At 41.7% G+C, this 239,390-nt stretch overlaps 3 protein-coding genes across 8 annotated transcripts; 2 read left to right on the top strand and 1 right to left on the bottom strand.

The window, feature by feature from the left end:
• Window positions 1-78,242: 78,242 nt before the first annotated feature.
• On the bottom strand, window positions 78,243-89,821 carry CETN2 (centrin 2). 5 transcript variants are annotated; one of them, XM_051968816.1, is made up of 6 exons: window positions 89,199-89,821; window positions 88,475-88,581; window positions 83,352-83,510; window positions 82,726-82,854; window positions 81,657-81,794; window positions 78,243-79,560 (listed from the first exon to the last, which is right to left on the bottom strand). In XM_051968816.1, exons 2-6 carry the CDS (start codon window positions 88,511-88,513, stop codon window positions 79,471-79,473), a joined length of 555 nt encoding a protein of 184 aa, XP_051824776.1. In that variant the 5' UTR covers window positions 88,514-88,581; window positions 89,199-89,821; the 3' UTR covers window positions 78,243-79,470. The 5 variants fall into 5 exon arrangements, with proteins under 5 accessions (XP_051824776.1, XP_051824778.1, XP_051824777.1 ...); XM_051968818.1 differs by lacking the exon at window positions 89,199-89,821 and adding an exon at window positions 88,806-89,048 and having other exon boundaries at window positions 88,475-88,604; XM_051968817.1 differs by lacking the exon at window positions 89,199-89,821 and having other exon boundaries at window positions 88,475-88,786.
• On the top strand, window positions 85,934-130,516 carry NSDHL (NAD(P) dependent steroid dehydrogenase-like). 2 transcript variants are annotated; one of them, XM_051968813.1, is made up of 8 exons: window positions 85,934-86,173; window positions 107,250-107,377; window positions 110,825-110,983; window positions 115,739-115,885; window positions 120,025-120,153; window positions 122,704-122,846; window positions 125,605-125,707; window positions 127,600-130,516. In XM_051968813.1, exons 2-8 carry the CDS (start codon window positions 107,297-107,299, stop codon window positions 127,930-127,932), a joined length of 1,095 nt encoding a protein of 364 aa, XP_051824773.1. In that variant the 5' UTR covers window positions 85,934-86,173; window positions 107,250-107,296; the 3' UTR covers window positions 127,933-130,516. The 2 variants fall into 2 exon arrangements, with proteins under 2 accessions (XP_051824773.1, XP_051824775.1); XM_051968815.1 differs by lacking the exon at window positions 115,739-115,885 and having other exon boundaries at window positions 85,935-86,173.
• Window positions 130,517-160,328: 29,812 nt separating this feature from the next.
• Window positions 160,329-198,675, top strand: ZNF185 (zinc finger protein 185 with LIM domain). The gene is made up of 24 exons (XM_051968107.1): window positions 160,329-160,356; window positions 161,289-161,409; window positions 162,042-162,107; window positions 164,645-164,683; window positions 165,495-165,569; window positions 166,796-166,888; window positions 168,468-168,551; window positions 168,811-168,852; window positions 169,122-169,205; window positions 170,287-170,379; window positions 174,101-174,193; window positions 175,042-175,140; window positions 176,489-176,575; window positions 176,960-177,058; window positions 178,247-178,345; window positions 181,823-181,918; window positions 182,217-182,306; window positions 184,553-184,639; window positions 184,834-185,031; window positions 185,859-185,963; window positions 189,604-189,706; window positions 191,697-191,795; window positions 192,971-194,019; window positions 194,491-198,675. The coding sequence occupies exons 1-22, from the start codon at window positions 160,329-160,331 to the stop codon at window positions 191,793-191,795; spliced, it is 1,980 nt and encodes a 659-aa protein (XP_051824067.1). The 3' UTR covers window positions 192,971-194,019; window positions 194,491-198,675.
• Window positions 198,676-239,390: the final 40,715 nt, after the last annotated feature.

Genomic DNA, 239,390 nt, shown 5'->3' with positions numbered 1-239,390 from the left:
AAAAAAACCCAGAATCTTCTAGTTCCTGGTTACAAGTGATTCTAACATCTGTTTTCAATTTTTGGAATCCTAACCAAGATGGTAGCTTCCATATTCTCCCCGGACATGTGTTCCTCATGGTACCTAATCTCCCTGCCCACATCTTTCCTTTCTCCTTTGTCTTGTCTGGGAACCTTCCCTTTCCTAGAAGTATCTGACACTCAGAAGTGACTGGGGCTCCCTCTGCTCACAGTTCTCCATAAGGAAAAATCCTTTATTCTATCAGTTTTGATAGTCAGCATTTAGGTCCCAGACCAAGCCCATTCAGATTGAATGTAGTTATCATTTCTGCTTTGGCGAGAAACCCTGAGGGTCTTTTCCTCCCAGATTCATTCATTTCTTTTTTTTCATTCATTTATTTCTTTATGGACTAGGTGAAAGAGGAGATTCTTTGCCTTGGTTGCTACTTAGCCTTAATCACTGAATGGATGCGGCCTCTATCAAACTGAGACTTGTTGAAGATCTTAGCTTAAAAAGGCCATGTCCTCCCCACTGCATACAGGGCCATCTCCAGTCATTCTGATCTATATCTGGCGGATGTGGTTCGAGGATCAAAATGATGTGGTTATGTAGACACCAGATAATGGCAGCATCAAAAGTTGAGGTTCGTTCATGTGAAGAATTCACAGTGGCCAGAAATGGTAAATATTAAATAGAATGGGAGAGCATATGAAAGACAAGTTCCTTGGTGTAATTCACAGTCTCCAGTAGGAGACACTACATGAGATCGGGGTGTCTTCTTAGCCGGCAGGCTAAATACTGAAAGGAACTTAGCACTCTAAAAGAGTTCATTAGCTGTAAGGAGAAGTGATATTGGGAAGTAAAGTGGAGTTAGAGAAAGACACCATGAGAGAATGCCAGGGTGAACTGACTCAAAGGAAGGTAGCAGCCATGGGATGGCCCATAAGTAGATTTTATAGGGAAAATTTAACCTCAGGGACATGACTGGGATTTTTGACAGGGCCTGGCAAGGTGACACCACTCTAGACCTCTACAGAAGGTGGGTCTCAAGGGTCTGACTTAACTTGGATTTCAGACTGTATGATCTCAGAGGGTGGGACCATGGAGCTAAACTGATCTCTGTCAGGGCCTGTTGCCTGCCTTTCTCAGGAATCAATTCTTTAGTTTCTCTTGGTCTATTCACCATTCATGACCTCATCATGGCTACTGGACTCAAATGGCTCTGGAGGGGAAAATGAGGCAGATGGCTTTGCACAGCCCTCACTCACTTCAATCCAATTCATTTGTTAGCCACAACATTGCCTCCCTGATGTCACCATCCTCTTCAAGAACAAAGGACAAACAAGTGTGTGTGTGTGTGTAGGACATATATCCAACTGAAATGCAAAGAACTCCCCCAGAGAAGAAAGGGATGTTTAACCTCAGTACAGATGAATGGCAAGGAGAAAGGATGAGAGTGCCAGTTTCTCCTGGACTCTAAAATATAATAAAAGATTTGGGTGAATTTTTATTGGATTTATTACATTATCAAAACTCCCTCTGAGAAATGAGAGTGGCACTTACAGTTTTAAAGAGCTGCCTGAAAAAAAAAAAGAGTTGCCTGGAGACTATGAAAGCACAATCCATACGGGTCAACAGTTTCTGGCTCTAAAGCCAGCCCCCCAGCCATTCTTATCTCTCAAGAAAAAAAATTTTTTTAAAGAAACAGGGAAAGGGAAGGCTTGTGAAATCATACCTTTCTATATGTTATCTTATTTGATCCTCCCAATTCTGTTATATAGACGAGGAAACTGAGGCAAAGAGGTCACTTACCCAGAGTAACAGAGCTAATAAATATCTAAGTCAGGATTTGAACTCACTTCCTCACTTCAACTCCGGTCCTCTATCCACCGTTCCACCTAGCTGCCACTTTCAAGCTGTAGATTCTACCATCCATGTCCTCAAAAGCCAAGCCCTGCTGGAGGAAGAGATCATAGATTGAGAACTAGAAGGGACTTAGATGTCATTGAACCCAACTTGCTCTTTTTGTTTATTGTTGATTCAACTCAGTCCTGTTTGACTCTCTGTGATCCCATTTTGGGTTTCCTTTATGAAGACTGGTTTGCCATTCCCTTATCTGGCTCATTTTACAGATGAAGAAACTGAGGTAAATAGGGTAAAGTGACTTGCTCAGGATCATTGTGAGGCAACATTTGAACTCAAGTCTTCTGGTGTCCTGTCTACTATTTCACCCCAACCCCAACTGCCACAGTCCCCAGAAACAAAGAAGAGTTGAACTCTCTTAATTGCTTGCCCTCTCCCTGCCTTTCCTGATATCCTATGAGCCAGAGCAAAGTGTCAGCGGTGAGAGTCTGTAAAAGTAATTCACTAATGCACTTTAAGGTTTTACAAAGCACTTTTCTCTTGATAATTGTGGTAGATTCCTTGTGTAAATATCATTACTCTCATTTAAAGATGATGGTGATGAGACACAGGGGAGTGGAAAGACTCAGGTCCTGGAACACGGGCTCAATGGTCCAATCTAGTGACAGCTCTGCCTCCCGTACCATGATCCTCTATGATCAGCTGGGCTGGGGTCTCAAGAATAAGGGATGAGGGAGTATGGGCAGATAGGAAGAATTTTTTCTAGCAGACCCAAAGAATCCAGTCTCATATTTACTTATATGATCTTCATTACAATACTGGGGAGCAAGGATGGCCAAGATAGAGAAAACCCTCATTTGACCAATGAGAAAACTATGACTCATAGAAGCAAGTCTCAATCACACTCCAAATTAGTAGCAGTCAGGATTCACATCCCAGTCAGTTTACTACATCATAATATCCTATCACGTAGCTATTTTTCACTCTATCATAAGGAAGCCTTCATCCAGATTATGTCCCAGGTACACAGGCTAGCCCTTGACCAGTTCCATCACCAGCTCCTCCACGTGGTATTTAACTCCTCCCCTCCCCTGCTGCCTCCATAGCCAAGCAGCTGAGAAAATTCAAATTAATACCACCATCATCATTCTCAAGCCCCGATCAACCAAAAGATGGCTTGGATTGTGGCCAAGGGTCTCCTTGGCAGGATCTGGGGAGCTCTTCCAAGATCAAGGGACACCTGTTTCATGTGACTCTGCCTGTATCCTTGATGGACAAATCTAGCCAAGGTTGGTCTGGATGACATTGCCCCAAATGCTGAAGTCCCCTCTCTTCAAGGTTCTTATGCTCCCCCAAGCCACCAAAGAGAGGATCAGACTCAAGATTCGGGGACACTGGGAGGGAAATAGAGAAGAGTCATGGAAAGAGCCCCAGTCTGGGAGAAAAGACACCAGGGTTCTTGTGACTCTCTGAGTTCCAATTCTTGGGCCTCAGTTTCTTCTTCTAAAAAGGGAAGAGAAAAGGCTTAGATTATCCTTCTCTGGCTTTTCCCCAACCCCCAGGACATCATGGGGATAATATGGGCTTTTTTGCCTTTCTTTGTATCCTCAGAACTTAGCACAGAGCCTGGTACATAAAAGGCACTTAATAAATGCTCACTGACAGACTGAGTACTGATGCCACCACCTCTCTTATCCTAGTGTGTGAATGCCAGATTAAAAGAAGTGGGTAAACTGAAGAGCTCCAAGAGATGCACTATAGCACAAAGAAACAAGGGAAAACTTGTCTCGACTGATGCAAAATGAAGAGAGCAGAACCGGGCACAACTGAAGAGAGGTGACCACAGTGATGTAAGGGAGAACAGCTTTGAGAAACGTGAGAATACTGAGCAGTGCATTCACCAGTCACTCGTCTTCAAAGATTTTAGAAGACTGAAAATGAAACATATCTTATCGGAGAGGTAGCCAGCCAGAGGTGCCAATGTGTTTAATTATATTTGTCAGTTTATAAGGGAAGGCTCTTACAGGGGGAGGAGGAGAAAGAGTAAGCAATGATAGTGTTATAGAAAAAGAAAAGAAAAACTATGAATTTAAAAGTTTTTAAAAGAATAGAGGGAAAGTCAGAAGAGGACACAGACAAGCAAGGCAATTCTGTTAGCACTTTCTAAATTCATATTAAATACAATACCAAGTGGGAGTTCATGGTTTCAAATACAGTCAAGGTTTCTATTCTTCGTATATTGAAATGTTCACATCTGTGGATTTTTCATGTCATAAGAAGAAAAAAAAGGAGGTTATTAAAATAGAGCCCTAATACCTTGCTCAGCTGTTTGCCTTTGTTGAGATGATCTGCCACTAGACTGTAGGCCTCAGTTTCCCTCTTTTGTTAAATGAAGAAGCTGTGAATGATTTGAAAAGCCCTTCCAGTTTTGATATTCTATTTTCTATGATTATATGCTTTGAGGATAAATATTAACTGCCCAAAGAGCCCTTCACACCAGTTCCAAAATATGGCTTTGACTAACTTGGCAATAGCACCTAAAACTTAAATCATTCAAAATTAATTTCTTTAGCTAAAGACATTAAAGGTCTCAGATACATGCAAATTCTACCTGATGATAGAAAACATTTTAATTCATTATTAAACATTAGCTCCATAAAAGTCTTCTCCAGTGAGGCTTAACAAGTGGTTTTGACACTGGATTCTAAAAGGCTGCTCTAGCTTTGAAGGTGCCAGGAAGGAACTTGTTCCCCACCATCCTACCCAGGAGCTCATCCCCAGGCAAGGGGGATCAACATTTGAGTCACAATAAGGCTTGTGGATCCAGCACAGAGGAAAGCTCCTAAAGTTGCTGCAACAATAGAAGACAAAAGAGTTGAGGGTCATTCAAGGAAGGATGAAGGCCAGATAAGTGTGGGGTATACAGAGTGGTGACACAACTCATTTGTGTCCTCAATTCCTATGGGAAAGTGTCCAAAGACCAAGCCCACTGTGGCCCCAACACCCATGGGCCTTCCCTCTGTGGATTATTTACCATTTATCCTATATATCATTTATTTGTACTTGATTTATGTTCTCTCCCCCATTAAACTCCAATCTGCTTGAGAACAGGAATTGTTATTTTGCCCATTTTTGTGTCTCCAGTCCTTAATTCAGTGCCTGGCACACAGTAGGTGCTTAATTAATGTCTACTGACTGACTGACTGAGGAGAAGCCCTTTTCCCCAAGCCTCCTCCTTAGCTCCAGCCTTGGGCTCTCCAACTCATAAATCACCCAGATAGGCAGAACTTTTTCTAGCTTTTCCCCCCTCAGAGTTGATGCCAACAGCACCAGCTGCCATGTGCTGAGTCCCGGCCTGGTTTCCCAAATCAACCTGTGTGTCCCTCTCTGGCCTCAGACCAGAGGCCCACAGTGGGGAGGAGGGGAGGGGGCTGAGAAATGCTGGGGAAGGAAAACTTAGCTAGTCTCCAAGGAGAAAGGAGAGAGCCCCTAGGAGCACCACCCTCCCTCCATCCTCTGTGGAAAGAGATTAGTCTCTAGGCTCTGAGTGCCTACTAAAGGACAGAGGGAAAGGCCAAGGAAAGAAGAGGTAATGGTGAGTACTGGGAAAGGAGAAAGCAGGCCCAAGGTCTTTGGTCTAGACTCTAGATCAATGAGGCCAAAACATACCAGCTGTTGTCTTTTCAAATTAATTTCTCTAATGGAAAATCCGAAAGCCTTCCTTTTGATTGTCAAATGAAAAGAATTCCTTTTCCCAATCTACTTTTCAAAGCCTTGAACTATTTACCCACAGAGAAAATCCCTGGGAGGACCATGAGGGTAGAGGCTGTCCTCTCCTTTTTCAGAAGAGAAAACTGAGGCCCAGTGAAGGGAAATGATTTGCCTGAAGTCATAGGTGACCAGAGTCCTGGGCCTGGAACCCAGATTATCTGATTTTAACCCAAGGATCTTTTTCTAACCTGGAGCTCAAATGAACTGGAGCAAAAAAGACTCAGGCTACCTGAGAATGAAGTAAAGTGAGAACTGGGAGAAAAACTGACCCAATGGCACTGTAACAATGACAAAAAATTCGGTAAGACTTGACAACTGACTAAAGCAATGAGCAACCAAAAGGCCAGAGAATCCACAAGGAAACAGCTAGGCATTTCTGGGCAGAGATGCAGTTAGGGAGACAGCCACTTGGGGGCACGACCAGCGTGGGAATTTGTTTTGCTGGGCCACACATATCCATTCCAAGGCTTTTCTTCATTTTCCTTTTAAAGTGAGGGAAAGGGTGGAAGCAAGAGAAAGTAAATGCTTATTAACTGCAAAATAAATTAAACTTAAAAATAAAGCCAATTGAGTAGTTTGGAGTAAGGGAACCCATCTTTCTGTTGCTATCTTTCTTAGGGTCATTAATTTTTTAAACAGATTTTTATTGATACTTTTTAATTTTACATATCCTACATTTCCTTCTATATCCCTCCCCTCTCCATAGTCTCTTGGTATCCCTTCCTACCTTCCCTGATTTGATCCTGCACCAGCCACAGCCACTTCCCTCAGACAGAGTAAGAGGAACTGGATTCAATTCAACTGAATAAATGAATTCATTGCCCCTTAAGCAGCAAGCATTAGGCTAGAAACTGTGAGATTAAGGCAAAAATAAAAGAGTTCCTGCCTTTGGATAGTTTACTTTGGGGGAGAGAGGGACCGTGTCATTTTCTGAGGGGTGGAGGTGGGAGAGTAATGAATTGAGGCATGGGCGAGAGGAGGGCAGAGACAGAGAGAGAGAGAAGACAGAGAGACAGAGACAGAGATTCAGAGAGACAGAAACAGAAAGAGGAGAGAGAGGGGAAAGAGAAAGGGAGGGAAGGAAGGAAGGAAGGAAGGAAGGAAGGAAGGAAGGAAGGAAGGAAGGAAGGAAGGAAGGAAGGAAGGAAGGAAGGAAGGAAGGAAGGAAGGAAGGAGGGAATGCTGGACATACTTTTCAATTTAACTTGCATTATTAACATTTTCTCTATCACTTTGTTAAGCCTAGGCAACTAAAAGAACAATAAATCAAGCCCTCATCTGTAGCATTTGCTGATTCCCCAGGGTAAAATACTCACCCTGGAAATGTTAAGATCTGGAAAGTTCATATAAGTTGGTTCCAACACAGCCTCCAGACAACCTCTAGAAAGCACTCTTAGGAAGTGGCACACAAAGTGAGCCTTGCAAGGAGCTAGGCATTCCCAGGAGCAGAGATGATGAGACAGCATTCCAGGCATGGGTGACTCCCTCTGCAAGGGCGAGGTGGTAGTATGTGGAATGCACAGGTAATGGCATATGAGGCACTTTGGTAAGAATGTAGAATATATGAGGGGGATAAATGGATAATCAGCCTGAAAGATTGGTTGAATTCAGACTGTGAAAGGCTTTGAAGTTTGAATCTGTGTGTTTGTTTTTTTCTCCTAGAGACAACAGGGAATTACTGAAGTTTCTGAAGCAGGGGAGTGCCATGGCCAGACCTGTGTTTGGGGCATCTCAGTTTGGCAGCAGTATGGGGGACTGAACATCCCAAGCACAAATCCCAGTTCTCCTACCTAGTACCTGTATAACTTTGGGCAAGTCATATTCCTTCTTTGGGCCTCAGTTATCCCATCCGTAAAATGAGAAGTTGCTTTCAACTCTAGCTCCTATGCTCCTACAGGATGTAAGTTCATCATGTTCTTTTCTCCCTCAATTCAATTGAGAGTCCATTCTGTAGCTTGGACTAGTGGAGAGTAGAGGAAAGGGAGGAATAACAGCCTATAGCCCCCAGGCACCTTGAGAGTCCCACCCAAGAGCATATATTATCCCATGAACACTGACTGACCAAGAAGACTTTGAAGAAACAGAAGCAGCACAGGCACGACTCAGCCAGCCAAGCCAGTGACAGGAATTTTCAGGCTAATCTGAGTTTTCCATTGGATGTTGGCCAAATTCAATGGCCTCCTTAGAGGCTATATAAGGCCCTTTGGGGACTCCAGTGAAGGAACTAGGCTTCGAGTTGAGAGATCCTCAGTGACTCTCAGTGACTGGGATCCCCAACAGTCCATTAGGCTGCTGCCGGCCTCTAATGGAGATGAATGGGTAGCCAGCCAAGGTAATTGATTCAGTTTGCTCCTGCTAGCAACAAAGCCTCAGGGAAATGTATTACCTGGTCAGACATGGTTTTTCCTCTAAAATATTTAATCAAAGGATTAATTTTCCTGAGATAAGTGATGGTGACACAGCACTAAGGCTTACAGAGTGCCCAAAACTTGGGGGGGGCGGCGGAAAAGGGTCTGAAGAGGGCATGGCTTTAGAGAACAGATTATACCAAAGACCTGAGTTCTAACCTTGGATCTGCCTTTAACTTATATGACTTATGTGGCTCTTACTTTCCTCCTTCTGTATGAAAATATAGTTGATATTTAGAAATAACTTTCAAGATGGCAAAGCACTTTGTAAACATCTTTTTAGTTCCTCATGACCCTGAAAGGCTCAGAGCAATGAATTTCTTTTGGATATACAGCTAGTCAGTGTCAGAGGGCAGCTCATAATCTATGTCTGCCCCAATTCCAAGTCCCAAGCTCTTCTACTGTGCCAGGGATGGAGGAGTCAGACCAACATCTAAAGCTGAAAGAGACCTTAGGGGCCATCAGGTCCAGCCCTCTAATTTCAGAAATGTGAGCAACCTATAGAGTTGTATTTCCATAGAGGTAAAAAGACTTAGAGAAAGGTCACATCAGGGAGTGGAACCAAAATAGTAGAGAGAAGATAGGTCTTTGTTTGAGTCTGCCTGTCTTTCCTCAGAGTCAACACCAGATCAAGCCTCTGAATGGTTTTTGAGGTGACAGAACCCACAAATATTTGAAGTGTAACAAAGTTCTAGCAGAAAATATTTTGAAAGAACTTCAGGAAAGGTCTGTCTCAATCAGGCAGGGGGAGATCTCACTGGGAATCTAGTAGGAGGCTCTTAGCCAAAATATACAGTGTTGGCTACTCTGTCTTGGCTCTCAAGCCAATGGATCAACAGACTAGCTATAAAACCTCCAACACAGCTACAGAATGCAAACAGTGAGTCCCTGAACCCCAGCATAACAGATGGGACTTGACCACACCCACCCAGCATGAAGGGAAGCAGTACCAGCCCCAGAGCAGCATGAACAGTCTGTAGAGGAGGCTCAGGACGATCTCCCCTTTGCCCTAAGAGCAAACCTCAACCTTTTAAAATGAGCAAAAAAGCAAAAAGAGTTCTGAACATAGATAGCCATTATGGAGATAGGAAAGAACAGACCTGAAACTCTGAGGATGCTAAAGGCAAAACACTTCCATATGAAGCCTCAAAGGCTGATATGAATTAGTCTCCAATTTAAAGGGTTCTCTTGGAATAATTCAAAAAGGATATTAAAGGAGAGTTGGAAGGAAAATGGGGAAAGGAAATGAGAGCTTTGGAAAAGAAAACAGAAATTGTCTGAAGAAAAACACTCCTTAAAAATAGATTTGGCAAAATAGAAAAAAAATCCAATGAACAAAACAACTCATTTAAAAGTTCAGTTGGCCAAATATAAAAGGAGGTAAAAAAGCTAACTGAAGAAAATAATTCACTAAAAATTAGAATTAAACAAATAGAAGTGAACAACTCAATGAGACATCATGAATCAAACAAAACCAAAAAACAATGTAAAATACCTCATTGGAAAAACAACTGACCTGGAAAATAGATCCAAGTAAGATAATCTAAGAATTATTAGATTACCTGGAAACCATGATGAAAAAATAGAACCTAGACAACATCTTTCAGGAAATCATCAAATAGCCCTGGAGTCAGGAGGATCTGAATTCAAATCTTGTAAGAATCCTAGTGTTAAATTGATAGAAAGAATGCTTAGGTAATGGTTCACACATTAGAGCTCACACCTTTAAGAGAGTTTACACAGTAGAGCTCACACATTAGAGTTCACAAGTCTGGAAGATTCACAAGTCAGAAACCCACAATCCCACTCTCTTAGAGTAGGAGGCAACCTTTGAGTTCACATCTTTAGAGAGCTTATATAAGCTAGAAGCCTCCAGGAAGTGAGGAGACTTCGGGAGATTCATAAGTGAGGAGTGAGGGGATGAGTCAGTTGGGGAGATTGAAAAGCCAGAGACTGCAGTCGGGGAAAACAAAGGATTCAGAAGAGGAGAGGCTGGAGCTGAGGTAGAGGCAAAGGATTAGCAACAGGAGCTCTTGGAACCAAGGAAGGAGATGGGCCTCTAAGAAAACTAACTGGGCTATTTTGGAAGAAACAATAAAGGATCTGAAACTTTTATCAGCTGGCTGCATTTGAGGTGATTATTGATTTGAACTGAAACTAAGGCTGCCTCCATAAACCTCCCCAAGAAACTTGCTCCCAGAGAGAACCATCATATTATAGAAAAAGAAGAGAACACTACAAAATCTGACCTCATATATGTAACACTTACTACTAGCTGTGTGACCCTGGGCAAGTTATTCAACCCCAATTCCCTCTCAAAAAAAAAAAAAAAGAAAAGAAAAGAAATCGTCAAGGAAAATTGTCCTAGATATCCTAAAACCAGAGGGTAAAATAGCCATTGAAAGAATTCACTGATCACCTCCTGAAAAAGGCCCCAAAATGAAAACTCCAAGGAATATTGTATCTAAATTCCAGAATTACCAGATCAAAGAGAAAATATTGCAGGCAGCCAGAAAGCAACAATTTAAATATTGAGGAGCCACAGTCAGAATTAACCCAGGACCCTTGGGGTTTCTACTTTAAAGGATCAAAGGGTCTAGAATATGCTATTCCAGAGGGCAAAGGGACTTGGATTATAGCCAAGAATCAACTACCTAGCAAAATTAAACATTATTTTTCAGGGAAAGACATGGACATTCAACAAAATAGGAGATTTTCAATTATTTTTCATGAAAAGACCATACAGAACTCAAGAGAAGCATAAGAAGGTAAAAAGGGAAGAAAAAAGTTATGTTTTTTAAAAGTTAAAATGTTTACATCCCTACATGGGAAGATGATATGTGTAACTCTTGACAACTATATCTTTGTTAGGGGTATACTTAAAGGGAGTAGGTATAATTTGACTATTTATGATGATATAAAAAAGAAACTAGGAGTAGAAAAGAGAAGCTTCTGCTGGAAGAAGAGGACAGGGAGGTAAAATAGGATAAATTATATCACATGAAAAGGCAAAAAATACCTATTACAATTGAGGGGGAAAAGGGGAGGGGGATGAGCATTATTTGAACCTAAATCTCATTGAGTTTGACTCAAAGAGGGAATATCATACATATTTAGTTTGAAATAGAAACTTGTAGCCTCATTTCCAAAATATATAGAGAATTGACTCTAATTTATAAGAAATCAAGCCATTCTCCAATTGATAAATGGTCAAAGGATATGAACAGACAATTTTCAGATGAGGAAATTGAAACTATTTCCACTCATATGAAAGAGTGGTCCACATCACTATTGATCAGAGAAATGCAAATTAAGACAACTCTGAGATACCACTACACACCTGTCAGATTGGCTAAGATGACAGGAAAAAATAATGATGAATGTTGGAGGGGATGTGGGAAAACTGGGACACTGCTGCATTGTTGGTGGAGTTGTGAACGAATCCAACCATTCTGGAGAGCAATCTGGAATTATGCCCAAAAAGTTATCAAACTGTGCATACACTTTGATCCAGCAGTGATACTACTGGGCCTATATCCCAAAGAGATACTAATGAAGGGAAAGGGACCTGTATGTGCCAAAATGTTTGTGGCAGCCCTCTTTGTAGTGGACAAAAACTGGAAACTGAGTGGATACCCATCAATTGGAGAATGGCTGAATAAACTGTGGCATGTGAATGTTATGGAATATTATTGTTCTATAAGAAATGACCAGCAGGATGAATACAGAGGGGATTGGAGAGACTTACATGAACTGATGCTGAGTGAAATGAGCAGGACCAGGAGATCATTATACACTTCAACAATAATACTGTATGAGGATGTATTCTGATGGAAGTGGATTTCTTCAACAAAGAGAAGATCTAACTCAGATCCAATCGATCAATGATGGACAGAAGCAGCTACACCCAGAGAAAGAACACTGGGAAATGAATGTAAACTGTTTACGTTTTTGTTTTTCTTCCCAGTTATTTTTACCTTCTGAATCCAATTCTTCCTGTGTAACAAGAGAACTGTTCGATTCTGCACACATATATTGTATCTAGGATATACTGTGATATATTTAACATGTATAGGACTGCCTGCCATCTAAAGGAGGGGGTGGAGGGAGGGAGGGGAAAAGTTGGAACAGAAGTGAGTGCAAGGGATAATGTTGTAAAAAAAAAATTACCCAGGCTTATGTTCTGTCAATTAAAAAGTTATAATTTTAAAAAAAGAAATAGAAACTTGTATCACCCTATAGGGAAGTGGGAAGAAAAAGGGGGAAAGAAAGGGGGGAGCTAATAGAAAGGAGAACAGATATAGAAGGGGAAAGGGATAAGAAAGGGGGAAAGACTGAAAAAAAGGGAGGACAGGTTGAGGGAGGTTGTGGTCAGAAGCAAAACACTGGTGAGGAGGGAAAAAAGAAAAATATAACTTGGGGAAAATAGGATGGTGGGAAATGCAGAGTTAGAAATGTTAACTGGGAATGGGAATGGGATAAACTCTCCCATAAAACAGAAGTGGATAGCAGACCGGATTAAAAGCCAGAATCCTACAATATGTTGTTTACAAGAAATACATATGGAACAGAGAGATACATAGAGTAAAGGTGAAAGGCTGGAGCAGAATCTATCATGCTTTAGCTAAAGTAAAAAAAAAGAGAGAGAGAGAGAGAGAGAGAGAGAGAGAGAGAGAGAGAGAGAGAGAGAGAGAGCAGGGATCGCAATACTGATCTCAAATCAAGCAAAAGTGAAAACAGGCCTAATTAAAAGAGATAAGAAAGGAAACCACATCTTACTAAAGGGTACCATAGATAATGAAGTAATACTAATACTAAACACATATACATCAAGTGGTATACCATCCAAATTCTTAGAGGAGAAGTTAAGAGAGTTGCAAGAAGAAATAGAGAACAAAACTATACTATTGGGGGATCTCAACCTTGCTCTTTCAGAAGTAGATAAATTGAACCCACAAAATAAAGAAGAAAGAAGTTAAAGAGGCAAATGGAATTTTAAAAAAGAATAAGGTCACATGCGTTGACCAAGTTAGTTGTACAAAACAAGATATTGAGTCACTGAACTGATAAAATGATAAAAATCACCTCAAAACAAGAAGGGGATGATAGGTAACTGTTAGCACTGAGTGGGCATGCTTAATGAGTTAATTAACAATAACTTCTCCTCCCCAAAGGAGTTTTCTACCATTTTTGAACATAGGTTATATGATGAGGAAGGGAGAACACATCAAGGAGGAACATGCAATGGGAGGATCAAGATGTCTGTTTTGTCATGCCCAGCCAATTAGAAGAGACCTTGTGCTTCAGGATGGGAAATAAAAGATTCATTCCCTTGTCTATAAGCACATATCCACCCAGGGCCTGACTCTGAATGGATCACCTGTTTCTTTCAAGAACCAACTTACTTCATACATTTCTGAATCCTTTTTAGTTTTGCAGCATATTTCTAACATAAATGAGGAACCTGATGTCCAGAATGGGGGGAGAAGGAGAGACTTGTCCACGGTCACACAGTTAAGTGACAGAATCAGAATTTAAACCCAAGTCCCCTAAATCCAAATGCAGCCCTCTTTCTATTGCTACCAAACTACCAGATAACCTCTGATCACTCCTCTAGCTCTGGCCTTGTCAACCAATAAATTGGTGCCTGTCATATGTGTATCAGATACCATATTACATGATGGGGATTAAATAAATAATAAATTTAAATAAATAAAACAGTCCCTGGTTTCAAGAAGCTTGCATGCTATCTGGGAGACAACATATACATGATCAATAATGTGAAGTGAAAAAAATAGAAATTTCTGGTGGGGAGAGCATAAGAGTTGGGGGGATCAGCAAAGGCTTTGTATGGAAGGCGTCACAAGCAATCATTAGAAGGAAATAAGGAATTCTAAGAAGTAGAGGTGAGGAACAAGCACATTCCAGACATGTCAGACAGTAATGCGAAGACGTGGAGACCAGATGGGGTGTCTTGTGCAAGAAACAGCAACAAGCTCAGTTGAGATGGAATGTGGAGTGTAGGAAGGGGAAGAATGTCTTAGTTTAGAAAAGAAGGAGGGCTTTAAAAGCCAAACAGGGGGCTTTATACTGGATCCTGGAGATAATAGGTAGTCACTGGGATTTACTGAATAGTAGAATGCCGTTTTCAGACCTGTGCTTTAGGAAAGTCACTTTGCAATAATGAGGGCCTGAGCTAAGGTAGGGGTAGTGTGAATGGTGAGAAGTGGACAAATGCAAAAGATGTTAAGGACATAGAAACAACAAGATTCCATCAGATATGTGAGAGAAGAGATGGAAGATAATAAGAGAAGGGTGAATAAGAAGTCCAGGAGGACAGCTAGCGAGCTGTAATTGCAAGAAGGGCAGTGCCCTATATAATAATAAAAAAAAAACTAGGAGGAGAGAAGAATTTAGGGAGAAAGATCATGAACTCTGTTTTGGACAGGTTGAGTTTGAGATGGCACTTCCAATTGGAGGTGCCTAAGAAACTAGTAAAGATGCATGACTGAAGTTCAGGAGAAAGACTATGAGTGTTTGTGTGTGTGTGTGTGTGTGTGTGTGTGTGTGTGTTGGTTTTTGGTTTTTGTTGTTGTTGTTGTTGTTGTTGTTGTTTGTTTGTTTGTTTGGTTGGTTTTTTTTTGTTTTTTTTTGTTTTTGTTTTTGTTTTTTTTTTTTGGTAAGGGGGGAGGCTACTGCTTTTATTTTGAGATTAGGAGATCTGGAAGATTCCTGAGTCCTAGCAATCTCTGTCCAAGGTGCTGAGCTTGTCTCCTCAACAATTCTTTGCAAAACCAATAGACCATTGTCCCTCTATAGGGAAGTTTGGGAACCATGGTAGCACGGATCACCTGAGCATTAGCGTGTAGATGGATGATGACTCTGGGAGTGGGCAAGCTGGACAGCCCTAGGGCAGAGCAGCCTTGCCATGTGGCTGAAAGCATCTGCCTGGCTCAGTGACCTCTACTGGGAAAAGACAGGATGTAGTCTTGGTATCCATGTGCTGTGCTATTCACAGAAAGTCAGCCTGTTCTTTTAGGATACACAACCCCTTTCCTCCTCCTTGTCCTCTTCCTCCTCCTCCTCCTCTTCCTCCTCCTCCTCCTTTTCCTCCTTCTTCTCCTCCTCCTTAGAGAATTCTCATTTCTAAAGATGGGTCAGCAAAAGAGATCTTCCAGGTACTAGTAGTCTCTGTTATTGGTCACTGCAGTCCTCAGAAGAACATTCTGAGCTTTTTGTATTAATTTCTTATTCTACTTCAGGAAAGTGTGAAGAAATGAAAAAAGAAAAATGAGTATGTGGAAATGTGAAAATGTAGAAATCTTCCATTCCTCAACCCTCCAAAAAATGGCAATCCCTCTTTGATTTGAAGCTCTTTCACACAGTAGCTTCCTGGGCATCATGGGATCTAATCTAAGCCCAGTCTACTCCAGCTCACTGCCCCCCTGGAATATGAATGCAATTAGACAAGATTTCATACAAAATCCATTCATGTCTTGCTAATGTATGACCTGGTTGAAATACAAATACACACACACACACACGCACACACACACACACACACACACACACACACACACACATACACACACCAGACTAGGCCACCAATCTATAAGGTTTAGCTCTTCTCTTCCATGTTCACTTCTGCCCCTTACAATCCACCTCCTTTAATGGATCTCTACATGCTACTTTTTTACCCAAGCAAGGCAAAATTCAGAGCTGTCATCCATTACTCTCTTCTGAGTGACAGATAGGTGATCTTAAAAACTATTCTCTGTTCTCATGTTTAGTGGATACAGATGAATAGCTGGTTTTATCCCTTCTGTGTAACATATTTACATTTTAGCTATGGAGGCAAAAACACTATCACCCATATGAGGAGCCCAAATGATGGGAATTTCAGGTCCTGGGGTAGGACTGTGAAAAAGAAGACTTTTGGCAAACTCCACCATGGCTCTCCAATGAAATTATAGTCATGAGAAAAAAACATTATTTACAATTTAGAACAGAAGTCAATAAAAGACAACCCTGGTCCATAGTTATAAGTCAAGGCAGAGGAAAGTATCAACTACCTTATAGGGAAGTGTCTTCATGGGGCAAGCAGGCTTTTTTGAGCCATCCCCCACAGGTACATAGAGTATACAATAAATACAGTTATCTAGCTTTACTGGCAGTCAGTCATTGGCCTTGGGAGCAGTTTGTTTTGTATCAGAAGAAGAGGCAGAGGCTTTATTATCTGCTAAATTGCTGTCAGCACCAAAGGTGGAGGCAGAGAAACTCTCAATCATTGATCATAGATTTTAGAACTAGAAAGAACTTAGAAAACTTCAACTTCAACCTTCATATTTTACAGATAAGGAAATTAAGACAGAGAGCAGTTAAATGACTTGCACAGCTAGTAAATGTCTGAAGTAGTTGAGTGTTTAGCCATACTGCCTCTCTTTGGGGCTTTCAGTTTCCCTGGATAAGAAATAAGGTAAAGGAAAACATTATATAGTTAGATAAGACTGCTCATTTACATTGAAATGGAGATGTGATGATCATCTCAATAGATGCAGAAAAAGCATTTGATAAAATCCAACATCCATTCCTATTAAAAACTCTTGAGAGTATAGGAATAAATGGACTTTTCCTTAAAATAATCAGTAGCATCTATTTAAAACCAGCAGTAAGCATCATATGTAATAGGGACAAACTGCAACCATTCCCAATAAGATCAGGAGTCAAACAAGGTTGCCCACTATCACCGTTACTATTTAATATTGTATTAGAAATGCTAGCTTTGGCAATAAGAGTTGAGAAAGAGATGAAAGAAATAAGAATAGGCAATGAGGAAACCAAATTATCACTCTTTGCTGATGATATGATGGTATACTTAGAGAACCCCAGAGATTCTACCAAAAAGTTATTAGAAACAATCTACATCTTCAGCAAAGTTGCAGGATACAAAATAAACCCACATAAGTCATCAGCATTCTTATACATCAATAACAAAACCCAACAGTTAGAGTTACAAAGAGAAATTCCATTGAAAGTAACTACTGATTGTATAAAATATTTAGGAATCTATCTGCCAAGGGAAAATCAGAAACTTTATGAGCAAAACTACAAAACACTTTCCACACAAATTAAGTCTGATCTAACCAACTGGAAAAATATTAAATGCTCTTGGATTGGGTGAGCAAATATAATAAAGATGACCATACTACCTAAACTAATCTATTTATTTAGCGCTATACCAATCAGACTCCCAAAAAACTATTTTAATGACCTAGAAAAAAATAACAACAAAGTTCATATGGAAAAACAAAAGGTCAAGAATTTCAAGGGAATTAATGAAAAAAAAATCAAATGAAGGTGGCCTAGCTGTACCAGATCTAAAATTATATTATAAAGCAGCAGTTACTAAAACCATCTGGTATTGGCTAAGAAATAGACTAGTTGATCAATGGAATAGGTTAGGTTCAAAGGACAAAACAGCCAATAACTTTAATAATCTAGTGTTTGACAAACCCAAAGACCCCAGTTTTTGAGATAAGAATGCAGTATTTGACAAAAATTGCTGGGAAAATTGGAAATTAGTATGGCAGAAACTAGGCATTGACCCACACTTAACACCATACACCAAGATAAGGTCAAAATGGGTTCATGACCTAGGCATAAAAAATGAGATTATAAATAAGTTGGAAGAGCATAGGATAGTTTACCTCTCAGACCTGTGGAAGAGGGGGGAATTTATGACCAAAGAAGAACTAGAGATCACTATTGACCACAAAATAGAAAATTTTGATTATATCAAATTGAAAAGTTTTTGTACAAACAAAACAAATGCAGACAAGATTAGAAGGGAAACAATAAACTGGGAAAACATTTTTACAGTCAAAGGTTCTGATAAAGGCCTCATTTCCAAAATATATAGAGAACTGACTAATTTATAAGAAATCAAGCCATTCTCCAATTGATAAATGGTCAAAGGATATGAACAGACAATTCTCAGACAAAGAAATTGAAACTATTTATAGCCATATGAAAATATGCTCCAAATCATTATTAATCAGAGAAATGCAAATTAAGACAACTCTGAGATACACTACACACCTGTCAGATTGGCTAAGATGACAGGAAAAAATAATGATGAATGTTGGAGGGGATGTGGGAAAACTGGGACACTGATACATTGTTGGTGGAGTTGTGAACACATCCAGCCATTCTGGAGAGCAATTTGGAACTAGGCTCAAAAAGTTATCAAACTGTGCATCCCCTTTGATCCAGCAGTGTTTCTACTGGCCTTATACCCCAAAGAGATACTAAAGAAGGGAAAGGGACCTGTATGTGCCAAAATGTTGGTGGCAGCCCTGTTTGTAGTGGCTAGAAGCTGGAAAATGAATGGATGCCCACCAATTGGAGAATGGTTGAGTAAATTGTGGTATATGAACGTTATGGAATATTATTGTTCTGTAAGGAATGACCAGCAGGATGAATACAGAGAGGATTGGTGAGACTTACATGAACTGATGCTAAGTGAAATGAGCAGAACCAGGAGATCATTATATACCTCAACAATGATACTGTTTGAGGATGTATTCTGATGGAAGTGGATCTCTTTGATAAAGAGAGCTAATTCAGTTTCAACTGATCAAGGATGGACAGAAGCAGCTACACTCAAAGAAAGAACACTTAGAAATGAATATAAACTGCTTGCATTTTTGTTTTTCTTCCCGGGTTATTTATACCTTCTGAATCCAATTCTCCCTGTGCAACAAGAGAACTGTTCGGTTCTGCACACATATATTGTATCTAGGATATACTGTAACCTATTTAACATATAAAGGACTGCTTGCCATCTGGGGGAGGGGGTAGAGGGAGGGAGGAGAAAAATCGGAACAGAAGTGAGTGCAAGGGATAATGTTGTAAAAAATTACCCTGGCATGGGTTCTGTCAATAAAAAGTTTAAAAAAAAAAAAAAAAAGGAAATGTGCTAAAATAGTAATGGAGAACAGTCCCCCAACCTGACACTATGCCCCTACTCTATTCAATCACAGCTCCGAGTATGTCCTACCATATTATTGTCTTTAACCCAAGCTCCAGCACAGCAATTTGCCCAATGTCAAGAGACTGGGGAGCAGGGTCAGGGGCAACCTTACCCCTGAGGGAGCAGTTGGTTGCATTAGCCTCCCTTTAGGAGCATCTAAGAGAGACAGGAAGTAGGAAGGGATCTTAATGGTGATAGAGACGAGCCCAGAAAGTATTTGGAGTGAGAAAGCTTGGTCTAGAGGAAGCACAGTGTCAAAAAAGTATCTGGCCAGAGGCAGTGGACATTGCAGTCATAGTGAACAGTGCTTATGAGCTGAGATCACTATATTTGAGGAGGCAACAGGAGACACTGCAGCTGTGGCATTTTGTTTTGGCTCTCCTTGAGTTAAGCCACTCCCTGAGTTGAAATACCGCTTAGTTAAAAATGGGTTGCAATCTCCTATCTGCTGTGGTAAAAAGTTGCCACCTGTGGTGTTCTCTTCTTTTTCTAAAATATAATGGTTCTCTCTGGGAGCAGGTTTCTTGGAGAGGTTTTCTGGAGGCAGCCTTAGTTTCAGTTCTAAGTAATAATCACTTCAAACTCAGCCAGAAATTAAAATCCAATCCTTTATTGTGTCTTTCAAAGTCTTGAGCTTCAGCCCCTAGCTCTCTCTGAATGTCTCCAGCCAGCACAAAGGTGGAATATGGAATGACTCTGTCTCTGTCTCCGAGAGTGGGCTTCTGTTGTGTCTGGCCCTGAGAGTTTCTTGCTTATATGCTGTACACGGAGTACACACCAATCATTATATCACTGGGAAACCATTATTTGTTGTAGGATTAAATCAATTCTAAACTAGATTTAAACATTGTCTACTCAATTCCACTTAGTACCTTGTTTCAAGTTCTGGCCCATAACATCTCGTTGCAGGATCAGATCAGTCATACTGAACCATGCTAAATTAGATAATTATTGTCTCTATAAATTCTAAGGACTTAACACTTTGTAAGGATTACAACAGCCACCCTCAAAAAATAGGAAATTTAGAGGATGCCCATCATTATGGGAATGGCTGAACAAGTTATGGTATATGATTGGGATGGAATACTATTGTGCTATAAGAAATGAACAGGATGCTCTCAGAAAAACCTGGAAAGACTTATATGAACTGATGAAAAGTGAAGTGAATGAAAACAGGAGAACAGTATATATAGTAACAGCAACATTGTATAATGGTTAACTGAATGATTTAGCTATTCTCAGCAATACAATGATCCAAAGCAATTTCTAAGGTCTCATTATGAAAAAAATATTATCCATGTCGAAGGAAAGAACCAATAGTATGAAAGCAGATCAAAACACTTTTTATCATGTTTTTCTTGAATTTTTTGGTTTATGTTTTCTTTCACAATATGACTAAGATGAAACTATTTTTTTCATGACTGCACATATATAACCTCTATGAAATTTCTTGCCTTCTCAATGAGGGGGGGAAAGAAAAGGAAAAAAAAAGAATTAGGAACTAAAAAGTTTAAAAAACAAATGTTAAAATTGTTTTTACATATAACTGGAAAAAAATAAAGTATTAAATCCTCAAAAAAAAAAGTTGCCACCTTGATAAAGACCCCCTGTGCCACCACTGTGTGGTGTGCAAAGTGCTCACCTTGGCCTGGGTTTGTTAACTGCCCTGATTTCCTCAACACGATGTATTCCAAAGCAAATGTGGAACCCAGAACCGAACATGACACATCAGATGCGGTTTCATCAGTACATAGGACATAATTATTGATGCATCATTAATATTAATAACTATGTATAAGTTATTAATAACTATTAATGCAACTTGAGTTAACTTTTTTGCTGCTAGGTAGTATTCCTATTATGCTTGCAATCTCTTAAAACTGCCACAGCTAGAACACACAAGCTATTGCCTAGCCATAACTCTAAGGTCCCTTCTAGATCTAAGTGTAAGAGCCTAAGTCTTTCCTAATCTGCATTAAGATGGTTACTTTTTTAACCCTCATATAAGACTTAATATTTATCCCAATTCAATTTCAATTTACTAGAATTGACCTGTTGAGATCTTTTGGGATCCTGAGTCTTTCATCCAATTTGTTAGCTATCCCTCCCAGATTCATATGATTTGCAATTAAGTAAGCATGCCAACTAAGCTTTCTTGAAATCATTGAGCAGAAAATTAAGACAACTCTGAGATACCACTACACACCTGTCAGATTGGCTAAGATGACAGGAAAAAATAATGATGAATGTTGGAGGGGATGCGGGAAAACTGGGACACTAATGCATTGTTGGTGGAGTTGTGAACGAATCCAACCATTCTGGAGAGCAATCTGGAATTATGCCCAAAAAATTATCAAATTGTGCATACCTTTTGATCCAGCAGTGTTTCTATTGGGCTTATATCCCAAAGAAATACTAAAGAAGGGAAAGGGACCTGTATGTGCCAAAATGTTTGTAGCAGCCCTGTTTGTAGTGGCTAGAAACTGGAAAATGAATGGATGCCCATCAATTGGAGAATGGCTGGGTAAATTGTGGTATATGAATGTTATGGAATATTATTGTTCTGTAAGAAATGACCAGCAGGATGAATACAGAGAGGACTGGCGAGACTTACATGAACTGATGCTAAGTGAAATGAGCAGAACCAGGAGATCATTATACACTTCGACAACGATATTGTATGAGGACATATTTTGATGGAAGTGGATTTCTTTGACAAAGAGACCTGAGTTTCAATTGATAAATGACGGACAAAAGCAGCTACACCCAAAGAAAGAACACTGGGAAACGAATGTAAACTATCTGCATTTTTGTTTTTCTTCCCGGATTATTTATACCTTCTGAATCCAATTCTCCCTACGCAACAAGAGAACTGTTCGGTTCTGCAAACATATATTGTATCTAGGATATACTGCAACATATCCAACATATAAAGGACTGCTTGCCATCTAGGGGAGGGGGTGGAGGGAGGGAGGGGGAAAAAAAATCGGAACAGAAACGAGTGTCAATATAATGTAATTATTAAATAAAAAATTAAAAAAAAAAAAAAAAAAGAAATCATTGAGCAGAACAGTACCACGTACACAGAGCACTATCCTCAACCACTAGGGTAAATGCTTAGTCTAAAGGCGCTAACTTCTGGGTTAGCCTCGAGTCAGCTGCTCTGTTCCAATATCCAGTTTCCCTAGGCCCTCAACAAAGGCCTGCCTTAATGGATTATGACTCTCTCCTTTTTTTAATGTCTAGGGAAACCTGATTTTAGAAGAGCTGCCTACCCAGTACAATAGTTAGAGTTGTCCAAGCCCTGAGTTTTTTAGATCAAGAGTAGTGGCCTTGAACTGACCTATAGGAAATACAAAAGGATAGTCAATGGGCCTGGTTTAATTTCTCCATCTTACACATTCATAGGACCACAGGGTTAGAATCCTATGAGTATATAAATACTCATTCTTTCTCCTTCCAGTCCCCCAGTTCTAGGATATAGAATTGGAGCCTCTAGAGTCCATCTTGTCCAGCTCCTCTATTTTTCAAATGAAGAAACTGAGGACCACAGATTTTCTCAAATATGATTTACTCACATTGGTAATAAGTGGAAGAGCCAGAATTCAAATTCAGCTCTTTAACATCAGCACACTTTCCACTGCTAAGATGTTCCTATCTTTGGAAGAGAGAGAGAATTGAGATACAGGTCCCTGCCTTCAATCAGCTTACAATCTAAATGGAAGGATAAGATCTATGCACAAATAACTACAGTATAAGGCAAGCAAGAAACAAATATTTCTTAAACACTAATTATGTGCCAAGCACTAAATGCTTTACAAATAGTATCTTATTTGATCTTCACAACAACTCTGCAAGGCAGCTACTTTTTTGGAAGGAGAGAGAGTTGACTAGGCAATTGGAGTTAAGAGACTTGCCCAGGATCACACAGCTAGTAAGTATCAAGTGTATGAGGCCATATCTGAACTTAGGTGCTCCTGACTCCACTCTATCCCTTTCACCATCTAGCTGCCCGTAGGTACTATTATTATACCTATTCTAAAGTTGGGGAAACTGAAACAGAAAGTAGTTAAATGACTTGCTAAAAGTTACACAGGTATAAGTGTCTGAGGTCTGATTGGAACTCCAAGCCTAGCACTCCATCCTTTATGCCACTTAAGTGCAGGGTGTGATATCTACCAGAAGAAATGAAAGTTAGGGGAGTTCAGAGAAGGGAGAAAGTTTCTTAAAGAGTGTACATTTAGACTGGACTTTAAAGAATAGGGCAGCTTCTGACAGGCAGAAACCAAGTGTCAGAGAGTATTCCAGGGAGAATTCCAGCCTTGAGACTTGGTGCAAATTTGGGCCCTGATCCAGTTGTGGTAATTAATTTGGCTGGAGTATATGTAAGTGAATTGGGCAGTTCTTACCTTCTAGAGTCATTAGCATCAAATTGGAGAGGACCTTAAGCTCCACAGTCTATGTTCATTATGAGTAGGATTATATCACCAATCCTTTCCATAGTACTTCAGGGTCTGTAATGTCCTTTACATCTTATTTGAGCATCATAAGGACCAAATGAAAGAAGTGCTATCTTATCCTTTGAAAGCACAGCTGAGGCATTACCTCCTACAGAAGGACTTTTGGGTTTCCCTCCCACCCCCTATTTAGGTCTCCCCAACCAATTACTTTATATTTATAAGCAACTCTTTAGGACGATACATTGTAGAAAAAATACCAACTTGCATCAGTAGAGGGAGCTTCGTCCACTAGGAATGCCCTATACCAATTAAATCACAGAACCTGTCCATCAATACCCATATATAATATATATAAAAAAATGTATATTCACACAAGAGTAGTGAAAAAGTAAGGGATATGGAGAGAGTGGAAAATGGAAGGAAGGAAGGAAGGAAGATGGGGGAAAGATGGAGCAGGAGAAAGGAAGGAAAGGAGAATAGAGAAGAAGCATAGAAAGGAAGGGGGAATAGAAAGAAAGGAAGGGGGAATAGAAAGAAAGGAAGGGGGAATAGAAAGAAAGGAAGGAAATGACAGATGGACAAAGATTGAAAAAGAAGGAGGCACACATAGGAAGGAACTAATGAATGATGACAGAATGAAGAAAAGATGAGGAAAAAGGGAGAAATGAAGGGAAGGAGAGAGGAAAGGAGGGGAAATTAAAGAAGGAAGGATGGAGAGAGTCAATGAAAAATGGTGGAAGAGAATGAGATAGATGGGACAAAATGAAGAGGGAGCGAGTTAAAGGGCAAAGCAAGAGAAGCAGGAAGGAAGGGGATTGCTTCTCTTTTGACTATCTCTTAGGGTCAGTGTCTTAAACCTGCAATTTACAGGCATTTTCTGAACAAAGAAAGGAGAAGAAAAATGACTATCTGCAGAATTTGATTCCTGGATTTGATGTTCCTGCTTTCTATGTTTCTGCAATTATGATTAAAGCTTCAAATCCCAACTGAGTAAGTACTCTGTGGCTTCCCTGGCCCACGGCATTCCAGGCATGATGATCACAAAGCAAAACTCAATAAAAAAAGTAAGTCCCCAAATAATATTATACCCCCAATGCTCCCACAGTGAAGGAATAAGACAGTTCTTCCCCTTCCTATTCTCATTAGGGCTGCCTTCTTAGTGCCAGGAGCCCAGGAACTCAGGCTTCTCTTTCCCAATGTCATCTCCCATCCCAGCCTCCACTGAATGGCATATATAACTAAACCACTAGGAGACTCAGTATGCTCCTCTGTGTTATATGCCCAATGTCTCCTAGGGAGTTAGCAGAGTTGAGAGGGGACCCTAGCGTTAACAACCTTCTAATTGAAGGCTATTTCCATCTTCTCCTTCCCCTCTCCTCCATTCAGTGCCCAGACCTGGTGCAATAAGTGGTTTCAAATCATCTTGAATTCAGAAGAATGATGGCGCTTGTCCTTAGGATGGGCTGCTAGTACTGATGCTCACTTCTCTAATTAAGTAAAAATTAAGGAAGAGAAATGGAAACACTGGCGTTTCATTGCCCCCTTCCTCACTATCTTCCATTTACTCTCTTTTTCTCTTTCACCTTTCCCTTCTTCCTTCCTTCCTACATGTCAGGTCCATTCAGCACTCCAGCAACCCAGTCCAATGGGATAAGTAATTATTTTGGGATTTCACAAGCCTAGAAAGGCCTCTTCCATTCCCAAACACATCTACACTTCCTGGGTTTTTAAAAATGTAACTTTTGTTTTATTTTTTTTTCTAAAGGTGACTAGGAAGTATAATGAAGAGAATGCTAAGCACAAGAGTTAAGAATCAAATGAGATAATGTCTATCTATACATAAAGTGCTAAATAAATGCTATTATTATTATTAAGAAGCATTTATTTTGTCTCCATCCTACCTTCCTCTCCCTTGGAAAAGCAAATCCTTATGATAAATCTGCATAGTCAAGTAAAATAAATTCTCACATTAGCTGTGTCCAAAAAATCTCACTCTGTACCTGGAGTCCCTTGCTCTCCAGTCAAGAGGTGGGAAGCATACTTTGTCATCAGTCCTTTGGAACATTAGATGGTCACTTCATTGATCAGAGGTCTTAACTCTTTAAAAGTTGTTTATCTTTACAATGTTGTTAGGGTTCTCTTGGTTCTGCTCACTTAGCTCTGTGTCAGTTCATATTAATTTAGAGTTTATCTGAAAGCATCCCTCCTGGAATTTCTTGACAAAATAATATTCCCTTACATCCATATTCCACAATTTGTTCAGCTATTACTCAAGTTTTAGCATCTCCTTAGTTTCCAGTTCTTTGCCTCTACAAAAAGAGCTGCTATAAATACTTGTGTGTGTGTGTGTGTGTGTGTGTGTGTGTGTATAAGCTCTGAGGATCTTCATTTCAACTCGTGTTCTCTGATGATCTATTAAAGAATGATTATCATTCTTATAAATTTGAATCCATTCATTTAAAGCTTAGATTTAAGACCTTTATCAGAGAAACCTGCTGCCATTTCCCCTTAATTACCTATTTCCCTTCTAATTTGGTAATTATGAATATAGAGCTGGATTAATTTTTAATTTTTTTCACTTGAAATTGCCCCTCCCAAATATCCCCCACTGAGACAGAAAAAAGAAAACCTTTGTAATAAATATGCATAATCAAGCAAATCAAATTTCCACACTGGCCATGCCCATTCTGCATCTTAGCTTTATCACCTTTCCATCAGGGACTGGATAACATTCTTTATCTTCAATCATGTATGATCATTTTATTAAACTTTTCCAAATTTTTCATTTTTATAAAGTTGTAGTTATTGTATATATTCTTGTCTTTGTTCTGCACACTTCACTCTATATCGGTTCATGCAAGTCTTTCAAATTTTTCTGAACCCATTTTGCCATTTCTTATAACACAACAGTATTCTGTTATATTCATATACTGTATTTTATTTCGTCCAATTAATGGGCACTCCTTTTAGCTCCAATTCCAGTCAACTACAAAAAAGCTAATATAAACAACCAAGGGGCGGCGAGGTGGAGCAGTGGATAGAGCAACAGCCCTGAAGTCAGGAGGACCTGAGTTCAAATATGACCTCAGACACTTAAGCCCAATTGCCTCAGCAAAAAAATAAATAAATAAACCAAGATGAATTCCAAATGGATATGACACCAACATAAAAGATGACATCATAAGAAAATAAAGTAGCAAGTAGAAGTTCACCTCTATAGAAAGGGGAAGGTTACAAAAAATAACACGGATAATTTTTATTATTTTAAATTTAAAAGATGCTGTACAAATAAAACTAATGCAGTTAATTAGAAGGGCAACAAATAAGTAGAAAAATCATCATCTTTCTCTGATAATGCTTTCCTATCCACTATATATAATGAACTTAATTGTTGACAATAAAAGCCATTCCCTAATAGTTAAATGGTCAAAAGATATAGAGGCAATTTTCAAAAGAACTCTCTAAGCTATCAACAATCACATGAAAAAATGATCCAAAATCTCTAATAGAGACATTAAAGCAACTAAAGTTCTGCCTCATATCCATGAGGCGGTAAAGATGACAAAAACAAATAAGAAATGTTAGAGGGGCTATGGGGAAGACACACACAGTAATGTGCTATTGGTAAGGATGTGAATTGAACCAGTCTTTCTGAAAAGACTCTATGTAAACACCTGTGAAAAAGGTCTTAAAGAACTAGAGGGATGCTGTGTCTTCTTATTGGGGAAAAAGTCTCATCAAACCTAAGACCCACTCTAAAGTGTAATCTGTAATCAACTCCCTAAAAAAATCTGCAGGGCCAGATGGATTTGCATGTGAATTTCACCAAACATTTAAATGACCAAACACATTAAATTTACCAAATATTACCAAACATAAAAAATCTAAGACTATGTAAACTATTTGGAAAAAATAGGGGAAAAAAGGAGTCCTCCCAAATTCCTTTTATAACACAGATATGATGCTGAGACCTAAACCAGAAAAGATCAAAATAGAGAAAGAAAATTATAGACTAATTTCCCTAATGAATATTGATCCAAAACTCTTAAATAAAATATTAGCAAAGAGATTACATAAAGTTACCACCATGATAATACACCATGACCAAATAGGATTTATACCAGGAATGCTGGGCTGGTTCAATATTAGGAAAACTATCACCATAATTCACAATATCAATAACCAAACTAACAGAAATCAGATGATTATCTCAATAGATGCAGAAAAAGCATTTGACAAAATCCAACACCCATTCCTATTAAAAAACACTAGAGGGCATAGGAATAAATGAAGTTTTCCCTAAAATGATTAGTAGCATTTATTTAAAACCATTTCTAGTCATATGAAAAATGCTCTAAATCACTACTGATCAGAGAAATGCAAATTAAGACAACACTGAGATATCACTACACACCAGGAAAAGATAATGATGAATGTTGGAGGGGATGTGGGAAAACTGGAGCACTAACACATTGCTGGTACAGTTGTGAATGGATCCAACTATTCTGGAGAACAATTTGGAACTATGCCAAAAGACAGCCAAACTGTGCATACCCTTTGATCCAGCAGAATCTCTACTGGGCCTATATCCCAAAAAGATCATACAAAAGGGAAAAGGACTCATGTGGCTCTGTGTCTCTGTGTCTGTCTCTGTATGTCTGTCTGTCTCTGTCTCTCTCTTCTCTCTCTTCCTCTCTCTCCTCCCACTCTCCTGCAAGATTTGGTACACCTAAACTTGGGCTTCAGGACAAGGTAACCACCATGGTGAGGCAGGCATCTGCATAACCAAGCTAGGGTGAGGGTCAGGCCTCAAAAACCACTTTTCACTTTTCAAGCCTTGATCCCCCCAACTTCAGCCCAAGAGTTTTCTTAAGTCCCAAGAGTGATAATTGTTCAGCTAGAAAATCCAGGGCATCTTGGGAAGTCTCTTCCCCTTCTTCAACTTCAGTTTCCTCACCTATAAAATGAGAAGATTGAACAAGACAACCTCCCAGGTCCCTTGCAATTCTAACTCCCAAACCCTAGGAAATAGATATATTTTTAAATTGGGCTCAAAATCCAAGCAAAATAATGAGTTATACTGCACACAGAAGCTCTCACCAAGGCTGAGTTAGCTGGGCAGCCAGAAGCCTGAAATGAACCTGAAAAGAGCTGCCCGTTGCTAAAGGAGACCTCAGAAGATACCCAGCCTAATCTCCTTCCTGGAGAGTGACTGATCAGTCTTGGCTTGTACACTGCCAGTCACAGGTGATTCACTACTTCCAGAAGAAGCCATGAACAGCTTTGATTTTTCTTTGGAAAGGTCATGTCCTTTACTGAGGTGGAATCTGCCTCTTCAAACTTGCACTCAGGATGATCCAGGTTGCAAAGTCAAGTTAACTGCAAGTTAATGTTAGGGTCAGGACTAGAACTCAGATCTCTTGCCTCCATGGTCAATAGTAGTAGCCTTAGAAAAGGGTGGCTTTCAAAGTTTCGTCTTTGTACTTTTTTGTCATTGTTGTTTGTTGGCTATTTTTTTCTCTCATGTTTTTTCCAACTTTTGATTTGATTTTTCTTGCACAGCAGGATGAATATGGAAATACACGTAGAAGAATTGCAAATGTTTAACCTGTATTGGATTGCTTGTTATCTTGAAGAGGGAGGAGGGAGAAAGGAAGAAAAATTTGGAACACCAAGTTTTGCAAGGGTGAATGATAAAAACTTATCTTTGCCTATATTTGGGAAAATAAAATACTATTAAAAAGAAAAGAGTGGTTTATGCAGAATGAGAGCTATAAGGATAGGAGGAGGATGAAAGAACTCCTTTGTGGAAGGGAGAGGGGAGAGAATGAAGTCTAAGAAAACCCCCACTTCTTCTATCTTCTCTCCATTCATACAGTCATTGTCCTATGTGCGGCCCTCATCATCTCTCACCTAGAGTATTGCAATAGCCTCTTAAATCACCTCTCTGACTTCAGTCTCTTTCCTCTCCACCACATCTTTCCCACAGCAACCAAATTGATATTGTGAGAGCATATACACGTATAGGTCACTCACCAACTCAAGAAGCTATAGTGGCTCCCTGCTGCTTCCAGGATAAATAACTCTTCTCTTTGGCATTTAAAGTTCTTCACAATATGGTTTCAGTCTCTCTTTCTAGACTGATGCCACATTACTCCCCTTTATTCATGCTACATCCTAGTCCTTCTAGACTTTTTTTTTGTTCTTCATACAAGACATTTCACCTACCTCTAGGTGTTGCAAACGCTGGCCCAACTGCCGGGAATGTTCTCTCTCCTTATCTCTACCTCCTGGCTTCCTTCAAGTCTCAACTAAAATCCCTTCTTCAAACGGAAGCCTTTCCCCATATATCTCCCAACATTAGTATCTTTCTTCTGTTGATTATCCCCATTTTAGCCTATCTAGATTTTGTTTGAACATACTTATTAACACAGTGTCTTCCCATTTGACTGTGAGCTTCTAGAGGGTAGGAATTCTCCTCTGTCTGAGCAGCTCCAATACTTAGCAGAATGCCTGGCACATAATAGATACTATGGGGAGTCTTCCTTGATGCCCCCCATTCCCAAACTACTTTGTAGATTATTTATTTTTATATTTATTCTCGGGGTGTATACATATTTTATAATGTTATAATTATAATCTTATAATAATTATATACTATATTATGTAATATAAAATTATCATATTTATATATTACATATTGAAATATATATCTATGGCAGTTAAGTGGCACAATGCATAGAATGCCACTTGGAATCATGAGTTCAAATTCAGCCTTGGACACTCACTAGCTGTATGACCCTGGGAGAGTCACTTTACCCTGTTTGTCTCAGTTTCCTCCTCTGTAAAATGAGCTGGAGAAGTCCATGGCAAACTGCTCCAGTGTCTTTGCCAAGAAAACCCCAAATGAGGTCACAAAGAATCAGACATAACTGAAATAACTGAACGACAACATACACACAGAAAAACGTGTGTGTGTGTGTGTCTATGTGTGTATATGTTATCTTCCCATTAGAATGGAAGCTCCAGATTGATTTCAGAAAAGCCTGGAAAGACTCACATGAACTGATGCTAATGAAGTAAGTAGAATCAGAACATTGTACATGGCAATGAGATCACTGGGAGAATCCAATCACATCAAAGATGATGTGATGATCAACTGTGATAGATAACAGTGAGGTGATTCAAGGCAATTCTAATAGACTTGCAATGGAGAGAGCCATCTCCATCCAGAGATAAGCCTATAGGGATTTAATGTAGTCCCCAATACTATTTTCACCTTTTTTGTTTGCTTGCTTGTTTGTTTACTTTTTCTTTCTCGTGATTTTTTCCCTTTTTGTCTGATTTTTCTTGCACAACATGACAAATATGGAAAAGGATTGTACATATTTAACCTATATCAGATTGCTTGCTCTCTTGGGGAGGGAGGAGGAGAGGGAGGGAGAGAGAGAAAAATTTGGAACACAAATTTTATAAAAATGAATGTTGAAAACTATCTTAACATATATTTGCAAAAATAAAATACTACTGGCAATTTAAAAAATAATTTAAAATGTTGTAAGCTCCTAAAAGGCAGGGACTATTTCCTATCTATATTTAAAATACAAAGGCAAATCAGAGGGAATTTATCAAGTGTTTGCTGATCGCCCAATCGATACTTGGTATCTGCTGCTTAGGAGCAAAGCTCCTGTTATGGAAAGCAGCCAATCATCTCCTGAGGAGGGTTAATAATATAAATAGCTGACATTCATATGGTGCCTTAAGGTTTCCAAAATATCTGATATACATCATTTCTCTAAACACCACCAAAGTCCCATTTTACAGAAAAAGAAACTGAAGTTCAGAGAAGTTGAGATTTGCCCAGGATTGCACAACAAAAGGACTGAATCCACCATTCTATCCACCACATATGCTGGCAGCTACTGGACATCAATTGTTTAATTAACAAGTACTAATTAAGTGTCTACACTGTTCTATGCACTGTATTAGGCATCAGGGATATACAAAGACAATGAATGAACTCATTGGCTATGTTCTGTAGGGGGTCACTGGCACAAGCAGAACCATGCATTTGCCTGGGGGCAGATGGCTGTGTGGTTCCCTTCCTTTCTGGAACCTGAGTGACTAAAGGCCCTAATCCCCAACCAGTCCTGTCCATTTTTTAGCACTCAGGTCAATTCCTTCTGGTTCTGCCCATTCCAAATGAGGGCATTTTCCTCCATAAAAACTTAACTCTTTCAATTGGCAAGCATTTATTTTCTCTCTATATCCCACTTCCCTTCTTCAGTTAGAGGGAAATAAAGAAAAAAGCAAATGGTAGTAACAAATATGCCTAATCAAACTAAACGAACTCCCACCTTTGGTAATATCCATTTTACCAAGTCCAAAAAAAAGTGGCTCATTCTGCATCTTTGGTCTCTCACTCTGTATCAGAAAGTAAACATTATGTCTGTCATTCAGTCAATAAGTCTTTTTTTTTTTAAATAACTTTTTATTGATAGAACGCATGCCAGGGTAATTTTTTACAGGATTATCCCTTGAATTCACTTCTGTTCCGATTTTTCCCCTCCCTCCTTCCACCCCTTCCCCCAGATGGCAAGCAGTCCTTTACATGTTGAATGGGTTGCAGTATATCCTAGATACAATATATGTGTGCAGAACCGAACAGTTCTCTTGTTGCACAGAGAGAATTGAATTCAGAAGGTATAAATAACCCGGGAAGAAAAACAAAAATTCAAGCAATTTATATTCATTTCCCAGTGTTCTTTCTCTGGGTGTAGCTGCTTCTGTCCATCTTTGATCAATTAAGGCTCTCTTTATCTAAGAGATCCACTTCCATCAGAATACATCGTCAACCAGTATCGTTGTTGAGGTATATAATGATCTCCTGGTTCTGCTCATTTCACTCAGCATCAGTTCATGTAAGTCTCGCCAGTCCTCTCTGTATTCATCCTGTTGGTCATTCCTTACAGAACAATAATATTCCATAACATTCATATACCACAATTTACTCAACCATTCTCCAATTGATGGACATCCTTTCATTTTCCAGCTTCTAGCCACTACAAACAGGGCTGCCACAAACATTTTGGCACATACAGGTCCCTTTCCCTTCTTTAGTATCTCTTTGGGGTATCAGCCCAGTAGAAACACTGCTGGATCAAAGGGGATGCACAGTTTGATAACTTTTTGAGCCTAGTTCCAAATTGCTCTCCATAATGGCTGGATGTGTTCACAATTCCACCAACAATGTATCAGTGTCCCTGTTTTCCAACAGCCCCTCCAACATTCCCCATTATCTTTCCCTGTCATTCTAGCCAATCTGACAGGTGTGTAGTGATATCTCAGAGTTGTCTTAATTTGCATTTCTCTGATTAATAATGATTTGGAGCATATTTTCATATGGCTATAAATAGTTTCAATTTCTTCGTCTGAGAATTGTCTGTTCATATCCTTTGACCATTTATCAATTGGAGAATGGTTTGATTTCTTATAGATTAGAGTTAATTCTCTATATATTTTAGAAATGAGGCCTTTATCAGAACCTTTGATTGTAAAAATGTTTTCCCAGTTTATTGTTTCCCTTCTAATCTTGTTTGCATTTACAAAAACTTTTCAATTTGATATAATCAAAATTTTCTATTTTGTGGTCAATAGTGATCTCTAGTTCTTCTTTGGTCATAAATTCCTCCCTCTTCCACAGGTCTGAGAGGTAAACTATCCTATGCTCTTCCAATTTATTTATCATCTCTTTTTTTATGCCTAGGTCATGAACCCATTTTGACCTTATCTTGGTGTATGGTGTTGTGTGGGTCAATGCCTAGTTTCTGCCATACTGATTTCCAATTTTCCCAGCAATTTTTGTCAAATAATGCATTCTTATCCCAGAAACTGGTGTCTTTGGGTTTGTCAAACACTATATTATTAAAGTTATTGGCTGTTTTGTCCTTTGAACCTAACCTATTCCATTGATCAACTAGTCTATTTCTTAGCCAATACCAGATGGTTTTAGTAACTGCTGCTTTATAATATAATTTTAGATCTGGTACAGCTAGGCCACCTTCATTTGATTTTTTTTTTCATTAATTGCCTTGAAATTCTTGACCTTTTGTTTTTCCATATGAACTTTGTTGTTATTTTTTCTAATTCATCAAAGTAGTTTTTTGGGAGTCTGATTGGTATAGCGCTAAATAAGTAGATTAATTTAGGTAGTGTTGTCATATTTATTATATTTGCTCGCCCAATCCAAGAGCATTTAATATTTTTCCAGTTGATTAGATCAAACTTAATTTGTGTGGAAAGTGTTTTGTAGTTTTGCTCATAAAGTTTCTGATTTTCCCTTGGCAGATAGATTCCTAAATATTTTATACAATCAGTAGTTACTTTCAATGGAATTTCTCTTTGTAACTCTAACTGTTGGGTTTTGTTAGTGGTATATAAGAATGCTGATGACTTATGTGGGTTTTTTTTATATCCTGCAACTTTGCTGAAGGTGTAGATTGTTTCTAATAACTTTTTGGTAGAATCTCTGGGGTTCTCTAAGTATACCATCATATCATCAGCAAAGAGTGATAATTTGGTTTCCTCATTGCCTATTCTTATTCCTTTGATCTCTTTCTCAACTCTTATTGCCAAAGCTAGCATTTCTAATACAATATTAAATAGTAACGGTGATAGTGGGCAACCTTGTTTGACTCCTGATCTTATTGGAAATGGTTGCAGTTTGTCCCCATTACATATAATGCTTACTGCTGGTTTTAAATAGATGCTACTGATTATTTTAAGGAAAAGTCCATTTATTCCTATACTCTCAAGAGTTTTTAATAGGAATGGATATTGGATTTTATCAAATGCTTTTTCTGCATCTATTGAGATGATCATATGGTTTTTGTTAATTTGATTATTAATATGGCCAATTATATTGATAGTTTTCCTAATATTGAACCAGCCCTGCATTCCTGGTATAAATCCTACTTGATCATGATGTATTATCCTGGGGATGATTTTCTGTAGTCTTTTTGCTAATATCTAATTTAAGATTTTAGCATCAATATTCATTAGGGAGATTGGTCTATAATTTTCTTTCTCTGTTTTCAACCTACCTGGTTTAGGTATCAGTACCATGTCTGTGTCATAAAAGGAGTTTGGTAGGACTCCTTCATTCCTATTTTTTCAAATAGTTTATAAAGTATTGGGGCTAATTGTTCTTTGAATGTTTGGTAGAATTCACATGTAAATCCATCTGGTCTCAGGGATTTTTTTTTAGGGAGTTGATTAATAGCTTGTTCTATTTCTTTTTCTGAAATGGGACTATTTAAGCAATTTACTTCCTCCTCTGATAATCTGGGAAGCCTATATTTTTGGAGGTAGTCATCCATTTCACTTAGGTTATCAAATTTATTGGCATAAAGTTGGGCAAAGTAACCCCTTATTATTTCTTTAATTTCCTCTTCATCAGTGATAAGTTCTCCTTTTTCATTTTTAAGACTGCCAATTTGATTTCCCTCTCTCCTTTTTCTAATCAGATTTACCAAAGGTTTATCAATTTTATTGGTTTTTTCATAAAACCAACTCTTAGTTTTATTTATTAGTTCAATAGTTTTTTTACTTTCTATATTATTAATTTCTCCTTTTAATTTTAGAATTTCAAGTTTAGTAATTGATTGGGGGTTTTTAATTTGGTCTTTTACTAACTTTTTAAGTTCCAGGCCCAATTCATTGATCTTCTCTTTTTCAATTTTATTCAAGTAAACCTCTAAGGATATAAAATTTCCCCTTATTACTGCTTTGGCTGCATCCCATAAATTTTGATATGATGTCTCATCGTTGTCATTATCTTGAGTGAAATTATTAATTGTGTCTATAATTTGCTGTTTCACCCAATCATTCTTTAAGATGAGATTATTTAGTTTCTAATTACTTTTTGGTCTATTTACACCTAACTTTTTGTTGAATGTAGTTTTTATTGCATTGTGGTCTGAAAAGAAAGCATTTACTATTTCTGCCTTCCTGCATTTAATTTTGAGGTCTTTATGTCCTAATATATGGCCAATTTCTGTGTAGGTTCCATGAACTGCTGAGAAGAAAGTATATACTCCTTTCTGTCACCATTCAGTTTTCTCCAGAGATCTATCATACCTAATTTTTCTAATATTCTATTTACCTCTTTAATTTCTTTCTTATTTGTTTTGTGATTTGATTTATCTAAATCTGAGAGTGCAAGATTGAGATCTCCCACTATTATAGTTTTGCTGTCTATTTCTTCTCGCAACTCTCTTAGCTTCTCTTTAAGGAAGTTAGATGCTATACCACTTGGTGCATATATGTTTAATACTGATATTGCTTCATTGTCTACAGTACCCTTCAGCAAGATATAGTTTCCTTCCTTATCTCTTTTAATTAGATCAATCTTTGCTTTTGCTTGATCTGAGATAAGGATGGCTACCCCTGCTTTTTTGACTTCACCTGAAGCATAATAGATTCTGCTCCAGCCTTTTACCTTTAGTCTGTATGTATCTCCCTGTTTTAAATATGTTTCCTGTAAACAACAGATTGTAGGGTTCTGACTTTTGATCCAGTCTGCTATCCGCCTCCTCTTTATGGGAGAGTTCATCCCATTCACATTTGCGGTTAAAATAACCAATTCTGCATTTTCTACCATCCTAATATCCCCAGATTATACTTTTCTTTTTCTTGCCCTCCTTCCCTTCTTCCCTATTGGTCCCACTAACGTCACGCAGCTCTCCCTCTTTAGTATCCCTCCCTCCTCCCTTTGAATCCCTTCCCCTTTCCTGTACCCTTCCCTTATTACTCTTTTTCCTTCTCCCTTTTCCTCTCCCACTTTTTAATGAAGTGAGAGAAGAATCTGTGTAAAACAAATATGTCAATTGTTTCCTCTTTGAGCCAACTCTGATGAGAGTAGGATTCACACAATGTTCCTCCCCCTCTCTAAGTTCCCTCATATATGATAGGTTTCCTTTGCCTCATTGTCACTTGTAGTTTCCCTCTTTTTATCTCCCTTCTTCCCTTTTTCTGACGCTATCCCCTTTCCATTTCTACTTCCCTTTTTTATGTTATATTGGTAAAATCAAATTATACATATGGTTTTATGTATATTCACAACAGAAATACAGTTCTCAAGAGTTCCTTTTACCTTTTTCTACTTCTCTTGATTCCTGTTGTTGAAGATCAAATTTTTTGTTTAAGTCTGGTTTTTTCCTTAGAAACAGATGGAATTCCTCTATTTCATTAAATGTCCATCTTCTTCCGTGGAAAAAAATACTCAGCTTAGCTGGATAGTTTATTCTTGGCTGCATTCCAAGTTCTTTTGCCTTTCGGAGTATCTGATTCCAGGCCCTTCGATCCTTTAATGTTGAGGCAGCCAGATCTTGCATGACCCTTATTGTTGCATCTCGGTATTTGAACTGTTTTTTCCTGGCTGCTTGTAAAATTTTTTCTTTAGTCTGGAAATTCTGAAGTTTGGCCACAATATTCCTTGGAGTCTTTATTTTAGGGTCTTTTTCAGAAGGTGTTCAATGAATTCTTTGAACTCCTATTTTCCCTTCCGGTTCTATTACTTCTGGGCAGTTCTCTTTGATGATTTCCTGTAAAATAGTCTCTAGGCTCTTTTTTTCATCATAATTTTCTGGCAGTCCGATGATCCTCAGGTTCTCTCTCCTAGATCTATTTTCCAGGTCTGTTGTTTTTCCAAGTAAATATTTGACATTTTTTTCCAATCTTTCATTTTTTTGTTTTTGCTTGACTGATTCTTGATGTCTCAATGAATCAGTCATTTCTATTTGTTCAGTTCTAATTTTTAGTGGGTTATTTTCTTCGTTAGCTGTTTTCACTTCTTTTTGTATATGTCCAATTGAGTTGTTTTGTTCTATGGAATTTTTTTCCATTTCACTAATTTTTTTTTTTTAGTGAGTCATTTTCTTTTTCCAATTCGCAAACTGTGTTTTTTACCTTTTCCAATTCACATTTCAGGAAGTTGTTTTCTTTTTCCACTTTATCAAAATTTTCTTTTAGTGAGTTATGTGTCTTTCCCCATTTCTCTTCTAGCTCTCTTTTAAGGTTTTTAATAGTCTCTTCTAGGAGAGCCTTTTGTATTGGAGACCAACAATCGTCTGGAGACTGTCTGCTATTAGTCTCTTCAGGGTTGAAAAGCTGTTCTCTTTCTGTGTAGAAACTATCAATCGTTCTTTTGATTTTTTTACTCATTTTGTTAAAGCCTGTAAGGTCTGCCTTCAGAGCCAGGAGGTTACCAGCTTCCTCTGCAGAGCAGTGAAAGGTATATGGACGGGGTAGCTGTCCTGCCAGCCGGCTACAAAAAGCATCGAGGTACTGGAGTGCTCTGGGAAAGAGTTCCCCACCTGAAAGTAACTCAGGCCTGAAGGCCGGGCTGGGATAACGACTGCCCTGGGGCTAGACACTGAGCAGTGAGAGTTTCACTGCCCCAAGCCAAACCCTGCCCTGGGGCTATGGGTATTAGCAGCTGAGCAGTGAATGGATTTGCAGGGACTGGAAGTGTCTGCCCGGGAAGCGCAGTCAGCTGGGGAGGTTCTATTGTCCCAGGCCGAGCCCCCCACACTGTCGATTAGAGGCTGCCCAGGCTGTGCCCCACTGTCGTGCAGATTAGTAACTGCCCCCGCAAAAGCCCCGAACTGCAGGATGTGGCCACAGGGCTATGGTAAAGTCTGCCTGAGTCACTTCCGGGTTTGAGGGGTTACAGCCAGATCTCGTTAGGTTCTGGCGTTTTTTAGAGGACCCTCTGTTTTAGGCTTTAACTTCTCTGCCAGTTTACTGCTTTGTAATCAAGGCAGAGCAGTTAGCCTATAGCAGAGTGGTCCCTATACCTTCTCTAGCCACAGAGATCACCCCCGCCCCTGGTCTGCTCAGGACGCTAGCCTCTCGCTGCCTGTGCTAGTCTGTTCCTGGCCCCTCAGGACAAACCTTTCCTGGCGAGCTTCCGGATCGGCTGGTAAGTTGTAGTGCTTCTTATCTTCATGAATTTAAGCAGTGAAGAGTTATTTTTGAGGCTGGATTAAATAGTTGGTTATGAGGGTAATGAGAGGAGCTTAGAGAGTCGTGTGTGCCTGCTCCGCCCCAATAAGTCTTTATTAAGTCCTTACTATGTCCTAGTCATTAAGCATACAAAGAAAGATAAAAGACAGTCCCTGCCTCAGAAGAACTCCCAGTCTAACAACAGAGTCAACATACAAACAACTGTATATAAAAAGCTAAATAAACAGGAGCAATCACAGAGAGTCACTGGCACTGAGGGGGTTGGAAAGGCTTCCTGCAGAAGGTAGGATTTTAGCTGGAACCTGAAGGAAAGCAGAGAAGCCAGCAGGCAGAGATGAGGAGGGAAAGCATTCCAGGCTTGGGGGATAGCCAGTGAAAATGCCCACAGTCAAGAGATGGAGTTTTATATTCAAGAAACTGCAAAGGAAGCCATTGTTATTGCATCAGAGAGTCATTTTGTTGGAGGGAATAAGAGGATTGAAATAGGCAGTTTATGAAGAGCTTTGGATGCCAAAGAGAATTAGTCCTATAGGTGATAGGGAAGTTGGTTTGATGCCAGATCTGAGTTTAGGAAGATCACTTTGACAGCTAAGTGAAGGATGGACTGGAATGGGGTGATCATTGAATTGATGGGAGTTGATGCAAAATAGAATAGAGGGAGAAAAGAAAAGGATGCAGGAGAGAGCCTTGAAGAAATATCCAGCCTTATCAGGTTTAACCTGCATGAAGATTCAGCAGAGCAAGACTAAAGAGTAGTCAGATGGGTAGGAGGACAACCAGGAGAGAAGTGTCCTGAAAACCTAGGAAGAAGAAGTGATCGACAGTGTCACTGACTGCCGAGAAGTCACAAAGCTGAGGACCAAGAAAAGGCCGTTGGACTAAGCAATTCAAGGATTCTTAATAACTTTGCAGACAGCAGTTTCAGCTAAATGATGAAGCTGGGAGACATCCTATATCACAAAAGAGAAACTATAGAGACCCATAGCTAAGGGAATTGAAACCAGCCACACTCCATCTTACCTGTGATTCTAGTGAACTAGTTGGAAAATGTCTCAATTAATCAACCAAGACTAAATGTGAAAAGTCTTTAGAAACCTTGGATGATGGGAAAAGATTCCAACTGGCTAGGAAATTTCCTCATGCTCTCTGGGTCCTCTATATAAGCTTTGGATTGACTAGAAAGGAGAAAAATTACAGAAATGAGAGCATCTGGCTTTCTGGCACCTAGGAGAAGCAAAGGTTTGTTTCTGGCTTGTGAAGAAGGTAGATTAAAAAAGGCAGAACTGCCAGGCTGGGGGAAACCCCAAGAAAAGTGCAGCTCTCTTCTCAACTTCCTCCTCAGGCACCCATCCATCTGAAGACATTATAATATGCAGTCACATTATCCAACCATTTGTGGTAAATTGAATTTTGCCTCAACCGCCAAGAGACCAGGCATTAACAAGGGAGAGATATAAATGTAAAGTTAGTCAGAGAAAGCAACCTCTGCCTAAATGTTAGGAAATATTCCTAACTGAGATTTCAGGACAACTGAGATAGAACTCTTGACTCTCTCACCACACACATACACACACACACACACACACACAGCCCTGTACAAACTGAGCCTGAGACAAAGTGAATTACTTTTTACAAATGAAATCATTGGGAGAATCCAATGGTATAATATATATAAAGCACTTTTCAAACCTTAAAGAGCTTTGAGGATGTCAGTAGTTATCATTACAAGGGGACTGGTTTAGGATAATAGACTACCAAAGTCCCATTCATCTTATCATTGAAGAAACTGAGACCTGCATGGCCACAGTGGCTTGAATGCTAGGCCTGACGTCTACAAGAACTGAGTTCCAATCCTGACTCAGATACTTACTAGCTGGGTATTTAACCTCTGCCTGCCTCAATTTCCTCAACTACAAAATGGGGGTAAAAAATAGCACCTATCTGCCAAAGTAGTTGTGTAGATCAAATGGGACAAAAATTTGTAAAGTGCTTCTCACATAGTAGGTGCTTATTAAATGCTTTTTTTTATCCTTCCTTCCTTCCTTCCAGAAGAAATTCCTTACAAAATCATAGAATGGTAGCATCACCTCATACAACTACTTTGTTTTACAGAAAAAGAAATTGAGGCCCCAAGACAAGAAGGGATTTGCTTGGTCAAAATCTGGCAAATGCCAGAGTTGGGACTTGAAGCCAGATCATCCGACTCCAAATCTTGTGCTCCCATAATGCTGCCTTCCATAGCAAGAGACCTTGCGCAGCAGCCAGAGATTAGGATGTCCAACTGAGACTCTACTCACATGGTGTGTACCTATGGTTCCTCTCCGGCTGTTTCAGGAAACAATTTGCTGTTTTTTTGAAGGCCCGTAGGGAAGTGCTGAAATGCAGCAGGAGGGAGAGATATATAAATTCAGGTAATGGAGGATATGACTTCCTTTATTGAATAACTTATTTATCTCAAAGATTCATATTAAGTCCTTAGTCCCCAACTATCTGACAGAGGGAAGGGTCAAGAAAATACTAAATGAAAAGGCATACTGATACAATATTGATGGAGTTGCATTAGTCCAATCATTCATGAAAGCAGCTATACTCAAACAACTGTCAAGCTGAATATACTCTTTGACCCAATATACAAAGAAAACCAAAAAGAGGAAAGGGATTCAAAAGGACAAAATAACGATAGCAGCTTTTTTGTTACAGCAAAGAATTGGGAACTGAGGGAATCCCCATCATTTTGGGAAAGGCTGAACAAATGGTATATGAATGTCATGGGATGATATTGTACCGTAAGAAATAAGAAAAGGGAAAGTTTGAAAGAATTTTGAGAAGATTTTTCTGAAGTGATGCAGAGTTAAGTGAGCAGAACCTGGGGAATAATTTATTCAATAACAACCTTGTAAAGACAAAGACTTGAGAATTTTGATCAACATGGTGCTAGGGAGCGAACACTGGAATCGGGAGGAGGAGTCACTTAAATCTTTAATATTTGTAAATCATGTAGTACAAGTACCTGGTACATAGCTATTGTTATTATTATTACTGTTGTTGTTATGATTCCAGAGGTCCGATGATAAAGCATGCAACCTATCTCCTGTCAGAGAGGTGATAGACTCAGGATATAGATTGTGACATCGATTTTTGGACATGCCAGGGTGGAAATTTATTTTGGTTGACAATGCATGTCTGATATAAGGGTATTGTTTTTCATTTTCAACGTGGGTAAAATGAGATGGGTGAAATGAAAATTATACCTGAATTGTTTTTAAACAAGAGAACCCCTACTGCATGGTATAGAATTGGTATAGTGTTGAATTCATAGGTCAGAATCTGAAGACCTGGATTCAAATCCCAGCTCTGCTGCCTATTGGCTATAGGACCTCAACTCTCTCACCTGAAAAATGTAGGGAGCTGAATTAAGATGATTTCTTTCTGAAGTCGTTCCTAGCTCTAATGCCTGATGCTCTCAGAAATGTGTAGGTCTAAGGTTGCTTCTACCTAGGGGATGACCCCCATCAGGTGCTGCAAGGGGCCCTCAGGAGTGGTCCCTCACCCTCCTCAGGACCCAAATCCCAGGCACACCTTGAATGGGCAGAGAGATTTCTGCCTCACACATGGTCACTACTGTTATGAGTTCAAATGTTGGAGTTCTTGTTCTTCTCAAAACACAGCCAGTTTAGCTTAGGGCCCTCTGAATATCTCCAAATCCAAAGATTCTGTCCTTCAGCCTCTGCCTCTGCTTTCTTCAGCCTCCAACCAGCACAGAGATGGAATGAATCTCTTGTTTCCTTCTCTTGGGGCTCGGCTAGCTTTCTGGTGAGTCTTTCAGACCAGCTTGGTCTCAGTGGGGGGCGTGCAGGAGCCCAGCCACCTACCATAGTGGTGTGAGATGAAGATGAATCTGGTTGTCCACTGAACTCTCACTCGTAGCTTTATCCTTTGAAAACTCTTCGTCTGCCACCAGCCAGCCAAGTGGAAAATATTCTGCCTTGCCTTGGAGAGAGGGCTTCTGGCGTAATTCCGCTGAAATCTCCCAAAGTGCTCTGTGTCTGCACCAGAGTGCTCCTCTCCAACCAGCTGAACTCTCTTCTTCGACCAGCCAGCCAAGTGGAATACATTCTTGAATAGCTCTCTCTTCACTGGCCTTATATCTGAGTCTTCTGAGAGAATGGGATTATGGGTTTTCTCCCATAGTGCTCTCTGGCCCAAAGAGCTTTAAGGGAGGTATGAACTCCCTTGAAGTTAGAAAGTTTACTTTGTGAAGCTGGCATACTTGTGGACTCCAATGAGTAAAGGTGTGAACACAAGCCTTGTATTAATTAGTTCTACTTAGTACCTTGTTTCAGGTTCTGCCCAAAACATCTTCTTGTAAGATTAGATCAACTCTAATTAGTTAGCAGTTTGTAAAGATTCCAACACACTACCACCATCACCACCCCTGGAAGCTTGATTTCAGTATTTAGATAAATTGATATTCAAATCAAACTGCTATTTTAAGTCCCTCAAACATGATCTATAGGTCTGAAAAGCTGCAGAAAGTCCCAGACCGAAGTCGGAAACTAGGGTCTAACACTTGAGAAGGCACTGGTTTTATTAGTAGCTCGCTAAGATGTCACCAGCCTTTCTCTCGCTCTCTCAGTGCTGCCCAGAAGCACTTCTTCCATCCAAGGAAGGAGGGGCAGGGAGAAGGAAGGAAGAGAAGGGGAAGATGGAATAGGGGAAAGGAGGGGGAGAAGGGAAAGAGAGGCAGGTGGGAGAGAAGAAGGGGAGAAAGAAGAAGGAAAAGGAGGGGGAGAAAGGGGAGAAGGAGGGAGGAGAAGGGGAAGTAGGGGGCAGGGAGAAGGGGAAGGAGGGGAAGGAAGAGGCAAAAGGAGGGGGAAGAGAGGAAAAAGGAAGGGAGAAGGGGGGAGAAAAGGGAGGAGTGGAAGAAGAGAGAGAAGGAGAGAGGAGAAGGGGGAGAAGGAATCGGGGAAAGGAGGGGGAGAAAGGAGAGAAAAGGGAAGAGAAGGGGAAGGAGGGGAAGTGGAAAAGGGAAAAGAAGAGAGGGAAAGGGTGGGAGGAGGAGGAGGAAGAAAGAAGAGGGAAAATAAGGAGGAGAAAGGGGAGGAGGGGGGAGAGGTAAAAGGAAGAGGAGAAAGGGGAGGAAGAGGAGAAGGGGGGAGAAGAAGGGGGGAGAGAGGGGTGAAGAAAAAGGAAAAGAAGGAAGGGGAAAGAGAGGACAGCAAAAATGTGGGGGACAATAGGAGCAGAAAGGAGAGGGGAGAAAGAGAGGGAGAAGGGGACAGACAGGAGAGGGCAGAAGGCGAGGGAGCAAGAGGCCTTATCGCATATAGGGGCTAACCATGGAAGATCCTTTAGGGATTACCTCGTTTAGTCCCTTCGTCATTAGAGAGGAGAAAACTGAGACCCCAGAAGAGGGAAATTACTGGGCCAAGATCACAAAGCAAGAGCGGAGCGGCCGAGGCCTGGCGCATGGAGCGGAGCCTCGCGTTTCCCGTGCAGCACCGCCCCCTCGACGAAAGAAGCTGCCTTTCCCTTCCCTCTTCCGCGTCCCCCTGAACAAGCCCGGCCGCCAAACCATTTGAGGGGCCCTCCCGGAGGCCTTGCACCTCCCCCTCCCCTACTCCATCCTCTCCCCTTTCGTCACGGAAGCCCCTCAGCCCAGGCGCCATTGCATTTCTTGGAATTCCACGGGCTGAGGCCTGCCGGGCGCCCCGTCGACAACGTCAGAGCGCCACCTGCTGGCGCCGGAAGAGCTTGCCTCGGCTGCTCGTGGAAGAATCCAGAACTCGGGAACTGTGGGGCGGGAAAGGCGCCTCGAGAGCCGTTCATTGGGACCTCCGCGCTGCAGGTGAGTAGGCTGAGGCCTGAGAAGCTAATCATTTAGCCAGCGGGAACACAGCAAGGGAATAGCGGAGCCCGGGTCTCCTGACTCCCAGCTCAGGGCCTTTGCTCTTCTTTTCCTTTCTTTTTAATTATTTGTATTGAGCGCGAATTTCCGATTGAATTTCAGATACCTTGGCGGGCACTGGAGAGCCCAAGATATAGGCGACCCGATGACAGTTGCCAGCCCGCGGAAGATCATTCACTCAAGCTCCTCCCTTTCTTCATCTCTTTCTTCCTTCTTTCCTTCCTTTCTCCCCTTTTTTTCTTTCTTTCCATCACTTTTTCTTTTTTCCATGGTACAAAAAAAAAAAAAAAAAAAAAAAAAAAGGGAGAATTCAAAACAACTATAGAGGGGATTCAAGAAGCCTTTCCAAAACTTTTTTATAGAATGAATATGCCAACAAATAAGTTATAGTTATAAGTTATAAGTTATAAGTTATCTCCTGATAACTTAGGAGAAACAGACGAGTACTTAGCGAAACATCAAATACCCAAATGAACAAAAGCAGAAATGGATGATTTCGGTCATCCGAGATCAGAGAAAGAAATTGAACCAGTGATAAATGAACTCTCAGAGAAAAGCAGTTCTGGTCTGGATGGATTTACAAGTGAATTCTATGACACATTCAAAGAATAATTAATTCTAGAATTCTAAAATCTGGGTAGAAATAGAAAAAGAAGGGATCATTCAAAACTGTTTCTAGGATTTTCTATGGCCCTTATACCTCATCCAAGGAAGGACAAAACACAAAGAAAACTAGAGATCAATATCTCTAATGAACATTGACCCAAAAATATGTGAATAAAATATTAACAGAAAGGTTGCAGTATATTAAGGAGATTATACGGATGACCAGGCTGGCTTTATGCCAGGGACGCAAGGTTTGTTCAATAAAAAGAAAGTTACAGACTGAATCATATTAATAAGATAAAACACCAAAAAGGACACAATTATATCAATAGTTGCTGAAGAAACTTGTAGTGAAATCCAGCACCTGTTTCTGTTAAAAACATTAGAAAGCAGAGGTATAAATGAAGGGGTTTTTGCTATAATAAATACTAATATTTATAATAATAAACATGAATATTTATTTCTATACAAAGATTTAATAATCTTGTATATGATCGTATTAATAATACTATTTGAATAAATATCATAAACCTAAAACCAAGGTCAAGTAATTCATATATGATGGGGAAAATTTAGAGACCTTTCTAATAAGGTGAGGGGACATTGATATTCACCTGTTGCCAACCAACTGCCACCTGCAGGGCAGGCAAGCCAGCCTAGCTGAAGTTGGTAAGGCATCCTGAAAGAGAGAAAGAAGGCAGTATGTCCCAAGCAAGTCAAATCTACAGTTTGGACCATCATCACTCAGACCCCAATGACAATAGTCCAAGAGTCTTTGGAAATTGTAATTTCCTCTAGACATCATCCTGGGTCGAAAAACCCTGTGAAGATACAGCCTGGAAATGTGGCAAGACTTCCAACAACAGCTACTGAAGAGCCAAATAGATGCCTTTTAATTCATTCATGAAAATAATGCTTCACAATCTGGAATTATGCCCAAAAAATTATCAAATTGTGCATACCTTTTGATCCAGCAGTGTTTCTATTGGGCTTATATCCCAAAGAGATACTAAAGAAGGGAAAGGGACCTGTATGTGCCAAAATGTTTGTAGCAGCCCTATTTGTAGTGGCTAGAAACTGGAAAATGAATGGATGCCCATCAATTGGAGAATGGCTGGGTAAATTGTGGTATATGAATGTTATGGAATATTATTGTTCTGTAAGAAATGACCAGCGGGATGAATACAGAGAGGACTGGCGAGACTTACATGAAGTGATGCTAAGTGAAATGAGCAGAACCAGGAGATCATTATACACTTCGACAACGATATTGTATGAGGACATATTCTGATGGAAGTGGATTTCTTTGACAAAGAGACCTAACTGAGTTTCAATGGATAAATGACGGACAGAAGCAGCTACACCCAAAGAAAGAACACTGGGAAACGAATGTGAACTATCTGCATTTTTGTTTTTCTTCCCGGGTTATTTATACCTTCTGAATCCAATTCTCCCTATGCAACAAGAGAACTGTTCAGTTCTGCAAACATATATTGTATCTAGGATATACTGCAACATATCCAACATATAAAGGACTGCTTGCCATCTAGGGGAGGGGGTGGAGGGAGGGAGGGGAAAAAAAATCGGAACAGAAACAAGTGCAAGGGATAATGTTGTAAAAAAAAAAATTACCCTGGCATGGAATCTGTCAATATAAAGTAATTATTAAATAAAAATTAAAAAAAAAAGAAAATAATGCTTCACATAACCCTAAGCCTAATCCACTTCAGTGAGGCTAGTGAATTCAGCCTCTGGAATCCTATGGAGTGAGAAGCAGATATCAAGGGTATCAAAATATCAAGTTGGAAGATCAAGTATCAAGCAAATAGCAAAGCCTAGGTATGCTAACATAGGGCTTTTTAAACTTTTCCCACTGGCAACCCCTTTTCACCCAAAAAATTATTACAAGATCCTGGCTTTATAGGTATATAAGATAGATATACAAATCAAACATTGAATGGCAATAAATCACAATTTCATGACCCCTCACATTAAGTTATGAGATTCTATATAGGATGGCGAACCATAGTCTAAGAAGTTAATCACCAATGCATCGTTGGTGGACCTTTGCATTGGCACAGTAATTCTGGAAAATAATTTAAAATTATGTGAAAAAAGTAACTAAGGTGTTCAAAACTTTTTGACCCAGCAACTTCACTGCCAGGTACATACACCAAAGAAGTCAAAGATAAAAAGACCCCATATGCAGCAAAAATCTTCTATGAAGCACTTTTGTGGCAGTAAAACACTGGAAACAAAATGAATGTCCCTTAGTTGGAGTATGGTTGAACAAACTGGAGTTTAACATTTTATTTTTATCCTGAACTTAATAAACACCAAATAAAATCAGCATTCTCATAGGTGTATATGTAAAGATAGTTTTCATCATTCATTTTTATAAGAGTTTGAGCTCCAGATTTTTCTCCCTCCCTTCCCTCCCTCCTCCCCAAGACAGCAAGCAATTGGATATAGCTTATACAGATGCAATCATGTAAACATATTTCCATTTTAATCATGCTGTGAAAGAAGAATCAGAACAAAAGGAAAAAATCATGAGAAAAAAAAAGTGAAAACAGTGTGTTTCAATCTGCATTCACACTCCATAGTTCTTTCTCTGGATGTGAATACCATTTTCCAGCATGAGTCTTTTGGAAATGTCTTACATCATTGTATTACTGAGAAGAGCCTATAAAATATATATTTCAAAAAATAATACTGCACTGTATCTATGTTTTAGGTACAATTTTATTTAATTGAACATTAATCTAGCTTGGAGGTGTCAAAATTAGCATAATCTCCCTGTCCTTTTATGTAACTTTTTTCCCTGACAATTTTAGGTAAAATTTATAGAAATCTTAAATAAGGAAAATATATATTAAAATACACTTTGGGATTAACATTCCAAAATACTCAAGTAACCAAATAACTTTGTCCCTTAAATCATATCTTGATGTTTTCTCAATTAAGAAGGTGATGTCCTAGGGGCAGCTAGGTGGCACAGTGGATAGAGTACCAGCCCTGAAGTCAGGAGGACCTGAGTTCAAATCTGATGTCAGACACTTTACACTTCCTAGTTGTGTGACCCTGGGCAAGTCACTTAATCCCTCCCCCTCTCCCCAAAAAAAGGTGATGTCTTAGCATCAGTCATTTCTAGGGATAAAGAAGAAGAGACAGTATTCTTATTTAAAGAAGAATTAACTTTGGTAATCACCCTTAATCTATCTCCCTAAGAAAGTCCTTAGTTTTTGTTCTGTTTTACTAAAGGGGAAAGAGTTTTAAGCTGGAGTAAAATTTAGTTCTTAATATTTCTAAAGAAATTTAAAAGGAGAATTTTAATATGCTTCCACAGATAGCAAAATAAGGGGAAACAAATTGCAAATCCTATTGTGTACAGCTTGTGTTTTCTTGTTAAACAAATAATAAATTCAACCTGGAATTCTCTCTTTCCTCTATTGCTCCTCTGCCCTTGGTTTCCTTCAAGTCTTCCCTAAAACTCTACCTTCTGCAAGAAGGACTTCCTGATCTCTCTCAATGCTGGTTGTTCCTTCTGTTAATTATCTCCAATTTACCTTGTATTTAGCTTGTCTATACATAGATGTTTATAGGTTGTATTCCTTATTAGACTTCAGAGCTTCTTAAGGGTATAGACTATCTTTATCTTTCTTGTATCTCCAGCACCTGATACAGTGGCTGGCACATAGTAGCTTCTTAATAAATGTTTGTTGACTCAACTTAGCTTTCAAAGCTGTTCTACCAGTCTATGCTTCTTGGTGGCCTTCATTCTGTTCTCTTTTCTGTACTTTTTAAATAAATACCTCAATTATCCTCTTTTTCTTTCCTTTTTCTCTATTCTTTCCTTATCCTTCTCCTCCCTTCAATGTCCCTTAAAAAAAAAAGAAAAATACAATATTTAATTCAGTAATCAGAGTTCTCGAGTAGCATAAAGTTCCTTTATAATGTTGTAATTATTGTGTAAACTATTCCCCTGGTTCTGCTCAATTCCCTCTGCATCAGTTCATTCAAGTCTTCCCAGGTTTCTTAAAAACAATTCCTTTGTCATTTCTTACAGAATATGCAAACATGACAGTTTATTTAGTCATTCTCCAGTTGATGAGCACCCCTTTAGCCATCCAGTTCTTTGCCATCACAAAAAGAGCTACTATAAATATTTTTGTACGTATTGGTCCTGTCTCTCTTTCCTTCATCTCTTTGGCATATAGGTTTAGTAGTTGGGTAAGAGTGCATAGTTTAAGTGATTTTGGAGACATAGTTCCAAATTGTTTCCCCAAATGGCTGGACCAAGTCACAGCTCTATCAACAGTGTATCAATGTTTCTATTTTCCCACAGCCTCTCTAACATCTGCCATTTTCCTTTTTTATCATCTTTCTCAATCTGATAGTTGCAAAGTGGAACTTTAAAGCTGTTTTAATTTGTATTTTTCAAATTATTCTGGATTTGGACATTTTTTCCAGACTTTTCTGGAATCTGCCTGTTCATCATTTCTTAGGGGAACAATAATATTCCATTACATTCATATATCACCATTTGTTCAGCCATTCCCCAATTGATGAACATCTCCTCATTTTCCAGTTCTTTGGCACCACAAAGAGAGCCGCTATAAACATTTGTGTACATGTGGGTCCTTTTCCCCTTTTTTATGATCTCTCTGGGATACAGACCCTGTAGAGACACTGCTGGATCAAAGAATATGTACAGTTTTATAGCCCTTTGGTAATAATTCCAAACTGCCCTCCAGAATGGTTGCATCAGTTCACAAATCCACTAACAATGCATTAATATTCCAATTTTCCCACATCCTCTCCAACATTTATTATTTTCTTCTTCTATCATATTAACCAATCTGATAGGTATGAGGTAGTGCCTCAGAGTTGTTTTAATTTGCATTTCTCTCATTTTTTCATATGACTATAGATAGCTTTAATTTCATCTGAAAAACGCCTGTTAATATCCTTTGGCAATTTATCACTTGGGGAATGACTCACTAAGTCACACGGATTTTTATATTAATTTGTCCTTCCTGCTACTTCATTCCACTGAAGCCCCATTGAACAAACTTTAAAAAAATCCTTCAGTACATATCTATATAGTCCATCATAACAAATTCCTACATTAACCATATCTGAAAATGTAGGTCTCCTTTTAAATGACCATCTAAATGATCTAAAAATGATCATTGTATCACCTCTCTATTAGTAGGTAAGAGACATGTTTCATCTTCATTGTTTGGACTCATGGTTTATCGTGATTGCGATCAAGGTTTTTTTTCAGAGTTGTTTTTTCTCTATAATGTTGTCATCATATAGGATATCCCAAAAGCTTCAGTGCAGTTTTAGACTTTAAAACTGCAATGAAAGACACCTTATATAAGTTGTTCCAGTTATAGTCACTTCAATCTATATCAGTTTGCAAGGGTCTTTCCAAGTTCATATGAAATTGTCCATTTCATCATACTTTATAATATTTCACGATATTCATATATCATGATTTATTTGGGCATTATCCAATAGGTGTCCCATCTATGGCTACTACTATGAGAGTTGTTATAAATTTTTTTTGCATATTTTTGGAGTATAGACCTAAAATTGGTAGAGGTGAATCAAAGGATATGAAAGGTTTGTTAACTTTCTGGGAAGAGATCCAAATTGCTTTCTAGACTTTTCCATTTTTTAACCAGTACCAAATTCTTTTGATGATTACTGCTCTGTAGTTATCTTGATATCCGATCATTTAGGGAACCCTTCTTTCCCATTTTTTTCATTGTTTCCCTTAAGACTCTTGGCTGTTTTTTGTTTCATTAGATGAATTTCATAATTATTATTTTAGCGCTCCAAAATACTCCTTTGTTAGTTTGATACAGAACTGAATAAGTAAATTAATTTAGATAATATTTTTATTTTTATAAAAATGGCACAACCAATCCATGAGCAATTAATATTCTCCATCTTTTTAGGTCTATCAAATCAACACATCAGCAAGCATTTATTAATCAATAATATGTTCCAAGCATTGTACTAAGTACTAGGGATTCAAAGAAAAGTTTTTTTAAAAAAACAGTCCTCCTTTTAAGGAGTTCAAGTTTAATGGTTTGTCTTTATTTCTATTGAGTGCTTGGTAGTTGAATTTGGTATTATTCTCATGAATCTTGGTAGTTATAGCCACCAAGTATTTTGTTTTCTATTTTTATTTTAGATGGAATCTCAATTTCTATCTCTTCTGGGTTTTGATATCTTGTTGATAATGCACAGAAATGCTGCTGATTTATACAGATTTATTTATATCCTATGACTTAGATAAATTTATTGTTTCATTGAGTCTATAGAGTTCTCTAGACCATCATAACATCTTTAAAAAGTGATCATTTTGTTTTCTTTTCATCTTTTTTTCCCACTCAATTGCTCTTTTTTGTCTTATAGTTAATATATCAGACACTGTTAAAAAAAAAAAGTATTGGTGACAATGGGCATCCTTGATATACCCCTGATTCTATTGCAGATACCTCCAGCCTTTCTTACATATGTGTGGTCTTGGTTTTAAATAAACACCATTTACCACATAAAGGAAAATTTGATTCATTCCTATATCTTTTAGCGGGTTTTTTTAAAGCAAAAATAAGCATATTAGATTTTGTCAAAAACCTTTTTAGCATTTATTGCTATAATTATGTGTTTTATTATTTGCTATGAATATGGTTTATCATGTTTATAGTATTCCTCAACATCAAGAAATTCACCATCCTGCAAGATGGTTCTCACATCTCATCAGTATTCTCAATAACTTCTGCCTCTCTGATTGGAGGACTAGAGAGTAGAGCATAAACTCCTCCCAAAGCCTACATGTAAAGAGAGATCTGAGGTTAGCCATCTCTTTATTTCCTATTATTATTATTATTCTCCTTATTTCAGTGAGCTAGATTGTCTGTGAGGCAAGTACCTTTCCCCTCCACCCCACCTCTGATTCAACTTCCTTTTTTGTTTTGTTTTCTTCTATTATATTGTAAGCTCCTTGAGGGCAAGGACCATCTTTCTTTTTTATATTTGTATACCTAGTACCCAGCACAGTGGTCATTTAAAAAGGTTTATTACCTGACCGAATGACCAATATTTCTCTGATCTAACTGTTTGCTATCCTTTCAGAAAAGGAAATGAAGTTAGTCTGGCAGGAAGGTGAGTCTGTTCTTAATGAAGTTAGATGTGGAGTCATTACTGCTTTTTCTAAATGTGTCTTAGCCATCCCTTTCCTAATATGTCCTAGAAATTACAGCTAGAAGACTCTATCATATTTTCTATCTTATAAAAATCAGAACAACATTTTCCTTTCTCTGATCCTTCAGCCTGGCATTTCTCATGAGGTTCTCTGCATATAAGTTAAGAAAATAAGGTGACAATATACAGTCTTTTCAGACTCCTTTTTCCAATCTTAAACCAATCAGTTTTTCCATGTTTAGTTCTAACTGTTGCTTTTTGGTCCATATACAGGTTCCTCAGAAAACAAGTAAAATGATCCAGCGCTCCCATCTCTTTGGGGCCTAGCCATATTTTGTTATGATCCACATAGTCAAAGGATTTAGTGAGGTCAACATGTCATGCTCCAACATGTCTCATATTTTCCAAAATCAGAATCAGAGTATTTCAGAGATGAGACTGCCTGTTCTATGCCATTTCTGTTGTTTGGTCATCTCTGACTCTTTGTGACCTCATGGATCACAGCACACCAAGCCCTTCTGTCATTCATTATCTCCTGAAGTCAGTTCAAATTCAAGCTCATTGTGTCCATGACACCATCTATCCACCTCATCCTCTGCCATCCCCTTCTCCTTTTTCAGTCTTTCTCAACATCAGGGTCTTTTCTGATTAGTCCACTCTTTTCATTATGAGGTCCAAACTGTTTGACCTTCCAGTGAATAATCAGGTTAATTTCTTTAAGTATTGACTGATCTCCTTGCTGTCCAAGGGACTCAAAAAAGTTTTCTTCAGCACCACAATTAGAGAGCGCCAATTCTGCAGCACTCAGCTTTTCTTATAGTTCAACTCTCACAGCCATACATTACTACAGGGAAAACCTATAGCTTTGACTATAGAGACCTTTGTCTGCAAGGTGATGTCTCTGCTTTTTTGTAAACTGTCCAGATTTTTCATAGCTGCCCCTCCAGGAAGCATGGCTGCAAATCTGTAATTGCAGTGATCTTTGAGCCCAAGAATATAAAACCTGATACTGCTTCCATTTCTTCTCCCTTTATTTGCCAGGAAGTGTTGGGACCAGTTGCTAAGATCTTACCTTTTTTATGTTAAGCTTTAAGTCAGCTTTTACACTCTCCTCTTTCACTCTCATCAAGAGGCTTCTTAATTTTTCTTCACTTTCTGCCATCAGAGTGATATCATCTGCAAATCTGAGATAGTTGATATTTCTCCCAGAAACTTTAATTCTGGATTTTAAGGTCCAACATGACATTTTCCATGATGTCCTCTTCATATAAGTAAACAAGATGACACTATACAGCCTTGTCATACTTCTTTTTTCAATTTTAAACTAATTAGTTGTTCCATATTTGGTTCTATTGCTTTTTGGCCCACATACAGTTTCCTCAGGAAATAAATAAAATGATCCAGCACTCCCTTCTCTTTGGGGCCTTGCCATATTTTGTGGTGATTCACAATCAAAAGCTTTAGTGTCGTCAACATGTACTAAGACATATGTCACAGGTAGTCATTTGGCCTTTGCTAAAAGACCTCCAATGAAGGGAAACCTATTGCCTCCCCAAGCTGTATATTCCACTTTGAGAAAGGTTAAACCTAAACTGATTTTTTTCCAACTCCTACCCATTCCTCCTCTCCAAGAGGATTGATAATGGCTCTGAAATCAGATCCACCTTGCCCTTGAGTCCCCTGGGGTGTCATTCAGCTGAGTCTAGAGACTTGATTTCCAGAGCAACTTGGTATGCTTTTATTGTCACTTTTTGTCTTAGTGAAGCTCTAATTCAGTCTGGTACATTTGTGTGTATGTATCTGAGGCCATGGCTTATATTGCTCCCTCATTTCTTGGATTACTCTCTCTCCTTTTGATCATCTTTTGTTATGACTACTCTCTGTGGCATCTGGCTTGGTGGACAAATGGGCAGTTTTCTGCCTTCCTTTTCCTTTACAGTTTAAAGTTTTTTTTAATTTTATTACAATAGAGAATATTAGTCCTGGGAGGAACTATCACACTCTCAAGTACAGTGGCTCTTAATCTGGGGTCCACAGACAGCCCAAGAAGTCTGTGGCTAAATTTCATGGCTCCATGAACTTGTATGGGGGGAAAATGAATCTGTTTCAATATAATTGGGTTCCTTTGGAATCCTACACATTTCATTTTTGATGAACCTGGGGTTGGAGCCTGAACATTTGCATAAGGCTCTCCTCTTTGGTGGAGAGAATAATTACTCAGTGTTGTATGCTTGTCTATGTGAGGGGCAGAAATGGCAAGAACTGGGGAGAGGATATTATTTTTTTCTGGATTTGACCTTTAAGAGGACACACATGGTACCAGGTTCTCTTCATGAAAAGATCCCAGAAGGACAAAGAAAGGAAAGGAAATAAACATACACACACATACATACATAAACACATATCTACGTATGTGTATATATATATTATGTGTAGTGTGGTGTGGTGTGTGTGTGTGTGTGTGTGTGTGTGTGTCTGTGTGTGTGTAAAACACCTACTGTGTGCCAGGCACTAGGCTAAGTACTTTACAAATGTTATCTCATTTGATATTAACTACGACCCTAAGAGGTAGGTGCTGTTACAGTCCTCATTTCATAGTTGAGGAAACTGAGACAAACAGAGTCACATAGCTAATACACAAAGTCAATTTGGAACTCAGCTCTTCTAGACTCGTATTCATTGTAATACCATCTGCCTGACTAAAGAAATCCTTGAGGAAGAAGACAATGTGTCTTCCTTGAGCGTGAAGCTGATTTTCGGCTTGTCACACTGGAGACTTAGGAATTTCCCCTTGAGTGTGATTAGGGGCTCTTTCTTGGTTGAGTCGAGATGCTCACTCTCAGTGGGAAAGCTCATTCACTCTGTGTATTGTCTATATATACTAATCTGCATAACTTCTCTTATTTCCCTGTTGCCGGCTTGGATAAGTAGGTTTATTTGCTGTTCCAAATTTGTGATGGTCTTTGTGCAGGTGGGAAGGTAGTCAAGCTTTTACATACAGCCCAGGGTATTCATTCCTTATTATAGAGATCAGGAAAACTGCATATGCCCAAATTCACTTACCTTCGACTCACAATATTTAGGGCCTAGATCGATATAATTCTAGTCCAGCATCCCTCCTCAGCAGAGAATAGAATGGACTGGCCTCATGGTTCTACCTCCTGCTTCTCTCCAGGCAGAAATCAGAATCTCCCTTGGAGAAGGGTGGGTGAGATTTCTGAGAGATCTAGTCAGCTTCCCTACACCCTGAATTTAAACATACCCCTTTGGACATACACATAAGCTAAATAGTCAAGTCACACATCCACATTTTAAAATATAATTTGGTGGAGAGATCCAGAGGGCTCACTAGTCTTCCAAAGAGATCCAGGATACAATAAAGGTGAAGAACTCCTGATCTGGTCAAATCTCATTTTACAGAGAAGGAAACTGGGACCCAGAGAGACAAGACTCAGCAGACGTCACCCAGCTTGTCAGTAGCAAAGCCAGGCATTATCACTTAGCTCTCTTGGTTCCCAAAATTCAATCCTCCTTCCGTTGACCCACGATGCCTCCCTGAGTAAGCATTATCTAAGAAAGTTTGCATAGAAATGGAGCCAGTTGTGTCTCTTCTGCTGCCATTCCTTCAGAATTTAACTAGCACAGACCTTCTTCAGGGCAAGATAATGGCATGGGCAACAGGAGCTCCAGTATCCTTGGGGACAGAGCCAGATGGCCAGAGCCACAGACAGCTCACCAGAAAAAGGAACATTTCCTGGCCCTTGGGTGGGATGTGAGCAAAAAGAAGTCCCTCATTTCAGTTTTTCTCTCACAGATCCTAAAAAACTTGAATTATTTTTTCTGTTCTGCGAGTTGTGGAATCTTTGTCCAATTCAGCCCATCTGGATGCTTTGAGCTATGAGTAATCTATCCCACTCCTCCATTTCCCTCAGAAGAGATGAAAAAAGAAAATGGAGGCAAGTTAGTATAGTGGCAAGGACCCGGATTGAAATAGAAGACTTGGGTTTGAAGCCTATTATGTAATAATTACTTCAACTTTTCTGAGCTTCAGTTTCCACCTCTTAAAATGGGATTGAACTTGATGGCCCCAGCCCATATACTATGCGTGTTTTCCAAAATCTAGAAAGGGACATGACTCTCCACACCAGAGACCATCTCCTTCATCATTCTCTAAGAGTCAGAAGACCTGGGTTCAAGTCAGTCGGTCCATTAGCATCCATTAAGCACCAAGTAGATGCCATGCATGATGCTAAGTCCTACCCTGGCACTTCTTATCTTATTTTTGATGCTTTTCTTTGTCACTGACCAGCTCTGTGACCTCAAAAAAGTCTCTTCCCCTCTCTAAACCCCAACATCTCCCTCTGTAAAATGACAGGTAGGACGTCCTCAAAGACTGAGCAAGTTAAGATCACAGGACAAGACAGTAGTGGATCAGTTCTCCAGCTGGGAGAGACCTCAGAGGTCGCTGGCAGAGGAGGAAACTCACGTGGAGAGGACTCTCCATACACTTCCATTTTCTCATCGGCCAAATAATAATGGCGACCCCTACCCTTCCTACATCACAGAGCTGCTGGGTATATAAATGAGATACCACATGTGAAGGCCTTCACAAACCGGCAACTACTGTGCAGGACTGGGATTTTCATTACCAAAGCCTGTGGGAAGTCAAAATCTTCCTACAAATTAGCAGCTTTTGCAAGAAAAAAGTAAAAAAATCTTCTTGGATCAGCAAAACAAACTCTGACGGAAGCCACACACACACACATACCGAAACACACACTAACACAGAGACACCCTGACATACATACATGGACACACACACGGACATAGATACACACAGACACCAACACACAGAAAACTAACACACAGACACAGAGAAAAACATATATACATAGAAACACATAAATACTAACACAGACACACAAACACATACTGAACACAAAGAAACATACTGACACATACAGATACCCAGACATACACACAAACATACTGACACACACAGATGCACACAGAGACACACATTCTGACAGACATAGACACAGAAACACAAACACTGATACACACAGTCATGCACATACTGACGCACATACACGGACACACACGGATATAGATACACACAGACACCAACACACAGAAAAATGACACACAGAGAGAAATAGACATACAGAGAGACACACAAATATTAACACATAGACATACATACACGTACACACACTGACACAGAAAGACACAGACATACACAGAAACATACAGACACACAAACACATACTGACACATACAGATATACAGACTCACACAAAAGCATACTGATACACACACACACACACACACACACACACACACATTTACACACACATACACCCCTGACAGCTGGAATTTAATTTCAAATAAAGAATGACATAAATGATAATTTCTTTCTGTGAACCCTATATTCCTTTGGGGGACAGAAATAAAACAAATTGTTCTGAGCCTAAACAAAGACCACCTGGTACAATTTTTAAAAAGAAGAAATTGAGCTCCTTTCCCTTCCTTGAACTTTGCCTCAATGTTCATGGGAGCCCCGCCAAGGAGCTTGGAGCAGAAGCACCTGCAGAGGCTAGAGCCTTCCTGGGGGGAGCTGTCTGTCCTGGATCCATCCAGGCAACCAAGGACAACCTCTCGTTCCTCTTGTGGTCTCAGAGCCCCTGAATGTCTCATCACCACCCACACCTTGGCATGAAATGCATAAGAGATTTTGGCCAAGTCTTCTTCCTTTCTCCACATCATGGCACCTCCTTTCTAAAGCAAAGGCCAGTATCTCTTCCCTGCCTGAAGAAGGGGAATTAGATAGCCCTTGTAGTTTTCTATTCCAGGAGGCTGCTTGATGTCAACTCGGTGTCCAGGAAAGGGGCCATAGTCATGTGACTCCCTTTTCCATTCTAGTAGGACAGCCTGTGCTAGACTCATTCACCCTGAGGCCTCCAAGGACAGTGATGTCAGAGGCAGGATGGGGAATGGATAAAGTGAAGGGCTTAGAATCAAGGGAAAATAATCAAATCCTGCCTCTGACTTTCATTGGTTATGTGGACACAATCATCTTCGGGTCTCAATTTCCTTATCTGTAAAATAGAAACAATGGGACCCTCAAGCATCTCCTCCATCCGTTTGTTATGAGCATCAAATGTAAGTAAAGTGGTTTGCAAACTTGAGAAGCCTCTATTGAAATGTCAGCCATGATTAATGTCATGCAGTGATCTGCCATAAGAGAACCTGGGTTGGAAGTCAGCTTCTGTCATTTGCTACCTGTCTCACCTTGAACAAATAAACTCACCTCTCTTGAATCTCATATTCCTCCCTTGTAAAATAAGGCAGTTGGACAAGTAGGAGGCAGTTGAATAGGATTCAAACTCAAAAGGACCCAGGAGATCCCTTACCTCAATTCCTTTGGGAATTGAAATCCTGGGAAGTGAAATTACTTGCACAAGGTTGCAAGGGGAAAGGTGGCCAAATCTGCTACCCTTCCTACTCTGCCATACTACCAAAGGGCTCTATCCACTAGAAAGTCTATGCAAGTCTTTAGAGGAGTGCCACAGGACTCTGTCCCTATTCCAATTCTGATCAGCATTTCATCAACTACTTAGGTGGTGTGTTCATCATTTTTGCATTGGATCTAGGCACTGAGCCTCACCAGCAGTTTGAAAGGAGAAAGAAAGAAAAGGAGGAAGGAAGGGAGGGAGGGAGGGAGGGAGAGAGGGAGGGAAAAAGGGAAAGAAGGAAGGAGAGAGGGAGGGAGGAAGGAAGGGAAGGAGGGAAGGAGGGAGGGAGGAAGGAAGGAAGGAAAGAAGGAAGGAAGGAAGGAAGAAAGGAAGGAAGGAAAAAAGGAGGGAGGAGAAAGTAAAGGAAAGAAGAAAGCACTTACCATGTGCTGGGTGCTTTATAATTATGACCTCATTTGATCCTCAAATAACCCTGGGAGGTAAGTGCCATTGTTATTCCCATTTTATAATTGTGGAAACTGAAGTTGTGACTTACCTAGGATCACACAGGTAGTAAGTGTCTGAAGTTGGATTTGAACTCAGGTCTTTCTGACTCCAGGCCTAGTGTTCTATTCATGATGTCACCTAAGTGCCAAAAAAAAAAAAAAAGGTTAACAGGGACTCTGGTTGAATTCATAGAAATATGCTTTCTGAAAGGAGGGAAGAGACAGTCCTGCTCAGGCCACATCTGGAGTACTATATTCTATTCTGAGTATCACAATATAGGAAAGCTTGTAACAAAAGAGAATATTCTGAAAAAAGTAGCCAGGGTGGCTACAGATGAAGACAACATAGATGGCAAAAAATGAGCTAGTCTCTCTGTTTATAAGGACACTTAAGGAAATAAATCTCACTATCCATACAGGAAAAACTAAGTGGACGAAAATTGCCTATCATTGCATAATATGATGCGTGGATGAATGGACAACCCATAAAGCTTATTCTTCATTATACATCTTGGACAGACATTCTAAACACATAATGAATTGGGCCAAGAACTGAACTATTGGAGCGCAGGATAGATTGCTTTAGAAAACTCTGACGTTATTTAAATGACCCTAAACATCTTCCTGAAACAAAGACCCATCTTTTTAATATTAGTAATAGTCTGGCTGCAAATCATGAAACACTTCAATCTCTGAAGAACTGAATTTAAGAGAGTTAATTCAGATCAAAGATGGACAGAAGCAGTTACACCCAAAGAAAGAACACTGGGAAATGAATATAAACTGCTTGCATTTTGGTTTTTCTTCCCGGGTTATTTCTACCTTCTGAATTCAATTCTCCCGATGCAACAAGAAAACTGTTCGGTTCTGCACACATATATTGTATCTAGGATATACTGTAACCTATTCAACATGTAAAGGACTGCTTGCCATCTAGGGGAGGGGTGGAGGGAGGGAGGGGAAAAATCGGAACAGAAGTGAATGCAAGGGATTATGCTGTAAAAAAAAAATTACCCTGGCATGGGTTCTATCAATAAAAAGTTATTTAAAAAAAAAAGAACTGAATTTAAGGATCTACTAAAGGGTAATGAAGAAGTGCATGATGGGCATGAGCAGACTGCAACACAGTCCAAAAAGGGAATGAGGGAGAAGTCACAGGACAGATATGAGTTGGGAAAGAGGGAGGGGAGAAGAGATGGACTGGTCATGTGATCAAAACAAAACCAACTACCTTTGAATGACCAAATATTGCACTGGGATCCTTGCAGAATCAAGAGGGATGGAGAAAGGCCCTCAGCATAGGAGAGGACATATTTGCAGGAAATGGCCATGATAATGATATAAATGCATATGAGTGTTAGTATTTGAGCAAGGAGAGAGTCCTGGTCTGGCAGTTCACTTACTAGAAGCGTGAGCTCCTCAGGAAAACAAATAAATAAATAACAGTCCAGACCAGAGTAGGGGACCCATGGCTTCCCAGAATGCAATTTAGCGGGGGATTTGTGTAGGATTCTTTGTAACAGCGATTTTGTCCCCTTTCCCCCAGCCATGGTGGAAACACAGTTGGTAAAGCCATTCCACTCTTTCGAGTTGGCTTTCCTGCATTGTTAAAGCTCCATTGTCAATCAGTGCCTTGACACATGACTCATATCAAAACATGCCTACAAGCCCAGATGACAGCCGCTCCCGCACTCACTGGGATTGAAGCCCCCAGGGTCGTTGAAGGCAGTAGTGCCAGAAGCAAACATCACGTTCTGACTTTTGCAAGTGGGTTTTTTAAAGTCATTAGTTTTTGCTTGTTACTTTGAAATTAAAAAAGAAGACAACTGGTAAATGGGAAGGAATGTCCCCATTTTGTAGCTGTACACCTATATCTTAGAACTTCCAAGGTGTGTCATTTTGCCACTGCCTCCGAAAGCACAGGTCACAACCCTTTTGGGACTCTGCAACTTACTGGTTATGTGGCCTGTGGCAAGCATCTTAACCTGTCTGGGCTTCAGTTTTTTTACATATCAAAGGAGAGGACTGAATTGGATGATCTCTGAGATCCTTTCCAGCTCAAAATCCAATGATTTGAGATGCTAAAACAGTTATAGAAGAAGCAGCGGGAAGCATCTGATATGTAGGGTGGGGGCATCGGGGTGTCGAGTCTGCAAAGCCCATAGCTTGTGATATTTAAGGTGAGGAAGACAGAAGGCCTTGATTGTTCTCATCAGCTAGCCAAAAGGACTGTCATGTTGAAAGATAGAGATGTAAACATCCCAAGTGACACCAGAGGGCAGAGCTGAGTAAGAGTTAAGCAAGGAAGATGGTTTCTGTCATTTAAAATTTTCTTTCAGGGCCCATTTAAAAGCCATGAAAGAAAAGCCATCTTGTTACTTTTCTATTCACATCTTGATTTTGACTCAAAATAAATGGTCTTTGAGAGCCCCCCTACCACCAATATGGTACTTTGCCCCTCTGTGTTGATGGTAATGAAATGGACCCCACCCTCTTAGTCCTGAGGTCTATACTGACTCCATTCCAGCTTGGTATGACCCAGAAGAACCTGAGCACCATTAGGGGAAATCGGGGTAACAGCCACATCGGCAGAAATCCTTCTCACACTTTACCACCCCCTCTTCCAATGACACTTATCTGCTTTCTGGTTCTTACACATGGTACTTCATCTCCCACCTTGGGGTTTTTACACTGGCTAATCTGTTTGAATTAAACTAGTCTGGAATGCCCTCTCTCCTCCCTTTTGGCTTCTAGTTTCCCTGTATTCCTTCACCTAGTTCAAATCCCACCCACTGTTTTTTTTTTTTTTAATTTATGTTGTATACATTTCTATATGTACTTGTCTCCCTCATTAGAACATTCATTGAGAGGGACTGTTTCATTTTTTATGCTTTGCATCATCAAGGCCTAGCAGAGTGCCTGGCACACAGTAGGTACTTAATAAAAACTTGTTGATGAATCCAAAATCCTCAGTGGCTTCCTGCTGCCTCTAGGATGAAATGGAAATTCCTCCATCTGGCATGAAAGCCCTCCACAGTCTGGCTGCCACCTAATTTTTTGGAACTATTTCACATGATTTCCCTTTAGAGACTTTGTATCCCTACTACTCACTATTCCCTAAACTAGGTATTCAGTATCCCGGGTGGCTCAGTCTTTGCCCAGGCTGTCCCCATAGGCCGGGAATGTACGCCTCCATTCCCCCATTTTTTTTGAATCATTAATTCTCTACATTGCTCCACACACGTACCTTTTCTTCTTCAGAGTTCTCCCTAAAAACTAGATTGTACTCTCCCTGCCCAGATTATCTTGTCTTTAATTATCTGTGTACATGTGGTACTTCCAAGATATAAGTTCCTTGAAGCAGGGTATTTGGGGAGGGGTTGCCATTCTGTTTCTGGCAGTCACACAGTGCTCTCCATATAGTGAGCACTGAACAGAATCGTAAGCTCATAGATGTAGAGCTAACAAAGGCCTTTTCATCCACCTTGCCCAACCCTCCCATTTTACAGATAGGGCAACAGAGATCTAGAGAGAAAAAGGAAGCTGCACAAGATCACAAAGGGAAAAATAAGTGACAGAGCAGGATTCAAAGCCAGGTTCTTTAACCTCAAATCCATTTATTTCTCTTTCTATGGTACCATATACTCCCTTCAAAAAAATGCTCGTTGAAATGAAGTGACACTTAGGTTACAAATGTTTCCTTAATGGCTACTTGTCAGGGACATCATAGGAAGGATTATTGTTTGTTCAAAAGTCATATTTTCATAATCCCAAATCATAGGACCATGAGATTCAGACCTGGAACAGACTTTAGAGATGACGCAGTACAACTCCTTCATTTTATAGATAACATGACCTTGGCCCAGAAAAGGAAACTATTTTGTCCAAAAGATTAAAAAATTAGAAGAAAACATAAGATATCTCACATCAGAAACAACTGACCTAGAAAACATAACTCATAACTAAGAGCTAGAACACCATGTTCAAGAAATCCTAAAAAGAAAATTGTCCAGATCTCAGAGATAAAGGACAAAGTGGAAATAGAAAGAATCTACTGGTTATCTCTTAGAAGAACCCCCAAATGAAAACTCCCAGGAATATCATAGCCAAAAATCCAGAGTTTCTAGAAAATGAAAAATTACTGCCAATAGCCAAAAAGAAATCCAAAAGTACTGAGGAGCCGCAGTCAGGATCACATATGATTTAACAGCCAATTCTATAAAGAAGCAGAAAACTTGCAATGTTTTTCTACAAGATAAAGAATATGGATTTAGAGTCAAGAATAACTGAATATGGCGCAGCAGGAGAAAAAAATTGATCTTTATTTTTTGGGAGGAAAAATTAAAGTTAAGTGACTTTCCTAGGGTCACCCAGCTAGTAAATGTTAAGTGTCTGAGGTCACATTTGAACTCGGGTCCTCCTGACTTCAGAGCCAGTACTCTATCCACTGCCTCATCTAACTGCCCCCAAAACTGATCGTTAACAAAATGGAGATCTTCCAAATATATCTGATAAAAAGACCAGAACTGTACAAGGACTTTGACATTCAAACACAATAGCTAAGAGAAACATAAAATGGTAAACATGAATGAGCAATAGTTGTTAATTAACTAATAATTGTTAACATTCTAACAGAGGGAGACGATACATGTGTCACCTCTGAGCCCCATAATAATCAGGAATTACAGAGGTAGTTTAATTAAATAAGGCTTGAGGGTGATTCTGTTATATCCTGGTGATCTTAAGAAAAGGATGGAGAGGTGAAGAGGAATATGCTGGGGTGGGGAGAGAAATGTTAGGAAAAATTGTCTCACATTACTGGGGTACACAAATAGACATTGGTACAAACAAGGAGGAGTGAGTGGGGCAGCAACTGACACTTCAACCTCACTTTCATCTGAACTAGTTAAAGAAATAATACACATACACAGAGTTGAGTGCCAAAATAGATTTAACTCAACAAGGAAATAGAAAGGAAAGGGAGAAAGGGGAATTGGAGGACAGGTAGATTAAATGAAGTATTATTGCCAAGAGAAGCAAACTCTAAGGATGTACAAGTAGAGAGAGATCTTTTTGAGGTGGCAGAGAATGGGAATCTGAGAGAGTATACATAAATTGGGGAATGGTTGAACAAGTTATGGTTTATAAATATGATGAAATACTATTGTATTGTAAAGAAGTAATGGAAAGGGTTGCAGAGAAATCTGGGAAGCCTTGTATGAACTGATTTAAAGTGAAGTGAACAGAACCAGGAGAACAATTTATACAATGGCAGAAAATATAATTTTAAAAAAGCAAACTCTGAAAAAAATTAGGAACATCCATCAGTGCAATGACCAAATGACTCAAAAGGACGAATGGTTATACATGCTACTCCTCTCCTAATGGAGGTGAAGAACTCAGAGTGCAAAATGAGACAAATAGATATTTTTTGGATGTGGCCAATGTAGAAATTTGTTTTGATCCACTATCCATGTACTTTCTTTAGTTCTCAAGAGGAGATATATGAGGAAAAAGCAGATTTTGCTCTCTGAACATTTCTTAAAAGAAAGCAATAGAGAAAATGTTAATAATAGAGTTAAACTTTTTACAAGTTTCAAATTTTGAAAATTTTAGAAAACTGATCAATGTAAGGATAAACCATGAATCAAAAAGAATGAAGGTGAAATATAACATCTACCTCCTGACAGAAAAGTAATGAACTTAAAATTCAGAAAGAAATGCATTTTTTTGAACACGGCTAATATATAAAGGTTTATTTTGCCAGACCATGTAGATATGTATTGAAAGATTTTCTTTTTTAATTTTTTTTCCATTTGTAGGAGAGAGGGTAGTACAAAGAACAATTTTACAAATTTAATTTATTGGAAAAGTAACTTTTAAAAATTTTAAACTGAGAAAAAAGAGAATCCTCCTTTTTCAGAAGGAGAGGGTAATCAACAATGTTAAATGCAGCAGATAGGTTGAGGATGGTTTTGGACTTGAAACTGAGACTTTGAGAATGAAGCTAAACTATGAACTTAAAAAAAAACCTTAAAAAAACTGAGGTGATGCATGAGTCTTTCACTTACTGGGATTAATGATTTGTATGTTTGTGACTATATATTGAAGTAAAACTTCTGTGTAAAAGCTTGTAGTAATATTAATGTGAGTAATAAAGGAGATAAGAGTGAAAAAGAAAATTAAAAAGAAGTGATGGAGGCCTGAAACATCAGACTCAACCTCTGCCTACAAGTGAATCATGGTTTGTTTGTTTGTTCGTTTTGTGGAGACTACACTGTAAAATGGTAGGACCCATAAAAGGGGAGAAGTAAAAAATATAGAGAGAAGAATACATGATATAGTACCCTAATCAAGTCAAAAGTTAATAAGAAAAGAAAAATAATTCCATAAGCTTTAGAAATGGGCGAGGTGGCAAAGGAAGGATGGAAATAGGGAAATAAAGAGAGAATTCTTAATTCATTGGTGGAGAGGGTCCCACTGAATAATTCTCTCATGGAAGGAGAAAGCAAGTGATGTCCAGAAGAGTGGAAGAATATAGACCCTGAAAGAATGTTTCATGGTAAATGGAGGGAAATGATTATGGAAAGGACAAAAGGCAGTAATGAACTGCATAATTAAAATATTGAAAAATCCATGCCCTGTGCAATACTATCTTGTATCTCCTGAAAGAATTGACACTTCAGAGATTGAGACACAACAGAAAAAAAGGCGGGAGGCTACACGATCTAAAACCATTTAAAAGAGCAAACTTAAACTAGGTATCTTAGAAACTTTAATTCCATGAGAAAAAAAAAAAACTAGAGAAGGAATCAAAAAAGCATAAGGGCCATGAGTTGAATAATAAAATTCTATAAAATACAGAAAGGGAAGATAAATAAGGCAGACAACGAGGAAAAGAAATTCTTTTTAGAAAAAGGCACAACATATTTAACCTGTATCAGATGCTTGCTGTCTTGGGAGGAAGGAGATAAGGGAGAAAGAGAGAAAAATCTGGAACATAAAATCTTACAAAAATGAATGTTGAAAACTATCTTTACATGTATTTTGAAAAATAAAATACTATTGAAAAAAAAAGAAAAGAAAAAAACACAGAAAATGAAATTTGAAACTAACAAACAAAACCAATTGAAAGAGAGAGAAAGGGGGATTTTAATAATCATAATTATAGCTAATATTTATTTAGCACTTACTATGTGTCAGGCACTGTGCCAAGCAGTTTACAATTATTATCTCATTTTATTCTCACAACATCTCTGGAATATAGGGTGCTATTTTTTGTCTGGTTAGTTTTCTTTTTTTATAATAATAGCTTTTTATTTTTCAAAATACATGCAAAATGATAAATGTGGAAATATGTTTAGAAGAATTGCACATGTTTAACCTATGTTGCATTACTTGCTGTCTAGGGAAGCGGGGGAGGGAAGGAGAAAAATTTGGAACACAAGGTTTTGTAGGGATGAATGTTGAAAACTATCTTTTTATGTATTTTGAAAAATAAAAGATTATTATTATTTTAAAAATGCACACAAACATAGTTTTCAACATTCAGTAGGTGCTCTTATCCCTATTTTATAGATGAGGAAACTGAGGCAAACAGGGGTTCAATAACTTGCCCAGAATCACACAGCTAGTAAACATCTGAGGTCAGATTCCTGAGCCCAGATCAGCTCTCTATCCACTATGCCACTTTATGAAGATGAGGGGTGGGTGGGTGAGGGGGGGGCGGGGATAGAGGGGAAGAATTAGGAATTGAGATTATAAGGAATTAATAAATATAACAAAATTCTAAAACTAGGGCAAGAGATAACAAAGGGAGGAGAGGAGAAGAAAACCAGTGGATATTGAGTTGCCTTAAAGTAGATAAAGCAAAAATAATTTTAGAAAAAAGTAGTATTTTTCCAAAGGGAAAGGATAAAAAATATATACTATTAAAAGACAAATGAAGGAAAATTTAAGTTTAATTTTCACGACTTTAAATGGGAATGGATTAATCAGTCTAATAAAATGAAAAAAGTAACAGACTGAATAAGAAATTAAAACCCCTACAATCCATTATTTACAAGGAACACAATTAAAAATAAAGATATACAGAATGAAAAATGAGGGATTGAAATGAAATTCACCATGTATCAGATGAATCCTAAAAAGCAGGAGTTGCAATTATGCTATCAAACAAAGCAAAAAAAAAAAAAAATTCAGGGTATAAAAAGAAATAAGCAAGAAAACTACACTATGCTAAAAAAAATCCATAAGCTGTTATCAATATTAAACCAATAGACAGAGATAAGATGGCAGAATACAGGCTGGGCCCCAGAATTCCTCCCTAAACAACCTTTTTAAAAAATCAAACTTTGGAGCAGCATATCCAACAAAAGGTTCGAGAGAGAACTGATGAACTCTGAGTGCAAATTGAAGTATAATTTTTTCCACTTTGGATTTTTTTTTTGCTTTTTCATAATATGGCTAATATGGAAATAGGTTTTGCATGATTTCACATATATAATTGATTAATTGTTTGCCTTCTCAGTAGGTGGGGGAGGGAGGGAGAAAATCTGGAAGTCAAAATTTAAAAAGAAGGAAATGTTGTAAGTAAATAAATTTTCTTAAAAGAAAAAATATTAAACATATATGCCTTAGCATCTAAATTCATAAAAAGATCACGGATAATTTTGGAAAGAACAGTTTAAGTTAAGTGATTATGTCAAAAGCCATATTAGAAAGAGTTAAGAGGAAAGAAAGGAGAGGCAGCAAGTGTGGACAACTTTTTGAAGGAGTCTGGGAAAGGGAAAAAAAGATTTTCTGAGGGAATGGTAGGGTCTAGTGAAGGTTTTTTTTAAGAATGGGGAGCATCAACATGTTTGAAAACAGTCAGGAAAGGCTGAAGATTCAAAAAAGAGGATGATTGAAGATTCTATCTGCTGGAGAAGATGAAGAATCAAGGGCATATGTAGCCAGGCTGGCTTTGACAAAGAAAAAGTCATATCGTTATCAGAGACTGACAGGAAGAAGGAGAGAGTAGGAAATGATATACAGGCATATCTCGGAGATATTGTCAGTCTGGTTCCAGACCACCACAATAAAGTGAATATTGCAATAAAGTGAGTCACACAAATCTTATTTCCCAGTGCATATAAATGTTATATTTATACTGCACTGTAGTCTAGTAAGTGTGTGATAATATTATATCTTTTAAAATTTATATACCTTAATTTTAAAATACTTTATTGCTTTAAAAAAAAATGCTAACCATCATGTGAGTCTTCAGAGAATTATAATCTTGTTGCCGATGGAGGGTCTTGTCTCGATGTTGACAGCTGCTGACTGCTTAGGGTGGTGGCTGAAGGTTAGGGTGACTGATAATTTCTTAAAATAAGACAATGAAGTTTGGGGAATTGATCGACACTTCCTTTCACTTGAGTATTTAGAGGCTATCGTGGGGTTATTAATTGGCCTAATTTCAACATCGTTCTGTCTCTGCCCAGTGAAGGGGAGAGGCTAGTCAGTGGAACAGTCAGAACACACACAGTTATCTATTGCTTAAATTTGCCAGCTCCTATGGGTGTGGTCCGTGCAAGCCAAAACAATTACAATGGTAACATCGAAGATCTCTGATCCCAGATCATCATTACAGATATAATAATGATGAAAAAGCTCAAATACTGTTAAAACTACAAAAATATGACATAGAGACAATGTGAGCACATATCGTTAGGAAAATGGCTTCTATAGACTTATTCGACACAGGGCTGCCACAGACCTTCAATTTGTTTAAAGGGAGGGGGCAATATCTGCAAAACGCAATAAAGCAAAGCCCAATAAAACGAGGTATGCCGGCAAAGGAGTTTTGAGCCGAAGAGAATGGAAGAAGGCATTCGTGTCGGATAGCCTCAGTTTTTTTAGTAGAGTGAGAGGCATGTTCTTCAGCTAAGAAGAGGTCCAAAAAGGAAACTGAGGGGAAGGAAAGGTAGAATCACTTCTGTGGAAAGCTAGTTCTCCTTGTGCAGTTGCATCTAACTCTTTGTAACTCCATTTGGGGTTTTCTTTTTTTTTTTTTCTTTTTTTACTAACAACAGAATTTTAAAATTATTTTTATTCTGATCTTAAACACACAAAAATAAGCATTTCCACATACCCAGCAGAAAACAAAAAGGAGGATTGTATATCAAACAAAGGGATTCCATTTTATACTGTTGGGTATTTTTTAGTATGTAAGAAATTCTACACAATACTTTTAAGACTGTCATTTGGGGTTTTCTTAGCAAAGGTGACAGCTCATTTCCTTCTCCAGCTCATTTGACAGATGAGGAAACTGAGGCAAACAGGATTAAGGGATTTGCCTAGTCATACTGCTAATGAGTATGTCTGGCCAAATTTGAACTCAGTTCTTCCTGACTCCAGACCCAGAGCTCTATCCACTGAGCCACCCGACTGCCCTCCAGAATTGATTAGGGAAGAATAAAAGGACGATCTTACTGCATTGAGGATCCATTTGAGGTTGGATAATATGAACTTGAAATGTCCCCAGCCAGCACAGTTGGGGAATTTTTTCTCTCCATTGGCCTGGTATAGGGGAGGTATACAAGCGGCAACTGCTCAGTCACTGCCTTTCTCTGTAAAAGAATAATTTTTAATTTAGGGAAACGTCTTTAAATGAGCCAACTTTTAAAAAGCTCCAACCCAAATAATGGGTAGATCAGGTCCGAGGCAAGGAAATGTATGTGAGTTTGTGTAAGATACTCACCTACTCAGATCCCCCCCCCAACATTCCAAATCAGATGGTTATTTTCTCTGCTCTTGTGGGGGTGGGGGGGACAGGAAGAATGTGTTTTCCCAAATCTTTGAAGAAGGGTCCCCACTCTAAATGCTTGCCTCACCTCCCTGTACTAGAAAATCTGCTTATAATGCACTGGTGCCCATCCTCCACAGGCCCCTTTAAAGAGCAGGAGAGAGGTCTATAGCTCACCCCTGATCTGCTGATACCACTTATATTCAACAGTAAGGACAGAGATGCTCTTTGGAGTGTTGGTAGCTATGGAAATCTCTGTGTTTCCCTAGCAACACCTCAGGTTCAGCATTGTTGCTAGGGAACTCAAGAATCTCCCTAGCTGCTGCTCGGACACAGCGGCTGTGATTCTATGCTCTATAGCCACAATACGCAGACCGGCATATTGGCTTAGGAGGCAGGGTCCGCATTTGGATGTAATAAGTCCAAGATTGAAATCCCAGATAATTTCCACATTAGAAACAGTGTGGTTTCTTGTGAAAATAACCTTGACCTGTGAAGTCAGGAGGTCTGGGTTTCAGTCTTATCCCTGCCACTGATTTGTTACTATTACCTGGGCAAAGCGAGGTCCCTTCCTTGATCCTCAATGTCTTCATCTGTCAAATGAAGAAGGGACACTCAGTGGTCCCAAAGGTCCATTCCAAAGCCCAAACTCTGCATCTGCAATCTATATAGTCAGTTGGGGTCCTAGGGAGTGTGGAGAGATGTTCCCAGCCGGCCATTGCAGCTTTTTTCCCTTCCCACTTCCTTTAAGAGGGCTTGCATTGCTCCTCACCTCCACAGCTTTTTGTCGTGTGCCCATTTCTTTAAAAATTGCTTTGCCTCCCTAGAACCTTGACCCCTCACCTCAGTTTCTAAGCTCTCCCCTGGGATCCTCGCTCTGCGGCCAATATCCTGCTGATATGCCAGGGAGCCACTGGCATGAGGTTCTTGGTCCCCTCTGCCACTCATCATGTCCCTTTGGGGAGGAAGGAGGGAACAGAAATCCGGATGTATCTAACCACATCAATTAGAAGACAAGGGGTGAGCCCAGCTTGAGTCAATCTGAAATTCGATTGGCACGTGTAACTCCCTTAATCCTAGACGCATCGCCTGTCGGGCTGAAGGAGGAAAACCTGGGATGTTATTTGTTATCCCCAAACCCAGCCAGTGGGCTGACATTTGAACTGCTAAGTCACATGTTAATGTCTTCCCTGCCCTAGGGTCCTTCATGATCTCTAATCACACAGTGCCTATTAGCTGTGACCTGAGGGGTCCTGGTCCTCCAAACAGAAGAAGTGATGCGTCTGGAAATTGTTTATCCTCAGAGGCTCGAGGGTTTCTTAGTCTTGAGAACATAGATTTTTCTTCTTTGCTTTTCTTCTTTAAAATTCCCAACTCAACCAACACCAAATAAAATGGGCATTTCCATATATAAACTAGAAGAGAAAAGGAAGATGGTACCCGAAACCATAAATCGCCCTTAATACACCTTGCTTTTCAAGCTATTTTTCACTTTCTTGCTATCATTTTTTTCTTTTATTCAAGTCTTCTTGTACAAAATGACGAATATGAAAACGTTTTACATGATTGCACATGTATAACCTACATCAGATTGTTTTCCATAAGCAGAGGGGAGGGAAAGGAGAGAGGGAGGAAGAGAATTTGCAGCTCAAACTTTAAGAAATGTTAAATATATATATATATATAATATATATATATATATATATATATATATATATATATATATATATATAAAAACATAATTTGGGGAAAAATAAAATATGTGAAAATAATAAAAATATATCTTGGCTTTTCTTTTGAAGTCAGGTCCTACAGCCAGGTCTCGATTATTGTCAACAAGGAATCTCTGGAAGTAGTCACCCCATTAATTTAACTTTGCCCTATCTGAAGTCATGAATTCCAGCTCAATAGAATGCAAAGGATTTTTTCCTCCCACTAATCAGGAGCTGGCTGTAATAAATTCAATATGTAACTTTCAACGCCATCCTCCTTATCTCTGTTTCTTTCTGGCTATCTTTCTGTTCTCTGGGAATTTCAAAAACTATTTCAATGACCTATTTTTCTTTCTTCTTTTTGGGGCAGTTCCCTCGCTATTCCCCTTCTGACCCCTTTGTTTTGCATCGGTGCCCTTGGCCAAGGAAAGGCTTCGGCATCAGTGGCCCTTCACCCTCCTAAGAAGGAGACACGACTTTGCTAGTTGTCAAGAATGTCATAGAGATGGGCTTGCACAGAAAGTGGAAAGAACACTGGTTTTGGAGTCCCAGACCCCAAGTTCAAATCCTGCTGGAGACACTGCCTCCGTTCCTTTCTCTCTCAAATCTAACCTCTGAAGCTTCTTGCCCATGTGACTTTAGTCAGGTCCCTTTCCCTCTCTGGGTCTGAGTTAGCTCAATAAGAATGAAGCGGGGTTGGACTCAGTGGCTTCAGAGTAGGTCTTCATCTATGATCCTTTCGAGCTGGAAATCTATGATCCTATGAACCATTGTGAGAGTCTGATCCCTCAATCCCATCTGATAGAACTTAATGCAACAATAAGGCTGGGCACAGTAACATTTCCCTTCTTCCTTAGCCAATGAGATGAAATGGACAGAACACAAGATCTCTGGGCATAAGACATCTGGTTTTGAATTCTCTGGCCCTATGGCCACACAAAAGTAATTTCATCTCTGGCGTCTTGGTGACCTGTTTTCTCACCTGTATGTCATGAGTAACGAACCCACTGAGTGACAGGAAGGCTGGAGCTGTAGGTCTCAGATGGTAGCTACGACCATGGCCCTAAGGCACGTGAAGCTTTTCCTCCCAGTTCTCTTGGACCCCAAGTAGGGTGAAGTAGGCAGGATGTTATACTTGGAACCAGAAAGATTTGTGTTCAAATATCTCCTCTGATACCATCGTTTTGATCCTAGAGTAGCTGTCTTCCCGCCTTGGGCCTCAGTTGCCCATCTGTAAAATGATGTAGGATGGAGCAAGGGCCTTCCTGACTAGTTTCTCCAGGTCTTACCCTGAATTCCGTGAAAACCTGTGCCCCCCGGAGCATTTCCCGGTAGCCTACCTCCAAGCTGCTCCCTGATCCCTAGTCCTTTCTTAATTGAATGGCCTACACCTTCCATCAACTCCAACCGCTTCCTCCTCCCCCACGTTCTTGCCTTCTCTGCTTCTATCTACCTGTCTGCCGGGTCCTAGGTTCTGGAGCAGCCACCTTTTTTTTTTCCTTTCAGACTCTACCCCACTCCTCAGTTCCTCCAATCCATGATCCTACCCGGGAGCCTCTCCTCTCTGTGAGGGCAAAGAAGCCCGTCCCACTCTACTTCAAACTCTTTTGGTCAAATAACAGGGAGCAACATCCACCTCATCAGAACCCCCCCCCCAATATGCTATTGGAAAAACTTGATTTTCAACATTTTCTTTAACTTTGGAGTGCCATCAAGTGACAAGGGAGGGAGCTGAGGGAAAGCTCTAACTAACCCAGACAGACCCTCTCACATAGTAGATGAATATCTGGCCCGGAGATCTTCTAAAATTGTTTTGTTTTGTTTTGCTTTGTTTTGTAAACATCCCAACTCCCAATGCTACCAGATGCCAGAGGGCCCGTTTTAAAGAAGCCTGATGCATCACAGACTAGCTCTTTTGACCGGCTTCCAACAAAGAAAGCTCACACTGAGGACTGTGATTCTCTCCTCTCTGCCTTTCATCTCTTCCAGGCCCGGTCTTTTCATTCCCAAGTCATTGAGTGGAACCTGAAAAGAATGACTAAAGCTGCCTCTTCCCAGGGAAGCAGAAGGGGAGAAGGATGGGAACTGTGCAGCTGGAGGAGGGCACTGATTGGCGGCCAGAACCCTGCCAGTGACGGGAAATAGGAACAAGAAGAGCTAAGCCAACCTTGCCCTCTAGACTTCCTCCCTGACTCTCTCAAGGGGGCCTCTGGGTAGGCGCGATGACCTTTTCCAAACCCCAAATTGGGATATGGGGCTTGACAAAGAATTTCCCATCACCTGCTTCCCCATTCATGAATGGTACAATATTTGACCATAGAGAACCAGAGCTGGGAAGGACCTAGATCATCTAGTCCAACTGCAGATGAAAAAAATGGAGGCCGAGGCAGCTAGGTGGTGCAGTGGATAAAGCACCAGCCCTGAAGTCAGAAGGATCTGGTCTCAGACACTTAACACTTCCTAGCTGTGTGACCCTAGGCAAGTCACTTAACCCCAATTGCTTCAGCAGAAAGGAAGGAAGGAAGGAAGGAAGGAAGGAAGGAAGGAAGGAAGGAAGGAAGGAAGGAAGGAAGGAAGGAAGGAAGGAAGGAAGGTAGGAAGGAAGGAAGGAAGGAAGGAAGGAAGACAGAAAGACAGAAAGAAAGACAGAAAGACAGAAAGAAAGACAAAGAAAGACAGAAAGAAAGACAGACAGACAGAAAGAAAGAAAGAAAGAAAGAAAGAAAGAAAGAAAGAAAGAAAGAAAGAAAAAAAGAAAGAAAGAAAGAAAGAAAATGGAGGCCAAGGTTAAAGAACATGCCCTCGTTTGCACAGAGAAGCACAGTCAGGAGGGAGCTCAAAGACCATCCAGTTCCATTCTCCAGAGGAGAAAATCGAGTCCCAGAGAGATCAAGTGCCTTGCCAAAGATCACAAATAGGGTCCTAGAACTTGAGCTGGAGGGGGCCTCAGAGAACATTTAGTCTAAGCCCCTCATTTTGCAGAGAAAGAAACTGAATCCCAGAAAAGTGAAGTGAACATAAGCAGAGGGAACAGGGACTCAGGGAGGCAAGGAAACAGAAAACAGGGGAAGATAGGCTGGGGGGGGAGGTGGTACCTGAGATTAAAATAGGAACTTAGGCCATGAGGAAGAAGAGTCAAATGCCACAGCCCCCAAATGCAATGACAGCATTTGGTGCAGGGGGGAAGGAGGGTGCTGTCTGAAGACCTGAACTGGCCCTCCCCCCACTGTAAGCTTGGGCAGGCCTCTAAATCCTCCCAGGCCAAAGAGATTGTTGGAATGAGATCCTCTCTAAGGTCAGCTCAAGTTCTATGGGGGAGACATGGGCAACAAAGTAAACTGCTTCTTCCCCACCCTCACCCCATTCCACCTTTGCAGATGGAGCCTCCTGCTACTTCCAAAGAAAGGTAAGCTTCTCCAAGGCACCGCAAGGCTAGGTAAAACTCTTGGGTAACCCCTGTGGGGGTCAGGGCAAAGATCATCAGGCTTTGGCAAACAGAGTAGCAAGGATCTGGTTCAGGAAGTCTCAGAGAGGCCGCGTTAGCAAAATGATCGTTGGCCAGCGCTCTCCCAGAGGGCTTTGCAGCCCTCTCGGGTCTTCAGGGGGGGTTGTATTGAGCATTGCCACACCCCTCAGAGTCACACAGATGCCGCACCGTATGGGCCCAATATGGCGGACAGCCACTGGGTCCCCTGCCATTGCTGAAATAGCTTTAAAATGAGCTTCCCCGTGAGCTGGTTGGGCACTTGAGAGTCAGGGCCCCCTCCCCAGACTTCTCAGGACATTTTCTGCTTGGATGGCTTCCTCTGTGGCTCATTTTGGCTTCATTTAAACCCTCCCCCAAAGCACTTGCAGAAGCATTTGGATCATAAATGTCTTCATCTCTGAGTACATGGCCAAACGCTCCACGGCCATCCGTGAAGAGAAGGGAATGGAACCCTTCGGTCTCAGGCCCAGGAGTCTTATACAAGTGGGAACCCACCATCTCGGGCGCTCACTCACCTTCCCGACGTGGTGGCGCCCTGTTAAATGGCACACCCCAGACTCTGATAGTCCCCTCTGAGGAGTTCTCTGTCAGGCTTGGGGAATGCTTCACAGCTCTTAGTGACCTTCTTCAGTGGGCAGATTCGAGAATGGCCTAACATTGACCCCATTTCCTGGGTCACTACTTTATCTTGACCCCACTAGAATAAGAAGTGCCCTTTTGAAAGCAAAGTTCAGAATCTGTCTACTTTTACCTTTCCCACTGCCTGTTGGGTCTAATGGAGAAATGGATGAATGTTGTATGAATATGTATGTGTCTGGATGTGTGTATATGTATGTATGTATGTATGTATGTATGTATATTGTGTGTGTGCTAAGTACCCCCACTGGATCCATCTTCTGATTATTTCCACCTATACTGTGTCTTCACTTGTGCCTTTTCTGCTTATTTTAATCTGCTTTTTCTTTGGGTAAATAGCATTTTATTTTTTCCAATTACACATAAATTTAGTTGTCAACATTCATTTTTTATAAGACTTTGAGTTTCAAATCTGTTCTCCCTCCCTTCCTTCCCCCCTCCCCAAGACAGCAAGCAACCTGCTATAGGTTGTATATGTACAATCATGTAAACATCTTTCCACATGACTCATGTTGTGGAAAAAGAAGTGGAACAAAAGGGAAAAGCCACAAAACAAGTGAAAATAGCATGCTTTGATCTGCATTCGGGCTCCATAGTTCTTTCTCTGGCTGTGGATGGCATTTTCCACCACAAATCCCCGGAAATGGTCTCAGATCGTTGTATTGCTGAGAGCTAAGTTGATCAGAGTTAATCGTCACATGCCGTGGCTGTTACTGTGTACAATGTTCTCCCGGTTCTGCTCACTTTGCACCGGTTCACCTAAGTCTTTCCAGATTTTTCTGAAATCCACCTGTCCATGATTTCTTATAGCACAGTCGTGTTTTACATTCATATACCATCGTTTGTTCAGCCATTCCCCTCCCTGTCAACTGATGGATATTCCCTTGATTTCCAGTTCTTTTCCACCACAAAAAGAGCTGCTACAAATATTTTTGCACATGTGGATCCTTTCCCCTTTTTTATGATCTCTTTGGAATACGAACCTAGTTATGGTAATCGCTTGGGTCAAAGGGCCTGGAGTTTGCTAGCCCTTTGGGCATAGTTTGAAATTGCTCTCCAGAATGGTTGGATCAGTTCACAATTCCACCAACAATGTCTTAGTGTCCCAGTTTTCCCACATCCCCTCCAACATCCATCATTTTCCTTGCGTTAGCCAATCTGAAAGATACGAGGTGGTACCTTGGTTATTTTAACGGGCATTTCTCTAATCACCAGTGATTTAGAGCTTTTGTTTTTCATGATTAATAAATAGCGTTAACTCCTTCATCTGAAAACTGCATGTTCACATTCTTTGACCATTTATCTAATCTGCTCTTACAAAGAATCCAAATAAAAGTGTCTTTCTTGCTATATTCTGGGAGACTGCAATGTCCTTGGGCAGCTTGGCCTGCTAATTTCTGTGTGTGTGTGTGGGGGGGGGGGGGGAGGGAAGTGTTCCAGTGGAGTTTGGGGAGGAAGGTATAGTAGTGAGCCAGATTTGCAATTTGCCTAGTAACTTGCTGGAGTCGCCTGCTGTCAAGTCAGGATTTGACCACCAATCTCTACCCACCGTGCTATGCTCCTCCCTTTCAAAAATGGCTGCCGGGCAAGGCAAGTCATGTTAGCTCCTTTTTATCTTTGCTCCCTCCCTCCTGTTTGTTCAGGTTTGGTGTCTGTTTATCACCCAAGTTGGTTCTGCTTCACAATTTTTCTTCCTCTCCTAAAAAATCCCTATTTAATATAAGAGAACTCTCTCTGGTGTGAAAGTAGAAGACACATAGGTTGCATAAAAGCAAAATTAGCAGTAAAATTTTATTTTCAAGCAATTCTACACAAGGTTCTAATGGCCGATTGGTGGCTTTATGGCGGCCGCCTTTGTCTGAGGTTCCCCGAAAAGATGGCCACGCGCCACCTAAGATACTACATAAGACGGTTCCCGCAATAAGCATTAAAGCAGGGAGACTTAGAGGAACTCTCTCTATAAGGTTCCTTCAATGTCAAGACTCAACATGGTATACCTTCTATTTGTAGTGTGCAAGGAGGCCCTGTACTGGGGCTCTCGAGACCTGTGGAAGGCCCAGCACAGTTCATGCTGCTCGCCTTTTGATCAGACAGCCTAGACCCCCAGAGGTGTACTTTCTACCCTCCTGGGGACTTAAAACCAGCTGTTTGAACTCTAGGATTCCCTTTTTCTTGTTTTCGGGGAGTGCCCCATCCTAGACCGGGGTCTCCTCATCCTACAAAGGGAGCCACTCGCCCCAGGCAAGTAGGAATGCCCAGCCTGGGTAATATTTGCCAAAGCCTTCTGCAACACTGCCTTCGATATCACGGCTCAAATAGAAATCCCAAATTCAAGTAATTCGTAGTCAAAGGCCAGAATTTTAAAACAAGAAAGACTTTATTCACAACGAGAAAATAAATAGCATCAACACAGAACAGACCACTGGGAGTTACAAAGCAGTGTGTCAAAACTATCCAGGTGGGACACTCGCCGGTCGGTGTCCATACATCCGAGGAGCGATTCACGGACTAATAAGAACCAAAGGTTCTTGGAGCTAACCAGTAAAGAGGAACTTGTGACAAAATCAGTAGAAAATGGCCACGGTTACATTAGATTTCTAATGAAGACAACAACAGCCAGTTCCCTTCTGTCCAAGCAGGGAAAAGGGAAAACGGCTTTGCTAAATACTTGAAACACGACCCACCCCACCCACCCCAATTTTCAAAGCAACTAAGCCCTTAAAGCTTATGAACTAAGGAAATGCTTATCTGTGTGATTTTTTTTTAAACATTAGTATTAAGCCAACCTATGCTATTTATGATTTTCTTAGGCTAACATTACATTTAGCTTTTTTCATTTGGTGGCCTGGCCTGGGAAAAGGAAAGAGCATTTGCCAGGATGACACAAAGTGGATGAGCTAGATGCAGCTACCCCAGAGATGACTGGAGAGGGTGATGCCATGGAACAGTCCAAGCCCTCCACGAGACAACAGGTATGTCGGTGTATTTCCAGACACAACAAAGAAGTTGGTAAGCTAGTTTCTTCTTAAAAGAGCTAAGTCAATGAAAATCAAAGGGGTGAATGGAAGAGGGAGGGGGAAAATGGCCTGGAATGGTGGCCTACAAGCCAATCACATGATCCTGCTGTATCATACACCTGAGCATGGCAGGGGGAAAGAGATGATGAAGCAAGGTGATAAAGGGAACCAGCACCTTAAAGGAGATATTCTTTGTTCCCACTTTGGTGGCCATGACATTTCAATTTTGCTCTGGGATTTGGTGTAATAAATGAATGAAAGAAGAGATACCAAGCAAAAGGGTGGGGGGGAGAGGACTTTTAGGCCCCCATCCTTAAGCCTAGTGGGTTCTCAATTGGAAAATCCATCAACAAGGTGTTTTAGCTAGAATTACGATTTTAAAATTCTTTAGAAAAGATTTGACTGAATCGGGTATTTGCCAATAGGATTATCTAGCTTAATTAGTGGAGGGGGAAAATCAGTCTCTATGTACTTTATAGAGTGACACCTCAAAAAAGGAAAACAAGGAACCTTCATAACGGGTACATCTATTTGCATGTGCCTGCAATAGGGGAAGAGATACTGTGATCTCAATACAGACTGGTCTTTTTCATAATCCGCAGGAACTCCTGTTCATTGACTTCTCCGTCACCATCTCGATCAGCTTCGTCAATCATTTCCTGTAAGAATTCAGGAGGTGGTAGATTAGACTGACCTAGGAAACATCTAGAGAAGGTCACGTACGAGAGTTTCGATAACAAACAAAAGCAGCACTGAGATTTGGTGGGGAAGGGGGGGAAGCAAAGGACCAAATCTAGTGACAAAAAGTCATACCGGTTTCATCTGTAAGATGGGGATAATGTCAGCTATAGCATGATGGATATTAAGGGCTGAGATATGGAAGAGATCTTAGAGCTAATCTAGTCCAAGGCTTTCATTTTACACATGAGAAAATTTGAAATCCCAGAGAGACTCAACAATTTGCCCAAAGCAGCACAGACTAAAATCTACTGGGAGAACCCACGTCATCTGGCTAGAAAGTAATCTCTTCCACTGCACCACCCCTAACTTCTAAAACTTAGGCAAAGGCAATGGTTTTAGGCTAAGTCTAATCCTAAATAGAAATACAAATCTCAAGTCCCCATCTACAATCCAACTGAAGGACTGACATTAATTTACCAATATTTTCACTTAATTGGGCAGTAATTTTTCTTGTTCTAATTACTGAAAAAAAGCTGCCTTTTCCTAAATTATCCTCAATCCAGTATTTTATTTAAACTGTAGCTGATATTTAATGTTTGAGAGGGCAGGGACAATTTTAGTTTTGTCTTTTATCTCCTGCACTAAGCACATAAGAAGTACTTAATAAATTCTTACTGAATGAAATGTTTGATTTCCAAGTGATTAAAAAAAATTTTTTTAATTCCCTATGAGCTGGTTTGAACTGTACAGTGAACTAAATGAGACCGAGCTATGGGAGACAGCGGCAGAAAGGCCTAAAGCCTCGATTGGGCTTTAGAGGACATAAAGCAGAGCCCTTTGCTCTGGGACCTTACCCAAGTCTCTCTCTCCCCTGGACCTTGGTTTCCCTACATTCCGATTCTCCATGAGGTCACCTATAAAGGTAATGGCTTCACAATGACCTAGACTCTGGCTAGTCTTCTCTTTATGATTAAAAGCTCACCTTTGTGAGGTGACTGGATGGGCAGAATCTGGCCACGAAACTAGTTAAGCCCACTAGTTTGCCTGGGGAATAAACTCGTGATCCATAGAACAGCAGCCTCAAAGATGGGGGTAGATTTCTTTGAAGGGCCGTTTCTATTATAATAATATTATTATTAAAACCTTAATCTCAAATATAAAAGCTCTAAAGTGCTGGAGCCCGTTTAATGCATCGTAAGTTATAAATGTTGTCTTTTAGAAAGGAGGCCGATTATGAAGTAGATCCATTTTGGATCCTCATTCAAACCCCAAATAGACCACGTAAAACCATCTCACCTGTATCCTACAGTGATTCCACAGCATCTGATGGGTCCTGAGACTTAGCATACAAGCCCAATAACTCTATGTTATTTGTTTTATTTAACTGAGTCTTTAAAATGAAACCCCAACTTTTTGTGGAGAGAGGGAGATGGAGAAAAGAAGAGAAGAGAGAACAATATACAGTAGAGGCGTCAGTCACAGACCGAGGTTTAAATCGTGTCGGAAGTATAAATGAAAGGTGACAAACACAGGCCCCGGATCACTATCATCTCCCCCACCCTCCTTAAGGGTCATGATTCTATAGGTCAGAGAAAAAGGAAAGAGTTACTCAATTTGTCCAAAAGTACTTGTTTGGGAGTCAGGTTAGGACAAGAGCATTTCCCCCAACTGAGGAAGCTAATTTTAAAAACCTTTTCATTACTAAACACCATGGTAGGGGTTAGAAATACAAAAGTGACCACCTTAGTCTAATGAAAAGACTATTAATGTTATACTAAGTCTCCAGTTCCTTCACATCACGGCCACACTTCACTGACACATATTAGCACATAAACTTACCCAGAAAGAAAAATTAAGAAATGGGCAAACCAGAATCGATAAAGATAGGAGACATGGGTAGAAAATGAGGACCTAGGATCGGGAGCTAGTTATACTTACCAACTGAGAGGTTTAAAAAAAAAAATTAGGTGGTGAGCAAAGTACCCAACAGTCCAGATCTGAAGGTCTCTCAAAGAAAACCTACCACAGAGCCAGAAGCCAAGAACATGGGATTCCAGACTCATCTACAACAAACCTGCAGTTCCTCATCAGTGAGGTTTTCCCCTAGCTCTCTGGCCACACGCTTTAAGTTCTTGAAGGAGATTTTTCCGGTTTCATCATCATCGAAGAGTCTGAAAGCCTTCAGAATTTCTTCTCTGGTATCCTTTTCAGCCTTATAAATTAAATCACACACAAGAAAGGAAGGATCTCAGTCCTAGCAACTTGTAGTCATCCTAAGGTCCTCTTACAGAAATGTGGAGAAAATAAAAGCAATAGAATGCCCTGTTGTAAAATGAAAAACTCTCCTATCTTTTCTCATGCTTTTATCCTTCCCACCAAGCAAACTATAACCCCTATTCATTCATCAGGTTGACCAAGGACTGCCTGTTTCATTAAATGAGAACGACCAGATAGAACAGTGCTCTCACCCCACAAAAATACCAAGGTCTGGCCTTTATCTTGGGATACAAACCTCTCAGGGATAAAAGTCATCCCAGGCTTCTTGATTCTGAGAACAAACAGCAGGATTATGTCCACTGGGCAGTGCATGGGATCAGAGTATTTTCAGAACCACCCCATTAGCCTGAGTAATATCTTCCCTGGCTTTCCTTTGCCTCCAGTCAGAGAAATATATTTCTCAGGTTTGTGGAAATCTACCATCACTAAAACTCCCCCTGTGAAATTTCCTAACGTGATTGTAATTGTATATATATGTCAAAAGAAAGACACAACAAGTATATGAGCTCTCGAGTCCCCCAAATTCAGATTTAACTGCCATTAAATTGTAAAATGCTACCATGACAATAATTAGATAGAAAAGGGGTAGGGGCAAGTATTTATTCCTTCTCTTATTTTAGATGGCAAAACTGACTTCTTCAAGTCACAGGAGAACAGGAGTAGAATCCATGTCTCCTGCTTTTCAATCTGAAGCACTCTCTATTCCAATTTGCAAAATGATGGGCGTGGACCAGATGGCCTCTAAATCTGGGATCTTGTGATCCAGGCCCTTGATCTTAGTGAGCTTCATTTTGACAGAGTGATCTCCACACCTGGATGTTCTTTGCTACATAGAGCTTATATGTCCGTCGTGTTGGCTGACTTACCATTTTTTGAGTCATCACAGCCAAAAAGTCATTGAAACTGATTTTCCCCGTCCCCTCCTTGTCAATGTCTGATATCATTTTTTTAATCTCTTCTTTCTTGGGTTCGAAGCCCAGAGCTCTCATGGCCACCTACATCAAAAATAGACTAAATAATTATTTCAACAAAAGACAGAAGTCCCAAAAATACCTAGGGGCAAAAGTGGCACTGTGACTTGGAGCTTCTAATAGTAAGCAAATGACAATTTTAATTCACCTTACTTAACAGGATTGGGGACCGGGGGGGGGGGGGAACAGAAAAAATGGAACGGTACAATAATACCTGTGACCGACACTTTGGGCAGAAAAAAAAGAAGAGAGGGGTAAAGCAAGGCAGGAAAGACAATTCTAGAATACTGTGTTATCAGCTCAGAAATGGAAAGGTGGAATTAAAATGGAAAGAAAATACCTAGGGTCACCAGATCCCCCTTTATTTTTTCCCACCCCAAGGAGTGATATTTCACTATAATTTAACTCAGTGAAAACAGAGACAGTGATGGGGTTTTTTTTATTATGTGTAACTAATTATTTCTCTTGGACTCTGTGCTTTTCCCAGGTTAGTGCTTACAGTTGGTACTTAATAAACCTGCCTTGAGCTCCTTAACATCTATTGTCCCGGTTCCATCTGTATCAAAGAGATCAAATGCCTCTCTAATTTCTTGTTTCTGTTCCTCTGTGAGTTCGGGTTTGGGTCCCATCTTCTTTCTTGGGGGGGCGGAGCCCAGGTTTGGCTTCTTGATGGTACTGGCCTTTAAAACAACAATAAAGAACAAGTGATCTTAAATTGCATTGCAGGGATATAGGATGGCAAATTTTTTAAAAAAGCATTTTCACAATTTTACTTAAAGTGCTGTCAAAGAAATATTCGTATTTTTCATCTCCTTTGAATTTTAGCCTTGTCACCAGGATAAAATCTTCATATAGAATTTTGTGTTCCATTTCCCCAAAATCTTAGAGCTTTCTCCTTCCTGGGATCTATAGTTTCTGCTAAGAACCCATCACAGGATTCAAACCGTGTTTGTCACCACACCATTTCTAACAGTGTATACACCCAGTTGTTCTGAAAATGAATTACAAATGGAGGGAAGACCTGCACCTGCTACATTGTAACAATCTCGGTGGGAAAGTAAATCTTTTTATTTTTGTTGTTGTTGTTGTTTGTGTTTGTAGAGAAGGAAACTGACAATCCCACTCACTTAAACAATGTTTCAGTATCTGTCTACACACACAGCTATTCCCACAAATGCTTCAAAAAAAAAAAATGATACTATTTTGCCCCTTTTCCTCCCCTGGGGAGTTCTGGGAGAGTTTAAGCCTAATCTCTTTGCATTTTATTTATCGCATTTATGCCTAACCGTTTACTCACGTGCAAGGACCCCTATTCGGCACCCATCTTTTAGTGTGCTCTGATGGAAAGTTCCAGAGCTACCTGTTCACACTGAAATGGGAATTGCTGGGCTTTCTTTGCTCCTGCTTAGATTTGGCAGCCATTTCTAAATCTGAGGAAAACCATGATGCTGCCCACATCAAACGCCAAAGAGCATAGCTTTTCAGAGACCTCAAACAGGTGTACCTTGCCTTTCTGCTGGAGGCTCAAAACCCACTACGAGGATTGTTTAAAACCAAATGTAAAAAATACATCTCTTCTCCCAAGTGAAATTCAAATCAATGGAGACACCCCACAGAAGCGGCTCTTTTTACATCAGAAATCGCTTAGAACCCAAAGATGAAACAGTAAAAGATCATTCCATTTGGACGAGATTAGCCCACGGTGAATTTCTGGAGAAATTAAGGCAGCCAGCAGCGCCCCTTACACCCCCCCCCTTGCCTCTGCCTCCCCCTCCCCGCCCCCCCATCCCTCTACACAGCAATCGACAACGTCCTCCCGTGCCCCGCCCCCGCCTTCCACACCCAGCTCCCCCGAGGACCCGAAGCTGCAGCGCCCCCCTTCCATCGCCCCCCCCCACAACCGCGCCCTCCCCAGGGCCCACCCGAAGCTGAGCGCCCAAGGGATCTGCAAAGGCAAGGAAAGGATAGAGGGGGGAAAGGAGCGGCAAGAGAAGCGGGAGCCGAGGAGGCGGTGGCAGGGAAGGGTGGAGGCGGAGGCGGGGAGCGGGAGAGATGGGGGGAACCAAGGGGAAGGATGGAGGGGGATCGGGGAGCAGGGGGAAAAGCGCGACCGCTCGACACCTACCTGGCCTGGGGTGGGGGAAAGTAGGCCGACCAGATCCCGTCAGGGGGGAGGGAGGGAGCAGCGGGTCGGGAGGAGGCGGGCCGGGCGATGGGCCGGGCTGGGGGCCGGGTGGCCACTGGGCGGCCGGCAGGCCGGGCAGGGAAGGGCCCGGCCACAGACCAAGGGGTTGACCAAGCAACGGGGTCCCCGCGCTCGGGGGGCCAGGCCACAGTGGGGACGCCGAGGCTCCGGGCCGGGCGCAGGGGGAGCAGGCCCCACCGGGGCTGAGGAGGCGGCGGCGGCAGCGGAGGTGGTGGAGGTGGTGGCGGTGGGGGCACCGGGGGCAGGAAGGGAAAAGGAGGCCAGAAGAGAGTTCCCCACCAGGGCCAAGGGAAAGACAAAACCACGGCCCGGCCGGGCCACGGAGTGGGATCCAGAGGGAATTGGGGGGCAGGAGGGGGAGTAGCCGCACTCACCATGCCTCCGCTCCCGACAGCTAACGCGCAGACACTGAGTCTCCAAGCCCCTCAGGCGGCAACTAAAACCCTCTCGCTCCGCCCCCTCTCTCTCCCTGACTCCGCCCCGCCCGCGCCTGTCCGCTCAGGCTCCGCCCCCCTGATCTCAGAGAGAGACACACACTCACACAGGCACACACAGAGGCGCGCGCGCACACCCAAAACCACACACACACAGAGGCGCGCGCGCGCACACCCACCCACCCACCCACACACACACACACACACACACACACACACACACACCCCTCCTGCGGCTGCTCCCACCGCCCCTGGAGCTCGAGATCAGGTCCTCACTGGAGCGGAGGGAATCGACATCATCCTACAGAAGCCAGAGGTCTGGTTTCTCATTGGCTCTTTCTCGTGTCTCTTTAGTGTTTCCTATGGGCTGAAAGGTGAACGTCCATTAAGGCGGTTCTTGCTCGCGATAGGCTAGGGGGTTCGGACGCACCCGGGGGATAGACCTGTGACATCCGACGTGAGGCGGGCTCAGTCCGCGATTGGTTATACCTGTGGGGAGCCGGGCCAATTGGCGGGCCGGGAAAGCCTCGGCCGATTCTCTGCCTATTTGGCTGGAGGCCGGTGGATACCCGAGGGAAGCGTAGGAAGTTAGAATTCACGGTATAACCCCAGCCAGGGAGCGAGCCTTTGCCGGAGCCGGAGCCAGAACCCCCCCCCGGACGATCGGGCCGGAGCGGAGCTGCCAGACCCCTTACAGTGACGAGTAAGAGTCGTTGCTGGAGGCCGTCTGGCCGGTGTCAGGGACGAGGGGCGGGGCGAGATGGGCAGGGGGAGCGGGAGGGGGATCTGGGCCCGGCAGGGAGGGGGACTTGGGCCCGACGGGGAGCCGGAGGGAGCCTTTTGGTAGTGGGCGAGGCCAGGCTTCCTGGAGGTCAGCTCTCGCAAGCATCCTGACACTACGATGGCGTTGGATAATTTGGGGTGCCTCAAGCCCTGAGCTTTTGGGGGGCTCCTTAAAGACTTAATGCTGAATCTGGGAGCCAGTCTGCCTTCCATGCCTGGTTGGCCGCCCCACCTCTCTCGCGCAGGCTTCTTTTACGCGATTCCCTCCCTCAAATTTTCAATTGCAAACTGCTCTAATTAATCTAGCTTGTGTTCGAATTCTAGCTTTGCCACTTCCTGCCTGTGTGACCTTGGGCAAGTCATTGAACCCCTCTGGGCCTCAGTTTCCTCCCCTGTCAAACGTAGGCAGGGCCTAGAGAACCTCTAAGGTCTATTTCAGCTCTGACGTTCTCTGATCTCCACCATCCTAATTCTTAACGAGATTCTCACTCATTGTCTAAGCCCTGATGATCAGCTAAAGAACCAAGGGATATTTATTAGAAGCAGGGAAAAAAAAAAAAAAAAAAGGCGGTTGCCAGGGCTGGGCTGTCACTGGACTGGGCTCTGACTTCACCAAACAATAGAAAAGGGCTCTTTGGTTGCCATGCCAACGAGGCTAGGGCCGGGAAGAAAATGAACCTCGACTTGTTTACCCAAAAAAATTTGCTTTTAGCTTCGAATGGAGGTTGTCTGCGTAGTCTCTGGGTGGATTTCTAAAGGCCCTTGGAGCCTTTTGATTTGGATTTTAGGGTGTGTGTACCTTCAGTGCCCTGGGGGGAAATTGAGCTTGTGGATTGAGGCTGGAAAATGGAGATGAAGAGAGTGAAAGGGAGAGGGCTGATTACCGGGCAGACATTAAGGATTAGCTAAATGTGGTGGTTAGCAAAGCCTTTTGTGTCGGACCAAGATACCTAGAGCTCTTTGGGGGAAATTAGGGGATCCTGCTAAGTGTATACACTACAAAATCATGCCTTCTAATTTCAGTGCAACATTTGCTTCTCTTATCATACTCCCCAGGACTACTCACTCCCCCTCCCCCCAGGTTACCCCGCTTTCACATTTTCAACCCTTCCCTCTCTACTGGGTTCACTGCCCCTGAAAGACAGGCTCAGATCTCCGCCATTCCCTTCCCCCTCCATCCATCCCATAATCTTGCCATCCCCTCAGATTGCTGTTCTGCATCTCTCCCCTTTCTGCAAAGCTCCTAAATGGATCGGCTACCCTGGCCACTGTTCCCCCCTTCCCCTCCCCAAAGGCTCGGGGTGCTTTTTCAGTGGGCACTTGACCTTTCTGCAGCATTGCATACTGCTGGCCACACCCTTTCCTAATACTCTCCCCTTGCTTTCAGTACCTGTCAGCTCTTCGGTCTCCCCTCCAGCCTAATTTCATAACCATTCCCCTTCTCTCCTCTCCCCTCCCCCCAGTCTAGTCAGTCTGAACCACTAGCCATTTGCTCTCCCCAAATCTGCTTCTTCTCCCTCTTTATCTTTGAAAATCCTCCCATTTTTTCAAATTCCAGCTCAAATACCACCTCCTCCTGACCCCTACCTTCTTCCCCCCATTTCAAGCAATTCATGTTTCATTACTCTATTGCATTTTCTGTGTGTGGTAACATCCTAACTTGTGTTTGGATTATCTGTATATATGGCTTATTATCTTTCTAGGGGATTGGATTGAAAGCTCCTTGAGAGTAAGAGATTGGATTGTTTGAATTGTTTTTATCCCCAGCATCCGGGGTCTTGCGCCTATTTTTTTCTGGCTGTGCTAGCTCTGTTTTCTCTTAACTGATTTTCTTTTTTCTTACAGCTTACTTCTGCTGCTTAAGTAAGTAGGAAAACTCCATTAATTTGGTAGAAGTGTAATTCAGAATTGGTGATACACTCCATAGGTACTAACTAGGTACAGGGTATCATGGCAGACATTGTGAGCACAGAGATGTGTTGTGTTGCATTGAAATCAGCATCTCTCACTCACAGCAGACCACATATTCTAAGTTTTACAAAAACTCACCTAACATTTCTGTTATTTAGCCAGTTGGCATCAAAGGGTAGAAATGGGAGGCAGGAAAAAATGGAACTAATGATATTTTGCCATCCCCTGGCACTGCAGTCCCCACCCTCCCCAAACCCCCCCCCCCCACACACACACACACACAAATACAAACATACATATGCACACTCACCGTGAGGACTAGCTGGAGACTCAGGCAACAGATCACCATTTTAAATTAAGAAATATCAGAAACTCAGCACAGTCTGGGTTCCCCACGATATCTTCATGATGTCAGGCCTTTAGCACAGAAGATGGACCACCTGTTAAGAATCACACAAAAAAAGAAAAGGTTAGGGTAACTTGCCATATACACCAGTGGAGGGAACATCCAGACTGATGAGATTACAATTCCATTTCAGTACTGGAAAATTTAGATGAAGTGTTCTGGGTAAAGAAAACCAAACCAACTCCCCCCTCCTCCCCCCCCCCAAAAAAAAAAAAAACAACAGAGCTATACTTACAACAAAATGAGGTGATTTCAAGGCTCCATTCAGTGGTAGCAAAATCCAGATGAGAAAGAACATAAAATAATTTTTGGACTTTTTTTTTTTTTTGGCCATTTAGTAAATACTAGAAGTGTGGGATTTTTAAAAGAAAGAAAAAAAGACAGATTTGAAATCCCTATAAGCCCTCAGCCTTTCTATGGAGCAAAGCTAGTGGTAGTAGTCCCTTTTGTCCTTCCCCCTGCATTTTCTGACTTTTTTCCCCCTTTACAAAGAGGGAAAAGGCTGCTCAGAATATTCATTTGAACCTGATTTCTTGCCTTCTTAAAAGGAAAGGGATTTGTACAATATAATTGTCATTTTCTGCCAGGACTAGGGGACAATGGGACTAAGGGGCTATAGCTACCTTACCCCTTGTTCTTCCATCCTTTGGGGTCTTTCTCACCACCTCAGCCTACCAGGTCTCACTAGTTTCATTCCATGGGAGCTGGCGAAGAGACAATTGGAAAAAAGGAAGCAAGTGGGATGGTAATAAAAGAGATGTTTCTTACCCCCAGGTCCCACTTCTATCCCCTCCCCCTTCCCAAATAACTTTAGCCTTTGGGAGGAGCAAGCCTGCCAAAGCCTCCCCCATAATCTTCCTGCTAGGGGAAGGGCATTTAGTTTACTTTGTCTCGCTTTCCTAGAAATGGCCGGCTTTGATTGGGAGGTGATATCTGATGGGCTTCCTTTGTAGTTGGGGGTGGGGCGAAGCATGTCATCTCACCTCCCTTATCACAGTGCCCCGAAGGCCTCTGGGACAAAAATGAAAGATGGTCACTCTGTAGAGGGCCTTGGCCTACTCGGTTTAAAAAAAAAAAAAGAAAGAAAGAAAGAAAAGAAATGCCATTTTTTTCTCTAGGCTGCCAAACTGCCGTAATTGCTTACACTTAGGCCTTGGGGAGCTAAAATGGCCTTTGAAAACACCTTTTCTTTCCTGCTTTCAGAGCTGTTTTTCTTATTAGTCCCACCAGGGTTCCCCATTTCTCTCCCTCTTTTCCTCTGTCTCTCTCTCTCCCCTGTCTTTCTCTGTCTCTGTTTCTGTCTCTGTCTCTGTCTCTGTCTCTTTCACTCAAAAAGTTACAAATGAAAATTAGTAACCCAAAGCCAACCAGGTAAGGTTGGAAGGAATACCGATTTGGAAGTTAGAGGAAATGGGTTCAAATCTTACTTTGTTCACTTTGCTTTGTCAGTCTCAGTTTCCTTCTCTGTAAAATGATGTTGAACTAAAGTTCCTTCCAACTCCAAGTGTTTGATATTTTCCCCCTCCCTTGGCTTACCTCTAGAGACTTTGTTAACTTGGCTGAGGAGGAATCCAGAACTGGTGATAAGACTCACAGCTGGCTGGAAGTTTACCCCTATGCTCCCCTTTAAGAAAGGGGCCTTTCTTACAATTCTAAAGCAGTTGGAATGTGAACCCAGAGACTGCAGGGGACTGAGTGTTCTCCAGGCTCTTTAGCTCTGACATTTGCATATCCACAATGTGCTAATTAGTTATTTGTTTATTAAAGGTCTAGGGATGGCTGGCCTGCTCCTTCTCACTGTGTGGTGCCACCCTTGCCTTCTGATAGTTTGGGGAAGGGCAGGCCGGGGTCTCTGCCTCCCACTGGGGGAAGGACTGGGGGGGGGGGTTTAAGCTTTCGTTCTGTTTTTGCGTCTTGTCTTTTTCTCTCTCCTCCTCTGCCCCCAGCTGCCAGTGGGGGTGAGGGGTGAGTCACAGATCCCTGACTCAAGGGGTCAGCACAGCTTGTTCTGCCCCATCTCATGGGATGACCTGGGCCTTTTGCTTGCCAGTGGTCATTGTCCAGAAAAGACTTTACAGCTTGATGGTTATTTTTCCGTTATTTATCAAAACCACCAGACTCAATGCCATTGAATTTGTTGTAAGGGATTGTTCAACTGTCCAGATTGTAAAACCCTTTAGAGAGGTTCTCCCATCTGGACCTGGGGAGCTAAATGCCATAGGTAGTGTTCTGATAGATCTGTGAGTTATCCCAATGGGGGAGGGGGGAACCGTATTGAAAGGGGCGTGAGGACCTCATTGAAATCTGGCTGTAGCACAATCTGTGTGCTCCCCAAACCTGCACGTGATTCACATCTAGGCATGGATTCCCAAGCATCGGATCTCTTTGACTATAAACTGTGGTCTCTGTTCTCTGAGACCTATGGACAGTCCTAGATTTGGAGGAGGGAAGAATCTTAGAGTTCATTTAACCCAATCCACTGGCTTTTACAATTGGGCCTAGAGGGGTTAAGCGACAGGTGGAAGGTCACCTGAAAGCTGGAGTTTGAACTGAAGTTCTCTGGGAGAAATGGAAACATAGAGTCCATCCAAGGATGGCCTTCCACCCTCGAATGCTGTCTGTATTTCGGGTGGGGCCCCTGGTCCTCTGCCCACCCCCAAACATCAGTGTACATGTGCCCTTTGGTTGGTGGCTCCAGACTGTCCCTTTTGTTGGAGTCTGGCTGCCTCTTGGGGACCCACAATGAAGGTCTGGCTGGGGGCCTGCTCCCTTCTCCCTGTGGCTTTTGGTTTGTTTCCCAGGAGGCTAGAGCTAGGTCTTCCCATCCTGTATGGCTGTACTACAAGTCTTCTATCCTTAACCACCACTCAAGGCCCCTTAAGACAAATGTCACTTTGAGGTGCTAGACTTGGAGTCTCAAAGACTTGGCTTTAGCGCCCACCTCAGTCCTTTATTTACAGGCTCATGGCTTTGCATCTGGAAAAAGGACTTTGCTGGTTCATTAGGCCAACTTCCTTCCTTTCTTTATAGGGCAGGGAACTGAGGCTCAGAGAGGTGAAGGGACTTGTCCAGTCTCACACAACTAGTAAATAAATTGAACCCACCTCTACTGACTCCAAATCCAGCATTCCTTCCATTGCCTGGCTCGGTAACTGCAGGACCACAGGCAGCTGGCTCTGCTTTTTTTCTGTGCCTCGATTTTCCTCATCTGTAAAAGGAAGACCATCCCTTGGATCCTAATCCTTACAGAAGGATCCCCTGGGGGCCACATATTGACTTAGTTTTAAAATGTAATGTCATCTCTGCTTTATTGTATTGTTGTTTATTTTGTGAAATATTTCCCAATGACATTTGAATCTGGTTCAGGCCACACTGGAGAGTGCCATAAACTGGTTTGGCCCCCTCTGGGATTAGATGATTTTAGAAATTGGTTTGTTCTTTGTATTTGTAATTCTAGTACCTGGCGCACTGATAAATGCTTGGTGATTGCTTGACACCTCCCCCCTCAAATCCCACTTCCCAGACCCTCAGTAAAACCTCAGTAACCTCTCTGGGTCTCAGTTTGCCCACCTAGAACATGAAGAGCATGTGCTAGACCCCCATCGCCTTCCTAGCTCAATGTCCAGAGTCCTCTGGTCCTGTAATAATAGCAACGTCAGAATTAATGTCTGCAGTGAATAGAATTGTGAGAATCAGATGGGCTGATTAACGGATGTGGATGGTAGATCTTAATAACTGAAGCGCCCCCCAAGCAATCTCTCCCCCCCCCAGCTATGGTGAGATCTTGCCCATAAAAACTAGGGGACCTAGGAGAGCTGGGTATAAGGAGTATGACAGGAGTGAGACTGGAAGGGACATCCAATAAATTGGAAGGGTCTGGGTGGGGGGGATCTGGGATTAGATTATCACCACGGACCCAACCGGGTCTGGATTGGGTCCCCTTTATCGGGTGGGGTGGGGCGGGAAGTCGAGCTGTGACCAGGCAGAGCCATAGATTCTGTTGGGGAAAAAAGGCCCTTGGAACCCCACAGGGCCTCCGAAAACGCCAAGGTTTTTCTGGTTCCCATGGCAACCGGAGTAGACACTTGCAGGGGGAGGGGAGAGGGCCAGAGTAGGAGGCAGCTAGTAATGCTCTTTTTCTATGTGGGTCATTTGGAAACGGGGTTGATAAATCAGGGGCTGTATAGCCTTTGCTTTCACAAGATTTGAACTGGATTATATGCTGTGATTTTTGTCATCTTGCTGGCCTTCTAGCTGCGACCTTCAGCAGCCCCTCCCCCTCTCTGGGTCTCATTTTCTTCCTCTGTCAAATGAGGGGGTGGGGACTTGACCTCCAAGTCCAATTCTCCCATCTTATGGTCTCCTAGGTTCCTCATCCCAAAACGTTGAACTAATTTATAATCTTCCCAAAGAAAGGGTTTTCTGTTTCCTTTTTTTTTTTATTCCTTCTTCTACCTCCTCCCTCTCTTCCCTCTGCCAATTTTCTATACTAATGCTACATTCTAATCCTTAATATTTCATGCTATCTTCTCTCAAGACATGTATTAGTTTTATGATGAATTGCTGACAGGTTCAATGATATGACCTTCAATAAATACTGTTGTGCAAAAACAAAAAAAAAAAATTTTAATGGAAAGTCTGGGATCAAATCTTGGAAGATGGAAATCTCTCCAGTCACTCATGTCGGTTGATACCTTTGTATCTTCCTCATTCTGACTTGTATTTATTGACGTAGTTGCATTCTTCCCATTCTGTGCCCCCGTCCCCCCAGATCACTGAATTGTAAGCTCCTGAAAAACAGGGACACTCGCATCTTTCATTTTTGTAACCTGAGACCCAGCATTGCGTCTTACATAAAAAGCAAAGCTTAATAAATGATCAGTGGGTTGAAGTGAATCCTCAGTGGGGAGGAAGGGAGAGGGAAATAGAAAAGAAATCCACCAAGATCATAAAAGGATATTTAGGGAAATAGAAAAATATATTCAAAAGAAAACATAAGAAACCCAAGCAAACATGATGCTCGTGGGCTTGCTTTAAGAAGCTGTGGCAAAGACCCAAAAGGGAACATCCAACTGCCGTCCGGAGCTGTAGGTGGTTACAGGTGAGTGATCTTAGGTGAGTAGTAATAACCGTTACTCACATTTCTATGTTGACTTCTGTTTTCTCACACCAGCCTTGTGAGGTAAGTGAATGTCAGCATTATTATCCCCATTTTACAGATGAGGAAATTTTTACCCAGAGGGGAGAAGTCATTTGCCCGGGGTCACAGAGCTGGGAAGAGGCACTACACCCACTTCAATGGAGCAACCTGAACGAAAGTCAGGTTGCCGAGGGTGGGGGCGGGGGTGGGATGACGGGAAAGAAAACAAAGAAATGCTGGAAGAAATGGTCCCCCCCAAAAAATCAGAGGCAAAATCAGATTATCTTAGAAGGAATACAGGCTGTCTCCTGACACCCCACTGTTGTGGGCCCGCCTCCTAAGGGGAATGGGGAGGGGGAACCTTTGGGTACTTTACTCATCAGGCTGCCCTGGCTGGAGGGCCCAGATGAGACCAACCATACACAGTACAGTGGAGGAGGTACCAGATTTGGAATCAGGGACCTGGATTTAAATCCCAGCTCTGTTACCTGTTGTTCCTGTGACCCGGGCCCATCACTTTACCTGTCTGGGGTGCAGTCTCCTCATCTGGAAGATTAAGTGGGTTGGACTAGAGTTGGGGTTCTTTACTCCGGCTGTGTCATGGAGCTCTGTGGCAGTGTGATGAAGTCTATTTGAATGCCGTAGGATTGATCATAAAGGGAATCATTTTGTTGAAAACCAGTTATTGAACTATTTCAGAAGTAAGCTGCATTCCCCCTCCCCAAGTTAAGAAGCACAGGATTAGAGGATCTAGGAGATCTTGAAATCTCTGAGCCTTTGAAAGCAAGGAGTGTTTTGGCTAGCTTTGTGGTTTTTGGATTGTTGAGGGAAGGAAGGAAGGTGATCTGTATAATGGCCAGAGCAGTGGCTTGGCAGGCAGGGAAGATCTAGGTTGCCATGCCAGCTCCGTCACCGACCAGCTGTGTTCCTGCACCAAATCACTCCAACCCTCCACACCTCAGTTTCCTCGGCTAGTTTACTTCATTTCTGGTTTCTCCTTTGCTGTTCTAATGTAAATCCTGCGTTTCTTGAAGATGTCATTATTTTAATATACCCTTGGACCTGTCTGTACGGTATCCCCCATTTTAATTTCCGAGAAACAAGCTCCCCCGGGAGCCATGTTGAAAATATTCCATTTTGCTGATTTCTGTATAAAAAATGGTATGTTTTCGTATTGGCTCAAGCTGACGCACGTGAGAATAGGGACCAGCTCAAGCCGGGTTTCTTAGGTAACAGTGGAGAGGCAGCTTTGCAAAAAAGCAAACGCCTCGTTATTTGCATCATTAATACTAATTGGGGAAGTTTTTCTGTTACGTGTTCTGCATTTGAATTTGGAGAGAAAGGCCTTCATTTTGTTTTTCCCAGGACTCCTGCTTTGCAGCAGCTTCTCAAAGAAATGTACCAACTATGCCAATTAGTATGTGCACAGAAAAAAAGCTGCTCTTCTCTCTCTCCTTGCTTCTTCCCAGCTGTATCACCCCTTGAGAGGCCTTTCACAGGAGCTGTGCGGGGCCACTGGTGGTGGGCTTTTGAAAGAACTCGGTGGCGAGGGGAGTCACTGTTTGGGACATTCTTTACATCTTGGACAGAAGTTGATTCTCCACTCCAAGATGCAAGGAAGGGTCCCGGTTACCTCTTCCCAGCAGCCTGTGTAGGAAAACACTCCTGATGTATTTTGATTTTTTTTTTTTTTTGCTTCTCTCACAAAAGGCTTTTCCTGTCTGTATTTGCACAGGGCAGATGAGAGGAACTTTGCCGAAATGTAAAAGAGAAATCTTTTCTTTGGGGAGTGGGAGCTCACTCAACTCCTTTGAGGTCCCTCTTGATCAGTAAATGTGTTTACTTGCTGCCTTCAGGCTGGAGGGCTTGTTTCTGTTGGCAGACAAGACTAGTAGCCATAAACCTTGGGTATCCGGGTCTCAATTTCCCCGGGTAGATCTGTGGTGAGAAGAAGGGGTGGGATTCTCTCCCCTCCTTTCCTTTTAAACTGACCACTGTCTCTCCAAAGACACAGAAACACAGCCAAAAAAAAAAAAAAAAAAAAGAACAAGAAGTAGTAATCTGGAAGGCAAAAAAGCCCTCCCTCCCCCCTTACTAAGCGGAGAAGGTGGGCAGCAAATGGAATTGACTGGAAAGCATGAGCCCCCTTCCCAATTTGCAAACTGATGAAAGCTCCCCTTCCTTCCGTCCTCCCACCCTCCCTTTTGTCCCTTTTTTTCCACTCCCAAGGCTGCCCATAATGTTCAGTTTGAGCCCGATATCAGCTTGCTACAAATTAGGATGAGAGAATAGTAGGGAGTTCCAGTGTGCTATTTTTCCCTACTGGGGTTGCGGGGAGCGAGGGGAATGCTGAGAACTACCTGGCTTAGAGATAACGTTCTTGAAGTTGGTAATCTTTTCCTTGCTCAGTGGGACTTGGTAACTTTGAAGAATATGCAGTAGTGTTTGGCATTGGAAAAAGAATACTTTGTTTGCTTATCCAGGGGCTAGCTGTCTTTTGTCTGGGATGAAACTAGCTGTTCTCTGGTGGCCGCTACCTTTGTAACTAACTTCGGGTACTTTGTATTCTTCAGGGACTTCTCGACTTGCAATATCAGCAGCTGACTGTCAAGGTTGAAAATATTGTTGCATTGTGTTTGTTGCGTTGAGTTCTTGGTGAACTCAAGGGGGGAAGACCGGTTCCCGGAAACCGAGGCTCGTCTCTGGGGCCTTCATTAAGGATAGCCATTGGCAAAATGGGGTAACCGGCTGGTTTGGGTCACTTGAGAGAAAGAAAGCGCCAAACTTGGCTATTTCTATTGTTTCCCCGACTGCCTTTGTTTTCCTCCGGTTCATCATGAAAAGTAGGTCTAAGGATCAGATGGCAAACTGAGCCCAACAGCAGCTTCGGAATTAGCTTTGGGTGTCTCTGGTCAAGCTAACCTCATTCTGGGCCTTAGTTGATTGAGGGTGCTGGGCCTCCCTTGCAGAGCTTTGTGGTGAGGTTTGGGGAATCTCCTTTCTTCTTTTCTCACAAATATTCCATTTATGGGCTACTGTGACTAGGGAGAGGGGCTTGAATAAATTTCAGCTTTTCCCCTATAATTCTTTTCATTAAGGGAAAAAGTCACTTAAAATTTTAAAATCTTAGGCCTTAGAAGACTGGGGGAAATCAGTTTTTCTCTACTTAAGCTTCTTGTGTTGCTGGTATTCCCTCACCTCAGTCCCCATCACCCCAATATCCCTTAGTCTGTGTGCACCACAGCCAGTTTCTGGAGACCGAGAAGCCCCCAGAAAAAGGCATTTCAAGAAGACCCAGGTCTTACATATAGCATTCCCAGATGGGTCCCAAGATCCCAGGGACTTCGATTTCGAGCCAGAAGGCTTCAGAGGCCATTGGGTCCAACCCTTCCTCTCCTCTTTCCATTTTGACAAATGAAGTAACTGAGGCCCAGAAAGATTAAGTGACTTACCCAGGGACACACAGACAGTAAGTGGTAGAGCCTGGATTCGAACACGCTCTGGCTCCAAGTCCAGTGTTACGGAGCGCTATCGGCCCGCTCTGAGAAACATCAAATAATTGCTGGCACTTATGTAGTACTTTGGGGCAGCTGGGTGGGGCCATGAATAGAGCCCTGGACTTAGAATCAGGAACACTCATCTTTATGAGTTCAAATCCAGTTTCATACACTTACTAGCTTTGCCTCTGTTTCCTCATCTGTAAAATGGGTTAGACACGATAAATGTGGAAATATGTGTAGAATTACACCTGTTTAACCTGTATTGGATTACTTGCCACCTAGGGAAAGTGGGGGGAAAGGAGAGAGAAAAATTTGGAACACACGTTTTGCAAGGGTAAATGTTGAAAATTATCCATGCATATATTTTGAAAATACAAAGCTGTTATTTAAAAATAAATAAATAAGATAAAATGAGCTAGAGAAGGAAATGACAAACCACTCCAGTAGCTTTGCCTAGAAAGCCTCAAATGGGTCGTGAAGAGTTGGACACAACCGAAATGACTTGACAAGAATAACAACAATATAGCACCTGGAGATCTGTATATATTAGTTCATTTGATCCTTATACAACCTAGTGACAGATACCTTTTACAGATGAGAAAACTGAGGCAGGAGTTAGTTAAGTGCCTTGCCCAGGATCAGCTAGTACATGTCAGGAGGCCAGCTTTGAATTCAGGACTTCTTAACTGCAGGTCTAACACCATCTAGCTGTCCTATGTGAATGAATGTGCACTGTTCTAAATGGAACAGGCTTCAGTTTTGTGAACTTAAGAGATAACATCAAAAAGGAGGCTGGAGATCCAGTGCTGGTCAGGCAGTTTCTATTCAAGCAGGGAGTTTCTAACTATTTTAAAGAATTGAGAGGCAGTAGGGGCAGTTAGATGGATCAGTGGATAGAGCACAGACTCCAAAGTCGGAAGGATCTGACTTGGTTCTGCCTTAGACACTTAATACTGCCTAGCTATATAACCTTGGGCAAGTCACTTAACCCCAATTGCCTCAGCAAATGCGCGGGCGCGGGAGCACACACACACACACACAATTGAGAGGCAGCCTAAGAGTTGGCCAGACTTCTTGCCTCTGATCTATACGAGCTGTGTGAGCAACTATGGACAAGCCAGTCCTCTGTACTATTCCCAAAGGCTCTATGTTCCTTGGTGGTTGCTAGTCAAGAAGTAGAGGGAGTTCCTCTACTAGTTAAATCACAAATCTTGGGTCTAATAATGGTAATAATGATGGTGATAATAATGATGATGGTGATGATGATGATGGTGATAATAATGTATTAATAGCTTGATTGAGATCTACTTGACCTAATCAAAAGAGGGTGGACTTGCCTCCTTTTGCCATTTCAATGAAATGAATGTGAGCCTGGCTGAATGGATTTTCTGCTTCAGGAATATTGTGTTGGAGGCGTGCCTTTTAAATGTTTTTAAAAAATATACGTGTGCTATCCAATCTCCTCCTCCTCCTATACCTTCTCATAGTCTCAGTTCTCAAAGGTCGCGTCAACAAGAGTTGGGGAATGGGAGATAAGGTGTGGCAGATGCTGCCCTTCGAGGGGGCTTCATATTGTGGTGTGTGTGCGCCGGGTATGTTGTGTCTCTGTGCTCACAGTAACTCTGAGTGTGTCCGTGGGTTCCTGAGACCACCCTTGTTAGGGTCAGAGGCTCCGCACCTGGTGGGCCACAGCACGACGAAGGTCACTCTCAGAGAACAGTTAATAAGCTGTCTGGGGAGGAGCCGGGGGAAAAGGAGGGAGACAAATTTGGGACACAAGGTTTTTCAGAGGTGCCGAGACCCTTGAAATATTAAAGTGAAGCATGTGGTATTTAGACATATATCATGGTACAGTGAATGGGCTTGTCTGGCCTTGGAATGGGGAAGCCCTTGCGTACATCCTGGTCGCCGTTACTTGAATTCAGGATGGGTCACTGGGTGTCTCTTTAAGACTGTAACTTGCGAGCAATCTGCTTGCCAGTTTGCATCAAGAAAAGAAGTTTCCACATTGGAAAGTCTCTATAGAATGATAAAAATCAAAGGTCTGGACCCCAAACAAATGTAAGCCACAAATTTCAATGCTGTCTTTGTGTTTGAGTGGTGGAGGTCGTCCATAGAATTATGGCCTATGTTGTTCTGACCCTGAGGCCTCTATCGCTAAACGAGGGCATTACATCATGTAGGTGGAAGGCCGTCGGTCTCCCTAGTCCCAAGGCCAGCTGCAGTCTTTTGGACTTGGGGGAGGGGGAAGCTGATTTCAGGAAGTGGTTAAGATGGTAGATTTGCCTGTTGGGCTTCAAGTGGGTCATTTTATTGGGAAATTTGGGTTCTCAGGGCTCTCACTAGCAGGGCCGGACTGTCTGGGATGTGTTTTGATGCAATGGTTAAGTAATCACCTGGTCGATGCCTTCCCCTCTGGGCCAGTGCAAGTTGGGAGCACTAGGTACACTCGGTGGGATATGGGCAGTTCTTAGATATGGTCAGATATTCTGGGAGGGATGGGGGCAGCGTGGCAATGTACCCTCGGTAGTACTTCGAACAACGTACTGACCTGATGTTTCACGACAGACCCACTTCTAAAATGTTTGTGTCTAAAGCTCATCTATTCACTCCCATTTTCCTATTGGCATCAGAATTTCAGCACTGCGCTCTCCCACACAGAAAGGATTTCACGGTTTGTGTCTTATATCAAAGAATCCGAGCTTTGGCTAAAAGAAACATTCTTTGTTAATGGATAAAAAAGTCCCACGGTGGCTTTTCCAAGTATCCCAGATGTGTCGTTACCATGTCGCTCTAAGAGCCACGACCAAGTTGGGGCAACCTAGTCCTCGTCCCAGGGTGCCAAATTTTGAGATCACTTCAGCTATACAGAAGCTGGCAAAGAATTAGTTAAGTAGTTAAAATAGAAGTGTAGACTAGGCTGATTTTCTTGGCCTTCCCTGCTCCTCACCCTGCCACGCCCCAACCGAGGGCATCGTTTGCCCCGGGTAGAGTGTACAGTGCTTGTGTGCAAAAAAGATTCCCAATTATGGCTCTGGGCACTCCATGCTCCAATGCAGATTGTAACTGAGCCATGCCTTCCTATCCTATGGGATTCTTGTCCCTGTCTTCCCATAAGTGCCTTAGGAAGAGGACCTGTCCGGTGCGCCAAAGGCCTTCTTCCAGCTCTCTTCACATTTCACTTCATGGCTGCCATTGCCATACTTAGGTTCTTATTCTGTTAGTCCTTATGCATGGTGGGTAAAAAACACAAGTATTAAACTTCCCTGGTGGAACTGTCACACTTGATTTTTGAAATTCCAGCATAGTTTACTGCATGTGTCTATACCCCAATATTTCATATTTTGATGGGTTTGTGATCATTATAATATATAAACCAAAAATACCTATTATATGGAATTATACAATATAACATTAACACTATCATATATCATAAGAATTTTACTCTTCTGTTTCAAATACAAATAAATAAGATGGGGTGGCTAGGTGGCACAGTGGAGCACTGGCCCCGAAGGCAGGGAGGACCTGAGTTCAAGTGCAGACTCAGACACACACTTACTGTGTGAACTGAGGCAAGCCACCTAACCCCAATTGCCTTGTTTAAAAAAAAAAAAAAAAAAAAGAACAAATAAGATAGAGTTAGAGTCTGGCCCTTTTATTGATATAGACAACTCCCAGGAAGGGGAACACCTTTTCCCAATGCAGATCAGCATCTTCACTGCAATTTAGAGCCATAGCTCAAACTCAAAAAATATGGGCCCACCAAACCACACAGAAGACTCACTCACTGTAGGCTGGTAGCATTTGGCAGATTTGACACCTCTGGCCTAGAGGGTTCAGGGGAGAAATTATTTGCCCAGGGTCACACAGCCAGTATGTGTTAGGGGCAGAACTTCAGCCTTGATCTAACTAGCTCACAGTAGGCACTTAACAAATGTTTGTTGACTGACTGACTGACTAGCTCCAAGGCTTTCGGTTTTCTCTATTTTTCTGTTTCTTTCTTTCTGTTTCTCTTTCTTTGTATTTCTCTCTCTTTCTCTTTCTGTTTGTTTCTCTTTCCATTTCTATTTCTCTCTGTGTTTCTCTTTTTTCTCTCTCCATTTTTCTATTTCTGTGTATTTCTCTATTTCCCTTTGTTTCCCTGTTTCACTTTTTCTCTCCATTTCTCTGTTTTTTTCTTTCTCCATTTCTCAGTGTTTCTCTATTTCTGTGTTTTTCATTCTCCATCGCTGTCAACCCCAACTCTCTCTTTCTCTCTCTCTCTCTCTCTCCCCATCTCCATTTCTCTCTGTTTCTCTCTGAATTTGTTTCTCTTTTTTCTCTCTCCACTTCTGTGTGTCTTTTTCTCTCTCCATTTCTGTTTCTCTCTGTTTCTCTCTCCATCTCTATGTTTCATTTTTTCTCTCTTCATTTCTCTGTTTCTCTCTTTTTTCTTTCTCTTTTTTCCTCTCCATTTCTCTCTGTGTGTTTCTTTTTCTCTTGATTTCTCTATTTCTCTTTCTCTGTGTCTCTCTCTCTCCGTTTCTCTATTTCTTTCTTTCTCACTTTCTCTCTGTGTATTTCTTTCTCCCTCCATTTTTCTGTTTCACTTTGTCTCTCCATTTCTCTGTTTCTTTTTCTTTCTCCATTTCTCAGTGTTTCTCTATTTCTGGGTTTTTCATTCTCCATCGCTCTCCACCCCAACACACACACACACACACACACAACACACTCTCTCTCTTTGTGTGTTTCACTTGTTCTCTGTTTCTCTCTTTTTTTTTCTCTGCATTTCTGTTTCTCTCTCTCTCCATTTGTTTCTCTCCATTTTTCTCTTTCACTTTTTCTGTTTCTCTCTCTCTGTTTCTCTATTTCTCTCTCCCTCTCTCTTTCTCTCTATTTCTCTGTGTCTATCCATTTTTCTCCTTTTCTGTATGTTTCATTTTTTCTATTTCTCTTTTTTCTCTCTGCATTTCTTTCTTTTTTCTGTTTCTCTCTCCATTTCTCTCTCTATTTCTCTCTGTGTGTTTCTTTTTCTCTCCATTTCTCTGTGTTTCTATATTTCTTTCCATGTGTTTCTTCTCCATTTCTCTCTGTCTCTTTTTCTCTCTCCATTTCTTTCTCTATTTCTCCCTCTTTCTTTGTTTCTCTCTTTTTCTCTCTTTTTTTCTCTTCTTTTCTCTCTGTGTATTTCTCTTTTCTCCATTTCTCTTTCTGTTTCTCTATGTCTCTCTTTCTGTCTCTTTCTCTCTTTTCCCTCCATTTCTCTGTTTTTCTGTTTCTCTTTTTCACTTTTTCTCTGTTTTTCTCTCTCTTTCTGTTTCTCTATTTCTCTCTCCCCCTCTCTGTTTCTCTCTATTTCTCTTCCTCTGTATCTTTCACTTTTTCTGTTTCTCTTTTTTCTCTCTGAATTTCTTTCTTTCTCTCTTTCTGTTTCTCCTTTTCTCTCCATTTCTCTATTTCTATATTTCTCTTCATGTGTTTCTTCTCTGTTTCTCTCTGTGTGTCTTTTTCTCTCTCCATTTCTTTTTCTCTATTTCTCCCTCTTTCTCTGTTTCTCTTTTTTTCCTCTCCATTTCTCTCTGTGTTTCTTTTTCTCTTGGTTTCTCTATTTCTCCCCCCCCCTCAGTTTTTCTCTCTTTCTCTATGTCTCTTTCCCTGTCTGTTTCTCTCTATCTCTGTCTCTGTCTATGTGTGTGTGTGTGTTTCTCCCTCTATTTCTCTGTTTCTTTCTCTCTCTTTTTCTGTTCTCTTTTTTTTCTCTCCGCTTCCCTCTTTCTCTTTTTTCTCTCTCCATTTTTCTCTGTGTATTTGTCTCTATTTCACTTTTTCTCTCTTCATTTCTCTGTTTCTCTTTTTCTCTATCCATTTCTCTCTGTGTTTCTTTTTCTCTGTCCATTTCTGTTTATCTATTTTTGCTTCTGTTTTTCTTTCTCCATTTCTCTGTGTGTTTGTCTCTTTTTTCTCTGTTTCTGTGTCTTTTTTTTCTCTCCATTTCTCTCTCTGTGTGTTTCTTTTTCTCTTGGTTTCTCTATTTCTCTTTATCTCTCTGAAGATTTCGCTTTCTCTACCTCCTTCCCTCCATTCCTCCCTCTCTCTCTCTCTTTCAGTTTCTCCCTCCATTTCTCTGTATATTTCTTTTTATCTCTCCATTTCTCTCTGTTTCTCTTTGTCTTTCTCTTTCCCTGTTTCTCTTTCTCTGTTTTTCTCTCCATTTCTATTTCTTTCTGTTTTTCTGTTTCTCTCTCCATTTCTCTCCCTCTGTATCACTTTTTCTCTCCATTTCTCTCTCTGTTTCCTACATTTCTCTATATATTTTCCTCTCTGTTTCTCTTTGTGGTTTTTCTCCATTTATCTCTTTCTCTCTTTTCATTTCTATTTCTCTGTTTCTCTTTTCTGCATTTTCTTTTTTTTTTACATTCCACTCTCTTTCTAGAGCTCTCTCTGTTTCTCTCCCCATTTCCATTTCTTTCTGTTTCACTTTTTCTCTCTGTGTCTCTCTCTTTTTCTTTGTTTCTCTGTTTCTCTTTTTATCACTCCATTTCTCTTTTTCTCTGCTTCTCTTTCTCTCTCATTTCTCCCTCCATTTCTATTTCTCTCTCTCCATTACTCTCCCTGTTTCACTTTTTCTCTCCATTTCTCTATATATTTCTCTTTGTTTCTCTTTTTCTTTCTCCATTTCTCTCTCTCTTTCTCTGTTTATTTCTCCATTTCTCTTTATTTCTATTTCTCTGTTTCACTTTTTCTCTTCATTTGTTTCTTTCCTTTTCTCGTTCTCTCTCTGTCTCTATCTGTCTTTGTTTCTCCTATGACAGGGATATCTTTAAAAGAAGATCTATTCCTTTTGAAGGTACAGCTCTCTTTACAAAAATGAATATTGAAAATTATTTCCTCATGTATTTGGCAAAATAAAAAGAAAGAAAATATAGCTCTCAAGGCTACTGTGTGACATAGGGATTGAACAGAAGCTCTGGAGGCAGAAGGACCTGAATTCAAATGTGACATCAGAAACTTCCTAGCAATTTGACTCTAGACAAAGCACTTAATGCCCCTCTCCCCCCCCCCCCCGCCCCCAAAAAAAGTATGTCTCTGGGACCACAGTTTTTTTCATTTAACAAAGGAAAATTTTTATTAGCCAGAGATACTGAAAAGAGCGGTCTGGCAGTAGAGTTTAGGGGAGAGTAAAGTAAAAGTAGGGGAAGCAGCCTGTTGGGGGTGCTTTTTTTGTACAGAGAGAGTAAAGGTACAAAGGAAGGAGCCCAGGCTTAGAGAAGCCAGAGTTGGAAGGGGCCTGACAGAGACTCTAGGCTGATGGTTCCAATGTGTATTCTCAGTATCCCTTTATATTATATATATATATTTATATATAATTTATATTTATATTATCAAATACTTGGAAGATCTGCCCAAAGATTTTTTGTTGATGAGGATTATATTTTTAGATATTTACCATATTTGAAATAAAAAATAATTTTAAATTAGTAGACACTCTGAAAGGGCTTCAGAAACTCCCAGGATCCTTTGAGCCACACTTTTTGAGAACCATTGCTCTAGGAAAAGGCTTCTTCACTTTGGTTGTGGATCCAACCCCTTGAGCAGTCAGTCTGAAGAAACCTATGGAGTTCTTTCTCAGATGCAGGTTTTTAAATGTACAAACTAAAATGTGAGAATTACCAAGGAAATAAATTATGTTGAAATGTAATTAGCCAAACCTTTAATTAAAAAAAAAAAAGTTCACAGATATGATGAAACCAAGGCCCATATAAGTAGAAGTGAGTTACCTAAAGTCATTCAGGTAATAAGGAGCAGAGCTGGAATTCGAATACAGGTCCTTCCTACTTGAAACCTGGCGCTTTTTCCCACCACACACCGCCTAGCCTCCCCCAGAAAGCAGTCAGATTGTGGAACCAATATTTGTTTCTAGTCTTGGCCATTTCATTAAATCTACTAAGTTAGCTTTTATTCTTAGCATAGTGAGAGGAGAATCTTCCTAAAGGCAGGAAGGTCTGGAATTGAGCCCTATCTTTAACACCCTCTGGCTGTGTGACCCTGAGTAAATAACCTTTCTTTTGCAGTGTGCCCCGGGCAATTTCAGAAGGTGCCACCCTGCACTGGCTGCATTGAAGGGAGCTTCCTCATCCCAGAGTCCTCAGTACCAGTGAAATCAGAAATCAGCTCAGATCCTGATCCTTTGACCCAAACTTGTCACCTACTTCTTGTATATATATCCTGGAGGATCTGCAAAAAAGGGAGTCAGCTCCTTTGGCTCCCAAGAGCCTAGCTTGAAGTCACATGGTGGGGAGGCCTAGTAGACTGGCTTTAAGGACCAAGAGTTTGGCTTCAGTCCTGTCTCTGGCATGTAATCTCTGTAACCTTGGGCACGTTACTATAAAATAAGAAGGGCCGGGGGTAGCACAGATGGCCTCTGAGGACCCTCCCATCTCCAGATTAGGGAGCTTTTCGGATCATGGAAGGAGTTGGAAGGAGTTGGAAGGGTCAATGTAGTAAAATGGGCAGCGGTCTACCTTGCAGAAACAAAGGCTACACATCCCGATCTCAAATCCTGTTTCTGCTACATACAGATTGGGGGCCCTGGCAACTTCTCTTGCACATGAAAGATAGAGTAGCTAGGGATGTCTACAGGCATGAGGGAGAGAGTTGCCTTAGCAGCAGTTCCCTACTAATGAAATCCTGATTTAAAGAAGGGTGTTTTTTTGTGGGGGGTGGATGGCAAGGATGTTAGGATTAGCTAGCCTTTCTATCAATAAACGTTTAAGTCCCAAAGGTTACTGACAAAGGACTTCTAATATAGGAAAAAACACTTTTCATAGCCTGTAGATGATTTTAGTCAAACTAAAGTCATCCTTTGCCTCTGTTTACCCAGGGTGACTATCCTCCCTCCTAAAACTTCCGTGGAAAGTTTTGGAGATCACGATTCCTTTTTTTTTCCCTCCCAGATGTTAACATTTCCAATTTTTGGCAGGAAGGGGTAATTAGTTTTTCTAAAATGTTCTTTAGCCAATGACTAGAGGGAGAGAATCTGGAGAAACCAGTTCCTTTCTATGTTGCTAGCACTTCCCAGGCCCACTACCACCACCACTACTACTACTACTACTATTACCACCGCCATCCCCACCCCCACTGTGCATACAAGCCTCCCTCTATTTAGAATTTGTGAATGGTGTCCAAGGTCATGGCAGTACAGCTTTAGAGCTGGAAGGGACACCAGAGGTCATCTAGTAGAACCTCAATGAAGAAACAGGCCCAGACACAGGAAGTGGCTTGCCCAGAGTCACAGACAACAGACATGTGGCAGGGCCAGGATCCTGTTCAGCTCTGTCTCCCAAAGCCTTCGTTAGAATCTCCGTAATGTGTCTCCTGAGCCAGCAGGGGGAAAGAGCTGTTCCTGTGACCTCCTAGCAAGGCAGTGTATTTGACTTGAGAGAGACCTCCAGTGGACAGATCGGTTCTCTCGGTTTTGTATGGGATGCTAAGTCCCAAATTAAGAGATTTTCCGTACTAGGATATGGAAGCCACCTGGGTCATTATGAGTGGGTCACTCGCTTGGACCCATAGCACGCCCGAGTGGACTTCTGGCCAGTTTCGGGGGAATCTCTCGAGCAAAGCCGATCTTCCTTACCGTTGGCCAATGACTCTCCCGTTGCCTCGAGCGAGATGGCGACCAAGTGCGGTTTCAGCGTTTCTCCCGGCCGATGCGTAGCCCTCGCACTTCCCATAAAAGAGAACGTGTAGGCAGAAGTCTCCTGGGTTGTGCTCGTCTGGCAAGGTTCTTCATCTGGCATGAGATGGCGTGTTCTCCCAGGTCCAGTTAGGGCTCTGCGGTGTCTGTGAGGGCAGCCAGGATCATGTCTGATTGTCTGTCTGTCTGTGTATGTCGGGGGCGGAGGGAACGCGTAGCATGCCGGCCATCCTCTCGGAGGACCTGAGAGATATTCCGGGCCCTCTCCCAAGGCCTGTCTGAGGAACCTCAAGGGAGCTGGTGCTTGAAGGCCTCGGGGTTGTCACCGTTTCAATGTCTGTCTCTACATCTGTCTGTCTTTAGGAAGAGAAAAGTTGGTCATCAGACTGGACCCAATATTTGAACAGAAAATGGAGAGCACAATTGGTGAGCATATGGTGCCCAAGCCTGAAGAAAAACAAGTGGCAGAAAACATTAGTGACCAGCAGCAGGTAAGGGGATGGGGGGTACCTCAGCAGGCCATTGACCCACACACCCAGGGACGGTAAAGCAGTTAACCAGCTCCCGGGCACGTAGATGAAAAGACCGCTCAAATGAAACCATACTGTGAATAACTGGTTCTGGAGATCAGATGATGACAGAGACCACCCTCTTCTTCCTCTTCTTGGCAGAGTGGTGCGGGTCTGCTAGGGCAGAATGGTGGATACATTGTCAGGTGAGGTCACTGTAAGAGTCGTTCTGACAGGCCGTGGTGTTCTTTAAGTCTTGTACCCGCCTACTTCCAAGAGGATTTGTAGTTAGAGCACAGAGCCGAAGAGGCAATTTCAGGGTTAAATGAAAGTTCTGATTTTAAAAGCCCTTTCCTCACAGCAAGCCTGTGAGGAGAGGTTGGCGCAAGCAGCCCAGCCCAGACAAAGATGGTTCGGGAAGATAACTGAAAATGAGCTTGGTGCCAGTTGATACTGTTCCGAGAGTCAATAAAAGAAGAAAGAGCCGTTCAGGAAATTACCGTTGCCTGAGTCTGAAGTCAAATGCTCAGGGTACTGATAAGAAGAATTGAGAGAAATGGGAAAAAATGTAATAATGATCACATCTGGCAGACAGGAGAATTGACTAAGTGCTGGGCCCGCCCGAGCGAGGTGGCATTCGGCCATGTTGCCTTGGAACTAGAAGCCATTGAGATACTAGAGGAAGGGGGCATAAAACACATCTCCGGGAGAGGATGTGATGATGACCCCGAACATACTGTTGGCTACCTAGTTGGATTTGGTTGTAATGGTGTCTCTGAGCAGTGGATTCCATAAGCGTCTGGCCCATTTGGAGAGGCATGTATCATTCATTCATCATGGCAGCCAGTTAGACAAGATCAGCCTTGATTTTGGTGGAAGCGAGGAGGAGAGAGCTAACCTGTACTCAAGGAGTCTTGGTTATCATAATGAAAACTGCCATTTAAGTGGGGTTTTTCAGGTTGGCAAAGCCCTTTCTGTACAGTGTCTCATTTGATCTCGGGAGGTCAATGCTGTTTGTTATCCTCATTCTATCAGAAAAAGAAACTGAGGCTGGGAGATGTAGAGTGACTTGGCCGAGGGAACACAGCTGTGGGAGTGTCAGATTTGAGCTCCCACTCCAGGTCCGTGGGTCGTTTTCACCAATAGCGTCACTGACTCCCAGATCCCTCGAGGCAATAATACAAAGAAACGGGGAAGCTGATGAACGAGGGCAGAACCGACCTCCACCAAGGAGGGGGTATCGAGGGAATTCATCTGAAATAATACCATAGGGTGGCATTTCAATCGTGTTTTGGTGTTTGCAAAATACTTTGTGTACGTGATGGCCAAGACGTAGTCATGTCGGTCAGTCTAGGCAGAGCTGAGCCAGCCTTAGGAGCAAAAGAATGTGACTGTCATGCTGAGATGTTCCGAACCAGAGCCTCTGGGATCTGAAGGCATGTCCGGAGACTGCCGAGTCCATTCTCTCCTCTCTAGGCCTGTACTGCCGTGAATGAAACTGTAGAAATATGGGGGTCTCCGAAAATCCTTAGCTACATGGAGTTCTTGGCTTCTCTGGGAAGTCCATTTGTGAACCTCACGTGCTTTGTTTTCAATCTAGGCGTGGTTTTTTTTTTTCCTCATTCCTAACCCCAGTGCTTTTTCCGAGCATGTAAGCCTAGTCCCCTTTTCCATCCTTCATGGCTCTGGCAAATGGTGATGTTCTGTAGCCATCATGACCACTTGTAGCTACGTAGTTGAAAGTATTCTCTTTGAGGACAGTTGCCATTTTGTCTCCAGCTCAGATCCCAATCCTGTGAGCGTCTCTCTCTGGAGCATGCAGATTTCCAAACCGCAGCTAGGATCCCTATCTGTTCAGTAATATTCGACACGTTATATACCATTATAAAAAGAGAATTTGGGCTGTTAGCAGAAAACTTTTCATTGGCATCAGGTCTCAATCCCTGCGTGATGATCATGAAACATTCCAGCATAATGTAGCATGGCAAAGAGGGTTCATATATCTAATATGCTGAGATGGCACCTGATATGTCAAGAAAGGGGATTTCCCTTTGAAAGAGTGAGAGAGCCAGCCCTTTGACCAGTGGAGAAGAGAGACTAAGACCATCTGAAATTGACTTACATGGGAATATCGACCAAAGCCAACTCGCTCTCCCCTCCCAATCCTTCCCCACTGCCCTTCTATCAGCTCAGTGCTGTTGATAACCTGAGACTTGCTCTGGTGCTGGAGAGGGCTGGGGTGCCTGTCAATAATTCTTGTGTAGAGGCGTTGGGTGCGGTTCAGAGATAAGCGACAAAATAGGGGTGAGAATCAAAGCATTACTCAAAGTGACTGGGAGCTGGTGTTTCTCGAGTGGGGAGCGGAGTTTATCTCAAGTCTGAGTCTCCCTTCCCCCAACCTTTACCAATCCCTGACTTTGCTGGCTGGCTGCGAGATCAAGAAACGAGGGATTGGATGCGATAAAGAAGTGAAATGTAGATATGGTCTCGAAAGCGGCTTTGGAGAAATGCCCCTGGGAGGCAAGTGAGGCTGGGGGAGTGGGGTACGCTTTATTCTCTGCACTTTCTTCCCATAGTCAGAATCTTTGCTCTCCGAATGCAGTTCCTCTCCCGTACACAGCCGCCGGCGACAACAATCTCAGAGTTGGACTTAGCTGACAAATTGTTGATGTTGCCCAAGCCAAACGGAATCAATAGAGTGCTTTGCTAATACGATAAGCTCAGCTCTTCAGCGTTCGGGGGAGAAAAAAAGTAAAGCCCCTGACCTGAATAGATAGCAGAACACCGAACAACTGTTGACTCATTGATCCATATTCACCCTAACCCTAAAATCTTAGGAGCTAGACTCAGTTAATACTGTTCCATCTGAAGATGAGTAAACTGAGGCACAGAGAGGCCAAGTGGCATGTTCAAAGTTGCCCGTTCTATCCCTTGCCCACCCCTGCTACCACTGAGACCATGCTTTCTACTTGATTCCTTTTGGAAGAGCACCCTCTGGTTGGAGTGCCAGCTTCCTTTGGCATAAAGGTGCACAGGAAGGGAGAACGGGGGAGGCATTCGAAATCAGGAATGAGAATGTCTTCCTCCTTCTGTTGGCGTTGGCACTGTCATCGTCAGAGCTAATTCACCTGCTTTCAGAGTAACTGCCTGCTGTCTCCCATGGGTGTGCATTCTGCCAGGGAAACATGGCATATCTCTTATTCATCAGAGCCAACCAGAGCTGAATTCAGTGAATCATCAGATCTGTAATCCCTACCAATGCAGATCCCGTCTGTGCCTCTAGTGAGAGGGAAAATTGAGTCTCCTTCCATTGGCACCAGGGTCACTAACCCAAGTCACATCTGAGAGGTCAGTGGTTCTCAATGTCACAGCTGCTGTCCGCTGTCATCCCCGTCTGTCTCTCTCCATGAGCTTTTTTTGTGTCCACAGGTCAAGAAATGTACTGTGATCGGGGGCTCTGGGTTTTTGGGCCAACATTTGGTTGAACAGCTGCTGGCCAGAGGCTACGCGGTCAATGTCTTCGACATCCGGCAAGGGTTCGTGAACCCCGAGGTGAAGTTTTTCCTGGGAGACCTCTGCAATAAAAAGGTACCGTGCCAGTGAGCCTCCACTTGTCCGCCCCAGATCCTCAGGAGCCAGGGAGATGCTATCTGACTGATCTTGTTGAATTGAGCATTGAGTTTCTATCGAGCTTTTCCATTCGGGTCCTCAATTGTGAATGGCACTGAGCCTTTTAATTGAGGTTTTGTTCAGTCCATTGCTGCGTCAGAGGATCAGGGACACATTGGCGCTGATGATCTCCCAGGGCCTTTTTGTTCTCGGTGCAAGTTCCCAAGGGGTCTGAAAGCCAGTTTGGTTCTTGTGAGCAATTGAGCCACGATAGAGATCCTAGCACTGAAGCCAGTCACCTCTAAGGGGAACTGCCCGCTTCTCCTTTTTGACTCTGTCTAGGTGACCTCTGCCCTTTGGCCTCAGGTCTGTCACCACCCTTTAAAGCACTGCTTTAACCCCGCCTGAGACCTGAAACCAACTCGATCCTAGGTTCAAGGAGCTGCCCTGCTCCATCCCTGATTAATTTCCTTATCTCCCCTCTTCTGTTCCTACTACTGTTCCCACTGTTTCTTGGAGCCTGTTTCCGGTACCTCCCTTCACTTGTTCGCCTTTTCCCCATAGCCACTGGACACTTCAGACCCCAAGGGACTGTGTATCCTAGGATCTCTTGACAAAGAAAATGAGAGTATATGAATTCTGAAACTACACCAGGGGAGGGGAGAGACAGGTTTGAAGAAAAGAAATCTAGTTCAGCCTGGATGAGGAGGCTCGGACATGTTCTAATCTCTTCTGTCTAGCTACTGTTAGTTACGCAGACTTAGCATGATCCCGTTACCAGTTCCCCTAGACCAAGCCTTCCTCCTGGGCCTCAGAGTCTCAGAAGGCCCTAAAATCTAGCAGGAATTTCTGTGTGTTTTCTGTGATCCCAGATTCGCCCCAAGCCTGAAGACTGATTGTTCTATGGGACCGGTGCTCTTCCCATATTCCAACTTAGTCATCATCATCCTAATAACTAAAATTTTTCGAGCTCTTTAAGATTTACGAGGCACTTTACATATATCATCTCAATTGAGCCCTACAACAGCCTTGTAAAGTAGATACTATTATTAACATCCCCATTTGACAGATGAAGAAACTGAGGTTCAGAGAGGTTACATGATTTGTCCAAAATCACACAGCTAGTAAGCGTCTGAGGTAAAATTTGAATTCAGGGCTTCCTGAAGCCACCTTAAGTCAGGCTTACTCTACATTCTCCTTTTCTAGAGCCTATAGGTTTTGCAACTGAAAAGGACCTCAGAGGTCGCCTAGTACCCCCACTCATTTCATAGAGAAAATTACTGAGGGTTAGAGAAGGAAGGTGATTTGCCCAGTGTCACACAGGCAGTAATTAAGTACCAGAGTGGGGATGAGATGGCTTCGGATCTAGAGCATTTCCCACTGTGGCAGTGTTAATTAACTTAGTGAATTGATGCTGGGCTAAACTCTGTCTCCTACGAGCCCGAGCCCCCATTATCTCCCAGATATCCAGCCATCTTCCTTGTGGAAGCCCCCAAAGGCCAGGCTTTTCAGTTCTGTCTAGAAAGTGCCTAGAGTTGTGAGTGCCATGGGCAAGACATGGGCCCAGCCAGCCAAGGAGGGTGTGGTGAAGGCAGCAAGACCTATGGCTGCCGTCTGGGAGGGGAGTAGTTCTGGTATGTTATGGTCTTTTTTTTTTTTTTTTAATGGGGGCTGGAACAATTGTGTGACATGAGTATGAGAGCCCTTAATTGAAATAGAAAACCCCACTGAAAAGATGAGCTTTCATTGGGTATAACCCCAAGGTGGACCGGCCCAACTAACGAGACATTCGCTACACGGCCGAATCGTGCTCATGGACTCTCAAGGTGATGCGAAGCCCGCTCAGGTGATGGACTCAGGGTACTGAATGAGGCACATATTTGGGAACATGACCAATGTGGGGATTTGTTTTGCTGGACTATACATACGTTTTAAGGGATTTGCTTTTTTCAATTGGGGGGTGGGGGGGCAGAAAAAAGGGACTAGCAATAGAATTGCCAGAAAGAAAAGGAAAAAGGGCATTGAAGCATTTAAAAGGTTTTTTTTACTTATTTTGTTTTTAATTTCTAAAATGAAACAAGCATTTTCACAATGTAGTCTAATAAAAAAAGGTGACTGCACATAAAACTGCAAATATGTTGTGTACAACTTGTTATTCCTTTGAAGTGTATAATAAAGTTATCATATGAATTTCTTTTTTCCCTTTTTTTTCCTTCCCTCTTTCCCACTCTGGCACCTTTAGACACAAATATGTATATATGTATAAAATCATTCTGTGCATACTTCTATTGATCAATTCTTTCTCTGGATTTAGCATCCTCTTTCATATTTTTTGGTAGTTAATTTGGGTATTTATCATAGTCAAAGTGTCCATTTATAATAGTCCATATTTGCTCAAAGTTGTCTTTTTTTTAAAGTGTACTTATTTAAAACTTAAATGCAAAATTTCAAAAAACCAAAGACAGAAAAAGAAAAAAACCACATTATCTTGTACCCAGCTGAACACCAGGGAGGATTCAAAATATGTAACAATAAATTTCCATTTCAAGAAAGTATTTAATAGTACAAGACATTATATTCAGAACTATATCTTTTCATTGCTTCTTTGAAGTTTTCCTTTTGTTATCTGCTGTACACTTTTTACTTTATTCCTTTTCCCCCTTTCCTCCCCCTCCCTTCTTCCAAGCAGATTACAGTTAAGCATGGATATATTTATGTATACATATGTATATACACACTGCATGCACATACATATACACACATGTGCCTATGCACATAGTTATCCATACATCTAAAAATGTTAATATGCCTTACATAATGTAGACTTCTCTTTTGATTTAATCTTTTTTTTAATTTTGACACTGTCTGAGATCAACGATTACTACCCCAATTTTTTCCCTAATAAATTCTACTCCTGATCATTGGAAAATTGTTTTGGAAATAATATTGTTGTTACTGTGTACAGTATTCTCTTGGTCTGCTCATTTTGCTCTTCATTACTTCATGCAAGACTTTCCAGGTTTTTTTGAAAGCATACTGCTCATCATTTCTTATAGGATAGTAGTATTCTATCATAACCACATTCCACAATTTATTCAACCATTCCCCAAATGATGGGCTTCTCCTCAATTTCCAGTTCTTTGCCACCACAAAGAGGACTGCTAGAGAACATAGGGGTTTGTTTCCTTTTTCCCTGATCATCTTTGGAAACAGACCTAATAGTGGTGTTGTTGGGTCAGAGGGTATAGACAATTTAATAACTTGAAGGCCACCTCATTTCTGAAAAATTTAGAGAATTGACTGAAATCTATAAGAATATAAGCCATTCTCCAGTTGATAAGTGGTCAAAGGATATGAACAGACAATTTTTCAGACAAAGAAATTAAAACCATTTCTAGTCATATGAAAAAAATGCGCTAAGTCACTAATGATTAGAGAAATGCAAATTAAGACATTTTTCCATATGACTAGAAATGGTTTTAATTCTCTAATTCACTAATTCTCTAATCACACTTCTCAGAGTGGGTAAAATAACAGGAAAAGATGATAAATGTTGGAGGGAAGGTGGGAAAAGTCGGACACTAAGATATTGTTGGTGGAGTTGTGAACTGATCCAACCATTCTGGAGAACAATTTGGAAGTATTCCCAAAGGGCTATCCAACTGCACATACCCTTTGATCCAGCAGGGTCTCTACTGGGTTTGTATCCCAAAGAGATCATAAAGGAGGGAACGGGACCCACATGTGCAAAATTGTTTATAGCAGCCCTTTTTGTAGTGGCAAGGAAGTAGAAACTGAGTGGATACCCATCAGTTGGGTAATACCTGAATAAGCTATGGTATATCACTGTTATGGAATATGATTGTGCTATAAGAAATGACCAGCAGGATGATTTCAGAGAGGCCTGGAGAGACCTACACGAACTGATGCTGAGTGAAGTGAGTAAAACCAAGACAACATCCTACACAGCAACAATAGGATTTTGTGATGATCAGCTGTGATGGACTTGGCTTTTCTCAACAGTGAGGTGATTCGGGCCAGTTCCAATGCTCTTGTGATGGAGAGAGCCATCTGCACTCAGAGAGAGGACTGCGGGAACCGAGTGTGGATCCCCACATAGTATTTTTACTTTTTTGTCATTTGCTTGCTTGGTTTTTTCTTCCTAATTTTTTTCCCTTTTGATCTGATTTTTCTTGTGCGGCGTAATAAATGTGAAAATATGTTGAGAAGAATTGTACATGTTCAACCTACATAGGATTGCTTGCTGTCTAGGGGAGGGAGGGGGGAAGGGAGAAAAATTTGGAACAGAGGGTTTTGTAAGGGTGAATGTTAAAAACTATATTCATGTGTATTTTGAAAAATAAAAATGTACTATCCAAAAAAAAGGAAAAAAACTTGAAGGCCAGAAAGAAACACAGGATAACTTGGAAAGTTACGCATTGAATTCAGTTCTATGCTTAAAAGGAAAAGCAAGCTGTATGTAAGAGAGATTTGCAGTTTTGTACAATCCTGTTTTTTTCTGCTCTCCTTTGTATGTGGAAATGTTCAGTTTGTTCAGCGCTTTGGCAAATTTGGAAGACTTAGGCCCTCCAAGCTCAATGACATTCGACCTTTGAGGGTGACATCAGAAATGTGAGAGAGGAAGCATAGAAGGTGAATGGGCTTTCTAGCCATCCAGAAGACCAAGGCTACTGCTTGATTTTCTTTTTCCCTTCCCTTTGCTTGCCCATCTAGGATCTGTACCCTGCTCTGAGGGGGGTGAAGACAGTTTTCCACTGTGCGTCACCGGCACCATCTTCTGATAATAAGGAGCTCTTTTATAGAGTGAACTACACTGGCACCAAGACAGTCATCGAAGCATGCAAAGAGGCTGGAGTTCAGGTACAGAGTACCAGCCTAGAGCACTGATGCTTTCAAAGTATATTGAACAGCTTTTAGGGGTGTTAGATCTTGGCCCAAAGATTTTGAGGTGGAGCTGGCTTCTTGTTCTCTCTTGTTTTACAGAGGAGGAAATAAAAGTTCACAGCGGGGAGAGATCTTGCAGAAAGTTACATATAAGATCATTACTACAAAGGGGGAAAGGAATGTAACTGTTCTGTTTTACGGAGAAGGAAATGGAGGCCCAGAAAGGGAGAGAAGCTCACTCAAGGTCACAGATGTAGTAAGGGCAACCCAGCCGTTTGAAGTCAATCTTCCTGACCCAATCCAGTGTCCTGTCCAGTGTTGCATGCTGGGCCATGTTTTCCCTTGAACTCTATCTGGATGCCTCCTCGGGATTTTTGTTTTGGTTTTGGGGGGGAACCTGAAAAATTGTTTTCTCTAAGTCACTGCTTATCTAGATGGGCAACTTTCCTGGAGAACAGAGTGAGAAGGACAGTTGTATTTGATTTAGCTAAGCGATAACTCTGGCAGTTCAAGGGTAGCTAATGGGTTCTTTTTGACAGTGTGTGATCATTTGATTATCTTGGTCTCAGATGAAAGACCCATAACAAGTGATTGCTGTCTGCCTTTTACGAAACCATGCGTTTGCTTTTGACCTGCTGAGGTGGGGGTCACAGGCCATGTGAGTTTAGCCCCTATCCTGGATGAGCAATGTAATGGTGAGGCTTGCTATATGCAGTGAACCTAAATGCGACAAGGCCCTCGCGGGAAATCAAGCTGGAGGGGGCTTCTGGAGGGACTCGGCCAGAGCCACTTTCCCCAACTATCTGTGCTGTAGTCATCTCAGACTAATTGGAATGAGAAAGGACCTCTGAGGTTTTCTAGTCCAGCTAGGTCCAGAGAAAAGTGACTTGAAGTTACAGGTGGACAGACTGATTCCAAAAACAAGAGAAATTAACTTCTCAGCCCATTTAATTACCCTAAAGAGCTGGGACATTTTTGTCCTGAAAAGCTTCTGGTTGCCACCAGTTTGTATCTCTTAGGAGGGCAAATAAGACTAGCACAATTCTTTGAAGCTGGCTGGACATCTTATAGAAGAGAATAGAAATGGAGGGCTGAAAGTAGGGAAGATTTGAGTCTGAATCCTATCACAGACACTAACTGTGTGACCCTGGGTAAGCTCCTTGAGCTTCTTGAGCCTCAGTTCCTTCATCTGTCAAATGGAAATAGAGTTGCATTTCCTCACTGGATAGTTGTCTCTGGCTTCAAAGGGCTTTCACAATAGGAAAAGTTATTAGTTTTATTGCTCATAAACCATGGGTGGCTATCTCATCTTTTGCCCCGAGCGAAGTGGAATCTGTAGAATGTCCAGTCCTCTCTTGATGGACTTTCACTGTACCTTGCACTAAAAAGAGAAGCACTAAGTGTTTCTTCTTGCCCCTTTGTGGTTTTGGCACAATGACCAGATCCAGGTTCCCATACGCCTATCAAATTCCTGAAGCTGGGGGATGAGAGTGGGGAGGATGGGGGAAGATGGGAAGGGAATGGCCACAGAATTTTTGCCTGCGCCACGCCATGAGAATCCTCCTTTTGTGTCCCAAACATTGTCATGTGTTTTCTTGATCAATAGATACCACCAAGGGTGGGAGAGGGGGTGGCATAAAACTATGGCAGGCCGAGAAGGTTGGGACCCACTATTTCATTGCCCACTGTAGTTTCCAACCCCTACCCTAAATTGCTACCTTCCCCTGTGACCTTACCGAGCAATCTGTACCTCTTTCTGGCAGTTAGTAACAAGAAGTATTTCTGCTTAGTAACAAGAAGCATAGTGTGTGTGTGTGTGTGTGTGTGTGTGTGTGTGTGTGTGTGTATCAGCCTGTGAGCTTCAAAAGAGTGGACTGTGTCTGATCTCAAAGTGTATTGAACAGCTTTTAAGGGTGTTAGATCTTGGCCCAAAGATTTTGAGGTGGAGCCTTGTGGGACCCTTAGTACCTTAACACAAGAACATACTGTAGTAGAGTGCTCTGGCACACAGTAAGTGCTTGATAAATGCTTGTTGAAACACAGTAGGAGTTTAATAAGTGTTCTTGAATTATTTTGTAGAGTCATAGATTTAGTCTTGGAAGGTACCTCTAGTGCAACCCTCTTTTATCCAAGTAAGAAAATTGAAGCATAGAAAGGGGAAATGTCTTTCCCGGATTCATTCAGATAGTAAATAGCCAGGCCAGAATTCAGGCCCTCACCATCTTCTGCCTAGACTAGTGGAATACCCTCTGTCTCCCACTAGACTCACCCCCTTTCTTTTTCTGTCACACAGATCAGTCAATCACTGTACATTTACTAAGTACCATGTGCCAGGCACTGTGCCGAGATGACAGTGTAATCCTACTAATATCCAGGAATGTTAACCTCCCCGGTTTAAAAAAAAAGACAAAAACTGTCCATGCTCGTCCCTTGCCACCCAAATAAAGAACCGGTTCCTTTGACTGGCCTTCAAGGCCGTAAGGCTCCATCTGACTTCAAAGAGTCTTTTCAGCTTCCCTTTGTGCTATTCTGTCACATACTCTTAGCTTCCCACCAAGGTCTACCATTTTCCAATCTTGTCCTATTATGCATTTCCACACGAGCCTATGCTCCCTGCACCCCTCACAAATCCCTCCCCAAGGCCATGCCTTGCATTAAGCCGGTCAGTTTCTGTTCCTGTTCTTACTGATGTGAGGAAATCCTTGGGAATATTGTCGTTTAAGGGATCTCCACCACCCCTGAATCCCAACATCCTTACCAGCTGAACACTATGGCATTCACTCAGATGAATCCAAATAAATCACCCAATGTATATTTAATGAGCACCTACTATGTGCCAGGCACTATACCAGGTAGGGATACCGGTAAGAAAAATGAAAAGGTCCCTACTCTTAAGGACCAGATCCTGTGGCCACCTATCAGCATCCCTTGGGGAAATGGCCATAATTGTGGCAGGAGAGCTGGCTTCAAAATGGCCCCTTTGGGGTTCATACTCTGAGGCAGAGGGTCCAGTTCCCAAAGCCCAGTCACTTTTTAATTAGAAAATCATTGTGTACCGACCGAAGAGGGGCGAGTGCTGGAACTCTACAAACTGACCATCTATTTCTGTAGCCCCTTTTTGAATTTCCAAATTTAAAAAGAGCCTAAAAAGTGCTCTCTTTGGAGCCAGAAGATCCAGACTGCTCCCTCCGGTATGACTTTGGGTGGGCTTCGGCTCAGTAGGCCTCAGTTTACCCCTTTGTACAATAAAAAAATCAAAGCGAATGGTCTTTGAGTCTCTTCTGGCTTTAAATCTCTGGACTCTGGACTGACTGCCATCCCTCTTCATGGACTTAAAGCAAAAAAATAAAAAAATAAAATAAAAAGGATTGGAGCCAGCAAGGAGCGTGGGCGGGGGATTTGCAATTCTACCTTTAATGGCAGCTTGTGTATCCATTAACCAGCCCACAAGTGTTTATTAAGTGCCCACTCCGGGCCCCTGCTCTGTACTCAGAGCCGGAGGGGGGGGGAGTGCGGGGGAGGGGGCGCAGCAGTGACAGGAGATCGAGAGAGAGAGAGAGAGAGAGAGAGAGAAGAGAGAGAGAGAGAGAGAGAGAGAGAGAGAGTGAGCGAGAGAGAGGAGAGAGAGAGAGAGCAAGAGAGCGAGAGCGCGAGCGAGGGGGGTGGGGGGGGAGAGAAGGCTTGGCTCTTAAGAGCAGGGACATTACAGTCTGCTTGGGAAGGCAAAGCTCAGGCACATGAAACAATTAAGGAACAGGACAGGACGACCTCTAATGAAATGCTAAATTGTGTGGGTGCAGACTGTGCTGACCTCTGAGAGAGCGGGATTGACGGAAAGCTAGAAGGTGGGGAAAGCAGCCAGTGTGCCTTCTCCTAGATCGGGGCCTGAAATCCACAGATCTGCAAAACGTAGTTAGAGGTGAACGGGTTCCCTTTCAGCTGCCCATTGCGTGCGCTTCCTTTGTGTGTGGGTGGGGGACACAGTGAAAAGACGAGCTAGAGCCTCGGGGTAAGCACTGGGGCCCGCCAGGAGCGAGCAGTGAGCAAATGGGAATTTTCCAGCAGGAATCACTCCTGCTTCTTTCAGTCAAAAAGCATCTTCTCTATCTTGGCAGAAATTCATTTTAACCAGCAGTGCCAGTGTCGTCTTTGAGGGCGTCGACATCAAGAATGGGACTGAGGACCTCCCGTATGCCATGAAACCCATCGACTACTACACTGAGACCAAGATCTTGCAGGAGAGAGTATGTACCCCCTCTTGAGCCGTCGGCTGGGGAACAGCCAGGAAGGGCCCCTTAAAGCAGCTTGGGCCCCGCCCGGGGTCTTCGGGTTGAGTCTGTCTGAGACATCTTCCTCTCCCCCCTCCCCTTGGCAGGCTAGAGCCCTCTGGATTTCAGGGGAAAACTTCTCACCCCCAAGTGCTGCCACCTCCCTCTAGGAAATGTAAAATCAGCTGTGTGGGTAACACGTGTAAGTTATTTACTTGGTTAGGAAGGGAAATCAGAGGCGCCCATCGCTCGCCTGCTGGCTGGCTTGCTCCCTCCACTCCGTAGGGAGAGAAGTGATGGGCTGGGGGGGGGGGGTAGTGGGGGGGGGGGGAATGTGGAGGCAAGCCTGTTAGAAGCAGCCGGCTCTCATTTGTTTTTCTTACTTGTTGGTCTTTGTTCCAAGTGGGGAGGATTTGGTTGCGGGGGAGGGTTGGGAGGGAACAAATCCTTGGGAAGTCACAGGGAGGTAGGAAAAGAGTATCAATAAAGCAGTTCCCCCAAAGCAGGCAGCTGGCAGCTGAGACAGCGAAGTCACCGGCAGCAGTGGCTTTGGAACTGAATTACCTATCCCAGCCCCCCCACCCCACCCCACCCGAAGCTTTTCAGTCTTTCTCAAAGCAGGTCCTTGGTCTGCTCTTTATTTTTGAAAAAAGCCACTTGCAAACTCGACAGGCCAGCCTCCCCGAGGGAACAAATAAGACCTAGGCCCCGCCGGGCCGGCTGGGGGAGGTGGACGCAGAGGCTGCCCCTCTGGGTGCCCCAGGGCCCCTCCTGGCTGCGGACCGGGGGCAGGCCCCTTGGAGAGGGGCCCCTGACGGTACGCTTGAGCACACATTGCCCCTTTAGCCGAGCCGCTCCGCCCCCTCTGCCGACGAGACTCAGAAACCTGTTGAAAACTGAGGGTGGTGCCTAAGAAATAAGGCCCAAGGATTGGAAATGGAGTAGGGCCCCATTTTTCCATGGGGTTGAAAGAGGGGCCCCCGTTGGTTTCTGGGTGTTGTTCGATGGCGCTGAGCAGAAATCACAGCCGTCTCACAGGATCTCCCAGGGCTTCCATTTGGCAGAACAGGTTTGAGAAACTCCAATCCAATCTGCCATCCATAGTCAAGATGGGAGATGGCGCAGGCTGGATCGGGGAGAAGGGGGGGTGGGGGGTGGGGGCAGATCCTCTGTGAGCTTGGGGACTCGGAAAGCTGGTGACTTTTTAAGGACGGTGTCCACAGGAACATAGATCCGAGATAGAAGGTCAGAGGTTGGCGTCTCGTTGGATCCCCGCATTCCTCCAAGGGGGGACTCAGGTGCCGAGGGGCCAGGCGAGCCAGGATTCTCTCTCTCTCTCTCTCTTTAGGACCGTCTGGAAGCTAAGATATATTGATTCCCGGCCCTCCCTTTAGAGCAGGACTTCTTAACCCGGGGCCTGGCAACTTGGGGCTTTGGCTTTTCGCTAACCGTATTTCAGCATAATTGCTTCCTCTGTGAGCCTGTGTGTTTTATTTGATGCGTTTCCAAAGCATTTTTCTGAAAAGGGGTCAAGAGGCTTCACCAGACAGCCAGAGGGGTCTGGGACATCCGCAAAACAAAATAGTTAAGGCCTGCTTTGCAAATGGTAAAGATTGTGTGAGCGAGGTGACTTGGGGACCGAACCACCGGTCCCATTCTCACGGCGTGGACTGCCGGATTTCTTTTAGGAACGATGGCTGGCCCTCGTCGCCCTGCTTCTCTCTGGCCTCCGGCTAGTCTCTCCACGCCGAAGCGCAAAGTAGCCCGTGTCTTGCTGCCTGGAGTCTCTGATGTTAATGGGTCTTAGATTTAGAGCCAGACAGGACCTTGGAGCTCATTTACCCAACTGTCTGATTTTCCAGAGGGGAAAACTGAGGTATAAGTGGCAGAGGCAGGATTTGAACCCAGGTCCTTGGGCGTGAGATCTGACGTACTCTCTGCTGCACCTTAATGTGTGTGCTCCAGCTAGGGAAGACTTTGCCATCTGTGAAGCATAAGGAAACTAGCTGTGGCTCAGCTTTATAGTTTCAGAAATGTCCTGAGGTAGGGTGAGGGGCGGGGAGGTTGAGGTTCACCTGGCATGCCTGGTTTTTCCAAAAGGTTGTCAAGGGTTCTTTAACATCTCTTTCAAACTCTAATCTGGGGAATGACAACTTCTCTCAACCTGGACACTTTCCTGCTATTAATCCCAAAGTCCCTGACTTTGGCAGCCACGTCTCATTGTTGACTCATGGAGCCAGTGGCCCTTCAGACCTCGGATTTTCTCTTTTCTGTCTTTAGAACCCAAAGCCTGCCTCACCTTTTCCCTATTTGATTTTCCCCATTGTGCCCTATCCTTCCTGACTTGGGATGTGCAGGTGATCCATAGTGCTACTTCACTCTTTTCCGCCTGCCCCTCTTTCCATAATGGAGAGGGTGCTGGGCTAAAGGTTTGTTCTTGCCCCACAGATGCTAATGGCTTCTCCCATCTGTGGACGGAGCCTAGGCCTTGTCGATGCCCTCTGATGTTTTGTTTTGTTTTCCTAGGAGGTGCTGAATGCCAATGAACCCAGCAGTAATTTCTTAACCACAGCAATCCGCCCTCATGGCATCTTTGGCCCAAGAGACCAGCAGCTGGTCCCCATCCTTGTTGAGGCAGCCAGGAGTGGCAGAATGAAGTTTATGATTGGGTAAGCTTAGCGGCTACTCCTTCCCACCATATTTCCACATCACTGCTACCTCTACTTGCTGCCCTCCCTACTACTTTTCTGCCCTTACAGAACACTTTGCAGTTTTTAGGGTGCTCTCACAGCACTGTTGTATTGAATCTTCATCTGAGTCCCCAAGATAAAAAAGAAGCCCATTTTACCGATGGGGAAACTTAATTAAGTGAGAAGCTCCTAGTCCTGTCGTTCCTAAGGAAAGGAGCCCAGACTGGAATCTATGTCCCGTACCAGAACCCAGGATAATAAAAGTTGACATTTCAAATAAATAATGATAAGAAATAAATAAATAATGGAGTCAACATAAAGTTTCCATTGCATAAGGAACTCTCCCTCTGACCTCCCTAACAACCCCATGAGGTTGGTTCTTTATTATCTCCTTGTCACCAATGAGGCTAAAGCAAGTCTCAGAAAGATAACGTGACTTGCCTGGGATCACGCAGTTAGGAAGTGCCTGATGTAGGATTCCAAGCCAAGTCTTCCTGACTCCAAGGCCAGTGCTCAATTTGCTCTGCTAACACCGCCTCTCTTAGGAGGCATAAGTAATGTGGAAAAAGAAGAGAGCAAAGGGCCTGCTGATCTGATCATCCAAAGCATCCCTTTGCATGTCATGCACTATGGAAAGCCTGCTTTAAAGGTAGCTACTGAATGCTTGCTAATTTAAAAGAAAAATGAAATGAATAGTTGTTTGCTTTGGGGGGGAGGGGCAGCGGTCTGGGGTTTTTGTTTGTTAGTTTGAAAAAGTTGTTGTAGGTTTCTTTGGTAATCTGTTTGTTTGTTTTTAAGAGAAAGTCTGTCTATTCCTCTCTCTCGTATTTTAGGAACTCTTGGTACTTTCCTAAATCATTCTAAAGATTTTATAGTTGCCTATACCAGAAGTTGTGATATCTTCTTAATTACTTTTTTTTCATTGTTGCTAAAAGTTCTGTGTTAATCATATATGTGTGTGATCGTTTGCGTTCTCTAGGAATCTTACCCTTTTGGAAAGATTTTGAAAGTAGAAGCCTGGGGGCTTTTTAAATTGTCTCGTTTCCAGGAGAGATTTATTTTGTGTATATTGCTTACTTCTTTGTGTAGCACTCTAGGTACTGACTGGGGGGGGGGGGGGGGGGGAGAGAATGGCATCCAAATGTGATCCTTGTGCTAAGATCACTGATAAAAATAAGTCATTACTGGACGCCCACCCTCCCCCCCAAAACAAAACAAAACCCACCCCGAGATTCTGGCTCAAGAGACGCAGTTCTTAGAACAGGAGAAGGGCTTTGACATCATCCAGCCCAGTCTTGCCGAACAGGTTTGGGAGACCCCCACAGAGGATCTGGAGAGGGATAGTCAACTTCCAAAAGACCTTAAGTTCCAGATCTTTGAGATTTCTTGCCCTCCCTTCTCTTTTGTTGTTGTTTTCATCTTTTTTCAATGCTTTATTCGAAACTTCACTTTGAACACATTGTTCCAGCTTTTAGATCTGATAAGGACCTGCCAGGTCACAAAGTCTTAACGCCCACGTTTTTCCAGGTGAAGAAACTGAGGCCGAACTGTAATGCAAAGAGCCGAAGCAGAGCTATTTCCATTTAAATGAATTCCTGTCCCTTCCTCCTCATCCCCAGCGGGATCCTTTGTCTGTTCCTTCTCATTCACTTTTTCTCCCTTGGCCCAGTTGGAGTTGACTCCTTTCTTCTAGCTTTTTTTTGGCTCGGGATTATTTCATAAAGGTCTCTCCAGATTTCTTTGTATTCCACACACTTGTCTGACTTAATTACTTTCTTGTATTCCCTTGCATGAGTGTATGACAACTTATTTAACCATTCCCTTATTGTTAGATATTTCAGCTGTTTCCAGTTTGGGGGTTTGGGGCTTTCACTTTTCCTCCCGATTCCTTCTAATGCTGCGCGGCCAACCTTTGACTTGTTCTGTTGAATTCTTTCCTCCCTAGCCCTCTGTCTTCTCCCTCTCCGCCTCCGCGCCTCCGCACCTCCTCCTCCTCCTCCTCCTCCTCCTCCTTCTCCTCCTCCTCTTCCTCCTCCTCCTCCCATCGGTTTATATTGCTTATCCCCCTCTGGTGTTCCATCTCTTACTTTGGGGAACAGGAAAAGAAGGAAACGAGCAGGTCTTAAGCACCTACTACGTGCCAGGCACTGTGCTAAAGTTTTTACAGATACTCTCTCATTTGATCCTTATGACAACTCTGGGTGGTAAGTGCTGTGATTATCCCCATTTCACAGGTGAGGAAACTGAGGCAAACAGGATGAAGTGACTTGCCCAGGGTCACACAGATACTGAGTGTCTGAGGCTGGATCGGAACTTAGGTCTTCCTCTATGTTGTGCTGGTGATCATGTCTCTGTGCAGGGCCAGGAAGGAGTTTGAGGGGGAGCGGGGAAGGGCCGAAGGTACAAGGAGGAGCAAAACATCTGCTTGGCTTCAGCCCCGGGGTCTGGGAAGGGGTACATCAGAGAGGGGCTTTTCCTTCAAACTAGAGAGTAGGAGCAAAATGAAGCATAGTACGACTACAAGGACAGCTGGCCTGCGGGGCAGCCGTGGAGCTGCCTAGGGGTCTTGTTTGTGTGGCTTTGGAGAGCCTTAGCTTTGGCACAGAAATCCATCAGCATCTCAGGAACCCAGAGAGGCAGCCACTTTGATAGGCCCTCACTTCAAAGGCACTTCAAGGTCTGAGCGCAAATTATCTGTTCCCGATACAAAGTCAAGCTTCTACTTTTGTTCCTGCAGGAATGGGAAGAATTTAGTGGATTTCACCTTTGTGGAAAACGTGGTCCATGGCCACATCTTGGCTGCAGAACATCTTTCCTCAGACTCCGGCTTGTGTGGACAGGTAGGTCCTCTCATTCTCAGCCTTGAACTTACGGAGGCCCCCCCTTTCTCTCTAGCAAGTTGCTTCCATTAGGGATATGGAAGATTTGGGGATAGAAGACACGATTTTGTGATAAAGCCAGAGACTCCAGCTTTTGGGATAAGAACTTACTATTTGACAAAAATTGCTGGGGAAACTGGAGAATAGTATGGCAGAAACCAGGCATTGACCAATAACTAACACCCTGTACCAAGATAAGGTCAAAAGGGGTTCATGATTTAGATATAAAGGGGGGGGGGGATATTTTAAGCAGTTTAAGAGAACAAGGCATAGACTTCCTCTGAAATCTATGGAAAAGGAAAGAATTTAGGGCCAAAGAGGAACTAGAGGACATCATGAAATACAAAATGGAAACTTTTTTGTGATATTAAATTTAAAAAGTTGTTGTACAAACAAAACCCAAGATTAGAAAGCAAGCAGAAAGCTGGGGAAAAATTTTCCATCCACTATTTCTGATCAAGACCTCATTTCTAAAATATACAGAGAATTGGCTCAAATTTTTAAGAATGCAAGCCATTCTCCAATTAATAAATGATCAAAGGATATGAACGATTTTCAAAGAAGTTAAAGCCATTTCTCATCATGTGAAAAAATGTTCTAAATCACTATTGATTAGAGAAGTTCAAATTCATACAACTCGGAGGTACCACTTCACCCCTCTCAGATTAGCTAAGATGACAGGAAAAGATAATGACGAATGTTGGAGGGGATGTGGGAAAACTGGGACATTTGTTGGAGTAATTTAGAACTATGCTCAAAGAGCTACTAAACTGTATGTGCCCTTTGATCCAGCAGTGTCTCTCCTGGATCTGTATCCCAAAGAGAGCATAAAAAAAAGGAAAAGGACCCACGTGTGCAAAAATGTTTGTGGCAGCCCTTTTTGTAATGGCAAGGAACTGAAAACTGAGTGGAGGTCCATTAATTTGGGAATGGCTGAGTTATGGTATATGAAAGTAATGGAATATTATTGTTCTATAAGAAATGACGAGCAAGCTGATTTCAGGAAAGCCTGGAAAGACTTTAATGAATTGATGCTAAACGAAGTGAGTAGAACAAAGAGAACTTCGTATAACAAGAAGATTATGTGATGATCGACTGTGATGGCCTTGGCTCTTGGTGATTTCAGGGCAATTCCAATAGTCTTGTGATGGACAGAACTATCTGCATCCAGAGAGCGGACTGTGGGGACTGAATGTGGATCACAACTTAGTATTTTCACCTTTTTTGTTGTTGTTGTTTATTTGCTTGGTTTTTTTCCCCTTCTGATCTTATTTGTCTTGTGCAGCATGGTAAATGGGGAAATATGTGTAGAAGAATTGTATGTTTAACCTGTATAGGATTACTTACTGTCTAAGGAAGGTGGGGGAGAGGGAGGGAGAAAAATTTGGAACACAAGGTTTTGCAAAGGTGAGTGTTGAAAATTATCTTTGCATGGATTTAGAAAAACAAAAAACTATTATAAAAAAAGAAAGATCATTTCTACTACAAATTATTACAAGGGAAGAGATATAAAGTGTGACACTTGGGCAGATTACATGTCACTATGCTGATATCCTGACAAGTGTCTTTCTGATGTGTATTCTGTTTGCACTTCCTGCTTTTTTGGCAGGGTTTTGAAATACTTTCACTCAAGGAGAAATTTTGCCGGATATAGTTTCACTGTAAGTGGATTTTGTGGAATTTAAAAAAAAAAAAAAAAAAGACACTATTCTGTGATCTGAAGCAGAAGCAGTATTGGATGAACCTGGAATCCATTGAAATTGCCATCTATGTTGCTTTTTCTTAATCTCTCTCTCTCTCTCTCTCTCTCTCTCTCTCTCTCTCTCCTCACCCCTCCCTCCCTCCCTTTCTAGGCTATTCACATCACCAATGACGAGCCGGTCCCTTTCTGGGCCTTCCTGTCCCGTATTCTAACAGGCCTGAACTACGAGGCTCCGAAATACCACATCCCCTACTGGTTGGCTTACTACCTGGCCTTCTTCTTGTCTCTGGTGATCATGGTGATCAGTCCTCTCATCAAGGTCAAGGCTACCTTCACACCCATGCGAGTGGCACTGGCTGGCACGTACCACTACTACAGCTGTGAGCGAGCCAAGAAGCTGTTGGGCTACCAGCCACTAGTCACCTTGGACCATGCTGTTGAGCGCACCGTGAAGAGCTTCTACCATCTGCGCAAGGCCAACTGAAGTGGATCCACGCCGCCCAGCAGATAACCCCTCTGGGGAAGTGATAGCTCACTCTTTATTCCCAGCCTGCACCTTGGGCCTCTGCTACTAAAAACAGGTTTCTCTTGGACCGGGGCCTCTTCTCTTTGGCAAAGGGTAGAACTTCTGATGCCTTATTCTGAACGGTACTGCTTGGGGGGAGGGAAGGGACAGTATTGACCTTTGTAAGAACCAGCCCCCTTTGTATTTCCTTCAGATAAGGCAGCTGCCAATTCCACCTCCCCCTCGCCCCGACCACGGTGACAGCTTTCTGTTTTCCTATTACCCCTTCCCTCCGTTTTGCTGTTGTTTGGGCCCCCTTTCAACGTTATTTGCATTCTGACCGCCCCATCACGCGTTCACATCCTTATTACCGTTCTGTGACCTCCCCCACCACCATCCTGGATTCACTAGCCTCCCCCATTACTGTCATTCTAGGCTCTTTGGCCTCCACTGACCCCCCCATTTTGTGCTATCTGACACCCATCCCTGCCTCGATTTTGTGTTCTGACCACCCACACCACCTCCATTTTGTACTCTCCGACTTCCTGTACCATCCGTACTCCGTACTCTCTGACATGCCCCACCACCCGCACTCTGTGCTCTCGGACCTCCCCCGCCACCCCCATTCCGTGTTCTCGGATTACCAGCCCCATTCTGTGCTCTCGGAGCTCCCCCGCCACCCCCATTCAGTGTTCTCGGACTACCACCCCCATTCTGTGATCTCTGACCTCTCCCTCCACTCCCATTCAGTATTCGCAGACTACCACCCCCCGACCGGGCTCTCAGAGCTGCCCCGTCACCCCGATTCGGTGTTCTCGGATTACCACCCCCCTACTGGGCTCTCGGAGCTCCCACGACACCCCGATTCGGTGTTCTCGGACTACCACCCCCCTACTGGGCTCTCGGAGCTCCCGCGACACCCCGATTCGGTATTCTCGGACTATCAGCCCCCATCCGGGCTCTCGGAGCTCCCGCGGCACCCCGATTCGGTGTTCTCGGATTATCAGCCCCCATCCGGGCTCTCGGAGCTCCCGCGGCACCCCGATTCAGTGTTCTCAGACTACCAGCCCCCCTCCGGGCTCTCTGAGCTCCCACGACACCCCGATTCGGTGTTCTCGGACTACCAGCCCCCATCCGGGCTCTCGGAGCTCCCGCGTCACCCCGATTCGGTGTTCTCGGACTATCACCCCCCTACTGGGCTTTCCGAGCTCCCGCGTCACCCCGACTCGGTGTTCTCAGACTACCAGCCCCCCTCTGGGCTTTCTGAGCTCCCACGACACCCCGATTCGGTGTTCTCAGAGTATCAGCCCCCATCTGGGCTATCGGAGCTCCCACGTCACCCCGATTCGGTGTTCTCGGACTACTATCCGCAGTCTGTGTTCTCCGACTACCATGCCCATTCCGTGCTTTCCGACCTCTCCCACCACCCCCATTCTTTGTTCTCGGATGTCTCTGATTATTCTCATTTTGTACTCCCTGACCACTCCCACGATGCCCATTCTGTGCTCCCTGACCTTTCGAATTACCCCCATTTTGTGCTCGCCGACCACCCTCACTACCCTTATTCTGTGCTCTCTGACCTTTCCCACTACCCGCATTCAGTGCTCTCTGACCTCTCCCACTACTCCAGTTCTGCGTTCTCTGATCTCCCCCAGCCTCATTTTGTGATCCCTGCCTTCCTTTACCACCCCCATTTCGTGTTCTCTGACACCCACCCCCACTGCCAATTTGTGCTCTCTGACATCTACCCCTACTGCTATTTTGTGCTCTGATCACCCTACTTCAATTTTGTGTTCTCTGACAACCAGCCCCCATTTTGTGCTTTCTGGGCATACATGCCACCCCGATTTTATGCTCTAGCCCCTGACCTCCATTTTGTGCTCCCTTGCCCCCTCTCCACTTTGTGTTCACCTGGCACCTAGTTGTGTGATCGTGAGCAAATTGCTTCCCTTCTGTGAACCTCTATTTCTACATCTATGAAATGGGGAAGATCCCATTCGCCCTATCTCCTTCACTGGGTTTGTTGTGAGGTTCATATCAAATGACATGTGACGGTACTTTGTAAAGTGCAATCCGCGTGTAAATTATTTCTGTTACCTAGTGAGGGGAAGAGCTCCATTCTGTGTTCTGCGAGGAGTAACCCTCTTCCCGTCTACCAGTGCAGATTGAAGCCTTTTTATGCCTTAGGATATGGTTTCCGTGAGTCGCTGTGGCCAACAAAGAATGCATTCCCTAGTGGCTTACCTTATGGAGCTAAGCCCCTCAGAGAAAAGATGCCCGGTCTATACCTGGGCCCAGCCTCTGAGCCTTTCCAGCCTGCTAAGCCTACTTGAGCTCAGGCTCTGTTCCCCGCCCTTTCCCCCCCACCCCACCCCCGGCCACAGCCTTTGAGACCCTAGGGTCGAACATACCGCTATGCCCCACGAGGCGTTGGTGGAGGAGGGAGCCATTACATGACATCACTCATCCTTTTCTACTCATTGGTGGGATACTTGGAACAACGCGCTTTTGAGTGAAATTTTCTGCTGTGGTTTTGCTTCTAAATAAAGTTCATAGTACTGTACCTGCTGCCCGGTGTCTTTGCATTCATTCTATGGGGCAGGACCCTTTGCTGCGTGCCACAGGGAAGGGGCCCAGAAGGTGGGGGTGGGAGGGAAGGATGGCGACGAATAAGGTCCAGCCCCTGACCCCAGAGACGTTATCAAGTCAGGAAAAGAAGAAAGACTACTGCACCCATCCCAATAGCAGACATCTGGGGAGAGCTGAGGAGGTTTCGGGGCCAAGACACCATTCAAGCTGGGTCACCAAAACTAAGGTGGGGCTGGGGAACATTCCAAGCTACCAGAACTGTCTCAACAACAGTACCGAGGCAAGTCTAGCCCACGTATGGTGACTAGAAAATCATTTGCTTCTTGGGGCAGAAGAAAACAAAGCCGGGGAGGTAGGTGGGGTCCAACTGAGGAGTGTTAATTCCACATAAAACAGCAGATTTCTTAGTCAAGGGATGGATTGGGGGGAGCAAGTTTCGCCCCGGCTATTTTATTGTGCGTTCCAGTCCTGCCCGACTCTTCACTATCCATTTGGGGTTTCCCTGGCAAAGACTCAGAGTGGTTTGCCATCTCCAGCTCATTTTACAGGTGAGGAAACTGGACAAATAGGGCGAAGTGACTTGCTCAGCATCACACAGCTGTAAGTGTCTCAGACGGTATTTGAACTCGTATCTTCCTGATTCCAGGAATCTATCCCCTGCAGCTCTGCCTGGCCTAGCAAAGATGCAAAACAGAGAAAGTGGAGGGCTTAGAGAGGGGCTCTTGCTTCTCCAAACCATAGAGAAGTCTAAGGCGAGAGATACCAAGATAGAAGTAGTCTTATGTTACGTTGTAGTTATTCAGTAATGTCTTGACCCCATAGATCATTGCATACCAGGCCCTTCTGTCCTCCACCGTCTTCCAAGGTATTATGTAACATAGTCTGAGCTAGAGTGGTGTAGTTGTGGAAAGAGAGCAGGCTTGTGATCAAAAGAACCCTGGGCTCAAATCCTATTTATATTAATGCTTTCACATCAAATTGGAAGATCTACGGTGGAAGGCCCCCAGGGATCTGTGTTTGGCCTTTTACTGTTTCACATTTTTATCAATGATTGGAAAAAGACATCAGGGCCATGCTTATCAAATTTGCCAATGACACAAAGCTGGGTGGCCTCCAAAGAGATCCTGGATGTTTCTGAGACAAAATTTAATAGGGCAGAATTAGGAGAATGGATGGAAGTAACAGAGAGGCTAATTTGTGCTTAATATCAAGAAAGGCTTCCTGTCCATTGATATAATGGGCTACTTTGGAAAGTGGTAGGTCCCTCTTCACTGGAGGTCTTCAAGCAGGGCTTGGGTGTTCACTAACGAGATATATTGTTGTAGGGTTTCTTTTGGGTTGTGGATGGGACTCAGCGGCTACTGAGGTCCCTTATAACTCATAACAAAGTCTAGGATCCCAGGATCGCTATATTACACATTAGCTATTTCTTTCAGGATTTGCATTCTTGATGACATGCTCGACAGAATTAAGAGCTTAAATGTTACCTAATTAAGAGAGTGAGTGCTGCTTGGCATGCCTTCCAGAAGTTGGTTTATTTCCACTACAATTTTAGTTTTAGCTTCTTTGAGAATGTCTCTCTGATCAGCAGTAACCCCAAGAAGTTCAGATCAGCCTCGAAACTTGAGACCCTTCCTAGAAGTACCACATCTCAAACTACCACAAAGCAGTAATCATCAAAACAATTTGGTACTGGGTCAAAAATAGATAAGTTGATCAGGAGAACAGATTAGGCACATAGCATACAGAAGCAAACACACGGCCCTGGTGTTTGGTAAACCCAAAGACTCCCAGCTACTGAAGTGAGAACTCACTATTGGAAATTTGGGGAAACTGGAAAGCTATCTGGTAGCATATAGATTAGCCCAGTAACTCATATACTGAGATGAACTTGCTTTATAAACTTGCTTTATACTCCATACCAAGATAAACTTCAGATGAATGAACACACAGGATGACTTTATAAACCAGGGGGGATGGGGAGAATTTCCTTTCAGATCTGTGAATGGGGAAGAGTTTTTGTCCAAACAAGGAATAGACAGGATCACAGAAGATAAAATGGATGCTGATTACGTGAAATTAAAAAGTTTTTACCCTGACAAAACTAATGGAGCAGAAAGAAAACAGGTAACTGAGGGGAAAATTTCTCTGATAAAAGTCTCATTTCTAAGATACATAGGGAAACCAATAAAAATGGAGAAGAATAAGAACTGTTCCCAAGTGACAAATGGTCAAAGGATTTGAATAGGCATGCTTCAAAAGAAGAAATCTGAGTTATTAATAGCCATGTGAAAAAATAGCACAACCTCATATAATTAGAAAAATACAAATTAAAACAACACTGGAGTTTCATTTCACACCCATCAAATTGGCAAAGATGACCAAAAGAAAGGAAAATTACAAATTCTGGGAAAGCTGAAGGAAAGCAGGTACATTAATACACTATTGCTGGTGATGTTACAAATTGATCCAAATGTTTTAGAAAGTAACTTGAAATAATACCCAAAAAATCACTAACCTTTAACTCACCCTTTAACCCAATGGTGCTACTACAAGGCCAGTATCCTAAAGAAACTTTTTTTGTTTAAAAGAGCAAAGGGATCCATATATACAAAAATACTTATAGCAGCTCTTTTTGTCGTGGCATCATCAAAAAGTCTGATTTAGAGAAACCTGAGAAGACCTCTATGTGTCCCATCAAAAAGTCTGATTTAGAGAAATCTGAGAAGACCTCTATGAACTGATAACAGTAAAGGCAAGCAGAGCTTAGGACAGAACAACGTATACAATTTTATACAATATCAGTGACATTGTAAAGACTAGCAACTTTGAAAATACTTGAGAATTGTAATTATTGATTGTAGTAACAAATCACAATTCCAGAGGGACCAGTGATGAAGCAGATTACCCACCTCTTGACCGAAAGGTCAAGATGAAGAGTGAGAGGTAGATAAATAGAAAGTTTGTTTCTGCTTGATTATGTATACTTGTTATAAATGTTTTGTTTCCTTTTTTCTTTAACAGAGCGGATGGTGAGAGAAAAAGGAAATACATTTATGATAATTGAAAACAAAATAATAAGCCTTAAAGCCTTGACCCCTTAGGAGACTATATTATTATCTCTTCATGAACTTATATTGAAAAAAAATGATTTTTTACTAACTTTCGATTTTCTTTGTAAGTACTACATATTTTATTTTTCTTCTTTTAAACACATGATTCCAAGGAGAGGTCCAAAATCTTCACCAGACTGCCAAGAAGGTCCAGGGCACTGCCAAGGTTAAAAAACCCTCGACTTATAGGATCAGGAGCAGTGTCTGGGTGCCTGGGTCAAGGAGCAGTGTCTGGGTGTCTGGGTCAACCTCTTTCTCACTCACACCACCACATTAATTTAGATTCCATTTTGGTTGGGGGTAGGACACCAAAGCAAATACTATCTACTGAGGGCCTCAAGTCCATCTTCTTCCTACTGCAGTCACCATTGCCCTGCTGATAGGGGCTGACCCCTCGGGAAGTCCCAGCCTAACCTTTCTGTCTTTGGTTACTTGGCAAATTCTTTTTCATACAAGGTTCTTAATCAATTTGATCCAGAATGCCTTGGACATCCATGACCTCTGCTATCTCACACAAGTTTTTAACCTCAGCCTCATTTGAATAATATTAATAAGAATAAAAGTAATTAATGATAATATTAACCTACCTTACAGGGTTGGGTATGGTGAGGAAGATGCTTTGAAAACTTTAAATAACCTAAATCTGGCATCTAACCTGCACTGACATTAGATCCTAGCCCCTTTGTGAAAAGCCCTGACTTTGTAGATAGCAATTTGATAGATTTTTTTTTTAAGTCAGGAGGAAAGCAGCTTGGGTTTACACTGTACCTGAGTCAGAAGACCAAAATTTGAATCTTGGTTCTGCTCCTTTTCTTCAGTGTACTTTTTACCTGTCACTTAAGTGCTCTTTGCCTCAGTGTTTTCATCTGTAAAATAGGGAGGATGACTCTAATAATGGCATTCTCACCGTACAGGGATTCTGGGAGGACCAAATGAGAGATAATAGGTGCAAAGTGCTTTAGAAAATGTAATGTGTTCTGGAAATATTAACCACTGTTTTGGATTTTTGGATGTTTTCTAGGTCATTAGACAGCAAGCCCAGAATACATTTACTAGGGCCATAATGGAAATCTTCGGGGCTTAGTCTTGCTCGTTAGAACTAATCTCCATGGTACAATACCCTGGCTGAGAACTTTAGCGAAAGAAGCGTAGGCCTTAAAACACCACAGAAATATGAAGTTGGGGAGGGACTAATGGAAAAAGTGCTGGACAAGTGAACACAACATCTAAGACATGCCAGAGAGTGTCTAGATCCCATTTTTCTACACATCTACCTGCTAAATTAGCTTTTGAATCTAATTCTAGGTGGAAGCCATTGAGGTTTCGATTTATGATGTAGGGGCAAACTGACTGGCCTTGGCAGACAGAGAAACTGGGTTAAAAATCCCAGAGCTGCCTCTAAGATAAAATAAAAACTATCTCTTAGTGGCCTTGGTCAATATTTTTAATCTCTGTGTTGTTCCTCTGTCCCTATCTATAAAATGAGGGAGTTAGAGTTGATAACCTCTGGGCCTACTTCCTTAGTCCAAAAGTAACTATTGGTCAACCTACACAAGGACAGTGATTTGAAACCAAGTTTCTACTAGTCCAGAAAGAATGTTAGTCAACCTTCACAACCTAGATGGATTTGAAACTAAGTTTCCCTGTACTCCCAGTTCCGATGAGCGGCTCAAAAAAAAAAAAGGAACTCCATCCGTGATTGGGTCCCTTTTGTATCTAAACATCAACTACAGTATGATTGGTAGATGTAGAGTCTGAAGGGAGGGTCTACTGAACACGCCCTTCTCGTGCCAGGCAATAACTGGCGTTGCCCACCTTGCTCTCTGTCTCACTTGATCGGCTTGATCGAGGCTACCTTCCATTCTCTCTGAGTTGGACTCTGCTTCAGGTCAGTGATAATATATTTTAGAGTGCCTCTCTCTTTGGCAAGATGGGCTTTATGTGGGCTTTTCAGTTCCCCGTATATCTTGGGCCAACTTTGATGGACCATTAATTGGGTAACTTTTATTGGGGGTTTACTTGGCCACCTTGGGAAATGTGGATCTTTTTCAAAAGCTCCCCAAATACCAAGGTCCATTTCTAGATCACTTCTTGTTTTTATTTTACAGCTTTGATCCTCAGCAAAGGTATTAATGGTCCTAAATTTTATTTTGGTAAAACAGTAGAAAGGGCAATGGGCTTAAAGGGAGAGGATATTAGGTTTGAATCGACCCTCTTCAGCTCATTTAGTTATCATTTTCCTCACTTATAAATTGACTACAGTGATATTTAAGTTACCTCATTATTGTGAAAATTAAGCGAGATATGAATAGTGCTTTGTAAATCTGTACAGTGCTACAAGAATGTCAGTACAGCTTCTTCTCCTTGATTTTATGAGAATTACTTTTCCTATATTTATTCTGGATCCTGGTCTGCCCATTTTTATGGTCTAGAAAATAACTGGGGACATGGGACAATGGAGGCCTGGTTGAGGAGGCCTTTGGTAGAGGCCTTCTATCCTTGCTGAATGCTGTTAACTGTTATGGGGGCCATCTTGGCTGATGGGGCAGAAATTTTATTGGCAGTCCGAGGCAGGAACTACCTTTGAGGCTTGGGCTTGGTTTGGCTGTGTCAGGGTCTGAGACAAAGCAGGCCCATCAGCTTGCTTTGGACTAACTGTTTTCTCCTGAGGAAAATACAGAAGAGAATGGGAAAAGGGGGGGGGGGGGGGGGAGAGGGAAGGAGGAAAAAGCAGAGGAAGAAGAGGAAAAGCCAGGGAGAGGAGGAGAAAGAGGAAATAGCAGAAGAAGAAGAGGAAAAGCCAGGGGGGAGGGGGAGGGGGAGGAAGAGGAGGAAGAGGAGGAAGAGGAGGAGGGAGTGCTCTCTCAGGGGACCAGGAGATGCTGGGCAAGCTTGGAATGACCCAATGGCAGTTTGTTTTGTGGGGCTATTGAGGAAGATAATTATGAAACTATTAAATATCTCCCTATAAAATAATAATGCTTTTAAAAATGATTACTGCTAAGTTTTGCTTTATCATTTGCTGGGTGCTGACTGCCAGGAATTAGGACTCTATTAATTAACCCTGTATGAGTTTAGCGGAATGGGAGCCACTGTATAAAAAACCGTTAAATCTCGCTGAGCACCAACTCTGGCGCTCCCTTCCGAGCCCCTCCCTCAGCTCTCCTTTCCCTTTTCCTTCCCAGCTGTTCTCCCGCATTTCCAGACCCTTCCCTATTTTCTATTCCTCCTAGCCCCTCCTTCTTGCGTCATCTGTATTCTTCCAACACACACTCGCGCGCGCGCGCACACACACATACACACACGTGTCCCAGCACTTCCTGCCTATGACCCCATCTTTTCACTCGCTTTTCCTCTTCCGCAACCTCAGTTCCTCATTTAGCCCCGCCCTTTCCTCTCTTAGCTCCCGCCTCTTCCCTCTCTGGATTTAGCCGACTTCCGCAACCCTACACTCCCAGCGCCATCTCTCCGTGCCCCCTATCCCGTCACACGCACGCCCTCCGTGCTTAGCTCCTTCCGCAACCCTACGCCCCGCCTCGTCCGCAATCTCGGCGCTGGGCTCCGCAATCTCGACGTTTAACCCCTCCCCTTCCACCATCTTCTTTCTTTGCTCCCGCCCATCCTGCAGTCCCTTTCCTTGCTCTTGCCCCTCCCTTGCAGTCTTACTCTGATGTCTTCGTTTTTGCGCTCCCCACCCCCCCTTCTCTTTCCTGCTTCCCCCCCTGCGCTCCTTTCTCCTTTCCCTTGCTAGTGCTCTCAGTGCACTGCCTCTTTCTCTGTTCTGTGCCTCTGTTTCCTTTTTTCTCTTTGCACATTTTTTCTCTCCTGGCTGCCCCCTGGAATTTGCTTTCTGCATCTCTCTGTCTTCTGTATGCCCCTCCCTTCCAGCAAAGGGCCTGGATTCAAGTTTAGAATCATTTAACCTCATCTTGGGCCTTCGTTACTTCATCTGTAACCCAAAGTGGGCTTTTGCATTAGGACATAGTGAGTTTCCCCTCACCAGAAATCTTCAAGGATACTGATTAAAAAGACGTTGATCACAAAGTTTTGCAAGAGTGAATGTTGATCTCCCTATGCAACAAGAGAACTGTTCGGTTCTGCAAACATATATTGTATCTAGGATATACTGCAACATATCCAACATATAAAGGACTGCTTGCCATCTAGGGGAGGGGGTGGAGGGAGGGGAAAAAAATTGGAACAGAAACGAGTGCAAAGGATAATGTTGTAAAAAAAAAAAAAATTACCCTGGCATGGATTCTGTCAATATCAAGTAATTATTAAATAAAATTTTTTTTAAAATTCAATTTGCAAAGGTAGGAGGAAATGTTTTTATATAAATGTAAAAATGTAGACAAAAAAAAGAGTGAATGTTGAAAACTATCTTTTATGCATTTTGAAAAATAAAAAGCTATTATAATTAAATAAATATGTATTTGTCAAAAAAATTAGGTTGAAAAGTGGAACAGAGTAGGTACAAAAAAATTGGGAAAACTGGAAAGTAGAAATTAGGTAAAGACCAATAATTCACATAGTATATGCAGAGATAAACTAGAAATGGGTACATGGCTTAGATATAAAAGGTCACATAAATAATAGAATAAGAAATAAATTACCTTTTCTATCTATGGAGAGAGGAGATTCATGACCAGATAAGGAATAGGATCACAGGGGTGAAGTGGACAGGTTGAACTACATGAAATTAATGAAATTACAGCTAAAATTAAAAGGGATAACAAGGTTAACTGTGAAAATTCCAAGATGTAGAAGGAACTGATTTAAATTTACAAGAATGATACAAGAAAGCAGTCATTTCTCAATTAATGAAAGATAGAGCTGTATATAGTTTTCGGTGAAATCCAAGCTATCAATAGCCTTATGAAAATCACTACTAAGTAGAGAAATGTACATTAAAGCCACTCCAAAGTTCTACTACACACTCATCAGACAGGCAAAGAATAACAAAAAAGTCAAATTACAAATGTTGAAAGGGCAGTAAGAAAATGCATACATCAGCACCCATTTAGGGGCTATAAATTGGTCCAGCCATTTCAGAAAACAATTTAGAATAAGGCATCAAAAAGTCACTAAACTGAATTTCCTTTGACCCAGTAATATACTAGACTAGGTTCTATATCCCAAAAAGACAAAAGAAGGAGGAAAAGAGCATATATATTCTCCAATATGTATAGCAATTCTTTTTGTGATGGCAAAGAACTGAAAACTAAGGGGGTGTCCATGGATTGGGGAACAGAACAAATTATGATAAATGAATAGACTGGAATACTATTGCATTCCAAGACAGCTGCTGGGCCCAATATATAAAGAGCTAGAACTGGAGACAAGGAGCCCAGGGTTCATTTCCAGCCTCAAACATTTAGTAATTCTATGACCCCAGGAAATTAACTGACTTGCCTACTCTCCTCATCTCTAAAGTGGGGACAATACCATCTACCTCTCAGAATGGTGAAATGAAATGATATTTATAGTTTTGTAAAGCTTTTAAAGCATTATATAAATGCTAGGTATCATGGTGACTATTGTGCAATGTCAAATGATGAGGCAGACGGTTTTCGAAAAACCTGGGAAGTCTAAATTGATGCAGATCCAGAAGAATTTCTATAATACCAACATTTTAAAGGCTAAATACTTTGAAAGACTTCAGAACTCTGAGTGACCAACCGTGATTCCAGGGGACCAGTGATGAAGCATGCTGTCCTTTTCCTGATGGAAAGATGAATGGACTTGAGTGTCAATTGAGACATACATTCTTGGTCATGGCCAGAGTGGAGATTTGTTTTGCTTGATTATGTAGGGTTTTATTTCTCCTTTTTCCTTTTTTTTTTTTTTTCCAGTTTGAGGGAGGGGAGAAAATAAATGCTTGTTAATTAAAAATTTAAAAATTTTAAACTCCATTCCCCATCCCCAAACGAGAGAGAGCTTCAACCTCTCTCAGAGTTTTCTTGGGACTGATTATACAGGAGCTTCTTGTCCATGGGTTGGACTAGATTGTCTCCAAGGGATCCTTCTAGTTCTGACTTTCAGTAATTGGCCCATGGCCTTAGTTGGTAAAGTGTCCCAAATGGAATTCAAACTCAGGACTTTCCCTCCTGATACCAGGCGTGGAGTCAAGGCAGCTCTTTCTCAGTCCTATGTTTGGCTCGCTCCTGTACGGTGGTGGCTCACAGGATTGGGATTAGGGTTAGCCCCAATTCCCTGAAGAGCTGTGGAACTCAGGAGTGGCCACTAGAGGGGGCAGGCAGCTCCTCAGGGCACTTGAGCAGCTTCCTAGGTTTAGCTACTCCAGAAGGGATCTTCCAGTGCTATACAACTTGGTGACGTGTGTGTGCGTGAAAACGCGTGCGTCTCTGTGTTAAAATCTCAGCGAGGATGCCATAAATGCGGAGACTGGCTAGAGGGCCAGTCTTGGAATCAAGAAGCCCTCGACTTAAATTCCGGCCCAATGACTCCTAGCTCTGTGACCCGTAGCAAATCACTTAATCCCTAAGTGCCCTCTAGGAAACTGTCTAAAATTATATAATTACGGACTGAATCGCTGATCTGTATTGTAGAAGGAATGTTCCAAACCAGGGATTCTCTATACCAATACAATCCAAAGTCTAGATGAGAAACAAACAACAATTGACTATTCCGAAGCTTTTCTCACAGAAAGAGAGGGCCTCTCACTAAGATAAGGGTACAGAATTTAAAGCACCCTAAAAATACTGACTGTCAATATGGAAAGGGAGCCAGCTGGCTAAAGGAGGGTCTGAAGAAATGAAGCATAATCTATCTGAAGAGGGGAAGAAGACCAAGGAGAGGTCCAGGGTTACTCCTGGACATTTGGCTTGGCTTTTTTAGAAAAAGATTCTCTGGAGCAAGTGGTTGGGCATCAAGGGGGATCCTTGGTGCCTCCTGGGATCCTTTTAGAAAGCTGAAGGCCCAGTGTGCCTTGGTGAGGAAGGGAACAGGCTAGGGCATGGCCAGGGAGAGCTGACAGAAGGGGAAGGGGGAAAGTCAGGTTATTGCTCAAGCAGAGCTCCTCCTCCAGGCTTTGGAAGAGGGGAGCCTAAGGTGGAGAGGGAAGATGAGCCAGGACAATTCAAACCTGAAATGTGACCCGTTCCCTCTTACTCCCCATCCACCTTGGGCTCCATGATCTAAGCTCCCTCATCAGCCCCCAGCTGTGGCCATAGGCCCTGCCTTGCTTCCACCACAAGGCAAGAGTTGGAAGTCTAGCCTTGGCTCCCGTGGCTGGGTCCACTGGGCATCTAACCCCTTCTCCCACCCCTCCTCAGGAGCAGACCAGCACTATTCTCAGCCCCACCCATCTTCTACCTCCCCAGCTTGGAAAGCTCCCCAGTTGGCACATGAGAATTATTCTGTTCCCCAGAGCAGAGATAATCTCTTCATCAGAAACTGCTTGTCAGGTGTTGGGAGAAGGGGGTGAATGCTGGGTAACAGACCAGCTTTGTGACTTTTTCTGGCTGTGAAAAAGAAAGAAACAAGACTGGGGAAAGCAAGTACATTCCACACTTGTCCCACTCTCCTCAGTCCGACCACCAGACACTGCACCCTGTCTTCTAGGAGTCCTTGGAGTTGTGACCGAGTATCCCTCCTACCCCATTTGCAACTAATGGATGTGCAAATCTCTGCACACGTCCTCTCTTTTGACCCTCACTACACTCCTTGGGAGAAGAGTAGTTGGGAATGTTTATACAGAACAGTAAACTGAGGCTCTGATCAAGTGACTTGCCAGTGCCTCCCCAGGTTCTAAATCCAGCTCTGCTACTTACTACCTCGGGAAGGTCAGTTTTTGACCAAGTCGCTTCCTCTCTCAGGGCCTCGTTTTCTATGTGTACAGTGAAGAGAATGGGCTAGGTGATATCTAGGGTCTCTCCAACTTTAAACCTCATCTCCTGCCCCTAGTTCAGTGCCCAATCCATAGCAGGCAGCGAAGACGTGCCTGGTGATTGATCGCCTCTAGGAGAGAGCCAAGCTCAGAGAGGTTTATTCGCAGAGTGGGGTCCTTGCTTCAACACTGACCTTTAAATTCTTTCACTCAATGTTCTTTCCACCCCATGCCATGGCCTTCCTGGGGCTGGGGAAACTTCAGGGCCATGCGGGTCCCTGGGACCTCCCAGGTCCCTGGGGCCTCCCCTAGCTGGCAGAGAGACATTGTCAGCTGCCATCTCCTGGGCTCCCGTGTGATTATGGAATCATGGGTATCTGGGAGGAGGGAAGGGGATTATAGACCAGAAACCACGTAGCCCAGCGGTGTCAAACTCACCATGAAATACCTAAGCTTGTCTTGTTGCTGGGCCCATTTTACAGATGGGGAGCTTAGAAAAGGTCCTTTTGGTAGAGAAAGAAACATTCCCTTTCCTCTTGAGGTGAGGGGACGTCTCTACTCTCTGCCAGTGAGTAGCTGGAAAGACAACTGGATTCCATCCCCGCCGGCTATAAGTAGGCCTGGGGGAGAAGTCAACATCTCCCATCTAATCCTTCTCTTTCATATTTCCAGAGACCAGATGTGGGATTTCAGTGGTGTGGGGGCTCCCTTTGCCCACGCACATCTCTACCTACTCTTTCGTTTCTGGTCTAAAAGAGATGCCCCTAGGCACCCAGAGATGGTACAGAGACTAGCCCGATCACCCAGCCACCACATGCCTGTGGGCAGGCCTTAAACAGTGTCGAGGCTGGCTTTGTCACCACAAAACACTGCTACTGGAAGGACCCTCAGCATTCGGCATGCTCCATCGGTAGCATTTAGGGGTCCCTAGACCTTTAGGAACCTTGTATCCCAGACCCCTCGAATGCAGGGGACTAAAGTCAGAGGCTGAAGGTGGAACTCTGAGCACTACTATTTAGGTCCGGTGTCCTCCTGTGCTAGTCATTTCCTCTCATTGCTATCTGGTGGTTTTCAGTTGCCTTTTTGGCAACCCACTGGCAGAGAGTGTAGAGACACCCCTCCATCACTACTACCTCAAGAAGAAAGGAAGTGTTTCTTTCTACACCAAAAAGAACTTTTCTATTGGGCTTCTGCCCTGGGCTTAAGCTCCCCAACTGTAAAAATGGACCCACTAATGCACTTTCAGCTGGGGTAGTCTTAGGAAAGTATCTGTGGAAACCTCGGGCCCAATGTGAAACCAGAAAAATGAGCTCATTCCTTTCCCTTTCGGGGCTGCTTTCGGAGCTCTTCTCCCTGACCAGAAAAGGGGGTCAGGGGCCTCACGTCCGGGGTCCTCCGTGCCCCCAGCCCCTGCCCCGGGTGATGGGGAGGTGAGCAGAAAAGGGACCCGGCCTCACGGCTTTGACTTCTCCAACAAGCCTCTGGAGGTCTGCTCACAGCTAGGGGAGCTCCGAGAGGGGCTGGCTGGAGGAACGAACCTGGCAAGCTACTGCCCCCTGCCTGGGCAATAGCCAGGGAGTAAATTCTTCCCCTAGGAGAGAGGAGAAAGGAGGATGGAGGCCAGGGAAAGGAGGTGGGTTGGGGCCAGAGGGAGGGCAGGAGAGCAGGCAGGTGAGGTGCTGCGTGTGCGTGTGTGTTGTATGTGTGAAGATAAACCTGTTTGTTCCCCTGAAGGGCACAACACACCCAGCCTTCTGCTCCCAGACAGTTCCTCTCTCCTGAGTGTATCCTTTTTCTTTGGTGCAGGCAGGAGACTAGCCCAGCTGACCCCAGAGACCCAATCTAACTCTTCCTTTGGAGGAGCCCAGCAGAACCCAGATCCTGTCACTTTCTGAGTGGCACTCTGAGCTCTGGATCCTAGCAGTGACTGCAGAGCATTAGCAGGTAAGACTGGCCTTAGCCATCCAGCCCCTGGCAGGGGGTGGAATCAAGGGGGAGGTTTTGGGGGAGGCCGAGAGCACAATGCCAGCTTTGGAGCTAGGAGATCTAGTCCTTGCTCTACGACTCACTCGCTGAGTCCCTTCATTGTGTCTGACTCAGCTTCCCCATCTGTAAAGCCAGGGGATTGTACCAAATGATTTCACTGTTCTGGTCCAATTTTAACATGATGGGAGCCTTAAGAAGGAAAGCAATCACCATGAATGTATTCTAGAAGCGTGGCCCAGTGGGAAGCTGGCCTGAGTTCAGATTGTGCCTGTGCTTCCGGAAATACCTGTGTGACTTTGAGCAAATCCATTCATTTCTCTGGCTCTTTGCATTAGGGATGAGGTGTGAGAGGCGCTCAAAGGCCACATTCTACATCTCTGTTCCTAAAATGATCAGTCGACAATGTGGAAATGGCCTGCTTTTTAGACTTGGGTATCGTCACCTTTATCCTCACTCATTCTTGAAGAGAGAGAACAATTGTGCTGCGATTGGTCTGACCGGGCCTAGTCAGCCTGTGTGACTCGGTCCCAAGACCCTGGGTATGATTTGGTATCTTAGCGATCGTGAATCTCATGGAACGACCCCAGGAAGTCTCAAGTGCTTGCTGAGATCCTCGCACCAGAGACTCTGGGTAAAGCAGGACAGGAACGGTGGCAGTGGTGGTAGCGGTGGTAGCGATGGTGGTAGTGGTGGATTTAGTCTGTATTATCTCATTAATAGCTGGCAGGAACTGGGGTGACCTTTGGGGAGGAAGCACACTCAGAATGGGCCCTTGGTGAGGAGCCGGAGGTGTGGAGCATAAGACCCCTAGACTCAGGGCTCCCAGCTGGGCTTCTCTGCTCACTGGTGGGGAAGCTCAGGCCGGACCTGGCTCAGCCCCGGCTCTGCAAAGCTGGCCGTGGTCTTATCTCCTTGGGAAAGAGGGAGGCAAGCCAGCCTTGAAGAAAGAGAAGCTGAATTCCTCATGCCAGGCCAGCTTTGCCCCCTCTAACAGAAAGAAGTAGTGGGGTGGGGGAGGCTGGGCCTTGGTTGGGGTGGGGTGGGGAAGCATGCCTCTTTCCCTCCCATTCTCATACTCCAAGGGCATCAGAGATTCAGAGGGCCAAGGCCAAAGGCCTGTCACTCCTAACAATGGACTCGATTCTCAGTGGTAGGCCGGCGTGTGGGAAGCAAAGGCTGAGGATGGAAAAGAGAGCAGACCGGGAGGTGGAAGATTAGGGGCTAGACCTGGCTCTGCCATTGAAGTCAGTGAGTGACCCTGAGCGTCATTTTCCACAGCCCCATAAAGAAGTAGAACTAGCTAGCCCTCTAGACCTCCGTTCGGCTCCCCCAGCCTGCTGACTCCCTCTTCCAGATATCACACACGGAGCTAATAAAGGAGAGCCATATGGATGGGTGGGGATGTAGAAATGGCCCCTCGGAGGAAGTGGCACTAGAACAAAGCCAGGGATCCTGCAGGGGATGAGACAGGGAAGTACATCCCAGGCAAAGACATGAAAGCCAAAGATGCAGTAGGATGTGCTTAGAACAGCAGAGTCCTCTCTACAGTGGTTTGGGGGAAGAATTCTCAGGTGACTCCTAGTTGGGCTGTAGAGGGGATTCCTGTGCAGGTAAAGGTTAGACTAGGTGCTCTCTGAAACCTCTTCATATTGGCCTGGGTTTGGATCCTGCCTCTCTTCTTTGGCACCTGGGAAAGCTTGGGCCATTGAGTCCCTGCCCCTCTGCGTCTCAGTTTCCTCATCTGTAAATTGAGAGGCTTAAATGGGCCTTCTAGCTGTGAGGCCCCAGATAAGGATGTGGGGGGGGGGAGACATGCAAAACCTGGAATCCTAATTCCCCCCACACCCCTTGCCCTTATTATTCTACACGCCAGTCAAACGGATTGTAGGAGGTGTTCCCGGGTTGGGCGCGGCATGCTAGGTCCGACTTCAAGCCTTAACTGCTATTGGTCTCTCTCCCTCTATCCCACTGCCACTCACCACCCACCTTCAGGCTTATCACTAACTCTTAAAAGCATTTTGTCTTATCTGTTCACAAATTATGCCCTCTTCAAGAAAGAGAAGGTTTCTTTCATGTTTTTATTTACATGATATCTGGTGCATAGTAGGCACTTAATAGATAGCATCTCAATTGAGTATAATTGAGATACTGGCATTTCCATGGCAGCCAGAAAAGAGAGAGAAGTCAGCTTCTCTGAGATCACCACAGTCCCCGTTCCGCCATTGATGAACTGAGTCATTTCCCCTGGCCAAAGGCGAGGAACTTTGGGGGTCTCGAGGTCATAATGTCTTCCCCTGGTCAAGACGAGTTCCCAGCTTCCAATGGCCATTTTCGGGTGTTATTCGTGGCCTCGGCCTTTTCCCTAGTCCACGGAGCTTCCCTTTCCCACTTCCATTTGGGGATTGTGGCTTTAGGATGTCTTGAAGAATGGGGTGTATTCTTCCCAGCCACAGGAGCCCGTCAGGGAGAAAACAGCAGCCATCTAACTCTGGCTGGCTGTTACAAGGGAAAGTTCTCTATGGGCTGAAGAAGTAGCAGCAAGGTGCCAAAGAGACTGGCAAGCAAACGTTTCAGGACAAGATAGCGGCTGCTTTTTGTTTTCCCTGGGTGGCTCCGAGGTGAAGGACGTGCTCAGAAACTTCCTTCCGATGGACCGTCTCATCGTTCTTCAACCCATGAAAAAGCATTCGTTGAGTACCTACTGTGTACTGTACCATACCTGCTGCGTTGGGGGAGATACCAAGTTTTGACAGGGTACATTTCCTCACGTACCTCATAAAATTTGGTGTTAATATTATTAAGCACCTCTGATGTACCAGGCACTGTTAGGGACTGGGCTCAAAAACAGGCCCTACTCTTGCAGGGTGCCCATTCTCAGTGGAATTTAAGTTCCAGAATTTTCTCTTCACCCACACTCATTATCCCATTTTCTCCATCTCTGAGTGCCCAGCCCTGCGTGGGGGTACTCGCAATCCTGCCTGACACCCAGGGGCAGTAAACTGGAGTCCTGAGTTCTAAATGTCCACACACCTACTGGGCTAGATGGGAACTCTAGGCCAAAGGACATGGTGAAGTAGGAAGAGGGGAACCAAGAGACCCATTTCAGGAAGGTAAAAAAGGGAAAATAAAGAAAAAAGTTATATTTTAAAATATAGAACACCAGGCTTGGAATCAGGAGAATCTGAGTTCGTGTCTTGCCTTAAATACTTACTAGCTGTACGAGCCTGGCCAAGTCACTTAATCCCTGCCTCAGGTTTTTTTTTTTTTTTTTAGTCTGTAAAACAGGGGTCATGATAGCACCTACCTCCAAGGAGTGTTATAAAGAATAATTGAGAGAGCAACTCTAATTAGCAGTGCCTGGCACATAGTAGGCACTGTATAAATGTCAGCTACGATCTCAGAATAATGTTTTTAAGCACACAGTATGAAGCGTATCGAGTTTCCAAGGAAACAAGAAGAAATAAATGCTAGCTGTCCTCATTCTCAAGTTGCCCATGCTCACCTAGGAGTGGTTCTTGCAGAGGGTGCTTGGATTCAAATACAGGTTGAACTAGATAGCCTCGGAGGTTTCTTGTGATTCAGATTGAGACTTTAGAGACCAGACTTGAAAATCCAGCTCCTGGTTTCACCAGCAAAGACACTGAGGCAGCTGGTGTCAGATGATGCCACGATCACACGTGCTCCTTGATACCTCAAGGAGTGACCTGGAGCAGGAGGAGCAGGTACCTTCTGCCCAGAAAATAGCATACGCCCAGCTTTGGCTTTATCATTGGGGAGAGAATTCCCACCTGTCCCCAGGCCACAGCCAAGCCAGGGGCTCTGGTGACCCTGACCCTCTGCCAGGGAGAGGGGGGAGGTGAGGAGAGGGAAGCCATGTTTTTTGGACACTTCAGAATTAAATCTGAGACCGCAGGCTAGGTAACTAGATGGTATGGTACACTTCAAGTCAGGAAGAGATGTGAGTTCAAATCTGGCTTAAGATACTTAGCATCAGTGTGGTCCTAGGTACCAAGTCACTTAATCTGGCTACCTTATTTTCCTCTTCTGTGAAATGGGGTTGATAAGACACCTCCATTCCGGCCGGTTCTGAAGCTCGAACACGGTGACATGGAAAGTACTTTGCAAACCTGCCAGTGTTCTAGAAGTGTTAGCTGTTATTCTGAATAGGCCTCTCTGCTAATCTGAGGACAGCTCGGGAACGTTCCGCCGAGAAGGAAAATGTATCCTGGAGCCAAGAGAGGTGCAAGAATCGAGGGTTGAGAGTGTTCGGTCCTTTGGGTCCGGCCCCTCAGCCACTGAGGCATCCGTGGAGCCACCCCATGCCTCCGCACTCTACGTTGGGCTTTTGTGCAAACAGTCATGCAAAGTAACTAGATTTCCAGACCTTAATTCCACTGAAATTACTGCCTCCTGACCAAGGCCAATAGCGGGCATGTGGATGGGAGAGGGCTTCTAGTTCAACCTCCCTGTCTTGCAGAAGGGAAACCAAGGCCTTGAGAGGGGAAGTACCTTGTCTAAGATTACACAGAGAGTGGCAGAATCAGGCCTCAGACTCCAATCCCAAAGGCTCACCAGGACATCTTTCATGTACAGGCATCAAATATGGAGAAGTTGTTCGGTAATACTGTACCGGAGTATGGGGCAGAGTCCTTAAGGCTGAGACTGAGCTCTGCTGTTCAGTCCTCTTCCCCACCAGCCACTAAGAGCCAGGATCATGTATGTCTGGGGCTGAGGGGGAGTGGGAAGTGGTCAAGCTGCTACTGCTGCTAGGCAAGAGGGTGTCACAGGAAGTACATTAAGAATGGGGCCCAGGGGCAGCTAGGTGGCACAGTGAATAGAGCACCAGCCCTTTAGTCAGGAGGACTTGAGTTCAAATCTGGCTTCAGACACTTAACACTTCCTGGCTGTGTGACTCTGGGCAAGTCACTTATCCCCAATTGCCTCAGGGGGAAAAAAAGAAAAGAAAAAAGAATGGGGTCCAGCTAGTTCCCTGTGTGTGATCTTGTCAAGGCTCATCCTTCTCTGGGCTTCAGTTTCTTCAGAGGGAGTTAAACACGATGGCCTCACTTAGGTCTATTCTGAAAGCTTTAAATCTGTGATCCTGGGGTCCCAGGATCCCTTTCAGTTCTGACCAACTACATCAGACCTCACTTGATCATCACAGTCCAAGCTAGATAGAAAGCAATCAGGGCCTTTGGTCCCATGTTAACTTCCTTCCTTGAGCCAAAAAACCTTAATATGCCCTCTCAAAATGGCTACTCTCCCTTTTTAGACAAGATGATACGTAATATCAAACAACAACACAACCCTTTAAACTTTCTTGGAAACTATTTACACTTCAATTAATTTCAACCCATCAAATGTTACTCACATCTCTTTCAGCCTCAGTTTCCTCATCTGTAAAAGGGGGAAAATAAAGTTATGACACCTACCTTAATATATAAGTTACAGTTGTGATATGTGTGAAGCACTTGTTGGGCTTAGAACACTATAGAAAGAGGAGCTTATTATCATTGCTATTGCTATTATAGCGGTAATGATATTTTTGTCCAGACCTCCGATTTCACTGGGTAGGGGAACTCAATGCCCGGAGCTCTTGAACCTCACCGGAGCAGTCTAGGTTACAGACGAGTTGTTGATCTGACCTTGTGGAGGTATCTTAGAGGCCCCCTGGACTTGCAGCTGGAAGGGACCCCGGAAGCCAGCTAGCCCGGCTCCCTCTTTTACAGATGAGGAAACTGAGGTCCAGAGAGCTTCAGAGATTTGTCTGTGATGCCCTTGCCAGGACACGTGAAAGGCAAGATCTGGCCCAGGCTCTTCAGAAAGAGTCCACAATCACCATTTAGGGACAACACAAGGGCCTGTTCGCACAAATAATTAATAAATAATCTGCTCCCACCCTTTCTGTTCCTCTCTGGCCCCATTGGCATTCTCTGTGCATTAATCCTCGTTGACTTTTCCTTCTCCTGTCACGGCCACTGTGGCCCGGCTTTTTCTGGCTCTGCCTCGGCCCCTGTTTCTTTGATATTCCTCCTGCCTTAGCAATCTCTATGGCATGAGAGCATCCCACACTTTCTCGAACCATCCATCGTCCGTTGTTTGGTGTTTCTCTCGCTTCTAGGCTTTTTGTGATGACAAATAGGGCTGCTGTGAACATCTGCGAACACATAGTTCTCTCCTCCCTTCTTTTTGTTTTTCATAGTTCATTCAGAATACATTCCCATGAGGAAAATAAATAGATCCAAGGGCACATTGGTGACCACACCTCCTAAGTCCCAAGTTAATCAAGTTACAGCTGGAAATCTGGCCTTCAGAAGCCAATCGGCTCAACCCTCTCATTAAACAAAGGGGGAAACTGAGGCCTGAGGAAGTTCAAGGGCCAGCTGTAAGTCCTGGGTACACAGTAACAGGAGTGGGTTGTTAATGCCCAGATCGTCTGAGCTCGAATCTGGTGCCTTCCCTGGTCACTCACCCAGCCCGCTCACACGGAAAACTTGCCAGGTCAGGTTGGCATATAGTCTATTGACCGGGAGCCTAGATAGAAAAGCTGAGAGCTATGGAATGCTTGAGCTCAGAGTGCAAAGCCCAGGGAAGACACCCCAAAACCCCATTGGAGAAAACTCCAAAGTCTCTGGCATGAGCATCTGACTTTAACGTTAACGTTGCTCCCCAGGCTGATAGAATTGGGTTTTTTGGCCTTCCACCCAAAGGCCCAGTTGCTGCCTATTAGACCGGGAAGCAAAAATTCACCTGTCAGTGATTCTACCCTTCCTACCTGTCGAGGAAGAAGACAAGGAAGCTGGCCTCTGCCCCATGACTATGTCTGAGAGAATGTGCCCATGATTTCCCTGCCTAGGAGTGTCCGAGGTGGGATTCTCGCCCAGTCCTCCAGTGACTCCACTCTTCGTTCCGGGACGCCGCTAATGTGCTTGCTCCACCCAAGGTGGCAGGCTAGTGAGGGGAACGTGCTTTTTACAAAACAAAAGGAAGCTATTCCTCTTTCTGGTCAAGGAAACACTGACACATAGGTGACACAGTTGAAGACTCAGGTAAACCCGAGAGCTCCTGATTCCCAGGCCAGTACATTTTGCAGCTAGGCGGCACAGTGGTTAGAATGTTGGACTTAGAGTCAAGAAGATCTGAGTTGAAAAACTTATTAGCCGTGTGATTTAACTTCTCAGCCTCAGTTTCCTCATCTATAAAATGGGGATAAAAATAGCATTCACCTTGCAGGATATTGGGAAGATCAAAAAAAATAATATCAAGTGTTAGCTCTAATAAAAATTATTATTTTTACTTCTACTCCTACTACTATTTCTACCATTTCTACTACTATTTCTGCTACTGCTACTACTACTCACATACCAGCTAGACCAAGGGCAGAAGGCCATTTCTCTATGGGCTCATAATGGGCTGTTCCTTGGCAGCTAAATGGGAACATAGGACTACAGGGTTGGTATACCCCTTCGTAGCGAGGACTTGTGACCAAGACAGAGTGTTTATCTGGGTGGCCGAATGCTAAGGATAACTCATACAGAAACTGAGGTAAACATTGAAAAAAGAAAAACCAGCGGGTGTCTATGGCCATAGTAATCTCTTCCTTCCTTCTTACTGACTTCCTACTGCTTTTATTGCCATGGAAACCTGATACTGCGCAAGCCCAGAAAGGCCTGACAAAGGCCCAAACAAAGAAACACAGATAGGCCTGAGCAATTCTTGCTTCCTAGAGCTCTGAGCACGAGATCCCAGATGCACAGTCTGGGAGGTGAGGAAGGATCCCTGCATGCGGGGACATGGACAACCTTTCATAAAGGAGGAATGGAAGGACCACAGGTGGCTTAGTGGACAGAGCTCCAGCTCTGCAGTCAGGGAGACCTGAATTCAAATCCACACTCACTAGCTGTGTGATCCTGGACAAGCCATATTGCCCCCATTGCCTCAGAAAAAAAGAGAGGGAGGGAAGAAAGGAGGAATTATGACAAAAGTGAGCTACTCGACTGATAGCAGAGAACAGTGAGCCAGAAGACATAGATAGTCGTAAGAACATGGCATCCATGCCCCCTCTCCCCTTTTACCAAAGGACCTGGGATGGAAGCCGGTAGGGCAGAATAGAAATCGTCGGTGTGTCTGGATCCAAGGGCCATGGGGGGGGGGGTGTCCTGCCCCGAGAAAAGACAGTCCGATCCCTACAATCACACCACCGATTTCAGGCTGGATGGTCCAGAGAGACCATCTTGTGTTATGTCCTCGCTTTACAGTTGAGGAAACTTAGTCCCCAGACCAGTTTAGTGATTTGCTCAAGATCCCACAGGAAGACAAGAAGCATTTACTAAGCTCCTATAGTATGCCAGGGACTGTGCTAAACTCCGCAGATACAAGAAAAGGCTATAAAAATAGTCCCAGCCCTCCAGAATGTCATAATCTAGTAGTGGTGGCAGAATTAGGATCTGAAGCCACGTCTACCATTTTTTCCACTGGAAGGGCATACATACCACCGGCCCCTGAGAGACAGAGGAATGAAGGAATCTGCTTGGCAGTAATCAAATAGTAGTAATAAGCAGAATACATCCAAGCATCAGAATCTACATGGGCTGAGAATTGGGTCTCATTCTAGCTTCTATTCCTGATTTCTGCCCATGGAGACGTGTCACCATACTGTTATCTTTGCTACTTCCAACTCCTTTTTTTCACAAAAGGACACAGTGACTTGTATCGGTTTATTGATGCCCTTTGATGTGGTTATGGGAAACCACATCTGGGATGTCCATTCTTGAGATGTGGAGGGACAGTCACAAGAGCAGTGGCCCTGTCCTACTTGATTCCATACTCCAAATATGTGCAGATTGATTCAAAGAAATTTCCTATAATATGTTTAGAAGAATTGCACGTGTGTAACCTATATCGGACTGTTTGCTGTCTATGGGAAGGGGTGGAGGTGAGAGAAGAAGAAAAAATTGGCAACATAAGGTTTTGCAAATGGGAGTGTGGAAAACTATCTTTGCATGTATTTGGGAAAACAAAAAGCTAGATAAAAAAGAAATTCCCTATTCCTCCATTACACTTTACTTAGAGCAAAAAAAGAAAAAAAAAGTTAAGTCCAACCAGCCAATCCGCCAGTGTATACAACATTCTGCTCCTTAGTCCACTACCATTCCACTAAGCTAAGGGAATCCTGTTGCATTTTTGGTTCCCCACGTCTAAGACTGGCCATTATCATGAAGAGAAGTTCTTTCAATGATCGTAGTCATTTTAGATAGAATGCTTTTGGCTGTGCTTTCTTCACTCTGCACTAGTTCATAGGCATCTTATGCGGTTCTGAGTTCTTTGTGGTCATTGTTTCTTAAGGCAGGAGTATTCAAATACCCTGATTCGCTTAGTCACGTCCCAGTTGATGGATGTCCACTTTATTTCTAGTTTTTAAGCCAACAAAAGTGCCACCCTTTAATGTGCCCATTTTATAAATGGAAAACCCAAGCTCAGAGGGATAAAATAGATGGGATGAGTAGAAATGGTAGTAGATGTGCTGCCAGGGACCTGGGTTCAAATCCAACCCTTGGAATTTACTAACTGGACAAGTCACTTTTCTTCCCAAGGCCTCAGTTTCTTCCTTTGTATGACATGGCCTTTAAGTAAGATCCTTTCCAACTCTGGGCCCTATGACAATGTTTTGTCCCAGAGTAGAAGATCCAGGACTAGACTGAAGATTTCCTGAACTGTCAGTCCAGGGTTCTTTGCCCTTAGTGCCTACCATCACAGGCCCTCACTAAATCCTAGAAAGGGGAGAGTTGATGGGACTGAGCTGTGTTCTGTCCAAGTGGCAGACCTCCCTTCTGCGGATGGTGTCCCACGACATGGATGGGTACCAAAAATCAGCTTCGTAATCACAAACTGGGGAGGTGTGGCTAGACAGCAGGCATTCTCGTCTTAGTGTATTGAACACCCAATATGAATTAGTCATTTGATAAGGGAGCCAAAAAGGCTAATAAGAGCCTGAACTCTTTTAAGGGAGGAAGAATGTCCTGGATTAGGGAGGTGATAGTTGAATCTCATCTAGAATGGTATGTTCATTTCTGTACTCCACGTTTAAGGAGAGACAGAGATAAATTAGAGGGAAACCAAGATGATGAAGAGCCGAAGGTGAACAGGTTGAACTGGGGATGATTTGCCTGAAGAAGAGAAGACTTGGGGAAACCATGAGAGTTTTCCAAATATTGGAAAGCCTTCACATGGAAGAGGGATTAACCTTGGTCTTCTTGGCCTCAGAGAACAGAAGGAGAAGCAATGGGCAGCATTATTAAGAGATGTGTAAATCCAAATGTGAGTTCAGGGTTCAAAACTCCCTAACAATTTGAGCTGCCTACAAGTAGAATGATCTGGCTCAGGAGGAAGTGAGTTTCCTACTTAGAGGGATGTACTTGAGGGTCTTCTTGTTTAGAAAGATTGGATTTGAGAGCCTCCAAGGTCCCTTCCAGCTTTGATGAATCCATGACAGAGTTTGGCCTATTTTCTCTGAATTGGATTGTTACAAGTACCAGCAACCCAAACCAAGTCAAACTTCTAAGGAATAAGGACAGTACAGTCAGAAATAACAAAATCACTGCTGATAAATCTCCAGGGGACAGGCAGCTCCCAGTCCCTGCCCTTACTAGCAAGAAGGACAAATAGCCAAGCCAACTGAGGCCCCAGGAATTTCCAGTATAAAATAGGATCATAATTTAAAATCGGAAGGACCTCCAAGGTCACTGAGTCCCAGGCCATCCTCTGACAGCTGCCTTTAAGTTCCTCAGCCAAGGACCCCCAGGTTCCGACCGGTTCAGCATTCTTTCCATAGTCCCCTGCTGAGCCTGCTTTAGCTTGGACACAAGTAAGCCAAATCATAACATTATGAGAAGAAACTAGGATAACTTTGAACCTTGGGCAGGGGCATTCTTACTGGCTTTTAGAGAAAGCTTGACCTGCCCCATCCCCGTGCTCAGTTCAAAGACTGGCCTGTTCCATCCTTGTGCTCAGCCCCATTCTGAACCCCGAACAACAGACCATTCAGCCACATGAGCCCCTTGCAGTGTCAGTGTTCACAGAAATTGGGGTTGTGCATTGGCATATACCTTTAGTATCCACAAGCCCAAATAGCCACACGCACAGGCCGTCCCAATGGGGTGTCTGGCTCTTCTTTCCTCCTTTGCAGCAGAGCTGCCCTCAAAGCAGCTGCTCTTGATTGAGCTGATCATCACCTCAGGTTGTCCTGGCACCAGCCCAGTCCATCAGTCAAGAGAGATCTAACTTTGTCTTGTGTGGGGCAGAGCTAGGCCTGGCCCTGTGGCGTCTCCAGGAGGTAGCTGAACAATGAGCCCTGTGCCACCCTCTGCCCATGGCCACCCTGGGCCAAAGGCACCAGCCCTCTCCACCCCCCCCAGGTCCATCCTTACTATGACTCCTCTTCTGCTTTGCTCCCTATCAACTTCTTCCCTGTATCTTCCCTTTCTCTTTCTTCCTTCCTTCTCCTCAGTTTCAGGATCCAACCCCAAGTGCCTCACCTCTAGGTGAGGATTTACTGAGCCCCTGCCCTCTGCAAGGCTTTGAGGAGAAGAAACAGGACTCGTCGGAGAAATTACTTTGTCAGAGAAGATGAGAGATGTACAGAAATAATTCAAACACAGAATAAACAAAATGTGACAAAGAAGTCACACGTTTACTTTATAGAAGTAAAGTCTGAAGGATGTGGCTGATGACTTCACTTGAGAGGGAGAGAGACCTATTACTGTATATAAGTGAATATAAATGAATTATACAAGTACTTCTTCCTTCTTTTCCCATTCCCTACTGGCTGGAGGACAATCCAATAAGACTTCCTGGAAGAGGTGGTCATTGAGCCTGGCCTTGGAGGATAGATAAGTTTCCCTAAGAAAACGGGGCTCCATCTTGTCGCATAGTGAGGGGAGATGGGGGCTTTATTGTTCTGGCTAAATGACAAATAGAGAGGGGGAACAGGGTGGGTAATGTGACCATGCTTATGCTTTAGAAAAAAAATGATTTGGCAGATGGAAAGAAGATGGAAGCCAGGAGGTTGATCAGGAAGGCCTTGGAAAGTTAAGGCAGGAGATGATGAGGTCCTGGATGAAGGCGATAACCTAGTGAGTGGAAAGAAAAGATTCCTTCTAGACCCTCCACTCCAGTGGGCAGGCCCGGGGACCCATTGGGGATACGAAAATGCTTGGAAAATACTGGTCTGGTTGGGTGTGCTTAGTATTCATCTTTCTTCCACAGGATTCTCTAGCTTGAGTGAGCCATAAGCCCATGGGTTCCCACCTAAATGGGAGACTGCAGCAACGAGTAGGCTTTGTTAGGACAGGACAGGCTGGAACCGGCTGCCTGGGAGAACTACAGCCAAGTGATTCAGGTCTATAAAAACAAGCTGAGGGTAACTGCTGCCAGCCCTCCCACAGCCCAACCTAGCAGGCCCCACCAGGGCGCCCGAGAGGCTGCTTACAAAGGCCATACCACACCCCAGGCCCAGCAAGCCCTGCCAGGATGGGCCTGGAGTGGGGCCCATAAGAGGCACCCTACTGATGGGGATGATGAGGGTGATAATGAGGAGCTAATCCCTTTCTGACTTCCAAAGCTGTCCCATAATTTGGTTCAGGAAGTCTTCGTGACAGTTCTTGTCACAGGCAGAGCTGTAAACCATCTTTGAGAAATATGGAGCCAGGTTCAGGAGAGTCTCCTCTAAGAGGACCATTTTAAGCACCACAACGAGTGGACTTATGCAATGATTTTGGCATTCACAGGGAAGAGGCCCAAGTCTGCTCTCTACTATTTCCCACCTGGGACACGAGGCTTGGTTACCAAGCTCCTTTCTCACATGCAGACTCTATGATTCTAGTGCCCTCATTAATTCATTTCCTCAACAAATTTGGTATTCAGCAAAACTGGCACTTGCCATTTCTGCTATGGGCATTGTCTTGAGCATTCTCTGAACCTCAGTCCTCTCCTCTGTAAAATGAGAGAGTTGGACTAAATGCCCCACTGTAGGGGCTTTCCAGGGATCAGCCTGAATTGGCCTGAAAGATCGCATCATATTTGCTGGAAACTCACAGTTCAAGAAACGCTCCCCTGGAAGTAGGATTCTCTTTTAGGACCAGTTTGGGAAACTAAAGAGGTTCTACCAATAGCAGGTATTTTTCAGTGTTTATTGATTTGGTTTGGTTTGCTCACAAGAGGTATAGGAGGGCCTTCCCTAGAGGCCAGGGATTCCCAGATTGGTCTAAAGGATGAACCAACATGGTTGGAGTTAAGTAGGCACATGTGCGCGAGTGCGCACACGCGCGCACACACACACACACACACACACACATACACACACACACACAGCACAAAGTAGGTGGTTTCCGGGTGGCCTTTAACTAAAGTGGTTTTTTCAAGAAGTTTGGAATCCGATTTTTAAGTCATCCAAGGGAAGGTGGCTGTAACCAATAGAATAACTGGCTACAGGCTCAAAGGCAGCAAGTATGTGTTTGGAAGGAGGAGGAGAACGAAATGACTGATGGGATCTGTGGGTTCGGACTGAACAGAATGAAAACGATGGCAAAAGGGCTTTAGAAGCTCAGTGCCACCATTTGTACACCTGAAGAAACTGAGGGTTGGAAAGGCAAAGTAATTGGAACCAAAGTCACATAATTAATGAATGGAAGGGCCAGGTCTAAAATGCCAGTTTCCTAGCTCCCAGCTCACTATTCTTTTCACTACATCAGTCTTACCATAGTGGAGAGGCAAGAATGGATGAAGCATTCTTAAGCATCATAGCTTTTAAGGAGCCATAAATCTAGAACTGGAATGAACATCAGACCATCTAGTCAAATTTACAATTGAGGAAACTGAAGCCCAGAGAGGTGACATAGCTAGTATCATAATTGGGATTTGGACCCAGGTCCTCCAGTAGACAAAATTTCCACCGTACCCGATTGTAGTAATTCCTGATCAGTTAGACAACAGCATAATTCCATGAGGGATAGGAAACTCATTGACACGCATCCCTGTAGAAAACTGTGGCCACTGCTGCCTTTCGAAGTTCACATAGCACCATTACGAATCAGGTGAGGTTCAGTGACCCTTTCAATGAACAAACCCCCAGAAACCGAGCAATTATAGAGGCCTGAGGCATCTCCCACCCTCATCAGGCTCAGCCCTTAGGCACTGGACAGTTGAAGGCAATTCTCAGCAGCAAGCCCTGACCTTAATGGCTATACAGCCCCACCAGGACTTGACTGTACATGGGCTGTTAATTTCTCCTGTAAGTTTGGATTCATTTGTTTTCATTTTCAGTTATAATGAGGAAAAGAGGATGAAAGAGGGGCTCAGAACATTACTGCTCAGGGAATGGGGGTGGTGGTATGATAGGATGGTTCACTGACCAAGGAAAGGTAGCTCAAAACTCTCATTTTGATTCTGTTTTCTCTGCCAAGGATCTTTGATCTTTGGACTAGAAAGCACAGAATAAAAATGCCTTTAAACTCAAGATAAATAGGCAGATAATAAGAAAGTATTTGTAACTTGGCCCAGAAGAACCAAATACCCACGTACTGAAAAAACTAGCTGATGTAATTACTAAGCCTCTATTGGTATTCTGAAGAACAGGAGAAGTTAACCCCAGGTTGGAAAAGAGCAAGTATTCCAAACTTCAAATAAAAGGAGAAAACCATCTGCCATTATAGGCCAATGGGCTTGATTTCAATTCCTGGCAAACATCTCACACATCTTACTAAGGGAGACAGTTCATGAACATTTAGAAAAGGGAGTGTTTAATTAGAGAAAGACAGCATGACTTCTTCACAAACAGGTCATGACAATTGGCCATTGATTGATAGATGAGGAAAGTACTGGAAATAAAAGTTTACCTAGATTTTAACCAAGCATTTACCCAAGTTGTTCCTGCTCTGTGTATGGGCAATATGGAGATGTGAAGTTACTGTATAAACCTTTATGGTTAAATGAATTTGGAAAGGGTGAGATGGCTGCATCTCAGTCCATAGGGAGGTTATGTCTCCTTAGAAAAAGTCCTCCAGGGACCTGAATCTGTGTTCTTGAACATTTTATGTTTATTTTTATTTTGGTGCTAGTGTTAGCTCTTTTTAAAATAATACATTATTTTCCCCGATTGCATGGGAAAACAATTTTTAACATTCTTTTAAAAAAATATTTTGAGTTCCAAATTATCTCCCTCTCTCCTTCTTGAAACTGTAAGCAATCTGATATAGATATACATATGCATTCATGTAAAACATTTCCATATTAGTCATATTTAGAAAGAAACTTGAGAGAAAGGAAGAAAGGAAGGAAGGAAGGAAAAGAAAGGAGGGAGGGAGAAAGGAAGGAAGGAAGGAAAGGGGCTCTCCAGAGTGGTTGGATCACTTCACAACTATACCAACAATGCATTAGTGCATTAGTGTTCCAGTTTTCCTACATCCTCTCCAACATGTATTATTTTCCTCTTCTATCGTATTAACCAACGTGATAAGTGTGAGATAATACCTCAGAGTTCTTTTAATTTGCATTTCTGTAATCAGTAGTGATTAAGAGCAACTTTTTATGTGATTATAGATAACTTTGAGTTCTTCATTTGAAAACTGCCTATTCATACCCTTTGCCATTTCTCAATTAGGCAGTTACTTATATTCTTTTATTCAACATAATAATATTTTTCCAGTTAGATGTAAAGATAGTTTTCAGTATTCATTTTAGCAAGATTTTGAATTCCAAAATGCTCTCCAGAATGGTTATATCAGTTCACAACTCCACCAATAGTACATGTCCCAGTTTTCCCATATACCCTCCAATATTTATCATTTTCTTTTTCTGTTATCTTAGTCAATCTGATAGATGAATTGTGTAACTGTACTGGCTTACTTGCTGTCTAGGGTAGGGGAGAGATGGGGAGGGAGGGATAAAAATATGGAACAAAAAGTTTTGAAAACTATCTTTGCATGTATTTTGAAAGATAAAAGGCTATTATTATTTTTAAAAATAAAATGGGGTTAAGAATTTTATTTCATCTTCTGTTAATGTGGGTAATTTATATTTTTGTAAATATCCCTCCATTTCACTTATATCGTCAGATTTATTGGCATACAGCTGGGCAAAGTAGCTCCTAGTTATTGCTTTAATTTCCTCTTCATTGTTGGTCTTCTTCATGCCAGGATAGTATGTAGCAGAAGAGAAAATAGCAGCATGGAGGAGGAAGGATATGTTCTAGATACATTGTATTAGTGGCAAAGTGGATTTGCAGTCACTAGAGCTAGGTTCACATCCTGCTTAACTCTTATGCGTGTGTGACCTCAGACAAGCCAATTGATCTCTCTAGGCCTCACCTTTCCCGGCTGTAAAAGGAGGAAATTGGATTCACTGATGTCCATGGTCCCTTCCAGTTTGCCATTTTGGCCCCATTATCTTCCGTGGGGTTTTCTTTAAGACTCAGCTCCTGGGGTTAGTGTTCTCCCTCTCCTCCTTCAATTATCACATATATACTGAGCTGCTTGCCTATTGTTGCCTCCCCCTCTTCCCCACAGAATGTAAGCTTCTAGTGAACAAGACTTGTTTCTTGGTATTTTGTTGGATTAAATTGGTTTGCTGGGCATGCTCATTTGCTCAAAGTTTCCGGGGTCCTTGCTAATCTCCTTACCCACAGATGTAAAAAAGAAGCCACTGCTGCTTGGCAGAGCTCTCTGGGAGTGATGGGATTTGGAGCCCTGAACCCAGTTCTGCCACTGTAACAACAGTCATTGTCTTGTTTGCCCCAGAACCATTTGCCGTATTGCTCTGACCCGTGAATACACGACCACAACATGATGCCTTTCAAAAAAAATCTCAAAGGTAAGTCTATTGGCTTCTGCTTCTCAGTTCCCTATCCCTTTCTTTCGCCCTCTGCCTTTCTCCTTTGCTCTCTGAGAACTTCTCAGCTGAGAGGGTCGGGCTGAAAATGCCATGCTAGGCTCTGTATCCCTTCCAATGCATGGCACCCTCTGGCGGGTCCTCACTCATTCTATTCCATGAGTTCACTTAGGTGACTTTAAAGTGCAGCTGCTTACTTCATTCATATCCTGAAATCCCATTAACTGCACCATCATCCTTATCTATCTTAAACAAGGGGCTCCCTAACAACTAAGGGCCATATCTTCTTCCCTCTCTAGTGCTGTGCATAGATAGCTAAGGATTTCCAGTGACTGTAGTGATGCTGCTGAAACTGCCAGGGACTCATCGTACAGACTTTGTAAGCTATTTTTTCCCCTCTAGCTAGGGAGGAAGGATCTTTGGATTGCAGATATTCTCTAGAATGGAAATGGGCAAAACTGCCTCCACTTCTGTCCCTGGAGTAGACAGTGGACATATCTGTCACAGATAAAGACTGAATTTGGGTGTAGGTGAGAAACAGGAAAGAAGATCTTGGTGTTCAACTGTAACCATTGGTTTGAGTAAAGATCCCTTTGGTTTCCTATATTCATTTGTGGCCATCAGTGAGCAGGACTAATTGTTGAAAGGATTAAGTACAGATCCATTATAGGTTGATACATGAACCACCCCCACCCACCCACCATGATAATGATGACCCAGGCATAGAATCTTACTTAGCTCATAGATGGCTATCTTTCACACAGATGAATAGGACCCTTCAAACAAATGGGCTCATAAGCTTTGACTACTCAGGGACACTGATCCAGTTCATATTCACCTATGAGAGGGTTACTTCTCCCTGTTTCCAATTCCATTTTCCTTTGGAAAGTAGTAATCTACACTTTTCTTTATAGGACGTTCTCAATCCGGAGAAGATGACAGAAAAAATGTCATCAAACAAATTAAAGTCCGAAACCTCATCAAAGGTGACAAGAGCTGGATTCACAAACCAGATGATACAGAAGGCCAGACCATGTGAGTATTCTACAGAAATTCCTGATTGTGCTTTTGGAATGCTGCAATCCCTAGTAGTTCTTTGCCTGTGAATGAAGTGGGGAAGGAAAGGTAAAGGGAAGAGAAGGAAAGGGTCCTGATAAAGATGGTGAGAGAGGCTCAGTTTGGCCAAGATCCAGGCCCTAATAACATGCCAGTGTCAAGCCTAAGGCACTAGGCAGGGATTGGGGGGAGGGACAAGGAGGAACAGAGATTTTGATAGGACCATGACTATCCTGTCCTAATGCTAGCTAGAGACAATTTTTTTTCTTAGTTTCAGGTGGTCAACCTAGCTTCCCGACTCTTGACTTAATGGTGATTGAACTGTCAGACATCTTAAGCCATATTCTTTGTCACTCATTCACCACTTAACTAAATGAGGAGGGAAGAGCTCCTATCAATGTGTCCCAGAGGCCACCAGGTGTATCAGACAGAAGTATTTAGTGGAAGAGTGGGAGAACATAGACTGGCTGGGTACATGAGGCAGATTTGGTGCAGTACATGGGGTAGGGACATAAGATTAAGATGGGCTTGCTTTTCCCTTCAAGAATGTAGCTCTGAGGGGGACGCTATTGCCTGAGACCTTCAACAAAGTTATACCTTTTCCTCCCCAGAGAGTTACCTCCCACCCAGGAGCAGTCTGCACCTGAACCTCCACCTGTAACAACTCAGAAGGAGAGGTATGACGAAGCCACCTTTCCAAACTCCTTTGCTTGTTCTTCATCGAGGCAGGAGCAAGACCCATTAGATAGAGGGTAGCCCTTTCATCTAGCCCAGCACTTCTCACCACATGGGTGGTAGAAATGCAGAGGATGAGGATATTTTTGAGAACCCTATGGGCAGTAGGGTCAGATGCTACAAGAGAAGTGATGTACATTTTTGTGCATTGTGGGAGATTCTCACTCACTGGAACATAGTCAGTTTCTTCCTGCCAATGTTAGAGCCAGCCAACGTTGTCAGCCAACGATCATAGAGTGGAGAATGTTCCATGCCAGGGAGAGGATTTTCTCTTTAGCCCGTGTCTCCTGCCCTAACTCTGAAAGGAAGGTGGGCTGTGTAAAGAGGAAACTGGTCATGCCAGAAGACCCAAAATAAAGAATTGGTTCTATCAGTTAGTAGCTGTGGGATCTTGGATAAGTCACTTTCCCTTCTTTGGGCCTAAGTTTTCCTCTTTTATAAAATTGGAGGCCTGTGTGCCCAGATGCCTGGGCACTGTCATTTGACTGACATGTATCCTAAGGACTCCGGGATCTTGCCATCTACCCTGCTAATGGACCTATCAGAATTCCAGACCTCTCTATGCCCTCTGAGGTCAAGCCCTCTTTTATACATTGTTTCCCCAATTGGAATGTGAGTTCTCTGAGAACAGAGATTGTATTGCTTTTTCTTTTTGTATCCCCCGCACTTAGCACAGTACAAAATAGGCACTTAATAAATGCTTTCTCATTCATTCATTCATTAATCCCTTGCTCTAATAGCTCAAAGTGCTTTGAAAACTGTAAAGACCCCTATCCAAACACAGCTGGCCTTCTTACTAAGTGAGACATGTCAGCCTCTTGGTGCCGAACATAGTACATGCTGGTTACAAACTGGGGTAAGGGTGTTGTCCTGCAAAGCATCCCCATAGTAATATCTTGGAAATGCTTAGAGCTCCTTGGGAGAGAGCTGAACACATGTGTTATTAACTTGGGGCAGCAGTTGTATGTCCTGAGAGCTTCCCAACATATGGACATTATACTGTGATTTTTCTTCGAGTTGGGAACAGCAGTCACCCAGAACTAGATAATAGGCCCCATTCAGGGTAGCTCTTCACTTCTGCATGTCATAAATGTTGGAGTTGGAAGAAATCTTAGTAATCCATTCACCCCTTTTATTTTCAAAGTATCAGAAAACTAGGAGTGGAAGGGACTTCAGAGACCATGAAATTTAAACTCATTAACTTCTGGGTAAGGAAAGGTTGAGGGACTTGACTGAGGTCACCCAAGCTGTGATTGGAGCCCAAGTTCTCTACTCTAGAGGCAGTACTCTATCATTTAAGGGAAGTCCAGGCCCAGAGAGGGGAAGGGGCTTGTTCAAGGTGCAGAGCACAGGTCGATCAATTAGCCTTACTCCAAGTTCAGTGAGCTTGCCACTAAGTCCTACTGCCCATGCCAGGGACCAGTTCCAAAGCTTTCCCTTAGCCTAAGATTCTGCTGGAAGGTGAGGGGAAGGAGGGGACCCTCTGATTCTAAGTCCAGAGTGAGAGAGGATAGCCTAAGAGCTCCACAGATTATTGTCAAGATGTAAAAAGAGACAAAAAAAAAAAAAAAGGCCGGGAGAGAAGAGTGGGCCTCCAGCATATTAGTTGCATCCTCAATGGAAGATTGAAAGTAGAGCATGATTGAGAATCTCAGAGGACTTTTGCACTATTGGGGTCAAAATTAGAAATGGAGGCCACCAGATGTGCATCAGGATTCCTGAAGGCCATATACTGACTTGGAAAACCATGAGGTAACATTGTGGATGTTCTACTATATTTTTCCTTTGCCCTAATTTTTTCAATTATAAAATGGGTTTAATAACAGCATCTAGGATCAGCTATCTGTTTTAAAAAAAAAGTTCTTTGCACAGTTACTGTAGTAAGTATTATACAAATGCTTATTCCCTTCCCTTTTCTAATCCTCTTTTCCTCATCTGTAAAATGAGGGAGTTAGACTACACAAAATCTCTGTCCCCTCTCGTTCTCCATTCTTATGACATCTGTATGAATGTGTTGTGATCCGGGCTCACCAAATGTTATCAGTGGGAAAAAAATTCTTTTTTATCGTGAATTTAGCAATAGCTAACGAACTGTTTCAATTTAAAAAGAATCAGAAAGAAGCTAATATTGGAAACTAACTGTTAGGTACAGTTTGACTTTGCTTAGAAACTCCCTTGGTTTTACAGAGGAGGGAAAGGGGACCTAGAACAGACATGATTTGCCCAAGTTCTCTCAGATGACCCAGTTTTCTGATTCCCAGTCTAGCACTGTTTATTCCAATAGTGTCAGGCTGCCTCCCATGCATCACTTTGCCTTCTGGGGATGGCAAGGGTAAGTATGGGCTACAGGACAGAACCTTGCCTCGCCTGCCTTTGTGGCTCTTTTCCTTCAGGATCTTTAAAACTATCCTAGTCTGGCCTCCCTGTTGTGTTGAAACCAGCAGCTCTTGACTTCTTGGTTTTTTCTTTCTCTGTGCAGGACTCCACCTCCCAAGGCTTCACCAGGCTACATTATCAGGTGGGTATTAACAGGCAGGAGAGTTGAAAAAAACTAGGAGAATGGTGGGGCTCTGGGTTCTTGCCAAGGCCAGTGATTGACTCTAGCCCGGAGACTGATAGTCTATTTAGTGAGATCGTTCCTAATCTTCCATCTGGGATTTTTGGGCAAAGGAAACAACAGGATCCAATTTATGGTAACTGACCCACAGGAAGTGCATTTGGAGCTTTAGAAGAAGATAGCACTCACCACCTGGCTGGGGTCCTTGTCTGTGGTGGGTCCGTTTCAGAATGGTCTGCCTGAGAGAGCCTCAGAAGGCTCCCTCAAGGCCTAGAAAGTTAACTTCTAATAAATCAGAGCTAGGAGCAAGGTTGCCAGTCAGGAAGGACTATGCTGCAACTTAGAGCCTCAGCAAATACTTTCCAGGATAATGAATACCTGGAGAAGGGAGGTTTTCCTTTTGTAAGCAAAACCCCCGAGAAGGAAGGATCCAAGATAGACCTACCATCCCCCCAGGGTGTAGTGTAACAGCCACAGGGCCATAAGATTAGCTTGAGCTAGGCAAAATGTCATGCCATAGGAAAGGAGGGTCCCTCTCAATGGGTTCGATATGACCTCGGTCCAAATCGAAGAGATGCCCTCTCTAGAATCCTGGTGCATGGGCAGGCCCACTTACCACCCCTGTAAGGAGTGGCTTTGTGTCTCTGGCAAACCTGTCCCAGCCCACCTCCAGGATCATGTCGGCTGTGCTCTCTTTCAATGGATTTCTTCTGCCAACTATTCTAAATCGCTTTGGGTACTAATGAGATGTCTCCTCCTTGGGTTCATACAGGGGCGTGTTCACCAAGCCTGTTGATAGCACATCTCTGCCACAGGCTCAATGCCCACCTGCGGAAACTTCCAAAAGGTTAGTCTGATGGGAGGCAAGAAGTAGAAATCTCATCAAAGAACACATAGTAAGAGTACCAAGTAGTCTTGCTGCCCATGGCCAGTATGGCCTCTTTCATGCCCTGCCAAGGGGCTCTTCCCAGCTCAGCCAGTAACTGTTAAGTGTGGAGTGGTGGGGCAAGGACAGGAAGCAGCCAACAGCTCCTCGGGAGCTGGGTTGTTGACTAGTGAATGCTGAGGTATGGCAAATCTTTCCCAATGAATTTAAGTGGAGTCAGATTAATTGTATTTTAGGAATTAGGCAGCCACTTCCTTTCCTCTTCATCCCCTCCCCTCCACACACACAGCTGATGCAAATGGTAGCGTTGTTGGCTAGTGTCGAGGAGCTCGTGACTCAATCAGTCATTTAACAAACATTTATTAAGCACCTACTGTGTGCCACACATTATGCTAGATGCTAGCTCTCAGTCTGGGACCCTTCTTTGTATCCAGCACCCTCTTCTGAGCATTTTAGAGGTACCTGCTTGAGTTGGCTTCTCCCAGCATCCCCATAATGACAGCTGATATCTAGCCTTGGATTCCCAAAGCACTTCACATGGAAAATTCATGGTGAAGGTAGATACTCCCTTTGCTGGTGCCGATAGCTCCCCCAATTTATACAAATGATTTGTTTGCTGGATTCCTGTGGTGTTGGGGCCCATCTAATTTCTCCTTTAGCCGTCATCCCCCTGGTGATGAGCCAGTCCAGACATAGGTAAGGCTGGTCCTCAGAAAACGGGTTGCTTTATCTTCATTGTTCAGGCCTGCTGGAGCTTAAAGCTCCGACCCAGCGAGCCACCTGTCCTCCTTGAAGCATATCAGTGGAGCCCCAAGCAGAATCGTTCATACTGCTATAGCACAATATGGTTACAAAGTACCATATCCCTCAATGTGAATTTGGCTAGAGAGGCATCTCACACTAAGTCTTCGGGAAAGAGCTGTGAGTAGGCATTCCACTAACTCTGTACCCCACTCTCCTGGGTTCAGGGGAACCCAAAACCTCCATTCACAAAAGGCTGAGTTCAGTACTTTCCTCCATGGGCCTGGCTGAGTCTAAAAGGAAAGAGTAAGTAGGGAGAGAGTCTCTTAGATCCATCTGTGGATCTGATTAAGCCAAGATTTCAGATGTTTGGGACCCTGGACAGCTCCACAAGCCTGTGCTATATGTTGGGTGTGGCACCAACTGAGTTTGCTTTTCTTTCCCAGTTCTACAATTCCAGGGAAACCTGCCAGTAGCAAACTGCCCCGACACATGGTCTCTGGTTATAAAGTCATTCCTGATGAATACAACAAGAAGATGTGAGTATGCTTTAGGAATGACCCTCTTTTCTTTTTCTTGTGCGTCAGTGCTAGAAGGTATTCTCGAGGTCACTTGGTAAATGGCACAATGAGCTGCGCAGCTGCATTCAGAGGGTTTTGTCTCCCCTCTCTTTCTGGTCCCCCTCTCCGTCTGTGTCTCTGTGTCTCTTTCTCTGTCTCTCTCTCTCTAGCTCCCTTCTTTTCTTTGTCTCCCTCTCCCTTTCCTTTCTTTCTCATGAATGCTAATGCAGAAATGTGTTTTGCATGACCATATGTGTAATAAATATTGTATTTCTTGTTTTTTCAATGGGTGAGGGAGAATTTGGAAGTGAAAATAAAAACGAATTTTACAAAAGGAAGTTCCTCCCCCTCTTTGGGCCTTAGTTTCTCCACTTGCAAAATGAGGAGAGTTAGATTTTCAAAGGTTCTTTCAAGCCCTAAGAGTCTATGAAAGACTGTGTTTGGGGGACAGCGAAGTGCTCAGGCAGGTTGGAGTCAAGAGGACAAGCCACGCAAGCTTTCCTCCCTCAGTTTCTTCCTCTGTGAAATGAGATCGGATGAGATGGCTTATCAAAGGTGTCTGGCAGTCCACTACGTGGAGCAGTGGATAAATGCTGAGCATGCAGTCAGGAATATCTGAGTTCAAATTTGACCTCAAACACTTATAAGCTGTGTGACCCTCAACAAATCTCCTAACCTCTGTCTGCTTCAGTTTCCTCATGAAATCATGGTCCAGTTAAAAAAACCTGGTAGATCTCACAGAAACCTAGATTTAGGGCTAGTCATCTAATCTGACTCCCCACTTGTTATACAGATGAGAAAACAGGTTTGGGGAGCACTGCCCAAAGTAAAAGGAAAAGCTGAGACTTAAATGCTCTGACTCCAAATCAGGGGAGGTTCCCTCCCCCATTGTACGACTAAGGTGTAAACATGATAGAAATGGTGGAAAGGGAAAATCTGGGCAATGGGAAGGGGTCCTCTTTACAGGCTCTCTTGTTCTATGTTCTCATTTCTCATTCCCCTAAACAATTTCCCACCTAATGAGGCTGATTTCATTCAGACATAATGGGATTGAGAGAGAACTCAATATGGTGGAAAAGAATACCTGGTCTAGAAGTCCGAAACCTAGGAATAAGCCCAGACTTCTGTTCTTAGGTGTGTGGGTCAGAGGCCAGTCATCTTAAGTCTCTAAGCTTCAGCTTCTTTGTCATAACAAGCTCTGCACCCCCAGCCTGGCATGGCAATGGTTGGAAAGGGAGTGGTGACCCTTAAGGGGTATTTGAACTCGAGTTATGGGGATGACCCCCAGTTTCTGGACCTAGCAAGTTATAAAGGTGATAGGCCCCCTTCTCCCTGCTTGCTTGATTGAAACCCAGGTGGGCTGGCATGGAATAGATAGAGAATTAGGACTCCTTGTTCTTTTGTATAAGCCACCCTGTATGTCCCCTAAGCAGCAAGAAGCCAGATGAGCAGGCTAGAAGAATGTGCCATATGTCCCCAAGGGAGTGCAGTGGGGGAGGGAGAAATGGTCAGAGCTCTGACCTCTGACCTTTCCTCCTGCTCCCTCTTGCTCTTCTAGAGCTGAAGCTGCCTCCGGCCAGCTTCCACGAGCTGCCACCTGGGGGCGCTCCTATGTGCTGTCTGCTGCCAAGAAGAACTCAGAGTGAGTGCATGTCCCAGGAGGAGGGGAGAGAGGGAGCTGTGGGCTGTACACCTTGTGCTAAGGAATGGGAGGTGGAGGAAAGAGACCAAGAGGTGGAGACTGGGAGGTGGGACAGGGCTGGCTTAAAGGGTGCAAGGTTATAAAGCATTTGAATTTGATCGGGAGGTTAGCAACGGATGAGGCAGTCTTGGGTCACACACACTTTATTTTATACTGCTCCCGGCCAGCATCTAATTTGTTCTTTGATTCCCCCTTGCAGGAGTTCTGCTCAGGACTCAGCACCTGCTTACATGGCTAAGAGGTAAGGTTTGAGCAACAAGGGTTCTAGCAGTTCTTTCCCTGGACTGAGGAGAAGGTCTCCTCTGGGCTCTTCTCCCCTGAGACTGGGGTGGGCTAGAAGAGAAAACCTTGCGCTCTCCTGGCCTAGGAAAGCAGGAGCTGTTGCTTGGGTGGTTTCACTGGGAACTACCAGCTTTCCAAGAGAAGAAGCTATATAAATTAGGGAGGTATCTGGCACAGTGACCCCTTGCATCTCTTTACTGAGAATATCTTTGTGTTATTGCCTTGAAGGGTTGAAATCACAGAGGATGAAGTCCCTTCTGAGAAGAGTCAGACGCTGCCATCTTTGGCAAGACAATTTTTCAACTTCGCCAGGTAGTCATTTTCTATTTGTTTCAATCGTTTCACTTTGCTTTGACCTCCCCTGATAGCCTCGGTTTCCCTAAAAGCAATAGGCTTGAGAGGGCTTTTTATCTCTTGCTGAGGCAGCAGCCTTAGCCCCCTATCTCGGGAATACAGCACAAGGGAGAGGGAAAAGCTTCAACATTAGGCTTTTCTGGCTGATTTCCCCCATGCACTGAATTATTTTCTTACCCGTGTCTAGTTCATGAGAGGTAGCCTGGCCTGGTGGATAGAGAACAGGCCTTAGAGGCTGAAAATCCTGAGCTCAAGGCCTACAATTCTAGCTGCTCTTGCCCAAGGCATGCCACTTCTCAGTGGCCCAGGCAACTCTTGAAATTGGGAAATTGTAAAGGAGGTGCAGACCTGTTTTGGTAGAAGGGGTGCCCTCCCTGAGTGCTTCTTACACCTATGAAGTCACCATGCTGGGAGGAAAATGTGCATTTGTGGATTTACAACTGCATCTGGCTTAAGCCCTCATTTTTAGACAAGCCCCAAGAGATTAGCTGCCTTGCTCAGGGTCATATAAAACTCTGGATCTGCCCCCATATTCCCTCTTCCAAAGCTAGCCTCCTCTCCCCTGATGGAGACTAAGAGCTCCAAGCAGCTGGGCCTCCTCTTTTATCTCCATGTCCTTCACCCTAGAGAAGAGGCTTTACTAAAAGCTTTTCAAATCTTCCACCCTCTCTTGGCAGTTTTGCTGCTATCATGTTCAAATTCTTATACACTTTAAAAAAAATCTGTACACAATAGACATTTACAGTTTATGCTTTTCTATTTTTTCTTTGTATATTTAAATCTTGGTGTTTGTTGCTCTTTGCTAAATTCACAAATGAAAAAGAAAAATGGAAATTAAAAAAGGTTTCTCCCCCCCCCCCAGCCTTTCTTTATAGCGCCGTCTCTTTGGTTCTCCCCACTCCTGACCTCTGAGCCCTCCTCTCTACCTCCTCTCAATGGTTTAGGAGTCAGCTAGCTTTCTCACAGTCCCAGATCCAGCAACATCTGCATGTGGGCTTGTTAAGGGGGTCTGATTCTATATTCTCTCCATCTTTTATAGTTCTGATTCAAGCAGAGAGAGACCAAGCTCCTCATCTTGGCCTGGAAACGTGTCCAGGAATCTCTTTTCAACTCCCAAAGTTCAAGAATACAGGTAAAGGAACTCTTCTGTTTCTCTGTGTCTAACACTAAAATAGCAATAAAATATCCATAGTACCCCTTCTCCCAGAGTGGTTATAGTGATCAAAGAAAGCAAAGCACGGCAACTACAGTATGGCTGTAAGTATAATTGTTATTGTAGACTGCCTGCTGACCCCAAGCTCACCAGCTGGTGAGTATAATCTGAGCACAGAACACAGTATCATAGGTATGCTCCTGCATAAAGGACTTCCTGTACCTTCCTCCTGCATATCTTGATTTTTGCCCTGATTGATACCCATGACTACTCTGAGTTCTCATTATTCCTCCTCACAAGTTCTGCCAAGGGTAGAGTCAGAGGACCAAACTGTACCTTCTTGTCCTGAGCCTTTTTAACCCAGGCCAGGTACTTAGGCTTAAAAGGCTTGAATGCCAGGAATTCTGCCCCCTCCCCAGATTTCCTGGCCTTCCATGTTTTCAGACAGGATGCTATTCGCCAGTGGCTGCTAACTCCAGGTTCCCTTGACTTGAGGCTCCATCTCACCTCTGTGACTCAATTTCTTTTTTTAAATGGGTTTTTATTTTCCAAATACATGCAAAGATATTTTTTCAACATTCACCTCTGCAAAACCTTGTCTTCCAAATTTTTCTCCCTTCTCCCAACACTCTTCTCTAGATGGCAGGCAATCCAATGTAGGTTAAACATGGGCAATTCTTCTAAATGTATTTCTATATTCATCATGCTATGCCCAAAAAAAGGCAATTCAAAAGGGAGAAAAACATGAGAAAGAAAAAAAAAACAAGCAAACAAACAAACAACAAAGGTGAAAATACTATGCTTTGATCCACATACAGTCTCCATAGTTCTCTCTCTGGATGCAGATGTTACTTTCTATCACAAATCTATTGGAATTGCATTGAATCACCCCATTGTTGAAAAGCACCAAGTCCATCACAGTTGATCATAACTGTGTACAATGTTCCCTTAGTTCTGTTAACTTTACTCAGCATCAAGTGAAGCGAATAGAATCAGGCGATCATTATACACGGCAACAACAAGATTACACAATGATCAACTCTGATGGACATGAGTCTTCTCAACAATGAGGTGATTCAGGCCAGTTTCAAAGGTCTTGTGATGAAAAGAGCCATCTTCCCCCAAAGAAAGGACAGAGCGGACTGAGTGTGGATCACAAATAGTGTTTTCACTTTTTTTGTTGTTGTTTGCTTGCATTTTATTTTCTTTCTCATTTTTTTCTTTTTGATCTGATTTTTCTTGTGCAGTGTGATAATTGTGGAAATATGTATTGAAGAATTGCACATGTTTAACACAGATTAGATTACTTGCTATCGGGGGGATGGGGAAAGGGAGGGAAAAATTTGGAATGCAAGGTTTTGCAAGGATGAGTGTGGAAAATTATTTATGAATATGCTTTGAAAATAAAAAGCTTTAATAATAAAAAAAAGAAAAGAAAAAAGGAAAGATTAAATGGATGAAAAAAAATTTTTACTCAGCTTCAATTCATGTAAGTCTTTTCAGGCTTTTCTGAAATCAGCCTGCTTGTCATTTCTTATAGAAGAATAATATTCCATTACCTTCATATACCATATCTTATTTAACCATTCCCCAATTGATGGGCATCCTGTGGCCCAGTTTCAAGCCTGGCCTAAGCTCTGATTAAGGCTAGGTTACTCTGGCCACACTAATGTTCAAATGCTATCCATGATGAACCTTACCGAGGGAACCCACCTATCCTGCTAATACTAAGGGAACCCACTGCTAATACTAAGTCAGTGCTATAGGTTAATGCTGTACCATTCATGTCTTCTTGCAATGAGGGGGTCTAGCCTCAGACTATCAGGAATCCATCTTATACTGTTGAGAGTTCCCCACCAGGTAGCTTCCATCTTCCATCAGAGGAGCTGTTCATTCTCAAGGGGCCCCTTCTAAGGATCATCCATACCTGGTTTCAGCCATGGTTTCAGTGTTAGCTCCTATTGGTCATGGAATGCATTTTAGGACAGATAATGGGATTGTAGGTGGCTTAGGGGAGGGGGACTGCTGCCAATTTGCACAGTGAGTGGCACTTTAAGGACAGTCTTTCTAATATAAGTAGACCACCCTAGCTGGGACCCTAGCCTAAAAGGCAGTCTAATTCACACAGCTATTTTGCAAGTCTCTAGATAGTTGATAACATAACCCTTCAGGGTGACAGAGGAAAGGTAAGAGTTTACACATGCTTATGCTGATGGAATTATAACACCAAAGATCCTCAAATAGGATCCTAGGGGACCAGGCTAGATTCTCCCATTGATCTCCTTTGAATATATGCATCTAGGCTCAATCATAGACTCATCCTTCTCGTGAGCTGGTCCTACCTCTGGGCAACAATCATGGCACCAAGGTATCTGGGAGGACAAGGAATAGAGGAAAGCCAAAAGTACCAATTGTCCCGTTGTCTCCTCAGAAGGCCAGCACATGGGCAAAGTACAACCAAAACACTTAAAAAAGGGAGGACTGGCTTTTTCACATAGCTGCTTATAAACCATGTAACAAAGGCTTATGAGAGTCAGTTACGATTGCCACAACCTAAACAATGGTTGACTTACATCAACCAGCAGAAGCAATTACTTTCCCTCCTCCTTTAATTCTCTAGCCACGTGTTGCCTGCACACACTTAAAAAGCCATACATTTACATATGGCGTATTTCTCTTATTCCCCTCATTTCCTGTGGCTTTTCTGGGTTCCCCTCATTCATAATAACCCAATGCTCCTCATGCACACATACACTCTTAATGTCCTCACCTCATTTACTCACATATACAGCCATGTTCCTTTGCCCTCATGCATCCTCACATATAATTTTAAAAAACCCAAGAAGGGGAACAATATGGGAGAGGCCCCAAAGAGGTGATAGTGGTAAAAAAAGCTTAACCAGGCCTGCTGGACCCCTGGTAGGCTGATGTTTAGTGCAGAAGCTGGCCCCTCAGCATGATAGGCAGAAAGACTTCATTTCCTGAGCTCCCCCGCTAAGGATCAGGCTCTGGGGAAATGACTCAGATATGGCTGATGTGGTCCAGAAAGCCAATTTATTCATTTCCAAAAATAAGCGTAATTGCCAAGCAGACCAAGATGTTCTTGTCGGGTGGCCAGCCTGTTCTCACCCCAGCAGGGAAGCCACATTAAAAGCTGCGGCTACGTGACAAGGAAAGAATCAGAGCAGAGGGAGCCGAGTGGGCTCAATAGATGTTTTTATCGAACTGTGGTCGCCTGATAAGTCCCAGCAGCTACTGCTGAGCTGTTGCCATAGAGACAGAATACTGTCTCTAGACTCCCATAGTAGTAGGGAGATCATCTAGTCCAATCCCTTTTTTTTTTTTTAAATAGGGGAGAAAATATGGCCGGGGGGGGGGGGGAACAAAGCAATTTTCCCAAGAATCAGAAGCAAGATTGGAACCCAGAGTCTCTGCCTCTAGACCCAGAGCCAGTTTCTGTACCATATTTTCATCTAGCCTTAAAGCAAAATGGATTTGGAGGCCCAAGATCTGAGTGTGAATCCTAGCTCAGATTCTACCTTTCTAAATGATCTTGGGCAAGGCCTTTTATATCCCTCAGTCTCTGGGACCTTTGTGAGGTCCCTTCCAGTTCTGAATCTCTGTTGGCTGGTCCTCAGTGATTCATAATTGGTGATAGATTGAAGAGGGGTCTGATCATACTTTCTTTTTCCTTCATTAGTGGGAAGAAAGAAGAAACTCACACTCTGCTACCCCAGGAGCCCAAAATGGAGTCCACTCTTCTTGACCTTTCCTCAGAGACCAGTCAGAAGAGGTAAAATGATGGGGTTTGGGCAGAGAATATGATCTGGCAGTCTCTCTCTCTCTCTCTCTCTCTCTCTCTCTCTCTCACACACACACACACACACACACACAAACACGCGTGTGTGTAAGGAAGCATGGAAAGTGTTTTTTCAGGAAAGGACGTAGTTATACCTACCCAGGTCCTGCTATGTGCTTCTGCCCCAAGGACAGTGAGACAGGCCTAACAGCACAGAATTATGTTCCTTTAACAGGTCAAGCTCCCAGGTTAAAGATAATGTTGATTCCTCCTGGGATTCTCAATGAAGTTGTCACTTTCAAGCATATTAGTCATTTTTTTTTTTCCTAGAAGGCAATGGAAGTAGAATGGAAAATACCCTGGACTGGGAGTCTAGGAACCAAGCAAGATTATACTCCCAGTTCTGTCACTTATTTGCTATGTTACCTTTCCTGGGTTTCAGTTTCTTCTAGTACAAAATGGATTGGTGAGCCCTGATCTTTTCTTTTGTGGTATCTATGCTTCTCTGACAGAGTAGACTCCTGTCTATGAAAATCACTGAGACTTATTGGCGTGGGGTTTGAGACTTATTTAAAAAGATCTGTAGGAAGCACACTGCAGATGTGAAATTGGGTGTATGTTGCCAGATGCTATGTCCTCTGCTTCTGAAATTTCAGTGATGTCGTTACATGCCCATGTGTATGTGTGTGCAGAGATTGGGAGAGCAAAGTGGAAGGAGATGACTAGCACCTAAAAACCAAGGCTTTAAACAAATCTCTGAGGGGCTTTTGAGTTCCTTGGGAAAGGATAAATGTCCATAAGATAGAGCAGCGTCTTTTCTGAACAAATTGTCTCCTCTCTAGAACTTCTTTGGAACATAAGGAAAGAAACATTTCCAGCACTAAAGAGGACATTCCCACAGAGGAAGAGGACAAAGACACCTATCCTGATGATGCTGACAGGTACTGAGGTTTAGAAGGCAAACTTTGATTCTTCTAGGTTATCCTGAATTCACACCCAGCTTCAGGGCTACTCCCCACCATATCCCTTGCTCTGAGCTAGCCTCTGGACACTCTTGCTGATATTCCTTACAGAAATGTTGACAGCTTTTTGTCATTCCCTTACTTAAAAAATTCCACTGACTCACTATTACCACTTGGAACAAATATGAATTAACTTTTGCATTTAGAGCCCTTCACAATCTGCTCAGAATCTACCTTCTTGACCTTATTAATCATTACGTTTCTTCACATACATTACAATGCATTCACACCAGCCTTCTCGCCATTCCTAATCTGTGGCACTCCATTTTCTGTTTCTTTTTTTTGTTGTTGCTGAGTTTTTGTTTGGGATTTTTTTTAATGGCACTGGCTGTCTGTTTTGCTTGTCTGGAACGCACTCTCTCTTCATCATTACCTCTTAGAATGGCCTAGTCTACTCCATTTGGCTCAAATGCTACTTTCTAGGGGTGACCTTTCTTGCCATACCAGATTGCCGGTACCTTCCTCCCCACATCACAATATACAGATTTTGTATCTCTGTCCATACTATTCCCCCCCCACAATAGAATGCAAGCCACTAGAAAGCAAGAATTGTTTTGCTTTTGTCCTTGGCGCCCAGTGCCCGGCACTTGGTATGTAATAAATGCTGGATTGGCTTCACTCTAGCCCATGACACTTGATGAAACTGCACCTTGGGAGTGAGAGAACCTGAGCATTTCAGAGCTGGCAGAGACCATCATTAGACATAAACTTGTCCATCTCCCTCATTTGACAGATGGAGAAACCAGGGCCTGGAACAAGGAAATGCTTTGCAATCAAATCAAATTTTAGATTGCTCAATTTTTGGCAAGAATCCCATGGCTTATCCCCCTAGAATCCTAGGACATTATCCAGCTCATTCCTGACTAGAGCCTAACAAAAGGTTTCCAACCTCTGCTTGAAGATCCTCGGACTTCTTCCACCAGTGAGGGGGAGCTCATTACCTCCCCAGACCATGAATTCCTCTTTTGGAGGACTCTAATTGCTAGGACTTTGTCTTGAAGCCTGAATCTGGCTTTGCAATTTTCATGTGACCAGATACTCCCTCATGCTTGCATTTAGCTGATGCAGACATTTCAAATGTGAATTGGAACTTGGGTCAAGAATGACCCCAATTTTCCAGATGGGGAAACTGAGATACCCATGAGTGCTGCCACAAGGAACTCAATCTCTAACTTCTCACGCTTAATGTCTTAACAGTGGGTACTTGTGGTTAGAGAAAACCAGATGCAGAGTCCTGAGGCTTCTAATGGGTCTTTGCCTCTAACAGGGCAAGTACCTGGTCAACTGACAGTAACCATGGCTCTACTGGTTCACAAAATGATCTGGATGAAGTAGACCTTCCCTCTAAGAAAGGGTAAGTCTGGCTCCAGAGCTTGACCTTTCCCTGGTGAGTGCTGGCTTTAACATATAGTAGCATTCATAGCAGGGAAGACAGGGCAGATGAAACAGTCCAGCCACAGGAAAGTAACTAGGAGAACAGATATAGGCCTAGGAGAGCCCTGAGAACATTTCACAAAGGCCTTTGACCAAAAGCGATGGAAATGTGTCGACTCTTCATTTGGTTTGCTTAGCTTTTCCACAGTGGACCTCAGGCTGTTTTGCAGATTCCACAGCAGGCCTAAATGGACGCTGCTGCCAGAACCCACACAGCCTGATTCTCCAGCATGGATCTCAGCATTTCTTTAGCTAACCCTGCATCCTACTGAAAGGACTCAAGCGTTCTTCTTTTCCCATGCAGACCTATCCTCAGCTATGGTGATCACTTCCTCAGTGGCATTCATGGAGAAGAGTATGAGGGCCCTGGTAAACAGCAACCTGTGGAAGTCAACAAACCAAGGTAAGGAGGCCAGAGGACTCCAGAGTTCAGTAGAGTCTGGCCTGTTCAGGCCCCTAATTTTATTCTAGAAGAAACAAAGGCTGTCAGAGGGCAAGTGACTTATCCAAGATCAACAATAAAACTATTGGACAGCCAAGACTAGAACTTAGATGAAAAAATGTGTCTGTTTCCCACTGCAATTAGTTTCCTTGCATCAGAGCAGAGTATTTGTTACAATAAGTCAACTTCATATTCAATCTGATCATGGTGTGGCAATTTTCTTCATGGTCCAATGACAGCAGAACAGTAAGGATGCTCTCAGTTTCTAACCATGAAGTGTACATATCATTATCCTGTGAAGGAAACATATTCTTCCAGGCATTTGCAGCAGCAATGACTTAGAGTCAGGAATACCCTTAATTGTGAAGTTCATGAGCATCAATAGCATTCCAAGTTAAACTGGAAAATCAGCTATGTGGATTTCATGAGCAGAACCTGGAAGCTCCATGAAATGTAATAGATCATGGAATCAGAAAGTCTGGGTTCAAAACCTTCCTCACTAGCTGTAGGAACAAACTGCTTTCCAAAATGTCTGAATCAACTCACACTTCTATCAACACTAAATTAGCATGCTTCTCTTCCCAAACCCCTCATTAATTAGTTCTTCCGGTTTTTTGAAGCACCTTTGCTGACTCAATGAATTTGAAATGGTACCTACCCACAGACTTGTTTTGATTTCTATTTTTATGATCACTGATGATTTTGAGCAGTTGTTTTAGGTCATCATCCATAGGTTGCATTTATTTTGAAAAGCATCATGATTTAATGTCTTTTGACCATGGACACATCTAGTAGCAAATGACTCTGTTCCAATGCTCTTTGCCCACCAAATTACTGCTGCCTCTTTAATTGTAAGGCAAAGTGGAAAGAAAAGGAAGAAACAATTAGATAGCACCAGACACTGGCTGGGGAGGATAGGCAGTAAATGAATGTGGTATCTTATGCCATCTGAAGATGACTTTGCTATAGGGCATTTAGAAATGAGTGTACCCTGGAAGGAAACTCAATCTGAGACCAGCTGGCAGTGATATTTACTTTGAGAAACATTTCACTAATAACTATTCTGAATCAGAGCCTTTAAGGCACAAAATAAGCTTCCATAGAGGAATCAAGTATTCATCAATCTGGTGCATATTTGCTTGTCTTTAGCCGATCTGATCCACATCCTCAAGAAGGCGGTATTCGAGAGATACCTCTGGCTCCACCTGTGCCCAGAGACTACAGACCCTCCTTTTGGAATCCAACAAGGTAGGGAACTCCCAAAATGAGAGAATATTCACCCTGCTCTTCACTGCTCCAAGATCTCCTAGTCTCAGACAACCATTTGATCTCCGATGTGGCCTTAGAGCCACAATGGCTCCTCAAAGAGTCAAAAAAACCTTTTCCACATGAACAATAGCTAATTTTGCTCATACTGTTTCCTACTGAGAGTCCCATCTTCTAAAGCCAGATGGAGAAAATGGAGAAACATGGAAGAAGCATATTAATTACACTCCCCAGCTGGCTGCCCATCATTCTTGATTCTTTGTGTGACCCTGGGTAGGCCACTTGAGCCTCGATTTGTTAAACTACAAAATGGGGGGAAGCGATGGGGCTAGAAAGAGCCCTTGGAGCTCATCAACTCCAAACTCTTTCCTTTTACATATGAGGGAAACTGAGGCTTAGAGAAGGGAACTGACTTGACTAGTTCCATCATCATCATCAGTCCTCATGGTTAGCATTTCTATAGTGCTTTGAAGTTTGCCAAGCACTTTATATTTATCCAATTTGATCCTCACGATAATCCTGCATTATGAAGTTTGTGGCAAAGCCAGAACTCAAAACCATATCTCCTGATGTTTCACATGCCTTCTAGTACAGCAGGTTTTTTCCTCATCTTATACCAGAGCATCTTGACCTCACATAACCCATTATATGCCAGAAAGATCTTTATGTCCAAGATGTGCATATCCAATTGTTGTTTCACTGTACATTTCTACTTGAAATACAGAGATGAGCTCTCATGGGGGAAAAAGCTGATTTCCTCAAAAATAGTTCAAAATAGTGGATCTTTAAGATTCAGCATAGATTTCCAGAGAGAAGTAAGATATTTGTAATCCCGACACATGGGCCCTCATGTCTCATTCCCTTTATCGGATCTGACATGCATAGCCCACAGAGCCCTATTCAAGGTTTTCCTCCGGCTCCAACTTCAAGCAGAGAATGCAAGTGCCATAGTGGAACCTGGGAAGGTCAGCATTGTTCTCATTTACCTCTGCCTGACCCGGAGTGCTTTGGTTCTAAGTCATCTTAAAAGCAAACTTGAAAAAGCATAGCATCGCTCCTTGATCAGAACGTGGCCTCCAGGTATTTGTACCTCCTACCCAGGGCCTCCAGAAGAGTTAAATGAGGAGCCAATGGATCCCATCCATGTTTTATACTTGGTAAAAGAATGTACCTCTATATTGCTCTAGCAGGGAATGTAAGGTGTGTTTCTTGGGGAATGCTCGTTCGCTTCATGGGCTGGCAGCTCTAAAGTAGCCCCACAGAGGGCAAGTGCCCTTTGCATATATTACTGAATGCCACAAGTGATGCATGAACCCCACCACTCATTAAACAAGGGCCTGAGGTACCATGGCAAGGGGTCCTTAGGAGGATGTCCCAGCTCACAGGAGTACACGACCCTCATTTCTTAAAGCTCGCCTTTGATCAGAGAGCCAAGTACTTGCTTTGTTAAACACCTCTCTCTGCTAAGTGATCCACCAGGAAAACAGACTTTCAGAGTTGGAAGAGACTCAAAACTTTCCCATTCTGTTATATAAGTCACATCAGTGTGTAAATGGTTAAATGAGCTTCAGAAAAAAAACTCCAGCATAGTAGCATACTGGAAAAGTACAAGACCCTGACTCAAGAGCCTTCTTCTCAAATCCTGGCCCTGCTGAGACTTGCAGTGTCACACTGGGCATGTCACTTTCCTTTTCTGGCTTTCAGTTTCCCCATCTGTAAAATGGTGGCCACGTCTGTGTATTCCAGCTTTAATGTTCTCTGCCTCTATTAGAGTAACAAGGAGCTTCTTTTTGGATACCTACAAATGAGCAGGTATCTTGATTATGGAATGACTTTCTTTTCTTCCAGGGAAACTAAATGCAGGCCTCCATCTCCTCAACCTTTCCCCTCTCCTCTTAATATACTATATGTGTCTGTTTCTAAAGTCTCCCTGATCCCTGGTGCCATCACCTAAACACACAGATAATCAGTCAATCAACCAAGTGATTCCCTTTTGGGAAGCTCTAGCCCAGAAATGCTTCACTTTTTTGTGTCCTAGGCCCTTTTGGTTTAGTCAGTCTGCTGAAGGTCCCCTAAGGACTCTTTATCAGTCATATTTGTAAATCACCGAAGATAATGCTATATTTCAGTTAGTGGCTAGTGAACATGTAGTGAGTACCCTCTGGCTCCCTTACTTTCCCAGAGCCAGACCAGCCACTTAAAGATGTGGCCATGGAAAAATGAGTTCCCATTTGAGTTCACAGGCCCCTTGAAACTTGTTCACGAGCTCTGGTCTATATATGCCAAGTGCAAAGATAAAAGCAGTCTGTGACCTAAAGAAACTTCCATTCTGTCAAGAGATAAAAGTATACAAATAAGTATATACAGAACAATATCAAATACTAGTTTAAACACAGCAGGGTTTGTTTAGGAGAGAGAACACTGGCAGCAATCATGGTGATCAAAAAGGGCTTCAGGTAGAAAATGGTGGTTGAGGAAAAGACTGATTCTTTGAGGTGGCGGTGAGGAGGAACAGATGAGGCAAGGCACAAAGATGGGAGCTGGAGGACTGAAGACCTGAGAGAAGGCCACTTTGGCCAGATCACAGCCTGGAAGAAGAGGTGGAATGATAGCTTAGGGCTAGCTTGTAAAGGACTGTGAAAGATTTGGCATCGTAGAGGCAATAGGGAGCTAGTGGAATTGAATGAGTCAAAACATTCCAGGAGGTGGAGAATTGGAGTAGAATGCTAGAGCTACAAGGCCCTTAGATAGCAGCCTAGCTAACCCCTTCATTTACAGTTCCTTCCTTTCTCTTTTTTCAATTTGTAATGAAATTATTTTTCCAATTACTGACCACATCCACATAGGTATATCTTATTCTGCATCTTGAGTCCATTACCTCTTCTTTCAGGAGCTAAGTACCATTCTTCACAGATCTTCTTAAATTACATTGATCAGAATTCTTAAATCTCGCCAAATTTTTTACGCCTGCAACATAGTTATTTATAGTTTAAACTGTTTTCTGATTCTGCTCACTTCATTTATATGGAACCTTTTCCTTTTTTATTTTGTTGGAATGTAGGCCTAGTTAGTAGTGGTATTGCTTGGTCAAAGAGTGTACAGTTCAGTACCTTACAGGGCATAATTCCAAATTGCTTTCCAGATAGGCTAGAATTGAGGGTTCACACTCCACCAATAGGGCACCAATGTGCCAGTTTTCCATAGTCGCTCCAACATTTATCATTTTCCCATTTTGTCAGTTTGCCAATCTGAAGTAACCCTCTCATTTTCCAGAGAGAAAAGCTAAAACCCAGAAAAGGGAAGTGATTTGACTCCTGCAGTTAGCTAGCTGTAGATTCTAGCCTAGAATCCAAACCATCTAGTGCAAGGTGCTTTTCATCAGCTCCTTCTAAGTCTCTCTGAGGGGAACTTAAGTCCATGCATTAAAGCAGGTAACCTATAATCTGTTGTCTTTACTAGGCATGGCTCAGAAGAACATGCTATATTTTCTCCAGAAGACCAGTTTGATCGTTCCATGAACCTGCAATACTGCATGCCCGGAGAGAACACTACCAAGTAGGAAAAGATACTAATGAGGGCCCACCCACTTTGATGGTGACCTTTGATGGAAGAGTTCGGATGCTAGTGCAGTGTACAATGCATAGGCCCTCTCCTCTCTTAGCAAAAAGCACTACAGTGCGGGGGGAACCCTGTTGCTAGGTCTGGCCTCCCCCTATCTGAGTGCTTTTAGCCAAGTCCCTCTTCTCTAAGTCTCAGTTTGTCCCATATACAAAGTGAAAGGGAATGAAGGGGAGACTAATTGGTGTCCAAAGGTTCCTTTCATTTCAGAGGTTCTTTGTTTCTGTGGTTGCAGGTATTCCTCTGCCTCTACTGTTACCACCACTGAAAAGAGATATGGAAGTTCAGTCAGCTCAGATGATCTTTTGCCACCTGAAACCCGGAGGTAAGCAAGGAGGGTCTGTCAAGACAGGGGAAGAGACAAACAAAATATAGTCCTGGATTACAGGATCAACTCCATAGAGCTCCAAGAAACCTCAGAGGTCATTTAGCCCATCTAGCTTCCTTGTGAATGCTAGATGGAACACATAGCAAAAGAAATTATCTCAAGGAGCAGATACTCTATTGGGAAGAAGGCCTGTTTTCTTTAAATATATTCAGAATAAAGCCAAAGGAGTTAGAAAGGAAGAGGGCAAGAGAAGTGAGGGGATGAGGAAAGGCTTTGTCTAGGAAGGAGGCCAAGGGGAAAAGGGAGGACATTCCAGTCTCAAGGTCCCCTCCACGTTAGCCACTGTCTTCTCTTTTGGCCTGGGACCAAGAAAGAAGTCACATAGTCTGTAACCTAGAGATTCATCATTATGAGCTGGAAATGCAATTCCCTCATTTTACAGATGGGGAAACTAGGCCCAGAGAAGGGAAGAGCCCTGTTCAGTTATCCAGATCCAAATATCAGAGCTGAGCCTAGACTTCTATCTCCCAACCTTATAGCCTATATTCCTTTCTCACTGCTTCCTATAGCCTATCCTGCCCTTGAGAAAGGAATCCATTATTAGGGATGAGAGGTCCTTTTTTGCACTGATGAACTCAGTTCTGCTGACTGTGGAAGTGCGAGAAAGGGAAGAAGGGAGGGAAGGATAGAGAGAGAGAGGGAAAAGGAGAGGGAGTGGAGAGAAAAAAAGATGGCAGGTTAAAGGCAGGGCTCCTGCATATCTAGGTAACCCCATCCCCCACCCCACCACGGACCACCAATTTGGACAACTCCTCCAGCAGCAATCACAAAAGGGGTGGGAAATGAAAGGGTTTTTGTTTTGTTTTGTTATTATTGTTGCTATATTGCATTAGCCAATTAGAAGGCTGGTGTGAAGTGTTCTTCCAGACACTAGATGGCACTCCTTTCTAATAAAAGAATTAAAGTTGAGCAGAAATCATGTATTTAGATGTAAGGCTTCTTAATTTTTCCTATGCCCTGGCCCCCTCTGGCAGTCCAATGACACCTAGGATGACAAACTATATTCAAATACAGTTGTCATGTTATTAAAAAAAATAAAACAAGTTCATGGACTCTAGGGTGAAGAACCTCTGAGTAAGTGAAAAGGGACTTGAGAGATGAAAGAATGAATGAAAAGACATTTATTAAGATAACCTGGTCCCACCCTCACTCTTTATTTTAGAGATGGGGAGATTGAGGCCCAGAAAAGAAAAGAAATATGTAGCAAAAGTGGCCCAGGATTATCCTGCATGATCTTTCCCCAGAAAGATACAGTTCTTTTTAACCTGACAGCCAGAAGAGGTATTAGATGCCATCCATTCCAACTCTCTGACTTTACAAATGAGGAAATTGAGACCCAGAGAGGGGAACTGACTTGCCTGGGGTCACAGAGCCTGTAACAGAGCAAATTTGAACCAGGTTTTCCAACTTCAAGTCTAGTGCTCTTTCTACTCTGCCAATCTACATGATCAGTCCATAGAGTATATTAAACTTTAGACATTGTCTAGTCTAATTTCTCCATATTATAGATAAGAACACTGAGGCTTAGAGGGAGGCACTCTCTCATAATGCTATTTAGCCATTTTGATATATATATATATAGATAGATAGATAGATAGATAGATAGATAGATAGATAGATAGATAGATAGTCTCTATGTAAGCAGAGGCAGGCTGCTGAGATGCCCAAGGGTCTCTTCCTCTAATTGGCCCCCTTTCCCACCTGCCTTGGATCCCAGAGAGAAAAATGAGTTCCAGCCAAGGTATTGCTTATGCCCCCATCCAACTACTGGCTGACCACCAATTGCAGATACTAGCAGAGGGATTCTTTTTAGGATGGAAGTTAGCTTAGATACAACCAGGTGGTGCTGCCATCCATAGAGTTACTGGCGTAGAATAAGAAAGACTTCTCTTCCTTAGTTCAAATCTAGCATCAAATCTAGCTGTGTGACTGTTGCAAGTCAAAATGAGCTAGAGAAGGAAATGGCAAACCATTCCAATGCCAAGAAAACCCCAAAGGGTGTCATGTAAAGTCAGACATGACAAACAACTGAACAATAAGTGGCCTATATGAGCTCTTTAGTCCACAACCTGTGTGATTTCTGACTTTTCTGGGACTCAGTTTTCCCACTGGAATAATGAAAGGGTTGGCTTAGATGACTTTGAAGGTCCCTTTGGATCTCACATCCTATTCTGTTTTTGTAGATTCGCATCATCCGCTATCGGCTCCACTGACCAAAGATTTGGAACCCTGCCCAGCGTGGATGAAATATTGACATCTGACCACAGGAGGTTAGCCGGGAACTTTGGGGATTCTATTTATTCACATGATCAGCAAAATAAACAGTGGTAAAAGAGGGGATTCCTTGAAATTCCATGCACCTTGAAACTATGAAGACAGTGGTTTTCATTTATAAATTAAATCTTAAATTCATGTTAGTGTAGTGTGGGGTGTGGGCTCCATGGATGGTTTCCTTCTTTCCTAGCTCTCTTTCTGGTTATGAGGAGAGAAGTGTTACTACCATAGTCAGGGAGGCCAGATGGGACAAAACTGCACATGCTGGAGCCAAGGGAGACACCCGCCCGGATCCAAATATTCACTACAGTAGCTATCGAGTCATCACTCCAGATTCTGCTCACCAGCTGCCCCTGAAGGGCAGTGGCCAAGAGTACAGCTCCAGAAGGTAAGGGGCAAGGCAAGATTGGTGAATCCAAAAGATAGCTGAAATGTAGGTTTCAATTGCTTTTAGCCAAAAATCTTTTGCCAGAACTTGCTTCTTCCCCCACCTCATACTTGTAGCAGTAGTTGCTATCTATCATATTGTTATTCTCATATGGCCCAGGGAGGCAGAGGAGGATGTTGGATCTTATTAGATCATTATAGTGAGTCTTGGGTAGCCATAGGAAGCAGAGCCCAGGCAGAACTGCTGAGGGCAGTGAATGACGCAGGTCATTTTGGAAGCTCAGAAAATCGCAGGACTAGAGCCAGAGAATGGTCACAAGCTGGGCCTCCTTGCAGAAGTGCTGTTGTTTCTGAGAGCTGTACAGTGGGCACATTTTCAAGACATCTCCATCTTGCTATGAGAGGCAACCCAGGTGCCTTCTGCCGCCTTGGAAGCTCAGGTGGCTCATTCTCTTTTCTGGCTCTTTTTGCTGATTCCCTGAGGCAGTGGAGGGCATCTCACCCTGAACAGGAGTGATAGCTTCTTCCAGAAGTGTAGATATGCCCCCATTTGTTTTGGTTCTTAGAGATTAGGCCATTCTCACAACCGTTCCCATGAAGTATTAAGCTTATATTGAGACTCTCAAAAAGGAGTTTTAAATCCCTCAAGTAAAGCCTAAAGGGCATTACCCACAAATGATATGGCATTACTGTGACTTGGTGGCCATTATTATCTTTAAACCAGCAGAGAATCATCAAGTGGAGGCTTTCACTCTTTTACTGCTGTGAAGTCTTGTGCTGAGGAAGTCCTGGCCTCTATGCTCACAGATGCCTCTCCTTCTTTCTCAGATATGCCTCTGCTACGGGGGACAGACCATCCATGGGCAGTATGCCTGCCAGCTCTCGAGACAGTGCTTCAGCCTCAGACAGTGAACCACCTGCTAGCTCTGCCAAGTAAGGAAGGAGAGGGGCTGGTCAGTGTCTCTGTTCTCCTGGCATAAGGAAGGAGAAAAGTTAGCCATTTTAGCTCCCCTACTGATTTCTTAGAACCAAATACTTTAGCTTCTTCTATTGGCTAGTTCACTGGCTTGCCAAGAGATAGCCAATATCTATTTTTATAGGGTAGTAATAGGCAACATTGCAACAATGTGGTTGCAATGTGAACATTTCAACCAAACGATAGTTTTGTACAAAATATGCTATCTCTATGATCAATCTAACTTTTCTTCCCTCTACTGACAAGTTAAAGTATGAAGACATATTCACATACAAAGAGTAATATTATAGCAATAAGAGCTATAAAATCAGAGTTATTTGACAAAACATTGTCCACCTCTAAAACTAACGAGATAAGACTGAATGAACAATTGTTCCAATATCCCTACATCTATACAAAGTCTCTGTCTCTCTCTCTCTACCTGTCTCTCTCTCTATTTCTCTGTGTGTGTGCACGCATGTGTGTCTGTTTCTTTCTATTTGTATAGCTCAACAATAAGAAATTTACTATTTTACAAAACTGTATTTTTTAGCCAATTAAATACTCACAAAACTAATAGACCAAGAGAGAGAATTTACATCCAAGATTGAAACTATAATCAGATTTAAAAAGAGCAAATAAATATGAGGTCTCAAAACACAAAGGTGATGATGAAATAATGGAAGTAAGTGCTCAATTGCAACAGTATTGAGTTAGAAAGAATCGTAATCCCTGGCTTTGCCCCAGTAGTCAAGACTCCTATCTGTCTGTTGGACCTCTTTGATCCAGAGGTGGGTCAGATGCTTTCCAGACTTCCCAATCTGGCCCACTCTTCATGGGCCTGTGCCAGAACCTGACTTCTTCATTTCTCCTCTCACCTCACTGGGAATGGAATGTTGGGGCCAAACTGACAAGAGTATTTGCCCCTTGCTTGATTATATGGTGCTGTGCTGGATGTTATGCCCTTGACATCATAGCAAAGGATTCCAGAGAGAAGATCTATGCCATTTGCTAGACCCCCAGAAAGAAATGTGCAAGCTCTTCTAAGAACAGTTGGCACAAGGGAGAGTGTGTCTTTTTTCTCAATTCCTTCTTGCTCTGAGTCCTCTGGCCCACATTTTTGTTCTTTGCCTCTTTGTGTAGTAAAGGGATGCTCTTCATGCAAGAATATATAAATGCTTAAGAGTTGTCATCTGTTAGGGTCCCCTCACACTTCAGCAAATAAGAGAAGTCCCTTTTAATCTCATGGGTTTCAATTTCTAGACATCCTTGTCTGAAATTTCTGCTGTCCTGAGGAGGCACTAACCAGTCATCTACTTTCTGCCTTTCAAATACCCTTCAGTCAGTTCCTTACCACACGTGTACCTTTTTACATGTCTTAGCTTGGCCCTCTGCTTCCAGGTTGGTTCCTCTCCAATCTGGTCAACTCGCTAATATACAAGTTAGATGCATCACTCCAATACTCACACATCTTCACCAAATCCCTATTGGCTTGAAGAATAAAACACTAGGGCTTCTTCTGTCCCTCAAGGGACTCCACCTTTCCATTTTTCTGTTCCATTTCCACCTATTCAACTCCTGAATCAAGACCTGTCTGAGGTATCAGCTCCTCTAAAAAGCTTTCCTAAGATGTTCCCCAGTTCAAAATCCTTCTCTCCTTCAGTTCATTACCCTCACTTACAGCCGTCATTCATTTTCATCCTCATGCATTTTCATCCCTTTCCAACTTGTTTTGTAGCTATGACAGGTGCCTTTATTTCATCCCCTCTTTTAGATTCTAAAACCCCTTGAGAGCAGGGACTATCTGTGCCCAGCAGGAGGCTGATAAATGCTTGATTTGAATTGGTATATGTATCTCTTAGAATCCCCATGGAAGTTGATAAATGTTTGATTAGAATCTGTATATATGTATCCCTCAGATTCCCCATGGAGGTTGATAAATACTTGATTAGAATTGGTATACGTATCTCTCAGAATCCCCATCACTGGGAGGGCAGGCAGTGTTATGCTTTAGCTTTTTAGTCAACCAAGATAAGATTTCTTTCTATGAAGATGGTGATTATCAGGCCTAGGCCTTGGCTCCCAGAATTCTCCTTTCTTCTGACTGATCTAGTAAACTGTCTAACCCCAGGGCCCTTGGGCCTTAGTTAAGGCTCTGTTAATACTGCTCCATTACTCCTTGGCTAATGACCAAGTGTCCAGCCTCCTCACCCTTTTCCTGAAGTACTAGAAACCCAGATGACTGGAATGACACTGAATAGTGCTCCCAGCATGCCTCTTCTTTCCCAAAGAGGTCCATCAATACACATTTAGGTTTAATAGGAGCCAAGTGACCAATAAGAACTAAAGTAGGTGCCACAGGTCTCTGTCCTTAGCCCTATTCTCGGCGATCTAAGCACTGGAGTTACAGAGTGAGGCAAAAGACAGTCACTGTCCTCAAGGAGCTTATAATCTACTGAGGGAGACAACATGCAAACAAACATATACAAATCAAAGTATATACAGTATAAAGAGAAAATAAGTAAGGCACTGGGATTGAGAACTTGGGGAAGGCTTCCTGAAGAAGGTGAGGTTTTAGCTAGAACTTAAAGGAAGCCAGGGAAGTCAGTAGTTGGAGTAGAGAAGGGAGACTGTTCCAGGCATGGAAGACAAACAAAGAAAATTCTTTAAGTCAAGAAATGGAGTGTTTTATTACTGTTCTATCACATACAAATATATTTTGCTGAATCTGGAGATGACATATGTGAAAGAGAGGGATGGCACGATAGCTAACAAAATGGGAATCCCAAAGTAACTTGACAAGCTAGAAGAATGGACCAAATCTTTAGGCTATTGCTAATTGCACTTACAAATATTACAAACATCTATCAGTGCTTTGGTCTGTATCCTTGGCAGCTATTTAATCACTGGGAGGGGGTAGCAGTCTTCACCTATCTTTTCCCTGAGAATCCTACTAGATGACCCCTCAACCTGCTTCTTTTGAGTTATGTCTTTCAAGGGGAAGGAAGCGTAGAGCTGATTCATAGAGGTGAATAAGTAAATGGGACATAGATATATAAAAGTGGTCACCGTATCTGCACAGTAAAAGTGCTCAAGATGAAATGAAGGCCTTTAGTGCCAGACTAACCTTGGAGAAGAAACCTTGAGAAAACAAGCTAATAAATTATTTTAAGGGAGTGAACTGAAATATGCCTTTTCAGAGATTTCAAACTGGGTGGAATGCTGCTGTCTATCTGGCACAGCAGTGTTGGTTGTAATATCCAAGGCTTTAGCCAGCAGCTGTACAACTAGACAAGCAGTAGAACAGGAAGAAAGAGGGTGGTTCCGAGAAGAACTGTGTGTTCAGGTGCCCACTGATCAGTCCCTAGATTTGGGGAGAGCCAGTAAATCCCAGGCCCTCCAATTAGAAATTTTTATGCCAATTCCTGGTCCACCTATAGGAAACTGCTCTCAGGCCATCTTGAAATGGGGGAAGGGAGAGTAGGTAGATTTTCTGTTATCCTGGCACTGAGCCTGTGCCGGACCCAGGATTCTGAACGATCTGCAGCCAATAATCTAACCCAGCATTGTCTGTCCCTACCTCTTGGCCATTCACCGAGATTTCCTCCTTGTCCCTAGGATAAGTGGTGCTACCTGCACTTACTGTTGCAAAGAGATCAGATCTGGGCCCAAAATTACTCTGGAGCATTTGGGTATCTGCTGCCATGAGTGGTGCTTCAAGGTAAAGATTGTTTTTACTATTTTAAAAAAAAACACATTTTCTTCTTCTCCTATTCATACCTCTCATTGAGAAAGCATGGTAATTATTCAAATTCCAAAAAGTATCCAAAACTGAGGCCTTTACTCTAACTAGATACACCCAAGTAGATCCACAAACTATTTGTTTTAGAACTTTCAAGATCTACAGTCATTAAAGTCATAGCTGAAAATAACCATCAAAATCATTTAGATATCTTTATTTTACAGAGAAGGAAACTGAGGCCCAGATAGGGGCAAGTCATATTGGCCATGAGTGCAAGAGGTCCACAGCACTTCAGAAAGTCACCAATCACGAATCAAGCCCTGTGTCTTGGGTGCTTGTGGAGATTGCAGGAGTAAAAAGCATGGTCCCTGCTTTGAGGAGAAAGGAGCTCCCTACAATAAAGATCAAAATACAAGTTAGGACTAGGCAATGATTGCAGGATTGGTTGTGAGGTACAGACTTGAAGTGCTCCAAGAAGAGGCTGCCACTCAGGCTAAGCTGGGCAAAAAAACTTAGAACTTGAGCAGGAGCAACTGATAGGAATAGAATGAGCAAAGATGAATTAATGTGGCTTGTGGGGACATTTGGAAGACTCCCCTCAATAGATTATAAGGAGCTTTGGAAGATTAGAAACTGAGCAGGGTTAGATTGGCGTTGGAGGTGATGAATGTCAAGTCAAAATTTGATAGAGCATGGGGATAGTGATGGTGCAGTGACAGAAGGGTTGATGTATAGTTAGATTAGACTAAAGAATAAGGAGACTGGCAATGCAGATCAAATAATTAATATGGGAGATTTAAAAAGAAGGTCTCAAGAAGGGTGGTGGTATTGGGAAGACTGAATGTGGCAAAAGAGCTTTGAGAATCAATGGATGAAGAGGAGGCAAGGTAAAGTATCACTATGACTGGCCAAAGCAATGGGGTAGAGAGAGAGATTGGTTTGACCATAATATGGGCCTAGAGCTGACAAGAGATGTCAAGGCAAGAGCTCAGGTTTGGGAGTCTTCTGCAAATAAGTGGGAAGTGAGTATTGATTTTAATTACCAGATTGTGGGGAAGAGGGAGAGACAGACAGAAAGCAAGGCCCCAAAGCCCAAGGCCAGAACCTTGAGATAGACCCACAGTCCAATGGCAGGAAAATGATGTTCAGTAGCAGAGATGGAGAAAGAGGAAGTAGAAAGGGGGAGGATCCAAAAGAGTATAGTGAGTGTGATTTCTGAAGCCCAAGAAAGAGACAAAAGGAATCGACTAGTCAAAAGCCACAGAGTAGATAAGGAGGAACAGACCTGACCAAAAGACCTTGGGCTTAACAATCAGGAGGTCAGATGTCAAAAGTAATGTATGAGAGATGTTTCAATCAAATGGTGAGGGGAAGCTCAACTACAAGGAGCTAATCACTCCCAAATCCTTGGGCTACTACAAAATGTTTCCACCCCATTTCTCCAATAACATGGAGGCAGGGACAGAACTTCCATCTGAGGACCTAACTAGGGCAATATGTTATGGGATTCTATCCCTGAGCCCAAAAACCTCTGCTTTCATTTCTTTCCTTTTCTTCCCTTCATGGTCAGTACTTCAAAAGGTGGATGATTTCCATCAGTGGATACTATCCCAAAGCCCTGGTAGCTGGTCTCTATCAGTAGCTGAGGCTTCAGGGGGCCCACTACCTGGGAATCTAGCTCCTTTTCACTTAAATATGTTCTTTCTTGGATAACAGGCTCAGGGTGGGTAGGACTTTCTAAAACTTACATCTGACACCTCTTACAGGAACCCAGGATCAGCAGCAATATAGGACATAAGTGGTGGATGCATCTTTTTATCATTAAAAATATTTCAACTCTACTCCCTCCAAAAAAAAATAATATGATTGTGGAACACATTGGTATAAAATTTGATTAGTTACCATTTTCATATGGAAAATAAGGCTGGATATCCACTAATCTCATAGTCATTCTTCATCTCATTTGCAGTGTGGGATTTGCAAGAAGAAAATGGGCAATATGCTGGATCATGTATACATCCATAAGGGAATCATACACTGTGACCAGTGTTATGCAAGACTCTTCTAGGTGAGTCTACCCCTCCCCATTCGTTGGGTCCAGAACATGAGGACATGAGGGTTAGGGTCATTTGGGGAGCACTTTGGATGCTGGAATAATGCATTATCAGTGCAGATGCTTCCTTTGCCTATGTTGATTGGACTTTTTCATTCCATGGGGTTCAGGGTCATGTTGTCCCATAAATCCTCCATAGAAAATCCACCCAGCCTTTCTTATTAGTTTATAGTATACCTATTCCTCAGGTTGTATACATGTCATTCATTTGAAGTGAATCTTACTGTAAGGGGTAATCTGGGAAGTCCTCAATTCAACTTGATGAGCTCATAGGGTAGCAAGCCGTTGTCTGTGTCTTTGATTGGATTTCCCACTGGAAGGGGTAGATATGTATGCCCATTGGCACATACTTCATTAAAAATGAGTGATTATGGGCAGCTAGGTGGTTCAGTGGATAGAGTACCAGCCCTGAAGTCAGGAGGACTTGAGTTCAAATTTGGCCTCAGACACTTAACACTTCCTAGCTGTGTGACCCTGGGCAAGTGCTTAAACCCATTTGCCTCAGGAAAAAAAAAGTGATCAAGATGACTTGATTAGCTTGAACTGAGGTCAGGTTCCCCTTTTTTGAGGATAGATCATAGAATAGCAGAATTAAAACATATGCTCACGTGTCTGCACACACACACACTCACAATATGAGCTTTAACCACTCCCACTTTCCAATGTCTATGCGGCATACAGATGTCTATACTGAAAAGTACTGATTACTCAACAAGGATTGTTAACAGTGGCTCATTAAAATAAACTAAGAGAACAGCATTTAAGTGAGAGAAAGCCCCCAAGTATTTCCACAAGTAATGAGACAAGCAAAGATAATTTCATTCAAAGCACTCTTAGTACAGTCATGGGGTCACTGTCCTTTAAAATGCCATGCATTCCTCCATGAGGCCATTTGAATTTCTCTGTGAGCTTTTAAGCTTTGGTCCAGTTTGTGTAATGCAGTTTTAAATAAAATACTGGTCTGGTGCTTTTCTGGATCTTCCCCTCTACTCCCTCTCCCCCACCCCACCCCCCCAGAATACAATATTCATTCCATTTCAGCTCTGGAGCTTTGATGTTGACTAGAGGAAGAAATAGCTTCCTCTTAGGCCCACATTTCAAATCTCATATTTTCTTCTTTTTTCTTACAGTTTCGATCAGCCTGCTAAGAGTCATCATGAAGATGGGGACCCATCTTCCTAAGTCTCCAATTTTACTGTTTCCCCTTATTACTAATTCCCAGTTGTTTCCTTTATCTCTTCCCATCTAACTCAATTGAAAATGTGCCCCACAAAGATAGTTTTACCAGTCTTTTATTAGCTTTGATTTTTATATTATCCAGCAATTAGCTTTGATTTTTGTATTATCCAGTTTTTAAAATTAGCTTTGATTTTTATATTATCCAGCTTTTTTATTAGCCTTGGTTTTTGTAATTACCCAGTTTTTTATTAGTTTTGATTTTTTAAATATTATACAGTTTTTTTGTTAGCTTTGGGTTTCTTCTTTTTCCAATTTTTAAAAAATTACTTTTGATTTTTTGCATTATCCAGCTTTTTATTACCTTTGATTATTTTGTATTACCTAGTTTTGTTATTAGCTTTGGGATTTTTCTTCATCTGATTTTTCATTAGTTTTGGTTTTTTGCATTACCTAGCTTTTTATAAGCTTAGATTGCTAGTCCTTTTTGGATTGAACTAATAGCAGATTTAGAGTAGTGAAGATTAACTTGGCCTTTAGGTCCTGTTTTTTCAAATAAGTTTAAATCTGAGTATGGTAGTGATGAGTTTATTACCTTTGATTATTTTGGATTATCCAATTTTTTATTAGCTTTGGGATGGGATTTTTCTTTAATTTTTGGATTAGTTTTGGTTTTTTTGCATTATCTAGCTTTTTATTAGCTTTGTTTGCTAGTCCTTTTTGGATTGAACTAATAGCAGATTTAGAGTAGTAAAGACTAACTTGGCCTTTAGGTCCTGTTTTTTCATATAAGTTTAAATCTATGAATATGGTAGCGATAAGTTTATTACCTTTGATTATTTTGGATTATCCAATTTTTTATTAGCTTTGGGATGGGATTTTTCTTTAATTTTTGGATTAGTTTTGGTTTTTTGCATTATCTAGTGTTTTATTAGCTTTGCTAATCCTTTTTGGATTGAACTAATAGCAGATTTAGAGTAGTAAAGACTAACTTGGCCTTTAGGTCCTGTTTTTTCATATAAGTTTAAATCTATGAATATGGTAGCGATAAGTTTATTACCTTTGATTATTTTGGATTATCCAATTTTTTATTAGCTTTGGGATGGGATTTTTCTTTAATTTTTGGATTAGTTTTGGTTTTTTGCATTATCTAGTGTTTTATTAGCTTTGATTGCTAATCCTTTTTGGATTGAACTAATAGCAGATTTAGAGTAGTGAAGACTAACTTGGCCTTTAGGTCCAGTTTTTTCATATAAGTTTAAATCTATGAGTATGATAGTGATGAGTTTATTACCTTTGATTATTTTGGATTATCCAATTTTTTATTAGCTTTGAAATGGGATTTTTCTTTAATTTTTGGATTAGTTTTGGTTTTTTGCATTATCTAGCTTTTTATTATTAGCTTTGTTTGCTAGTCCTTTTTGGACTGAACTAATAGTAGATTTAGAGTAGTGAAGACTAACTTGGCCTTTAGGTCCAGTTTTTTCATATAAGTTTAAATCTATGAGTATGATAGTGATGAGTTTATTACTTTTGATTATTTTGGATTATCCAATTTTTTATTAGCTTTGGGATGGGATTTTTCTTTAATTTTTGGATTAGTTTTGGTTTTTTGCATTATCTAGCTTTTTATTATTAGCTTTGATTGCTAATCCTTTTTGGATTGAACTAATAGCAGATTTAGAGTAGTGAAGACTAACTTGGCCTTTAGGTCCTGTTTTTTCACATAAGTTTAAATCTGTGAGTATGATAGTGATAAGTTTATTACCTTTGATTATTTTGGATTATCCAATTTTTTATTAGCTTTGGGATGGGATTTTTCTTTAATTTTTGGATTAGTTTTAGTTTTTTGCATTATCTAGCTTTTTATTAGCTTTGCTTGCTAATCCTTTTTGGATTTAACTAATAGCAGATTTAGAGTAGTGAAGACTAACTTGGCCTTTAGGTCCAGTTTTTTCACATAAGTTTAAATCTATGAGTATGGTAGTGATAAGTTTATTACCTTTGATTATTTTGGATTATCCAATTTTTTATTAGCTTTGGGATGGGATTTTTCTTTAATTTTTGGATTAGTTTTGGTTTTTTGCATTATCTAGCTTTTTATTATTAGCTTTGTTTGCTAGTCCTTTTTGGACTGAACTAATAGTAGATTTAGAGTAGTGAAGACTAACTTGGCCTTTAAGTCCTGTTTTTTCACTTAAGTTTAAATCTATGAGTATGGTAGTGATAAGTTTATTACCTTTGATTATTTTGGATTATCCAATTTTTTATTAGCTTTGGGATGGGATTTTTCTTTAATTTTTGGATTAGTTTTGGTTTTTTGCATTATCTAGCTTTTTATTATTAGCTTTGTTTGCTAGTCCTTTTTGGACTGAACTAATAGTAGATTTAGAGTAGTGAAGACTAACTTGGCCTTTAAGTCCTGTTTTTTCACTTAAGTTTAAATCTATGAGTATGGTAGTGATAAGTTTATTACCTTTGATTATTTTGGATTATCCAATTTTTTATTAGCTTTGGGATGGGATTTTTCTTTAATTTTTGGATTAGTTTTGGTTTTTTGCATTATCTAGCTTTTTATTAGCTTTGTTTGCTAATCCTTTTTGGATTGAACTAATACCAGATTTAGAGTAGTGAAGACTAACTTGGCCTTTAGGTCCTGTTTTTTCACATAAGTTTAAATCTATGAGTATGGTAGTGATAAGTTTATTACCTTTGATTATTTTGGATTATCCAATTTTTTATTAGCTTGGGATGGGATTTTTTTCTTTAATTTTCGGATTAGTTTTGGTTTTTTGCATTATCTAGTGTTTTATTAGCTTTGATTGCTAGTCCTTTTTGGATTGAACTAATAGATTTAGAGTAGTGAAGACTAACTTGGCCTTTAGGCCTATCAATTTAAATAGATAAGTATGGTAATGATATGTTTATTACCTTTGATTATTGATTGTGTATTATCTAACATTTTATTAGCTTTGGGATTTTTAAAAAATTTTTCATTAGTTTTGGTTTTTTACATTATCTAGCTTTTTATTAGCTTTGATTGATTGCAAGTCTTTTTTGGACTGAACTAATGTGCAGAACACATAGAACTGTGAAGATTAACTTGGCCTTTAGGTCCTGTTTTTTCATATAAGTTTAAATCAATGAGTATGGTAGCGATATGTTTATTGCCTTTGATTATTGATTATTGTGTATCATCTAACATTTTATTAGCTTTGGATTTTTCTTTAATTTTTTCATTAGTTTTGGTTTTTTGCATTATTTAGCTTTTTATTAGCTTTGATTGCAAATCCTTTTTGGACTGAACTAATGAGCAGAACACAGAACTGTGAAGATTAACTTGGCCTTTAGGTCCTGTTTTTTCATATAAGTTTAAATCAATGAGTATGGTAGCGACAGTGATATCTTTATTACCTTTGATTATTGTGTATTATCTAATATTTTATTAGCTTTGGGATTTTTCTTTAATTTTTCATTAGTTTTGGGTTTTTGCATTATCTAGCTTTTTATTAGCTTTGATTGATTGCAAATCCTTTTTGGACTGAACTAATAAGCAGAACACACAGAACTGTGAACATTAATTTGGCCTTGAGGTCCTGTTTTTCATATCAATTTAAATCAATGAGTATGGTAGCGATTATGTTTATTACCATTGATTATTTTGTATTATACAGCTTTTTATTAGCTTTGGGATTTTTCTTTATCTAATTTTTCATTAGGTTTTTTTTTTTTTTTTTTTTTTGCATTATATATCTAGCTTTTAAAAACTTTGATTGTTTGCAAGTCATTTTTGGATTGAACTAATAGCAGATATAGAGCTGTGAAGATTAACTTGGCCTTTAGGTCCTGTTTTTCCATATCAGTTTAAATTGATGAGTATGGTAGTGATATGTTTATTACTTTTGATTATTTTGTATTATCTGACTTTTTATTAGCTTTGGGATTCTTCTTTAATTTTTCATTAGTTTTGATTTTTTTTGCATTATATATCTAGCTTTTTATAAACTTTGACTATTTGCAAGTCATTTCTAGATTGAACTAATAATAGCAGATTTAGAACTGTGAAGATTAACTTGGCCTTTAGGTCCTGTTTTTCCATATCAGTTTCAATCGATAAGTATGGTAGTGATAAGTTTATTACCTTTGATTATTTTGTATTATCCAATTCTTTTATTAGCTTTGGGATGTTTCTTTAATTTTTCATTAGTTTTGGTTTTTTGCATTATTTAACTTTTTGTTAGCTTTGGGTTTTTTGCATTATCCAGCTTTTTATTAGCTTTGATATTTTGAGTCATCCAGTTTTAGTTTTGGTTTTTCCTTTATCCAATTTTTTAAAAAATTACTTTTGATTTTTTGCATTATCCAGCATTTTATTAGCTTTGATTTTTTTGTATTATCCAACTTTTTATTAATTTGGTATTTTGAATTATCCAAATTTTTATTAGCTTTGATTTTCTGTATTATCCAGCTTTTTTATTAGCTTTGATGTTTTATATTATCCAGCTTTTTATTAGCTTTGGTTTTTCCTTTATCCAATTTTTAAAAAATTACTTTTGATTTTTTGCCTTATCTAGCTTTTTATTAGCTTTGGTATTTTGAATTATCCAGCTTTTTTAAAAAAAATTAGTCTTGTTTTTTTTAATTATCTGCTTTTATTAGCTTTGGAATTTCCTTTATTCAGTTTTTTTTAATTACTTTTAATTTTTTGCATTATCTAGAGTAGACAGCTGGTAGATGAAGAAACCTGAAGGATTCTAGTAAGTTGAAGCCTGAAGAGGGAGAAGCGTGTGGTCCAGAATTCATAGGCTTATTATTACCACCCGGGCTGTGTGCCTCTTGCTTCTGACATCTTGCCTCTCCTGAAGCCAACGAGCCCCATGGTCTTTATTGATATTTCTGTGCTTCCTATATCTCCATGACAGAAAGACAGCCTTTCTCTAAGATATCATAGTAGAGCAAGTATAAGTTCTGAGCAGCATGTATGAAAATACATGCCTGGGAAGAACTTCTCATGATTTTGGCTGGTTTTCCATCACACCAGGGGATGATAAGTCCCCTTCACAACAGACATAGACTGAGCTCAGAATTTTGTATTTCACTATACTAACCCAAAAGCTTGACTTCCCTTGAGGTGAGAGTGGGTATTCTTTAAGGGGGATGGAAGTGAGGAGTGAAGAGAGGACAGGTGGATAGAGTAGCTCAGAATAGGGGCCCAAATGTAACACACTTTCTCCTCTCCCAGTCCTGCCCCCTTGGTGAAGAAATAAGCAGATTCATTTGGAAGATTTTTGTAATCTGCTAAAGAGTGAGATGGTTTAGGAAGAAGGATTATTGCTGGAGGTCCGGGTCTGTACTCACCAAGAGGTTTGCAGTTACCCTGGAGGAAAGTTTCAGAAGCAGTAGCCCACGTGGGCCAAGGAGTAGGGAGCTTTGGTGTCTTCTTGATGGTCTCTGCTCTCTTCAAACAGGTTCAGAAAGTGGACAAGCCTTTGTCAAGATGGGGGTTTTGAAGTTCGGTTTTTCCATTGCTATTATCTGTTTTCAGGACCTGCTATACTGGTTCATTGTCACCTGTGAACCCTTATTTAACATGCTTGCTGCTTATTATATTTATTGTAATCACATATCATAATTCTAATAAAGATTCAAGTTTCAGGTTTATTGTCTCTGTTGCTATTTTTGACAAAAAGGCTAACTGACTATGATAGACTTTTGTGGTGGGCAGCTAGGTAGCTGGGTGGGGTGAACAGAGTGGCCAGGCCTGGAATCAGGAAAACTCATCTCCTGGTGTTCAAATCTGGCTCCAGACACTAGCTGTGCGATGCTGGGCAAGTCACTTTACTGTTTGCTTCAAATAAGCTGGAGAGGGAAATGGCAAACGACTCCAATATCTTTGTCAACAAAATCCCAAATGAGGTAATGAAGAGTTAGAACTGAAATGACTAACAACTGTGAACTAAAGTCATTTCCCATGCAAAAGCAAAGATTCACCTAGTACTGCAGGGAGTGGGGTGGGGGGAGTGAGAATTAACATGAGGCAAATGCTTCCTCAAGAGCCTTCCCAGGAGGAAACCCAAGTGATCTGAGATCATCCAATCCAATCCAGGTTTGGTAACCTGGGGCCTATGATCTTGGTTGCCAAAAAAAAAAAAAAAAAAAAAGACCATATTTCTATATAAAAGCCTTTCCTTTATAATTCTATACATTTAAAACATTATTCTGAGAAGGGGTCCAACAGACTTCACCAAACTGCCAAAGGAGTCCAGGACATACAAAAGATGAAGAAGCCCCATCTGAATCCAAACTTGACATTTTACAGGAGAAAGCTGTCTCAGAAAAAGTTAAAAAAAAAAAAAAGGGGCTTGCCTGAGTACACAAGCAGTCAGGGTCAGCCTGAACAAATGGAAAGAAATCCCCCCACAAAACAGGCAAAGGAAATGAAACCACCTCGAATCCTAAAAAGTCTAAATCAGAAGAGACCTTAGAAATCAGCTAGTCCCAATTTAGACCCAGTACTACAAAGATTCCTTCTGGAGAAAGGTTATTATCTAGCTGCTTCTTGATTAAATGGTGTCAGGGAATTCACTACTGCAAGGCTGCCTGTCCCAGCTGAATTATTACAAAGTTCACGGATATGCTGAGCCAAACTAAGTGTCCCTGAGAAAAACATGTAATCTCTTCTCTAACTGAAGCTACTTTATTTAAGTCCTATAGTTCTGTTTGTCCTCAGTTTTCTATTCAAGGTAAATACCCACAGTTCCTTTAGCATCTAAGTCATGGCTGGTTAGACGACTTATAGCCCGGCACTGAATCTGGAGTCCTGAGTTGGAATGCTCCCTGTCTTGCCCTGGGCAAATCACTACCTTTCACCGGTACTAGGAAAATTAGAAGTTGGACTCTGATTCTATGTGAAACAATGCAGTTGTACTCCTCCCTCTTAAAATGAGATGATCAGAATTGCACACAAAATTCCAACTTCATTTTGCAGGGTGGGACTGTTACTTCCTTATGATCTCTAGACCTATAAATTAAGCCTACAATTGAGTTAACAGTTTGAGGTAGCCACATCATAATGGCAGCTCCTGTTGGGCTTATGGTTCACTGAAAACAAGCTTTTGAACCAGGCAGTCCCCATAGCTTGGAATCCTCTGCCTCCTCACCTTTTGGAACATCCTTATTACGGGTTTCCTTATCTCTAAATGTGTGTTGACTGCCCCCGAGGGGAAATGGGGAGAGTAGCAGCGCGTGCCGGGCCCCGCCCCTCTTCTCTGAGGGATCCGCTAGGCCCACTAAGGCCGCAGCTCTCCACAATAGGTCTTCCCCCCAAGTACCCCTTTCTATTGGGCAGGAACTGAGGCTAAATGACTCACTCCTTAACTCACACAGGTAGAAAGCGTCAGGAGCGGTACTTGAACTCAGGTATTTCGAGACTCCCAGGATCTACTCACTGTTCACAAAGTCCCGCCCCCTTATTCTTCCCTCAGAGCCACCATACCCTGCTTCCCCCCAGGGCCCTTCCGTAGGCGCTTTTCATCATCACGTTCCGCCAAGCTACACCTCTAAAGAAAAACTATAGACTCGCGCACATGCGCACATGCGCACAAACCCCATGCCCCCAGGGTGAACGCAGCTCGGAGGCTGCGCACGCAACCCACGTATCATGGCTTCATCGTTTCCCCGGCTCTGGATTTAAGCGCGACAGAAATTAATGATTCTGTCTTCCCTCTTGCTAGCCGCGGAGATTCCGAGTTTTGGCTCCTCAACTTTCTTCTGACTCCCAAATTTTGTTTCCCAGAACCTACCCTGGGAATGTGTTTCCCCGATCCGGGGATCCAACAACATCGGCGACCGCCAACCGGGACTACACTTCCCATAGTCCCCCAAATCGTGATTGAACTTCGGCCGGAGGTCGGAAACCGTGGCTCATGAGGTTTCTGGGAATCGTAGTCCTGTTCCACCACCATTTCCGGGGCCTCAATGCCGAAGGAGCCCAGAATATCCTATCACCTTAGCCTGGGCGGACCTTTAGGAGGAGCCTGAGGCCAAGTATTTAACTGGAGGAAAGAAGTTGGGGTGAATGGGGGATACAAGATGTAAAGAGAGTAAGGCATGACCGCCAGGAGGTGGAGGGGCGGGAACGCTGAAGGTGAGAGTCAGGTTTGCATCCTATCTCAGGCACTTTGTGCCCGTGTAACTCAGAGGCGGTTCTTTCCCCTCTCTGTACTTCAGTATCTCCATTTTTAAATTGGGGATATCTGCCGCTCTGGGGTAGTTTTGAGGCTCACCTATGTGAAAAACACCTGGTAGTAATGTAGACGTGCTCTATGAATATTTAATGTGGTCTTTTCTTCTCCCTGAGGTTTCTATGGGGGAACTGCCTTCTCCCTTCATCAATTGTAATGCCGGAGAAACTGAGGCAGGAGAGAGATTAGAGAGTTTTTAATATTTTATTAATGGGAGAGTAAGATTGACTGGACAGGACTCTCGTCTCAGATTATCCAGTCAGACAGAGATAAGTATACTGGGACCAAGGAATCCATATTGGTCCCAGGGCTGGAGAACCCAAAGAATCCAGCGTCCAGCATACAGCTGCCAGACGCCATTCTCCAGCAATGAATGGAGGAACCCCAACTTCTTAAATACCTTTTTGGAGACAAAGAAGAGAAAGGGAGGGAAAGTTTTTTTATCAGGGAGTGGAAGCCATAAAACCTAAAAATTCCAGAGACAAAGAAGTAAAGATATCATGGGTTATCTTGGAATATTTTAAGGGATATTGTAAATCCAAAAAAGAGTCAGGAGAGCTACTCTTTTATCTTGCTAATTTATAACCCGAGAGCGAATAATCCTTAGTTTTACTGGGTCAGAGACAGAACAGTTAAGGAAACTGAGACAGGGAAACTGAGTCAGGACAGTTAAAGAAAACTGTGACATAACATTCCACACTCTTTCTCTCCTAAATATTCAAACCTTTGAATCTTAGCACCTTCCTCTAGATACCCAGGAGGTCTTTGTCCCACCTTATGTAAAGCAAACGAGCAAAAATAAAACTAGAAAAAATGTAAGGACTCATATGGCAAGAGCAAGTCTCTCCCTGATAACCCCAGAGTTAACAGCTGTACAAAGGCTCCCTTGTTGCAAGCATGTCAGGCCCTCTCCAGTTCTGGAGCACCATCTCAGCCAGAGAATCCAGTTTGAGATGGACAGTTAGGTCTGTGGTCATTTGTGCACTTAACTCAGTCTCTGCTTACAAAGCAGCAGGGTCCAAGGCCCAGTCAGAGAGGCAGCCCTCTCCATGGGGGAAGGATGAGGTTTGTAGTAGCTCCACCCGTCCCCACCCAGAGAAACAGGGCTGCTATTAGAATACAGATTTCTGAGAAGATTATGCAGTTAGACCATCAAGACAGGCAAACTCCAAACTTTTTAGGTGCCTCATACCAAACTTCAAGGTCCTTTGAAATCCTGAAATACTTAATGAACTGGGGTTACAGGAATGGAAAAACAGATCAGAGAGACTGCCAGTGTCACAACAGGTGTCTGATTTCTAAAACTTTTCTAAAAAAATAATCTCAAAACTGAGTCTGCCAGGGAAATTTTAACAAAATAAGGGATTCTAAAACTAAAGCATCCAAATTCAATCTGAACTAATGAGATAGAGGGTGGGGCAGAAATGCTTAAGGCAAAGTGAATAGGAGCTAGGCGTTCCCATTCTTTCAGGTATTTTGAAAAAAATATACCAATTTCCCCAATGTTCTATCTCTACCTCCCCTTTTTTTCTCACGGAAAGGAATTATCAAATGACCATTCCCCATATAAATCCCAAGAGCAAATCAAAATCCCTATACATAACAGACTAATACAGTAGCACTTCCTTAAAAGCCCTCAAACATAACAGCAGTAATTACACAGTTTTAACAAATCCCATCCCAAGTCTTAAACACACAGTAATAGATGATCCAGGCAAGGTTTAACAGTCAGTCATCAACCATTCCCAAAGTCCCTCATATCAGTCCAAAGTACACTCGATGCAGGGTCCAGTCCATGGTCTCATTTAAAACTGCTGCTTCAGGCTATGAAATGACAGGAGGCTCTCATTCCTTGCAGAGTGGGTGTGTCATGCTGACAATCAAAGCTGATCAAAGCTGATCCCGGTTCCAGAAGCAAGCCAATATCTGTAATTTGACCAAAATCTAAAACAAAAACACAAAAAAAACACAACAAAATCGATTCGGCATTTGATTCGGCATTCGGGAGAGTAAGTCTGTCTGGGTACCTTTTGGGGTACCATCTGGTTTTGGTTCTGGTTCTGGTCTGTTCTGTTGCTAGCAACCTGTGGTCTCAGAATAAATACGACGGGTTTAAAAATTCTGAGATGGGTATTTTCTGGGACGCTGGAAAATATCCTCTGGGTATGTTTGCTTAATGTTGTAACTGTGTAGTCTGTGTGATATATGTTCTATGTTCTGTGTAAACAGTTTTTGTTTTTATGGTTTTTTATGGTACGTAGTTGTCTGCATGTCCTCTCCCCCATTAGCTTTAGAATTCCTAAAGACTTTTGCCTTTCAGTGTATCACCCAGCACTTAGCATATCACCAGCAATTAATAAGTGTTTAAGATTTGAGCCCTTTGTTCTGATAAAGGCCTTAATTCTACAATATATAAAAAATTGACTCTAATTTATAAGAAATCAAGCCATTCTCCAATTGATAAATGGTCAAAGGATATGAACAGACAATTTTAAGATGAAGAAATTGAAACTATTTCTAGTCATATGAAAAGGTGCTCCAAATCACTATTGATCAGAGAAATGCAAATTAAGACAACTATGAGATACCACTAAGCACCTCTCAGATTGGCTAAGATGACAGGAAAAAATAATACAGTGTTGGAGGGGATGTGGGAAAACTGAGACACTGATACACTGTTGATAGAACTGTGAACGGATCCAACCATTCTGGAGAGCAATCTGGAACTATGCCCAAAGAGTTATTAAACTGCGCATACCCTTTGACCCAGCAGTGTTTGTACTGGGCCTGTATCCCAAAGGGGTCATAAAGGAGAGAAAGGAACCCACATGTGCAAAAATGTTTGTGGCAACCCTCTTTGTAGTGGCTAGAAACTGGAAACTGAGTGGATGCCCATCGACTGGAGAATGGCTGAATAAATTGTGGTATATGAATGTGATGGAATATTATTGTTCTAAGAGAAATGATCAGCAGGATGGTTTCAGAGAGGTCCGTAGAGACTTTCACGAACTGATGCTAAATGAAATGAGCAGAACCAGGAGATCATTGTACACAGCAGCAGCAAGATTATATGATGATCATTCTGATGTACATGGCTCTCTCCAGCAATGAGATAATTCAGACCAGTTCCAATGGTATTGTGATTAAAAGTGCCATATACACCCAGAGAGAGGACTGTGGGAACTGAATGTGGTTCCCAACATAGCATTGTCGCTCTTTCTATTGTTTGCTTGCATTTTATTTTCTTCATCATTTTCTTTTCTGGTTTGATTTGATTTTTCTTGTACAGCAAGATAATTGTATAAATATGTATGCATATATTGGATTTAACATATTTCTATCATGTTTAACATATTGGACTACTTGCCATCTAGGGGCAGGCAGTGGGAGAAGAGGGGAAAAACTGGAACACAAGGTTTTGCAAGGGCTAATGTTGCAGAATTATCTATGTATATATATATATATATATATAGTTTTTAATAGCTTTTTATTTACAAGTTATATGCATGGGTAATTTTACAGCACTGACAATTGCCAAACCTTTTGTTCCAATTTTTCCCCTCCTTCCCTCCATTCCCTCCCTTAGATGGCAGGATGACCAATACATGTTAAATATATTAGAGGATAAATTAAATACAAAATAAGTATACATGTCCAAACCATTATTTTATTGTACAAGAAGAATCGGACTCCAAAATATGGTACAGTTAGCCTGTAAAGGAAATCCAGAATGCAGGCAGGCAAAAATATAGGCATTGGGAATTCGATGTAATGGTTCTTAGTCATCTCCCAGAGAGTTCTTTCGCTGGATGTAGCTGGTTCAGTTCATTACTGCTCCATTAGAACTGATTTGGTTCATCTCATTGCTGAAGATGGCCAGGTACATCAGAATTGATCATCATATAGTATTGTTGTTATGCATATGTTTTGAAAAATAAAAAGCTTTAATAAAATAAACCTTAAAAAAAAAGATTTGAGCCCTTTGTCCTCAGGCCCCTTTGCTGGATCAGCATCCATAGCCTGTTCTCAGGGAACGGCCTCCAAAGTTCTCCCCAGCTTTTGGTGACCTTTCCAGTTCCCACATTGAAATGTCTTCCCTAGTTTCTCTCCTAAGCTTTACTCCCACACTGCCACCTGCCTGGTGAGTGTCTTGAATGACCCACAAACATCTTACACTCAGAATGCCCAAAACAAAACCTACTGTTTAAGAACCAAAAAACCAAACCAACTTCTCTATTTTTGTCAAGAGCACCATCATGCTTTCAGTTCCTCAGATTCACAGGCTGAGAGTCCTCCTTGGCTCCCATCTCTCCCTTCCCTCCCTTCTTTACCTTATCCAGTCTTTCATCTCTCCTCATTCCCCTACTCAAAAAACTGCAATGGCTGCCTACTGCCCCTATAATGTAGTACAAATTCCTCAACTTGGCATTTAAAGCCCTCCATCATCTGGTTCTATGTAACATGATAGCTAGGGAGCAAGGCCTAAAATCAGGAAGACCTGAGTTCAAATCCAGCCCCAGAAAACTTACTAGCAGTGTGAACCTGGGTAAGTCACTTAACCATTGTCTGCCTCAGTTTACTCAATTGTAGAATGAGGATAACAACAGGACCTACTTTACAAAGTTGTTGTATAAATCAGGTGAGACAAAAAAAATTGCAAAATACCTAGCACAGTCCCTGGCAAACAGTTGTTGCTTAATAAATACTTATTCCCTCCTCTCCCCCTTCTAGTCTTATTTTATATTACTCCTCTTCACACACTCTATTTTCCTAATAAATGGTCCTCAAACTAGATTTTTCAGTCTCCTGTCTCAATGCTTTTTCATAGGCCATGCTTTCATCCTTCCTCACCTCTGCCTCTTAACCATATTTTTTTGATAAAAGAGAGGATTCTGTTGGGGGATGAAGTTTGGAAAGTGAAAGCAATGGATAAAAAAAAAAGATCAATACTTTTCTTAAAATAAAAAGTTCAAGAAAACAAAGACAATGTGGTGATCACTACTGTTATTAAAGAGTAAGTAGAAAAACATCTTCCAGGAGGAATGAGGAAGAAGCTACAGATTGCTAGGAGGAATCTCCCCTTTGGGAGGCCTCTTGGTCAGTGGAGTTACACCTTACCCCCACCTCCACAAAAGAGTTCTAACGCTTCTGTTTGAGGGGTTCTTAGGCTTTCTGGACCCCTTGGGCAGTCTTTTGAGGCCTATGAACCCCTTCCCAGAATTATGTTTTTAAATGTATAAAATAAAATGTAAAGAATTACAAAGGAAATCAATCCAATTGAAATACAATGAGTTCAGATCCCAGTTTAGGAATCTCTGATTTGAATACCTGTATTTGTTAATGGAAGCAAAAGAAATGTATACATACACACATATAATATAATGTGTGTGTATGTATGTATGTATACATATATAGTAGATGAAGTGAGGTAAATAAAGACCTACTTTAAATATATATACACACACACACATCATCTACCTCACTCATTTTAGTAAAATACTTCTGCATCATTGAGTACTGAACATTGGGAACCACCCAATAACCAAGATAAGCAATGCTGGACCAGAGGCTTCTTTTGTTAACCTTCTTTCACAATGATGTCTCTGATAAGGCATTAGTATTCACTCAAGGTCATTATGACTGGTGAAGGGATTATAGTAATCACATTGCAATGGAAAGAATGCTGGTCAGGGAGGCAGAGGATATGCCTTTTATTAACCATACCACAGTAGGAAGGGCCCTTCATCTCTCCAGGTTCTAGTTTCTTTCTTCCTCCATAAAACGAGAGGGTTGGATTCTGGATTTCTCTCTATGACCTCCAAAATCCTTTCTAGCTCTAAATCTATGATTTTAAGGTGGGAAGCTATTTCTATTTCTCAAGCAGGAAAGTGACATATGATGAAATAATGAAATACTAGCTAAAACAATGAGGTCTCTTGTTGGGGTTGGGGGTGAGGTAGGGGCGGGGATGGGAAGTTAGCCAGATTTGTTCCCATAGGACAAGGAAGCTTTGAGGGAATAGGGTGTGCCAGACAGAGCTGTGGTAAGGCAGCCCAGACTCCAAGATCCTGGAGGAGTTGGGGCTGCTGAAATACACGAGTAAGACCAGTCCCAGCAAAGTAGGGATTCAGTTAAGGGAAAAGACTGAACACTTCCTTTTCTGATGCCTTCCAGTCCTCTCTCTCTCCCCTCCACCCCCCCCCCCCAAGCCACTTGGAGTAAAGCTGGTTGAGCAGGTTTATCTTCTGAGCTAGTCCTCCGAGTAGGAATAGAATGATTTCAGCACCTCCCCTCCAATTTCCTTACCTGTTTGCTGAAACCTGAAATTCCTTTAATCAATCAACAAGAATTCATTAAGTTCCCATAAGTGACAGGTACTATGCTAAGAACTGGGGATGCAAAGATAATAGATAAAATAATCCTTACTTCAACAGGGGACAAAGTCTTTTAGGCGGTAATTAGACAACAATGCACAGTGTGAAGTAACACTGACAAATTTATACAAGTGTTGGCAGTCAAGCACATTTAAAATGAGCGCTATCTGATTCTGTTCTGTTTTGATACTGAGAAGGGGTTTAAGGTGTTGGATTCCATGGGATCCCTTAAGGAGAGCACGTTGTCAGCACTAAGGGGATAGAGGGCTAGAAAGCAGGAGAATAAGAACATTAAGCTAAGGAGGATGAGCCTAAACATGAAAAGATGAGAGAAAGTAAAAGCAGATTTCACTTGTTTTACTATTTTGTGTGCTGCTGGCCTTGCCCCATTGTCTGTCACACACACACATACACACACATACACACACACACACACACACACGCACACACACACACACACACAGACACACACGACCCCTTGGAAACTTTCCTCCTGCATCAGGCTTTACCCACTGCTCAGCCCTTCATTCTCCCAACGATACTCTGAAAATTAAGAATACTAAGAGACAGAGAAGAAAAGTGGTGTTAAAGAGAAGAAAGTCAACAAGTACTTATTTAGTGCCCACTATATATCAGGCACTATGCTTAAGAAAGTCAAAAGTGGTACCTGCCTTAGTGATAATCAGTCTTGGAAGTAACAGGGAATCACTGAAGTTTACTGAACAGGGGGTGGAATGGGAAAAGGGGGGACGGTGATGTGATCAGATTTATATTTTAAGAAAATTAATTTGACAGTTGAGTGGAGGACGAACTGGAGTTGTAATAATCCAGGCATAAATTGATAAGGGCCTGGAGCAGAATGATGGCAGTTTCAGAGGAAAGAAGAGAGTGAATAGAAAAGATTTTGTGAAGATAGAAATGATGAGATAAGGCAGATTGGAGAGATTGAGGAGCAGAAGATGACATTTAGAGTTTGAGACTAGATGATTGGGAGGATGGTGATTCCCTTGAGAGTGAGAGGGAAACAAGGAAGAGGGAAGAGCTTGGGGGAAAGGTAAAGAATTCAGTTTTGGATGTTAAAGTCGTGTCTAAGGATGTGTCTACAGGACATCCAGGTTGAGATGTCCAAGAGGCTGAAGGTTGGTTAAAAAAAAAGTGTGGCCTGGATAAATCATCTGCATAGAGATGATAATTAAATCTATGGGCTGACAAAATCATTAGGCAAAAAGATGTAAAGACAAAAGAGAAAGCCCAAGATACAAAACGTTGGGGCCATTGACCCATTAGACTGCATGACCTAGGGAAAGATTCAGCAAAATCTGTGCAAAAAATCAATAAGACAGATAGGAGGCTACAGAGAATTTTAAAAGGATGAAGATAATAAGGAAACTGTCAGTCTCATGGTAACTTTGGACAGAACGGTTTCAGTTGGAGGATGAAATTGTATGTTAGATTACAGAAGTTTAGAAAATAATGTAAGAGCAGATGTAGTGAAGATAATGGAGAAAAGCAGGGACTCATCAGAGCTCTCCCAAATTCCCCTCCAGACAATATTAAAATAATGCCTGAAAACAAATTCTGGAGAAGAAGAACCAACAACGGATCAAGATGAAACAATTTTTCAGCCCAAGACAACTTCAGAAATCAGCAGGAAAGGTTGATCTCAAGGGGTATAAGTACAAACCAGCAATAGGCCATCAGGGTTGGCTGCTTCAATGATCTGAAGTCTTTAGGCCACAAATGGTGAGGGGATAGGACAACTGGTCAGAAGGAAATTACAGGGGACCATTTGCTGGCACTGGGAGTAAGACCCTATTGCACTGCCCATACTTGGTTCTAGGTTGCAGTTCCTGGACTAAAAGTAGCAAGAGCAGGAGAGGTAACCCTGGCCACATTTCCAGGTTAGAAAATGGTGCTTATGGTCACTCACAGATCAGAGTACAGGGTGATAGAAGACAGGATGGACTGATGGAGGTGGTGGTCAGAAACAAAACACTTTTAAGAAGGGATTGGGTGAGAAGAGAAAGAGAGAAGGATGAACAGGAAAAATAGGTTGGAGGAAAATACACAGTAATCATAACTGTAACTATGAATGGGATGAACTCATCCATAAAACAGAAGTAGATAGCATTGTGGATTAAAAACTAAAATCCTACAACGTAGTTACAAGAAACATACTTGTAGGAGAGATGCACAAGCACAGTAAAAGTAAGGGGCTGGGGAATTATCTATTATGCTTCAGGTGAAGAAAAAAAAGCAGGGATAGCAGTCATGATCTTAGACAAAGCCAAAACAAAAAATTAGCTAATTAAAAGAGATAAGCAGAGAAACGATATTTTGCTAAAATAAACTGTTGTCAATGAAGTAATATCAATACTAAACATATATACCAAATGGCATAGCATTAAAATTCTTAAAGGAAAACTTGAATGAATTATAGGATGAAATAGGCAATAAAACTTTACTAGTACCTCAATTTTTCCCTTGTAGAGCTAGATAAATCTAGCCAAAAAAAATAAGCAAGATAGAGGTTAAGGAGATGAACGGAATTTTAGAAAAGCCAAGTGTGATAAAATGGGCATAGAAATATAACTTTTCCTCAGCAGTACATGGCACCTTAACAAAAATTGATGATGTATTGGGGCATAAAAACCTGAAAACTAGCTGTAGAAAAGCAGAAATATTAAATGTATCCTTTTCAGATCACAAGTAATAAAAATTACCTTCATTAAAGGACCATGGAAACATATATTAAGAATTAATCGGAAATTAAATAATCCAATCCTAAAGAATGAATGGATCTAAAAACAAATCACAGAAACAATAAATAATTTTATTAAAGAGAATGACAATAATGAATCAACATACCAAAATTTGTGGGATGCAACCAAAGCTGTGCTTAGCCAAAATTATATATGCCTAAATGCTCACATTAATAAAATTATCAATGAATTAGGCATGCAACCAAAAAAAAGTTAGAAAAAGAACAAATCCCCAATTTAATCCCCAATTAAATACCAAATTGGAAATTCTGAAAATCAAAAAAAAAAAAAAAAAGATTAATAAAATTGGAAGCAAGAAAACTATTGAACTAATAAATAAAACTAGGAGCTGGTTTTATGAAAAAAAAAATAAAATAGAAAAACCACTGGCTAATTTGCTTTAAAAAAGAAAGAAAAAACTAAATTACTCATATCAAAAATGAATTCACCACCAATGAAGAGAAAATTAAGGCAATTATTAGTAGCTATTTTGCCCAATTATATGCCAGCAAGTCTAACAATCTATGAATGAATATTTACAAAAATATAAATTACCCAAACAACCTGAAGAATAAATAGAATAGTGAAATTGAACAAGCTATTAATGAGCTCCCTAAGAAAAATTCCTCAGGACCAGAGGGATTCACCAGTAAATTCTACAAAACATTAAAAAAAATTAATTCCAATACTTCATAAACTATTTGAAAAAATTTTTAAAAGGAGTCCTATCATATTCTTCTATGAAACAAACATGATGTTGATACCTAAACTAAGGAGAATTAAAACAGAGAAAGAAAACTATAAATCAATTTTCCTAATAAATATTGATGCACAAATTTTAAATAAAATATTAGTATGTAGATTGTCACAATATATCATAACAAGGAACTATTTATATCAGGAATGCAAAGCTAATTTGAAATAAGGAAAACTATGAGCATAAATGTTCATATAAATAACAATACAACAAAAATCATATGATTATCTCAATAAACACAGAAAAAGCTTTGATAAAATGCAACACTCATTACTAGGAGCTTTTCTTGACATTTTAAGATTAAGTAGTATTTAAGATATGTAGTATCTCTATCTAAAAGCATCAACAAATATTATCTGTAATAGTGATAAGCTGAAGCCTTCCAAATAACATTAGGAGTGAAACAATGATGCCCATTGTCATCACTATTATTTAATATTATACTAGAAATGCCAACTATAGCAGCAAGAAAAGAAAAAGACATCAAAGGAACTAAAACAGGCAATTAAGAAGTAAAACTATCATTCTTTGCAAATGATATGATGGTCTTGTTGGAAAACCCTAAAGGATCAACTAAAAAACTAGTTGAAATTATTAATAAATTTAGCAAAGTTGCGGGATATAAAAATAACCCCCCCTAAATCATCAGCATTTCTATATATTACCAACAAAGTCCAGTAGCAAGAGATAGAAAGAGATATTACATTCAAAATAACTGCAGACAATATAAAATACTTAAAAGTCTACCTGTCAAGAGAAACCCAGGAACTATATGAACACACTTTCACACAAAGTCAGATTTAAACAACTAGAGAAATATGAATTGCTCATAGATAGGCTGAGCCAATATAATAAAAATGACAATTCTACCTAAATTAATTTACTTATTCGATGCCATACCAATCAAACTACCAAAAGTTACTTTAGACAGCTAGGAAAAATCATAACAAAATTCATCTAGAAGAACAAAAAGTTAAGAATATCAAGGGAATTAGTGGGGGGAAAATGTGAAAGAAGGTGGCTTAGCAGTACCAGGGCTCAAGCTGTATTACAAAATGGAAATCATCAAAACAATCTGGTCCTAGCTAAGAAATAGAGTGATGGATTGGTGAGATAGATTGGGCACATAATAAACAGTAACACATGACTATAGTAATCTTATCTAGTAAACTATAGTAATAGTATTTGATAAATGCAAAAATCCAAGATTTGAAGATAAGAACTAACCATTCAGCAAAAGTTGCTGAGAAAACTGGAAAGCAATTTGGTGGAAACTCGGGTCTAGACCAATATTTCACACTGTATATCAAGATAAGGTCAAAATGGGTACATAATTTAGACATAAAAGGTGATATCATAAACAAGTTGGAAAAATAGAATAATTTATCGGGCAGATTTATGGATAAGGTTTTTACCAAATAAGATACAAAGAGCATTACAGGATATAAAATGGATAGTTTTGATTACATCAAATTAAAAAGATTTTGCACAAACAAAACTAAAGCAGCCAAGATTAGGAAAAAAGCAGAAAATTGCCAGGTGGGGAAGAATTTAGTTTCTCTGATAAAGGCCTCATTTCTCAAATATATAAAGAAGTGAGTTAAATTCATAAGAATACAAATCATTTCCTAATTAATGGTCAAAGACTGTAATGGCAGTTTTCAGATGAAGAAATCAAAGTTATCTATAGTCATAAAAAAAATAAAACCTCTAACATTATTGATTAGAGAACTGGAAACTAAAACAACTCTGAGTTACTACTTTACACCTATTAAATTGCCAAATATGACAGAAAAAGAAAACGTTGGAGAAGATGTGGGAAAATTGGGACACTAATGCATCTCTGGTGGAATTGTGAACTGATCCAACCATTCTGGAGAACAATTTGGAACTATGCCCAAAGGGCTAAAAAATTTTCATATCGATTGATCCAACAATACCACTACTAAATCTGTACCCCAAAGAGATTTTTTTAAAAGGGAAAAAAACGGTGTGTATGAAAATATTTATAGCAGCTTTTTATGGTGGCAAAGAATTGGAAAACGAGGGGATGCTCATCATTTAGGGAATGGCTGAACAAGTTTTGGTACACGATTGTGATGGAATACTATTGTGCTATAAGAAATAACAACATAGGATGCTTTCAGAAAACCTTGAAACACTTATATTAACTGATGCAAAATAAAGTGAGCAGGACCAGGAGAATAGGGTACATAGTAAGAGCAATATTGTATGATGATCACCTGTGAATGACTTAGTCTCAGCAATACAATGATCCAATGGACTTTATGAAAAATGCCATCTACACCCAGAGAAATAATTGATAGAGTCTGAAGGTAGATCAAAGCATACTTTTTCTCACTTTCTTTTCTTTTTCTTTCTTTCTTTTTTTTGTTTTGATCTGTGTTTTCTTTCACAACAAGGCTAATACGGAAATTTTTTTTTCATGACTGAACATATATAATCTATATCAAATTTCTTGCCTTCTCAAAGAAAGGGAAGGGAGGAAGAGAAGAGAATTTGGAACTCAAAATTTTAAAAAATAAACATTAAAATTGTTTTATGCATAATTGAAAAATATATAAAATTATTCACATTTAAAAAGAAAAAGAGGGAAAAAAACCACATGTGCAAAAATGTAGCAGCTCTTTTTGTGGTGGCAAGGAATTGGAGATTGAGGGCATGTCCAACAATTGGGAAATGGCTGAATAAGTCATGGTATATGAATGTAATGGAATATTACTATTCTCTCTCTTTTTTTTTTTTAATAACTTTTTACTGACAGAACCCATGCCAGGGTAATTTTTTACAGCATTATCCCTTGCACTCACTTCTGTTCCGATTTTTCCCCTCCCTCCCTCCATCCCCTCCCCCAGATGGCAAGCAGTCCTTTACATGTTGAATAGGTTACAGTATATCCTAGATACAATATATGTGTGCAGAACTGGACAGTTTTCTTGTTGCACAGGGAGAATTGGATTCAGAAGGTATAAATAACCCGGGAAGAAAAACAAAAATGCAAGCAGTTTATATTCATTTCTCAGTGTTCTATCTTTGGGTGTAGCTGCTTCTGTCCATCCTTGATCAATTGAAACTGAATTAGCTCTCTTTATCGAAGAGATCCACTTCCATCAGAATACATCCTCAAACAGTATCATTGTTGAGGTATATAATGATCTCCTGGTTCTGCTCATTTCACTTAGCATCAGTTCATGTAAGTCTCACCAGTCCTCTCTGTATTCATCCTGCTGGTCATTCCTTACAGAACAATAGGAATATTACTATTCTCTAAGAAATGATGAGCAGACTGATTTCAGAAAAGCCTGGAAAGACTTACATGAACTGATGCTAAGTGAAGTGAGCAGAACCAGGAAAACATTGTACACAGTAACAGCAAGATTGTGTGATGATCAGCTATGATAGACTCTTCTCAACAATACAGTGATCCAAGACAATTCCAATGGAGTATGGATGAAAAATGCCATCCTCATCCAAAGAAAAAACTATGAAAATTGAATGTAGATCGAAGCATACCATTTTCAACTTGTTGTTGTTATTGCTATTTTTTCATGGTTTTTCCCTTTTGTTTTGATTTGTCTTTCCCAACATGACTCATATGGAAATATGTTTTAAAAAATTGATTGTACATATATGATCTATATCAATTTGCATGTTGTCTTGGGGAGAAAAATTGGAACAATGGAGCAAAAAATATTTGAATGTAAAAGATAGTGTAAACTGATCAACCATCTCTCTGTGTAGTTGAGATGGAGCAGAGGACTAGGTCATGGGAATTGAGTTGATTGAAGAACTAGTCAGTTTAGATATTTGGGGGGAAAACAGAACTCCAACCACTAATATTCATGGCCTTTCTCTCTGGTCCTATGAAATGAAAGGGCTGCTTCTTATCTCTGGCATCATGGGAAGAATTCTCTCTTCAGTCTGTCTTCTCCAAATTACCCTTTCTAAAGGAGTGACGAGAATGGTCATTATGTTCCTGAGATCTAAGTGAATGAGAAATTTCTCTTCCTAAGTGTCATCTTGTATCACAAAGTTTGTACTCTTTCCTTTCTTCCTGAAGTTTCTCTCCCCAGTCAAAATTAATTTCCAGGGATCAAAGCCTTAGTTCCTACTGGGCTCATGAGTAGATGATAGGTCTTAAAAATTGTTCCCTACTCACATAAAGTTTTACCTCAAAAACCATTTCCTCATACTTGTCCTGCCATAAAAACGATGAGCAAACAATCCCTTTGAGGCTTTTTTATGGCTCTGGCTGGTGACTGAAGGAAGAATGACACCAGTCCTGCTCATTTAGCATAGATGGGGAGTGTTTGTGGACCAGACTCTAAATCCTGATGGTACATAAGACTGAGGAACAGTTAAGCAGGCAAGAGGAGAAATAATATAATGTCACAAAATATGGGAATGAGAGAGTGTCTAGGTCTAGGAGGAGGGAGTAGTTAACAGTATCAAATAAATGAATGAATAAAAAAAGCATTTATGAGTATTTACTATGTGCCAAATATCATTCTAAGTGCTGCTGGGGATACAAATACAAGCAAGCAAGACAGTCCCTGCCCTTGAGGAGCTTACATTCTGATAGGGGGAAATAATACATAAAGGGGTACCAGAATTGGGGGAGGGTACACATGGCAGCATGGCCTACAATTGTCCAGGATGTGGAATGCCTGATTCAGGACCGTATAAGGCAAAAGCTCACTTAGAAGGGCTGAGTCTGAGCAAATTCTAGAATTCAATGGAAGGGAGATGAGGAGGAGAATCTGAATACAGGTGGCATGGTTTGGAAATGCTCCAGAAATAGGAGACAAGAACTGAGACATGGATAGAGGAGTTGGCCTTGGAAGGGCAAAGATCATCTTTTCTTTTTTTAGGTATTATTTAACTCTTCTTAATTAAAAATGCCTTTCCTCTCCTTCTTCTGTCCTCCTGCCTTGAAAAGAAAAAGAAAAAGAAAACAAAAACCCTAGGCAAGCAAAATAAATTACTGAATTGGCCATATACAAAAAATATATGCCTCGTTCTGCATCATGAATCCATCCCCTCTGTCAGAAGGAATCACTTTGCCTCTTGGGAACCTGGTGCAAGGAGAAAAGTGAGCCCCAAAGGTTGAATTAATAGAAGTGGGGAGAACAGGGAGCTTCAGTTGAATGGCCACAATTTTCTCAGTAAAGCCTGAGGCAAGTTGTGATGCTCAGGCTTGTTTGGCCTTGTCTGAAAGGAATAAACAGATGTCTCATTTTCTGACTCATGCACAGGGCTTCTAGTTTCTAGTTATATCCCAAATTGAAGCTAGAGTCACAAATACTAAATCTACAGAAAGTCAAAAAACAGAAGGGAATAAGAAGCACATAACTAGACCAGTGAGTGAGGATTAAGCAGATGAAATTGAAAGGAATTGACAATCTGACTACTCAGTAAGGAGTTGACATCTCTAAAATGTGTATCAGGTATGCTAAGACAGGTACTGTCATTGCCCTGGTCAATCAGAAACAGGGATTTTTTTTTTCCCATTTCCTACTGATCCTGAAGAAATGGTCATTCAATCTTCACTTGAAGACCTCAAGGCTGCCCATCTTGGGACATAATTGGTTCCCTATAGAAATAGGTCTTCCAACAAAGGCTAGATGACAATATGTTAAGTAGGATATAAAAGATGTTCTTGTTCAGGCAGGAGTCAGACTCTGAGATCCCTCTCTCTATGAAACTGTCATTATCGTGAAGTTTTTTCCTTATTATGAGTGAAATTTGCCTTATCAACTTCTCCTCATTGCTTCTAGAACTTGTGGGTCAAAGTGAAGCCTTAACAATGACTCTGTGTGCCATGTTTGGCTACTGGATCAATCACAGGTGACTATCTAGGAGTGGTGGGTCCAATTTTAGAAGATCTACCTCAGGAAAGTAATGGAAAGACTTTTCTCAAGACCCCATTGTTTTCCAATCTTGAAACGGGCAATCCCTACTGGGTTGATTAAAAGCTTAACAGTTATGTCCCCTGAATAGCAATGAAATCATCCTGAATGAAATGACAATTCTAAAATCAAACTTTACCCAGGATCAAAATGGGATTTTAAAAAACTAGTCTAGCAAATCCACGCAAGGTCACTTTGTAATTCCCAGACCAGAATCTAGAAGATAATTGACAGAATGTCTCCACAGGATGTCCTATTTTCCCCATTCCTTAGGAAATACTCAAACTGTAATTCTTTCTTGTACATTTATGTAATTTGTAATGCAACAAATGTTCGGAAAGAATGAACAAATAGAAGTCTTATGATGGTACAAAACATAATCCAAGTCCCTATCCATCAGAAAGCAAGTGCTGACAATGACATCTATATACCCTCTTGTTGTGGAAACTGAAGCATAAGAGCAGGCTTTATTACCTCTTCTCTCTTATTCTCTTTCCCTGCTTATTGTTTTGGGAAGGGTAGCCTTACATGGTTTGGGGCTTTTGATTTGTTTTTCCTGGCTTGGAGAGGAACTCAGTGGGGCTTCTGTTCTTCTGCTCTTTCATTCTCCAGCTTTCAGAGGACCAACAGGCTCAGACCCTTACTATTTTTAACCATTTAGGAACTTTACTATCTCTCAGAAAGAACCATCCAAGGGTATACTGGGAAATCTACCCTTCTTGCTCTGTCCTGTATGCCCAACTATACTTTCCCTGCAGGTTATAGTCTCCCCTTTTGTCCCCACTATTCAGTGAGGTTATTTTCTTCTGATTTTAAACCACCTTTTCTGCTAGAGATGGTCTGTATTCAATTTAATGTGAGCTGCTAAAGCTAAGCCCCATAGGCACAATACTATCTGATTGAACCTAATCCCATTTTGATGAACAATGGTTTGTATTTTTACCTTTGAGCTAAAATTGTCCCAATATAGATTTTCATTCTTCATGTTTTACCCTCATATTTCCAAAGAAGGACCTGGAAGAATGTACTGCTGAGTCCATTCAGCCAAGACGCACTACTGCTCAAGGTCACCAGACTCTTGGAACATGTGCAAAAGAAGCACATATTGATGGGAAGAGTGTTTCAAGGAGTTCTGGTGATGGATCTAAAGAGAAATGAGTCTCTTGTCCTCTATGCCAAATAAAACATACCTAACCTCTCTTCCATATAACAACCCTTGAAATAAAGACAGCTATCATATGTCCCTTGAGTCTTCTCCAGGGTAAACATCCACAGTTTTTTCTACTGATTCATATCTGACAGTCACTACCCTCATTCCCCTCCCCTGGATGTGCTACAGCTTGTTAATGTCCTTACTATAATGTAATGCACCGAATTGAAGCCAGCACTTTCGACAGGAGATCCTTAAATACCCCTCCTTCTAGATGTTACTTTTACTGTGTTTTTAATTACTTATCATTTTATATAGACTTTCTTTGAAACAAGGGATTGGGCAAGTAGAGCTTAATCTTTATGATCCTATACAGTATGCTTCGCCCGATAAATCTTCCATGTGAACTTCTGAGCATGTGGAGGTATCCTATAATTGTTTCCTGTCTGCTTATCGTGTGCCAAAGAAGAGCCTTTTAATTTGGATACTGAACACGAATTGAGTATATATAGAAAAGACGACCAACAAATTTTTCTCTCTCTTTCCTCACTCATTGAAGTGAGAATGATGAACTGCTGTGGGCCACAAGGCTCATTATGTATTTGTTATTTTATATGGACTTGCCTCCTCCATTGGAGCATAAGCTCAGAAGCAGAGCCAAGGTGGTAGAGTAGCAAAAAGCTCCTCCCCACCCCCCAGAATTCCCCAAACAGATGTAGAAAACATACCAGACAAATCTTGATGAGAAAATTCACGAAAAACTCAGAATGGGTCATTTTTCCAGCTCAGGTCAGAATAGGGAGACAGAAAGGTTTTTGGACACTAGAGACGAGGTCTGGCCAGGAGTACCTGTGTGTGGAGTGCTCAATGGCCCAGGCACTATGAAGTCCCAGACTCAGACCCATGCCAGGATAGGAATCTCAGACCAAAAGGAAGTCTGTAGGTCTGTAGCTCAGAATCAGCAGAGCTTTCTAGATGACTGATCATAGCTGAATCTAGCAGTAGACTGTCTCATATTGCTCAGAAACAAAACAAGGTCAAGACCTTGGAGAGCTCAGACCAGAGGAGCTTTGTTCTGCATCAAACCACTGAAACCTTACAGATCCCCAGCTGTCCCTGAGAGCCTGGAATAACATAACACTCAATATCCCCAAGAAAGCAGCAACAGGACCAGCCTAGACTTTCCCTCCAGAAAAATCCCAATTCTAATATTAAGTTTAATGTCAGATTACTTAGGTGTAAATGCTCATGTTGAAAATTTAAACATTAGTCCTTACAACACTGGATCCAGCACACCTCTGGCTAGAAATAATTATAAAAGAAAATTGAGGGGCAGCTAGCACTAGCCCTGAAGCCAGGAGGACCTGAGTTCAAATCTGCTCTCAGACACTTAATACTTCCTAGCTACGTGATCCTGAGCAAGTCACTTATCCCCAGTTGCCTTAGCAGTAAATAAATAAATGAAATAAATTGATAATTGATTAGATGAAATTGAAAAGCTTTTGCACAAAATTAATACATCTAGAACATGAGATCAATTGGTTAAAAAAAAAAACTGTATCTAATATCTCTGATAAGGGTCTGATATCCAAGATATTTAAGAAATAAAAGAGAAATGTGTAAGACCAAACCTATTCTATGATACATGAGTATTCAAAGGATGTGAATAGACAGTTCCCCAAGGAATTGAAAACTATTAACATTCATATGAAGGAATGTTCCAATTCACTAAATATAAAAGAAATGCAAATCAAAACAATTTTGAAGTTCTACGAGCTACAGAGCAAATTGGTAAAGATGATAAATGATAGGAATAATCAATATTGGAGGGGCTATAGAAAGACAGGCACAATTAACCCACACCTAACACCCTATACCAAGATAAGGTCAAAATGGGTTCATGATCTAGACATAAAGAATGATATTATAAACAAATTAGAACATAGGATAGGTTACCTCTCAGATCTGTGGAAGAGGAAGGAATTTGTGACTAAAGGAGAACTGGAGATCATTATTAATCACAAAATAGATAATTTTGATTATATTAAGTTAAAAAGTTTTTGTACAAACAAATTTAATGAAAACAAGATTAGAAGGGAAGCAATACACTGGGGAAACATTTTTATATACAAAGGTTCTGATAAATAGCTTATTTCTAAAATATATAGAGAACTGACTCAAATTTATAAGAATTCAAACCATTCTCCAATTGATAAATGGTCAAAGGATATGAACAGACAATTTTCAGATGAAGAAATTTCAACTATTTCCATTCATATGAAAGAGTGCTCTAAATCACCATTGATTGGAGAAATGCAAATTAAGACAACTCTGAGATATCACTAAACACCTCTCAGATTGGCTAAGATGACCAGAAAAGAATGACGAAATGTTGGAGGGGATGTGGGAAAACTGGGATACTAATACATTGTTGGTGGAACAGTGAACTGATCCAACCATTCTGGAGAGCAATTTGGAACTATGTTCAAAAAGTTATCAAACTGTGCATACCCTTTGATCCAGCAGTGTTTCTACTAGGCTTATATCCCAAAGAGATCTTAAAGAAGGGAAATGCACCCACGTATGCAAAAATGTTTGTAACAGCCCTTTTTGTAGTAGCAAGAAACTGGAAACTGAGTGGATGTCCATCAATTGGAGAATGGCTGAATAAGTTATGGTATATGAATGTGATGGAATATTATTGTTCTGTAAGAAACGACCAGCAGGATGATCTCAGAGAGGCCTGGAGAGACTTACATGAGCTGATGCTGAGTGAAATCAGCAGAACCAGGAGATCATTATACATAGCAACTGCTCACTTTATGCTGCATTAATTCATAGTAGTCTTCCAAGTTTTCTCTGAAACTGTCCATTTTGTCATTTCTTATGGAACACTAAAACGTGCCTGTATTTCTTTAAAAAATTTTTTTATTAAAATTTTTATTTTTCAGAACATATGTGTGGACAATTCTTCAACATTAGTCTTTGCAAAACCCTGTGTTCCAATTTCCCCCCTTCCCCTACACCATCCCCTAGATGGCAAATAGTCCAATATATGTTAAACATGGTAGAAATATATGTTAAATCCAATATATTTATATAATTATTGTGCTGCACAAGAAAAATCAAATCAAACCATTAAAAAAAGAGAATAAAAAAATTCAAGTAAACAACAACAAAAACAGTGAAAATACTATGTTGTGAACCACACTCAGTTCCCACAGTCCTCTCTCTGGGTGTAGATGGCTCTCTTCATCATTTTCCCTTTTCTTTTTAAAGAATTATTGTTCTATTGGGGAGGGATGGGAAATAGATAAAATAAATGTTTGTTAATTAGAAAAAAATAATAAAATAAAATATAACACTCCTGTGGAGCTCCCTGCCACTGACAGATTGGGACTCAGAGAAGTAGCCTAGGATTCTAGGTATAACCCTATTGGTGGCTATTTCCTGAACACTAGCTCATCCTATTAACTACCCTTTATTTCATTCTATATGTAACTATGCTGTACATCATTCTCTGTATATGGCTTTTTGAAATCTAAATTAGTTGACCAGAGATCTCTGTTTGGCCCCATTCATGTTTTTAAACATTCCTTTCTCTCCTCACTGAAATTATTTGTTTGTTTCACCAGAATTTCATTCTTGAGAGAATCCTATCTCTAGCCTTTTCTCTTATACTCAAGAGGTTCCTACCTTCATTTTCTCTAAATTCTTTGAAATCTGCCCTCTCAATACCAAGGATAGTGTCAGACTATTTCTAGCTTTCCCCTCCTCACTGACTCTAAGGTGTGGTCACATCCTCTCAAGATTCCAGTCATTTTTTACTTTGGCAGCTAATTCATCCTCATAGATCTGAATCCGGGCCAGAATAGCACTTCTCCACATTGTTTCCTTCACCTTTTAAAGAATAAAGTTATAAAGTCAAGAATTTATCAGGTACTATGCTTGAGCAGAGAGAAAGCTCCAATAAATAATAAATATCCCAATAGTTGAGTCCTAACTCACTATTCTATCACTACTAATTTTTCTGTGCTGGAGTATTTATACACACACACACACACACACACACACACACACACACACACACAATGAAAATTCTGCAAAGCATTTGCCTAAGTTTGAAAGTTATTTTAACATTCATTTAAAAAAATTTGAGTTTCTATGTCCAAAGCGTTATAAAACTGTGCATACCCTTTGATCCAGCAGCATATGACTGGGACTGTATCCCAAAAACATCATAAAAGAGGGAAAAGGACCCCATATGTGCAAAAATATTTGTAGCAGCCCTTTTGATGGAGGCAAGGAACTAGAAATTGAATGGATACCCATCAGTTAGGGAATGGCTGAATATGTTATGGTATATGAAGGTAATGGACTGTAAGACATAATGTATAAAAAATTTCTAAGAAATGATGAGCAGGCTGATTTCAGAAAAGCCTGGAAAGACTGACATGAACTGATGCTGACTAAAGTGAGTAGAACTAGGAGAATATTGCATACACAATAATAGCAACATTATGTGATGATCAACTGTGGTGGACTTGGATCTTCTCAGCAACGTGATGATTCAAGACAACTCCAATAGACTTGGAATGGAAAATGCCAATCACATCCAGAGAGAGGACTATGCAGACTGAATATGGACTAAAGCATAGTATGTTCCTTGTTTTTGTTTGTTTGTTTGTTTACTTTTATTTCTCATGTTTTTTCCCTCTTTTGGTCTGATTTTTCTAGCAAAACATGACAGATATGGAAATACATTTAAAAGGATTGCACATGTTTAATCTAATTCAGATTACTTGCTGTCTTGGGGAGGGGAGAAGTAAGAGAGAGAGGAAGAAAAATTTAGAACACACAGTCTTACAAAATGAATATTAAAAACTATCTTTACATGTATTTGGAAAAATAAAATTGTAAGATTTTAAGTTCCAAATTTTCTCCCTCCTGCCTGCCTCTCCTTCATCCTTGAAATGATGTCAGTTATGCATGTGAAGCCATACAAGCATATTTTCATATAATGTGCTTCTGGAACTCTTCATTTACTTAAAGTGACTGAGGACTGTATAACATACTTCCCAGATCATTGTGTTACTTACAACTATCATAGTATAGTCCAACACTGTCTTTGCACTGATCTTCAACTACTCTTCATCATGTCCCCCATCCCACCTACTGCCACCTTCCTTTGTGGCTTTCTTCATGTTGTTTGTCCTTCATTCTTGAAGACAACCATGTCATCAGGGAGGTGATGCCATGAAGGAGGAAGGGCTGTGCAAAGTCAGCAGCCTTACTTTTTCCTCTGGAGCCATGTCTGGTGACCAGATATAGCTCAGGATAACTGGAGATGGCCCCGGATGCAGTGGGAGACCCCAGCCTTTTTAAGCTAATGTTTTCAATAGGTCTCAGTTTGACTGAGGCAGCACCCCTTCAGTGATTCGCTTTCTTCATAATAGTAATACAATGCTAAGAGAGGTAGTGTGGTATAGTGGATAGAGAGCTGTCCTCAAAGCTTAGAAGACCTTGAACCCTGCCTCTGATATGGGTGACCTGTGGGACTGTGGGCAAATTGCAGAGAAGGTGTTAACTGTCAATGGTCAATTTCTCATTTGGAAATTCCTTATGTCGATGAAATCACAGGTCCAGTACTTATCCTAGTATGACTATTATTTCATCACTTCTTTTATCTGAACAAAGTATACTTTTCTAGTTAACATTCTCCAGTCATCTCTAAGTGATATCTATGACATTAAAATTACCTTTTGAGTTCAGAAATTCTAGTTTTTGTGGGATATACCTAATTTGGATTAATCCAGCAGATTCAAGGTTAAAAAACTGTTTTAATAAACAAAACTTAAAAGCACATAATACTGGAATAAAAAGGATCTACAACACAACTTCCCTTTTGCTATCACTGAGTCTAGAACTGAAGGAAGGAATCTGCAGGCAGTTCAAACTAGAAAAATATTTCTGACCACTTTCCCCACCCTCAAGCTAATCATTTTATAATTCAAATCACCAGGTATACAAAGAAACACCAGAGGCTGAGCCAAGGGCCTGGGAGGACTAGGAGGACCAGCTGTGGACACAACATCGGCAGGAGCCTACCCAAGTTCCCTCTGCACTAGTTCATTTTATGTATTTTTGTGTAATTTGGGGTACCCCTTTTTCTAATAATAATGCTATGAACCATCATCCTCCTCATACCCAGTCCTTACCAGCCATTTTTTCTTTCCCTCTTCTTTCAGCCATACATTCCTTAATACCTCTCTCTCCTGACCACTTCCAGTCCCACCCCCACCCCCCCCCGCCCCCAATTCATTCAGCATTCCCATCTCTGTTTAATCTGTTTTCATGATGACCCTTCCACAGTGCTGGATGGACCCACTGGGAGAGCATCGACTTCCTTTTGTCCTGTTTGATTTTTTATCCTTCTCCCTATATTTCAGTGTTGTTTTGAAAGCCATTAATGACTTGGATTCATGAATGCATTCATTTTGTCATGATTTTCTCTTTCCTTATTTCTATCGATAAATTTTGCCTAACATTAACATGTATAAATATTTTAATATGTGAACAAGAATAGATAAAGTGAATGTAAATGTTTATACATCCATCTGGTCACTCCTAGGTTTTAACTGTACCAAGGCAGTGCCTCCTTGTGAAAAGGGCTCAAGTGAGAATACATTTACAGGGGTGGAGAGTTGGGGGGTTTGTGACAGTCATAAGAGCAGGGTGATGGTGAATGAGGGTCTAGCAGCAGTAGTTGTAGAACTGAAAAGCAAGTATATCTTTAAGGTTCTTGTGGAAATAAAATAGAATATTTTTTGTTTAGATCTGATTTTAAGATCATTTTGGTTTTTAACATTCAACTTCTATAAGATTTTGATTTCCATTTTTTTTTCCTTCCCTCCCTTTCCTCCCCATCCTCAAGATAGCAAGCAATCTGATATGGATTATACATGGACAATCATATTAAACATGAAATCAAATTTTATAAATAGATAATAGAGATCAGAGTGAGTTCATCTGTATAGGGATGATATCCTTTGAAGATCATGAAATTTATTGTAAAGCGAGGATGCACTAACATCAGAAACAAGTAGAGTCACTAAGTGATCCAAGTCAGTTGGCTGAAGTTTAAAGCAAGGAGGTTATTATTCAGCAATGGGGTGTCTTGTAGCTTTCATCTCCTATGTGCTATCTTGGAATGAAGTGATAAAGCTGGTGTCCAATTCTCATGAATTCACCTAGCTCCTTCAGACTTGTTCACTTTAGCGATCATCTATAACCATTTTATCTCAGAAATAAGACAGATCCCAAGCTTTTTCAGAGAACCAAAATCAGGAGAAAGCCTCTTAGAAGGGGAATAGTATCTCTCAGAAATCTTGTGTCTCATGGTGCCAAAGCACGTGTGATTCTGGGAACTAAAAGTCTATAAGGTAGATATGCTTATTCTAAGTTTTCTTACTGTGTATACCATCATGTAAGGCAACTATGGGGTTGGTGCCACCTTGGATTCAGTACAACCAGGAATAATAGTCCTTTACTCATTCAGATAAATCCCTGCTACCTATGCCCCCAGCTCCTGAATTTGGGGTGGCCAGTCAGGAAAGCTAGCATTATAGCCCCTGCATTAATGCTGTATTCAGTCATCATAGGTGGCATCATAGGGAGCAGAAGGTAAGAGAAGGGGGAAGGCTGGGACTGGAGTGGAGGAGGATCAACTGGTTTTCCTTCTATACTATGGCAGGCAAACTCCATTTCCTTTATCCCCATGAACAAGAGTCAACATCTACCTACACAGAAGAAAATCACTCTTCCCTTACTCTAGGCTTTCATCTCTAGTCATCTCAGCCCCACTCCTCCAGAATTCATGTCCTCTTTGCTCTCCAGTTCCATCAAACTCTCCAGAAAACATGTTTACTGTTATAAACTCACTTTCATCCTCAACTTCATTTCACTCTTTACATTTACAAGTATTCTTTTTATTTATTATATTATTTATTTTTCCCCAGTTACATGTAAAAACAATTTTTAATGTTCACTTTTAAAACTTTGAGTTCCAGATTCTCACCCTTCCTTCCTCCCCATCCTGCTTCATTGCAATTCAATACAGGTTACATGTGCCTGCTGGTATAAACAAAAGAAGAAGCAACTGCCCTGGCTACCCTCTTCAGTATTGGGTGCTCTTTTTCCAGCACTTAACACAGTGCATAGTACATAGCAGGTACTGAATAAAAAAGTGTTTATTGTCTCAACTTCTCCTAGGTATCCTCCTTGCCATGTTTACTAAGAAGCCATAAACACCCAAACACCCTGGATTCCCAAAATATCAGCTTCTCCCCTCTAATGACTTAGCCACCCAAAGGGATGGCCATGCCTCTGATCTCATCATCATTCATAAACTTCTATGGCTTAAAATTTTGAAATGTCTCTTGTATGATCATAACTTCCAATTCTTCAAATTTCTTTCCTCTGTCCCATTTTTCTTAAATCTATTCTCTTCATCTTTACCATGATACTGAACTTCAGACTTTCCACTCCAGCATTCTCACAAGTCCATCAGGCTCATATGGGTACTGGGTATGTAGGGAGCTGGTTGAGGGCTGGAAGACTTAGTTTTGAACACAACCAAGTTATGCTATAAGATCATGAATCTGATTTGCTTCAATTATGCAAGAGCTCCACTTGACCACCGACCAGATTGCCATGCTGTCTCCTAAGCAATGGCAGAGTAGCTGATTTTAAAGAAACAGATATAGAAATCCACTGGTGCCCCTTGAACAATTTATAGAAATGTCTGACAAAAATCCTGCACATCCAATTCCCAAATATGGGGAAGGATAAAGGATCAGAAGTTTCAGTATCCCAGCCCTCGAGTGACCTTAGCTGGTGGTAGGTAGATGCTATCTGATACCTCCACGAGAAGCAAATCTATATATCCTCACTGTTGGATTTTAGTTCACTGAAGAGTGTAGAATCTCTTCAGTTTGCATGTTTCATCTGAATCACATATACATTTTGCCCATTTGAGTACACCTTGAAAATAAAAAGTACAGCCCTGGCTATAAGTGACCATTTCAACTTTATAATTATCCTCTACCTTTGACTCCATCATCTTCATATTCCATCTTCGAGTTCCTCCCCAGCTCTTCTCCTTTCCTCCTGTTCTCCTTCTCATCTAACCTGTTCTCCTCTAACCTGGCTAAAATTAGGTCCTTTGCTGGACCAATATATAGCATGGATATTCACCAAAACTTGATTCAGGTCTCTTCCCTTCTATTCTCCCTACACGTTTCTCAATGAACTCATCCTCTCCAATGGATCAGTTGGTCAATTGCCAACAATCATTTATTACCTGCTTTTTATGTGCCAGGCACTCTCCTAAGTGCTGGGGATACAAAGAAAGCAAAAACAGTCCCTGACCTCAAGGAGCTCACATTCTAATGGGAGAGACACACCATGCAAACAGCAATGTACACACAAGTTATAGACAAGATAAAATGGAGGTAATCTCAGAGAGAAGGCATTAAATTGGGCAGGAAGGGAAGAGTGTCGCAGAAATCAGGAAAGGCTTCCTTTTCAGAAAAGGTCAGATTTTAGCTGAGACATGAAGCAAGCCAGAGACCTGAAGAAGGAAAGAAGGAAAGCTTGCTAGGCATGGAAAACAGCTAATAAGAATGCAAGAAGGCCAGGTTTGGTAGCTCACACCTGAAATCTCCACCACCAGAGAGGAGAAGGCTGATGGATCTCTTGAACTTGCATTAGGCTAAGCTGATTGGATTCTTGTACTAAATCTGTGCCAGTAAGGTGAGCTAAAGGAGCAAGGGGCTATCAGATTGCTTAAGGAGGGATGCAACAGCCCAGATAAGAAATAGAGCAGGCCAAATAGTAGATAGAACATTAGACTAAGATCCTAGAAGATCTGAGTTCAAAATTCTGCCTCAGATCTGCCTCAGTCACTAACTGTATAATTTTGGTCAAGTCACTGAGAGAAATAATTCATTTTGGACCCCTAACTCTATTACAAAATATTAATCAATATTAATCAATTTGAGTTAAGGCCCCAGGCTGCAGATTCAAAGTTCACTTGCTTAACTAGAGGAAGTTAGCTAAAGGTCCTCCACCCTTGTTTTGCCTTGTAATGATGACCAAGCCCAGCTTGGCAGAGGTGAAAACTACATGGAAAATCCCCCAAAACATTTTTGTACCTCCAGACCAATCACTTGTGACCACTCAGGTTACTGACTGTGATGGCTTATACCATTTCCTCCTGCCCAAATTAAGGAGAAATCTATCTTATGTGAAAATATTCCTTGCTTCACCCAGATTGTGATCCTGCTGACATATTGCTTAATCAGTGGAATTATTCTTTATTTGGCATAGCTGTTCTGGAATATCTGGACATTTAGCCCTATAAAAATAGGACCCTGGAAAGAGGTGGCATCTCAGATTGTGAGGAAGATCTGAGATCTACTTCATTAGAGGGGGCCATGCATCCTTTAATAAAAGGATTTTGACTCAAATCTCTGCCTCAGTTTCTCTTATTATAGGAGGGATTCTTTTAATCTCCACATCATTTTACCTCTCTGGACCTCAGTTTCCTGAATTATAGAATAAGGAGCTGGACTAGATTAGCTCTAAGGCCTTTTCCAGCTCTACCTAACCATCAAATCATTCATAAAAACTATAATGTTCTTCTCTAAAATATAATTTTCTCTGGGAGCAGGTTTCTTGGGGGGCTTCTGGAGGCAGCCTTCCTTTCAGTTCAATATAATCACTCCAAATGCAGCCAAGAGTTAAAGTCCAAATCCTTTATTTTCTCCTTCAAAGTCTTGTCTTTTTTCCTGGGGCCTGGTTAGCTTTAATAGAGGCCTCTCTCCTTGGTTCCGAGAGCTTAAACTGCTTTCTCTGGCTTATGAATCTCCTCGACTGAATTCTGGCTGAGGCTCAGAGCTTCTAGTGGGCTTCTGTTCTTTGGCCCTGAGAGCTCCTCCTTATATATGCTCTCTTAAAGGTGTGAATCATGTGGAATTATAGTATTAAGTACATAATCACTGTCTCTATCAATTCCAGTGACTTAACACCTTGTAAGAATCCTAACAAATAACAAGAGTAGATATTTTTGAAATTCAATTTTCTGTTCCATATTATCTCCCTCTATCCTCCTCTACCCTCACTCACTGAAAAGTCAAGAATTGGGGGGGGGGGATGAAGTTAAGATGGTAGAATGAGGTTCAGCATTTTTGCCAAGCTTACCAACATACCTCCCCCCCTCCCAGAACAACCTAGAAAACGCACTATACCAATTTCTGATCAGGGAAGCCAAGAAAAAGTCACTGTGAATCATTTTCCAGCACAGGATAGCTTTTTGATAGAGAAGCCTGCATATACTGGGGTGGGGGCTGGCCAGGAACACAGCACCAAAGTAATGGAAGCAGTAGCACAGGATGCAAGAAACCAGCAAGGGGGAGCATTCTAGTGCCCAGGAAAGGTTAAAAGGCTGTGATCAAACACCAGGGTTGGAAACACTGGAGCCAAAAGAGATCTCCCTGAACCAGCACTGGCAGCTCTATCACTCCTTATTTAATTTCAGGTCACAGTGCACAAAGCAAAGAATAAGTTCCAAAAACTTAGAGCTAAGTTTTGCCTTAGCTTAGTTTGAGCTCTGAACTAAATGTGACTCTGAGCCCAGAGCAGAAGTGGGACTCAGTGGGCTAACATTTAACCTGAGTCAAATAGTTCATTGCAAATCTGCAGAACCTCCTAATAGGCTAACTGTGACTGAGTCCAGCAACAATCTATGGAAACTCAATCACATACAAGCCAATAGACCCAAACTTTGGTCAGGAATTTGTAGAGCTCATATATACCAGGAAGGCAGTGAACAAACCTCTCACCAAATCATACCACCTTGGAACCACCAAAAACTTGCAGGCTCCTAGACTGAGCTGTGAAAACAGTACAAAGACATAAAAACATAGAAACTCAAGTCAGACATCTCCCCTAAAGGTGAACAGAACCCAAGTCTAATGTAAAGTCCAAAGTTCAGAAGTAGACCGGAAGAATGAACCCAACCAAAAATAGATACTATGATGACAGGGAAGCTCAAAACACAGAGAGAAAAGACAATAACTTGAAAACATGTACACACAAAACCTCAAAGAAAAATGCAGAATGGATGTAAGTCCAACAAGATTTCCTAGAAGAGTTAAAGAGGTTTGGGGGATTTTTTTAAGAGCAAAAAAAAAAAAAAAAAAAAAAAAAAAAACTCTAAAAACTAAATAAAAGCTATAGAGGAAAAAAACAGGAAATGAGATCTATGCAAGAAAGTTTTGAAAAGAGAATTATCTGTTTTATAAAAGAAGTACTGAACATTACTAAAAAAAAAAAAAACCTCCCTAAAAATTAGAATTGATCAAATGGAAGCTAATAACTCTACAAAACATCAAGAAAAAATAAAACAAAGTCAAAAGACTAAAACAACAGAAAAAATGTGAACTTTCTCATGAGAAAAATAATGTCCTTGAAAAATAAATCAAGGAGAGATAATTTAAGAATCATTGGACTAACTCAACCCAGTGAACCAAAAAAAGAGATATAGGAAATTATATCAAGAAATTATAAAAAATATCCTAGAAACTAGATATCTTAGAACCAGAGAGCAAGGTAGAAACTGAAAGAATCCACTGGTCACCTCCTGAAAGAAATCCCCAAAAGGAAACTTCCCAAATATTATGGCCAAATTGCAGAGCTTATAAGTCAAAGAAAAAAATACTGAAAGCAGTCAGAAACAAATAATTCAAATGCCATGGTGCCATAGTCAGGATCACATAAGATTTAGTAGCCCCCATTATAAAGAAATGGAGGGCTCATAATATAATATTCCAGAAGGCAACTAAGAATTACAACCAAGAATAACCAATGATAGACATTTATTTAGCATTTAACTTAAATGATCTCATTTGATCCTTATTATCCTCATTTTACAAATGAGGAAACTGAGGCAGTCTATATAATTTACCACACTGCCTCTCAAATACTGAAAAGAAATCCTAATGAAAGTAATCAGTGTAATTAAGGGAAAGCCTTCAGTTAGAGTTTATTCCTTACAAACATCAAGGGATTCATATTGGAGATAACACATATTGATATGGTGTGTGCAGAAGACTCTTCTCCCAGAGCTCATCCTCTACTAACCATGAGAGAAGTCATATTGAAAGTAAGCCTTGTGCTTGGAGAAACTTACATGAACTGATACTAAGTGAAATGAGCAGAACCAGGAGATCATTATACACTTCAACAACAATACCTGTATGAGGACGTATTCTGATGGAAGTGGATTTCTTCGACAAAGAGAAGATCTAACTCAGTTCCAATTGGTCAATGATGGACAGAAGCAGCCACACCCAAAGAAAGAACACTGGGAAATGAGTGTTTCCATTTTTGTTTTTCTTCCCGGTTATTTTTACCTTCTGAATCCAATTCTTCCTGAGCAACAAGAGAACTGTTTGGTTCTGCACACATATAGTGTATCTAGGATATACTATAACATATTTAACATGTATAGGACTGCTTGCCATCTGGGAGAGGGGGTGGAGGGAAGGGAAAAGTCAGAACAGAAGTGAGTGCAAGGGATAATGTTGTAAAAAATTACCCAGGCATGGGTTCTGTCAATAAAAATTACAATTATATATATATATATATATATAGTAAGCCTTGTGAATGGAGTGAACATGGAAAAGTCTTCAGCTAGAGTACATACCTCAGGAAACAATGGAGAACTCATGCCGGAATGAATTCTTATAACTGTGGTAAATCAGAAGAGTTATAATCTTCAGTATATATAAGCTTCACTTAGCTCTTCATTCCAACACTAACAACTTTACAGAGTAATCCTAGAAATATAACGAATGTGGAGGAAACATTACCTGGACTTACTTTGAAAAATTTCCAAGAATCAAAGTCCAGAAACTTTCTAAACACTGAAGATAGTCTGGCCTATGGCCAAGCATCTTCACTTGAATCTGTTCATCTTTTTAGTCAAAAGCAAATCCTTCACTTCCTAACTCTTCCAATGAGCGGTATACATCTGTTGTATCACCTAGGGGACTCCAACAACAGGAAATGGTACCAAATGGGGTCCTGAATCCCATCCATAGTTTGAGAAATTCCCCATCTGAATTTAAAGATGTGGGCTAAAACCATTTGATATATACCTTTCAGCCTCAGCTGATTTGAAAGCTCCAGGTAAAGCAAAATGCTGGAGGCCTCAAAAGCCAGAGTTGGCAGGGCTGACCTCAGAAAAAGTTAATATGTCTATAATCTGCTTCAGGCTAATGTAGAATAAGCAGGCGGGCTACAAGGTCTGTTTGCAGTTCTTCGATTTCAAAGAATCACAGGAAATTAAGAGTTGAGATCTTGAGAAGACTTTAAGCAGCTATAGTAATAGTGCTAACAGCTATCATTTGTGTAGTGCTTTGGCCTTTGTGGAGGAAGCACTTTACAGGGATTGTCCCACAAGGTGGGTACTCTGGGCAGAGTTATTGCTATTTTACAGACTAGAAGGTGGGGACTTGGGGAGGTTGATTGGCTTATTTAATGTTACACTTGCTGGTATGGGAAAAGGGTTTTCAGCCCTAGTCTTCCTGACTCTAGAATCAGCATTCATTCCAGTTGCTCTAGATCTATAATTCCTTTGGAGAACACATATGTTTTTGTTGCTGTTGTTGCTGGGACAGGTAATTTCATTGGTATGACAAACCACTTGAGAAGAAACTATCATCTGTCAATACAGATCAGTGTCTACTCTGCAACTTTTCATATAAGCTATATAGAGCTTCCTAAAACACTGAGAGGTTAAAAGTGACATGCTTAAAGTCACACAGCCAGTATGTTCCAGAAGTAAAACTTGAACTCAGGCCTTCCCGACCCCAAGGTCATCTCTGTATCTACTATTCCACCATATCCACTGCTCTAAAGAACTTGATAACTGATCACATGACATGGGAGACATTGGCACAGGATGTGATGTGCCCTCACCAGAGAAGGTGCTGTGCTCTATGTGCAAAGCAGAATTGCCATAGCTCAAAAGAAATGTGAAGTGCACAAATTTAGAGAATCTACCCCAAACATTTATATGGACTATTTGTGCCCAATTTGTGGTAGAGCATTCTGAGTTCATATTCACCGGATTGGTCTGATACCACAGTTGGACATACTGCACCTTGACCCCAACACAGTGATGCCATTGGTCCTCTTCGAGAATGAAGGACAACAACCAACCAATCAATGAACATGTACTGCCGTGTGAGTGTACAGATATACTTATCACATAAAGAACACAAATCTCTCTATATTTTTGTTTCAAACCTGTGAAGGAAATCAATTCTTCTTGATAAACAATCAGTAGCTTACACCACTTCTACTAATTCTCAGCTTAGTGTCTCTTTTGTTATTACTAGAATTCATTTTGGTTAAAATGTTTAATATTTCTGATATACTTGCTGCTTTTTCTATGGTTAATAAATCTCTAATACTTTATTAAAAACAAACACTCTAACTCTAGAAAAGAATCTCTTCCATATTATCCCTGACAGATGGTCACCAGATCCTTACTTGAATTGTAAAGCATGTCTGTTAACTTAGAAATAACTCATTTTCCCTTTGAACAGTTCGGTTATAAAACACCTTCCTTATGTTGGGCCAGAATCATTTTTCTATTGGTCTTCCATCTAGAAGTCTCAGCCCTGCTGTCAGGAAATAGATAAAACAAGTATTTACTCACTCTTCCACATGACAGGTTTTCAGATATTTAGAGACAGCTTTCATGTCCTGTTGTCAATTCAGTTTAAGTTAAGTATTAAGTGTCCACTGAGAGAAATAGCAAATTTAATTTCATATCTCTAGAGGCCTATTTGCATAAAATAGAGAAAGAGAAGGTCAATGAATTGGGCTTGCAACTAAAAATGCTAGAAAAGGAACAAATTAAAAACCCCCAGTCAAATACTAAACTTGAAATTCTAAAAATAAAAGGAGAGATCAATAAAATTGAAAGTAAAAAAAAACTATTGAATTAATTAATAAAACTAAGAGTTGGTTCTATGAAAAAACCAACAAAATAGACAAACCCTTAGTAAATCTGATTTAAAAAAGGAAAGAGGAAAATCAAATTGTTAGTCTTAAAAATGAAAAGGGAGAGAACTCGCCACTAACGAAGAGGAAATTAGAGCAATAATTAGGAGTTACTTTGCCCAACTTTATGCCAATAAATTTGACAACTTAAATGAAATAGAAGAATACCTCCAAAAATATAGCTTGCCCAAACTAACAGAGGAAGAAGTAAATATCTTAAACAGTCCCATCTCAGAAAAAGAAATAGAACAAACTATCAACCAACTCCCTAAGAAAAAATCCCCAGGACCAGATGGATTTACATGTGAATTCTACCAAACATTTAAAGAACAATTAACTCCAATGCTAAATAAACTATTTGAAAAAATAGGGATTGAAGGAGTCCTACCAAACTCCTTTTATGACACAGAGAAATAGAAAATTTAGATTAAGAAACCATCTCTGCTCTGCCCTTTCACTTAGTATAGAAGTAACTTAGTTTAGAAATCTACTTGTTGCTCCTGACCATTGCTTCTGAGGAAAAGTTTGGGGTTATTAAATGAACTTTGCAATCTCCTAAAGGCAATAGATCTAATTTTCCTCCTCTTGTTTAATTCTGAAACCAATTAATGCACTTATGGTTTATGTTCAAGGGGTGTGTGTATGAGTGAGTGTGTGTGTGAATATACGTAAGTCTAAATGTGTGTATTTATGTGGACTAATGATGTAATGTCCATAGAACTGCATGTCATACTCTGAACGACAGCCAGTCAACCTCCCTAAACTACAACTTTTCTTATAGGGATGGTCATTCAGGAAAGCCAGTGAATGGTTACTGACATCTTTCAGGAGGCTCTATAATGTTCCTAAACCCACTACAACCAACAAGATGCCATTTTCAAAATGAAGAATCTGGAAGACCTCTCTATACATATGGAATACTCCTTCAGTTTGGTCTTTCACGACAGTGACAAACATCTCTATAAAACACATTGCTGTGTTTTATGTCTTACCTGATATTTATGAACAGAGGATGATTGAACTAAGCTCTCTGCTGATATATTTTTCAAAAAAATCTTAAAGTATTTATGAAATAAAATGGGTTATAATGTACTGAAAGTGGCCCTGGGTTTTTGAAGGCTTTGTCAGTAGAATGTATTCTCTGACGTATTTTATTACTCTGGGAAGACTTTGAGTATTATCTTGGCAACAGATTAAAACTACTTCCTGTGGACCAGCCTTGGTCATTTACTGTGGGATGGCCACAGTGTAATGAATTTTTTGGAATTAAGAAAAATGTAAAATGATTTTCAGGCCTCTAGACTTCATTGACTTCTGCGGCATTTATTAAGCTCCTGTTATTTGCTGTGTACCGTGATAAGCATAGGGGATGCCAAAAAGTCAAAAAAACAAAAAAAAACAAAACATAAAACAGTAACATTGGCAAAGCAGTAAAAACGTGACAGAGGGCAATAAAAATCACAAAGTTCTAAGATTTTCTATAAATTTTGGCTTAGTTGGTAGCACTCTAAATACAAAATCTTTGTCCAGAGATCAACCAGTGAACATGTAATACAGAATCTGAATCACCATAATTGACAGAGAAAGAAGGAAGTTATGGTTAAGTAGAAAGATAAATCACAGGTTATCCTTAGGCAAATGAAAGATGGTGGAATTGGGTGTATTTCTTACTCAAAAATAATAAATATTTCGTGAAACATTTGGATATTTCCTATTGTGGTACTCACGAAACATATTTGCAAAAAACTAATTGCAGTATAGACACAGAAGATTAAAAGATAGAAAAATTCTATGAAGTGCTCATTAACTTTCTCAAAGTTAAGTCAACATACACTTTTTTACTCAGTGATTTCAATGCAAAGGTGAGAATAATTGAGGAAGAGAAGAGATATATTGGAAAATATGAATTAGGAATAAGGGATGAGAACCTCCAAATATTGGTAGACTACACAGAAGCCCCATCAAGGATGCACTTCATGAATTCTTCCTTCAAGAAAAAAATCAGTTTTCTTGTGCAGCATGATAAATGTAAAAATATGTTTAGAAGAATTGCACATGTTTAACCTGCTGTATAGGGAGAAGAGAAAAATTTGTAACATGAGGTTTTACAAGGATGAATGTTGAAAGCTATTTTTGTATGTATTTTGAAAAATAAAAATCTATTATTACAAAAAAGAAAAAGAAAAAATAATTTGCAAAAAAAGAAAGAAAAGAATCAGAATCAGTCAGTCAACAAGCATTTATTAAGCACCTAGTATATCACTTATTATGGTAAATGCTGGAGATATAAACAAAAATGAAATATTCCTTGCCCTCAAAAAGCACATATTCTATTGGGGAACACAACATGTATATACACAAGCACATACAATGTACATGAGGATTTATGGGGAGCATTTATAGTAGCTAGGATTGAAGGCAGCGGAAGGAGTAGAAATTTGGGAAAGTCTCATGTAGAAGGTGAGCTGAGGTTTGAAAAAAGGAATTTCAAGAGATAAAGGTGAAGAGGGAATATATTCTAGGCCCCTGGGGACAGTCTGTGCAAAGCTACAGAAAATAGAAAGTTGGAATGTCATGTACAATGAATAACGAGTTAAGTTAATTTAGCTGAAATGCAGAGTGTAAAAGAGAATAATGGCTAATAAAAAATGTAAGGTAGAACCAGATTGTGAAGGGCTTTAAATGCCAAGATGAAGAATTTGTATTTTACCACTGGAGTTTTCTGAGCAGGGGAGTGACATGGTGAGATCTGTGTTTTTAGGATTCTTGTTTTGATAGCTATGTGGAAAATGAATTATAAAGGGAAGAGGCTGGAGGAAAAGAGTCCAATTAGGAGGCTATGATAATAGTTCAGACAAAAGGCAATGAGAGCTTCAATTAGGATGGAACCTATATGAGTGAAGAAACAGGTGTGAGACATTGTAGAATCAATAGACAACTGATGAATGGTGAGAGATAAGGGAGAAGAAAGAGTCAAGGACAGTTCTGAGATTGTGAATTTTGGTGACTGAAAGAATCATTGTGTTCTGGGCAAAAATAGAAAATTAGGAAGAGGGATGGATTTGGGATGAAAAGGCACATGACATGCAAACACCAAGAAACTTCCAAAAAATGAAATTCATTATATTTTAACAGCCAGAAGCTGACTTGTTACTGAAGTGGAAATAATTACTAAACCAGCTGTTTGTTCAGTCAGATCATGGACTTATTAGAAAAAAGATTAAAATGAGTAGAAATACAAAACACTAAAAATGAGGAAAAGATCGCATTGCAATCAAAAGAACGCAATTCTGGCTATTCAAAGAAATTACTGATCATGACAAATGAGACATGGTTAATCGAAAGCACAGACACCGTCTATAATATAATAATTTCAAATATAAGTTTAACCAGTGTAGATCAATTGCTATAAATAAATAAATAAATAAATAAATAAATAAATGAAAAGCATCTTAGCGAACACTTGTCTTACTTGATAAGTTGAGAAATATGGAAGCCAAAGACAATCTTTCTTTTGAATATTTGCTCATTTGTGAGATTTTACAGAGAATAAAAGTTATGGTTTATGAGCAGTATTGCCTCATAAAACAAAGAAAAGCAGTGTAAGATAAAACAAATTTAAAGAAAGCATAGTAAGAGACCTATGCAAAGCCATACCAAGAGTATCTAAGGATGAACATGAAAGAATGTACAATTTGGCACCCAACAAAATTAATATTAAGCATAAAAGGACCTAAACTGTTATATAATGGTAAAAAGAACAATAAATAATGGATATTTAATAAAATTTAATTTACATACAACAAACAATGACAGTTAAATTCATAAAAGGGTTAATAGGAAAATAAGTAGATAAAAATGCAACAGTTGGTGACTTTCAACTCATCATTACCAGAATGTGGCTAATCAAATAAAGAGACTAATAATAAGTCACTGGCCTGAACTGCTATCCATTTTAAAAACTAAAAATAATAGCTATACAGAGAGAATTAACTTCACGAAGCAAGAAAAACACATGATTTTAGAGAATTTCCACATAAATCTGTTAAATATTTGGGCACAGAGAAATCCATGGTAAATTTCAAAAGACAAAAATTATACACAACGAATTTCTAAACTGTAATGTGATACCATTAAACATAAACAATAACCTGAATAACAAAAATAAAAGACTGCAAGGAAATTAAAAACAACAACCCAGTAAACAATAATTTGGTTAAAGAAGATATCAGAAAGGCCTCATTTCTAAACTACATAGAAAATTGAATCAAATTTATAAGAACACAAGCCATTTACTAATTGACAAATAGTCAAAGAATCCAAACACAATTTTCAGAAGAAATTAAAGCCATTTTTAGTCATATGAAAAAAATCCTCTAAATCACTATTAGAGAAATGCAAATTAAGACAACTATGAGATACCACTTCATATCACTCAGCTTGGCAAAGGTGACAGGAAAAAAAAAAAAGATAAATGTGGAGGGAAAACTGGGAGACTAATACATTGTTGGTGGAGTTGTGAACTGATTCAATCATTCTGGAGAGCAATATGGAATTATGCCCTAAGGGCTGTATGTGCAAATTGTGATACCCTTTGATTCAGCGGTGTCTCTACTAGATCTGTATTCCAAAGAGATCATTAAAAAGGGAAAAGAATTCACATGTACAAAAATCTTAAAGGAGGCCTTTTTATAGTGGCAAGAGACTAGAAACTGAGTAGATACTCATCAGTTGGGAAATGGCTGAATAAGTTATGGTATCTAAATGTCATGGAATATTATTGTTGTATAAGAAATGATCAGCAGGATGATTTCAAAAAAGTCTGGAAAAACTTACATGAACTAATGCTAAGTGAAGTGAGTAGAAGCAAGAGAACATTGTACATAGCAACAAGATTATGTGATGATCAACTGGGACTTGGCTCTTTTCAACAATGAGGTGATTCAGGCCAATTCCAATAGACTTATGATGGACAGAGCCACTTGCATCCAGAGAAAGGACTATAGAGGATAAATGTGGAT

The sequence above is a fragment of the Antechinus flavipes genome, chromosome X (genome assembly GCF_016432865.1).
Source record: "Antechinus flavipes isolate AdamAnt ecotype Samford, QLD, Australia chromosome X, AdamAnt_v2, whole genome shotgun sequence".
NCBI lineage: Eukaryota > Metazoa > Chordata > Mammalia > Dasyuromorphia > Dasyuridae > Antechinus > Antechinus flavipes.
Note: the sequence above shows the minus strand (reverse complement) of the source record. Positions and strands in the feature narration are given on the sequence as shown.

Coding starts and splice junctions, on each gene's coding strand:
- CETN2 (XM_051968816.1), bottom strand. CDS start 88,513: ATGGTGATCTGTTGCCTGAGTCTCCAGCTAGTCCTCACG. Junction 81,795..82,725: donor CTGTGATGACTCAAAAAATG/GTAAGTCAGCCA, acceptor TTAATTTATAAG/GCTGAAAAGGATACCAGAGA. Junction 79,561..81,656: donor TCACTGATGAGGAACTGCAG/GTTTGTTGTAGA, acceptor GAATTCTTACAG/GAAATGATTGACGAAGCTGA.
- NSDHL (XM_051968813.1), top strand. CDS start 107,297: ATGGAGAGCACAATTGGTGAGCATATGGTGCCCAAGCCTGAAGAAAAA. Junction 110,984..115,738: donor GAGACCTCTGCAATAAAAAG/GTACCGTGCCAG, acceptor TTGCCCATCTAG/GATCTGTACCCTGCTCTGAG. Junction 122,847..125,604: donor AGAATGAAGTTTATGATTGG/GTAAGCTTAGCG, acceptor TTGTTCCTGCAG/GAATGGGAAGAATTTAGTGG.
- ZNF185 (XM_051968107.1), top strand. CDS start 160,329: ATGATGCCTTTCAAAAAAAATCTCAAAG. Junction 169,206..170,286: donor CAATTTTTCAACTTCGCCAG/GTAGTCATTTTC, acceptor CATCTTTTATAG/TTCTGATTCAAGCAGAGAGA. Junction 178,346..181,822: donor TCCTTTTGGAATCCAACAAG/GTAGGGAACTCC, acceptor TGTCTTTACTAG/GCATGGCTCAGAAGAACATG.